The 264821-nt window shown below is 38.5% G+C and overlaps 1 protein-coding gene across 7 annotated transcripts; it reads right to left on the bottom strand.

Moving 5' to 3' along the window:
* Window positions 1-24242: 24242 nt before the first annotated feature.
* On the bottom strand, window positions 24243-259659 carry tox2 (TOX high mobility group box family member 2). Of its 7 annotated transcripts, XM_041783960.1 has the most exons (12): window positions 259586-259659; window positions 259090-259194; window positions 258701-258828; window positions 148976-149068; window positions 116536-116595; window positions 84557-84844; window positions 52644-52928; window positions 48835-49065; window positions 38143-38223; window positions 30276-30686; window positions 30042-30190; window positions 24243-26231 (listed from the first exon to the last, which is right to left on the bottom strand). In XM_041783960.1, the coding sequence occupies exons 4-12, from the start codon at window positions 149015-149017 to the stop codon at window positions 26189-26191; spliced, it is 1590 nt and encodes a 529-aa protein (XP_041639894.1). In that variant the 5' UTR covers window positions 149018-149068; window positions 258701-258828; window positions 259090-259194; window positions 259586-259659; the 3' UTR covers window positions 24243-26188. The 7 variants fall into 7 exon arrangements, with proteins under 7 accessions (XP_041639894.1, XP_041639890.1, XP_041639892.1 ...); XM_041783956.1 differs by lacking the exons at window positions 258701-258828; window positions 259090-259194; window positions 259586-259659 and adding exons at window positions 216338-216458; window positions 219649-220159; XM_041783958.1 differs by lacking the exons at window positions 52644-52928; window positions 258701-258828; window positions 259090-259194; window positions 259586-259659 and adding exons at window positions 216338-216458; window positions 219649-220159.
* Window positions 259660-264821: the final 5162 nt, after the last annotated feature.

The following is a 264821-nucleotide window of genomic DNA, read 5'->3' as shown; positions in this document are numbered from 1 at the left end:
CCATTATCTTATGAACCACCAGGCCAATTTTCAGCCATGAAAAATATCTCTAAGTTTATAAAATTAAGCTTAAAAATAATGAAAAATGAAGCAGTAAAATCTGCTCTAGGATGGTGTGGGCGTGTCGGTAAATGTGCTGAAGCCACACCCACTTATGAGAAATATGATCCTCTCAGATTAAAAAAATACTTCTGAGCAGAGCACTGCTACCTGGCTCTGTGCCAGAGCAGAGAGACAGAAGTTAGGGATTAAAAATGCTGTTTTCTGGCACAATTATCTCCATTATGATACCTTTAATGATCCGTTGGCACCATGCCTCATAGATTTGGGAACAAAAACAGCATTTAGTTTGCTTTTCACTATCATTGAAGACAGTAACATCAGCTAACAACAAACTGTGCTGGGATGAACTGTTTGGGGATTTTATATCATTGTAGTGTTAAGGGGGGCGGGGCCATTTCCTATCAAGACTGGTGATGTCACGGGCTCCTGTATTTGCCCTGCTCAAATTAAACCAAGCCAAGATAGAGGCTTTCTGATGGTCTAGATCAAAAGTTCTGTCAAAGATCTCAGATGTCACATATTTACAGCAACCTTATTCCAACATATTTAGTGTGTTAATAGACAAAATTTGGATTTCACATCGTCTTGGGTCCATAATATTCTATATCGGTGGGGGAAACAAATTCCTGTACTTGTAATTGAATTTAATCAAGTTTCTCCCCAAAATGTGATTTTTTAACCTCGGTCCTCACTGGCCTCCAGTGACTTATAAGCCAACATCTGTATTCCTGCATGTTTAAGCTGCAAAGACTCTCTGGTAGTAATTCAATTTCACATCTATAAATTGAAAAATATTGGATTGATTTACCAGTCTGTCTTGATTTAACTGCAGCTGTCTTGACAAAACTTAAGACTTACTCCTATTAAACTACGGCCAGATTTGCAGCGCACATTACAGCAGACAGATGGCAGTGGAGTACTGAGGGAGGACTGAGTACTTCAGGTCTGTCAGGTCTTAATGTAAATCAGAAACAGTAGGGGTCTCTGTGTCTCCATACAGATGAATCAGAGAGAGAGAGAGAGAAAGAGAGAGCATTTAAGCTTTGATTGGTCCTGACCTAATTTAGAGCAGGACATCCCACAATATTCAATACTCTATTCCTTGTTTTCTCTCTCTCTTTCTCCCTCGCTCACTCTTTTTTTCCCCTCCCTCTTAACACAAAAGGACTGGAGAGAGGAAAGAGGGCAAGAGATTAATACTCAGGCTCGAGCTGAGCAATTCATATTCCAATTGGAAGAGCATGTTATCTATTTTCTCACACTCGTGCAGTCATTGTGCTTTCTCTTCCTGAGAGGCATTCGAATCAAAGCAGGATTCAACAGGAATCAAACAGGCACTTTCAAGGAACTGAGCGACGGCGACAACATTTAGGCTGGGTTCAAACCTTGTACAGAATCCAAATGAAACAACTGTGCAATCACTTTCAAATCAACTCCTCAATAACCATGTCAAATATGTACAGAGGGATGGGGTGGGGAGTGAGGCTGAAGCTGAATCCTGTGTCATTGGAAAGTCATTCATCCAAGCTTAATCAATCTGGGTTGTTTGATTCAATTCAAACTGCCTCCGAGGCAGAAGACGGAGAAGAAGGAGAAGGAGAGGGAGAGGGAGGCAGAAAATGAGAGTAGAGCTGAGCTGACTGTTTCTAACTTTGACAAGGCTTCTCTCCATCTTTTGTCTCCTTCATTTTACCCTTTTTTTCTTCCTCTCATCCTCCTCCTAGAGGCAGGAATTATAGGTGCTCATTTCATGCTGAGGCACAGCTTGGATTTCTTTTTTTTTTTCAGTCACCAGTATTTTTTAATATTGTTATTACTACTGTATGTCTTAAAGAGCAGGTTAGGGTTATTAAATATGCCAAAGCGAATTGTATTTTCGCTCAAGTAAGCTCCTTGGAAATATTCCATCAGGGCAGCCTTTTATTCTTTCCAAATGTAGTTATGAATTTTAAAGTAGACTTGTATTACTGGAGGAGAGAGGTGTGTGATCAGAATACTGAGCAAAGCCCAGATTGGAATTCCTTGTTCTAGGAGCATTGAAAGGGAGACTGTTGCTGTCAACAGAGAGGTTAAATAAAAAAGAGAAAGAGGTTATTATTGGCTGCTGTAGACCACAAGCACACCGAAGTTCCCCTTTTTTGAAGACAATATAGCATATTCACTCAATGGCCATTGTTCTCTGTTGTCATGTAAAAGGTGGAAGTGAAAATGATGTCATATTACACAGCTGAACTCCAGGTTTACAGTGACAGGACAATAGATAATGTAAATTTGATGTTTGTTAGCTTACTGTATGCTAACAGTAATATTTGCTTGGCACTGCTCACATTGGTTTTGATAACATACTATACGGACAAATACATGTACTTTAATATGAAGTTGCCTCCACTCTTCGTGGAAGGCTTTCCACAAGATTTTGGAGTGTTTATGTGGGAATTTGTGCCCATTCATTCTGTAGAACATTTATGAGGTCAGGCACTGATGTTGGACCAGAAGGCCTCCATTCCAGTTCATCCCAAAAGTGCTTGATGGGATTGAGGTCAGGGCTCCCTGCAGGCTAGTCAGGCAGGTTCCATTCTCCCAAAATCTACCAAACCCAGACTCGCACTTTTCACTGCTCCACAGTCCAGTGTTGGTGTGCTTTACACCACTCCATTCAAAGCTTGGAGTTGGACTTGGTGTTGTGAGGCTTACAGGCAGCTGCTCATGGAAACCTGATCCAGCGCCGTTTTGGGGCTTAAATCAATGCCAGTGGGAGTTCAACACTTTCAACTATGGAATCAGCAGAGCGTTGGCGAGTTCATGTAAGTTCTGTCATTTTCAAATGATGCTGCTTCGTTTTGTTTTGCTGCTCTGGATTGAACGTTTGGCTACATTGCTCAACACCGACCTCAGCTTTGAGAGAATGTGCAAAAAAATGGACAAATATGGAGTAGCTAATAAATGAGCCCTTAGACAACATTTATGTTAACATTCAGCCACGCCCTTGCTAACAGCATTAGTAAGAAGTATCACATTACAATTTAGAAGTTTTGATTTCTAGCTAATGTCAGCGTTATCAGGCTAACTTTGCTGTTAGCTTGCAACAATCACTGCTGCACTTGTAACTTAAGCTAAGAGCTGCTTGAATGCTAATTTATCCTTTCAATTACTTTAAGATGTTGCTTTAACTTGAAAAATGACCAAATTTAATGTGTCTTTTGACCTGTTCGTTAGCTAAAAAGCAATTATATGATAGTGACTTTTCATGTTACCTACATTTTAAAAAACAGCAACAACAACAAATTTACTATATTCACACAGAGGTTTTTCCTAATTGTTATGTTGAGGTTGAAAGCAGAAACATGGCTACTGTTAGACAAAAAGTAATAGCATGGAACATTCCTAGCACTCCAGAGGCCACTGTCGGAAAGACATCATTTCTTAGCCAGTGGTAATTTTAAGAGAAGTTTGTTAAGAGAAATGCTAGCTACGATACGACATTTTTGGGTTGCAGTCAGCTACAAAAAATTCAAGTCAAACATTTTTATAAGACCCTGATTTTACCATTGATTGCATTTTGAGTTGTTTATTTACCATGAAGCAGTGAAATTATTGTAATTTTTTAGATACGATATCCTTTTTTATAGCCAATTTGTTATTTTTCGCTGTTACATCCATGGTTTAAAGCAAAAACATGCTAGCTACCACCAGATAATAACAACCTTTAGTGCAATTCCACAAATTCCCTGTTAGTATTTGTATTTTTTGGTGCCTAATGTTAGAAATATTAAGTTCCAAGCTAACTAAATTCTGAAAAAGTTAACAGTATTAAAGGGATACTTAAACATTTTGGCAAATTCGCCCATTGCCATAATTCCTGCAGTCTTAGTAATGGGTTAATTTCCTTTAGTTGTCGGTGCGATCTGTTTCTAGATCTGGGGGGACCGTTAAACCTGCTGCACCGCTAACGCTATGCTAGCAGATAGAATTTTTTTCTTTCCCTCATCAAACTCATCAGATACACAATCCAACAACTCCAAAAAGCTCTTGTGGACAAGTTGTGACCTGCACATTCACCACGCTATGAAATAATCATGGAACTTTACGAGACGGAGATGTTTTAAAGTTAAATGCAAAGCCGGAACTACACTCCAGACATGGCTGCTGCACTGTGTCACTCCGCCCAGTGGTTCACTCAAGAAATAATTCTGAGTATTTGCTTCATGTGTCGTAATGTTACATAATTATACGTTATTATTTCATAGCATGGTGAATGTGCAGCTCACAACTTGTCCTCGAGAGCGTTTTGGAGTTGTTGGATTGTGTATTTGATGAGTTTGATGAGGGAAAGCAAAAATTCCGTCTGTTAACATAGCGTCAGCGGTGCAGCTGGTTTAACGGTCCCCCCAGATCTAGAAACAGCTTGCACCGACAACAAACCTAGTACTAAGACTACAGGAATTATGGCAATGGGCGAATTTGCCAAAATGTTGAAGTATCCCTTTAAGCTAGCCAGAAGCAAATTTAGCTAGAAATGCTTCAGTTCTTGTGGCTAGCTAGGAGTTATGTCATTCTACCTTTAAATACTAGCAAAGTGTTCATCTCCATTGGGATTTATTTTTTGCTCTCTGCTAAGAAACAGTGAAACAATGGTGATTTGTCAGATTCTTTATGTGTAAAATACATTCCCTAACATGCACAGCTGTGAACAGTTTCTCTCCTGAGCATGAAGTGGAAAAGGCCTGCGTCATGAATACGGTGAATAGAAAAAAGGATCTTGATAAGAAATAAAAAATAATAAGTGCACAATAAAATACTTAACAATGAAATTACAAGAAAAAATAAAACAGTTTAATATCCAAACATGCTTTTACAGGTAAAGTCCTTTTTTATAGCAACGCCACAGCCACTTAGATCCACCACTAACACCACCCCTCCACACTTCAGTCTGCCTTCGATTTTTGGTATTCATGAGCATATGCTCCTGTGTGAAGTCCCCTGTCAATAAATATGCGCAGTCTTAATTGTTCCCATCGTAATTAGACTACAGTTCTGTTCTTTTTGGCTCAGGTGTATGTTAAAGCTTTTCCTTTTGTTTGTGGTTTGGCACCTCAGATGATTTCCATGACAATCATTTGAGCGAGCGAGGCAGCGAGAAAAGGGGAAAGAGAGAGAGAGAGAGTGAGAGAGGCGACGAGAGAGAGCGAGAGGAGGTGAGAAACAGTTGTTGGAATAAAGCCCCATCTCAATCTGAATAGCTTATTAATAGAGCTGGTCCCAGGCAAACAGATGGCAGCTGCCAAAAACAAACAGAGAAATCACAGAAATGAAAACCCTAATTCAATTAGGTGGGAAGCATTCCTCACTGCAGCACTTATTGAGCAGTTTTCATTAATTTGATAATCCATTTTTTACAAAAAAGAACCGTATTAGAAAGAGCTTTTTTCCCCACAGTGTTCTCCTGTGTTTATTATCTAAGGTTGACAAGCAGAGAAAGAAGAGGCCGCGAGCTGCATGTATGTGGGTGTGAGAAGAAAACAGGATTTAAGTCATTACAGGCTCACGGATGACAAATGCAATTAAACTTAGGAGGAAATGATTGAACTGCAGTGTTTATGAATTAATGGCTTATATTAAAATCCAATACATGAGTGAGGAAGGTTCTTGACTGCTCACTTATAAATGTATTACTTTAAAATACCACATCTTATCTTTACCAAGAAGCAACCCCTGGTACTGATGGATGTAGCTAAAGCAAAAGTGCAAAATAAACTGCAGTTCTTCAAGTGTCCACTAGAGGCTGGCCAAAAAAACAGAAATATCCCAATTAGAGCTCATGTTTACAAAAGCATCTTATATCAACATTGACAAGTTTTGCATTTTGTCAAAGGGATATTTCAGTATTTTTGGCGTTGGGTTGTTTAAAGGTGCTTGGCAATAGTAGTGGAACCGGCGTTGCTCCTTTAAGCATGATGTGCTCTGGAAAGCCAGACTATACAGCACTGCAGACGGGTACAGTTTAACTTTCTGAGACCGTCGTTTTCATATACAACAATAAACACAGGTTAAAAAAAAATGTGTTGAAAAACGTTTGAACCATAAATAATAGCCACTACACTTTTTTTTTTTTTCTCTGGAAGCCTGCCATTTTGCTATTCTAATGACGCTATCCATGCCTTTGCAGCCTTTGAAGTGGGGGTATTATGCCTTTTTTCAAGGCTTTACACCATCTGTCTGATACACACGTAGTAGCTTTACATGGTTTACAGCTCAAAAAACTCCTCATGTGTCTCACACTGGCGTCCTGAAAAGCCCTTATTTTAACCTCCATCTGAAACGCTTCGTTTCACTGCTGTCTCTTTAACTCCCCCGGCTCCATGGACTTGCTTTCCTCCGACTAGCCGATTTTCCGGAGGCTGGCCGGCGACAGGACTAAATGTTTTGTGTCCGCCCCCTCCAATGTGGCTATATAGCTAGGCTAGTACTTGTAAACTTTGAATGAACCGGTCCAAATGAGTAAATTATGAAGAATTTTGATATGTGTTAGACCCAGAGTCTGACCCTGATAGTTTGGAGAGAGAGGGGGAATAAAACCAGCAGCAGCGCAGGACGTTTCTGTTTGGTAAGTGTTTAACTACTGTGTTGCTAAAATGCTAAATGCTAAAAGACCTTGTGGGGGCGGTCTGTTCCGCTTTGCCGGCAGCACAGGCGGACCACGAACCAGTCAGGAGATCCTATTGTGATGACGTCATCAGTTTGCTCCATTGAAATCTCGTCTTGGGAGAACACTGGGAGAATCTCAGAGAGATTTTCAACGAACCGTTTTCATCAGTTTACATACTAATTCCAAGATTACTGCCGCATACGTTTATCTTGCAGTTTGACAATTTGCATACGTGAAGTATGGACATCCAACATTGTGACTTGATATTTATGTTTTAAAAACCGGAAAAGTATAATACCCACTTTTTAAGGAGGCTTGTTTAGCAAGCCTGAAACTTGGGTGACTTTCTAGGGCATTTAAAGATTAAATCCACGCCAGTAACTCCAATGTTGAATATCTTTTTTAACTTTTTAGTCCATTTATGATTGTTTCTGGCACTAGCAGCTAATGCTATCCACCATATTGTTTTTATTCACATGGGCTGTAACAACCAATGGCAGGCTGTTCCGTTGCCATGCTTTGCCAGACTGTGCATGCCTTTACTCTTAGAGCTACTTAGGAAACAGCCTAAATAGCTCATAATGGAGAGAAAGAGAGACAAAGAGGGTGTGATGTGGCCCTCTGTGTCACTGCAGACAGGACCTACTTTGGATTACGGCATAAATTCAGTCAGTTCAAAGAAGTGCAAGGACTTTTTTGTAAATATGTTTATATTTTGAAGACCTTTTGTCATAGAATGACTATTTTTCACTTTCCCCCCCAAGAGATAGGAAAACAAGTTTGTGCTAAAAAATAAAGTCTAAGTCATTATTGTTTATTGTGTGCCACACATACAAATTAAATTTCAGTTTAGTTTATCTTCCGTCTTCAAAGTCCCATATCTTAAAAAAATTCAAGTGACATTGCTGCAGCATACATAATTTTAAAGCCAGATTTATCTGTGAAAAAAGGATGTCTGTAACTGTGCAACATAGGGTTGATGTTCTACAATTTTTTTTAAGACAATAAGTCCAGGTGAGACAAAATGGTTAAAAATAGCTTAGAGCTCAGAGGCTTAAAGGGTTATTTCAGTGTTTTGGAAGTTGGGCTGTATGAGGTACCTAGCGGTAATAGTGGCATTCACTTCCAGTTATTTCACTGAGCATTGCTCCTTTCAGAAGGAATCAGTGTTTGTACCAGCCAGGAAGCTAGGCTATACAGCGTAACAGATTTTGGTAAAAATTGCCACTAAACAATGTTGGCTCAAACATACACACTATCAAAACTTTTCGAAGCGTTTTATTTTATACCCAGAAAGCCTCTGTGTTTTTGTCACTATTTTGCAATACACACATTACCAATAGCCAAAGTCTGCATCGCAAAATAGTGACAGAACCACAGAGGCTTTCTGGGTAAAAAAAAATAAAATGCTTCAAAAATTTTCAATAGTGCAGATGTTTCAGCCAACATTGTTTTACAGCTCATTTTTTTCCTAAAAACTTGCTAAATCCCAGAGAGAAACAACTGTACCGATCTGTTCCGCTGCATAGCCTAGCTTCCTGGCTGTCACAACCACTGAATCCTTCAGAAAGGAGCAATGCTCACTGAAATTACTGGATAAATGCCACTTTTGCTGCTAGGTATGTCATGCAGCCCAACTTCCAAACCACTGAAATATCCCTTTAAGGTAAAAAAAAAATGGGCCAAAAAACAATATTGGCTTGAGTGTGTGCTATATCAAAACTTTTGAACCCTTTTTATATTTTATCCAGCAAAGCTCTGTGTTTGGCACCATTTTGCAATGCAACTTCAGCTACCAGCTATCTATCAGCTGTAATCAGCTGTTCGGGTCTGTGGGCTTTGTCTGACGCAGCTGAACTAAAACTTGTTATTTCAGCCGTTTTTTTTTTTTCCGCTTTAATAGCTGATATATTATTTGCATAAAGTAAACATGTTGTGCTGACTGTATCTTGTCAAATAAAGTGACAGCTATAAACCTACTTTGCTGAAAATGTATATTCAGCTCTTTTGGTTGGGGTTTGTTTTTCCAATTTATCTCTCAGGGAACTGAAGAAGGTCCATGAAATACCAGTGCTCTGTAAGGCAGGGAGCTCTCAATGGGTAGTGATGCAGGCTGCAGGTATGTGTGCTTCTATCCTCGATAGGGATGGGTACCGAATTCTGTACTTTTATAGGTACCAACTGAATTCCGTCAGTACTCCCAGGTACTGATTCACATAAAATCAGTCGGTACCATGAGTGAAAGAGTAGTCAGTTTTCCATGCGTTACACAAACTCAGCATTGTACACACAAGAGTAATGACATTGGTAGCAGCCAACTGAATCAACAAAACAAGCATGGCTGATAGGAAGCAGTTGAAGATAGCGCTCCACTTTTAAAAATACGATGCAGGTTACGCTGCAATATCTGTGACATGAAGTTCAAGGTTTACCATGACAAAACCTATAATATGAGGAGGAAGTGGGATGATTGATGATTCAGATAAGCTCCCACTGTTTCCTGCTCGTTCGCCCCCTCCCTCTCCCTCTCTCTCTCTCTCGTACTGAGTCCTCACTTTAAACACTGTGATTTGCCCGTTTATCCTGTAGATATCAACCACGGATATACTAGATAAAGGGATATGTTTGTTCTCTCAGTCACCTAACAGACACTGGATTGCCTAGTGTGAGTGTGTCCTAAAAGTTGCTCTCTATTTCTCCAACTTGGCACAGCTGATGCCGTCTGAAGCATTCTGTCGGGATGGATGGATTCAGAGTGATTTTGAAGGAGTGACATGCTCATCCTCACTGCTTATTTTCATCGCAGAATGAAACAATTTGCCACTTCCTACTGATTTTTTGCAGTAAATACAAATAGAAAGTAACGGACCCAGTGTGCACAGTTTGGGTGTGTGACATTTTTTCATTTTAAGGCTCGGTTATGCTTCTGCGTGGACGGTCACATGATTGATGAGTGAGGAGCAGGCTGTGCTCTTACCAGGGAAAGATGACATCTTAGTTTTGTTGGAAAGGAACTGTATGAGGAAAGAAGATGTGCAGTACATGTGGTTCATGGTAGAAGAAGTATTTTGTTTTCCCTTCATTTGTTATACTTTAATTGGTAAAATTTTATACCTTTTTGTTAATTTAGTTAGTCATTTTGACTCCATCCTCTATTATTCATTTGTTTTAAATGTATTCGCCCTCCATGGACCCCAGTGCACATTTTTCCAAGAGGGGAAATTAGAGGAATAGGGAGCAGAGAGGCTGGGTTTTAATTTGTGCAATATAAAGAAAAACCAGTGGGTACTTATAGTAATTTAGGTTTTTCATGTTGGATTAATTTGTAAGAACAGTTGTGATGTTACATTACAAAAGGTGTTTGATGTTGTTTTTATATTCTTTGATATTTGATAGTGTTTTGATATTGAGAAATAAATATCTAAAATTCAGAAGTTTTGAGGTTATATAACATTTATTATTGCATATTATTCGCACACAAAGGTACCAAAAATGGGTGCTGTACTGGCACCTGTTCACAGTACCAGTTTAAATGTGAAAGGTACCCATCCCTAATCCTCGATCAGAAATGTCAGGAAGTGGTAGTCAGTTGCTCTACTTGTTTGTTGTCTCACAGTTTGCACACCTACACCACCAGGTAACTCAGAGTCTTTCCTTCTAACCAGTCTCCACTAAAGTTTCTCCCTCTTTCTTTCTTCCTACGGAGTCTGCAAAGTTGTTCCTCTGTGTACTGCGGCTCTTAAAGGTGTCCTTTCATATCCACAGTAAACAGCACATCATTGCCGCTTGAGTCAAAATCACTTATATTAGTTTAGTTTTAGTTTAATTTGCTGTTGTTGTCTCTGTTCAAGCTGCAGACCCTGACAGCTGACCAGAAGGTGGAAGAACAAGTAGCTGAAGCCTTCACTGCAAAATAGTGCCAAACACTGTGGCTTTCTGGGTGAAAATGAAAACATCTCAAAAATGTTTGATAGAGAGTCCAATTGAGCCAATATTGGAGTTCTTTTTTTTGGCCCATTGGTATGTTAATGTTGCTGAATCACTGGGAAAAACTATACCCATCTGCTACACTGAATAGTCTAGCTCTCCCAAGTTGGTCATGCCATGGACAAAGCTAACTGAACTCACCTTATACCACCCAACTTTTAAAAATACCAAAATATACCTTTTAAAGAAATGAAAAGTTTGACTTGGAAGTCTTTGTACTGGGATGGTGAAGTGCAAGAGACTGATGAGCTTATGAAGACTGTCAGGTGGGACAGATATCAGGAGTAGTGTTTTAAAATAAACAGCTTCATAGTAAAGTTGCTCTGTGTCCCCTTGTCTGACTTCAGTACTTCAGAAATGAAGCCACTGCTGTTGAAAAAGGTAAAATGACATCACATAAGGCTGTGGACTGCCTTGTTATGAAGGCTGAGCCTTTTTAAGAGTGTGCCCTTTGAAGGATGCTGACCCTGAAATGAGACACAGCCTTTAATCTTTAACCAGTGCATGGGCTAAAAGGCGAAACACCTTGTCATTAAGTGTATTTAAAATGCAAATAAGGCAAAGAAAATGTCATGTCGTCAGTCAGTGTTTTGCATTTACTCATCATTCAAGGACTAAAGTAAGATGTTTATTCAAAAAGTGTCTTTGTGATGATTTTGCTCGTATTGCACTCACTGTTGCAAATGTGTGTATAAAAGTAGCAGGGTTAGCATCATAGCATTCTCATAGAGATGATTAAATTCTTATAGAGTTTCAGCAGGATTTTAGTTCCAGTGTCTCTTGCATTCTTCAAAAGAGTCTGAAGTCTCTGAAAACTTCTCTGAGCCACACTGCACATGAACTCCTGACCTGTCTCACACTCAGGTGGAGTTGCAGCTTCAACTTCATGGCAAGTCAGCTCCTCAATGAAAGAGTTATTCTGGTGCGACTTCACCCACTGCAGCAACCAGAGTCAAATAAAAAGGATGGGTAACACTGAGTAAAAAGCTTTTAACAGAGAACAAATATTTACTTGTAAACCAAACGTCGACACCATGTGACCTTCATCAGGGTTTGTGTGGTGGCAGCTGGAACTCTGAGTGAATGATTTAGCCCGAGATGATCCTTTGAATTGAATCCAAAGTTAGAATTCAATCTATACCTTTTTTTTTTTTCACCTGCTCCAAACCTTTTAAGTCAATTTCTTTTAAAGCAGCCAGGCTGATTGAAAACACTTTGGAGTGACAGAAAGTATCATTACACGCAGGAGAGACAGAAAGGCAAAAAAGAAAGAAAGTGATCCAAAAGATTCTGCTGTTTTGATTCAAATGAATGCAGATGCACCTGACAAAAATAAATGTCCCCTGGGAAGAAAGAAACGTTTTGTCTCACAGACATAAATAGAGAGTGATAGGGCTTTATGACGAGGCGATATATTGGATTGGAAATATGAAAACTACAAATAAGTGCAAAGTATTCTGGATTCTGCAGGTACACAAACACTATAATTGACAAAAGACGAGAAATTCTTTAGCGTGTCAAACAATATGGAGCTCACAGCTGATAAACAGGACAGCATGTTGTCCTCACTGGCTCGAAGTGAGTTTCAACCTATCAGCTATCGTCTCCCTTTGTGGGATGTATGGCGAACATCTTGTTAACACCCATTTAGGCAATGAGCACTAAACATCTTCTAGCTGAGACTTCCTTTTTCATTCACTGCAATGATTACAGTCCAAGCAACTTAAAAGCAGCACTGATGACTGAAGTGTACTCACCCCTAAAGATAAGTCAGCAAAGTAAAAACTGATTTCTTAATTCATTGCATCACCAGCAGTGCAGGTGTGCACTATGTTTCTGGTGAGTCTCAGTTAAACTGCAAATTGTACATTCCACAGAGGCTTCATTGGCTTAATTCAACAATATGAACACAAAATAAAACCATATTTTTGTCTGATTTATTTGCAAACAAACATTTCCATGAAATGGAACCTAAAAATGTAAAACTTACAGAATAAAAAAAAAACTAATTGTGTTGAGTAAGCTTACCCAGATAGTAAGTTTAGTGCTTTAGAGAGAATTGTGCAACATGTATCACTGCAAGGCCCTGTAGAATATACAGGTTAGCTTATTTTACTTCAACCAACTCACCTGCAGAATTGGCCCCAACTTCCTGAGCTTTGGAATGTATAAGTACTATTTTGGTGACAAGTCTATCTTCCAGGAAAGTTGTACTTTAAAGTGTACGTGTTTTAAGGGTTGAAAATATGGTGGATACAAGCCCTGCTCCAGTAGCCACAGGACTTTTAACTCGCTGGAACCGTGGAAGGAACATAAATGCTCACTCCTGGATCTAGTTGGACATCAGACTTTAATCACACACAGTGATTCAGAAGAAGGAGGCTTTGATCTGGACAGAAATAGCTGTAGTGTTTCACATTAACTTATTGAAGCTGCATTTGTTGCCCTAGTGGCTGAAGATGTATTGTCAATTTACTTTGCTGTGTCCACATTTCTCTAGTACAGTGACTGTATTATCAAAGTTTGTCCACTGGGTCTCTGTGTGCTGAAGGTATTCTACTGAGTTTTGGAGACTACTTAGTCTGAGCTATTCTTTGTTCTCAATAACATTTTCAAAGTCACATATGAAACCACAATAGTAGCAATATGTGTTTCGGCCATATTGTCTCTTTGTTCTAGTCAGCTACTTATAGAACGTCAACCATCCTGTCTTTGTCTCTTCATTATCCCTCTCTCACACTTTCACCATGCTTTGTTTTGTAAATAGTTTGTTCATTGTAGTTTAGTATTGAAGCTGCTTTGTTTAATAAATCCTGCTATAGATTTAAAGAGAATCTGTCATTATTGTGCATATGCAGTGCAATTATCTGCTTGTTAAAAAGGCCAGTGCTTATCCTTGCACCTACATCACCTCTTTTTTATGTTTCTGCAATGGTTAATACACCAATATGTAGAAGCTCTTTAACCCAAATGATATTTTGATGCTAAAATATAATTATTATTGTTATTCATGAAATTTCAAATTTACTGACTTACAAAAAAAACTGTAAAAATAGTAACCCACATTAATATTTCTTGATTAATATGTCAAACTATAGTTATTAACTATATTTACATTCCTGAACAGAAAAATGAGTTTTAGTGGTTGAATGTTATGCTTGATTAATTTCTGACTTCTCAGAGAAGCCCAGTGAGCCGGCTCAAATTTGGGTGAATTCAGTTTGAAATCCCTCATTCCTGTTCAAAATGGTAAAACGTGGAGAGCTCACTGAAAAAAAAAAAGAGTTCGCATTAAAGCACTTCATGATGCTGGATGGTCTCTGAGACAAATATGACACTATTTGCCCATCCTTGTATTGAATAATAATACTATGATTATTTCAATCTTACTTCTGAAACTGATTTTTGCCCCTTTTTGGTTGGTTTTTGTTCCCTGTTTTCAGGGTGGTACCCCATTAATTATGTATTTGATTAATAATTATATTATTTAAATTAATAATTATAATAATGATTATTGATATTTAAACATTAAAAAAACCCAGCAGTGGTTTGAGTATGCACTTTCTTCATCTAACACTGTCCAACTTTGATTCTACCTCACTTTCTCTCTCTCTCTCTCCTCTATTGTCATTTCTGCAGCATAGTCTCTGGTGTTAACAATGTAAACAAGTGCCTATTTTATTTTGTTTCTAAAAAATAGTCACAGAGCAGCTGCACTCTTTGTAAGTGTGGTTTCTGATGAAGGATCTATAGGTCTATAGAACTAAAGCCAATGTTTAACAATGTCTCTTTATTGTGCAGTATGGTTTTGGCAATTCTTACAGGAGGCTCTTTGTCTTACTGCTTGAAAATAATCTATTGTTTAAGTGCAATGGGCCACTATAAGTTTAAAACATACCTTTTAACACCGTATGCATGACACTGAACCTCAGTGACCCCAAATCAAAAGGTCTTTTAAAAACTGTTTTCTGAGGTCATTGCATTTGATTTCTCCTTTATAATCCTGAGTGCAGAATCACCACTATATGTATTTATACTAATTCCTGCTTCCTAAATGTTGAGTTTGACTTCTAAATGAGAACAATCAGCACAGTTTTAGAGTGTATCAAATCATAGCAGCTTTAGAATAACTCAGTAAAATGTATCGTGGAGTTACATTTACTGTATATTGGCAAACCACGATCACAGCTTGGTTGCTATGGCTCTGATTTTAAGAACATGGACCTCTTTCACCAACCAAATGCTCGGACCGTCTCTAACACAACATGCCAACATGTTGCACTATATTCCATTGAATCCTTTCCCAGTCTCATCTTCAGGCCTATTTAAACAGTGCTACATGCCGTGTGCATGACAGCACTGAATACCTCACTTCCTGACTAACATTATTGTATTTTCATAACAAGACTTTAATCCCAAACATCTGGACCAGAACCTTGTTACACTAACAAAACCATTTCTCCCTAACACTCTCTCCAACATGCAGTTATTAGAGGATCTAAGGTGCAGCATGTGTGGGCGATTTAGCTCAAATAGAGCAGCTGGGCCGTTTAACAAACATCTGAAATGACTGCGTCCCATTTTAGTGGAACCAGTCTGAGGCGATAGAGGGCATAAAGAGAGACGACTCTCACAGATGACTGCTGAGGTGATGAGAAATATCTATGTGTGTGTGTGGTTCTCAATCTGACTCATCCACACTTCAAGTCAACACTTAAGAAGTGCTGAGATGGAGGGATGTATGTGAGGAGCCATTATTTTACCTCTTAGTCAGTGAGCGCTGTGGTTTCTCTTCAGGGATGTGGGCTTCTGCCCCGTACTGCCCACAGACGTGAGAGAAAGAGTCTTTACTTCACTTTACTTCTTATCCAACTAGTTTCTTTTCTGGCCACCATTTGCTTAATGCTCTCTCAAACCACAACTTTCGGTGTCTACAACGATCAAAAGTGCATTATCAGCCGTTTCACACAAGACTTTTTGTTCCCTTGTATGGCTAAAGGGTCCACTGACTGAAGAGCTAACAGGAAGTACACACCAGATATGATCACACATCTTTTTCCCATCTTTATTAAGTGATGCAAGACAAAACAGGACAGGACAATCAAATGCTTGCAGTGTGACTAGATGAGAACTAAAACCTGCATCCTACACTTATAGCCAGTGTAATAACAATGTTGATAATGAGAGCTGAAATCAGTAATAACAGGAGATAATTCAGGGATACTTTAGGGTAGGATGGTTGAAATGATTTCTTCTCATGGAAAAACTAAAGCAAAATCCCAAAGAAAGACAACATACAGATCTGAGGAAAGAGAGAGCACTGCTGACACCTAACTGCCGGTAAAACCCTCCCCTCCTCCTCATCCTCTAAGTCAGGTACAAGCAACTTTAGTTACCATGACGGCGACCGTAATTTTATTATCAGTGCCAAAGGGACAAACTGTTAAAAATAGCTGGAAATTCTCAATTTACCATTTTCATTACTAAAAATTCAATGAAAGTAAGAATATATCGTTTTTGCCCATTATAATAACATGATTTATGTTTTTGAGCTCAAGTGCATTTAATAAGATAAACACAAAAATCAAACCAAAGTATAATTTATTTATTTATGGCCAGCTTCACTCGGCTTTTTTTGTGTGTGTTTGTTTTTTGAATTGAAACAACTAAACAAGGAAACAAACTTTGATATAACAGTTTATTTTGTTGGTCAGGGTGCCAAAGTATAATTTATTTTGAAAGGGCATTTGACCATATGGAAATCAATTATTTTGTTTCTGGGTAGAAACGAAATAACCAATAATGGGCGCCATTTTTCCTTTTTTGATTTTTGAATTAAAACAGTAAAACAAGGAAACAAACCTATCTATCTATCTATCTATCTATCTATCTATCTATCTATCTATCTATTCTCTTACTCAGGCTTTTATTTTGAAAAAAATGTACATTCACTTTCAGGCCATGTGACCCTCCCTTTTTCGCTTCTTCACTTTCTTTTTGTAAAACAACAAAAGGAAAAGACATTAAACAAGATTCAACCATTTTTTCATGACTTTTCCTTTTGTTGCTTTACCATAAGGCATTAAATAGGCCTATCTAATATCTATCTATCTATCACTATTCCCTTGCTCGGGCTTTTATTTTGAAAAGTTTACATTTACATCGGGTCATGTGACCATCCCTATACACTTCTTTACTGCCTTATTGTAAAAACAACAAAAGGAAAAGACATAAAATGAAATTTGACCATTTTAAAAATTTTGTTTCCTCGGTTTACCCTTTTGTTAAAAAAAAAAAAAAAAGCTTGCCATTTTCTTGATTTTCATACAGTCAAATACTCTTTCAAAATAAATTATACTTTGATACCCCAACCTATTTTACTGCAATGAACATGATAGTTACTTGTTATTGTAATAAATATATATATTAATCAAATGAAGAGATATGTTTCTATTTCATGCTTTCATGGTTTTATCATGTTTTCTTCATGCTTAGTCTATTGGTATTTGGAATTGGCTTGGTGGCCACATTTGGTGAGGTGGAGGGCCGCATGTGGCCCCTGGGCCATCAGTTGCCCATCCCTGCTTTAAGTTAAAACTTTTAGAGTAAGTTATAATACTCTGTGGCAGACGTAACTGGCTGCAGATGTTTTGAATGATGTATTTTGATTGTAGTTAATCCTAACAAACACTTGTTTTTTCTTATCATTTCGTGTCTTTTATTGAATGAATGTGTTTTAATTTCATGGCTGCTCCTTGTTTGTCTGAAACTTTGGAATTTGACTGTGCTGCTGCCTGTCTCAGCCAGGATACTCTTGAGAAAGAGATTTATCATCTCAATATTTTAATTCCTGGTTAAATGATCAATAAAATAAAGTTCTCACACCTTTTAAAATAATACACCATGACCAGGTCCAGTTTCTCAGAAGTCTACTTTTCATCTGATCCTGCATCTCTTATCAACACCACCACTACCAGTGTCTATATCTGTATCCTATTCCTGCCATGTGCCTCACTACACCTTTGAGTACATAAAGTCATTACGATGGAGTCTAATAGCAGAAGACTTCGCACATTTCTCTTTCATTAAAATTTGTAAAACAAATTATTGTTAAATCTGTATTACGTCTCTCCTAATTGAAATTAACTTAACCACAGAAAAATGAATTTGTTATGGATTGAAGAAAAAGGGGGGGGGCAGTTAAAAGGTAAATGTTTGCTAACAGAAAGTATGGATGACTTTTGACTTGTCCTATGAGCTGTCTGTGAGGTTTTTAAATTGAACTGAGACATTAATCTTATTGTACACCACTGCTGTTGCAGGGAAACTCTGCAGTGGCTTAACCAAAGTGTGTTGAAATGAACACCTCCACTGAAAATCTCAAGAAAGTGAAACAAACAGAGAATTTTCTCTTCTCTGTGAGAGTAGTAGCTATTCGTAACAGTTAGAAATTAATGGCAGAGTAAGATCTGGCATCTGATTCCTCATAGGTCATAATGATCAAAGAGGTTCCTGCAAAATGCACGCTCCAATCAAACTTAAATTAAGGAATTATGCGTTTTGCATCACTTCTTGAAGAAACATCTCTGATTTTTACGATGTAGTTGGTCATGGATACTACAGTTCTGTGAAGATGCAGTAGGCCTGTGTGTGAGGCAGAGCCAATTTGATATTGAGTCGTTCACATTTGGTTTTCTAGAGTCATACAGAGAAATCCGTCATTACCTGATGTTTCACGATGAGTCGGAGGGGAATTTTACATGTGAACCAAATTGTAACCCCAGATTTTAAAGAAAATGCACCCAACTTTGAATGTTAAATATTTTTGTAACACAAAAGAAAAACAGGAAACGCACTAAACTGATCAACCACATGCGGTACCTGGTTTTCAAGCTGACAGAGCATATAAGCAAGATTACGTAAACATTAACAGGTGTGAAACCACAGGTGTGCTTTGTGTCTCAAATGTGAAGTTCACTGTTATAATGTGTCATTGTCTGCATGCTATCAGGGTTTGTTTGTAGTTTTAAGCTGCAACTGTCAATTCTTTCCTTTGCTCCAAAAATAAAGAACTCTTGCACAGTGATGAAAAATGTTATAAACATGCTTTTGCTGCATAGAGAGAAAGAGAAATTTGCACACAAATGCCTTTGAACTGGAGTAATCTGTGCTGCTGTATTGTTCTAAGGATCTGCATGCTATGTTATCATTTTTTACACTAATTCCTTTTTTTGCACAATCGTCAGCATAAGAAAGAAACCTTAACTGATTTCGAAACAAAGCGAAACCCAATTCTTGTTAAAACCACCCACATTTCCTGAAGCTTTTGGCTCCACCGCAGTACCATAGCTGCAACTGAAACATGCTGTCGTCCTCTGCATGAGCTGCTCTGTGAAAAAGCTCGCTGTTCAGACCTTTTCTTCACCTACTGAAGCACTGACCTTTTTACCTGCATCACGCTTGATGCAGCGGACACAGAGGCACTCTTATGCTGTCACGTTTGCCACATCTGTGTTCACACCCTCCTGAAAAAAACTCTGTGCGTTAAAACACCAAACTTGAAGACGTACAGTTTTAATTAAACGTACATATCTCACATTCAGCATCGACCAACATGCTCAGAAAGGTAAATGTGCGAGGATGTGTTTTTGACAAATCAGCTAAAACTCAATTTTAGCTGTTCTTTCACAGTCCGAAAAATAAACACTGAAGTAAATAAAGTTTGGTTCCCACAGGTGCATGAGAACATGCAGCATACACTTCATTTCACTGTATTTTCCTATGATTACAGGTAAATTGTGCATGTTTCTTGAGATCTTGACTCATTTATATTCTAGTCTTGAGATAACAAAGCTTGTTTTCCAGTAACAACAGGGTTTCAGTCTTGAGATCTTAAGAACTGATTTGCCATTCCCAGTGAAACCAGTGCTGCTATCTTGATGTAACGAGAGTCTAGAACTTGAAAAAAAATCCCTGGAAATTACTTATCACTAAAAGAGGAGTAAAGTAGAATGTATGAATTTTTGCTTCGGGCTACTGTAGTTTTTGAGACACATTTAAAACATTGAATTTGCCTTAAATTGATATTCTGCCATAAAACTTCAAATAAAAGCCCACACTCATTTCAGGCCCAGACTTTACAGGCCTGCTGTTTCCACATGTATGACAAATGCAGGCAAGTTAAGTTCAGTTTACTTAGATCCCATTAGCTTTTGCATATAGCAGCAACTATATAGATATACTGTAAACAAACATCTGTTATATATCTTGAATTTTTTGCAACAAAGATGCTGGTGACCCTAGAAAAGTACATTTAAAAAAGTTGAGGTCTCACTATGTGATCCTAATGCACTAAATGTTGAAGGAGTTTGTTGAGCCAAAATAAGGAGAAATAGCAGAAACACGAAAAAAATAAATGTGAACTTCAACATCTGTTCAACAAAGATAAAACAATGTTTGTATTCATACTAGTGTGAGAAAAACAGATCAGCTGTTGATTCATTTGTACACACGGAGTTTGAGTTTGGCCTCTCAGAGTCCTACATGATGATTTTGATAAAGAAATTTAAACCTCAGTGAGTGTCAGGAAGGATGGGGAATGACTCTGCTAATCCTGATAGCTTATAAGATGAAAACCATAGGCAGAGCGAGGGGGTGGCTAACAGGGCTTCAGCCCCAAATGTTTTTTTTCAAAAGCCTGATTTGTACATTCGTGTAGCTAAACTGAACATAATTAGAGCTTTTATCATTTCTCTTCTGAGTTTATAGAAATACTTAAGAATCAAAATACTTTCTCCCTTTTCTTTCATTTTCTATTGAATAGTTCCAATTGGAAATTTTTACACTTAACTCATACCCCACCTATATTATGTGTCTTTGAAAATAAACAGACAGATCCTGCACTTTTTTGTAGGTAAAAGTGAAAATGATTGATCTTCATTTTGCTGGTTTCTCAACTTTGACAGTACAGTATGACAGTATGGTTTTAAAAGTGATGTTGGTTCTCAAGGATGTTTTAACTGGCGCTATCTTTTTGCCCAAATCACTGGTTTTATTTGTTGGTTTAAAATCCAAATGTTGTTATTCAGAAGGCTTGAAAATGGTACATATGCTGGCCTACAAAGTGAAACATTTCTGGGGGAGCATGTCTGTGGACCCTCCTAAGTTTGGGCTAAGCCCTGGGTATTTAACATGTCTGGCTCTGCCTCTGATGAAAATGAATCAAAATAGTTAAAAGTTGGAATTATGAAAATGTTTCTTCCTCTCTCAAACAAAATGACACTGCAAGACATTCTGATTTATTTACACAGCTCTCTGGCCGCTCGGCACTCACTACTAGTTAATATTAGGGCTTCTCTTTTTCCTCCATAGTGCAGATTGGCAAACATGGGCTGTATAACAAAGTAAAATCAAATTAGTGATCCTAATATTTTTTTATCTTTCTGGTTAAAAAGTACAGCTTTACAGTTGTTACCATTTTTGCTATTCATAAGTTTTGTTTGAAAATAATGAAAGGCCTGGCTCATTTTTGATGCCTGTCCAGAAAAACTTCAGGGACACTTCATAAACTGAGGCCAAAATAAAGTTAAGGCTATTCATTCACCTTTTATGTTTTGGATCCCAAACTGTGTGAAAATGCTAATGGATACTGATGAATTGAAACTTTTTAAAACTTACAACATGCACATTTTATATCTCAGTGAGTAAGTGTGTCTAATAATAGTCTAGGGCTGTCCTTGACTAAGGATTTACATTATCAAATCTAATCAGACAGACGTTGCCCGTAGTTGAATAATAAAACCTGACATTTTGGATTATAGGAAAATAAATAAAACAAACCACTTGTAAATAACCAAAAATAACTGCTGGGAGAAAAAAATAGTTTCATGCAGTTAATAATTTTGTTTATTAACTTGATTTATATTTCATTTTGCAAAGGAAACTGAGTAAAAGTACATGAGATATTTCTAGAATTGCATTCAAAGAAGTGATAAGTTGATATTTTACATGAGGGTAACCCCTGAGTTCTGAATTCTTTTGGAAAAAACCAACACGTCTTTAAAGTGGACATATATATATATAATTTTTTATATATATATATAAATATATACTGTATATATTTATATATATATTTTACCAAAAGTAAATAAGGGCAAGGGCATGGGATAATAATCTGATGAAAACAAAACAAAAAACCACAGCTTTAGGGTGGAGTTATGGGTAGATGTGGCGCTTAAGCATTGCCTAGGGTACTGTTAGGGCGGGTAGGAGGGTTGCCAGGGGTGCAAAGGCCCGGACAAAATAAATGCTGTTAAACTCAACCTTGGCTGCTGAGTGACACACGTACGTGTCAAATGTGTCGACACTGACTCTGGCCGCCCTCCCTCCGCGCCAATACTGACAGAGTTTGAAAGCTTCTTGTTCGGTTTTTGTATAGCAAATTGATTTTAATTTTCTTTTAGTCATTTAATGAAAAATATAAGCTGAGAAAAATAATTTAACTAAATTAATGTGAAATATTAGGACTGTCAGTATTAATCCTTCAATCCTTATTAATTCAGGTTTTTTAATCACATGCTTTATTGTTCTTTTCAGAACACTTTGGTTAAGCTACAGAAAAATCTTCATGCAGCCCCAGTGAGGTAAAAACTCCTTAATGTCTCAGTTCACTTTAGAATCTCACAGACAGCTCAGTGGACAAGTCAAAAGTCATCTGCAGCTTATTTTATCAAACATTTACTTTTTACCGTTCCCATATGTCCTTTATAATCCATAGCAAATTTCTTTTTTCTGTGGTTAAGCTTGTATCCTCTTTCAAAATAAAAGCAGGTCTTCATTTAACAGGAAGTGATTAACCCAAAGTATAAGACATTTCAAAAATTTAAAATGAAACAAAAATTTTTTGCAGTGCAAAAGGGTGAAATGAATCCTTTGTGCTGCTAAAATCAGTTTAGTAATTCAATATTTGTGATCATTATAGGTGTCCTGCTGTCCCTGTTTCCTGTCCTAAGTTTTATGGAAAAGCAGCATATTGATTAATCTGTCGTCAAACCTCAAAAACAAAATTATTTTGTATTTAGATATGTTTAATTTGTAAGTAAGTCCTCATTTGACTTTTGTTGACTTTTTTTCTATAACAGTGGAAGGAACCATAAATTGTCACTTTGTCTACCTTGATTTTCACCACACCATATACAAAAATGACAACAGTAAAAAAGGAAAAGTCATGGGATGTCCACCATTTTTCATAAAATGTCACAGTATTATAATGAGTGCCCTTTAAAGGGTTAATCGTGATTAAAAATTTGAATCATTTTACAGCCCTAGAAAAAAAAAAACATATCAGAATCTTAAACCAAATTCATATCAATAAAATGATTACGCTTGTGATTGGCTGAGTTTATGTCTGTGCTGCATCACTTTTATTCCCTCTTCTTTGGATGGATCCCACACTGACCTCGTCTTTGTCGACCTGCCTGCTCTTCCTGATGTCATCCATTTTGCTGCTGCCGAGCTCTTTTCAAATCTATGGAAACCAACAGGAGCGCTCTCCTCGACGGCCCCCTCCACCATAAATTGCAGCTTTTCATTCTCCGTCGGCCTCATGACTTTGACTTTGAGACGAGGGATGGGATTAGGGGTGCTGACAGGAGTGTCAAATTGATACTGTCTTCCTCGCAGTATTTACTACAGTATTACTCTACACAGTGACTGCCGGCGTGTTTGAGGATGCCACAAATAAAATGCTTAAAATAAGAAGGAATAAAAGAGAATATTGTTTGCATGTGTGCACAAATAAAGCCAGAGAGAAATGGCAACACCCAAACAGAGAAAAGCTGAAAAAAGCAGATCATGACTGTACGTACACAAAAGGCACAGAGGCACAAAGCTGCACAGCTGCACCCAAAAACCTCTTTTATGTGACACTGCATTAAGAATGTATGACTGTGATTTTCATATAATGTGTCATATCACAAAGTGGCAGGTTTTCCAATTGTCCAATAATGATCTATTTGCCAATTCAATAGTATTGAGGAAGAGACGGCAGGCAGACGTCAAATGAATAAAACATTGAATGGCGGGATCATGACAGTTCCATTTCAATCTCTCCTTCTTCTCTCTCTGAAAAGTCTCAGAGAAGACTCGTGTGCAATTGGGGTAAAATCAGTACTTGGACGGTTGCCTGAGTTTGTGTGCACATTGCATTTCTCTGTTCTCTTTATCTCACACTAGACGCCTACGATGCACCACTTTCACAAGCAAAAGCAAACGTCTTCTCGCATCTGCTCTCCTGTTTGTTAAGATAGTTTACTGGCAATGTTATACACGCCGTATCCGTGGCTAATTAGCTAATGCCAAGCAGGCCTGGGGCTAAATATAAACACGGACCACAAATATGACCCTGCAAATTGTTTAAAAAAACACTGCAACAAGGGGGTATGAGTGGATTTGATCATGTCTTAAAAAAAGGTGTGATTGTCTGATTAAGAAGGGGACAAATTTGGACATGAACACATGCTCACTTTTAAACTTTTTTATTATGCAGGTTTAAAATAAAAGAAGCATTGTGACACAAACAGATGCTGCTGGCAAGGAAAAAAAAGAGGAGCAGCATCAAAAATGTAAAAAACAAAGAAAAAATGTGGTCATCATTTATCTTTATCAAACCAGAGGGAAAAAAACAACAAAATTAGAATAAAAATACAACTCCATTTTAAGAAGCAAAATGTGATCCAATTTCTCATAAATAAGAAAACCTGTCCAATGGCTGATGGGCAACTATAGCGAGGAAAAAACAATATATTGATAACCATTTAAAATATTTATCATTACTGGCTTTACAAATAAAATAACTACAATTGGCAGGTTGTTTTTCATTTCTTTTTTTCTTTTTTACACAACTTAAAATGTTAAAGTCCTGTAACAACTAAAACTGAAATGCTGCTACAGTAAAGAGATAAATACAGATGTCTTTGTCAGCAAAAATGCATTTCTGTTAATCACACAAAAGAGTTAAAAAGATGAGATCAACACAACCAAACACCAACTAGAAACTTATATTAAAAAAATCACCGTCATGTGGATGTGATGGCTCCATTCACATATTTCATTACTTCACTTCTGCATGTCGAGGAGACAGGAATTGACATTATGGTCAGACGAAATAAGAAATAAGGGAGGAGGGGAGGGAGGGTGGAGGAGGGGGGGAGGAATTTGAGGCAATATCTTTTTCTTTTTTTTCCCCACCTGCAGCATTATATCTCATTTATCTCAGCGCATTTCTCTCTTTTTTCCCTCCTCATCTCTCACCTGGCTCTTTCCATTTAATGATCTGCAGGACACATATTGTGTATTCAGTTTTAGATTGAACTTTATTGGAAAAAAACACACCAGTGAGCACAGATTTAATGCAAGAACGAGAGTGTGAAATACTCCTCTGAAATCCAGCTGCACAGGGCTGTTAAAATTCACGAGAAAGACTCGACACTACGCCGCCGATGTGAGTAAACGTGCACGTGGGAGCGTGCACGCTCAGCTGCACACGTCATGAATGGGCTACATTCGAACGTCCAGACACGCACACGCACACAGAATGACTTACATGTAATATTAAAGAAGAAACAAATCTATCTGGACTTCCAATTCCCAATTTGATCCCATAAAAGTGATATTTACAATCACACTGTGACAGCTCAGCAGACCCCGACAGGTCTTTAATATTAAAAAAAATCTTTTTGTTTTGTTTCTCGTCCCAAACCCAAGCCTTTTGTATTCATTTACAGGCCCTTAAGCAAAGCTACCATAACATCTAAGCCTGCGTGGAGCCTACTAGAAGTTAATATTTTCTACAGTACAGGGCCCGACGCTTGTTGGCAAAATAAAAGAAAAAAAGAACAATTTAGCAAGCCAGAAATAAATAAAACAGCAACAACAACAACAACAAAAAGGAAATGGAAATGATTAAAGAAGAGGAAGAGTATTTTTGTTTCTTCTCATTCTAATTAAAGCTGGATGGGGCCCCTGAGGGGACTCTGATGAAGAGGAGAGCTCTTCGGCCCTGCCTGCATTAAGAGAGGTTGCAGAAACACAACTCAAGAGGGGAGACAAAGGGGGAGAGAGGGGAGGGAGGGGGGGTTCATAAGTGCTTGGCAAATTTTTCAACAGCAAGAGGACTGCTAATACATGAAGTGGTACAGACAGCAGTCATCTAGTCAAAAGAATCTCTGCTCACAAGTTCTTCTAGAAACCCAGAGAAATCATAATTACATTGACAAAGAAAGGTGGTGGTGGTGGTGGTGGTGCCTGGGAGGTGGATTATGTATGTGTGCATGTGTGTCAGTGTATGTTAGGTGTGAACTGTATGTAAGTGTGTGCATCAGAAGAAGGTCGAGGGGGGTCGATATGGGTGAGGGCGATCGGGTGGGGGGAATTAGAGGGGTGAGAGTAGACTCCTCAGTGTCGTATTTGTCGACAGAGCATGATCTTCAGTTTTCAGGTGAGGTAGAGGGGCTTGTCCCTGCCAATCATGCTGCCACTGGTGAGAAAACACAAAAACAGAAGCACAGGTTAAGTGGAGAACACAAAACAAGATAATCAGGCAGATTATGGGTCAGATTCACCCAAACAGGTCCTGGTTTTTTGATGGTTGTAGAGACTACTTGGCCAGATTTTCCTGAGATGTGAGGCGTGTTATGTGCAGGCCTGGAACGGTAACTCTACAGTATTTGCAGTAACAAGTAGTGTTCCTTGCTATTTTTCATATGCATTAAACTTTCAGCCACTCCAGCCAGGGTGCATGACAACTGCGTGTCAATTGCATCATGGCTTGATTGTCATTTGGGGTGCATGTTAACAAGTCTGGCCTTTCTGACTGCATGCATGAATCCCACATCTACTGGGCTAAGAATCAAGACAAAAGAAGGCTTGCCTACATTTTCTGCAAGTCGTGCATGCCTCTCAGCCAAAATAGACCAGGAAATAGGGGAAACACATTTACCTTGTTTTAGTGTACATTAGTGCTGCACAAATAATTGGATACCAATTGCAATTGCAATTTTTTTTTAGGAAAATAAACTGTAAAAGCGATTTTGTTTGATTTTGTCTTATGCTAAGTGTATGTTTTAAGCTGAGAAACACACTCTTAAATCATACATTATTCAATGCATTTTCCTTAATAACCAAGCAAGTAGACTCATGATACCATTTTTTGTATTATATTGTAATTGCAATAATGTCCAGTATAATTGCAATCACACATTATTCCCAAATTGCACAGCACTATCAGATATGCATGTCCACATTTGTGGAATATATTTGCAATGTCATTTTTGATGATCTTGATAAAGGCAGGCCACAACCTCAAATGTGCTTGTCTAATATAGTTGTACCCTAAACTTCAACTGTTGCTTTAGCGCTCTATTTTGTGCTTTTCAAAGTAAAGCCCTGTTTTATGTGGAGAAATTCACTTTGTTTGAACCATGTGCTTTTCTTTTTTTTTTTTTTTTAGGAAATTTTACCAGTTAAATTATGCCACAATCAAGTCACTTGTAGGAGATTTATTGGGGTAAAACTTTTGAAGAAAGACAGGGCTGACAGCAGTTAGATGCTGCCAACACACATTCACTTGGTATTAAGAACATGGAATAGGCATGCGCTACAGTCGTCACACAGCAAACATGCACCCAGTCTGAAACGGGCATTTGGGATGTCGTAAGGTGAATAATGTCTAATTTAATCAAACTCAAAACAAGGAGAGTGTGGGTGCCGGTTTAGTATATATAGAGGCTGCAGGCCTCAATACACTGGTCACGGGAATCGATTACCAGCCTCAGTGCTATTTGGTGCATGTCTTCCCCCGACTCTCTCCCCATGTTTCCTAATTTTTTCTGCTGTCCTATCACAACAAAAAGGCAAAAGAGCCCAAAAAAGCAAGCAGAGTGCGGCTCACAGTAGTAGTGCTAGCACAGTTAGCCTTTGAACCTCATTCCAGATTGGCATCTACATGTCTGTGCTTTAGAGGTTATATGCAGGTATAACCTGGCACAGTCAAAAATACAACTTTATTCCCATTTTCAGTCACGACAGGCAAGGTTATGCTAATGCTAGTCCAGTAGTATTCATTATTGAACTCTGTCGGGTGTGCTGTTTTGGTAATTATTTTCTCTACAAACTATAGGAACAAAACTGTGAAATCTATTAAATGTCACCATGAGTGGGTCTCATATTGTTAACATCTTTTCAGGTATTAAAGAATGTTAATTGCTGGTCAGGCTTTAGATGTGGGCAGAGACACAGTAAAGAATAGAAGTATGCATTATATTTCTTCTGATTGCAGTTGTTTTCCATTCCCTGATTGTTGCATTTTAAGCAGAACCAACCATTTTCTCAACTTATACTTTGCTTTAATCAAACCCAGTAAATAAACAAAACACTTCACCACACTCTGGCACATAAACAGTGTAAGCTTAGTTTACCTTCCATTGCTGCAGGACTATCAACAACATCAGTAAAAAACTTGTGTTAGGAACATCTGTTATTTTTTTTACTGCTGTCTGACAAACACATGACAAGCTCTATTATCTCACCATTACCTCTCCAGCTGTCTCCTCTGTCTCACCAGAACAGAGCTGACAATTTTCAACACTTATATTGTGAAAGCAGCCAGAGGCACGTCTGACATGAGACTATATATGCTTATTTCTAAAGGTTTTTATATTCATGATTGGACTGTATTTATGAGGCAGCTTCACCCTGAAAAACTTAAATTAAAGGTCAACATGGAGTCATGCAGTCTTGATATCTTTTTACTTCACAAAATATTTCTGTGCCTCCTCACTGGTGACAGCCAAGGCTGGAGGCATTATGCTTTCAGGTTTTTTATCCATCCATATGATTATTATGAATGCGATATCTCAACATCTTTCAGGGTTTTTCTCTAAACGTACCCCAAATGTTCACTCTGATTTAAATATACTAGAATTTGGAGGTCACTGGGTGTCAACTTTGTCCATTACTTAAGAACCCAATATCTCAAGAATGCTTTCAGCAAGTTTCTTCAAACGTTGCACAAAATGTCCACTCTGACTGAGGATTGATGTGATTGCATTTAAGGGATTCAAGGTCAAGGGTCACTGTGACCCCTAATCTTGTGAGTACAATCATTTAAGAATGTATAGTAGGATTTTTATCAAATCTGGCACAAAGTTAGACTTGGATCTGGGGGTAAACTGATCAGGTTTCAGAGGTCAAAAGCCACTGGGACCTTACATACTGTAAGGTGGCAGTGACTTTGTGTCACCTTCTTGATTCACAATGTAGGCTGAACAGTAAAAGGTAGTAAAATATGAGCTTCGTTAACTTAGAAATCAAAAATGTCAGCTCTGTTGAGTTGATAAAACACACTTTTTGTTTAAAGTTAACTGTACTCTGTCACTCTAAGCATTTTTTGTAATTGCACTCAGATTAATTGACAATCACCCCTAATCTACATAATGTTCCTAGAATGCCCTTGGGCATTACTCACTTTTGCACAGTGAGTGAAGTTGCAGAAAAACAATTTTAGGGTCACAGAGATGCTGTACATTGTGATTCTATTTGTTGATTCAAATACAAATCTAAAATAATTTGCTAGTCTGCACAGTTAGTCCAGAAAGTTCACACTGGTCTCGGATCAGTACTCGGCTGATACCCAACACTTTGGTATCAGAATCATATCGGGGAGGAAAAAAATGGTATCGGAACATTCCTAGTTTCAACCATCATCTGGCTTTAAAATGCCTCCTTAATAACCAACAGGTGAGGTAACTGAGATAACAAATCTATTTCCTAAAGTATATTCCCCATTTACAGGCTTGATATTTTAATACTGCATGCAGCAATGTTGAGGATTTTTTATGGGAGTTTATGGGAATCTATTCACTTTTGGAGCCAGCCTCGAGTGGCCATTAAAGGAACTGCAGTTTTTGGGTATTTCAAGTCTTCATAACCAACAGATGAGGTCACTAAAACTAAGTCTATATTGCCCAAAGTCCAACCCCTTCTACATGCTTTATATTTTAATACTATATGCTATGATATTATGCTTTAATATTGGCATTTATGGAGATTGACTCACTTGTTGAGTCAGCCCCCACTGACAATTCAAGAAACTGCAGTTTTTGAAGTCTGCCTCATTTTCAGCCCTGGAGATTTTTACTTGATAATGTTAAAAGGCAAAAATAAAATGTCAAAATGGCTGAAGTTAATTTATCTGACTATGTCCCAAAACTCATTAAAGTAATAAACTGTTAAGGTGGATTATTGAGTGTGGGAAGTATATCAGACTGTGTCCTCTGCTCTCACTGACCTGCAGTGGTTGCCACACTCCCGATTGCAGTATTCACTGTCCCAGTCATGGCTCTGAGCCACTCCCGGTCCTGGACCAGGGCCAGAAGCTCCTGGAGACTGGGAACCCCCAATGCTCTTCTGATACTCTGACTGAAGGTGGGAAAAACCCTGAGGAAAAGACAGAATATAAAGCTTATATTTTAAAGAATAAACTTTCTGACAGAAGCAGGTATGTCTCAGTTTGTGTCTCTACCTGCTGCCCAGGAGGAGGGGAGTGAAGAGAGGCCTGCAGCCCCATCTGGTGAGAGATGATTGGCTGGGACTGGACCTGCTGCATGCGGACAGGCTGGTTGAGGAGCGAGCTCTGGTGCAGGGAGAGCTGCTGGTGGGGGTGCAGAGGGGGGCTGATCTGGAAGGAGGAGGGGGGAGAGGCACTAATGCTGGGCAGCATCTGCGATTGGCTGAGCGTCTGCGACAGTGTGTGGCGAGGGGCGTGTCCAGCGTAGCTCTGCAGGTCGGTGAGAGGGAAGGCCCCCGGTCCCAGGTAGGGCGACGACGGCTGGGGAGGAGGTGGCACGCTGTACAGGGGCGGGTTAGCTGGCATCATGTGAGGAGAGGCCTGGCTTGTTTGGGCATTTTTTGTCTCCACAGGGTCATTATATGTCTGAAAAAGGAAGGAGGAAAAGTCAACAATGACACTTGTTACATAAAACTTCAAACCAACCGTTAGTCTTATTTTGTCATTATAGTGCAATAAAGGTAGTTTTTAATGACGTGGCAAACCAGGCTCGTTAGCCCACAAAAATCTTTCCTGTTTGAAAACTATCATGCAAAACTATACTGTAAATATGTCCAATCATTTTGAACTGTATCACATCATAACATATCTAAACTAAAAGAATAGACTAAAACTTACTAACTTACTAAACTAGTATGACTTACTAAAATTAGTAATCTTTAACACTTAAAAACAATTCCCAGAATTAGAAACATAAGTCATAAGTATTTATCTTTTAAAGAAAAGATAAATAAATTAAGAGATTTTAATCAGTTATGTAATTTATTTACAACAAAAAATGTTTATGGACAGTGTAAAGCAATTGTATCCAAGACTAATTTAACTGCTTTACATTCCACCACATTACATCTTAGCATATTGAGCCATATTGCATCGTATTGTATCATATTATATTGTATTGTATCGTGCCACATTATAACGTATCATATCCTTTCATATCATACTGCATCGGATCATATCCAATTTTATTGTGTAATTTCCTTCTGTTATGCATCATATCGCATTTTATCATATTGTATTATATTGTATCATATGTCACTGTTTTGCATCATATCCCATTGTATCATATTGCATTGCATTCTATCATATCATATCCCATTGTATCATATCAGTTGTATCATATTGTATTGTATCCTATTGCATTGCATTGTATCATGTTGTATCCTACTGTCTATATGGCATCATATCATACTGTATCCAGTCTTATGTATAACTTCTCACTATGCATCATACTATTTTGAATCATATTGTATCTTACCATACCATATCTTATTGCATGGAAGTGTATGGGAACATGCAGTATGATACCATATCATACCTTATCATACCGACCTGTATGATATTTTACTACACTGAACTATATCTTGAAGAATTGTACCATATTGTATCGTATCATATCATATCATATTGCAGCATACTGTAATGTATCATGTTGTGCTGTGTCATATCTTGCTGCATTCCATTCTACTGTATTCTGCCCTATCCCATTGTTTTGAATTCTATCGCATTATTTCTTAATGTATCAAACTGCCACATTGTGTTGTATCTTGTCATGTTGTATTATACCGTACAGTATTGTACTGTATCATTCTGTTTCAAAAGGTAAGGTGTTGTGTTGTCTTGTTCAAAAGAATTGTAACATGCTGTATTATATCTAACACACTGTACCACATCATATTGTATCATCTTGTGTCACACTTTGTTGTGTCATGTCTTGTTTGGCATGTTGTATTAATCATTCTGTATCATATCATATATTGTATTGTGACTTGTATCATCTCGTAGTGTTGACTCGAAAACGTTCTTAAGACCACATTTTGAATGTCTTCGTTATTATTGTTTTTTATTTTTAAGATTTATTTGGGGCATTTTTGTGCCTTTATTTTGATAGAGGAGGACAGTGGATAGAGTCGGAAACCAGGATAAGAGCGGGGGGTGAAACATGCGGTAAAGGGCCTCAGGCCGGATTTGAACACAGGCTGTCCGTGAACATGGGGCACGCCTTAAACCACTTGGCCAGCTGCGCCCCAGTCCATCTTATTTCTAGTCAGAAATACCTCTGAACACTTATTTTAGGCGTCATTCACCTGACAAATCTAGATAAGCATCTCCTTTTCAGATATTTACAATGACTGCAGACCTTTCAGTGGCTTTTAAATAGCCTACATACAAGGATTTATTTTTTACAACAGCTAGTTGAACAAATTTGTTAAGATTTGAGATTTTTGCACGTTGTGCTATAAAAGAGTTGCAGACACTTTGTTTTTATCTGTCAGATTTATTATAAAGAAAATTAAAATTAAAGAGATAATGCTCTTTAACTGTTCAACCTTGTCATGTTTTTTTTTTAAACTGAATTGTATAGTCCCGGTCTTGTCTCGATCTCGGCCTTGACTCAGTCTCGACCCCAAAAAGTCTTGGTCTTGTCTTGGTCTCGGATAGTGTGGTCTTGAGTGCAACACTACCATCTCAATATTGTATGCTATGTTATAGTATGGTATTTTACTGTGTCATATGTATTGTGTAGTGTTGTGTTAAGTGATCATGCTTTTAATGTTCTTTTGAAGTGTTTGATCTATAAATCGGATATAATAGTATAATCTAACAAAGGAAAGCCTCATCAAGTATTCAGGAGGATATTCACATTTTTGATATGCATAGTAATTTTTGGGGCTTAACACTAATCAGACTGCAATTTGACAAAGCTGTTAATTGGATCTATTTGATAAAGTGTTTACTTTTTGACAAAGAGCAAAGTCTTGTGCGGCTCATTTTGCGAAGAGACCTGAGGGGACATTTTTAAAGATTTGGTGCTTTAAAGATAAACATTTTTGGATTAAGAAGGTTAGGATGAATATGCTCTTTGAGTCTTGCACTAAAGAAGTAAAACTAAAGATTGACAGTACTCATATTGTTAAAAATGAATACTATTTCACTATCAGTATATTTTTCTTTGTAATATGTAAGATATGAAAACTATACATGTTAACACGTAAACTTTGAATAACCGAGTTGCTGATAAATCTGTCAGTAGCTGGAAATCAAAACTATCCAATGATTCTCTGTGCAAACTCAAACCCTTTAAGAGAAACCTCTCAGAGGAAGTAAGAGAACATTTAAGCATAAGAAAAAGAGCAGCTGTCATCTGAAAATTCAGACTCAAAGACATTTATTCAAACAGCTCAATGAAAAGAATTAAGCACTATGTAGCTCTGATTAAAAATATTTTAAAAACTAAATAAGCCCACAATAAATTGTCCTCATGGGGATCAATAATGTCTGGATGAAGATGAACAGGAAATGTGCTTTAAAAATTCGGTCTATCATTCACTAATTCCACATTATTCATTAATTTAAGTACTGTTATGTTTAGCAGTCATGGCTAATGCTTCAAAAGGTCACTGCTGTGTTCCTTTTCTTCATTTTGTGTACCTCACACAAACACAAAACCACACATACAGATAGTACACATTTATTCTACACACACACATGGGGTGGTGTTTGTATGAAATACACCCAGTGTTTCTCATTAGCTGTCAGAGCAGCTGGAGTGATGTGTGGTGGTCTGCTATTTAGTAATAGCTCACATCCATCCCTCTGAAGCCCTGAAATAATCAATGGGACGGGATAGAGGGATGGATAAAAGAGAGGGACAGGCACATTTGCAGGGTCAAGTGGAAAATGAAATACTGAAGAAACGGCGTGGAGGAAGAGGGAAACGATGGTCGTGATTTGTGGAGCAGTATTTTATTTTAAAGGTTGTGTCACAGTTAAGCGATTTATATTTCTTAAATTTTTCAAATTAGACTTTATGAGTATGCACAAAGTCTTAAAATCTAAGAAAAAGTTTTTAAATTAGGCTTTTTTTTAAATCATATTCTGTACTCAGGAGATTTTGGATTCAAATGCATACATGAGAAGTGCCATGGCATACAGAGAGGAGCAATCAGACTTTTGTGTTTTTCTTCTTCTCCCAAACAAACCGACGTGCGTCACAAAAACAAAAAGGCAACAGGTGCACGCTGAAGATGTGAATCCTTCAAATGATCCTCCAATTACCTCCAATTCCACCCACCCCAATCCACTTTGAAAAGACTCCTTCATTGGTAATTAAAAAAAGAGAGTCGCGTTGAATCATGAGATTCAGCCCTGCATTCAGATTGCCTGGTCCTGAATGAGTGAGGGGGGTGTGTGGGTTCGGGTTGGGAAGGGGGGGTTGCAGGTTTTATTTTTGCCAGTTTTAGTTTTTTTGACTGGCAATCCACCAACATATAGTATCAATCAAGCCTCTGTATAGGAGCTCTGACATGAATGTGTAATTGCAGCAAAGACAAGAGATGAGAATAGTCTTTTTAGTTGAAAGTATGCCACAGTGAAGAGGCTGATGAATTAACTATTCATGCCTTAATCAAGGTGCTTGTTTTCGGCCCATGAGCGTGAGAGGAAGTGTGTTGCTCGGTGGAGGGGAAAGGGAGGAGAGGGGAGGAAGGAGGACGAGGGGAGGGAGTACGGGGGAGAAGGAGAAGAGGAGGAGCCTGGTATATGCTAATGCAATTTAGACTTGTGTTCAGAAACAATGCAGAAAAAACTGGAAGAAGCTGCACCAGCAGACTTAGACAGCCATGTTTTTAGTAGCACAAACAGTGCAGATGTAAGACAGAATGGTACTTTTGTGAAGTGTCATTCTTTCATAGTGGTGGCTGTGCTTTGTTCTCCAGGGGGTGGTGCACTTTAGCTTTGAGCAGGATATACTTCTATTGTCATTAGCTCAATGCTAACGCATAATGGAAATATCCATTAACAGGCTAATAATCACTATCTCTGTTATTTTAACTCAAGAAACTATCTTTACCCATAGAAGGTATCTGAGTGTGACTGTGCTGCTGTAAAACATACACAGTGCTGTTACACCCCCTTTAGATCAAGCTGCCTTTAAGTTTATAGTTTAGTCATTTTCACTCAAATGTTTTAGCCGAAGAAACAGAAAAACATTTTGGACCAGTTTTTGATAAAAAGTCCTGACTTCAACACACTTTATTTGCCATATTCTAAAATTAATATAAGGTAAAACACTCTAATTAATGCACTGTCAAACCTTAAATTGCTTTAAAACATACTGAAGTAAATACTGAAACACACTGACTGCTCCATTCCTTTCTTATGTCATCACTGATTATACACTCAGTGGAGGGATATAATGGATTTTGAATGCCAACGTTTACATCCCTCACATTTTAGTCATATTTTAGTCACCATAACAAAAACTAAACTAACTTTACATCAGAGTTTCTATCATCAAAGATGTATTGCTAGCTTCTTTTAAGCCCAGTTTAGACAATTCTCGACAGGGTGAGACGGCGCAAGCAGTTTGTGAGGGAGAAATGCACCAATAAAGGCATGTCCTGGTCCTTTGGAAGTGACCTCTGTGACCTGAAAATGCACATTTTCAGGGTGCGCACATGCATACATTCTCAGGTTGCTTCCAAAGGACCAGTAGCGGTTGCACCAGCTATGTGCAAGATCCATCTAAAGTTGTGTCATAAAGTTCACACTAAACTCTACACTGAGGCTAACAAAGTTATAACTAAAGCTGTGTCGCTGTTCGGTTTCACCACAGAGATGTAAGGCTGATCTTAACTAGTACATCCAAATTAAAAATATAGTTGCAGATATGACGTGTCCACTTAAATTAACCAATCACTGAAAAGCATTTTTTAACACATTGTTTGTTACAGGTGCTAACAACTAAAAATGACTTCTGCTAACTGCTGTTAATCCTGGTAAAGAGTCAAATATGGATGAAAAACATGACAAGGCATTTTGCTCTGGTGACTTAAGCCTACACTGAAACTATCTTTGCTGGTGCATCACCTTAGATGTCAGGAGAGCGTAAACTCTGTCAAGAACTTACATTCAAACTAGGCTACGTTCGAACTAATGCACAGCTGGTGCAACGGTGCATTTCTCCCTCATGGTGAGAAATCTATGAACGAGGGGCCATTTTTTTACTGAACAGAGTCCTCAATTCAAAACAAGAAGTAAACAGCAGAGCTGGTTCGACTCTTCCTGTTGTGTTGTTGTTTTGGTTGAGAGCCCTCTGGTGGAGGAATTTTACATAGTGTGCATTTAAATCATAAATAGAATAAAAAAGTACCAAAACTCTGAAATACTACATCTTAAAGTTGGATCAGACTACACATATCCAGCCAGATTTTGGCCTGACTGCAACATTGCAGCTCAACCCTTGGGCAAGATTTTGCATGTCTGGTATTCTTGTAGTGTGACATAATTAACGAGGCATCAACGCCCTACGACCACGACCAGATGAGACCAGGATATCAAAAGTTTTCTTGCTTTGTCGTCTAGTTTGGCGTCAATGATTTATGCTGACTCTGATCAACAGGAGAGCATTTGCTCCTTATCTTTGCATCATCATTTACCAGAGTCCCTACTTTTTCTCCTCTGGGGGACTAATGTGTACATTGTATTCTATTTACATTACCACATGCAAACCTTAAGTTTTGTCTGAAGGAGAGCAAGTCCATATTGTCCTTCCTGATGCATCCATAATATCCATAACTTGTTTGTTGTTTTCTTCTTTTACAAGCAAAAGAGCGCTTCTGCTGTTGAGTGACTAGCACTTTTTGACCTGCCCCACCTGACGACCTGTGACCTTGCACACAGTTGTGGAGACAGTGGGGTAAAGTCAGCATACGATGAGCGGTCGGGATCTTGTAGTTAGGCCAGGCTGTTGGCCCAGATAGGTCAAGGTTTGAGCTGCATGGTTTGCTGTGTAGTCTGAGCCTTAGGGGTATTGGAAAACTATTGCATATGTCTGTGATCTGCATCTTTGAATGTAGTATTCCTGCAAATGTATAATATTTTCTAACAATGTATTGCAGTTGCCTGCTACAGATGGAACATGTAATTTCTTGATATGTAAAAGCTATTGTGGTTTGTTTGTAGGAGGGTGCAAATCTTTACCAGTCTAAATTGTAACAACCCAATTTTCAGTATGTAATTTCCCAAAAGAGAAAATATGAAAATAAAAAAAATATCCCTATGGTAATTTTTGTTGTAAGTTTTTGACCATTTCAAGCACATTTTATTTTTATGAAGACACATGAGTGAGTTAGTGAGGTGCGTGCATAATGGATGCATGCATGTGGTTTTAAAGAGAAACCATACGGATGTCATCTAATGGGCTTTGAAGGGCACAAAGAGGGACGACACTTCAATTGGAGACTTTTAACTAAAGCAGATAAAACATATAATATTCTTTGCTTTGTTAGAAAATAAAACTCAGGATATTTCACATTTCCTCTGTCATATGCAACTGCTATTACATGCTTGTTAAATTAATCACATGTATGGGCTGTTATTACATCAGCAGGTGTTACATTTTTCCCCACCATGTATCTAATGCTCTTATTTTTTAGAAGTGTCCATTCAGAGTTTAAAACTCATGAGGTATCATGAGCACATTAGCAGCCTATCAGGGAGGACAAACACAACAGGAGAGGAGTAAATGATACACATAATGTCCACTCCTACACGCACAAACACATAAATGTGTACTGTTAGTCCTCAATCCTCCACGGGTTGTAAATGGGGGTGTGTTTGAGGCCTAATTTTCACTGTTCTCCTCTGAGCACACACCAACCATGCACTCATGCACACACATATGCACAAACACGCTAACCCTTCCTTGCAGCAAGTGGACCCCATCCTTGGAATAAGACTGAGAGGAATTCTGTCTAATTTATCATCCCTTATATCGCCGCTGACCCATGTATATCAAAGACGTGACCCCCGTGGTTACCTTGGAAACCAGACTGGCTCTGTAGGCGGCGAGGGCTTTCAGGTACTCCTTCTTAGCAGCCTCTGTTTTCCTCTTGTAGCTCTGCAGGAGCAAACACAACAACAACAACAACGATTGATTACAAGGTGATGCCAAAGGCTAAAATGACCCCTCGGTCCACTCTGACTGATGTGGATGAGATTTGGGGAGTTGTGGTGCGATTGTGTGACCTGGAGGTGTGCTCTGAGATGAAAAAAGAAACATACAAAATGCATTGCACAGTTATCAAGGGACAAGATTTGACCATTTGCATGATGTTGCTGCATTTGAATCATTTATTTCCTCAAAACGTGCCAGAAAGCTTGTGCACAGAAAAGAGAAAATGCAACATTTTAGAGCAAAATAAGAAGCTGTTTGTGATTTTTCAGCCTTTTTCCTCTATTAGGGCTGTTGCTCATCCCTTAATCAGAGCTGATGTCCCTGCAAATCATTCAGACGAGAAAGGCAGAAAAAATAAAAGGATTCAAAACAGCATTAGGAAAGAGGCAATCTCCAGCCTTCTGAATGAACCTCAAATGATGCGTTAAGACAGGGAATTCGAGTTAATGTCATCACATGTCACTCATGGCCTCTTTATAGCTGCCACTGCCTTTTTGATGCGGGGAAAACAAGTCAGAAAGTCCAGCCTTAAATCGACAAGGAAGACTCAGATCTGGGCTCTTCTCTCTCTTAATAGGAGCGAATAATGTGTGTTTGTGAATCCAGCAGGTAATTACTGATCCTCAGTGAGAGAGAGAGAGAGAGTCTGTGGATGCATGGACGGGGGGTCATTTCTTTCAAAGAGGTGGGCTAGAATAACCATTAAGCATTCATGTGTTGCCAAATGCACATAGGCTGGCAGCTGCTAACACATACAGTCAATAAACAAACAGACATACACGCCGAACAGCAAACAAACCGGGATGAAGACGGATACAATCTCTTGCTCAAACAGCTGATGTTTATCCTCTCACTCATCCCTATTTACAATATTTTTATTATTTCCTCTCCATGAGATGCATTCACACACTTTGGAGTGAGACTAAATTGAAAAAAACACAAAAACACGACTGACTTTTTGGGTAAAAGCAGATAAATCCTGGAAAAAATCCCAAACAAAACAGTGGCAACCTTACCCCTAACCTCTTAAATATTGATAGAGCCGCGGCTGCCTCTTTAATGAACCCCAAACTACTCCCAGCAGCTTTAATTTCAAATTAATTTAACACAGCTAATGATTCGCGCAACGACGGATACTTTTAAATAAATTACCATGCCTAAGGATGTCTAATTATTCCAAAGTGAGTGGATTCATTAGCAATTGAAGCCGTCAGAGGCTGCAGGTCAGTATGAATTAAAAATAACAAAGCTGCGAGGGGAGAGCATATGCCTCCATCGTAATCCTGACACAGAGGTGTCCCGCCTGAATTAGCCCCTAATTGTACCTTAATGAAATGTTCTTGTTTGATAACCAGTTAATTACAGGAGACAATAACGGCGCACCCTGCTGACACTGAAGGGAGTGATTACCCCAACGACCAAAACGCACAGACACGGAGGAGGAGGAGGAGGAGGAGGAAGAAGGGGGGAAGAAAGGCAAAGTAGAGAAGGTGGAGACGAGAGTAGAGTAGTAGGAAATGTTGCACAAAAAAACAACAAAAAGACAAGATAGTTTATACAGAAGGCAGACTGAGTGGTTAAAGCAGAATAAAAACTTAGCCTCATAAAGAAGTCTGAAACATTCTTTGTGGCTTTTATAATATTTTTCCGTTTTGATTATTTTGACTGTGTTAATGTTAACAACAGTTATTTTGGAGGGAAAGTTATTTTTATAGCTCTATCTATCTATCTATCTATCTATCTATCTATCTATCTATCTATCTATCTATTTATTTATCTCAGACAGTCCTGTTCATGGTCGTGTGGTGACTGAGGTTCTTCTTTGGTCACAACAGCTCATGTAATTTGCTACAGCATTTGCACACTGTTGCACTTCACCCAGCAGATATGAAAGTTTCTGTTTGTTGTTCATGCTGGGGAACTGTTTTTGTTTGCTGGTAAAAAGTGGAAAGAACATGTCTGGTTAGAAAGTGCAGCTCTGTTTCCAAATTCTGTTTTCCTATTGGCTGCAGTGGGTGCACAGTCTTTCCTGTTTTTGGACCCAAATTTGTCTGTGGTGTCCTATCTCGATGTGAAAGTTGTGCTCGCTGAGTCTTTGCATGGTCACACATTTCCTCACCTGTGCATCTGTCATAGCAACTGCATATTTCATAGTAAGGGACAAATAGAATTTCAGTTTGCTTTGTTTTTTGGTCGATTCTTGCCAATGATTTAAAGCTCTCAGCAGCTCTCATGCTTTGCTGAACAGCACATGTGCACGGAGTTAGCAAACTGAAGAAGACAGCCTGAATGACTCATAATAGAGAGAAATAGACACAAGGAGGCTGTAAGTTGTCCCTCAGACTCGCTGCACTTTAAATAATGGCTCAAATTCCCAAAAGACTTTTTTTTTGAAGACTTTTTGTCACAGAATTAGTATCTTTTAATTCTTTAGTCCTGAAGAAATGGGAGAACAAGTTTGTTCCAAAAAACCCTTAATCATTAATGCTTACTGCAATACATTAACATCTTTGAGTTTTCATTTTCAGTTAGTTTTTCTTTGTCTTTACAGTCCCACAAATTTTTAAAAATTCAAGTGACATTGCTGCAACACACAGTTTCTTGAAGCCAAGAGTGCCCTGAGGAAAATGATGTTTAGAGCATGACTGTGCAGCACAAGGTTGATGTTTTACAAGCTTTTTAAGACCAAAAGTCCAGGAGAGACACAATGGTTAAAAAACAGCTGTGAGTGCTAGGGTTTAAGTGAGAAGCAGAGCAGGTTACTTTGAATGTATTTTCTGTTTATTAACACTCTAATTGCATAACTATATTTGGAATATTATTATAGTATATAGTTCTTTAGATATGCATGAGTTTAAATTATTAATCATGCTGGTATATTGCTTGTTTTGGCCCAGGATTGACACTTTGTAGACCTTCATGACATTTTCTATCATTGAATCATTTAAAGCTACTATTAGTATAAATTAGCTGATTATGAAACAGACTGGTATTGATATGATTAAAAATAAGACTGTCAACAGGACGAACTACTGGGTTAAAACACTAACTACACAAGCACAGGACAAGATGAGCTAAGAGAAAGATTGACTGTTTTGAGGCTATTAAATAAACTGAAAGTTCCTCAGAGAACATTCTGTTTTGTACAGCTACCGTATTATTATTGTTTTTATCTACAGTAGAAATAATTCAGAAATTAGCTCAGTGTGTTGATCAGGCGCCCCATGAACAAAGGTGGCGCTCTTTGGTGGACTGGTCGCAGGATTGACGGGATCCATGTGCTGTTGGGTGCAAGTCACACTGTTCAAACAAAGCGTCACCATCTTTTCCTTTCTTTCAGTCCTTTAAACATTACACAACAACACAGCAGACTCAATTAACCAAAGCTCAAGTCTCTCCTCCTCTCCTCCCTGACTCCATTATCACCGTTCCTCCCTACAGCTGTAAAAAACACAAAAATTGATCTTAATCTTAAATAACAAAAACAAGAAAAATGTTCTTTTGTGTTTCTGGGCCAGCTTTAACGTGCAGTCACCTTGAGGAATAACACAGCCCAAATAACGCATTGATCTCACACCATAAAACGAAGGCCTTCGGGATTTAAGAAAAAAAAAAAACGCTGTATAGCGTGCAGGCTTTCAAAAAACATCTTAATAAAAGAGAAAATATGAACATAAACATGAATAAAGGAGAAAAATAGACTTTGTTGTCACAAACTCAAGAGTGGCACTGGAGAATACACAACAACCAGAGTAAAAAGAGGGGTAAAAAACGCACTCTGAAGCTGGAAAAAAGACTCAAAAAAGGAACACAAATCACAACAATGTAACTTGTGATCGTTTCTTCAATAAAATACAGCAATAAAACATGCCGCCTTCATTGCGTTTATGTGAATTCTGCTGTTTGAGGGTAGGTAATTGGAAACAGGGGCTGCGTTCTAGTTAAAACAAAGCAGTATGTAGGGGAAGGGCTTGTGTTTACATTGTGGTGCTCCTGCGAGGCTCCAGAGGGTCTGACTGTGACATTATAGAGCACACCTCATCGCTCCTATAGCATGACGTGACAGCCGTGATGGGGGAGAAGAAAATGCAGAGCGACATTTACATCAACAGATCAAGAGCAGGGAGAGATAGAGATTAAAGCTGAAAATGGAAAGTTTCATTTTAAATGCTTTTCACTTGAGCCTGCTGTTATGAGTCTGTTATTTAAAAGCAAAGACAGAATTTTTAATCTCTTCAGAGTATTAACATGCAGCAGCTGAATTGGTTCTGCTCTGTAAATGCACACTTAACAAGTTTATCCATTTGTTGTGCGGGAATAAGTGAAAGTGCTAGTCAGTCAGAATAATTAGAGCAATCACAGCGTTATTGCCCAGACAGGGGACTACATTTCATTCCATAATGACATCATTACCTCCAGTTAATTATGCGTCTCGCAGGGTGACACGTTCGATTAAACACATGAGTGCACAAACAAATCAAAAAATTAGCCATGAAAAAGCACAATAAATGGGCGGATTTTTTCTTAATGGTGGAATTGCCCTTTTGTTGGTTTTGTTTCTGTTTCTGTGTGACACTGTGAAGGACAAATGCATTTAAGAGGAAGAGGGTTAGAGAGAGAGAGCAGGATCCTCAGTGCGAAAGCTAAGGTGAAAAAGACGCCAGGACTCTAAGGGTTAAGAAGCACAAACAATAACATTTCAGGAGCAGATGTCCTTGAGGCAAAACCAAGGACAAGGCAATTGCTAATCTTGTATTCCCAGCATGATCAAATCACCAGGCAACAGATATAAATAAAAGGACAGGAAATGAGGAATTCACATTCAAGGGTGTCAGCGGCGAAATGAAGATTCATGGTGAAGAGCCCCGGTGAAGGCGGCAAAAATTAACTGCAAATAAAAGGGACAGACGGCCTCCAAAGTCCGGCGTATAAAGTAGGTTTGGGGGAGAAAAAAAAACCCTCACATGCTAGATGGGGTTTGCACGTCGGTGGCTGGGGCTGAGGAGGAGAATGGGCTGCACTTTGTCATGGAGACAGGTGCTTTTATTTGACACCCAATGGGCTGCGCCCTGACTGGATATTCTAAAAATATGAGTCTGCGCATGATCATCAGACTGTCTCGTTTTCCATTCATTTCACACCATCATTTGTTACCACAAACACACAGAAACCTCTTTGACTTTGTCTGCTGGTCTGGAATGTAAAATGAAATAGAAAATGTGCTGGGAGGGAGGAAATGCTCTAAACTGCAGTAAATGTTAATGCAGTTCCATATGCACAGGTCAGCCTGTAATAAAATTAAATTGACTGCTGAAATATTCAGGGAAATGTGCTGATGGTGGCAAACTTTTAACTCCTTTCAATATACATGCTTTTCACTGCATTAGGACAAGATAATGATAGATTCAGAAAGGCTGATTTGGTGCACTTGGTGCATGTCTAATTCACAAATAACATCTAAAAGGCAGGAGATACATCGCTCTTTCATATGATGCACTGCCATGAAGGCTTGTCATTATGGACACCAGGGAAGAATTATCTCATTTAAGGTTTATAAAACTTTATTTTCCTGGTTCTGTCACATCATTCCACACCTTACATACATGCTGTTATGCAGCTTGACATACAGCAAGGAAAACATGTTGATTATATTCTTTTGAGAATGACAACTATAGTATTAAAGGGTTTTAATAGAACCTTGTCTCCATAATACAGTTCATTCAGGAATGCTCTCATCACACATTTAACCATTTAATTGCAAGTTTTACTTGGCAGAGTAGGCTCTGCTCAAAAAATGCTCCCTGGGTTAGTCAAGCAATATGCTTTGACTGTCCAGGGAGAGCATGTAACTGCATATGGACAGATACATTTATGATAATGTGTATTGAATACAGTTAAATTTGTTCAAAAGTAATTAATCCGTAGCAGCAGGAACCTAAAAATGAAGGTGCAAAAAACTAAAGCTAGACATTGCCAGTGCCATCCAGAGCAAATAAGGCCAGAGGCGTGTAGGTGAGCTTGCCCAGTTTGTATCTCCTGTCATGAAAACCAGTCCTTTCTCCCTTCTGACCCAATCTTTTCTTTAATACACTTCATTCTAAGGCTAAGAGTCTCTTAGAGCTTAGCTTGTAACAATCTATGAAATAAAAGATGATAAAATGCTTAGAAACAACTTAACTGCTTTATAGCCACTTTAAACCTACCATACATATGCTAGATACTGCAGTCAAAAGGAAGCAAAATGGTTTTAAACTACTCCAACATAGGTCATTTTCCATTAGGTAGAGGTAGGCGATTGCCGGGGGCCTCAAGATTTAGTCCTTGTTCTGTTCATCACAATATTCAAGTCTAATAGAAATTTTAAGGTTTAAAGCATGTATTTTGGATGTAAATAAGAGATCAAGTGAGGCTAAAATAGCTTGAGAACAGACTTTGACTATCAAAAAAGGCCCCAGATAGGACCCCGGCCCCAACAGCAAGGTTCAAGCAATTCAAAAAGCCAAATAATGGCTTCATATCAGGCGAATTATAATACAGTAGACCCCAATATAATTAAATGGTGAATTGGTGGGTTACTGTTGGGTGAAATGGCACACAGTGAATAAAAATGTCTGATTTTTGTCAGTAGAATGCACTCTGAAACAAAAGTGAGCATATATTTCCTATTTTAAAAATTCCCACCTGGCCTAGAGGTTGAAATATCTAAAAGGGATGAGTGAGTTATGACAGGGTGCTGTCAGGTATTTGGATTCTTACATTTCAGATTGATGTATGCTCTCAAGCTCTCTTGCTTTGTTACCCCCCCCCAAAAAAGCTTCAAAATGTTTTGAAATATTTGATGTTTGCTAATGACTCAAACCGCCCCTCCAGAGCTCTTTTCATTCATCTCTGCAGCTGCATGAGAGTCATAATCAAAGGCTCGGTTTGCATATGCTGTTACAACACTGTCAGGTATTTACTGTACGTGTGGTTAGCCTGACCTGTAAATCTGCATGACCACGACCTAAAAAATTAGCTTGGCTTGTAGAGCACTATTTCACATTATATCGCAGCAACCATCATTTGAATGCATGAGAAGTTACCTGGTGGTGATTTAACAATCACTCCACAGACTGCCTTTATGGCTTATACATAGGAAAAAAAAAATACTATGATAGAGCCATAAAAGAACTATAATCAAGCTTTTACATCTACTATGCTTCACATGGCTACATACATGTTGATAGGGTGATTAGTAGAGTGAAAGTAACAGATTTAAGCCACTCCTGCTGTTTCCCTCCTCTGTGAAGCTACACAAAGCGACTTTTAATGCCCTGAAATGTAACCGTAGCCTCAGCGGGCTGCTGGTTTATGCAAGAAAGCTAGAAAAAAAAAATGTGGCTCCCAAGCACCAGATACCAGGCAGGCATAATTGGCAATCAGCTTGGTGAAGGTTAGTGGCTAAAAAGCCTGTAATCTTGGTCAAGTGAGACCAAACAGAGCAGAAAAGAGTGTAGGTTTTGGCCTCTTATTCCTTGGATGGTAGAAAACATGACTCATATTATACAAACTTCAATTGAAAAAAGAACTGAAGGGGAAAAGAGGCCTTTTGAATGAGTGGTGACAAACTTCAAGAGCTTCAACTTCCAGCCCCCCTGATAGCATAGACCTGAGGATCCTGTACTTTGCAATGGCAAGGACCCCATACAGCTTCAGCCCCTTGCATGAACCTCTGGTGCAAAATTTCATAAATTCCTTACATATCACGATTTCAGATATCCAAAAGTGATTTCATGTCTTCTTTATATGTGCTCTTATTTTTGAAGTAGGTGCTGTTAAAGCTCAGCTGGTAGACCAGGCGCCCTTAAGCAGAGGAAGCCTTGACGCTTTGGTCCTGATCCTGGCACTGTTTGGAGCATGTTTACCCCAACTCTCTCCACATATTCTCTCTCTCCCTTCAGCTGTCCCATCATAATACAGGCAAAATGCTCAACAACAATCTTTTAATGAAAAGTTTGCATAAAAAATGAACCATTTTAAAATTCTTTGATCTTTAAAATCCACAAAGGACATTTTTGACATTTTATTTTGTTAAACAATGTTATACATTTTTTTCTATTTGTGCTTTATTCCAGCATCCCCATCCTCAGCATCCCCAACTTAGAAAACACTATCATAGATAGTATGAAATATGAAGAATAGACTCCAACAGCTCCCCAAAAGTGAGGCCCGACCATCTTCAGCGCAGAATCTGGATCCAAATGTGCACAACAACGTATCAGAGGATTTACTTTGGTTTCATTTTTCATAAAAAGCGGGAGGGGAAGCACAGCTTCAACATTTATACACAGTTAATGGAGTGAACTTTAAATAACCTTGACCTGGCTGACAGAAACTTTACAGATTGTCTGAAGATTAAATCTAAGGATGTTGTGTAACTTCTGTGCAAATAGCATGTTTGTAATCATGTGATTCTGATGGTGCTCTAAAGTCAGATGAGAGGCAGGAAGTGAAAACACTGATGGGGATAACTGGGAATGGTGGACAGGATACCTGCTGCACTATATGGACAAAATATTTGGATACACCTGCCAATTATAGAATGCAGGTGATTCAATCAGACCCACAGATGTACTCTCTGTGGCAAAGATTTGTGATCCAAAATGCTTCACTCCAAAGAGCTCAGTGACAAGCGTGTTACTGTGATGGCTTCGTTCGTGAGATTTTATCCCTGCAAGATATTCCACAGTCAACCGTAAGTGATATTATTTGAAAGTGGAAGCGTTTAGGAATAATAGCAACTCGGCCACAAAGTAGAAGACCATGTAAAATTACAGCGTGGGGGTCAGTGACTGCTTAAAGTTGCCAACGCTCTGCTGATGCCATTCCTGAAGAGTTCTAACCTTCCACTGGCTTAAATGTAGGCACAAAAACTGTGCAAACCACAAATCCTCAAGTCCAATGCCAAGTGTCGGATGGAGTGGTGTGATGCACATTGACACTGGACTGTGGAGCAGTGGAAACATGTCCAGTGGAGTGACGAGTCTTGGCGAGTCTGGGTTTAGCAGATGCTGAAAGAGAACTACCTGCCTGACCAGGTTGTGCCAAAGCTTAAGTTTGGTGGAGGAGGGATAATGGTATGGGGCTGTTTTTCAGGGTATGCTTCGACATACCAAGACATTTTGGACAATGCTTTCCTTCCAACTTTGTTTGAAACAGTTTGGGGAAGGCCCTTTTCTATTCCAGCACAACTGTGCCCCAGTGCACAAAGCCAGGACTATAAAAATATGGTTTGATGAGTTTGGTGTGGAAGAACTTGACTGGTCCACACAGAGCCCTGACCTCAGCCCCATCAAGTACCTTTTGGATGTACTGGAATGGAGATTGCACACCAAGCATTCTTGTCCAACATCAGTGCCTGACCTCATAAATGCTTTACAGAATGAATGGGCAAAACTTCCCATAAAAACACCCCAAAATCTTTCCTAGAAGAGTGGAGACTGTTAAAGCTGCAAAAGGGGGCTAAAATCCATATTTTAGTGCATGTATTTGAATACAATGTCATTACAGCCCCTGTTGGTGTAATGGTCAGGCGGCCAATTATTTTTATCCATCTAGAGCAGGGCTGCCCAAACTATGGCCCGAGGGCCAAATGTGGCCCGTGGACCAATTTTGATTGCAAATTCTATAAATAAAATGAAATATGGCCAACATTTAAATATTGGCAACCAAAATAATTATATCTTGTTGTCTGATTCCCTGATGAGTTTCAGCAGCAAATAGCAGAACCAAAAATTTTCCAGAGCCAGGGCCAAGGGAAACAGAGCCCCTGAAATTTGACTGGTATCCCCAAAAACTTGAAAATGATTGTCTATTTGCTTTGTCAGCCATCAAATCAAGCATTTAGCGTTACTTCAGGCAGGCCACGGAGTCAAGCTCTGCCCCAGTCAGCTGATCTCACGCAAGCTGTCTTTAGCTGATGGCATGCTATTGGCCAATCGCTCTCATGCTGCCGTATTTAAACTACTCTTGCCTGGCCACAGTCTGCTGCTCTCTCTGCAAGCTGCTACTGCAACCCTCTTCCACCCCAGCTCCTCCTTTATTCTGCTTATGACTTTATCAATGTCAGATACCCCATCTTGTGAATATAAAAGTGGCCCCAACATCCTTATATATTTCTCTTTGTGGCCCTCAGTGGAAAATGTTTGGACAACCCTGATCTACAGCTTCTTTTGATGGAGGTTTTAATCCATTTCTGCTGACATTTCTCAGAACTTTAAAAAAAAATTTCCCCGATGTGTCATTTTGGGACTTTTGAGTGCAGAAATCACTTCCTGCCCCCATCTGGCAATCTTTGTGTTATGTCACATTATCTCCAAACTTATAGGTAACTCTGTGCTAGCAAGTCACCATCAATATTAAATAGATGTTTTTGTCTGTGCTGTTTCATAGCTTCTTTCTTCTGCCAATAACTGAGCAAATTAAGAGTTGTTTGATAGTCCTGCTGAAGGAAAAACATCACTTAATTGTCCATTTTCCATACTCTAGGCAAGAATGACCACAATCTGTATCTACCTGTTTCTGCTCCTCTCCCAGCCCGTCCCACATGGAGGCCACTATCTTGGATACGTCTCCAAAGGTGGCATTGGGGTTCTGCCCTTTAATGGCTGCCTGGGTGTCTCTGAAGAAGAGGGCGTAGGCTGACACAGGCTTCGTCGGCTCGTTGGGATCCTTCTTCTTCTTCTTCTTTTGGGGTTTGGGTTTGGGCTTCATCATTTCTGAAGACGGCCGCTTCTCGCCCGTGATCTGGAAGACCATCAAAGAGACGCAAAAGACAAAACAGCTTATTGATACCGCGGTGATAAAGACTACTGATTCAGCTGGAGGGAATAATTGAATCTCTTGTTGAATACTGATGACATTAGCTGCAAGTGAAGCATGTAAAGCTGATTAAATCTATCATTTTACCCATGTAGTCTTCAAACACTGCAGCATTTTTACTAAACTTTTACACAGTTTCTAGTTGAAAGCATTTTTTATTCTGCCTCCTCTTTTCCAGAATAACATCTGTTAGCTGAATTTATCAAACCTTTTCAAATCTTTATTTTTCAGTTGTTCAGCAAGTCATAAATTCTGACTTTTCATGCCAGGGGTGAGAGGAATTTTAAATCGCCTGCTGTATCTGCTCAGGCTTTGATGTGGTCTCAGAATGAATTTGAGGGAGCAGAAATGGAATTACTTACTGATAGGAGAGGTGGTAATCATTTTTATTCACACGCACACTGAGCGGCACAGTACACGGAGGAAACGACATTTTTACTTTAAGGAACCCCCTTTTTGTTATACTGCATCACTGCGAGCTAGTGTTTAAATACAAAGATGGATTTGAAACAGTGAGGATGTGGCAGATTCAATTATGCGCTCATTCACATTCCCTTGAAAGAAGTGGAGCAAATCCACAGAGACATTGGCTGGTGGGCAATTGATGAGAGCAGATTTAGAGATTTACATGAAAGAAATGACTGTAAACAAGTGTCCTTCTCTTTTGATTAAAAAAATGAGTGATTTAAATGAAGGTTTTGGAAAACAGACTCTGTTTTGTTTATGATCAACTCATTAAATTATCCTTCTGTATAAAGGCAGTTGGTACAAAATGTGCAATACTTCAAATGTCACCTTGTATAGGAAGATTTTCTTTCAAGTTTCATGACATTTTGTTGTTTCGGTTTGCTAACACACTTGCAAACATACCATTAGAAGCACAGTAAGAATCAGGTTTAAAGCCTGTCCTGGAGTTTTGGCTTATAATTAGATGATAGTGAAATTAAAATAGAGTTGATGTTGCAGCAGCATATGCTGTAACCATTTATGCATCTTTGCATATTTTATCTTCCTTTATCTTGCCTCACTGATGCAACTTTTCCACCTTGCTTTCACTGTTGGTTTCCTTTATCTCTTTATTTTTCTACAGATTAAGCATTCCCCTTGTGGTCCTGAACACTGCCATAACTTTATCCTGTCTCGTCTTGTACTGTTGTACTTGCTAAACCACTGTAAACCAAATCTTCTTATGAGTTTGAATGAAGTAGTGTAAAGTTACCTTAGACTATAGTCAGCTTTTATAAAAGAGTGACTATAAAGGGTCAGAGGCTAGAAGTCAACTCTCATTGGGGGTGATGAGAAGCCTTTCTATATGATGATATCAGTCTTTGTGCAACCTAAATTAACCCTTTATTCATTTTAGTGTTCAGGCTTTTTGCACTGAATGCATACTGAAGCTGTTTGACCAGAAAAAAGTCTGTTAAAGGTCACATATTTTACCCCTTTAAGACAAGATTATACTGGTCTCAGAGGTCCCCGAAACACGCCTGCGAAGTTTGTTGCTGAAAAAACACTCCAGTATTGGATTTTTTCATGTCTAAGAACCCCTCTGCCCTGCTCAGAACGAGCTGTTTCTGTGTCTGTGGCTTTAAAATTTAATGAGCTGTCGGACGCTGCCCCTGACCACACCCCTCACATGAAATGGATGTGTCTCTCCTGAGGATCAAGACAGGTGAGTGGAACTTTCTTCCAAGCGGGGAGGGCCAATCAAACTTGGGGGTGGGGCTAACTCCCCACATGACATCATGAGGAGAAAATCTAAGAATGACATGTTTCAGCATACATTTCTTGAAAGGTGGAGAAGGGGGGGGGGGGGTTAATTTTTCTGACTCTTGGGGGGATTGTGGAGATGCCAGGGGCACATATTTTTGCTAAAAAAGCCTGAAAAGTGTATTTTGCATAGCATGTCACCTTTAATAGAGACTACAGTCTGCAGATTTGTTTACACACTAGTTAAGTTTACTCTTAAATGGATGATCAACAGTAAGATTTATTTTACCCTCCACCTTTGTGCCTGATTAGGCATGGGGATTGAGAACCATGTTCCAGTTGAGAACCAGTTCGAATTCCATCGACATCATTTATATTTAATCTCAACAATTCCCGCCATTGTTTTTCTGCCTTGATCTTTACAAAACAAATGAAATATAATGTTTTTAGATGTTAGCATCCAAAGTGTAGAAAAGGAACTTGATATCAGCCTTTTTTGCTGCACTCACATGTCACTCAGTTTAAAAGCATTAAACTTTTAAACTGAGTGAAGAGCATTTCGCTATTAAGTGTCACCTATCCCTTACTGACCAATCAAAATCAAGAAGGGTGGAGGATAATCTGGTGTGACAAGGGAAAAAGGCCAGGTCTAGAACTGCTGCTAATGCAAGGACATAATTCTTCAACAATGTGTTTCTACTTCCTCTGTGAAATGCCCTTGAATAAAACCAATATTAAACATACATAACGATTTAAAACTAACCTTAAAGTCAATACAAAGAGAAGCAGAAGTGCTGATCGTGCTGCAAGCCTATTTTTGTAGCATTGTGATTCTTATTGATGGTGTGAAGTGCTCTGAAACTAAGGTTGTGAGTGCTGCCCGGGCAAAAAGCACTGTTTATGGGCACAGGCCTTTAATAAATGTGCAGAAATGTGCATTGGTATAATTGAAAGTGAGAGAAGCCCCAGTGTACTTTAGAGAAAAATGAAAGGTTTGCAATGAAATATTTATTTAGTTGTTTTTCCATGTTATCCTCATCTGATTAATAGATGGTGAAATAAAAATAATAAATAAAATAATAAAAAATAATAAATATTTAACATATTTAAATTTCACTGTACATTGAAGACTGATACAATCCTAGCAGGTGGCTGCTAAAGATGACTTTTGCTCTGCTTGAGGTTTCTACCTGTAAAGAGAAAGTTTTCCTTACTGCTGCAACTTCGCTAAATGTTTCCAAGGGCTACCTCTTGGTAGACTGTTGCTGGGTCTCTATAGATAATTTAACAAAGAGTGAAGCAAACATATCCTCTTTGTAAAGGCTCCTTTGATAGAATGTTATGCATTGGTGCTATAAATTCAAAATTGACTGACTTAAGTTTATAAATGTAAAGGCTAAGATGTGTGGCAAGAAAACTTGCCCTTTTTAACTCTATGTTAAATTATGTTGTTAGTAAAAAATAAAAAGGTGTGAATACATTTCTGAAATGCACTGCAAAAATGTTTCAGATCTTTGCTCCATTCAAATGTGAACTCCAGCACACCATTGGTTCCACAAAAGGGAAAAAAAATCATTGCCTCAGCTCCCTCTAACAGCAACACTTCTGCAACCATGCAAGACTTCCAGCCAACCAAATAAAAAGCACAAGCATGACTACCTCTGAATCCTTCCTCAGAAACACTCTCCTCTACTGCAGTTAGCATGCAAACCAGCTCTAAGAAGCACAGCCAAGCCCCCCTTTTTGCCTCCACCTCCTCTACCTGCTACAAGCCAGAGAAGCCACACGAGTACCTTTGAATGAGGATCAGTCTCCTCTTCCTGATTGGAGCTGGAGGGGGAGGGTGTGGCCGATTTACTTCCGGGAGGTGAGGGGGAGCCGTGAGGCAGAGCGCCCCGGCTGACCTGAGGGTTCAGCTGGGACAGAGCGCTCATGGGGTTGGGCAGTATCGGAGGTGAGCTGTTAATCAGGGGGTGGTGGTGGTGGTGGTGGTGGTGACGGGCAGGGTCATAATGAGCGCCGTCTGGGTGCTGGTGATGGTGTTGCTGTTGGTGGTGGTGCAAAGCCATCTCCTGCATCTGGGGTGAGAGAAGAACACCAGCTTTACTATCTTCTCCTTGATTCAGGAAAGTTTGCCAATCAGCCAAATATGCAAAGACTTTGAGGTGGAGATTCTAAATTTAGAGAAAATATGTGACAAGGGAATAAACTGTAATGAGGGAAATATGTCTGTAAATAGACAAAACCTCAGATTATGCTGGTGGTGCTAAGCTTCTCTTTCTTTCTGGCTATTCTTAATGAAGTGAAGGGATCTGTTTTAAATGTGTGAGTCTCTCTCTATTGTATGTTTGGAATACTATGATTGTATTGAGATTTGTGTGGAGGCAGCTGAAGAGTGCTCAGAGTCAAATATCTCACTAAAAAACAACACAAAAAAACCCATAAAACTCCCAAAAATGAAGACAACACCACAAAAGACACGTTTGCATTACTCCCTGAAGGCTTGAACCATTTAGTCTGGACTAGGGGTGTAACAGTTCACAGAGGTCATGGTTTGGTTTGTAGTTCGGTTTTGGGGTCATGGTTTGGTATGAATTTAGTTCAACAGGAAAAAACATCACAAACTCCCAGAAGCATAATTCTGAGTTTCTATGGTTTATTTAAACTTGCAACTCTTCTGTCTGTTATGTAGAACTCCCTGTGATAGATGGCACAGTCTTAAGTGTGCTAAACATCAGACAAATAAGGGTAAAATTAAACAATATAAGGCAAAATAAAATCACAACAAAATGAATAACATCTTTTGATTTTAAAATATTAAACATAATGTTAGCTATACAGTATGACACAATAAGTAGGTGCCTTCAGGAGCAATGCATCATATGTATGATTTATGAAGTGTACAGTCACATACAGTAACTGTCAGTGTCACTGGAGGTCCATCCATCTGCTGTCAGTGCACAGCAGGTGCAGTGGTTATCTGTGCTCAATCACACGCTCTTCTGTATGCCGGTAAACAACCACGACTGACTTAAAAGCACAAAGGATGGGACGTTGTAATGAGGCTCCTTTACCTCTGCATATGCCTGCACGGCTTTTTACATCCAGAGACTTTTTAGGAAGTCAAGGAGAGGAGGACGATGCAAGCCAGGTCTATTAATCTTTATGCATTTTGTTGTGTCTGCTTCATCAGTTACATGCAGTACTGGCATCTGGATAAGAGTGTGGATACTGCAATGTGATAGCCTTCCACTTCTCCAGATGTTTTCAGTATGAATGAATGCGACTCATCTATAAATCAACTCTCTAAACTCAGATCATCAAGCAAATGTTAATGTTAGACAAAGATAACCTCAGTACATATAAAATGCAGTTTTTAAATGATGATTTCAATAATTAAGGGAAGAAGCCAAAAATACCTGGCCCTATGTGAGAAAGTAATTGCCCCCTAAACCTAAGAGACGGTTGTGCCACCCTTGGAGGCAACAACTGCAAGCAAGTGTTGCAATAACTGACAGTAAGTCTTTTGCATTGCTGTGGAGGAATTTTGGCCCACTCTTATTTGCAAAATTATTTTAAATCAGCCATATTGGGGGGGGGGGGGGGTTTGGGTATGAGCAGCCTGTTTAAAGTCATGCCACAGCATCTCAATCAGATCTAAGACCAGACTTTGAGTTGGCCACTTGAAAACCTTCTTTTTGAATTTTTAAGCCATTGTCCCCACCGCATAACCCAAATGGGCTTGAGCTTGAGGTTACAAACTGATTGCTGGATATTCTCCTTCAGGATTTTCTGGCAGAGAGCAGAACTCATGCTTTGATTAATTATGAAAAGCTGTCCAGGTCCTGAAGCAGCAAAGCAGCCCCAGACCATCACACTACTACCACCATGTTTGACTGTTGGTATGATGTACTTTTATGAAATGTTGTTAGTTTTACAGAAGATGTAATGGGATACACACCTTCCAGGCCTTTTTCTCATCATTCCATAGAATATTTTCCCAAAGGTCTTGGGGATCAAGCTGTTTTAGACCAAATGTGAGATGAGCATTTGTGATCTTTTTGGTCATCAGTGGTTTTGGCCTTTGAACTCTCCCATGGATGCCATTTTTGCCCAGTCTCTTTCTTATTGTTAAATCATGAACACTGACCCTGAGTCGAGTGAGGCCTGCAGGTCTTTAGATGTTGTTCTGGGTTCTTTTGTGACCTCCTGGATGAGTTGTCAATGCCCTCTTGGAAGTATTTTGATAGGCCGGCCATTCCTGGGAAGTTTAAACACTGTTCAAAGTTTTCTATTTGTGTATAATCGCTCTCAATATTTTTTCACCTAGGGCCAGGTAGGTTTGGATAGCTTTTGCCTTTTATAAATGAAATCATAATTTAAAAACTGTGTTTTGTATTTACTCTGGTTATCTTTGTCTACTTTCAAAATTTGTTTGATGATCTGTAACATTGAAGCATTACAAATATGTATAAAAACAGGCCATAAGGAAGGTATATGTTCCCATTGTTGGTAAAGTCATAACATCCATGGACCCTTGCACCAGTTGAATATTTATTCAGCAACATGACTTAAGTGATATTTTCTATCAAAGCCCTTGTCTCTCTTAAACCTTGGTGCATCATCTTTCCTAAAAAGATTTGACATTAATGTTACAGAGACCAAATTTGTATGTATTTGGCCAAATTTTGCATGGCTTCAACCATTCAACAGCGACACAAGAAGCAGGGTTAAAATCAAATCACTGAAAATGATGCAGCTTTTTTGGGGCAAGTTTCTATAATTAATAAAGGTAAAAGAATCCAACTTATATTTGTTTTTTCCCAGGTAACCAGACTAAAGTGGGACAAGCCCATTCAGGGTTAACACCACGGTCAGCTGGAATTTTTGGAGAATATTTAAGCTCCTGCTTCAAAAACATGAAGTTTTAAGAAGCCATAAATCTCAACAGCAACCCGCAGCATTGATCAACAACCCCATCAACCCCCTGCAGATGTATTATGCTCTCTGTGTGCTATGTTAGAGGAAAATGTTACTTACTGCCATGCTAAATAACACCTTTTTCAAATAGAAATAGAAACAAAAATGCTGCTCGCAGCTGGAGAGTGACCTCCAGCATGCAGAGAAACCATCTTCAGAGTGATTATCCCGCTCTGGAGAAGTTGTGCTCTTAAAAGATCTTCAGTAATAACTACATCAAAAGCTTTTCTCCAAGATTCATCAGGACAGAACACAGAGCACAGACCAAAGGATGCTTTTAATGCAGGCATAAATGGGAATGTTTGGCAATTTACAGATCAGAAAGTGATGAACTAGCATTTGTTAGCTCGTTTAAACATTTATGAGTTGAATAATACATTACACATTAGTGAAGTGCTAAAAAGATCAAATTGAAAAGGCCCGAGCATATAAGGGTCTTGATAAACACGAGCGGAGGTTCAGAGATGAAGGCTCGGCTCTCTAATCATAATTGGTCCCAGCAGATTGCTGGAATAAAAATGCACAACAAAGTGATGTTGTACGAGGTTCTGGCCTGCTTTGAAAACTCATAATATTCACACGACATTAGATTCTGTGTTTGCCTCAGCAGCTGCTCACAAAAGGCAGCCACGAACAAAGACATTCCTTTTGCATTTCAAATAACCGAGCTCCAACCTCCCCCCTTCCCTCCAACCCCATCCACAGCAATCTCCAACTTCCAATCATAATTCAAAATGCTACACTTCTTAAAAACATGAGAAAATAGCTGCAGCAAAATAAGTAGTAATGCAAAAAGGAATAAAAAAGAGGAAGAAAAGAGGAAAGAGGAGGAAATAGAAATCCATTAATTTTCCATTTTCCATGGACTTGCTCTTTAAGGGTCCTCACAAACCAAGAAGCATTGAAAAACCAATTAATCAAACATGAATGGCCTATCATAGCTATGGCAGACGCGTTTCCATAGCAACAGCCTCCAGGCAAAACTGTCCCCCCTTTAATCTGAGCCACACCATGTTTAATATAAACAAGAGGGAGACATGCAGAGCCCAGGAGTTCAGTGTGGCATTGTGGGTACTCAGCGTCTGACTCATAGGAGTTACAACGGCCAAACCTTGGGTCAGTCAGGCTTTAAAAACTGAGGCACATCTATATCTGAGTTCCTATTTTAGGGGAGAGATGGGCATTTTAAGCAGTATTTTAAATGTTAAAATATGGTAGTATTTTAAATTTTACTTTATAGATAACAAAAATAATAACAATATTAAAAATAATAATAATAATAATAATAAAAATACATTTTTTTTAGTAAAAAGCGCTTTCAAAGTGCTGTACATAAAGTTAAAATAATGAAAATAAACACTTGAAAATAATGTTTAAAAATCTAAAGATTACTAAAACTAAAGAAATGCTGTGGTTAATCATGATTAATCACAGCATAGTCATGTGATTAACTTGATTAATTTTTTAAATCGATTGACAGCACTAATATATATATATATATATATATATATATATATATATATATATGTATTTTTTTATTTTAACTGGCACTAAAAGGGTAAAAAAAAAATTAAAATTTGATATTTATGATCCTGCCTGATCTTGATTGAAAAATGTACACGAAAGAAGTTTAGTGAAATATCAATGTGTATTATTTTCATTTTTATTTGTATTTATTAATGCTGCCAATTTTGGCAAAGTCTACCTCAGTGTAACCACTTTCTTTTACAGAATCTGAGGGATAAAATATAAAAAATGTTGCCCATTCTGAAGCCCAAAAGGGCATTCTCTTATACTTTTTTATTGATACCTTTTCTGGAGATAAATAATTTCAGATGTTTTCTCAAGATTTTAAGTTTTGAATGGAAAATATTATTCAATGGAAGCCCATAGAGGACATTCCCCCATGTATTTCATTTGATGAGGTTTTCTGGGAACAAAAGCAAGTATGGTTTGATGTCTAGAGATCTGGACTTATTTTAAAATTAAATTGCTTTTTGTATTGGAAGCCATAAGAGGACAAGTACCATACATTTTATTGTGAGGCTATCTCAAGATCTTGAGACAACAGATGATACTATTTGAGTAGTATTAAATGTATAAATGCATGTCTGCTTTGGGCTTCTTTGGTTTTTAGCTGAAATATTTACGATTCTGTACCAGTAAGAGAAGAAAAACCTAAGACTTAAGGTCATGGATAACCTTTACAGTACAGTATAACACCTAAAGGACACACACTTATTACTCCAACCATTCCAGCTGTGATAATGAACTCCCAACACTCAGTCCTGTTTCATTTTAAAGGTTTCTCAGAGAGCTTTAAGTTCACTTGAGTGAGACAGAAAGAGCTAGAAGTTATCACAGTGTCATCAAGCCCTGGCTAAATAAAGCAGGCGGCAGACGGCTGCACAAATATTATGGAAGAACCTGACAAAGGTTGCTGGTTGCCATAGGTACTGTATGCTAATACCTAATGGTGTCATCCCAGAGAGCTAGCTGGTCCAGAGAAGGGTGGGGGGTATGGAGTGAGCACTGGGGTTTTGTTAGTCATTGCTTTCCAGGTTTAGTACTTTTATCATTTTGGAACTTTGGTCAGGTAGATTTTTTTATTTTTGATCATAATTTAACAGGAGGGTTTAAATAGTTTCCCCCCTCTCTGGTGTGTTGTTTCATTGTTTATCTGTTTCTAATTTGTGTCACAGCTTTCACTGACACCCTGGCTGAGAAAAAAAATCTACATACAGGTCAATAGAGGACACCAGAGTGGGGTTCAACCACTCTTATTAAAGCAGCCTGGCATTTTCTCTTATGTGTTAGCATCAAGCCAATGAATGTTTCTTCAGTAAAAAATTCTGACATCCCTGGAGACTCATGAACCAGCTGCCACTGCTACAGGTAAATATACAGTAACCTGAACCTAAACCTGTTAACCTGAAATGCCAGATAGACTGGGGTTAGGGTTAGTAAGCCTAACCCCATTGCTTAGGATGTATTTCACATTCACATTCTTACTTGCAGTTGTTAGCATTCGGGGTGCCTTGGATTTCTATTTTTGTGGACACAGGATCAGAACAGGTATTAATAAAATTTGATTTCTTAAGCAATCAGATCAAACTTGAGTTTCCAGTATTGTTACTATAATATCTAACTTAAATATCTTTAAATATCTCATAAAAAATACATCAAATTAAAGATTAATAATGAATGTAACTGTGTAATACAAGGAGCTTTTTTACCATTTGAATTGTGCCTTTTTTTGAGAATGAAGACAGTGTTACAAATCTTGTGTTGCCTAGTGGCAGTTGGCACTTTCAGGGTTGACTTTCTTAGCTTTTGTGGGTTGGCTTACAAAACTTTCGTGGGTGGGCTTTGTTTTGTTGTGGAGTTGGTTGACAGTTGCAGCCAGACAGCTGAGGACAATCCACTTGCATCCACTTAGAGGCATAAGACAGGCAATGCTGTGAGTATTTTATGTTTTTACAGAGATCTTAGACATAATATTTTATCGGATATTGTTGGAATATGTTTGTGTATTTGTAGTTTTATTTCATGTGCATGTGAGCTGCAGTTCTTCTGTAGCATAGTAAACACTGAATGTTTTTATATCTTTATTTGCAGTTTCCACCAAATGTTAATGTGGACAAAGTTCAGTAAATGAGAGAAACCTTAGTATGACTCCGTCTTCATTGCAATAGTTTAGCTTGGTTTTACGTCAAGAGTTTTTACACACTGGACAAGAACACTACAAATTGTGTTTTTGTCTATTTTTTGGCAAATTTCAGCTTCAGTATGACAGTTAAACTTCAAGAAAAACAAATCAAATGAAAAGCAATCTTTGCTTTACAGTCCACGGCTTTGGGTTAGGATTAGGCTAGTCAGCTCCACCCTTTCTCCATTATGACATTAAACATCAAGCTCTTCTGTGTAGATTGTAGGGGGTGAAAAAAGCTAGCATTGCTGTCAGTCCTAACTAATGGATTCATTAGCTTTTTACAGCATTATTTTTCCTGCTGCATTTCCTGCTTAAACTATACGCCAATAACTTCAAACTTGCAAAGCAGTGGCCTAAATTTATATTTACATTATTTATAAAGTTGGATTCTGAGTCCCCTTGGGAATTGTCGTAACTTTGTTTAACCTGCAGCAGTTTCATTGTTTGTTGTAAAGCCCCAGGAGATCAGAGTCCTTCATAAACAGAAGGGAAGAAAAGTGAAAGAGGGAACGGGGACACTCAGACAAAGCAAGACATAACAAGCAAAGAAAAAGCTACAAAATCAAACGACCTAAGTACCAAACCCATTTTAAAAGTTAGCAAGGGGACAGTTGGATATTGCTTTTCGGTGATGAGCACCCAGGCGGACCTAAACTGTGATGTAAAGCCAGGAAACTCGGTGTGAATGCGTTCCTCCGCCATCGCTGTGCGCCTGTCGTGTTTGTATTCACATCTTGTACATCATAGTCAAATAGGAGTCAAATAACAAAGGCTTTCCAATTATGTGTAGCACATTGTGTGCGAGATGGAATATCACAAAGCCATTGTTCCCCCTGCTCCTGCTGACCTTACCTTTGAAATGGTTTCACGGCCGCTCCAATTGCCTGCACCATTTGATTTAGCTAAGGGGATTTGACCACCAGCACTGAGATGAGAGAGAGGAAGAGGAGAAGAAGAGAGACCTGCATGGCTACAAGGAGAAAGAGGAGAGGCTGACACCAGTGCAGAGGAAACAGCTAACCTTGCTCCATAATTATGATGATGATACTAGAGTGGCATCTGTTTCATCAGTTAAATAAGCAGGGCGATCCACATGCAGGGTTTTAGTGCTCTGGCTTCATAATAAAGCAGACTCTGGATGCTGAAGAACCAATAAATGCTGTGTTTGTGTTTCAATTCATTAACACCAAACATCACATTAAATTTTCAGTGTGTGTCCGCCAGTGCATCGAGACTTCATTGACTGGGTTGGCCAAGCAAGGGCACAGAGCATGGACATTTTATATTTTCAGACAGATTGGACATATTAAACCAGTATTTTCCATTGAAGAAATTAGATATTCAGACTGAATTGTTCTTTTTTTTACCAAGCCGTAAACACATTTATTAAACTAACAAAAAGACATTTTGATATAGGTATTATTGGGACTTCAATGACTTTCAGAGTCCATCTATGGTGCATTGGTGTTCAATCTGTACTTGCCCAAGGCACACCTAAGACCAAGCCAAAATCTCAAGACACACCATATCTGTTTCCATTCAAAATACATATTACAGTAATTTCAGTTCAGGCAGGCCCACTTAGTCAAGAAACTGCAGTTGCAGTTATAATGTTTTAGTTATATTAGCAGCTATCATTATGCATTTACTGCTGTTATTTTGGTGATATGGCTGTTCTGGGATCTCCCTGCCCTCCCACGAGCCTTCAAGAAAAGCACTGTTCCTGCCTTTCCTGTGCCTACAAGGAAAGCTTGAGGCAAGAGGGGAAGCAGCAAAAACCCATAGCAAAGCAGGCATCATGACAACAGAATGACTCTGATTAAGTCAGATGTATGACGGAGGAGCTGGGTTGGAGGAGGGTCACATAAACTGCTTGCAGAGGGAGTAGCACCGCTGGCAGTTAGCTGATGAGGGCTTGAGTGAGATCAGCTGGCAGCACTTGACACTGTGGTCTGCCAGAAGTAACGCTACATGCTTAATTTGTTGTACAGTTTTAGTAATGACATATGATATACAATTTCTCACGGCACACCTAGACTTGCCTCAAGGCATACCAGTGTGTCTTGCAAAACCATTTGAGAAACACTGCTTAGCTAAGCATTCACTCGTGCAGGACATAGGCATTTCTATATTTACCTATCATATTTACCTAAACTACCAACATCAATGTGTTATACAGAAGTCATAGTCCAGTGCACAGAAATCTTGATTCAAAATAACACTATATTCTGTCAAAAACCAGGTTCTGTAAAGACTGGATTGGATCTTCTAAGTCTCATGGGTTGGCTGATGTAACATCATTTTATCATATCACTGATGCCAAAACAACCTGCAAAGCGGAATATAAACTCAAAGTACATCATTACTGTACATCAAATAAAAACTAAATGTAGTACCATTTGCCAGCTTTGGGAAAAACATCCTGACTAAAGCTGGAAGTAGGAAGAGCTCAACACAGGTTTCACCTGCAGAACAGTTACCATCCTCGTCTACTCAGATCAGTGCTAAAAAAAGCACTTCCAAACTTTACAGCATATCTCGTTAGTGAAAAATATTAATCCAGTGTTGAAATCTGTGTTGAAATCATTACTCATGTGGGCAACACACTACAAGATAATCGCCTGGCCGAATCCCTCCTTCTAACCAAAGTCAGCAAAGGCCAGTTTATCCAGTGGTTCTAAAGATTATCTTGCCAAATCATCCTGTGGTATAACGTGGATTACAACAGACTTTTTCCCTTACCGATCTGATCGGAGGCGCTCTGACCCCAGATTGTGAATATTAAACATGTTCAATATTCACAACCAAAATCCTGTTTGTGTGTGGAGAAAAGCCAAGCAGACAAGAGCATCAAACAGAGCTACAGCCAATCAGTAAGCAAGCCTACTGAAAGAGGAAGTAAAACGAAAACATGGCAATGGCAATGTTGATTAACAACATATACAGTAAAACATACCGCATACACACTGACAAGGAAGGGAGATGGACTGAAATGGCAACTCCACCAGACTTAGTGGAGACTTATTGAAAGACAATAAAGGAAATTGTGCTTACTGACTGCTTCGTTTTCTCATTTTTCTCCTAGTTATAGTCCTACTTTACAAGAAAAAAAAAATCCTAAAGCAACTTTTTATTTGGAGACACAGCTCAACAATTTAGTTGTTAGTTGTTTAATTGTTTGATTACAACTCGGGTAGCCAATCAGATTCTGGGGTGCCCATGGAAGCCGAAACTGCCCTTGACCCTCCCCTTTGTTTCCTCTGCCCCTGTTTGGATTGTCTGCTAGAGAAGTTTCACTTTTTAATTCAAGATGTAAGTAATTTTTCAAATGTGCTTACTAATGAGGAAGAAAGTTCCCTTCTTTGAAGAATTTCTCATTGCTGACCTGCTTCAGTCTGCGCTCTCACACCTTCAGATTGTCCCCGTGTTCCCTCCCATCCTGTCTGAATACACTGTGATCAATGCTCCCCCGTTTCCTGCCACTTTTTATTCCCTCGCCCCCCCTTCCTCCGTTGCTTGACTAGAGCCATCTTGTTTAGAGTGATGGCTCACTCACACAGGTTCACGGCTGCTATTGTAAAATCACCCAGCGTTTAATTGAAACAAATGACTATAATAATAGAACATTATCCCTGCAGGCACCCAGCCATGACAGCTTTAATTAGAGGCGCGTTCAAGACTGATCCTTCAAAAGCACAGCCGCCACGCAACACAACGGTAAACACGCCTTGAGGTGGGGGAGCCAACCCTGGGCCTCGCAGCGCTCCGAGCTACTTCTCATTCACCCTGAGGGCACGGCGCTAACAACTCTGTTCCTCAAAGAGCCTTAGAGCATCACCCCCTCCCTCCTCCTCTTTCTCTCTCCTCCCTGCCTTCATCCATGTCCTCAGTTTATCAAGCTTATATTCACCCAGGAGGGTCATTTACACAAGCTGAGCAGAATTATTAAGAGAGTGGATTTATGAATCATACCCTACTTAAGTATGAAAGCAAAAGCAAAATGCTGCTTCTGCCTTTTGCCACATCAGACAGATGCTAAGTAAGAGGATATGATGGGCGGCAGATGTGGATTTGTTCAAGCTTAATTGGATGTTTTTTAAAAAGCAGCCATGATGCCTTATGAGATATAACTCATAAAAGAAGGAGAGTTTGAATCAGATGTAATATGATGCTGTGATCCAGGTGTTTTCACAAGCCAACTGCATCTACCAACACACTATTAAAAAGCCTCATTTCATTTATGAGTTTGGCTGCTGCTCCATGTTGCCAAAACAAGGCACCAAAAGGTCACGTTCAATCGCTCCAATTACACGCTAGTCAGGAGGGAAAAAAATAAAATGTTTGCTCTCGCACCTCCAGTGTTGAACTGTGATCAAGTAATTAATCTGGCAGAAAAACAGCAGAAACCTCACAAAGTAGCAGCATTAGGAAATAATTAACGGTTTCAATGCAAACTTTAAAAAGAGAGAGGAAGAAATTCCTCCAAAAACATTGTAAGTAGGCGCAGTGTTGAAGTGGACCTTGCCACTACATCTCTGAAAGCCAAACAGGGAACAAGCCAACACGTTTAAGAAATGTACACTGCAAAAAAACTCAAATCTTAGTGAGTGGATTTGTCTCATTTCTGGTCAAAAATATCTTATTACATCTAATGTAAGCCAGATTCACCTGACAAGACAGATAAACATCTTATTTCAAGATTTAAAAAGCAAAAAATAAGGCCTTTGAAAATAATATATAAATATATCTGCCAAGACGAGCTGCTTCCCTTATTGGCAGATTTTTTTTCCTTATTACAACCATTTCAGACCTTCATTTTTGCTTTTTATACCATAAAATAAGATGTTTATCTGAACTAATATGGTCAGAACGTTTGATTCTTTGAAACTTTTCCATACCTGGTGTTCTGAGACAACAAAACCCCCATAATTTTATTGATTGATAGTATTCGTAAGTTCAAAAGCTTTAGAATAACTTCAGATATTTAGTCATACTTTTGATCAAAAGCTGTCTAAAAAGAGAGAAAGACTTGTAAGATTTTACTCAATCATTTTACTCTGAGCTAAAGCATCACCTTAAAGCTGGGCATTGTAATAGTTTAGGAGAGTTTGAAACCAGAATTAAGGGACATTTGACCTGTGTTTGCACATGTTTTACTGCTGGATGCTGCTGATGTGTGTCTGTCTTTATGGTCTTTTGTTTGTCATATGTGTGGAACTTTTTGGCAATTATAAAACAGATTTTTGTATGTAAATGGTAATAGTCCTGTTTGAATAAAGTAAAATACATTATCAATACCTGTGCAAGAGTTAGCCGGCATTTTTTGATAACTAAATACAAAAAATAACCAATACTGAAGCCCATTATTGCTGTTTTGAAAAATGCATCTATATTGTTTGATGCTACATAAAGTTTAGAATCTGGTACCAAGAAAATATGAGATCAGATTTAACAACTTTCTGTTTGTAGTTCACATTTTTGCCAAGCATTTTGTCAAGTACTTTAGCTTTACTCTTAGTGCTTTTACTTTATATCAATGCTTCATGAGACTGGAGCTGCTCGGGGGTCTCTATATACAGAACTGTGCCAAACTTCACAAGCCAAAAATATAGGCTGAAGTAAGGCACTAAATGTAGCGAGTAAGGCATGGGGAAATAATCTGTTGAACTAAAAACAAAGTCTGCACCTTAAGGTCAGAATCGTGGTGGATGTGGCTAGCAAGTGTGGCCTCAGGTGGTTGTCATGAGCCCCTCATTGAGCTTACATGCCACAAGGGCTTGGAAACTGAAGACGTTCTCTAAGCGTCTCACCAGGGGTGAAAACCCAGGCAAAAGCGATGCCGTTGAGCTTGGCCTTGGCTGCCGAGCGACTACGTGTGTTGACATTTGTCGAGCTTGACTCTGCCCCCACCCTAAGGGCCCAGGCTGTGGCACCTCAGGCCTGTGATGAATCCTTAGCCCCATATTTGCCTAAAACTCTGTCACATTCAAAACCCTCATAGGACAGATCACCCTGTCCTGGAACCTCCCCACCTACAAATCTTCTTCACTCAGTGCACTGAGCATATCTAATGACAGAGGACTTCTCCTAACATCTATTGTTAATCTCTTCATAACTAGTAGCTTTCTTATGGTGTAAAATTTTACCCACAAGGCAGCTCTAGGTAAAAATGGCCATTTTTAAAATGTTATTTCATACCTACACATTTTATTCATACCAGGTGCTCCACAAAAAAAAGTCTAAGTCAAAGACTAATAGACTTGAATATGTTATTAACACAAAGTTAGGCACAATGTAAGCTCATGGTTCTAGTTTTAATCATGGAAATCTATTTGAAGAGTTTCTGAATTGCCATAAAAACATGGAGGTCAAACAAGAAATTACTCAGTATTGGGTCCTGAACTTCTATTTTTGTTTGATTTTACTATGATATCTAAGTGTAAAATCTGGTATCATAAAAGTCCTGATCTTGATGTTTAAAGATAATGTGGCTTGTATGAAATGTAAAGATATATTTTTTGACTAGAGATCAGACAATTCACTTACTATTTGCAGCATAGCAGTGACTTTAAAGTCATGCAACATGGCAGTATTAGAAATATGAAACAATAATAATCATCTGAAAGAACTGAATATGTTTGAAGTAAACTGCTAAAGATGCCATTTATGACTCTTTTGGAGTTTACTTTATGTTTCTTCACGTCTTCATGAGACATACTTTGATTCAGTGACTGTTACTGGATGAAATATATATTTTACAATATAATACATAATATCATTATTAATGTAACTTATAAATTCACTGTACTTTAAACGCACAGTATGTACTATTCCACTAGACCAGCACTGCCTATCTCTACTGTTTGCTTCCTGTTTTGAATAAAGGACGTAGTTCAGTAAAAACAGCACATCATAAGGTGGGTTTACGAAACAGAAAACTAACATTTTGTTTTTATTCATCAGTTTATCTGACAATGAGGGAGAAATGCACCGAAAAAGGCACCTACTGGTTGGGCTGGAGGTGGTCCCAGAATGTACACGTGTGCTGGAACTGTTGCTAGAGCGCATGGCTGTTTCCAGCGCGATCAGGAAGTTTCTTTTTCAGTGCATTTCTCCATCATTACGAGACATTTATGAATGAAAACAAAGTTGGATTTCTGTTTAGTAAATATGACTTTTGAGGTGTCATTTTTATTGAACAGGCCTCAATTAAAGAAGTTCTTATGGAAAGGAGGCAGAGGAGGTAGATGCCTAAGTTGTGTGGGGGGGGCTTCCATGTCGATTGAACTTGCAACCGATGGGAGCCTCCATAAAAAAAGCATGTCCTGTTAGAATCTTTTTTAAATAAGACCTCCATTAAAAATATATATAATACAAAGGAATGGTCACATTTTAAATTAATATAGGTATTTCAGTGCAGAATTTCTACATACTATATCTTTAGCCTGAAATCAAAGCTCAAATGTAAAAAAAATTCAGATGTCTCTGCTTGTGACTGACAGTTGGGTTTGAAAAATACAGTACCACCATGAACGCCTCACAGAAAGAATCAGTGGCAGCAACAAGGCAGTGGTTGATTTGCAGATAGTAATGTCATGATGTCCCCCTCGGCACCATCCTCCATGTTCCTCATTACTGCTAATGTCAGAACCTCCTTTGCTTTTATTTTCTCTCTCTCTCTCTACTTCTCTCCCCCCTCCAGTTCTCCCTCTTGTTCCTCACTCTCTTTTAGTCTCCCTCTCTTGTTCTCTCTTCCTGTCCCCCCCCCCGTCTCGCTCCCTCTCAGCCCGGGTGTGTCTCTGCGCTCACCTCACAAAGCCGAGCGTCAGAGAATCAGAGCCTTGCCTGACATGACATGCAGGAGACGGCTGTGTGGAGCGGTAGGGACACACACCTCTTGACAGGAGAAGGCAGGGCTCCTGTGCTCCCACTAATGAGACCCCTGACTGCCGTGTCAAATACACTTTGTGTGTATGTGCTGGTGTGTAAGTGCGGGGGCGTGCCCACGCTCAAACAACAAAAAATCAGAACATAGATGCAGAAATAATGAACACAAAAACAAAAAAAGAGTACACAAATAAAAGGCAGGTACATACAGTGTACTGTGTGTGTCAGGCAGGTGGAGGTGGAGGTCATGGTGTGGTGAAGTACATGTGTGTAAAATCAACTCCTAAAGAAATTCATAGACAATGCATTACAAAATAAATTGACATATTACTATTGCTCTGGCACCTATGATCATGCATGGCTTCATTACATCTTGCATTACATACGAGTTTGATTTGTTTTACATTAAACAGGCCACTTTGAACAGGTTTCCAACCATTTAGTGATCCAACACAACCAAAAGTTGTGTAGTGACAAAACAACACAAATCAGGCAGCATTGCATTTAAACAGGCATGATTCTGTACAGGAAATCACTGCATGAAGTCAGGAATACTTTCAGAAATCACTGCCTGTCTGTAAACACAGTTTGCCGTGCCATCCACAAATGCAAGTTAAAGCTGTATCATGCAAAGATGAAGCCGCATGTGAACATGATCCAGAAACACCGTCATCTTCTGTAGGCCAAAGCCCATTTAAAATGGACTGAGGTAAGATGGAAAACTGTTCTGTGGTCAGAATCTGCAATTGTGTTTTGAAACTTAGGAGGAGGGGGATCATCAAGCAAGTTATTAGCACACACTTCAAAAGCCTACATCTCTAATAGTATGGGATTGCATTAGTGCCTATATATATATATATATATATATATATATATATATATATATATATAACATTTTTTGCTGAAGGCACAACTGAATTAAAGCCAAAATCTCAAGGCACAATACCTTAATATCCATGCAAAAATCTTCTCTTTAAATTTTCTTAGTAAGCTGTAGTAAGAATGTATTTTCCGATTCACAATGCTATCCCATTTGAGAACAAGTGAATTTCTAAAATATATGCTAAAATATACATTTTTGCATCTTACTTTTCAAACACATCAGTCTAATTCACAGTTGTTGATGAAAGCAATCTACTCTAGCAAATCCAAAAATTTTTGTACCTATATAAAGTCCTTTTAACACCAAGAGTTTGTCCAGTTTTGATACTTTATAATCAGGCATGGTTGTACAAATTGCCAAGGCTCAGACTAGCCTCAAGGCACAACACTGTGCCTGACACCAGGCACACTGTTTTAGAGAACCACTGTTTTAGAGCAACATACATAAACAGTGGTTATATATACAAAAATATAAATTATGCATTAACGTAAAGTGGATTAGTGGAGATATAAAACATATTTAAATGCTTTTAATAAATGTGTATCCTCACTTTAATATTGTGTACTTTGTATCTAATATTAAATGTGCTGTGTTCACTGCACATTAATCAAATATTACTTTGTTATAAAACAGTTTCCTGGTAATAGCAACATTAGAATTTCATGGAAGTCAAGCTAAAGTGGTGTAACTACAGTTTCTGTTAAATAAAAAAGAGGAGAATAAGACACAATATCAAACATTGTGCTGCAAGTCTTTTGTTTCTGTTGGATGTTTCTCTTTGGTGTGAGGTTTAAACTCTGAGAATAAATCTCAGCTCTATAGTGAACAAAGGGGTTGACTGGCTGCTCAGCATGACTTTAGTGTAGGAATTGTAAGACAAAGTTGGGTGCTCTTGGAGAACAGGGGGAAATGATGTCCAATATAAAAGAGGAAGCCAGGCACTCCATCTGAAAAATGTTAAAAATGAGGAAGAAAATACTTAAAAGCCTTTATTATTAGGCTAAATCATTAAAAAAAACCGACATATTTCAACCTTAAAGGTCTTCAGCAGGGTTCTGTTTCTTTGTATCCAAATGCTTCTCCCTGTAGTTTACACCTCTTGACTCTGGATTATACACATGCAACACACAGTAAACTGTGTAACATGAATACACTGATTGTTGTTAATCACCCTGACTCGAGTGACTCTCGTTCACATTATCAGACAGAGCAGCAGTGTTGTGTTGGACTGGCGACTCAGCAGGGGGAGACATCCCTGAGTGAGAAGACTCGGGACGTCTCTCCTCCAACACCGGGGCAGAATATTCCTGGTGGTGAAAGCAGCACAATGAGCTGATGGATGGTTGAGATAGGGCACAGTGCAATATGGACACGATTTCATGGCGTGATAAATCTCAGCAGGGGCCTGTGGCTAAGTGTAATATGAAATCCCTTATCTATGTATCTGCTTCATAACAGCGCCTATCTGCTGCAGCTGGATCTGCCTTTGTTTCTGCAGCTTCTGTTCTGCCACTTTTGATCACATCTACAGCAACAACATGTGATAACACGTCTTTTTACTCGGTGTTTTTTGAAAAACGATGTGATGAATTATCTAAATTGAAAATTGTCACCGCAGAGATCCTCTTCTATTACCTGTGATCGCTCAGATAGGCAGCGTTATTAGACAGTTTGCATGAACAACATGCAGGAAGCGCTTGAAAAAACATGTTTAAACGAGGGGGGCACAAACTAAAATGTAACATGGACCTTTAAGGATGGTACACATTTTTGAGTGGAATGTGTTTCTGGTCATCTCGACACGACAGCATCCGTTTTGGACGCAGTGATTTCTGAGAAAGAGTGTTTTTATCGCATAAAAGTACATTTCTTTAGCCTTAACCTTCTATCACTTTATTAACCATCCTGTTGACTAAAACATAGCACTGATTTTAAATATGTAACTGCCTGTGTTAGATAAGCTAAATTAAAAGTTGTTGCAGTGGGGGTTAGTTATAACAGTGTGTTACAGTCAACCCAACATGGTGCATGCGGATAAGACAATACTAAATGGAAACAAAATAGCAGTAAAACAATGTTTCATATTAGCTTTATATTTAGCTTTAAGTGTATGGCAATTTACAAAATAATATTAACTGAAACTAATTATTAGAAATAATTATATAAATCATGCATAATATGCAAAAAGACCACATAATCATATGTAATTACATAATAAGAAGAATATGTGTATTTAAGACACATTTTTTTAAGTAGGCCTGTCAAAAGATAAAAAATTTTCTAATCATGATTAATCTCTTCATTTCCGTAGTTAATTGAGATTAATTGCACCCTTTCTATCCCATTCTAAATTTCCTATATTTTGCATTTAAATCTATTTTTGTGTCATTTTAGATTTTTCTGCTATGTCAAACTTAGGATAACTGACTTTCAGTTTTAAAACACATCTGCTGTTAAAGGTAGATTAAAGATTTTAACATGAACTAAACTAGGGCTGGGCAATTAATCGCAAATTAGATTAAATCGCAATATGGCGTGCTGCAATTTTCAAATCGCAGAAGATGTAATATTTCTATATTTTCTTCAATACATAAGTTCCTGTTCACATCTTAAAATCTTTGATCTACCTCTAAAAGTATGTCTGTATTAAAATTGGAAGTCAATTACCCTTAGTTTAAAACATCCAAAACGAAACAAAAACAAAAAATTTAAAGGCAAAATAGTGAAATTTTTGAATGTGTGAAATGGGTATGAGTAATTGCGGTTAACTACAGATATCCTGAGATTAATTGCAATTAAAGATTTTAATCTTTTGAAAGCCTGATTGATACATGGTTCAGAGGACTTCTGACTTGTCCACTGACGCTGCAGTGGCTTATCCAAAGTCTTTTAAAGGCAAAAACAAAGCATGTGATTAATCATGATTAAAAAATATTAGTGCACTAATTGTGGATTCTAGTTAATCACAACTAATGCCATTAATGTTGACAGCCATAATTCTAAGATAAATTGAAATATATTGTCTTGATTTCTTTGTTTTCTCTTTATTATTTATATTTCTGTATTTTTTTAATCAGTAAAAAGGTAATATCCATTTAAGCGTAATATCCATTTCTGTTTTTAATCTTGCCAGACTAGATGAATGGTAGACATGTAGATATGTTTCTAGCTACATACAGTGCTTAACAAATTTATTAGACCAACCTAACCCTAACCAAAGTAAGTTTTATGCCACAGCTGCCCTAAATTAACAGCATTGGTAATGACCAACATCATTTTTTATGTTTCTGCAATGGTTAATACACCAATATGTAGAAGCTCTTTAACCCAAATGATATTTTTAATGCTAAAATATAATTATTCTTGTTATCCATGAATTTTCAAATTTACTGATTTACAAGAAAACTGAAAAAATAGTTAAGCACATTAATATTTCTTGATTAATATGTCAAACTTGGGTGAATTCAGTTTGAAATCCCTCATTCCTGTTCAAAAAGGTTGAGGTTGAGAGCTCACTGAAAATGAAAGAGTCCACATTACAGCACTTCATGATGCTGGATGGTCTCTGAGACAGATATGACAGGTGGTCTAATAAATTTATTAAGCACTGTACATTATCCACCTAGAGTGCTTATATGATGACAACTGTGCTACATTAATTATGTTCAAACTTACTTTTCTGATGAGGGTTACAACCAACATTACTGATGTTAAAATTGAGGTTAGTTGTTGCTTTACTTTCAGCACAGTTTTCCAAAAAGCAGTAAAACATTAAAAAAAAAAAACACCATTCCAGTGTTAATGTGTGGCAGAGGTGTGTATATTGGTCATATAACATTATGATTAATGCAACTCAAACATTTTTAAAATTGTTGAGTCAAATCCAAGAAGAGTTGGGTTGTGCCCCACTCCCCTACACCTGCGATATAAATGAAATGCAATTTGACTGAGCGAGCTGATCCTGTTAAAGTATGTGTGTTATTTAACACCGTCTCTTCAGGATTTCTGATTAAAAAGAAAGAAATGAAGTCGGCACCTTATCCTCTGATTAGCTTAATCCAATAGGTTAATTGACTTTATCAGGGCGCAGGAAACAGACGAGCTGCCATCCCTGCCTGCAATAAAAATCCCTCTAAAATGATGGAATTGGAAAATAACCTATATTTCTTTTAAGATATTTCTTAATATACAACTACAGTTTCATATCACATTGCCGGAGAAATAAGGCACTTTCTCCCAGGAGATGAGAAAAGAATTGAATTTTTCCTTATCGGTCATCTATTTTTCCACAGAATGCTATTACTTGCTGCCTGCCGTTGCTTAGCAACAGGAAATATTAATAGGACCTTTTATTAGCTAGGCTTTACCAGTGGAGTACTAAAATGAGGAAGTGGAAAACATGAATGTGTTACATAAATCTCTGAACCTTTCAGGGTTTGCACAAGTCTCTGTTTGTCCGCTGATTTATGGCTGTGATGGTTCATTTATGGGAGAGGGAGGTGTGAAATGCCACATGGAACATTAGCCTACGGGACAATTTGGAAATAAATAATCACAGAAAAAAAGTGAGGAGAGAGAGCAGTTTAAGGAACAGATGTGGGTTCTCTTTTTATTCCTGCAGATTTCAAGAAGCCATCAAAGAAGAAAGGTGATATTTTTGTTCTGCTGGAGGCATTGATCATTCAGAATCAACATAGGAATAACTAATACAAGTCCCGCTCTATCACTGAGGCTTGTTGAACTGTGGTGAAAAGCGACAGACGTTCCATCATTTTCTGCAGACGCTTTAATCCCTTTAAAAAATGACTCAAAATGAAGGTCTTTCAGAGGAGAAATAGGTTTTTCTTCATCTGAATGGAACGGCGGAGCTTCAAAGAGCAGAACGGTACAAATTTAAAGTCCACATTGGAGAAGTCTAAACACGCTTCATTACAATATTCCCTAAAAAGTCAGACTCAGAATTAGGAGATGCTCTCTAGAAATGCATCACCTTATCTCTAATCCACCTTTTTTCTCTCTCTTCCATGTTTATACAGAACCCAGCAGGTGTACAGGACGCGATAATACGTTTCGCCGAGACCCTCCATCAGAGAGGGAACACATTAAAACACACCTCTGCCTCTCTTATCATTAATTCATCCCAGCTTGTCTGTGACAAGTTCAGTTGACATCGCAGCTCATATTTCATTCACACAGGCTTGGAGAGCGAGCACCTGCCAGGAGCACTTAATACCTCGCGAGTAAAAGTAAGAAGAAAGGAGAGAGAAAACAGCGGCAATTGAACATGACAATCAGGGGGGGGATTAACACCTGATAATTAACCCCAACAACTACAAGATAAAGAGCCGGGGAGGAAATTCTTACATTTAAACGCCGCTAACAAAAGAAATTAGAGTGTTGGTTTGAATGTGAATGCAGCCGGCAGATCTTTAAGGCTCCACAACCCTCATTAGAAATGAACTGACCCTCATTCAGGCAGATTTTTGGTATTGTGGAAAATAACAAATGAGATAATACCTGTGAGTTTGATGGAGCTACGGCTGCATCTATAGCTCTTTCTGCTAATACACGGCCGTTATGCATAATACCCCCCAGCTGATTATACATTCATCATCTGTTACATATTCAAAACATCACACTCGAGCCAGTTTGATGATGGCTAATATTGCATGCATCACTGAGGGACATGAAAAAAAAACTTAATCAAAGATAATTTATTCCAGTCGCAGGCGCAGGTCATATGAAATTGAGAAGCATTTTAAACATAGCATAATTGAATGTGGAGGCTTTCTGTTCAAATAGATTTCACATCTAGACCACAGGTGGGACCCACATATAAATATCTAGAAAATAATAAAAGAGTTTGGCTAGAGGCAAGTTTGGATGTAAATAAAGACAAACAATGACGAGGCCACTTCACTTGTGAGTGCAGAAATTATTCAATAGCAGACGAGATGTGCATCTTTCTGATACGATCAATGCAACCTGAGCACGGCTATTAAATGTCTAATGTGTTTTGGAACTTGTAGATGCTATGACAGAGCGAGCATTAACAGAGAGAGAGAGAGAGAGAGAGAGAGAGAGAGAGAGAGAGAGAGAGAGAGAGAGAGGTCCTGCCAAGTGCATCAGAGCATCAGAGAAAGAGCTCTCTGAAACATATCAGGTTTGGTCAGGAGGGGCTTCAGACCGCAACATAATAAGTGTCAGCTGTGAAAAAAGCATGTATGAATTGAAAATGGCCTCTTTATAAAATTAGAGGAGTACAGTTAATTATGACTTTCAGGTTTGAGAGTCAGCAGAGGAGAAAAATCATTGTAGAAAAGCATCTTTGTGGTCAAAGGAGAAAGTTGCTTTCAATTTACATCCCTTGTTCAAACACTTATCTGACATGTCGATTTAGTTGTGGTGTAACTTAAACTTAGGGGTTGTCTTTAAGCATGGGTGGAGACAGAACAAGAATATTGTACTCAAGTAAAAGTACAGTTACTCTGAAATTCACTTACATAAATTTATTGGTCTAAGAATCAACTCAAGTAAGAGTAAAAGTCCTCTGAAGCTTACTTGAAGTGCTGAGTACAGAGTGGATTTTTCAATCTGCAACCAGGTAAGGCACACAATAAGGGAACTGCAAAAGTAAATTTGGATATAATGTGAAATCATTCTCTTGCTGTGTGCCTCTGAACATCATGTGACAGTGTAAGCCAATCAGAAACAACTGCCATCTCCTTGTAGTTGACAGAAAGTTTAAACATCCCGTTTTCCCCTTCATTTGACTCTATAACAGATATAATACGAAACGCAAAACATTTCTGAAAATATTGAGCAAAAAAATGTGCAGGAGGGCAGTATAAATAGACAGAGCTGACCAATTTGTCCCAACGGCAATATTTTATTCTTTGTATTACAACCCCATTTCCCAAAAAGTTGGGGCTCTGTGTAAAATGTAAATAAAAACAATGTGATGATCTGCAAAGCTTATAAACCCCTATTTTATTTACTATAGAACATCAACAACATGCATTTTACCATTTCATTTAAAAAAAAAAATTAGCTCATTTTGAATTTGATGGCAGCAACACATCTCAAAAAAGTTGGGACAGGGCCATGTTTACCATAGTGTAGCATACCCCCAAACCACAGTGTAGCACCTACCACTATTTGCTGGAGTTTTGGGAGAGAAATGTTGTCCCATTCTTGTTTGGTGTACGATTCTAGCTGCTCACAGGACATGGTGTTTGTGGTTTCCAAAATAATTTTCAAATATTGATTCATCTGACCACAGAACAGTTTTCCATTCCACCGCTGCACATTTGAATGAGCTTTGGCCTTGAGAAGACAGCGCCATTCTGGATCCTGTTCACATGTGGCATCTCTGCATGAGACAGCTTTATCCTGCATTTATGGACTACACGGCCAGCTGTGTTGACAGACAGGGATTTCTGGTTGTGTTCCTGAGACCATGCAGTGATTTCCAGTACATAATTATGTCTGTTCTTAATGCAGTGCTGCCTGAGGGCCCCGAAGATCATGAGCATCTGATATTGACCTCCAGCCTTGTCTGTTGTGCAGAGTTCTTATACACAGTTTGGTGAACCTCTGTCAAACTTTACCTCTGAGAGACTCTTCCTCTCTAAAATGCTCCTTTTATACCTATTCGTGTTACTGACTTGTTGCCGGATTAGTTTCAAATGCTTCTCCTGCTGTTTTTCATTTACACAACTTACTTTTCCAGCCGTTTTTGCCCCATCCTTACTTTTTTGAGATGTGTTGCTGCCAACAAACTCAAAATGAGCTTAAGTTTTTATAAAATTGTAAAATGTCTCAGTTTCAACATCAGATTTGTTATGTTCTATTGTGAATAAAATAAGGGTTTATGAGAGCATTCTGTTTCTATTTCTATTTCACACAGTGCCCCAGCTTTTTTGGATTAGGGGTTGTAGCAGCACAGGCAAGGAAAATATTTACCTTTTACACACAAAGATAAGACAATGAAATACATCCTCTTTGATTCTACTGATTTTTTACTGAGTCTGGCTCTGCTTAGCTGTGTTGGCTGGTTCTGTAGCCAAAGACTAATTCAGCTTATTCATTACTGTCACTGACCTCCATTGTTGTTCAACTATTAAAAACACATTAGTGGGCCAACTGCTGTACCAACAACCATGTTCCTCCATTACTGTGAACATGGAAAATTTCTATTTCATATTAAGCTGATTTAAAAACATATTTTCAGATCTTGAGCGTACACTTCCTGTGCTGCATGAGTGGCAGCTTGTTATGACAGCTCCAACTCTTCTTTCTCTTATTCAAATATTTTGTGTACTTTGACCTTTTGGTCTTCTATGAAGTATTGACTACATTTTAATCTTGCTGTGCAGTAAGTTTGAGAGCAATCTTGTGGCCCAATAGTTCGTAGTTTCTTCATAGTTTCTTAGTGTAAGCGTGTAACTATTATCAGCTATAATATAACTGAAAACCCTTTTGTTGTGCACTATCCTTAAATATTTTCCACTTGTTAATTTTATTTGTTTTTATTCCTATTTTTGTGGGCTGCTGAAAAGAGATTGGCATCTGGCTGCAGACCTCTAGAGTGGGGTGTTTTGGGCCCATCATTTGCAGACAGGAAGTGATGTACTAACCCTTGTTGGGATTTTCCTTAGTTTGTGGTTTGCTATTTTCAACTTTTCCCCATCCTAACCCTAACCCTCTTTTGATTTCGTGTATTTTGCAGTGTGTCATTTTTTAATTTTATCTCTCTCAACCTCCCCCCATCCCAACCCTAACCTTTAGGGTTCAGGTGCCTAACCTTCACCCTCTTTGGGTTTTCCTTAGTTTGTGGTGTGTCATTTAAAATTGTACCCCCCTCCCCTTACCCTAATCTTTACAGCAGTGGGTCTCAACTAGTGGGTCAGGACCCAAAAGTGGGTTGCGAAGTCCTTTTCAGTGGGTCACGGATGTGTGCCTGGGAAAAAAGGTGTGCCAAATTGTCTGAGACTCTATAAAATATGCATTTTTTGTCCTGTTTCATTGTTTTGTTGCACCTTTTGTACACACTTTGTTCCAAGCTCTACTAATGCATCTGAAAACCAAAAAAATCTCCAAAATTTGGGTCGCAATTCTCCTTGAGGAGTTGATAGTGAGTCCCGTGACTCAACCAATTGAGATTGCTTTACAGTTTGTGCGCCTGACCCATACTCTTTTTTATTGGTTTATCTTAGTTTGTGGCACGTATCTTTTAATTGTATGCCCCTCCCCTTACCCTAACCTTTAGGGTTCAGGTGCCTTACCCTAACCCTCATTGGGATTTCCTTAGGTTTTGGTGTGTTATATTTACATTTATCACCCTCAGTAATGTTTTTTTTTTCTTTTTATAAAATTCTTCTGTAGTGAAAAATAGCCAGTTATTTTAACAGAAAACATACATCACTCCCTGCTCTAGGTTGAAGTCCCCCAACCATAGACGTCTGCAGTTAGGTCCTCTTGGTTAATTGAGGGGTTTGTGGTCAATTAAAAGTATCCTATCTTAGAATAATAAAATACCCATGTGTTAAGCCAAAATCTGTTAGAAACTCCAGCACCCAGCTGTCTAAAGAAATTACGTTGTGTTCTGGTTTAGATGTTTCGTTCATTACTGTAAACATGAACAATGTCAATTCCACATTTACTCGCTTTCAAGCCTAATTTGCCATTGGAAAATGCTTGGAGAAAAATCAATACACTTACTAAAAACTAAACTCCAGGAAGGAAATTGCTACGCCTTTTAAAAATAACCGACTTACATACTTTTGTTGTTTTTATTTATTTAATTCTTCAGGCATTGTTTCAATGTCAATAATGCATTGATTTTTTTTCTTTTGGTTTTTCTTCACTGGATGCATACAACTGGAAAAAAAAATGTACAGAATTTTTTTTGTACAGAAGTTTTTGTCTTAAATATGCTCTCTACTTTTTTCAGTGGTGTAAGAATACACCACACCACAATCCACAGTTGCACCAACTTAAAGATACTTCCTCTAAACAACATTAAGTCAAATGTTCCACTAAATGCATTGTACAAACAGTTTGTCTTTGGTGCAACAGCTCCCTTACGATGATCAACTGTGGCTGTAAAACCGCCCTCCTCTAAATCCTTTTCGTTATGTAATCACCCTATTTACTTTATGTTTATATTGTTGCATCTGCAATGGAGTACTTCCCTCATACTTGAATCACACAGAAGCACATTTTAAAAAAGCAGGAGCTCTCAGCCTTTTGTTGAGACAGAATAACCTTATTTCACTCAACTGAATTATCTCGAAAATATCTAATAATGAAATCCAGGAGGTACAGGAAAAACTGGAGGTATGTGCTCATTTTGAATACGTGTTACCTCTTTCCTCTTTGCAATTTCTTCTTGCTCTTCTGCCTACAATGCCCTCCCCTCTCTCTCTCTCTCTCTCTCTCTCTCTCTCTCCCTCCATACTCACCCCTCCTTCCCCTCTTCATCCAACTCTATTGCACTCTTTTCATTGCCCAGCTCACGTATTGAATCTGCCTGATGAAAACAGATCTCACTGCAGCACCACAATAGAATGGCTGATGCAGGAAAGATGAACCCTAATGGATTTTTTTTTCAATGTGCTCAAGATTGAATATAAGGCCTGACCTCCAGATGTAGTGGATCCATTTCAACAGCAGAGATATTGTTTATAGTGAGGACACACAAACACAATGACAGACAAACAGCAGCAAAAGTCCCTCCCTATTAACATATATCACACACAAACTGTATCTTTCGGCCTCGCTTAGTGGTCTAAAATTAGAATTAACCCTTGTTATTTATCCATCCATGTCAAGTGAGGCAGTCATTATGATAGCATCTCATGTTTGAACTGCAGAGTTTGCTTAATTACTCTGCTCAACAGACTGTGTCAAGGTGAGGCCCCAATTTAATAGACACTCCGCTCTCAGCACAAATGAACCTCTGCCACGCTTTGCTAGTTTCGCCAGGCAGGCTATTTGATTTAGAAATTTCTGAGTTTGCTTTATATGCTGCTTTTTAGAGTGAAGTCGAAGCAGAGCCGTGAAAAGACCTCCCGTCTGTTCAAGGAGCTTCTCTCTGAGTCAGTTGGATGTTTAAAGGTTTGATGGTAGAAATAGACTGTTAATATGATTTTTTTTTCCTTCAACTAATAAGTTCTAGACATGATTGTTGTCTGATGAAAGTGTCCCTTCAGATGTTTACTATCTTTTTAAGTCATTTTATACTAATCTTGCTTGGATGTCTCATGATTACTATCAGGGTTGCAAAGCTGGGTGTATACAATGAAAAGCCTTCATTTTTAAAGATTTATTTTGGAGCTTTTTATGCATTTATCAACAGAGGAGGACAGAAGATTGTGTCAGTAACAGGGATGAGAGAGTGGGGGAAAACATGCAGGAAAGGAGCCACAGGCTGGACTTGAACCTGGGCTGCCTTCATACATGGAGTGCAATGTAACCACTAGGCTGTCTGCACCCCAGGTGGCCTATATTTGTCTTTCATGATGGTACCATGTTAGTCTATGCAACAAAAATCCTTTTCTGACAGACTGTCATGACTTTATGCACTATCTTCCTGATTGCGCACAAGTTCATGAGATCAATCGCAGCTACATCAGAGGTGCTGCCCATTAAGCCGTCTTGTTCCCTAAGAAGAAAAGAATAAAAATGAAATGCTTGTGGACTTGTCCTCATGTATCAAGAAGGGAAAAACAAAGAATGGCTATCAGTGCAGTAGAACTGAGAAGAAAAACAACTGAAAAACTTTGAACCTCACATGCCAGACAGAGAGAAAAGAAAATACAAGAAAAATGCACTGTTTCTGTTTCTCTCTGACTTTTGGGCAGGTACAATTAGAGGGTAGACGCAAGGGCAGTTTTAGTCATCATTAGGCTCAGGTAGAGGCCCACATAATAGCTAATCTTTGATATGAGGACATTTGAGTTTTTGAAGGGCGCTCCCAGGGACTTTCCTGGAAAATCTCTTTACTTAAGGCTCACCCAAAATGACTATATCTTGAGGCCCGCTGGAGTAAAAAGCCCTTGGCAATTGCCTAATTTGCCTGGAGATAAAAGTATCTAAACCAACTGTTGTGTTATTATGCATGAGAAGCTGGCTAGTTCAACTAGCTAGAGGACAGTATTAACTCTCCTCATTATGTTGAGTTTCTGGGTAAAAGGGGCAGGAAGAACATCATAGTGAAATACAAATTCAAGAGCCTGTGTGCTATTGTTTTGATTGAAAGTGATGTGTCACTTGTCACAATGTATGCCTTTGCCCAGTTTAAACTTAATACACAATGTTATTCCTCTTCTTAGCTGCAGAGTAACGGGTTGTTAACAAGGCCATAGAATGACAGAAGGGGCGATACAAGGGATGTACACAGTTAGCTGGCTAAACGGCTACATTCAAATATCAAATTAGAAGGTGCAAGATTTACAAGTGGGTTTGACTAATTATCTTTTTATAAGAACACTGGCCTGAAATCCCCATCAAATGCTCTTTTCAAATTTAAAGGAAGCTTCCCGCAACCACTGCCCTCCTGCCAGAGCTTTCCCCAGGCACATAGCTGGACTTAAACATGAGAAGCTTAGTGTTTAGCGTATCGTAGGAACAGCGTGGTATGGCGGTGTTTTGATCTAGAAATGGAAATAAAGTTGTATGTAGGCTGTTGAAAGTTATACTCATTTTTAACTACTCAGCTGCAGTGATGAGTAACTTCTTTAAGCACGGTATAAATCTGCAAAGAGGAACATAAGCTAGTGGAGCTAGCTGCTAACTTTAGCCGCACTCTAATCAGCACAGTAGCTCACATCATATACCTACAAACACAATGGCCCAGTGAGGAATTAGACAGCTTTCTTAGCACTTTCTCCACTTTAGACCATTCAGCTAAACAAAATTTAAGCCGAATATGGAAAATAGCAGCCTGGGAACATCCTTTGTTGACACAATCAAAGGCAGAAGGAGAGTAAAAGCAGTTGCAAAGGGGTTTCATTTATGGTAACACACATATATGGACCCTTTTCATTTGACAACAACAGTGTAACAGGTTACTTTTTAATGGTGGTAATCTTCCAACATAATGAGCTACTTTTAAAGGGAACATTACCCAACCCTTCTGATGACCTGATTCAAAGCTGTTTTAAATGTGAGTCTTGTGCTGTAATTTCCTTTGTCCTTGTCCTGATTTAGCAGCTCCTGAATTACCCACAGTATAGACCTAATGTGAACAATAAATCTGACATTTCCAATATGTGCCGCACTCATGTTTATTTCTCCACTTTCAAAACTAAAACACCTTTTAATAAACCGCCAAGCTTGGTTGTCAGAATACCAATCACAGGCACTTACCAGCATATTGTAGTAAATGTGTTTTTATAATGTGTCCCATCAGGCATCATTTGAAACATTTCAAATCTCATGCATTTTCATCCCACATCCTGCAGTATTCAATCTATTAAACCGCAGAGTGTGGGCCTCTGTAGCAGTAACAAATATCCTGACTGCAGAGAGAAAGACCGACCAATCAACCACTGTCTCCACAGTAAAGGTCATGACCAAAATGTGAAATGAATATGAAGATAAATGACACTCCAATCCAATACATTCCAGCATTATATATAATATATAGTATGTTTTTATTCCAGATCTTTATCGGGGTGCAGTGTGGCTCTGTGCTGACTGTTGTTTATCCTTATCTCTTCTCTTTATGATGAACATAATACATTATGCTCGACCTAGATATGCATCTGTATATATTTAATGTACACTATATATAATAGATGCTCTTTTCCTTTCATTAACATAACATGCTGCTGACTTGTCATATGTGATGATGCTTCGACTACAATATAAAACACGTGTTCAACATTATAACCTATTATATTATCAAAGGAGCACAGCTGTCTTTGTGTTTATTATGTCTCAGTCAATATGGATTAAGTTATAGAGCTATAAAACTTAACCTTCAATCCAGGCACAAAAATGCATTACATATGTTTTTATTGTGGACCATGTATGCTTGCTCGACTTGAGCTGGAATCAATAAAAGCATTCACATCTGTCCCTAATTTAAAGCCAAGTATTTAATGAAACATCAAATGCAACATAAATGTAAATATCAACCTCTGCTCTAAATTTCTAGAAAAGCCACATTTCTTTGAACCAATTTACTCAGCCCAGCTTTACTTCCCATGTATGGATGTATATGCGCACTATAAGAGAGCCTATAGACTGCATCATGATCCATGCATGTGCTTTACATATGTCATTTGTTGTGATAGAAACCTGCTCAATTTCCTGCAGTTCTCATGAATGCAATTACAGTTTGGAGATGCTAATTTGTCGGAGGAGGAGCGGTTCCATGTGCAGCTGAGGGAGTAATCAACGCGTATTCATGTTTGAAGGCTTGACAGATTGACCGATGCATGCTGCCGAGGTAGATATGATGCTGATGGATTTACCCACAATCCTTTTCTCCATGCATCAGAGCTGACATGACAACCACTAAACAACCATTCAGTGAGTCCCTCTACTTAGCCCCCTTGTTCATGTCTTTTGAAATTGCATATACCTCCTCATAGGGTTGTAATTTGTGCAATTTTAAAGCTCTTTAAGGAGCTGTTATGGATATTTTGCAACATCCAAAAAGCTTTGAAAGTAATTTTAAAAGCCAAATCATCCAGTTTCTTACCAGCTTCTTACCCCTTTTTCTCATGTATTAAAAATGACATTTTTCTTATAAAGTTGCCATTTGTTTAAAGTGAGTAAGGAGAACTCTTGTAAATGGCTGTTTATGATGTTTTACAGCACTTAAAAGTTGGAAAACCCTTTTTCAAAGAAAAGTTATTCCAATTTTTTACAAACTCAATCCAATTTTTGCACTAGTATAACCTCTTTCTTTATTCTTCAGAATTCAAACAAAGAAACTCTTAGTTTTGCTGTTTTGGATGTTTTTCCAATTCAAAAAGACTTGTAGTTTTAGTAAAGTAACACCTTTGGCACCCTATCATCTTATGGCCCTTATTCACTGCTCTTTATTTGCTTTTATGTATAACATCTGTTCACTGTTTAAAGAGACTTGAGCTTGTGTAGCACTTTGTTGACATCTGACTGCTCAAAGCAGGTCACACCCATTCACACACTGACGTAGTGGATGCTTGTAAAGTGTCTATTAACTTATCCCATTCATACATATTAACACACCACTGGCACAGCAGTTAAGGCAATTTGCTCAAGAACACATGGACATGCAACTGCAGGAGATGAGGATCAAAATCCCAACCTTTTAGCTATGCAGTGAGAGGGTATACATGTGACATCACATTAACTCATTGAGTGCCATTGACGTATATATATGCCATTTAAAAAACAATGCTTGAGTGCCATTGACATTTATATACGTCAAAGTGTTTTTCACCGGCTGGCACAAGGGGGCGCTCTCACGCTCCCTGTGAGTAATTTTGGGGCTTCTGGGATACGTAGTTGGAACACTACAGTCAGAAGTGACGTTAAATCAAACATCAGAGGTGGAGACCCTGGGGTCAAAGAGCAGAGCGATCGTTACGGAGGTAATCTAAGCCAAATCAAATCAAATCAAAACTGTGAAGTTACCTTAATTAAGCCACAGAACAAAGCTGTTCAGTTGCATTAGCATATAATGTGCGCATTCAGTTTGGGATTAATTTGATAGAATTTCTGCCAAAACTGCAAAAAATAGGTATCATTGCTGACGTTTTAGATCTGTACTGTGTCTCATAGTCAAACTACAAATGAATAGGAAGCATCGAATGGTAAAAACACACATATATGTACAAAACAATGCAATAATTTCCTGCAGGCTTTGTTTTGTGGATTTCCTGATGTTGGAATCAGATACATATAAATGCCAGAAAATCAGCTGTCCTACCAGTTGTTCTGACAGAATGGGGCTCCCTTGTGGGAAAGTGACATCAATGCATACCCTCGATTAATAATATCCCTTCAAATGTCTACTTTTTTGGTGAATGCTAGAGTGGTTAATTTCACACTGCAAATCTAAAAGAACTTCAGTTTAAACATAACCCCTTTCCTCTACGGCATTAAATGGTTTGACTTTAACTCAAGCTGAAATGGTCCAGATCATTTGTTACCTCTTCTGAAAATGTTCTCTGTCTCCCTCAACTTCAGGTTATTTCTGCTCTTGCTCCACCTTGATTGGTCCAGTCAGTAATTGTACTCACCGAGGGCATTTGGCTGGAGACGAGGTGGCTGTCCTGTGCCAGCATGTTGGACATCATGAGTGTGGGCAGCTCGGGGTACGAGTACGGGTTGATGAGCCCATTATGTGGCAGCGAGTGGCAGAGGTACCCTGTGGAGTCGTGCTCCATCAGGTGAAGCAGGGGAGGCTCGGGGTGGTTGGGTGGGGTGATGGGGGGGATCTCGTAGTCCTCGTCCCCAGCTCCGTTTCCACTGGCCGTTCCTCCACCTCCGCCTCCTCCGCCGCCGCCACCAGTCTGACCTGTGTAGCTCTAAGAGAGACAGAGAGAAAAATATTTTAGTTTAAGGCCATACCAGACATTGTTATATCAAAGTCAAGTGACGAGTTTTGTGAAGATGAAGACATTTAGTGAAAGAAGTACAGCTCAACATACAGAGTTCCTCCACAGGCCATGGCATTTACAGGGCCTACAGGAAATCATCGTCTACACAGAGCAGGTTTAGTAAAAAATACTGCACTACTGCCACATCACCTACTCATGCCTCAGTCTCCTTAAACCCATTTAGACCCAATGCAGCGCCAGCGCTTTTAGGATTATGTCATTGTTTTTGAGATGTATCTGACAAACTGCCCTGTGATTGGCTGAAATACATTGGGTCTGAATTGGGGGGGTCAGAGTAATGGAGGACCCCATTGAGGTTAGCAAAGAAACTGTCCATCCTAAATTTAAACAATCATTAACAAGACAAACTGTTTCCTGACACAATCAAATTTTTGGTTTGGTGGTTTCTTTAAGCAGTCTGTCTTATTGTGAAAGTTTTACCTGTAACACACAACAAGCTTCCTGTATAAAAGTCGTTCTTTCCGTCCTTTGTTTAAAACGCTGAAGAAGACTGCTAGTTGAAATGTGTTCGTTTTATCTGATATACCGCCTCACCCAGAATTAAAACATTTAAAAGGACATTATTAAGAGCTGACCTGTCAGTTTTATTTAATGTCTTTTTTGGTTCTGCACTGCAAGAAGCTGTATCATTTAAGTGTGCTTTTTTTGCCTTGTTTAGTAACTTTTATATCAAACCTAAAGACTTACTCTTGCTTGCTCCAAGTAATCTGTGCAATAACTAATATCTATATGTATGATCTGTACATGTTTGTGTATATGTATATATTTGTGTATGTATATATGTGAATATAGGTGTACATATACATATCTCCACCATACCCAATCTGTAATATATCCAACCTGTACATAACAGTTTGTAAATACTATATATCATTTGTATTTGTATTTGTATTCGTATATGTTTAATTGTCGCCAATCGCCCGCTTTATCTACAATGTTTTTTGCTGCTGTAAATTGGAATTTCCCCTTGTAGGACTAATAAAGGAATGTCTTATCTTACAACAAAAAATAAACATTTTACTTACTTCTTGCCAGTTTCATTATGTAAACACCTTCTTAAAACGGTATGAGCCTTTTTTTAATTTTCATTTTGCTATATTATTGTTGTCGGAGGTCCCACTGGACATTAATGTTGGTGTATACAGTTTGTCCATGATGATACCTGCAACATTCTTTTGCAGCCCCTTCAAAAGCTGATTTGGGTCCAGGCGGTGACTGTTAACCATGAGGCTGGCACTAACACTAAAACACTACACATAAACAAGTGGAAAACTGAAACATTTCTTGTTCTTATTCTTTAAAAAGTAGGTCTTTGGGTGGCAGTGTTGGGAAAACAACCACAGTGCACACTTAAAAATGACTAAAAATGCTGTAGTATACCTGCCAGGTCAGTAGTTGGCATTCTAATGAAACAACTTGCACACCTGCAAATACTCCACCTTTGATAAAGCAGTGAGGTGTAAGTAAACAGACAATGAGGTAGGATTGCTACTCCAAATGAGAGTAAATGTGAAGAAAAAGTTGACTATAAGAAAGCAGCCCGCTGTTGTTTCATGCACCCTAATGTAGCTGCATAATGTCTCCATTTTCAAAAGTTTACATAGCGATGAATTATGAAAACACAACAAAAGGTCAACATTTTACCAGCTGGAATTATTGTCATGATAGCCCCTCTTTTTCTGATTGTATGTATATTGTACGTTGCACTTCATGTGCAATGCTGCTTTTAAGAATTGCAAAAAATGTTACTTGATAAGTTGATATGCAATGCTCAGTGTAGAAGTGTATGTATTTATGAATGCATATTTTGCTTGTTTGCACATGGAACTTGTGCAATGGCTCTTATCTGGTATATTTCACTGTCCACTCCTGTGCACTGTCCCTTTTAAACAAACAGTACTATTCTTATTGCTTGAAACGGCAAAATGAAGGTAAAACATCAGCAGCACTGCAACTTTGTATGTTATCAGTACTTGGACACTCAGTTAAACTGACTTTAATCAAACACAACAATACAACATTATTAGATGCATCATAACATATCTAAATATGTGATTTATAAAATGAGGAACACTCAGGATTCCCAGTTTCTTGCAGTGGTTTAAATCTATTTTTGTCACAGAGTGACATCTGTTCTTAATAACATTTGGTTTCCTCTAAGTATTACTTAGGCCACTGATTAATTAAAATCTCTGGTGTTAAATATTAATGCTTGGCCTTAAAATGAACTTGAAGCATCCATTCTTCAATAATAAATCTGTTTTAGTGTGGGGGAAACATCAGCAAAAATAGAAAGAGTTCGTTTCTTATTATGTTAACATCTTTTTTCATAAAGGACTTTTAGTTCCCTTCCACTCCTGAAAAAGCTTTGTAAACTGTTTAAATTCTGATCTGTCATTTTGTTCAAATAGGTGTAATTTTGTTTCAAATGTTGAACGTCTCATTTCAGAACAAAAACTCAAAGCTCAGCGCTGGGTAATAAAGGCGAGCAGCAGCCTCTGTATTTGTGTGCTGTCGCGCTAACACAGTAAGTCCAATCAGATCAGAGTTCTGCACTGAGCAAGAAGAAAAGAAAAATAGCAGGGAAATTCAACGGGGAATGAAAAGCAATTTTGTCTGAGACGATCCAACTTGACTCCCATTGTAATGACTGAGTCAAATTAATCATCACAAATAATATTCTGGTGTCAGCCATTCAAGGGTTTTTTAATAGAATTTTTATGATTCATGTCTGGCGGTATACATCAAACAGTCAGTTCTGCAACATTTCTGAAATCAATTCAATATCATCTTTGTGTAGGCTGTCATCCTCGGCAGCAGAGTGGTCATTTATCTCTCAAACAGATACTTTTAGAAAATAAGGGGCGCGGGGAGATGGAAGAAAGGAGAGAGGATACAGGGCACATTTTTTTCTTGTTTATCTCAGCGCTGTTTTATTATAAAGGTGAAGGTAAAGGCACATTCTCTAATACTAAGACCATATAAATAACTGCTTTGTTAAGATTTATAACAGACAGTGAGATGACATATTACTCAAGGAAAAAAAGGTCTATTTTACTGTAAAAAAATCTACCCACATTGATGAAGAGCACCAAGAGTTTTTAGCTTGTTATGAAACATGCTGGATTAATAACGATATCTCTTTTATGTTGAAAAATAAACAGCACCATCAGCTTAAAGAGTCATTGTTCCAATGTATTTTTTTAGTGCCTGTTAACACTGTTGAGGGGTCGGTGTCAGATGAAGAGATGAATTGCACACTACATAAATAGTCTTGTTTACATTTTCCATTCAAATTTTAAGTAGTTTGTGGCAAATTTGACTGTTTAAAGTAAGCAGAAAGAGATATTTTTTGTCACAAAACACGACTTAGGCCCTTATATCCACAGGACAAAATCAGCTTACAAATAAAAGGTGCCACAGGGGGGCGCCAAATTTGAAGCTCATTGGCACTGCAATGATCAATACTGCCTGGAAACTCAGTCGAGTCAGCTGGCTGAAGTCCAGCAGCAGGTAGAAAATCACAGTTCGCAGGATATCAGATCACACAAAATATATTTATTGTGGAAGTGGATGCTCTTGGGGCCTAAACCACGAATGGATTTTGCATGCAAATAGCACCAGCATTAGTCCAAGTCAGCATCCACTATTTGCCCTGTTTTAGCACCATAGCCACCCCAAAAAAAAAAAAAAAAAAAGATCTGCACTAATCAAATGCCAATGCTAACATGACCACAAAATATGGCAGCTGTGCTCTTTTTCTATGTGTCATGTGATATGCTGTCTTTATCTGTCATTTGCAGGTTTAGTGCACGCTAAAGAAGCAAGCAGATGTGTCCCATGGTCTTCTCTTTTGGTTTGGTTTGTATTTTGCTGTCTGCTTTGGTTTTACAACATTTTGATCAACATGCATTGTTTTAAAATGTGCATTATAAAAAATGTGACATAACTTGAGTGTAACCTGAACAAATGCAGAAGCAGCTTGTTTTTAGTTTATAGCTGGGGCGTAGCTAGGGATATTGGGCCCCCAGAAAAAAATGTATCACAGGGCCCCCCTTAACCTGCTAGCCAAGCAACAAATGTTGCATCATTTTTACAAATATCACTGCATTTTTATGTATATTTAGGCATAATTTTCCCATTTATGAGCAATCATTTCAATGTGGTTGAATTAAATCTACTTGTATTATTTTGCAGCGCTGGACATTTGGACATTTTTAAGGACAGAGCAGGAGCCCCAGTCTATCCAGGGTGTCATGTCATATTTATGCCCTCTGATGTTTCATCGTTAATATGAATGTCATGGAGATGTAATGAGGATTTAATGATCCCACCTATTTGCTTCAGAGGAAGTAACATAACTGTTACAGGCCTGAAAAATGATTTGTGGTGCCGACGACCTAAAGCAGCGCTGTGTTTGCATGTCCGGCTGTGTAACCTCCCACTGTGTGTTTAAATGTGGCTCAGAAGGCAGAGTCAGAAAGTTGTGGGTTTGATTTCCAGCTCCTACAGTCGCATGTCGATGCATCCTTGGGTAGGACACTTAACCCCAGTTTTCTCCCACTGCTGCATCTGTGGTGTATGAGCGCATATGGATATGTATGAAAGGCTTTTAAGCTCTCTACATAGCAACCTTTGCCATAGGTGTGTGAATAGTAGAGAATGGGTAAGGGTGACCTGAGTTGGAGAGGCACTTTGAGTGATCAGAAGTGCTATTCAAGCTCAAGTCCATTTACAGTTGACATGCCATACTCACATGTGCTGCAGCAATGCAATATAAAATGACACTGATATCATGCCATTGCAGAATGAACATGAATGAGCAAAGGTGCAATGTTGGCAAATCTTTGTTACCACGCTGCAAAGACTGAAGCTTCTTTTACTTTTACTCTATTTAATATTAGTTGATTATTAACCTGAAAACCATGAGTGAGATTGATTTGTCTTCTTTTAAACATGGAGTATGTTAAAATTGTGAATTACTTCCATCATGTAGACTTTGCTATCGTCTAATTTTGCTGTTTATTTTCTAGTAAAAGCAGCTTTAAATCAATTTGTTGTTGTCATTTCTGGTGGAAAAAGCCTTCATGTGCCTCTAAGTACAAATGAAAAGAAAATGTTCCTTTTACAACAAAAGCTTTCAGAAAGATTAAAATGTATTTAATGTCTTTTAAAGCAATCTAACACAGTAAGCATGAAGAAACAGATGAGAGGAATTTCATTAAGCTACAGAACCTAAAACACTGAAACAGGTCTTTAATTTCTCCACAAAAAAAGGGACGGCTGGAATGTTTTATTGTGTAACAAGAATGCAGACACAGACTCAGCGTTTAAAGCATGCTTTTATCTGCCTTCATGTTACACCAAATAAAGAAAAAGAAGAGGAGAGGAAGTGCGATTGGCTCAATTTGATTTACTTTGTGCTGAAAAAGCCTGTGAGCCAGTTGATATTAATTTTCTGGCCCGTCCTTTGAAGACAGATGTTTTTGTAAACCTGTGGGGATAATGTTATTGTTTGGTCTAATGGACAAGAGAACGAACATTTCCTGAGATTCAATTTCCCTCATAATTGTTGGAAGGAAACTAAATTGTCTGCTGTAAACATTGGGGCCATTGTGTGAAGTGAGTCCCCGTGTGCGTCTCCCTCTGAGCCTCTCGCGTCGGCGTCATCTTTGTGCCACAGCCTTTTTTGACCACTGCAATATAAAGGCCGGCACGCTTAGTCATCAAGTTGCATGTTCATCAAGCTTTTGTTTTCATAGTGTATAAATACATAACCAAACTACAGAGACATTTCCCAGCTCCTGTATGTTTTTTTGAAGGGCCTGGGATTGAGGATGTGTCATGTGTTAGATTGCTGTGAGGGCTCATCCAGTGCCCTTGATGATAAAATGTAAATACCAAGGACATTCCCAGTTGGATTGTGGCAGGATAAATTATTCATATGCTTCTATTCAGAATGAGCTTGCATGTTCAGGACCACATGTACACTCTGGCTAATGTATACTCTTTTCTGCTTTAAAAGTAAAATCCAAACAAAGGCGATGTATTTGATGGATCGTGCCGTATAGAGCAGCATGTGTCCTAGTATGGAATTGGCTTTTCAAACAAAAGCTTTTCCCTTTTTTTTCTTCCTCTTTCTCATCATTGGTTTACTTTCAATAGCCAGCAACCAAAAGCAGCATTTCACAGATTCTATTTTCTCACAGAAACATCCTTTATTTTCCTCCTCTGATCAATAGCACGCACTATAGGGAACATTATTTCCAATACACAGTATGCTCAGTCTGCACAGCGAGAGAAACACAATCTGTAACATTTTAATTAAGAGACAGATCTCTCCACTGTAAGTGTTACATACCGGCACACCTTTCATTTGAAAGAAACAGATGAACAGACAGTTGGTCTGGGACTGAGAGAGAAAATAACATTGATTGGGGAGCTTTCCAGCTTGTCTTTTATTTTGGCACAGATCTCCGCCTCCCTCTGCAGCACTGCCGGAGTGTTCAAGGCCTTCTGGAGATGATATTGACTGTGGCTAATGGCTCATTATCTGTACATTCTCTCTTATTAGATTATTGTTGCAATGTCTGTAGAAATCTGGATCCAGGACGTAACCCAATTAATAACAAAATGTTTATTTAGTCTGTAAAATGACTCGCTGTCAAATGTAATTCATAGTTACAACAAAAGAGCTGCATGCTTTTCACTATCTGTAAAACTCTAAATTCTGTGCATTAAAAACAGTTAGAGGGATTGATTATTTCTCTTTTTGCTACTTAGACTGTTAGCATTACCTTACAACACAATAATGCATTACAATTTTTTTATTACATTAATCATGCTATCACGCTCTGCCACTTTGCCACTTAAGGCATGTTGTATGTACTCATTTTTGTCCCTTTTGGCACACCATACTTAAGCTGTCTTCCTACTGTAGTGATAGAAAAAACAAAACACCGCTACACACCTAAAGAAATTCCTCGATGGCTCAGTTGGTACATCAAAAGTTTTACTCCCTTTGTCAGATGGAATTGAAATATCAGTGAAGTACTTCACACCAGAAACAAGCAGCACTAATTTTGACAGCTATTCTCAGTCTTAGTCTTTAGATTAAATGCCTTTTAACTAGATTTACTTGACAGAAACTCAAAAACATTTAAGTCTAATTTTAGTCCATAAAAAGTCCTCACATTTTAGTCTGATCTTTTAGTCCAAGCATTTATTCTTGAGCCTGAATCTGGTGTGAAATCATGGTAGTATGCCTCATGCACACTGCCAAAGCTGGGATCCCTGCTTTCTACAGCTGAGAGGTAGAAGAGTTATAGATGCATTGCATTTTGACAGATTTACCCACAGTGGAGAATGATTTTGGATGTCCGACAAAAACTGAATTACATTTTAGTCTTGTTTTAGTCATCTTGACAACACTTCACTTACTTTTAGTCAGTTTTGGTCATCAAAGACCTATTTTTGGCTCGTCTTTCTCATGAAAAAAGGTGGTTGACAAATATTTTAGTCATAGTTTTAGTCAATGAAATTAACACTGGACACAAGTAATCTTTGGCACAAGTTAAAGGTTACCACCACCCTGCAAAGCCAATTGATTGGTAAGGTTCCATGTCTGTCAACAGGAAAATCTGATAGCAATGGCTGCCACAGTTGTAGCATTTGGCTCAGACGTAGCTATAGCATTGAGATAGTTTAATCAGGACTGGACCACATTTCTTCATTAACATGAGCAAAGAACCACACTGAAAGCTTCTCCTAGCCAAGAATATGTTTTAGCCCCTTTCCTGACCGGCCTCAGCATGAGTTTTGTCCACCAACAAGCTCCACCGTTCATAAACTACAGTCGCGCCTTCCTGTCTGGCTCAGGTTACAACCAGAGCTGCATGCCTACTACCTCATTTTGTCTTGTCGCTCTGATTGGCCTGTAATGAATGTGACAGACAGAATGGTTGTCCAGTCACCTGCCAAGAAGTTCTTTGAAAAAAATTCCTGCCCTTCTCAAATGCTTTGAATGGGAGGTTTTCCAGATGAATGTGAAATATATCCTGTGCAACGGAAATATAAAACAGTCTATCTTGTCACTAAATCCAAAGTATTAACTATAGCATTTGATAAATAGGTGACAACAGATCAGAGGCCAATGAATACAGCGGAAGTCTCGTGTTAAAAAGATGCCCTTAGATTGGCAAATGAAGACCAGTTACATAAACCTTTTGCATCCAATATCCTACTGTCTGTTCTGTCCAGCCTTCCTCACTTGAATGACAAAAGACACACTGTATATCACTTATTAGATGCAAGTGCTAAATAAATACTCCTGTTTGACAAATTCCCCCAGTCATCTGTGTAGTGCACAACTTGTGCACGGAAAGTTCAGAAAGCTCGTCAGTATTAGATGCCTGTAAATTATTTGATGAAGCATAAAACAGCACTTTGCATTATAATGTGTCATTTGCATCAGATGCACTGAATAGGCTAAAGTTAATGCTAGAAAATAGAATTACAATTTAAACGTGACTTTGTTTACTGGTGACTTTCACTGAGGAGATGTTGAAAATGGAAAGAATACTTGCAAATGCCTCTTTGTGTAGTTTGATTAGCATATTTGAACATTTTAATGAACAACTAAGCACAGAGGTGTTAGCAAGGATTACTGTGGACTGTGTTTTATTAAGATCACTGCAGAGATATGCCTCTTTCAGTCTACTCTTCACAGTTTTTGTCATACTGAGTGCCCTTGAGGTGATTTACACCTAGAATGTAATTGTTACTTAAAATGCATAGTATAGCCTCAAGTCAATACTTGCACTTCCACTGTCCAGTCTGGTAAGCGGTGTCATAATGGTGACTTCTCAAAGGGTCTTTACTGTGCCTGTAAAGGACAATACTGTTGCATTGAATGGGGATTAGTGGATGTGAGTGATAAAAGTGATCTTGAAGTAACTGAACTGTTAAGCAGTTTTTCTTGTTTCAACCTCATGTTACTCACTTAGCAGACTTTGTGTCAGTGTATTATGTGTATGCTAGAACATCTCTGCTGCACAATATTCGACCTCTCATGTTTTTTTACTCATATTTCCCCTAAATAATATATATCTCCTGCAGTCTTGATAACATTTGAATCAATTGCTCAGCCCTACATTGTGCAAGCATTATTTTGACAGGTGGCCCACAAACTGTGACCACTTCCTCCTCAGAGCTATCAGACTAAACATTAAGTCTCACAATATGAGCATGAATGCATCAGCATATTCAGGCCAGTTGCTCGCGTGCCATACAGACACAGACTTTGGAGTCCCCTCAAGTCTGCGTTTGTTTCGAAGAGAGAGGGCGGCACCGACAGCTCGGAGACAGACGATGACAGATCTGCCTCGGCGCTAATGTGCACTTATCTGCCTATTGGAGAGCTTTGTCACAGAAGTGATTTATGCTTAAAATCCTCTGCGCACTACCATTTCCATCACCTCCAACACACTTCGTTCCAACACCTTTTTTGTGCATCGCTCTGCACGTGGAGACAAAGTCAGGGCCTGTTATCTTTCCTTTCCACGCAGTCCAGTTTGCAAGGGAAACTGTGGATTAATCTTAGGGAGGAATTTGAGAGAATGTTTCATCTTTTTCACTCTGAAACCACTCTTTTGAAGAGAGATTATAATGTATTTTTGTGAATGATCCTGTTTAGGAGTGCACAAGGCCACTGATTTAATCAAAGACAATAAACAGGGTGATAAAGTCTCTTAGTCCCATAACTGCAGCTAATAAAAGTGTTTAACCATCGCATTGTCCAGCTGGAGAGAACATTAGTTGTGTAGGTTAGATGATTTCTTCCTATAAAGTTTACGATACAATACAATACAATACGTTACGATACTATCTGACAGTGGTTCCCCACCTTTTTTCTATTGAGCCCCCTCTTCACATATCTAACAAAAGCTGCGGCCCTCCAGGATCCACTCAAAAAACAGTGACACACTGCTGTCAAAAATATGCATCAAATTGAATTATTTTTCATCACTTTAAGCCAAACAAAATAACCAAAAGCACATGTGTGATGACCAAAACACTTTTGTATGAACAATTCATGTATTTTATCATTATTTTGGTAGTTTGAGTAACCCTAATTTTAACAACCTCAGAGCAGACAGACCCTCGCACCCCCCTGAAGTCTCTGGCGGCCCCCTAAGGTGGACCCAGACCCCAGGGTGGGAACCAAGGCTATACGATACTATATGATACTATACAACACATTATGATACTAAATATAAGATATGACACAAGCCAGTATGAACCGATACGATACCATGCGATACCATACAATACTATGCAATAGGATACAATACTAAATGATAAAATATGATATGATACTATATGATACGATACAATACTCTATGAGACAATACGATACAACATGTTACAATGGTACTTTATGATGCAATATGATATGATAAAATATGATACGATATGATACGATACATTTGATATGATATGATGAATCCTACATCCAATTTGTGGGTGCTGTTATTTTTGCTGGGGGGGGGTGCAATGTTTTGGCTACATATTTCTGGGGCTGGCATGTTCTCCATCACTTGGTTTGGTGCTAAAAGGCTGTGTTGGTATTGGGGGGACAAACAGACAGGAAGCCAATCTATTGTTGCGGTTTTCTGGAAGGAGGAACTGAACTCTCAAAGTTCCTGAAGTGATAAGTTGACAAGAAAAAGGGCAGCTTTAACCTAGAACGGACTAATGGGTATGTGTTTATCATGTATCATATTCACTACAAATGACTGATGGATTTCTGTAAAATGGATCAAACACAATATGATACAATATAATCCGATACAGTATGGTACGATACAGTATAAAACAATCAATGGGATACAATACGATGCAATACAATAGGATGCAATATGGTACTTAACAATACGATACAATGGGATATGATATGATGAAATACAATACAATATCAAACAACACTTACTAATATGATAAGATACAATATGATACAATGCATTATGATATAATATGATACAACACTGTATGGTATGATACGATATAATAGAATTTGATACATACAGTTCCATTCAGTATGATACGAGGCAATATGATACAATACGTGATGATGTGATACAATATGATACGATACAGTATGATAGCATTGGCTAGTGTCTTAAATGTTAACTGTCAAATTGCACCCCTAAGAATTCCATATAAATTTACAAAACAATAGATTTTCTTGTTAGTAAATGATTTCTGTTTTTTGAAAAAGAAGGCAAATACTAAATACCTAATATCTTTAATCTACCACCATCATTTATTTTTCCAATGCCAAATTCTGGAAGAAAAAATGTTTTCTCTTCAGTTGGCTGTTTCTGATCCCCTCTTTTCTTTTCCCTCTTTCTCGCTCTCTCTCTCTCTCTCCCCCTCTTTCCCTCTCTCTCTCTCAGTCAACTCAGGCTTAATTAAAGCCATAGCTGTTCATCTGCTACAATATCATGTCAGGGGGTATCAACACACCACAAAGCCGTCTCTGGCAGAGCCCAGAGAGAGAGAGAGAGAGAGAGAGAGAGAGAGAGAGAGAGAGAGAGAGAGAGAGGGTGGAGAGATCCAGTTACAGCCACCCTACACCTCCACTCTCCTCTTCCTCTGTTGGCTGCCCAGACCAGTCTACAGCCTGCCCCCCTCACAGAGCCCAAACAGTTCTGGTCCCTGCTCCGCTTCCCCGTTCTCCCCAATGGACCCTGATCACCCCCCTTCCCTCCCCTGTGTCATCTCATCTCTCTCTCAAACAGCCAGGCTGCATTATTTATCAGTCACTATGTTACTGTTTGGAAATCATGAAAGGGGCTGTGGGAATGGGGATGCTAAACTAAACTGCCGCATGCTTGGTTTCTGTCCGGCGAATGAATGGGACGGGGGGGGGGGACAGGAGAGAGATAGAAAAAAAGTGGGTGAGTCAGGGAAAAAATAATGTCAAAGGCAAACTCTTTCTAGAAAATAAAATCCAGTTATCTCTTTAGCCACAGCTATGTTGAACGAAAGAAAAAAAAACTGCTAAAAAGCTTCATATTTTCATTAAGAGAAAAAAATTGGGAAGAAAATACCAACTGTGCACTGTCCGAAGATGCAGATGGCCTGATTCACCCCAGAAACTGAGTTGATTACTAACTAACCTCCCACCGACTAAAACCAGCCTCCTTAATTGTCCCCTTTTCTTTTATGTCTCCATCCCTCCTTCTCCCTCGTGTATACTGTTCCCAGTGCTCGTCTCACTTGTCAGTCAAGGTCAGGAGGTCACTCTCATCTGATCGCGTGTCAGAGCCGATTAGAATCAGAGCTTTTGTGCCATGTCATATTTCATTATGCATTTGACTCATCTCATGGGTCAGGGGGTCAGTGTGATTTGATTGGATGACAGAAATGATATAATTTGTGTTTAACCCTAGGCTGTATGAGGCTCTGAGTGGCGTACTAATGCATTTTGCTAAGACGGGGCAAGGCCCTCTCCACGAGCGACTAATTTGAAGTGGCACACCGCAGAGTTGAAGGAGAGCCAGAGCTATTGCTCAACATGCCGAGGTTATGAGGGAAGCTTTATCAAATAATAAACACAACCTCCCTTGTACCTCTGTTTCTGTCCGTCTGTCTCTCCCTCACTTTCTTTTTTACTCTACAAACTGATGTGAGTGCACAGACGTTACTCTCCCCTCCTCCCTTTTTTCTTTCTTTATCAATTTGATCCACTGAAAATGTGTCACTGACCCTCTTTTCTCTCGTTTTTTTATTTTCTCTCTTCCTCTCTCTGTTCTGTCTCTGTTTCTTCCTCTCTGTCTAAGAACACTTGATATCGGCGGAGAGAGGAGACTAATGGAGAAGTACTGTCTGCAACAGCCACATCATTATTGCTGAACATTCAACTGGAACACAAACAACATTTAAATAGCTCCCAAATGACAACGCAACATAATAGAATAGACATGTAACAATGGTAAACAATATTTACTGGGTTATTATTCTCAAGAAGATAGAGACAATATTTACTGCTTGATGAATAAATATGTATTTATATCCTAATTCATTTCACAGAACTCTGAACTGACATGCATCTTGCCATCTAAACTGACCTAAGAAGGCTCTGAAACCACATATTTTCATACTAAAACCCAAAGTATGGCATTACATTGAACATGATGAATATATGGTGTGTTTCACATCCATAGCATGTAATGTTATGTATGCTGGAAATGCCCAGATGCATGAGATTTGACAATTTTTTAAGTGTGATACTAGCACATGGGTCATTCCTACATGCCTCACAATGCAGTGGCAATTTGATGGGGCTTGTCAGCCAGCTAACGGGCATCAAAAAACAAAGGCAACTGCGCTGTGATACGCTGAGTAAAATGATACTCAAATAAATGAAGCCTACAATTAGTTCATGCAGGACACAGTAGTCATACGCCCAGTCAGGATCAGCTGATGGCCAGCGGATCCTAATTATCACATCCCAGCTCCCACAGCCAATCACAGCTCTCTTCTCAACACAGCGGCCCATTTGAATATGACACACTCTTCACTAATCCCTGCTTGCATCAGTGCTGATGCACTTTGATGCTGTTGATGGCATAGCTTAACCTCCTCCACTCCAGCCTCCCCCTTTATAGTGCATAGCAATAATAAAGTGATAGTTATACACCTATAGCTTTATTTTGTAATGTTATGATGAAAATCCTTGTTTAAGTCACTTATAATTGAATTTGAGCTCCCCATAACAATTAAACTGTAAAGGTTTACACATTTTTTACCTTTTTTAAAGGTTATATTTGGGGCTTTTAGCCTTAATTTTGATGGGACAGCTGAAGAGAGACAGGATATATGAGGAGAAAGAGTGGGGGGAGACATGCACTAAACAGTTCTGAGATTTGGAATCAACACTAAAGACTGCATCTTTTCCATTTAACGCCATTCATTCGGACTAAAAGGCACAGGGCATGCATCCTTTGTCACATGGAAGTTCAGGGAAAGATCACTGTTATTAGTAGCTGTGTAAGTAGTAAAAGTGTTTGTGTATTGTTACTTTTGATATATTGCACAATCAGAGTGCTAAGCTTGTGCTAGCTTACTTAGTATAGCTCATACTGAAAATTTGCAATAAAAAATCATAGATGATTGGACCCATTTGGCACAGACAGAAAATGCTCCATATATATATCAGGTTATTTCATCATGTATGTATACAGCTTGTGTACTGTTTGCAATGACAGTAAGACCCTCCCACCCCCACCTCCAAGTGGGCCCCATCTGACAGCATTCACTCTTGTTACACTGCTAAGCAATGCATGCATTATTCCTGTGGAAAGCTAAGTTTGTCAATGCAAGCTGCCAGAAGAAAAAAAGCAAAAAAGAATTATCAGTCTGGGTATGAAAAGAAAGCAAGACAGTTCTAAGTAGAGCAGCAAATACACAGATGACTGAAAGCTGCTTTGGAGTATCAGCTAGCAGCTTTGGGAAGGACACCCTTTAATAAGATGCTTCCTCTAGCATTATATTATGGCTTTTTTCTTTGACTTTAGCTCAAGTTAACTTAGCTAGCAGAGTTGCCCAGTGTTTCCAGTCCTGCTCAACATGCCCGGGTTGAGTGCATGCACCTAGAAGACTAGCAGTTGACCTGTTAGCTTAGCTAGTATGCTTAAAGAACATGGTTAAGCTAAATGTTGCAGTATTAGCATGGTGATGGTGATGAAGACTTGTTGGGGTGCAATGTGTTGGCAGTAAATTAGTCTGTGGTTTCAGACACTGCCACAGATTTACCCTCCCATGACAGTATCTCCACCCTCTTTGTCTGAATGTGGTCACTTCATGGTGCAAAACAACATAGTGGCAATTAAAGTTCATGCATCGTTGAGACAAAACTTTAAATTCCACTTCTTTTTAAGTAATATTCCCACTTATGGATTATATGTTGATGATAATCACAGTAACTCCAGTGGATTTTTTTTTAAGAAACACTACTGCCAACTATCCCAATCCAATACAATGACTAGTGTTTCATTTGGTTTGCATCTTGTGTGCAGAAAGAGTTCAAGACCTAGCAGTAGTAATGATATGCAGATGTCACGCTGTGTCAGTGAAAACTCGGCTGTGATCTCCACTAATGCGGTCGAAAAACAAACCATGGGTGCATGAGATCACTCAGGTTTCCCAATAGTCATCTAGAGTGATTGTGATGGGGATGTTGATACTGCTGTGGGTGGGGAGAAGGGAGAGGAAAGAGGGTGGAATGGAGCAGAGAAGAAAAGAGAGGGGGAAGGGATGGAGATGAATCCAACATTTCAAATGAGGACCATAATCAAACTTATTGCCTGACAGGGTGAATCTAGGATTACAATGTTACGCTGGCAGACATGCAGTATTATTTCCAGAGTCCCTTCTGTCTCTTCGTGTTGGGAGCAGCCATGTCTCCTGCAGAGGGACGCCTTTTTAACTTTGCTCTTCTGCACACAACTGTCTGTTCTGCAGGGCTTAAAAACAGCAAATGTTACTTCAACTGCTGAGTAACGACCACACAGAGGCTGCCCGGAGAACTAAGAAAGCCAAAAAACAGCAGCCAGTCAATTGTTTTTTATGTTAAATGGCTCTTGTTTTATCTGCTTTTTTACACTCACTGTCAAAACCATTATTAACACATTGACAATGGTGTTTCTGTGTCTGAATAACAAAACTAATTATTGTTATAAGAACAAGTAAATGGACAAAAAACAGCACAATAAAAGGTTGATGGATCAGTACCCAGTGACTCTAACAATGTTGGAAATAACAAAAGGAGCGCTGATGGCGCAGTCATCCAAACAAACGTGCATTATTCTGAGAATTGTTAGGATCCTGTCACCCACAAATAACTCTGCTCTCCAACAGGAGAAAGTGCATGTGGCTGCTGAGTATGTGCCATTAAATCTCTGTGACAAATGTGTCTACATGCGTTGCTATTTATGAATATTTTTAATGTATCCTTGATTTTCATTTAAATAAAGACTCACACTCAAACACTGCCTGCTCTGTGTGTGGTGTAAGTGTGTGTGTGTGTGGTTCTTAAGTGTCTCCCCTCCCTGGTTCAGAGTCAATGAGGCTGTGTATCGGAGGCTGGCACAGCTGGTGGGAGCAGGAGTCTAACATCTGGACCCTCGTACTCTTGGTGCCATTGTTAATAAGAGGCTGGTGGGGAGTGGAGGGGAGTGGAGGAGACAGCTCTCCAGTGTCAATGAACCTCCCTGTCTCTCACCAGAGCTCAGCGCTGCAGCTCAAACCTGATGCAGCATAAAAAAGGACCTCCAGCTCAGCAGCTATCCAACACTAAGATTTCTGAGATAAATCTTGAAAGGGGGAGTTTAATTGGTCTGAATGAGAAGTTTGAAGCCACATTAGGAGCATGTCTGTAAGGATTGTTTGTTGGTTGTTCGGTCAATCACTTTGGTTCAGACTGACATTTAACAACTGTTGAATTTGCTGCCTCAAAAATAGTTTGTCTGGAATACATCCAATTGTATTTGGTAGTTTATCCCTGGCATTGCCAAATCTTTTTTTTTTTTTAACTTCCACAACTGCTACGTACTTGCCAAAAATTTTGGTTCTGACCATGTAGCAACCTAAGGTGTTGGAAAATGAAGCCAATACATGAGTGCCAACAAAATCCTCAATTGCCACTTGAGGGTGACTGCAAATCTGATCCCATATTCCCAGTTCTTACAACAGAAATATCCATTATTACAGCTTGGCTCAAAAGCAGTTTTGGTCTCTATAGCTTATTCCATCAGAGGTAAACACTGTGTGGGTACTGAATATTAATTGTGGTATCACACATTCATTTAGATTATATTATACCTAAGAGTTAGTCATAACAAGGCATCATTTTTGGTGTCTGATTTCATTTGCAGGGAAGTATATTTTGGCGGTTTGGCAGGTGTCTTAGCTTCACCTACAGTATTTTAATTTTTCTACATTGATCAAAGTTGGTTTGAGTCAGCATATCCAATGTTGTGACTGGGGATGTACTGGCTAAACAATTTCAATGCCTGTCCCTTGGTTGAATGCACCAGAATCCAAGGGGATCTGGCTGCAAACCTCTATTGTGGGACATTTTGGGCTCATCTGTCACAGACCTCTATAATGGGGCGACCTCGACCGTGAAGCAGGACATAACCTATGTTATCCAAGCTGGAACCAGAATGATGTACTGAATGACGCATATTTTCCGCTCACTGTCAGAGCTTACTGTAAGTGGCTAGTTTTCATAACAACAGAATTTTATTAATAACTAAAAAAGCACTCAGAGAGCACAGACCTCCGCCATCAGCCCTATCTCCTAATAGTGAAGAATCCTTTAAAAACATTCCTGGATCCAGACGGTGATCCGGATCACTCCCAAAATCTAATCAGTTCTTCCTTATGCCATTTCTGACATTTACTGAAAATTTCATGAAAATCCACCCATGACTTTTTGAGTTATGTTGCTAACAAACAAACAAACAAACAAACAAACAAACAAACAAACAAACAAACCCACCTGATCACATAACCTCCTTGGCGGAGGTAAAAATGGAAAATTTACTGAGGGGCATAAATTTAATTCTCACAAACCACAAACTAAGGAAAACCAAAAGAAGGTTAGGCTTAGGCACCTGAACTCTAAAGGTTAGGGTTCAGGCTCAATAAGGGTAAGTACATCACTTTCCACGCCATGGTCGAGGTCGCCCAATGGTAGAGCTCTGCATCAGATAAGCCCAAAACGTCCCACCATAGAGGCCTGCAGTCATATGTCTCTTGAATTACTATGGTTAACCTAATTATCTCAGGCCTACGATCCTGGTCAACGCTCTGTCAAAACTATAACAGTCACCTTACATTACTAGCCACTGTAGCTTCAGTTAATGGCTACTACCATGCTGCCATAATCTTATTTAACCCTATGCAAATGACAATGAACTAGTAGCACCAGTAGCATCTTGTAGGAACAACATGGTTTAGCACTTTTTTAACCATCAATAGGATTAGGGTTGGTTTTTACATTTACTTGGCCAGGTAATTCTTACATATAACCAAACAGAGTGACGCCATTCAGTACTGAAATGTTCAAGAAGGACTGAAGGCTGGTTAAGCTTGCTTGCCTTAGCACTGCTAATGTTTGCCACATTCTGCAAAACAACTTCATACTGATTATCAACTGCCACTGTAACCAGTCTTGCATACATTGTGCTCAATTTTGACTGTTCTTTCAGTGTTTTCTGAACTTTAGTCAAGTATGCTTTACGCATTTATCATTTCTGTTTAACCAGATTTGAAATTATTGTCCTAGAGACATCATTAATGGTGACAGCCATTGCTGGGCTTCCTCAAGCCTCTTCAGACACCAACAGGTGATGTCACTGAGATTACGTCCATGTTTTATATAGTATACGGTTCTAACATATAGTGCAGTGGTTCTCAACTTGTCTAGCCCCAGTAACCAACACCACCTCCTTAATGAGCAATCCCAACCCAAGTTACAAAAGAATTTTCACAATCAAATAGATTTAACATTTTTCTTAATCTTATTTGAAACCAAACTTGACTCAACACAAGACAGGAAAACTGCATCATCACAGTAACCCTAAACTGACATGCATGCATACATTGTAGATTTATTCCATGTTCCGTGAAAAGGAGTGCATTTTGGTTGTTCTCTGGATATTTGGAGAGACTAAAACATTAAAATAAGAAAACCAGTTTTGTTCTCCTTAGAGAAAACAAACAAAATGTACTCATTATCATGGAAAAACAGATTTAAATACAAAGCACAACTGTATTTCAGCTTTAGCCTTTCGTATATCAAGGACTTTAAGGCACTGATTTTTTTCTAGGCTCACCTTCGTGACCTACTGAAAACAGCTCTGTGACCCTCTTTAGGGTCCCTACCCACCAGTTGAGAAGAACTGATATAGTGTATAATTCCCCTTCAGGCAACTTTTAGCCCTGCATGTCCAAACCAATCCCCACACCGACCATAAATCTACAGTAAATCAAAGATCACCCTAGTATTCTTTTAACAAAACATTATTGTCTTAATGTGTCAGCCCTGGACTGAACAATGGTGTCTTTGTAATTATCATTTGGGAGGAAGCTTGTTCTGTCAGAGCATCTGTCCATGATACTGTTAAGACCCTTCATTCAAATGGCTGAAAAGAAAGTTCACATCAAACAGAATAGTACATGTCCCATCTGCCTGACTGTATGGTCCAAATCCTTGTCAGAATTTGCCATTTTGGGGTACCTGGTTGGTAGGAGGCTGTAGTTGTATCAGATAGCGACAGAATGTGGAACAAGGCTACATATGGTTAGTGGAAGGGCAGGAGAACTAAGTGTGAAATAAGCACCAGCAGGTTTGAATGATTACAGTCCATGCAGTGACTCAGACTAGGCCAACAGGTCTCCTCTCTACTTGTGCCTCCATGGAAAAAACACATTGCTGTCACAAATTAACATACATTTTTAATGATTTTATGAGAACATCATTCGTGTTGCAGCTGACTAAATAACCGGATGATTTTGGATGAGGATGTTAGTTCATGCAGGAAAAGATAGTCACACACCCAGCCATGATCAGCTAAAAGCCAGCTGATCCTAATTATTGCCCACAGCCAATCAAAGCTCATTCTCTCGATACAGGAGTGTATTTAAATCTGACATCCTCCTCACTAATCCCTGCTTGCAGTAATGCAGATGCACCATGCTGCTGCAGGCATAGCTTATCCTCCTCCACCCCAGCCTCCTCCTTTATAGCATAAATCTTGTTACACCCTCATATTCAGATTCATGCTTTTATGGATTAAATGCTTTGTAACTAATTTAGTTGTACTCAATACTGTCATATTGTCATTGCTTGACTAACCCAGGGAGCATATTTAAAGCACAGCCTTCTTTGCGAAGTAAAACTGTATATCCATTTTGCAATACAATGTTTAAATGTATGATGAGAGGGTTCCTGATTGAACTTTGGTTATGAATTGCTATACAAACAAAGACTGATTGATTGATTACTTTGGAGTGAACCTCTGGAAAATCTTGTGTAAAGGGCCATGAATGGGACACTCCTACTCTTAGAAATTAATGTGCACAATGCAGGGACCAGGTGGTAGGGACAAGGGGGTGTGCTAGAACTAAATTTTGCTTGTAAATGTATCTGAAAACGGGGTAAAACATGAGTTGCACATCTTCTTCTGTACTGTCTTTGATTATTAACCTCACCTATGCAACACAACTAGAGTGGTGCATACAGAAAAAACACAATGTTAAAGGCTTTCTGCCTCTGACACAATAAGACAATATCTCCACTGCTCTGCTTAACCAGTTTAATAATAAAATGAAACAACCTTATTTCAACTTTCTCTGGGCTGAGGAAATAAGTCAACATGGATCGATGTCAGCTTAGAGGGTTTTTTTCGTACCTTGAAGATACTGCATCAATAATTAACAGAGTATTTCTGCTAATGAATCTCAGTTCAATGGAACATTTTCCTCTCTAATAACCCATGGCTTTTTTTCTTCAAGCAGCCTCGAGGGAAAATAAGTTCAAGGCAAAGTTTGTGCATTTCATCTTTAAAGGAGATAGAGAAACTGTGTGGTTGTGGAAAGGCTAAACAGACACTGGCCATTTCAGGTCTTTTATAAAAGTCCGGCATGTGATCGAGCACAAGAGTGAGTGTTTGGTCTCTCATCATTCTCTCCAACGGGGTGAAAGGGCCTACACAAACACATTAAGGTTGCCATTAGTTTCATCTGATCACCTGGGGCAACAGGGGGACGGACAGCTTGGCAGAGCGAGGGCCTTACACAAATATACAGCTGTGCATTTATATGCGCTGCCATGTCAGATGACTATTTCAAACAGAGGGGCTTTTAAACAGGCCAAGAGAGAGTGAGGAGGGTGAGGTTTGGGGGAGTTTCCAAATGACTGTAAAAAGGCCACGGGAGAGAGAGAGAGAGAGAGAGAGAGAGAGAGAGAGAGAGAGAGCTTTCCATCTTTCTGCTGCCGTGACAAATATGCCTGCACATCTTTTTGCATTGTCTCCGCTCTCTGCTTCGTCAGCGAACAGCTATAGAAATATTTTGGCAGGCTGTGCTTTGTTTTCCTTTTCACAAAAGATGGAGTGAGAGAGAGAGAGAGACGAAGAGAGGGAGAGGGAGGGAGAGAAAGACTAGGCAAGAGAAAGAGAGAAAGAGAGAGAGAGAGAGAGAGAGAGGGAGGGAGGTGGATACTGGCTGGGAAAGGTGAGGGGATGTTGTCAGAGATTTTGAGGGATATTTTAGAAAATAAAGATGAGGAAAGAAATGTGGAGGGGAAAGGTGTAGAGACAGGTGTTAGGAGATGGTAGGAAGACAGGAATGAAAGAAAGTGTTGAACAGAAGATAGAGGTTCAACAACTATACCAGTTTTGTTAGTGTTGTCATACTGCCTGAAGAACAATACTAGTTATTGGCAAACACCACGCCCAATAGATTAATCCAAAAACACAACTTTTAATTCCTGAAATATGACAAAATTTACCTTTATTAATTATGCAATCAGTGGTGTAGTAGTGCCTGCATATATGCATATTATGACCTGCCCTTCTCTGCCTCTGATTTGCCAACCCTACATTCTTAAAAAACATCTACAATGGTAATAGGTAAAAACTAGTCAATTAGAGGCAGGGTATGGGGAGTCATTCCCTCCCAATCATACAATAAAATTTTTTTAAATTGAACTGAATGATGTGCATCAGAGGGTATGTAGAAGCTGGTCTACTCCATGGGTAATGAATAGGGATCGACCGATAATGGTTTTTCAAGGCCCATATACCAATATCATTTAGTTCATGAGACCAGTAACTGATATGCATTTCTGATTACATACAAAATGTACATAATGTGGCAAAAGTACAATTGCATGATCAAATAAAATTAAGAACAACAAAGCTTTTGGTCTATCTGCATGAGAAACAGCACAGAGCACACGGTAGCAGCAGGAACAAAGGAAGTGATACCATACAATCCATGTGTCAGTGGTGTCCACGCTTAAGCAATGATTGGCTAGTATTCATGTGACATCTAGAAAAAGTCTGAACAATATATCTAAGAGTTATGACAGTTTCTGTCTTCTGGCAGTTTGCAAATAAAACAGTACAACTTTGAATGTCCGCTACGGCCATATTCTTTGACAACTGCAAAATTATCAATCTTCAACATGTGTACAAAGCTGATCAAATTTTGAGATGACTGAAACCCCAAGGATAAGTTTATAAAAGTATAAAATATTAATAAATTTGTGCTATCAGTCGCACTTTTCAACTGTCAGTGGGTTTTACAAATTCAATCCAATAAAAAGTGTCAAAAAACGCTGACTATAACCCTTCAGTGTTCAATTATTTGGAAAAAAAAATGCTTTTTTTTCATTCCATGAAAAGTGGTGATTTTGGAGATATGAGGTTTTGGATCAACGGCTGTAAAATGCATGCCAAATATCCAAAGTGTATGAGAAAGTCCCCCCATAGGAAAATTTCAGAGGGGTGCTATTGGGCCATTTTGCCATAGTTATCTGCAAAATCTAAACCATCAATTCTTTCACCAGCCAACATGCCAAGAACATGCCAAATTTGGTGAGTTTTGGGATGTAATCAAGCCTCCAAATTGTTCTGGAGAAAGAAGAAGTCACAGTCACAATATCTCTAGTAGAAGAGAGAGGGAAATTTGTGAGATTGGACAAGAATTGAAGAAGTGGTGGGAAATATGAGACCGTTTATCGAGTTTATCGAGTCAGCGACTGACTCGATTCTTTGAAAAAGCATAACTTGTAAAAATCTACATTCTAAAGAGTTAATATTATTTCTTTAAATGATGTCTTGGCACACATTAATGTAATAGATATAACAGTTTCTGTCTTCTGGCAGTTTGCCAAAAGACTGATACAATTTTCAACATCCACTATGTCAAGATGTCTTTATTAAGCTGACTAAATTTTTACCATGATTGGTCAAAAACCAAAGGATATGTTTGTAAAAGTACAAAGGCTACAAGATGCTAAAATAAGACCATTTTTCAAAATTTGATCAATATGGCTGACTAGCTCTTGAGTTTTAAATTTGGCTGCAAGATGATCTTTTGTAAGTCCTTGTTTTTGTAAATAGCTTCAGGCCAAAACAAAGTATCTCCATTTTTATCATTTATTCATTTTTCCGAAATCAGTGCTATTTATCACCCTTTACATTGGTCAGTGGGTTATACAAATTTAAATGCAATAAAAAGGGGAAAATTATTTGGAAAAATACAAATTTTCCTCCATGAAAATGGTGATTTTGGAGATATGAGGTCTTGGCCCAGTGGCAGCAATATGCATTCCAAATATCCAAAGTATAGGAGAAAGTACTCTCTATGGGAACTCTTGTGAAAATTTCAAAGGGTTGCACAATTGCAATCGTCATCAGCAAAACAACTAAACTATCAAATGTTTCACCATGCAGTCATGATGCACGAGCCAAATTTGGTGAGCTCTGGGACGGTTCAAGCATCCAAGTTGTTTTGGAGGGAGAATAAGTATCGCATCTATATTAGAAGAGAGAGGAAAAGAAGTAGTGGTGGGAAATATGAAGCTCTGGGAGGTTAATCAAGTGAGGTGGCATAAAGAGAGGGGCTGACAGGCGATTGGGAAGATTGGGGTGTCGAGCAGAGCTATGGCACAAAGTAGGAGAATCAATCGGAAGGGGGGTTGAAATACAGGGGAGGAGGAGCCTGCCACTCATGTCCCTCACTCCAGTCTAAACAGCGGGAGGAAGCTGTAAATCAGACTAATGTGGCCAAGCTGTAATTCAGACCAGCAGGGCCAGGGCGCTGGCGCAGGGACCCTGAACGGCGGGAGTTTACAAAACGCTGCCGCGAGGCTTTAATCAGTGCAACGATCCGAAGATACCGTCTCCCCCAATCAGCGGGCTTCCTGTCAGTCACACAAGACTGAACCCGACCAATCAGGCTCCGCTGAGGGTCCAGACGGGCCGGCTGGGCTTTGGGCTGCTGCCAAACAAGAAATTACTCATCTAAACTGGAAAGGTGGAATGGGCCTTTAATTCAGAGCGAAGAGGGACGAGGTGATAGATTTGTCAAAGGTTGAACATAAAAGACTCCAGGATCATGTTCTACAATGGTTCATCGGAAACATATGGGAGAAAGATAAGAGACGCAGGGGAGCTGTGGAGGAGGACTTCATCGAATTTATCAGATAAAGTTTCTGCAAGTTTAAGCCCTGAAAGCATGTGACAAATCTGCTAAAATTTGTCGCACACCAAACCTCTCATTAAAACCTTTCAGAATAACATAAAAGCCTCATTAAAAGTTCAGTCAATCTGTTTTATCAACTTAATAATAATCACATCTGCTTGCTGCCATCTGAAAAACTTTCCATCTATTCTACAATCTGTCTCTTTTTCTCAGCCTCACATATCTGCTGTTGGCACCCAAACACCTCTCTAATTACAATTACAACACCCAAGGGTGCTTGGTGCAAACCTTGCCAAGAGTAAAAAATTTAAAAAAGGAAAACTAAGGCGAGAAATAGCATCAAGCTTACTGTTAAAACATCGTTTGAACTCCCTGCATGTAAAACAGGCAGATAAACTTTAAAAATTACCGGATGCCTTTTCATACCTGTGTTTTGCTCAAAGAGGGAAAGAGAAGGGCAATGCATTAACTTAAAAGTGAGTGGAAAAATGCAAATGTAGTCCACTTTATCATCAGGCATTAAAACAGAGCCTTTCAACTTGGTAATCCATAACATTTCTGCTTTGATGCTCAGGAAACGTCCACGGTTTGATGGTAAAACTGAGCTGGATTCTGCTGTAACAGTCGTACTGGTGTGACTGGCGGGGCTACACACAGACACGCACACACTGTGCATGTTAAAACCACATGCAGCGTCTTGGCAGCAAAGACGCTACAGCGGCAGCCAATCAATAAAACCTTGTTACGCTAATTGCAAGATCATAATCTCCGTTCCTACTTCTGCTGAATATCCAAACAGTCACTCCATTAGCCGAATTATTCCCCTGTGCAGTTTCTCCATCTCCCCTCCTCCTCTCTCACTCCTCCTTTCCATTTGCTCCTTCATTTTTTCTCTGACATATTTCTCTCAAACAGCAGTTTTTGCTAAATGAATTCATAAGTCAGGGAGAAAGACATCAAAGCAAAGCATTGTCAAGGTAAAGTGCTGATGAAGTATACCGTTTCTTTCACTTTACTGCTGCTATGAGAAGGTATCTCTCTACAGTGTATTATCTTTGATCACATCGCTTCGTTTCGTACCAGCAAGAGAAATCCCATGGCAGGTGAAGGTCTTATTCTAAAGAAAACCTTCAGAATAAAAAAAAAGGTCTTCCACTTCCCAGTGTTGAGAGTTTGTGTCTTTTTTGTGCTCTAGAGACGCATCAAACCTCTGTGAAAACGCTTGAACGAGACATAGATCCTTGTCGTCGACTTCTACTCTTTTCTACATTGTTGCCAGAACGATGGTCAGTGGCCACAGGGGCAGACAAAGAGCTTGTTGATGCCAAGACCAGGGTCTGTGACCTTGTCTTTGTATCACTAACACTTTGTCACTCTGCTGGAGGGGGGAGAGAGAGGGAAGACAACTGGAAGAAACAGTAGCAGGGTCAGACTGCGATGCTCATGGGAACATCGATATGACAATGGCGCTGACCCCGTTTCCTTGTGACTCATCACGAGAACGTCTAAGCATGTCCTTATCTGATGCTGTAACTTGGCCGGAGTTACTCAATAGGGCTTACGTCTTATATGAAAGCACCTTATGTATGAAATTTATATAGGTGATCCAGATTTAATAGAGCGGTAAAATGAGGAGACTGAAGTGAGAGACACACTTTCATGTAGTTTGGAGGTGGAACCGCTGACCCAAATGCATTTCAATTCAACGGGGGGTAAGAGAGATGAAGGAAACATACTGAGAGAAAGAGTAAAATAGAGAAAAGACAGAAAAGTGTAGAGATAATAAAGCAGCAGGCAGAGAAAAGTGAGCTTAAGGCATTTGTTTTTATTTGAGATGGAGAATAATGCAGCTACTGTATATACCGTTTCTTGAAGAATAAAACTAGTTAATAAAAAATCACCCCCGCAGCAATCTCATTCCTCTGTTATTCTAACCAACTCCATATTTTATCACAACAACACAAGCATAAACATATTAACAGGTTCTAAATGTGTTTTCAGCTTCACTTTAATCAATCAAACACCCAAACCTATGAAAAAAAAGCTTGCTTGTGAAGAATATGTGCTACGCTATCAGTCTATCCTTTTATCTTTTAATGCACATTTCTAATATGTTTTCGTAGGAAAAGATGCAACACGTACATTAAATACGAAGAAGGCTGAAAAAATTATTAAAGAGCTGTAAAAGCTTCTGTTTTCTGGCAGTTTGCCAAAAAATCAGTAAAACTTCAACCCTTTGCTACGGTCATACTTTTTAACATAAGCAAAATCTTTTAATAACATTTAATCTTCATGGCATCTATATTAAGCTAACAAAACTTTGAGATGATTGGTTGAAACCCCTAGGAGAAGTTAAAATGAGGCCTTTTTCAAAATGTAATCAATATGGCTGACTTGCTGTTGGGTTAAAGCATGGCTGCAAGAGGATTTTTAGTAGGTCATGACTTAAATATGCATGCCAAACCCCTACAGGGATCTTTTTGTGAGAATTTTACATGGAGACTATTTAGTAATTTTGGAAAAGTCAGACGCAAAACAGAAAAACAGCTAAATTTTCACTGACTGGTGGAAAGAGGTCGGGAAGGAAGGACGGGAGGAAGGAAAGAAGGAAGGAAGGTACGAAGAATGGCAGATAGGAAGGAAAGCAGAAAAGAAGGAAGGCAGGAAGGATAGATGAAGGAAGAAAGAAAGGAAGGAAGGAAGGAAAGAATGTAGGAAGGATGGATGGAAGGAAGGAAGAAAGGAAGGAGGGACGGACGGAAAGCAAAAGGGAACAAAGGAAGGCAGGATGGAAGGAAGGGAGGGAGGACAGAAGGAAGGTAAGAAGGATGGCAGAACAAAAGAATGAAAGTAAGGATGCAAAGACAAATTGCTACAACTAATAAATAATCTATCAAACAAAATTTTCCTTACTTATTATGCTTACTTTAAATCTGTGAATCTTTATGGTTCATATCACTTCTGCCTTTGGTTTACAAGTTAGTCTGCTTTGCTTTCATACCATCAACAAACGGCACCAGGGTTTTGTTTTTTGGAAGTAAACCAAGAGCCCTGTTTTTAAGTGGACCAGAGTTTGGCCCACACAAGAGTTGGAATGAGCTTTTACATCACTCCAAACCAACCGGACTATCCAGGGAAATGGACCAGAGTTTGTTTAAAGTGGACCAAACAGCTCTCATCAATGGGCCATAAAAAGTCATACTTTCATTCAGGAACACTCGTCATACATTCAACCATTTTATTGCAAAACAATATACAGTTTTTTTCTTGTTGGAGACAAGACTGCTCAAAAGATGCTCCCTGGGTTAGTCAGGCAGTAACTTTGACTTTTGAGGGAGGGCATGGTTAGAAACTCCATATGGATAGATACATAAATGAAAATGTGTATTGAATACAATAGAATTAGTTCGAAATCATTAATCCATAGTAGCATGAATCTGAGTATGAAAGTGAAACAGCTTTATGCTATAAAGGATGAAGCTGGGGTGGAGGAGGTTAAGCTGCTAGCAGCAGTGAGGTGCATCAGCAGGGATAAGTGAGAAGTACGTCATATTTAAATGGACCGCTGTGTTGAGAGAAAGAGCTATGATTGGCTGTGGGAGGAGATAATCGGGATCAGCTGGCCATCAGCTGATCACAGCTGAGCATGACTTCTGTGTCCTGCATGAACTACCCCTAAGCTTCATTTCATAGGCACCGCTCTCGTCATGGTACATTGTACCTATTCTAAGCAAGTGCTTACTGAAAAACAAAAATATAATGTGAACCTTTATGAAACAGCATGCTCACTAAAAAAGCTTTTCTGGGTGTGCTGTTGATGTGTTCCCCTACAACGTGCTGCACAGAGATATCGAGATGCTGCTCACAGCTGGATAGAATTTCAAACTTATAGTGGGTGGATGTGAAGCCTTTCCAAAAACACTTCAGAAAACAAGAAATAACTTTTAAATGATTAATAACATCTTGTTGGCTGTTGGATTTTTCAGTCTTAGGTTGACTGGGATCTAAAGGTGTATTTTATAGTATGATTTCCTGTACTACAGCCGAGTTAATCAATTTGAACTTGAATTTCCCATTGAAAAGATCTTTCTCCAGATGTTTTACCACCAATCATAACACAGTGCGTACATTAAAGCAGTCTGCTCTAGAGTGGGGTGTGATATGTGGGTCATTATAATGGCAAAGGCTGTAAATCTGTGCATTTTATACTCCACACAAACCTGAAGTATTAAGAATTTTACAACGCATGTGGAATTTTTTAAATTATTCATCTACTGTCATTGTGAATGTGGACATAGTACGTCCATAAAATCTGCTTAGAATCACTTAAAGCACGGCTAAAGAGGTGCATTTCAGTGACTTTTCTGTTTCCTCCGTCTCTATGTTTTGTTGTCTGAGTGCGCGTCCACCCCTCAGGCCCTCCCTGATTCTAGCTGTCAGAGGGAAGGAGAGGCTAAACTTGGTGAAGCGGAGAATAGAGCAAGGCACATGTCAAATATGAGAGGATCTTGAGTAAACAAAGTATAACACAGAGCAAAGCAAAATCGTCTCTCATCCCATCACCGTCTTTCACGCTATTTCTCTTCCTCTCTTGCTACCCCACCTTTCACTTCCCCTTCTCTCTCCCTTCTTCTATCTTCTATGCCACATTTGCGATGTTTTATCTGTCCCTCAGTAATTCAGCAAAAACACTGTGCACATCAGCAGGACTTGTAATCAGTCAATCACCACTGCAGTAAAACTACACGTGCAGAATTGAAATGGCCGATAAAAGCAATAGTTCTTGAGATTTTTCAGACAGCCAAGTACCAAAGCATGAGAAATCTGTCAGATTACAGCACTATCCTCCTGAAAATCACTCAGTGGCAGATATATTTGTTGTCAGAGTTATCTAAATGAACCTAAGGAATCATGTACAAGAAGCAGAACATGCAGCTCTGGTTCAGAGACTGGGCCTGCAGCCATTCTTTAACAAACCAGAGCATTAAGAAATTAAGCAAAACAGCAAATGCAAGAGAAACACGCAAGTACGGCAGCCTGTGGGTCGCTTCTAATAATTGCAATCGACGGGGACAAATTCTCTGCTCTCCTGTGTATGTCAGATGGGCTTATTCCCAAACTCCACAAATCCCCTTGTCCAAACACAACCATATGGTCTCCCAGTTGTTGCGACCAGCTGTGCTACAGTGTATCTGGCGCAGTTGCCATGTAGTGCTGAACGGCGCTGACTGACTCCCCCTCCATTCGGACTTAATAAATCCTCTGCAATGAGGCCAAAACTCACTCAGAGCAGAGCAGCCATCTCTGCTTGGCTTTTACCAGAGTGAAACCTGTGTGCACTGAGGATGATTGCATGATTCAAGTAATAATCAATTAGAAATTTATGATGCAAAATGGCAATAAATGTTGACATCGTTGCCTGGGATCTGGATTTGTTTGTTTTTTTGGCAGATTTTGACTTCCTGATTTTCCCCATTTGCCATAAATGCATTTCTAATATAGATCTATCTAGCAACCTGTCCAGGAGGGTTCACTGTCTGCAGCCCAATTCATGCTGGGAGAGATTATATTTTTGGTTTTAAAATGTAGTGTTAAGTTGTATTCAAATTGAAAACCTTTAAAGCTCTAGTGAGGAGTTTTTAGTTGGCTAGGGAGCATTATGAAATAAACATTGACACCTCTTTACGACCTAGAAAAACAAAAAGACCCTGGCTGAAAAGACTGAATACTTGTAGTCTAAATGATTTTAAATGTCTGAAACCACTGCCAGAGGGTAAGTGTCGGAAAGAGATAAACATCACACCACAGAAACAGACATTATTTATATTTTTCCCAGCGTAGATTCAGAGTGAACAATCAATTTGACCATTAAAGACAGCAAAGGGAGAGCAGGAAGAACTGATTAGATTTTGGGAGTGATCCAGATCCCCGTCTGGATCCAGGAATTTTTTAAAGGATTCTTTACTATTGGGAGATGGGGCTAATAGCGGAGGTCTGCGCTCTCCGAGTGCTTTTCTAGTTGATCTTATTTCATTTTTATCTAATTAATCCATTTATTTCAATAGGAGAGAGCACATTAATGAACTTAAGCATAAAAGACAACAGTAAACATGCCAGAATTAGCAAATCTGCTAATTTATGTACATCTGTAGTCCATCTGCTAACACATAAAGGGACACGACAACAATACTGACAGCGTGCAAACTCATATGTGCATGTTGTAAAGTGCTTTTTTAAGTGCAAGGACTCATGATCCAAATGTGTGTGTGTTGCAGACACACATCAAGTACCACAATTTATACAAAAAAAGAAGCTTATAGTAGTTAAAGCAGCAGTAAAAAATGAGATGAAACAATGTTGTTGACCTCATCTACTTCTGCCGCCTGGAGCGGACCAAGACAAGACAGTCTGTCCCCACTGTCTCTTCATAGTTTCTGTCTCTATCTATTGTCGCCAGAAAAGCCCTGAAATCTGAATACTAACTAATGTGGTTATTCGTGAAGGTTCAAGCATGAGCCTGCAAAAAAATTCTAGAATTTTTTGCAAATCCATCTTTTGCACGTTTTAATGGTTATTTCTATGTATATATGCCATTCTGCTGGCTTTGCTCTGGTGATGTTTGTAAAGCTTTACAGAGTCTAATGCCATGCAATTTTAGTTTAAAAGTGTTTTTAATATGTGGTTTATTGTAGCATGCATCCTTGGCAGATTCTTTGTTGCCCTTCGGGTTGCATGTAATGGAGATTCAACTGAGAAAGAACTAATAAAAATGTTGACAGGTGTACTTGGCCTTTATTTAACCATATTGAGGCTTTGAAGTGTGTTTGTAAGTGCAGAGTATTTAACCCAGGAAGAGTCTTTGTTGCCAACTAACAATCCAGGTTCAATTAAAATCTAAAATTCTATAGGGGAAGCATTTATAAGAGAGAGAGAGAGAGAGAGAGAGAGAGAGCGAGCATTTAGATTCAAGGTTAGAAAAAGCTATTCAGTAATTTTTTCCCATTCACATCCATATTAACATTCCTGAATATTTCAGCCATACAGTGCAGAATGCAGAGAGTAATGATGGGTTTGATGAAAGCATCAAATGTGGATGACCATTTTTAAAGTCTAGTTGCTTTTCTGCTGATGCAAACTGATGTACGACTCTGTGGTTGTTTCAGTAACAACAATCTGTCGTCCATCCTAACAAGCCTGAATGATGGTGGAAGGAAAATGGCTCTGCAAAAGCTCAGCCAACAGCCACCGCGCTGCTCGGATGAAATAAGAGGAAAAGAGAAGGTTTTCCATTAGGGGTAATTTGGACTCACCTGGTTTGGCGGGAGGAACTCGTGGTTGTTTTCATTCATGTACATGTTGTCACCATCAAACTGTGGAGAGAGGAGACAGAGAGGAATGAGAAAACAGTGGCAGACACACAACATCAGGGACAGAAAACAGAGATTTTCAGTCACTCAGAGGAGAAAGAGTGTAACACAGAGGCCTAATGACTGCGAGTCCTCGGCTTATAGACCTCTTTGCTCTGGTGGATGTCAGTAATTACAGTTCATTAGAGACACATATAATTAGGCCCTGTCAAAGCTCGTGTAACTCGCACTCTTCGTCTCAGTTTGCCTCGAAGCCTGAGACCGTACGTGTGCGCCCACCTAACTGCTGTGATCCCAAGGGTGTCACACGGCAGTAGAGGGTGATAATCACAACACCGAGAGTCCAACACTTGCCCCCAATGGCTATCTGTTTAGTAAGTCAGCTAACAAGTTGGCTAGTCAGATCAAATCAAAGGCAATACTCGCATTATCAAACCGTATATGACAGGTAAGTCAGCCAGGAGTTGACCCAGAAATTGATTTGCTGTGCCGTGCAGTTTGCAGCTACTGGAATTTCCAGGGACCTACTTTCTGTGTTTAATTTAGACACAAAGACAAGAGCTCTAGATGATTTCTGTGAGAATCACAGTTTTTGGAAGCTGTGGGAGGCTCGTGTGTCTCAGTCTGATCCACATTATAGTTCAAGTATTTCATAAAGGCAAGCAGTAAAACATAAGAAAAGGCATTGCCAGGTTTTTAATTTAAATCAGTCAACCATTGGGCAAGGCCACCCATAAAAGGGGGCTAAAGGGGAGGGCTTTCTGGGGCCCAGCCAAGTGGGGGGCCCATGGAGTTCAGCAAAATCATGGACCATTGTAAAGTTAATCTGTGATAACCATATTTTCTCTTTTATAATAATAATATAATATTTTATCTTGAATAATAACCACCCTTTTCAAAGCAACAATTTATTTATTTATTTATCCTGTAGTATACAGCTTTCTTCAAGCCCCCTTTTATTAATAATTAATGCAAACAATGCCAATGGGTATAATAAACTATATCATTTGGAAAGTAAAGTCAGATTTTAAAGCCAAGCCATGATGTGCACAAATTTCAAGATGCCAGAGAATGAAGAAGAAAAAACTGAGACAACTTTAAGTGAAAAATATTGAATAACGGCCAAAATGGCAAAAAAAAAATGTGTATAAAGTGGTGTAAAGGGGTTACAAGTAGCTAAAATGGGCTTAACAAGTAATGAAAAGCAGTCATCAGTGGCAAAAATGCACGTAAAAAGGAATGAAAAGGGGCTCAAATCAGTTAAGATGAGTTTAAAAGAGGCAAAATAGACATAAAGTGGCAAAAATGGGTTACAAGGAAATGGAAGAAAATTGGCTAAAAGTGGCAAAAATGGAATAATAGAGGAAAAAAAAGAAAGTGGCAAAACGGCTAAAGGGGGCAGAAAAAGTGATGAAAAGTGTTTAAGAAAATGACAAAATGGGATGAAAGTCACAAAAGTGGAAAAATAAAGGTTAACAGAGGCCGGTAGTAAAACAGATAGAAAACATGGGGAAATGGGATTTTATGAGAGGCAAAAATGGTTTAAAGTGACAAAATGTATTAAAAGTGGCAAAACTGGATGGAAAGTGAAAAAACTGGATTAAAATAAGTAGTGAATAAAGGGCCAAAAATGGGCATAAAAAATGATTAAAGGGGCATAGATACATAATTTTAACATTTGAAACAAATAACAGTTTGGCAAAATTTTCAGCTCCAAAATGGCATAGCTGCAATGCTAGCACCAATGCTACTGATCCAACACACATATAATTATACATCACTAAATCTCAACTGTTGAGGGCCCATTCTCTGGGTTTTTCTAGGGCCCAGCTAACTCTGGCCTGCCAGTTGGTACCGGTTAAGCTCAGATGGTAAAGCAGAAACCTGATTCACAGGACTACACTGCTGGTTGCACCAGCTGCAGGTTCAACTCCTGACTCTGACACTGTCTGGTTCACGTCATCACCCACTCTCTCTGCATCTGTCCTATCTTAAAAAGGGGAAAAAAGCAACAAAAATAACCTAATAGAAGAGTGACCAAGATATAAACTCTTTTGAATATAGGCCAGTAACATGGCTGACTGATCTCAAATCAACTATCTCGTAGCCTTTCAAGTCAGCCTATTTCCATTCCTACACACCAAATACCAATGGTCTAACACACCTGTTCGTGTTGCATAAGGACGCAAAAATACCCAGAAAGGTTGCATGACATAAACCAGCCTTTTGCCCAGAAGTTATATAAGTTCATCCATGGCCATACTGGAAACGCAGAGAAACTTCTATTAGTGACTATGTAGAAAGATCAACTAAGATCTCCTGGGTTGAAGGTTTTTGGCAATGAATAGGGTAAAAAGCACAAGAACAAAAACCAAGAAATTGGGAAACCAGCTCTAAGCATTACTGTGAAAATATTCTGTTACTGTTTTATCCAATCCCATGTTTCCTCAGCTTCAACTGCATTGATGTTACACAGCCAGTTAGAAACTGGAATTAGAGGAAAACTGTGTCTGCTATGCAATTCTGTACGATATGTAACAGACAACACCTTGGGCATCCATTTGAGACGCACAAAAACTGCTGGGTTAGTTTGAATGATATGCCAAAGGGGCATATTGAAGCATCTGTATTGGATGACCTGGGATACAAATGTACTGGAAACACAAGCTGCTTCTGATATGACACTCAGTGATTTGGTTGACAAGTAATTAATCAACCTTTCCCACACCCTCCCAACCAGTCACCAAGCTTGAGATCAAGCCAGCCTATTCCCAGTGGTATCCAATAGCATCCAATGGTAATAACTAGCATGAAACAAGTCTTTCAACTGCCATGAATAAAACTCATCTACCCATCCATTTTCCACACTGCTTATCCTGCTGAGGGTTGCAAGGGCTGTACCTGGTCGGGTTCACCCTGGACTGCTCACTACTCAATCATAGGGCTTGCCAGGATTCAAATCAGGAACCATCTTGCTGTGAGGCAAAAGTGCTAATCCCCCTACCAACTTGCAGCCCTGAATAAAAACTCTTCTGAGGCAAAACTTGAAACTTTCAACATAGCTAAAATATCACTTAAGTCTGCCATAGGATTGGAGGTCTGAGGGGACAGATTAGGCAAAAAAAACCCTCCTGGAATCCACTTCCATTCATAACTGTCATCAAACATTCTGCTGTAGTCTAACTAAACTCTGCCTTTACCCAAACTTTAACTATGATCTGATTTTACCAAGCCAATCATTTGTCTTTAATGGTGTGCTAAACTACAGGAAAGCTCCTTCCCATGTGCCTCTGTGTAATACCTGACAGACACAAGAGTGTTAATTTATTAGGGAAGCTCAGCGTTAGTTCATGCAGGACATGGTAGTCATATGCTTAGCCAGAATCAGCTGATAGCCAGCTGATCCCAATTATTATCCTTTTGTAGGGGGACAACAGTAACTAAGTCTGAACCAGCTAGGTCAAGTCAGGGAACGGGTCAAAGTTTAGAACTGTTTTGGTTTCTTGTGAAAGTGCCAGTTAATGTCCCAAGCACTGACAAGGTACCCTTGAGCAAGGAACCAACCACCCAGTTGCTTAAAGACTCTTTCTTGTGCAGCAGCATTCATGTGCTAGCATCTTGTCATTAGTGCATTTGTGCATGTGTTTGTCACCCTTGCCTATTTGTATGTAGCATGTTTGACAAAGCAATACCAGAAGTTGGCTTTCTTTATCCTCACTGGGATTGATAGGATTTTCTTCTGTCTCTGAATGGGATGCCAATGCACATGTAAAGAATGAATTTGCCATGATACCAGAATCCAAACCTTGATACCATTCTTGTAGAAATCAAAGCATGTTGATGGCATATACTGTACATACCACAAACAAATATATGTTTGTCCCAGGCACCAAAAACTGGTCATTTTTTGCCTTTAATTCCTGAAAATTGCAGGTAAACTCGAGTTTATTTTTGCAGTTTAGACTCCACTTTCTTGCATGACAACTGTTGGTGAAAAATATGGCCAACCAAAAGTCTGCAGTTATCTTAAGCTTCAGCATTGATACTAGAACAACTGAGATTGTATTGTTTAGAATAAGTTTACACTTATTCGAAGGTATAAGTTACAAAAATTATGACAACCCTAGTCAAACTATCAGCATCTGATATCCTAGTTCAAAATAACAATGGTTACAAAAGCTATCAGTAGATTGGCCAACCAATGATTAATCAACCCTTTTCGAACCGTGCCACCCAGCCTGCATTCAAGCCCACACAGACTCCAAGAGGTGAGAAATGCCGTAAGCATTTTAACACTGTGCCAGAAAGAAGAGGACAAGGAAACCCTGCGAATTCAGACCTCAGAAACACTGAGCTTAAGACGCCTAAAGGAGAGGCTTATAGGACTGGAGGAAAGGTGACATTTTGAGGTTATGGGAATTTGAAGGCGAGGGTGTACCCCCAAGCTAATGGTGAAGGAGTGGGGTAGGGATCATGAGTAAGTGGGAGGTACAGTTGGAGAGATTCTGGAGGAATGGAGGGATAAAGAGAGAGAATTAAAAACAGAGGGTGAGGACAGAGAGCATGAATGAAAGAGTCAGAGGGTAGGAGGAGGGTGGTGGTAGCAGCAGCAGTAGCAGCAGCAGCAACGATAGAGCCTGTGGTTGTTCTGGCTGTAGTGTGATTAACACTGGGGTCACAGCCAGAGGCCGCAGCTTGAAAGACACAGGCGTATAAACATGCACACTGACACTCCCAGAGGCCTTCCTTGCTGCCCCGTCTGACACTATTTGGCACCGGCCATTTATGAGGAAACTAAACACACCTCAAGACCACTGGAGGAGGCAGACATGAATAACTGCTGCCACTGTACGGTCAAAGAAAGGGATGGATGTGTGCCTACTTTCACTTCCTAGGAGGGTCGTCCAGCTCTTGACAGGGACCAAAAATGAGCCAAAATCTATTTTTGGCTGACCGCTGAGATCAGCCCTACACATGGCAATGTCTGTGTCTAAGTCTGTGGGTAAGCAACTGACTGAGTGAGTGACCCTTTTGTATAAGCCATAAATTACAGAGTTGCATTAGATTGTACTGAATGCTGTCGGTAATGTCTGTCTCCACTGTGTTAACTAGATTAATCAAACAGAAATAAAGGTCAGAGGATAAAATCATGTATAGACCCGTTTTAGAAGTACAGGTGCATCTCAAAAAATTAGATGCAGATGGCCTGAAGACCACTATCAAAGCAACCTGGACTTCTGTTACACCTGAGCAGTACCATGGGCTGATTGCCTCCATGCCACACCACATTGATGCAGTACTTCATGCAAAAGGAGGTCCAACCGAGCATTGAGTGCATTGAAATGGACATACTTTTCAGAAGCCTGACATTTCTGTTTAAAACATCCATTTTTTATTGATCTTATGTAATATTCTTATTTCTTGAGACACTGAATTTTGGGTTTTCTTATCTGTAAGTCATAATCATCAACATTTCAAGAAATAAAGGCTTGAAATATTTCACTCTATGTGTAACAAGTCTATATGATATATGGGTGTCACTTTCAGAAAAGAGTGACAAAAAATATTGAACTTTTCATGATATTCAAATTTTTGAGATGTACCTGTACATTAGTGAACAGTGTCTCGCTTAAGCTCTGTTAACTATAGCTAAAGCTACCGTAGCAATGCTATCTACTTAATTAGCACTACTACGTGAGCTAATGTAGCTTTGTTAGTTTTAGCTAAAGCTCAGGAAGGGAGCCACAGTTTGGATAACTTATTCTAAAACAGGTCTAGCTTCAAAAAATGTAGCATAAGCTAACATAGCTAAAATAGCTATGTTAATATAGCTAGCTTTAGCTCTAGCTACAGTAGCTATGTGTCTACATTACCTACATAGTTTATGTAGCTAACATAGCTTTGTTAGCTTTAGCTTTAGCTACATTAGCTGAGTAAGAGTGTTTCTATGGAAAACAAGCTTTTTTTCCTGTCAGCAGACCATTTACTCGGCTTTATTAAATGTTTTGTAACTAAGTTTTTTTAAGCCAGGTGTTTTACTTTTAACTTTAACCTTAACCCTTACTCTAACCCTAGCTGGAAGTAGCCTTTAATCCTATTTTATTTTGAAAGTTTTAGCATGTATTTCCATGGTGGCGTCTTACAGTTGTGGTCTGCAAGAGTGGGTGTCTGAGAGCTGTGGTCTGCAGCCAGACTGTCTTGGAAATATTAGAAAAAGCCTGTCGCAAACACTGTCTCAAACTAACTTAAGATCAACCTAGAAACAGACGAAGTTTGAGGGTGATTTAAAAATTTAAGAAATTTGGGATGCAATTTGTCCTTAAAGAGGTGGTGGTGGGCTATGGTGCTAGACCAGTTGAGGACCACACCTCTAGTGTACACTTAGGGAACTGCAGTTGTTTGCATTACTCTGCTTTACTCTGAACATTGTGTGTGTTTCACAGCTGGATTAAATGCTCAACTTCGTATGCAGCAAGATGCCGACATGATGTTATTTTGGACCTTAGGGCCACTGACTCATTGAGACGAGATTGTTTGGTACCATTGTTGTTCTGTTGTTTAATATAAACCCTTTGGGAGATTTTCCGCATGTAAAATGCTGTTACATTCCCCTAGGATCAAATTTTCTTTGATTTCTTTTTCTATCTTTTACATGTTAGAGTCAGAACAACGAACAAACGTCAGTACAAATGCTATTCCTTGCAGCATTGTTCAATTTGAAGCACCATTGCTATCCCCACATTATCATTCAGCCTCTGATGGAACAGTTACTTTGAGTGCAGTGATTTCTCTCTGATAGCACTATTAGCTTGCTGGAAGAACAATCACTGTATTCTTGCAATAAAAAAAATGAAATCACTTTCTTTATTGCTTGTGGAAAATGATTTAACATGCTGCCCTAATCAGACAGTGCAAAATCTGATGGTGTCTAGGAATGAGTTATTTTCACACGTGCAAACAGATCTCTAAAAGTGAAACAGGGTATAAGTAGATAACAATCATACAGAATGTCAAAGTGAAGTCTTTGGTGGTGCTCCTGCAGCACAATGTGAGGGAGTCACTGAGGGCAGTTGTTAGAATAGCAAACAATTTCTAAATCCAGGCTAAAGGTAAAAATAACTTGCCTCTTTGTGGTTAGAAAATTGGTCAGTGAAGCTTAGTCTTACTACAGATGGATGAATGTGGGGGACTTACAATTCTATGCATGACCTTTGGTTCACATGTATCCTCTGCCAATTTAAAATGAATGGTCTGAATACAGAGTGAAGAAACTTAAAATAAAATTGAGAAGTAGTCAGAAAAAAAGCAGTGCCCTATCTTTCTTAAAGTTACATGGTAAGTGCCTCTCTTCAGGCAGGATGGTAAATCCAGAATGTAGCTGTATAAATTACGGACACAGCCATCGTGATGTCACTCAAGCCTGCCCACAGAATTGGCAAGGCCCCCTAAAAACCCAGAGAAAGGGCCCTCCCCAGTTGTGATTTATTAATATACCAATGCATGTGTGCTGGATCAGAAGCATTGGTGCTAATGTTCTGGCTAACAGATACTTCATTTGCAGCTGAAACCTGAACCAAACTATCACTGGGCTCTGATGTTTGAATTATTTCCTGCATTACATTTTAACCCATTTTAGTCACTTTCTCCTCTCATTTTTGCCACTTCTTTTTGCTACATTTGACCAGTGTTTGCTGCTTTTTACCCTTTGTTGCCATTTTTCACCAATTTTTGTATCCAGTCACCATTTCTTTGCAATTCCTTTTTGCCAGTCTTAGTCCAATTTTTGCTACTTTTCACCCTTTTGCTAGCTCTTTACCACCTTCACCTGTTTTTGCTACTTTTAAGTCCTTTTTACCCTTTTCCCCTGTTTTTGCTACTTTTCATTCCTTTTTGCAACTTCTGACCTTTTCTTGTCTGTTTTAAGTAATTCAATCTATTTTGCCAATTTTAATCAGTTTTCCATATATTGTGCCCTTTTATGAGTTGACTATGAGTTTTCAATCATTTTTGCCACATTGTTGCTACTTTTACCCATGTTTAACATTTTTTTTCCACTTTTCTGGCCACTTCATTTTTATACTTTAACCAATTTATTGCGGATTTTTGCCCCTTTTTTTTTGCCTCTTTAGCCAAATTTTGTATCTTATCGACAGTTCTTTGCAACACCTTTTTGCCAACTATACCCATTTTTGCCACTTTTCACCCTTTTTGCTACCTCATTACCTCTTTAACTGATCTTTGCCCCTTTTAAACCATTTTTGGAACTTCTCTGCCACTTTTTATTCATTTTTGCTACTTTTTGACCTTTTAAACAGTTATTCAAATATCCCATTTGCCAATTTTAATCAATTTTTGACATATTGTGGCCTTTTGCCACTTCTTTACAATTTTTTTTCAATTGAATTTTTAAAGTTTTTATTGCTTTTACTGTTCGTTTTTATATAGTGTAAAGCACATTGAGTCTACATTTCTGTGAAATGTGCTAAACAAATAAAGTTGAATTGAATTGAATTTTTTTTACTAAAAACAGAGCAAAGAGCCACACTGAAAACTTCTCTTAGCAGAGAAAATATTTTTGGTCTTCCCCTGGCCCAGGATGAGTTTTATCCACCAACAAGCTCCACCATTCATAAACTATGGCAGTGCCATAAGTCATACCTTCCCAAATGCTTCAAATGGGAGCTTTCCCCAAACATTAACATTCTTAAAATATGGGAGGCAGCTCTGATTACAGAGAAATAATTTAACACACGGGCATGCATTACCCTGATATACAGATTGAGGAAAAAAATATATAATAAAAATGCTCTACAAATGAATAATGCACTATGCTTCACAGCAATGGTGGAGATCAATAGGGAACTTTTCTTTTGCAAACTGGGGTTTCTTATCTGCAAAAAATTATGCTCAGTTTTTCATGTTATTTTTTCTTTTGTGCAATCTGACTCATCTTTTTGCAGAAGTCCTAACATGCCCGGTCTGAACATATGAGCATTTGACGTAAAAGAAAAAAGAAGGTTTGTAAGAGAAGGGCGAGCTGGTCATGTCTCTCTCTCTCTCTCTCTCTCTCTCTCTCTCTCTCTCTGTTTGCTTTCCTGAGGCTTTGAGGTCATTAATCATAGCGGTCAAATCTACAGCAAAACAATTGAGCAAAGGAAAACACAGACAGAGAGAGAGGAGGGAATGAAGGGGGGGAGGTAGGAGAGGGTGAAGGTGAGAGAGAGGTGGAAAGCTAAGGTGAGAAGTGGGGAGTCATATCGGGCAAGGGGAAAGTAAGAGAGAAATGTTGAGATGGATACAGGCTTGAGAACGAGCAAGGGACGAGCGAGGCCCGTACGACTGACGCACTTGACACCACAGTCCTGTTTGCATAGCAGAAATGCAAATACATGAGAGGGGGAGAGATAGAGCGGGAGAGAATGGGAGGGAGAAAATAAAGTGGGGAGAGAGGCTATAAATAGCGTAGTGTTTGCGTAAAGCCAAACCAATGTCAGTTTGATGCAGGAAGTGCACCACAGACAGAGGTTAGAGAACAACTGTTGACTGAAACACAGCAGAAATGTAACTTTTCAAAGACTTGAGACCAGTACTCATATCTATGGTGGCATCAGGAATCATCCAGTTGTTAATCCACATCATGTTTAATGCATATGGGAAATTTGTAAATTTCTTTTGCATGATGTCTCAGTTTTATGTGCAAGACGGGCAGTTTTATGCTGCAATCTGTTCAGTACAATCTAGATATCTGTGATTTTTGTGTTTTTATTGGGTATAGAGTACTCCTGCAGGGATGGTATTTCATGTGGTGGTGGCACACTGCCATTGAAATGGAAAGTTGTATTCCTCCTCTTAATCATGAGATGAATGTAAGATCATGGTAAGCAAACTCGTCAGTGAAAGGACAGAGAAAAAATCTGTTTGATCCTGAGCAGATTGTTTAGAAAATCCATTTACAGACTGACTAACATGTATGGTATAGATTATGAGTACCAGATGTTTCAGCTGATCATGCAAATAGTACTAAAATGTTTCTACTACCACATTTAGTTATTTTATTTTACATATTAATTCTCAGTGGTAAAATCAAATCTAACTAACAACTACACCTTACAAGTAGAGCTGCACATGCCCTTTTATTTCTCTCACAGAGCCAATAACAATACTGAAAGTCTGGACGTCAGCCAGACCAGAGCAATGTATCACTGCTCTCTTTCCGAAATTTACAATCTATAAAGCCTCACAATGAAGAACATATTAGAATAAAAAAAAGATATAATTCTGCTCCATGGCACTGGAAAAGAGTCACCTGCCTGATAAATCAAAACCAGAAATTTTATAAAGACAGAGCTGATGAATAAGCTTGAATTAATGGATACATTAAACCTGATTAATTTCAAAAGTACTGAGAGCAGTTTGGTAAGACTGATAAAAAGTATTTGGTTGTATGTTTCTTGTTCCTTCCAGGTTGTATCCACTTAAGTGGTGGGAACCACACCATTTGATGTGATGTGATACGATACAATGCGATAGGACATGAAACTATATGATACGATGTGATGAAATGAAATGCAATGCAATATAAAGAAAATAGTACCATATGATGCAATACGATACAGTTTAAGCAAAGCAAATCACTGCAGGGTAACTCACAGAAAATCAGAGCAGTATGCAAAAGAGCAAAATTTAATTGATGTATTTTCTATGAAATGACACAATTCAACATGACACATCCCGATATATTAGGATAGGGTAGGATAGGATAGGATAGGGTATGATATGATACGACATGATATGATGCGATGCAATACAAAGAAACCATACCATGCCATACCATAATGCACCATATGATGCAATACAGTACAGTTTAATCATAGGAAATTATTGCAGAGAAAGTTATGATTAAACAAAATGCAAAAAGGAGCAAACATGATACTATACGCAATGTGGAACGCTACAATACGATGCAACACAGTACGATACAATGTGATTTCGGACAATAATCTCATGTTGTAGTTCATTTAAGCAATTATTATGGCAACATAACATGTTTGGCATCAGGCTCTGACTTAATCACTCCTCGCAGATTTTTACATACAGAATATGAGGAGTGATAAGATACCTGCTTAACTCCCCAGTCGGAGCAGACAGGTGGATGCTGGGGTGGAGGTGGGTTGAAAGCAAGAGCACAGTGCTCATCCAGGGCAGCAGGAGATTGCAGAGCAGAGGAAGAGACCGGAAATCTTGCAGCTTAAATAGACCACTAATTTAGGAGGATGTGAGTCATGTGATTTGATTAAGATGCATGTCAGATGTGAATCATTGCACTTGAGATTATCGACAGAAATAACTCTCCAGTTTGTTTCATACAATACAATGGGGTATGATCCAATATGACACAGTGCCTTGTGGAATCATACGATACAATACAACAGAATATGATACAATGCAATGTGATGCGATATGATATGATACGATGTGATACAGTACAATGCATCACAATCTGATATGATACAATATAGGGCTGGGAAATTAATTGCAAATTAGATTAATTCTCAAATGGCCTGCTGAAGAAATAAAATGGCTCTAAAAAGCTAAAGTGGGGGGATTTAAGTGTAGCTTATTATTAATTTGGTATCAGCATAACCTAATACAATACTTTACTCAACTTCTTTTCACTGCTGTCCTCTCCTTTTTCTTTGACATATTCAAAAGAAAAGAATAATCAGTCAGTGCAATGTACGGTCAACATTTAGAAAAGCAAGAATGAAGTGTTCAAGAGGTCCTGCCCCTTTCTAATAATATCATTTATGAAAATATAGTCTCTCCCAGCCTCCTAATACAAGCGTATATGCATCGATACAGCAAATAAATTCCACATATGCTAGATGTACAACACCAAAGCAGCAGGGCATAAATGTAAGAAAAGCACATCAAAAATACACAGGCTAACTTTCTTGACCAAGTAACTTCATATTACCCTCATTATTTTGCCACAGAAATCACAAAGATGAAACTGTGAGTCAGATTCGCACAGAAATCTTTAAGCATGCTATTACTTGTTGTAATTAACATATCAATACATGGCATTGATGATTTGTCCTATGCTTAATCCACGTGTAGACCCCCCCCCCCCTTATTGGAAACAATTGTAAGTTTAATGCATGCAATATAAGATCTACTTATTTAAGGTCAGTGAAAAGAACTGTATTTCTATTTAGGAAAAAAAACATTTTTATACCAGTTCCCCATCTTTATTTTTCTGCTACAATGGTTACTTTGCATTCTGTGCTCCAGTGCTGCTAACCTGCATTGATCTACAATGAGAGGCTTTTCTAGTAAGGTCGCAGTGAGCCCAGCTGTGCTTTACTGTACGTACTGAATACCAAATCACACGAGCAGTTACTGCAGCCAGAGATGTTTCAGATGTAAGGAAGGTGAGGCAGGAGAGAAAAGGACTCAAACCTCCTCCTGGTCTCCTTTTCATGGTTACAGCGAGCACCTCCTTAGTTTTTTCGCTCTAGCGTATCTAATCGCATGTCAGTCAATGTGCCAATGGAAAGAGGCAGCAGTCAAAATACCTGTGTCAGGACTGTGGTCATTAGAGCATTCAGTCCGCACACACACATACATAGAGATATAACTAAAGCACAGGGAGAGAGGGGGGATGGTGCACTGTAAAGCAGATATGGATTGCCTGTGTTTGCATGGATGCTGCATGTGTATTTCACCTTTATGTGTTCCTTATGTGTATGTGTGCATGTTTGCATACTGTATAAACAGCCCAGCTCTCACTGTGTGCACATTGCATGCGTGCCTACGTGTGTTTGTGTAATGTATCCTGTCCAATAATACACACATTGATCCCCGCCAGATAAAGATAACAAAGTTAGACCTTCCATAATATTTATTTTCCCATAACAGACGTGCTCAGCCACGCCCAGTCATATAACTCCATGCAGATGAAATATGGTCTTCATTACCTTTAAACCTCAACACAGAGAAAGTGGCGAGGGGAAAAAAACACAGAATTGCCCTTCTTTCTCGACTGAAAGAGCACGAAATGAATTGGAGCAGCTGAGATTTTTTACATTACCATGACAAATACGGCGAAATGGGGAGAGAAAAGGGAGAGATAGCTAGAGAGAGAGGAGGAAGAGGAGGGGGGAGGAAAGGGGGGTGAATGACGACAGACAGAAAAGGGCAGATCAGACAGAAAGACCAAATTGTGTGCGAAAAAAAAAATCAGCTCAATTTGTGCTCGACTGTAAGCTGCAAGCTGAGAGGAGAAATAAAATAAGGCATTTAGCTGGGGATCATGTTAAACCATGCAAGTGAATGAGTCCCCAGAGGAGAGTGTTGCCTCACTCGCTTATGATGGACTTAATTGCCTCTATCAGTGTTAAGATATAACATTCATCTCAGGTTTATTGCTCGGCTTTATGGTCCTGTCCATCACACTGAAGGATTTCAAGAGGGTGGGCCACTCCTCAAATGGCACCTTAAAATAATGAGACAGATTACAAAGCAACAAATCGAAGAGAAAAAGCAGTGATTATATCTGGAAAATGAGAGCATTTTAATAGAAGTCTGGTATGTGGATCTGGATGGTTGTGCTGGATGGATTAGTTTCTGGGTCTTTCAGAAAAAAAAGCACGGCTGGCCAGGCTAAAGGCACACACATCTCCCCCACCTCTGACCCCAGAAAGCTCTTGGTAGGTGTAGAGTTTCAGATGGCCACACAATCGTACCATTGTGCTCCTGTTAACACAATGAAAACAAAGCTAACACATCGCAGCCATTCAACTCCCCCCAAATCTGACTAACCTTGACTTCTTACAGGTGGAATAAAAAAAGAATAACCAGTCTGTATCAAAGCACAACAATGGCATATTAAATAATAATATGAATCAGTCTCCCTAAACCACCAAACAATCAAGAAAATCTACCAAAAAATCAAAGCTGAGCATTCCAGCGGAGCAATGCGACATTGACATATCATTTCATTTCTTTAAGATGTGGTTCTGATCTCTTAAAAACAGGCTGCTTCTCATCACAGAGGGCTTCCAGAAGCATGTCTGCATGTTCCATTAAATCTATTAAATCCACTTGCATTATATCATAGTGCTTACCACACAATAGGAGCCTTTCAAGGGCAGTCCCAGAGGAAGCCAACAAAGGGCCCTCTCTTTCAGGGACTAGTCGAGTAATTCAGAAAGAGCCAAACACGATTTTTCTATGTGTGTGTGTGGATCTTCACCAACAGAACCACAAGCAGCAATTTCACCAAGTCAAGAAAAGAGGGAAAAAGAGCAGAAAAAAAGACAGCAGTAAGATACCTGTTTCTTTTCACCTCACAAGTGTCTTATTCATGACACTGGGTCTGTAGGAAAAGTGTCCTTTACATACCGATACTCTATGAGAGAAAAAATCACAGTCCAACATAAAATAAAACCTCCAAGCAGCCATTTGAGAGAGAATCTGCTCTTATTAAATCTAGTGGACAATCTTATTTGCATACCCTATTGTTACATACACCTCAGAGGTACGATTTCATTTCTGTTAGCTTAACCTTACTGCAACTCCATAAAGTCAATAAAGGACTATCCTGCCAAAAAAAAAAGTTTTTTCAATTCATGCTTTTTAAATCTCAACAGCAAAATTATAACATATGTAAGTACTGTAGCCACTGAAAATAATCTGATATATAAGTCATATATATAAGTCCTCTTAAATGAAATTCAATGTCATTAATGGTGGGTTTAAGAGGGGATACTGTCTCATGCATGAAATGAGACACTAAAGACTGAACTTCCTGCTTTTAACTTCATCAATATTTATACACTTTATATACATAATAGATGTGCTTTACAGTCTCAAAGATATAATATTCAGTATTTACGGAATTAAAAGAGCAGATCACAAATATACACTAACTTAAGTTTATGATTCTGAAAAACAAGGACATCAAACTCTCTTTGGGTTTGTTGTTTTCAGCTCTGTGTTCACACTGGTGCAACGATGCTTCATTAAACTTGTTCATGTTGCAATCAAACATTATTCATGCATGTATATTTCACATGACCCCTTTCCTGTGCAACAGTTAGGCCAGCCACCAAGTGGGGGAAGAGACCTGGCCTCCCCCACTCAGGGTATGGAAAGGCACAATGGCAGAGGTTCATTATAAAAGTACAGTTCAAGAAGAACCAGAGGACTTTCCAAACTGAAAGTCATCTGAAACCCTTCTTTGGCCTAAAACAGTGGTTTTCAATTGTGAAAGGTCCTGAATTTGTGGAAGTAAAAAGTACCAAAAAGTCAATAATATACAAAGCCACAAATAGACAAAACAGTATATCCATATCTTTTCAGACTTTCCTGTGATGATGAACGTATTTCCATTTTTTTCTTAAGGTTTCTACTTATTTGATCTTTTTCCATAGATAACAAACCTGGTTTTCCCAAGATTATGCAAAAATTCCTTGAGAAATGTCCAAACTTCCAAATTAAGTATAATAAAATGCGTGCATGAATATCCTTCTGTAATGAGCTTGTTTTTTTATTTACTGTTGTTTTATCCTGTTTCGTTGTTCAGTCATGTTTTGTTCTTTTTTATGGACCAAACTTTTTTGGTAAATAAATTTAGGCGGCTGAACATTTTAAAAATTTGTGTCACAATTTTGCAAAAGGTGGCGATGGTTGGCCTTCATGCCTGAGCCAGGGGTCTAAAGGAATACAGAACTGAGAATTAAATCACATGGGCTGCATAACTGAATAGATCATCACTACAGCAAACAGCTGTACTCAGTTGGAACACTGACGCAGAGGTGGGAGAGGAGGAGGAGCCTCGTGGTATGTTTGGGTTTGATGCAGCATCTACTAACCACCTAAATTGTCAGTTGGATAAACCTTTAAGGTTGCTGAAAAAATCACTTAAACTTACATGTTATACTTTGTCAGATATCATTTTAAAAAGTAGATCTGCCCTTCAATAAAAACAGATCATGCCGATTTAGATCATCACTAACCATTAAAGCCCATCTGCATCAATGAGGGACAAAGACATAAAAACTGTAGTAAATATTTACATTTTTATTAAGAAAGGAAATTCACCATGATAAACCTATTTTCAGTTTTTTGATAGTCTACAACAAAACACAGTTTATCCCATTCCTAATCATGATAATTCCTTTGAATAACTGATTTTGATTTCCAAGATATGCGCTGTCTTAACTGACAGACAATGCGAGACATTGGGACAGTGCCTGTGTTTTTAAATTGTTATTGTAATTTCTACTGCTGCACTTTCAAATGTGATCTGCCTCTAATTATTTTTATTGTATGTTCTAACATATTGTTAATCATTTGTCACTTGAATATGTATTATTTACTATGACATGTGCATTTGCAGACGACATGTTGATTTACCTCTTTAATCTGGCTCTATAATACTGCCATTGTAAACACTATAAGTGATGCATTTGAAAGCCAACCAAGAAAGTCTGAAATCTTATAACTATCTTTGGGCAAATGCAAGAAAATTTCTCAACAACAGGGGTGGGAAAATGGTGGTCTGGGGGCCAGAGTCGGTCATCCACTTCGCTCAACATGGCCCTCTTGTCACTTTTGAATAGATATGTTGTAAACATGAAGAAAGCATGACAAAATCTTCATCGAATAATTTCACTCTGAAATGTCAATATATAGAAAAATAAATATATTTTACGATAATAATCTTGGATCACTGCTTTTTATTTTTTCCTCACAAAAAAATGCCAAGATAGCTGAATTTAACTGTTTCCGTCTGTTTTTTATGAAGCTTTACTAAATGAACCGCAACCTGAACTGGCTTTAATTCTTTGTTTTGCTCATTATAAAAAGATAAAACACACTATTTGTATGATAGATTGTAATTAAGGCTATATTTGTTCATTTAAAATATAAATTACAAGAAATCAATGCTTGGTTCAGATAATCCTATAATTTAAAAAGTGGCCCTTTGGCAGAGAAAATGAAATAAATATGGTCTCTTGGTAATCATCCCTGCGTGACACCCATGGTTTAATCAGACTCACTAATTTTGGCATTTAATTGGAGGTATTTTAACTTTATCCATCTATAGTCCTGGAAATGTTTGACACATTTCTGACATTTGAAGACTAAATGAGTTATTAATGACAAAAACAACTGTCATTCAGTGAGAGACTTTTAAAATTCAAACATTTCTCTTATTTATCTAACGCGTGAGGAGGGTTGTGCAGCCTTGGCAGAAGAATGCGCACTCTGGATGCTTTCGAGATAAGAATGCCTTCAGGAAAATGTTTTTACAACCTGTTCAGCTTTTATATTTGAGCAGGCAATGACACTTGTGACCTTCTCTATTCAACTCAATTGTCTTTTGATTCTTCCTGCAGCGATAAAGCAATAACTCCAGCTTTTTAAGAACTATTTTCCCAAGAAACCAACCTGCTGAATTCAAGTACAGTAATTTAAAAACTCACAATGTAGCACCACTAGGAAAAAAAAATCCCCTTCATTCTGTATTTAGGACTAAACCTTGTACTTAAATCTAAATGCAGCATGCAGCATGGTCTACGTCTGTCAATGGGGCTCAGAATAATTCACTGTTCTTTCATTCACTGCCGTGCTGACTCCACATTCAGCCTCTGCCATGAGCATCCAGGCAGAATTTTTTATTACCAATCTAATTGCACATTCCACCCTGACAAGAGCTCATTAAACCTTAATTATACACATGTTGTTTTCTACAAACATCTCCATTTGGGTCTCTCTGCCTTGTAATTGTTCAGCAGGGACAACCAGTTGAGATTTCGCAGATTGAGTGAGTGAATAAGAGAGCGCGTGAAAAGAGAGAGAGAGGGGGGAGAGAGAGAGAAAATACCAAAGAGAGAGAGAGAGAAAGAGAGAGAGAGTCTGGAAGTAGGTCATGCCTCTCCATAAACAAGGCATGGTTTCTAAAATAATATACCCATCCAGTGGAAGTAATGCTAAACAACTGAGCGAATGTGGAGCTCATGTAATATTTACAGAGCACTAATACATAGATGGCAGGTCTTTTTCTCAGCAACCAGCAACCCCCCCTCTCCAAAGCCAGAGGTTTCTCTTTTTTCATCTGTTTTTTTTCCTCTTGCCATTTGAATTTCAGAGAAAGCCAACTACACTGATATATCTGGCGGGGAGGGAGGGGGAGAAAGTGGGGGTTTGGGGGGTGTTAAGATGTTGAGTTTCCCTCTTTTTCATTCTTTCCTGCCTCTTCTATCTCTCCCCTCTTCCTCTCTCCATTGTTCTCCCTCACATTGGCTTTGGCTGTGATATGTTTTCACACATTTGTTACATTTCAGCGAGAGGGGGGGAGTGGGCCTTAATCCAGACTCTTTGAGGCATGGGCGATGATATTACTGTGGAGAATCTGCCTTTAAAAGACTTCTTTAAACTCCAGCTGGTGCTGTAAGGTCACCCAGCGCTTGTTCGACGATGCGCCCTGCGTGATGCTTCTGGGGATCGAGGACTAACCGGCTGTGTCAACTCCAGGTTGGAGCATATTCTGGGCTTTCGACAGAGCCTGGCACAGGCAACGCTACGGCAAGAGGGAAAGGACTGCAAGAGGGAAAACCCTCTTCAGCCTGTTTGAGGGTCTGAGTCCTGTGAGAAAAATACTCTCAGCTGACCATTATGCTTTATGTGCAGGACAGTTGCCCACCTGATTTGTCTACTAAGAAGGGATGATTGGGTTTGTGGTTGGCTCAGTGTTTAAAGAAGTAAAGGAGACAATGTATTCAGGCCACATTCAAATTCCCCAGAGAAAATCTAAGAGTATTTGTGATGAGATCCAATGGTCCCATTTCCTTAAATTTAAGCATTTTCTGCTTTTACCTGGCAAAACATCACTCATTTAGCATTATTTTCTTTAAACTGTTGGTTGGTTTAAACTCATTAAACTCTTGTTGCACACACAAAGTAATAATAAAACATGCTGTCACAATTTTTAAATCATATAAACCAAATGACAATATTAGGAAGCTCATGATAATCCAGACATGTTATTTCCTCCCTTTTTCTGTGATTAAACAATTCTTTTCCTGGTTGTTTCCTAACAATCTCAACTCATTATCTCATTACCTCAAGATAACGTCCCTAAATTTTAGCTGAAAATTAATTAATTTCCAATATTTCTCATGATTTTACAGATTTTTTTTTTGTTGTTATCTTGGATTAACTGCTTTTTCAAATATATCTGGTTGATATATCCTGAGATAACCAAGCCACTATCCTTGTGGGATAATTAGATACTTTCTGGGGATCTGTGTTGAAAAATGAAGCCGATGTGCAATTGAAAAAAAAAAAAAAAAAAAATCAGTTCCTAGGGCATCCACTAGAGGCTGGCTGCAAAAGCCCTGCATGTAAAAATGTCAACTTTTACAGCAGAGATTAACATGTTTACTGCCATGTCCACAAAACAAACTTGGTCTACGTAGTTCATCTATCGATAGACAACGCACAAGGGTGATGTTGTAATCTCATGAAGGTCATGATTTATGAGCTATCGGGAATGTGACTGATGTGACTGTAGATGTTTTCTCACTGCTTTAGTGTCAAGGCCTGCCTCAGCACCACTTCTTTACCTGTTACAAGTATGACCAAAAGGTTGGCAGAGAGAACATATTCAATAGGCGACTACAAAGGCTTCAAAATTTCCCCTCAGTAACCAATGATTTACATCACTGAGACTACGTCCATGTTTTATAGTCTACTCAAAGCTTTAATGCAGCGTCAAATGCTCATGTAACCAACCTCCCAGAGAATTGATGGTTTACCTCAGTTTTTCTTATTTATCATTACTATTCTTTTTAGTAAATGAAAGTTATTGTTGAGCTGGATGCACTAGCTGATGAGACAAGCCTGTGTTACACCTCTATAGAGCCTTAATCCAAAAAGACAACATTAACATTGGTGCTGATGCTTTGATGTCTCTGTGTCAGTGTTAATGTTAAAAGCTATTTGAAATTTAGTCCTAGTCTTTGTCTTTAGAGAATATGCCTTGTGCTTGTGTTTCAAATACATGAGCCAGTCATGGCCATCGAACAGGCCAGGTGGATTTGGCACTGTGTAGTTCCTAGAGCACCTCCTCTTTTTGTATTCTTCATACAAAATGGAAATAAAGTAACGTTGGTTCAGCACGTTAATCAAAGGTTTGTAAGTGTAAAGCAGAAAGCCCTCCATAATAAGGACGTGAGTCTCCTGTCAGACTTTGGGATGATCTTGGTGTCCAGGGTGTTATTAACGCCATGAGATTTCTCAAACTTCACCAGGTACTCAAACCACACGTAGATCGTACTCATCATTGCGTCCATGTCCAGAGCTGAGATTTGTTTCAAAGGTTTATTTTTTGGGATTTTTATGCATTTATTGATAGAGGAGGACAGTGGATAGAGTCTGAAACAGGGACCAGAAAGTGGGAGGACATGCAGTAAAGGGCTACAGGGCGGATACGAACCGAGGCCGCCTGGGGCGCGCCTTAAAAAACCACTAGGCCACCTGCACCCCGAAAGCCGAGTTTTAATCATATTTTTGTCATTTCTATCCTTTACAGTTTTAATTGCTGAAAACAAAAAAATCATTTTGGCCCAGCTTTGGTCCATTTTATCTTCTTGCATTTTAGTAAAAACTTTCAGTCAAAACATCGATTCGCTTTACCTGAATATGCTGACTATTGTTGCAGTGTCTTCTATGCACACTGCAAAACCCAGGATCCCTGTGTTCCACAGCTGAAAGACAGAAGAGCTCCAGATTTACTTTACCTAAAAAGCTTTTGCTCTTTTATATCACCGATTTTGGATGTCAAACAAAAACAGAATTACATTTTAGTCTCCTTGACAAAATCTAAATTTAGTTCTTGTCTGAATTTTTTTTTTTTGGGGGCCTTTTCATGCCTTTGTTTGATAGAGGAAGGACAGTGGATGGACTCGGAAATGGGGAGAGACATGCAATAAAGGGCCACAGGCCAGATTTGAACCCAGGCCGCCCGCAAACATGGGTAGCGCCTTAAACCACTCGACCAACTGCGCTCCCCATTGTCAGCTGCCCCTGTTAACGCTGCTCTGTAGGTGACAACAGATGCTAGCCCCAAACAGACATCTCCTAATCCTGGCATCAAACATCGTGTTAACTTTATCAAAATATGTTAACCAATAACACTGGCTGACAGCTAACAGTTATCTTCAAACTATCATTAACCAACATTGCCTGGTTAACGTATGCTAATTAGCACTCACCTCTAAGGCTCATTTATGCTCAACAAATGTTACAACTGTCACTGCCCTTATACTTACATGCACCTGTTACTTTGGAGTGGACACTGAAAACAATCCACTGGAGGTCACTGTCTCTCACAGAGCTACACAACTCTCTAACTGCTGCTAAAATCATGTATTTGGTTGTAGTTACTAACAACTCACTCAATATTTGGTGGTATTTCCTCAGGAAACTCTTTGAAGTTCCACCATTATTCAAATGATTCTTCTTCATTGTGTTCTGCTGCTCTAGCCTGAACTGTGGGCTGCATTGGTCAACACTGCCCCCAGCACTGGTGGCAGGATTGTAGCATTTGTATCCATAAGCTTTGAGGTAACAAATGACCAGAACTAATACAGTAAGGTCAGAGAGGTCTATCAGTATCCATATGCCTGGACCTGGAATTGATCCCACAACCAGTGTGATGAGATCTGCACTGGCACCCAGTAATTTCAAGTGTTTTAATTAGAGCTTCAGGTGCTTCAATTAGGGTTGAAGGAGACAAAAACTTACAGTTTAAATTATTATATCAGCTTCTCTGTGGTTATCAGATGATTTAGACATTTGATATTTTGGAAAAGATGTAGAATAAAATGCTCGGTGCCACAGCACCACATAGTGCTCAGTCTTAGCTGCCACTGTCCTAACCCGTTTCTAGCCTCCAGGCCTCCAGGCGGTCACGTGACTGAATGCTATATATGAATGGACATGCAATGCTGCCATTACACTAATGAGGTGAGCTGAGACTATGTTTGTTTTTTGCCTTTTTAAACTCTGTGGATATGAATTAAATAGGTCAAGATGCATGAAAACAGCTGGATTTTTTTAATGAAGTAAATAAAATGCATGAGTGTATGTCTGAGGGACAGAGAGCTGGTCTGACAAACACTAGCTGCAGTATTACCATTGTTTATATTCTCATATTGATTTCATCCATGCCACCTTACACTCAACTGATTCTTGCCCCAGCCCTAAAACATATTATAGATGCGTTATTATGTTTTCAAACTGTATTAATATGCATTATTTTCTTGTCACCTTAATTTCAGACACTCTTGACGATCTGTCGTGGCATGAAATGAGACGTCTATCACAGGCCGCCCCGTGTCACCACCACTTAGCACCCCAAAAGCATCAAGTGTCCATGCTGAGCCTCTCAGTCATCACATGGGACCTTCTCAGCCTGTCACTGTTGACACTCACTGTATGCATCGCTGGTAGTCACCCAGCAGCACAAAATAAATAGCCTGCCATCAGATCACTCCAGCTCTGCAATATTACAATTATCTTGGCAGCGTTATTTTTTTTTCCTCCTCTTACAGCCGGCATTTGTTTTGTGTTTCTGTTTTGTTTGTGTATTCAGATGGTTAGTTAAAATATTCCATTCTTAGCACAATTACAGTGAAACATCACTCAGTCCTCGCCAACATCAAACACACTCACTGTACGGTGTGATGTGAGCCATGTCAAGATAAACAAACATGACATATTTAACTGGAAAATGAGTCACTCTTATTATCCCACTGAAATAAATCTGGAAAACACTAATTATAACAAGCTGCTCCTGATCCTGACTGATTCACCCCAGATCTCTGCCTGTCTGTGTATATATGCATGTACAGTATGTGTGCGAGGGAGCGTTATTATGTGTGTCTGTCACATTTTTCTCCTGCTGCTGCCTTAATAGGCAGTCTCTTAGATATTCGCTACAGAATTGCACTCATGCAATATTAATATCACACCAAAATATGGAAGCAGGAGCCCCCACTCCATCTTTCACTCCCTACATAATTGACTATGCAAGGCTCCAAATCAGCTTGGAAAGGGAAAGAGAAAGAGACAAAGAAGGCAGGATAAAGAGAGAGAGAGAGAGAGAGAGAGAGAGAGGGTAACTGAAATGATCCTGTCATCTTTGCACTATAGCACATTCTAAACCTTCACCCTATGTATCACTGTCAAGCCACTGGAGCTAACACAACAACAACAATAACAACAACTACAGCGATAGCACAGTTTGGCTCCCCACAAAGAAAACACTGATGCTCATCCAACCAGAGCTCAAGAAAAAGCTCTCAGAGTCATCGTACATCACTTCATTGCATTTTTTATTAATCAGATTCCTTTTCCTTAATGGAAAAAATAATACGACACTGGAAAATTTGGATTTTTTTCTTTCAGGATGAGATTGAGAAAGTCAAAAATCAATTTCTGAGGCTCACAAAGGAGTCCAGAAAGCAGTTAGCTTAGCTTAGCATGACGACACACGGCAAACTCCTCCACACTGTGGCATCCCTCTACCAATTGGCCTTTCCTATACTTCTGATTTAATTTGTATGATCTTTTTAGCAATTGAAAAAAATACATATTGTGTGCAGTTGAGATATTTTGTTGTCTCCATTTTCTAATCCCAACTCATTTATCTCATTACCTCAAAATAGCAACCCTGAATTTGCACTTAAAGTAATCAATTTCCATTGTTTCTTCAGGTTTTAACAGATTTTTTTGTTATCTTTGGTTAGCTGTTTTTCCAATTAGAGCTCCTTAGTTCATCTTGTTATCTCGAGATAACAGCGCTGGTATACTTGTGGGATAATGAGATACTTTTCTGGGGGTTTGTAAAACAAAACAATAAGCTTGTGAACATGATAGGCTAGATCATGGCATTGCCCAAGTAGCAAACAAAGGTGCAGTTCCTTGAGTGTCCACTGGAGGCTGGCTGCAAAAGCCCTGCAAGTCCAATACACACAACATGTTCACACATCAATCTTTACGGCAGAAATTAACATGTTTACTGACAGGTTCACAAAAAACCATCACTTTATCCTTCAAGCCCTACAACTTTTTTTAAACCATTTTGTCTCGCCTGGACTTATTGTCTTTAAAAGCTTGTAAAACATCAACTCTGCGATGCACAGTCAAGCTTTAAACATCTCCTTTTTTGGGATAGCCTGGGTTTTAAGAATATGTGTGCTGCAGTAATGCCACCTGAATTTTACTTAAGTTATGGGACTTTAAAGACAAAAGAAAAAACTAAATGGAAACTAAAACTCAAAGATTTTTACGCATTAAACACAGTGAACAATAATGACCAAGACCTTTTTTATACAAACATGTTCTCCCATCTTTTATGGATCAAAAAGTGGAAAAAAATTAATTCAGTGACAAAATGTCTCAAAAATACTCCCACATTTACGGAAAAAAGTCCTTGCTCTGTTTTATATTGGCTGATTATGAGCCATTACTCAAAGCAGTTCCTGTCTGCAGTGACACAGAGGGACATGTCTCAGGCTGTGTCATTTTCACTCCACTTTGAGCCACTCAGGCTAATACCAAGCTAGCAGAAGAAAGGATCGAAAATGGATTAAAAAGTGGATAAAAGATGTCGGACCTCAGAAAGTTCAAGCAGAATTAATCTGTAATCAACATAATGTCTTTTTAAACAGATTAACAGTTGCTATTCAGTGCCTACTTCTGTATCTAAAGCCTGTAAAACATTTATCTTAGTCGTCATAAGTAGTTTTGAGTGGTATGATATGAAACCTTTGATCCAGTAGATACAACACTTTAGTGATGGCTTCTCAGCCCAAAACAAATCCAAGCCCTCCTCCCCCACCCCTCTCTCAGTGCTCCAGTCAAGTGCAGACCTGTGTTGGACTGATTTTCATTTAAATATGCTAAAATCTGTAATATGCAAAGCTGATCCGGTTCTTGTATCTTTGAAGTCCATTGATTATGAGTCAGTCTTTATTTGTACAGCAGCAATTCATAAGCAAAGTTATCTCAAGACACTTTAGACAAATAGAGCAGGTCTAGATCACACTCTTTATTATTTAGTTTTTAAAGACTAACACAATGAACACACTACTAAGCAACATTTAGTTTGGTCTCAGTGGTAAGAAAAAAACTGCCTTTTATAAGGCAGAAACCTGGAGCGGAACAAGACTCAAGCTGAGCTGCCATCTGCTGAAGCTGTGTTGGGGATGTTAAGGGATGGAGGGAAATGCATAAAAGAGAGAAGAATGAGATAAAGAAAAACAGAAGAGGGAGATGCAGAAAAAGAGATAAGGGAGATGCAGATAGAGAGGAGCACAGAAGAGGGAGATGAAAAAAGTAGAGGAAATGCAGAAAAGGGGAAGGAGATGCAGTAAAAGGGGAAAGATAGATGCAGGGAGAGAGAAGAGGGAGATGCAGAAAAGAGGAAGAAGGAGCTGCATAGAGAGAGAAGAGGAATGTGGGAAAAGATGAGATAGAAATGTAAAAAGAAGGCGGAGACAGAAAAAGCAAAGAGGAAACGCTGAGGTGATTATCTTTTTATAGGCTCAGGCAGTTTATTGGCTCTCCTTGGATTTTACTCCTGCAACAAAACTCAGGCATTGCATCTCCTTGCAGAGTCCCTGGGTGGGTGAGCCACAGTCTGTCTCTTTCATGAAACATGTCTAAACCTCTAAGCCAAACATGAACAAGTTGGAAAATACACTGTCCAGTTAGTGTTAACACAGAGCTGACAACAACAAACCCTGAGGTTGTTTAACTTCACTTTTTTAGTATATAAAAATATTACTATTCACTATTCTATTCAATACTTGTGTTAAAAATATATATAATGTTGCATGCTGTACCTTTAAGAGTAAACACTTTAACTTTCTGCATAACAGCCTGTATTCAATGAATTCTTGGAGTGGTCCCTCTTAAATCTCAAACATACCCTTTTCAGAAGATAGAGGGTTTAGAGGATGAGTTGATGCTGGTCAGTGATTTTTCCAACATCAGCCCCTGACAAGCTAGTATTCCTAGTCTTTATGATAAGCTAGGCTAATCACCTGAAGCCATGTGCTTTACTCACTATAACATACTGAATTCAACACAGTGTTTCACACAGAGTCATGCCTAAGGGACATTATAGATGGTCTTTTATGAGGCAGACTCATTCTGAATTCAAATAGGATTTTATAGTGATGAAAAAGTTCTGAAATAAACACTCTATAGCATTTTAAAAGCAGAGATTCCCTTCAAAGCTGCTACCACACATACACACGCTCTCTCTCGGGTTGGCAGGATCACGGTGGAGCGCTGGGGGTCACGCCCTCTGCACTGAGCATTTTAAAAAATGAACTGTAGGCATTTAGAGCCATAATTGATGTTGAAAGGAAAGAAAAGGAAAAGGTTGCGGGGGCAGAGCCAGTGGTTGAGGGGTGAGGAGGGGGAGAGGGGCAGTGCACCTTGACAGGAAACATAGAGGTGAAGAGCAGGAGTTGGAGGTTAGTTTGACAGAGAAAAAAGAAGTGTTGGTGGTGGTGAGGAGAAGGAGGGAGGGTGGGGGTAGCTGCGGAAGTGCCAAGCCCACTTTTAACTGAACTGAGGGTGGAGAGGTGGTGGTGGTGGGGTGATGCAAAGGGGGGGAGACAGAGATAGAGATCAGGGGGGGAAATAAAAGGAGTGTGCAGCAGGGGAAGGAAGAAGGGAGGAAGGAGAGGATGGGGTGAAAGGAGCTCGGGGGTGAGAATGAATGGGGGGGGGGCAGGGACCTGGTGCACCTTGACACTTGCTCTCACCGCAGCACCTGATAAGTGCAATGGAAAAACGTCTGGTTTCCTCCTGCATGTTAAGTGGTTTATATTCCCCTCCTCTTCATGCAGCCTGTAACTACAGTCTGCTACTGTACTGACACTACAACACCGACGGAAATGACAGAAAACCAGAGAAAAAATAGTTCACATTATCTCCTTTTCATTGTCTCTGTTTTTGAGAACTAATCTGTGCCTCTCAGAGATGTAATCTTCATATTGGTGCTGAATAAAAACAGTGTATGGATTGTGCTATGGCTTTGGTGGACTAAACAATAACCAAATGCACTGACTTCTTTGACTCTTTTAAAACTCCAAATTTCTATTTGTGAGTGTTAAAAATATATATAATGTTATTACTTAAAGTCTCAAGATGGTGGCTGTTGGAATTCGTTTGACTTTGAATGAACTCTGTTACCCCAGTCTAAGCCTGCTGCCTCCACTCCTCCTGTTAAGCTAGGCTAATTGCCTCCAATTCCAGCTCTGTGTTTGACTTAATACTGAATAATTAACAGAGCTGGGCACATGTACATTAGTCTCTTAATTGTTAATTAGTAGTGTTATATTTTTTACATGGATGTTAATCAATAAAAAAAACCTTCAACTACCATTAGATTGAGTTTTCATTAACCTCATTAAACAGCAAGAACATATCACCTGCTGTACTTTAGAGAAGTGGTTCCCAGTGTGGGGTCAGGATTCCTGCAGGGGGTCACACAACTCTGAGAGGGGGTCATGAGATACCTTCCAAAAACAAAGTAAACTAATCATGAATTTAAAATGTTATAGTTTACCCATTATTGTAAAAAAAATACAGTTTATAGAGAAAAAATAGTTACAAAAGGACAGCACACATATTCCAAATTTGCTGAAATCTCAAACTTAAACATTTCAGGGTTGATTCTAATGCCCAAAGGTTGATTTTAACCCCAGTCTGAGTTAAATGGCCTTTAGTGTTTGAGTTAATTGACAGTGGAAATGCATTCAGTATAAGTCTTACTCTGTGGAGAGTCAGTTGATCTAAACTCCTCAAATCTGGGAGTGGAGTTTTTCCATCATGCCCTTGTGTAAAGTGTTTAGATGTGTTTAGATGTTGCCTGTTGTTCAGTGGCCTCTACTGAGATTATTTTGCTCTTGTTTTTTGATACATTATTGTTGTTTTTAATGTAGGGCACCTCTGCACCATGAATTAAGTTATCCACTGAGTTACTGACTCCCTGCCTGTGGCATAAGATAGTCTACAGGACAGGGTAATGGGCCGATTCACATCAGAGGGCTGGTTCGCAACTTTGCATTTGGCTCTTAACTCCATCTTTACCATAAAACACCTGATCTTGTCACAGATGCCCAATACAAAATGTCCCTCTTAAGTAGTTATGAAAAGGACATTACAATGTGACAATAATTTAAATGAAAAAACTTCAAATTTACACCAAAGGTGAAATATTATTGTTGTTTATGATGTTCAACACTTCTGCACCATGAATGAAGTTGTCGACTGAGTTACCTTCTTCCTGCCTGTGGCATGGGATGGTCTACAGGAAAGGGTGGTGAGCTGATTCTCAACAAAGGTTGTTTCCTAACTCTGCATTTGTCTCTTTGCTTCACCCCTACCATAAAACACCTGATCATGTCACAAGTCTCCAATACAAAATGTCACTCTTTGGAAAAACTTTCAAATAATGTATCATTGTGTTAAAATGTTTATTTTATATTCCCCTTTTTTTGTAATTAATTCCATAAATATTAACACCTTACGGTACTACTATGAGGATAACACTTCAGTAGTTGAAAATGATCCACACGGAGTAAATTTCTAACACAACAAAGAAGTGTTAACTAAAGTAACACTGGTTAGTGTTAAGAAGAGTCAATATTAACTCCAAAAAGAGTCAACAATGACACTTAAGGTACCAACTCTCCAAAAAGAGTCTAATTTGGATTACAGAAGAAAAAGTGAGTAAATACATATCTACAGTTTAGCATTATTTAACGCTGAGCTCACAGAAGATGAATCAACATTGATACTGTTTGCTTTTGTGCCTGATCTAAAAGTGTTCACCTGACCTTTTTATTGTTTCTGATGATATGGGAATGCTTCAGTGGAATAAAAAAAAAAACATTTTTTTTCAAAGCAAGCCCATAAAGCGTCTTGTACTTTGGAGAGTTTATTTAATAAGTAGCCAAAATGCCCTGAAGACTCTTAGTGTGAAATGCTGCTTTACCCAATTGGGGTTAAGAGCTTCCAGAGTGAATTAAAACAGTTTCTATGTTTTGTAGATTTGAAATAATCTGTGGATCTTTATAACTGTAATGTGCCTGCATTAAAACTTTTTACTGGATTTTGATTGTGTGGACCTTTCTAGATGCAGCAGGACTGTTTTGTATGAATATTATGATCAGGAGAGCACAGTAGACCTTCAAATGGTAGGATCGATTTGTCTAAAAATCAATGTTTAGTTTTTAGTGGTCTGATGGATAGGTATATTGTGGCTATGATCTTTGTTGGATCTTGAAAAAATTTGAATTTCAAGAATCGTAACTTCCTAGCTATTTATGGCCAGCCACTTATGCACAACGGTTTTCAAATAATTGTGATAATGTGGAAAAGCCCGACTTAAGACCCAGGAATGGACCCTCTGACTTTCATAAGGTTTTCACCTTCAGTGTTGACAGCACTTTTTTATTGTTTCTGATGATATGGGAACGATCCAGTGAAATATACCTTAGATATTCCAACAGCACAGTTTAAACAGTGTCCTGTGTGTGTTCTGTATACCCAGACTCACAATTAAAGGAGAAAGCTAGAATTTGGTCTTAGAAGAAAAAAAAAACACTCAAGTATGCAGTGTAAATACCAATGCACCACACCGCAATGCTGCATTTACAGGAAATAAGCGATAATGCTTTGATTGTTTTGAGTGCTTACACCCAAAATACATCAACATATAATCAGGCACATAATCTAACCTCATTGCACTCTGCACTTGGATTTGTGCTCAGATTTTGCGCTGTCTAGTTTGCAAAACATGAACAGACAAGCCCCAAATCACTTTGCGCCACGTGTTTTAGACAAAGTGCATTCCACTGTCAAATAGGACCTGTAGTCTTTATGTTAGCACTAAACAAAACACCTTGCTGATTTAGAGATAGTCTTTCCTGATGTTTACCCATCATTTTAACATCTGCACTTTATAAACAACTTCTACAGGGATTTAGATGCTGAGTTTACTTTGGCCAACAGAAGATCAGATCAAAGTGGATATATATCTCTACTACCTCATGCATACGCTGACAAGGAACTCATTCTCATGATTTGTAAGTGGGTCTCTTTCTCTCTCTCCACAGAAGCGGCATTAACAATATTCACTTCAGATAACGTATGATTCCAGGCCCTCAGAGAGGATGGGTTTCTTAGAAATGCTTTGTTAGCACTCTCCTTCTTGATAAATGATTGAGGACATGTGGCCTGAGACATCAATACAATCTCTGTTGTAATTAAAAAAAGGTGCGCACCAACAATATTATACAGCTCTCTCTCTCTCTCTCTCCTCCCTCTCTCCCTCTCTCTGTTTCCCTCACTCACCCTCTCTTCCCCTCATTGAGCCCTGGAGCAGAGAAGAGATAATTCAAAAAGCACTTGCATGGAGTGAGACATGAAAAAGGGAGACATATGAAATTAAATTCTCCCTTTTCACTCTATTGTTCTTTCATTTTCTGTCCTTTGTTACATAAATGCAATAAAGGAGGACAAGCTAGATTCTAATTATGATTCTCATAAAACCATAAGATTTTTTTATTAAAAAAATGAAAGAAAGGTGTCACAAACAAAGTAGAGTTACTGCTCAAGCACTTTGTCAAAGTCAAAGTTCTGCAAGTGCTGCATCACTTAACTTCAATAAATGTAATCTTTTTCCTTTTTTTCTGAGCTTCTTGAAAAATTGTATAATGAAGTAGTTGAAAATTTAGACTTTGATATCTTAACAGTGCTGCTTTATAACAATAGAAGCCCAAAATGAGCGAAAAATCACATGAATACTTTAATTTCCACACTTGATGTTTGCTATTCCTTTTTCTTAAATCTAAAATAGGTCAGAAGCCTTGTATCCAAAGAGCTGCTGCATGTCTTTGTTCTGTGTGAACACAAATACAAGCAGTAGACGGTTGCTTGGGCTATCAACAGCAGCAAAAGAAGAAGCAAGCAGGCAGTTACCGCACAAACCACCGAGTCAGATGGGTGCTTTATTTAGAGCCCTGTGGTGGCTGATGATGGTTTGAGGAACAGGGAGTGAGTGGGTTTATTAGAGTCTGTGTGTGAAAAGCACTTGAGGTAAGTGAAGATGGTTTGAAGATGCTTCGAGGGGTCAAAGAATGAGGAAGAAGCTTGAAACAATGCTGAACTTTGGGTTTGCTTGTGTCTGGCCATGTTACAAGTCTAGAGGTCAGAAACTGGCTCCAAGACTGGTTTCTATGAAAAATTTAACATGCAATATAAATTTTATACTACTGTAAGGCGCTCAAATTTGACCTACATTGATACTTTTTGAAATATTTTAAAAGACAGAGCCACTGATGATCACTTGGCATATGGTGTGCCACTTAGCATATGGCGTACTGTAAACCTAACTTAAAAGACAGGTGTGATTAAAAGAATTGAGTACATCATAAAGTGCAAACACTCTCTAAATTGCATGAAAAACAGCAATGTTTCAGTATGACGTGGTTTTTGTGCAATCTGGACACTCTGCAGGAGTTCAGCATTTAAACATAAAATTTACCAGTATAGCACTCAGGCCAAAACCGCATATCTCCTAAATCACCACTTTTTAGGGAATGATGCGTTTACTGGGAGAGGACAGCTGAAGAGAGACAGGAAGTATCAGGAGAGAGAGTGGGGGGCAAAAAATGCACCAAATAGACCTAGACCAGTGCATTGAGGACTATAGCTCTGTACATGAGTGCCAAACTGGTGCCAAATCGGTTTAAAATTTATAAAAACCCACAGTCAGATATAAAGGGTTAACAGTAGTATTGATTTCTGATAAAAGATGATAATGATAATAAAAATAACATCATGAAAAAGGAGATATAAGGTTTTAGCCCAATGCCAGCGATAGGTTGTTTGCAGAAGATGCTACATCACAGCCAATAACTTGCACTGTTTATAGCTTTGCCAACCATTAAAATAGTGGAAAAGATAGATATTTCTAAATCCCAAATAATATTGATAGATCAAATAAAAGGTTTAAAATTTACTAGAACTATATCAAAGTTATGATATGATTCCACGATGAAATATGAAATATGACAACCCAATTTTGCTGTACTCCTGCAACCTGTAAAATACCACAAAAGACTGTTTCCAAACCACCATTCCCATTTTATTTGGACAGTCTTCTAACTGTAAAGGTGCATGTATGCTTGTAGGTACATGTAGGTATGATGGTTCTGATGGAGTGGGGGAAGGTGGTCAAGAATGGAGGGAGGAGGAGGGTGGAGGAGACGGGTCTTACCCCAGTGGAGGGAAGTCTCTTGCCGTCAGGGTTTGGGCGCATGGGCAGGGAACTGTAGAGCCTCACACCTCGATCTGCAGGACCGTATCTGCTCTGAAAGAGTTAAAAAAGAGAAACTTTCAGCATGCTTTTTAAAGAGAAATTTGTATGAAATCAGACATGGAAAATTGATCAGATTGAAGTTTGGTTGCGGACACCCACAAAACAAAAATTAACTTACAAATCAGGCATTTATGACCTCTTGTGCTTCCTTTGTATCGTGTTTATTCTGTTTAAGTTATCTTTTTACTACTTTAAAAGTCCATTAGGTCCTTTAAGGGGTATGGACAAGAAAAAAAAATAATCCATGCACATGAGAAATTTCTTGTGCTCAGGAAAAATTTGTTCTTGCTTACTAGGAAGTTTTGGCTGCTCACAAAAAGTTTTGCATACACTCCAGAAAGTTTTTCATTTTTCACAAGAAAGTTAATATGCTTTCGACTAAGTTGTAAGTGCTCTAGAGAAAAGTTTCCATGCCCATAAAACAGCTATCTGCTCACAACAGCTGTACATGTTCACCAGATGGATGTGTATGCTCACAAAAAGTATTATGTGGTCACAAGAAAGTTGTATGTGCTAACAGGCAGAGGTGTGTAACAGGGCGGTCAAGTTATAGGCATATGAAAAGTCTACTTCCTGTTTCATGGCAGGCAAAAAATCACCATGGCCTCGCTTTTTGATGCAGACTTTTGAGCTTCAATTATAGGAACTGCCTGGCAAATTTCAGCATGGTTTGGTAGAAAGTCATGGCTGAAAATGAAACTAATCTTTAGATTTAGCCTGTCATAAAAAACTACATTTGGTCAGAGGCTAAGTGTACAAAGCTGCAACTGTAGGAATTCTGACCGTGATCTACTGATTTTAAAATTAATACATCATGGAAAAGGGTGCCTGATGAGCTCTAAAATAAAACTACAAACATGAAAGAGAACACACAACTAAATCAGCCCAAATTCCAGAAAAGTTTGGGTGCTGTGTAAAATATAAATTAAAGCAATGGATTTATTTTGCAAATCTCATATTTTATTCACTATAGAACACAAACAACATACCAAATGTTAAGACTGAGACGTTTCATGAAAACATGAGCTCATTTTGAATTTGACGGCAGTAACCCACCTCAAAAAAGTAGAGAAAAGGCAATGGTTACCATTGTTAAGCATCTCCTTTTTTTTTTACAACAGTTTGTAAACGTCTGGAAAGTGAGGAGGCCAGTTGTCAAAGTTTTGGGGTAAGAACGTTTTTCCATTCTTGTCTTGTTGTTTTGTTTTATGATGTGCCAAATCTCTTCTGTTGGTAAAAGGTTTGGACTCCAGCAAGGCTAGCTCTGCACTGAGACTCTTCAACTGCAAAGCCATACTGTTGTGATGGATGTAGTTTAGCATTGTCTAACTGAAATAAGCAGGGTCTTCTTTAAAAGGCTGGATGGGATCATATGTTGCTCTGTATACGTTTCAGCATTGACAGTTTCTTTCCAGATGTGTAAGCCACCCAGATGTGTAAGCATAGTGCCTATGCCCACAACATAGGCACTAAGGCGACACCATACCATCAGAGATGCAGGCTTTTGAACTGTGCAACTATATTAAGTCTGCAGGACACAGCTGCTGGTTTCCAAAAAGAATTTCAAATTTTCCTTTTGTGACGTTTTTCATACAGTGCTATAGTACCACTCTCTTTTCCAGTCTTTTGTTTTCCCGTACCTACTTTTTAAAGATGTGTTGCTGTCATCAAATTCAAAATGAGCTAATATTTTTCATAAAATAGTAGAATGACTCAGTTTCAACATCTAATATGCTGTTTAATTTCTATTGTGAATAAAATATGGGTTTATACAATTTTGCAAATGATTAAATTCTGTTTAAATTTAGACTCTACACAGCATTCCAGCTTTTTTGTAATAGAAGTTGCATTAATGGTTCCATAAAATGGACCTGAATTGAGGGATATAAACATTTGGTGCTTTAATAATCTGGGGGAAAATCTCCAGACCCAACAACCTGCACCTTTCATGCATTATCATGTTGTTGCAGAACACAGAGATAAAAGATGGACTTGACATGTAAACTCAGTATTTAGGGAGATTCTTTCTAGCAACTGTGAGAAACTTCAGCCTTGTGCATGTATACTATCTCATGAACACTGGTAACTTTCTTGGATTCTCTGGAAAGTTTCTAATGTGCACAAACTAGTTTTCCAAGCATGTCTTAAACTATACCTGCCTATCAGCTTATGAATAAAGAATAAACTTGACTATATCCTTGCATAGTAAAAATAATCATAGCAGGTTTCTTCTTCTCCCTCTAGTGCCCTGTAGTTTGTCTGTAAGATCCCATCACCTTACGGTGACGTCCCACACATAATAACAGGATAAGGTCGGCTTGGTAGCGGCACTAATGGAACTAAGCTGATGTGTTTGGTCGCTCTGCGCTCTGCTCCACTGTACTCTCAAACTCCATCTTTTATACGTTACACAGCTGATAATTAGAGTGTAGTGGGTTTTTAGTCTGCCAGCTCCTCCCTGCACTTCTTCTTCATGTGGGTTTTTCAGCTCTGTAACAGCAACAATGCGGAGGAGCAGCGGTGGCAAAAACCCTCGGTAGCTGGGAAGCAAATTATTCGCAACAAGTGGTCCTTGCCAGGAACGACAGTGCGGCTCAGTGGGGTTCACACCGTGGCCCACAGTCACAGTGGGGGGCTCATCCCAGGATCCACTCTCTCTATCTCCCTCCTTGCCTTTTATCTCCGTGCTCACTTCACTCACATCTCACAGCGATTCCTTGATGTTCTGCCATTCTCTGTCTTTGGAAACATCTGGTCAACAGTTTACATGGCATTCCTGCCATGATAACCTACTGTGTGTGTTAATTGATGAAATGAGCTTTTTCTCTCCGGCATTGGAGAGTCTATTTTAGCTCCTTCACAGGGCCTGCTGTTAAAATAAAGGCTGTAGCTGGCTCAGGAATGAGAGGATTAAAACATTAATTCATATTCAGAAGTGACTGTGACTCCTGCCTGCCATGTAAAGAGCTTAATGGCTTTCTCACACCTCATAGATGTCATACATATATATATTTTATAACAGTACTTCTCTATCACCATTTGACCCTTACAGATACTGCAGTATTGCTCTCTGGTCACATTTCATTTATATGCATATGCACAAGAAATATGAATTTATGAACCCTAGTGTCATTTTAATAACCTTTGCTATAGTTTTTTGGACTTGATGCACAATAACATTAACCTGACACGCCAGATGAATTTGTTTCACACATCCATCTGGGACAGCTTCAATAGGAAACGTTTGAGAAAAGGCAGAGGCTTTGAAAAAAAACGTGGGTGAACGTTCTGTCTGTCACATCTCTACGGGACAATCAGAGCAACAAAACACGTGACGTAGCTGCTATCGGGCTGCGCATGCACAGCTACTGAGGAATAACGCGAAACATTGCGACTATAGACATGTAAGTACTCGACTTTTGTCGTTTTTGAAAAGAAAACAACTCACTACTGTTCTTTGTTCTTCTTTAAACGAAGAAATGTTGTCAAGTTCTGATAAAACTGGCACTTTAGCAGAATCCACGCTGATCTCTTCCTCCATAACTGCACCAGCCCTTGCTGCTGCTTGTTTACGCCACGACTCTGCCACGCCTGAAAGTACTGCCCCTTGTTTCTGATTGGTCCTGTCACTTTCTAACTGGGCCCAAGCAGTTCAGATGGGAGCTTTGCAAGATGGATTTGCCAATGAGAAACAAGGAAACGGGCGTATCCATCTGCTTCGCAAGGTTACAATAACATCTGAAGATGTTTTCATCTGGTGACTCAGAGGTGAGTTGCAAAACCATTTTTTAGTGGATTGCAGATGTGTACATGCAGCAAATATAATATATGCTTTTATTTTGAAGGATAGGTCTCCTTCGCATCTTTTGTTTAATCTCAAGTCCAAAAAAAAAATTTGGTTACAATTAAAAAATTTGGGTTGCAATTTGTATTTAAGGAGTTGATGGTGGGTCCTGATGCTTGACCAGTTCAGAAGCAGCGCTCTTCATGGTCAGTTGTGCTAGGACTCTTTCTGAAGTAAAGGTTTATTTATTGTTCAACCCTTTTCAACTGTTGCAGTGACTAGGAGCCTTTCTGGTTGTCCTAAATGTCTTGTGGTGGGGGGGGATTACATAAAAAGTAATATTACACGATAAAACATAATCACTAATAAGATAGCTTTCATTCAAACAGATAATGTGGAGATATATATATTTTTGCAGTAGTGGTGGCATATTAACTTGAAATTCATGTTAAAGATTGGGCTGCAGACTTGGCCTTATACATGGGGTATTTGGGGTACCACTGGCAAGACCGTGTGCCTAATGCTGATGTGCTCAGGAAAGCAGGATAGGAAGGGTCAGCTGCTTGATACCAGAATGGCAGCTGTGCTTTTACTGGCACCTAACATGCTTTCCCAGGCCTGATCCAGCTCACCTCGTACTAGGTGCCCAGGACAAGGTGGGATGGAACAGACCTTGGGGGCAGCTGCATGGATCATGGAGGGGTCAGCTGGGAGGATACCTTAAGAGATACTGCAGGCCTGGACGATGGCATTTGGCCCTGCCGGCATACCTGACTTGACTCTTCAGCACCACAAGTACGGTATTAGAGTGCTCCTCACCAGGGTTTATCATTGCCAGTGAGGGAAGTTCAATTAAATTAAAAAAAACTAGTGGGCAATTCAAGTCTCTTAGACCAGCATTACAAAAAGCTGTCTGTCCACTAGTTTATGATTCCTGTCCATTTATTGCAATTTTTTTTTACATGTTTGAAATAAACCAGCACTAACTAAATTTAAAAAAAAAACCTTAACACATATGTTACTCTTTTTTCCAGTGTGACTTTGGACATTGAATAACATAAAGACCATCTAAATGCCAAGCAATATAAAGAGAAGGCTTTTTTATGTAGCACTATTGATCCAAGAAAAAGGTCAGATCAGACATCTTTAGTAGGGGAAGTATGCTTATTTAGTAAATAAATAAATAAAAACTCATATTCTTCGAGTTGCGAATCACTGCAGTATATAAGTATCTTTACCAAAAGTACCAGCCAACCCACCTGACTTCTCCTCCTTCCCAACACGTCTACCCATCAGATTATCCATGTACATCCATCAAGTCTGCTGCACTGATTGCGATTGCTAGATATCCGTATCATAAAACCATCCACAACACCGCTGTGTTTGTAAAATACTTTCTTTTGCCATGCTGCTTGTATAACAAAATAATTTGAGTACACTCAAGAGCAGAGTTTCAGAGAGACGTTACAGTGAGACATAAAGTATTTGACCATTTTCAATGTTTAAGTGAGAAAACACCCCTGAACAGACCAAATCTTATCCTGCCTCTCACTTCTGCTCAGTCACATGCCTCAGGCAAATTCACATTCAGTGTGCACATATGAGCAGAGTAAGCTAAAACTCTTAGTGTTGAAGACTCCTTTGCAGTTTGAGTTTAAAACACAGGTTACCATGCAGTGAAACTTTAATCAATGTATGCAAATATCTTGTGTAGTACACCACGCATGAAACATTTTAAAGAAGAAACAGCTCAAAGAGCATGATTTATTTCCTATCAGAAGCAGCTCTGTATGCAGAGCAGTGTACAGTATGTACTAACAGATCTAACACTGTAGACTGTATATATAGTGCAGGCTTTCCCCTGAGGCACGCAGAGAGAAAGTTCTTGCTGTGTAAGGTTTTGATTTCCTGTGCTCATTATGAAAGGTAAAAACAGATGAGTAGACAGCAGTGGCCATCTTGTCGATATGGTTCGCATAGTGATGACACAGCGTTATTAAAGAGAGTTCTCATTTACAACTTTTCCTCTGAGCTGCACCGTCCTGAAAGCATGAACTTGAGCAAACAGAAAGGGACCCTGATGTGTTTGTTTTTAATGTGGATTTAAAGCTTTTCTCTACTGCGATAGCAAAAAGGTGTAAAGTAAGGTCATTTTTGTGACAAAAAATTTGGCTTTTTTTGCTTCTCAGTTTTTCTCTTTTCATTTCCATACAAATATATGACATCAGACTCTTTGAATCTACAAAATGGGCTAGTTATTTCACTCTTGATGCATTAGAGGAGATTATTTTAATCCATGTGCAATCAGTGCATTTAATGCTTGACATAAGTAACATGACCAAAACAATGAAGAAACTTGAGCGTGTGGAATAGGTGTGAAGCAAATGAGATGTTCAGGCTCAGCTGGGAGAACTTGGAGCTAAGGCCAGGTGCACACTGTAAGATTCTTAAATAGCTGTCGAGGAATATCATCTTGCCATGGCTAAATCATTGACATAGCATACCCTAAACTCACCATTAACATGCTCACATTGTACCATCTCATTAGGTGCCCTAAATATAGGACAGAACATTTGTAAATAAAGTTTCTCTGAAAACTCTCACAGACAAGATGTTGAAGTTTTCCCATTTGTGGATAATGGCTCCTCCCATGATTTGCTAGAGTCCCAAAGCCTATGGCTTTGTCACCCTTTCCAAACTGATGTCAAAGACTTTTTTCTCATCTGTTCTTGAATTTCTTTAGATTGCAGCATGATGTGTTGCTTTTTGAGATCTTTAAGCCTTCTTCACTTCATCAGACAGTAATCAGGCCTGTGTGAGGCTAGTAGAACTGGACTCAGCTTTCACAAAAATCTGGTTAATCAGAGTAAAGTCGTTATTTAACAAAGGCGGCAATTACCTTTTTCACATAATGCTAGATAGGTTTGGTTGGCCTTTTCCCTTATTAATTAAACCATCATTTAAAAACTGTATTTTGTAATTACTTGTGTTATCTTTGTTCAATATCGAAATTTGTTTGATGATCTGAAACATCTGAGTGGAATAATATGCAAAAACGTATGAAACTAGGTAGAGGGAAAAACCGGGGCTAAACCCCCCGACCATCTAGGTGACCCTCTAGTTAAGAGACAACCAATACTTCCTCTAAATCCCACCCACCTAACATGGGAAAGAGTAGGCCTATGCAATGCAATGCCTTGCCAAAGGTGATCAAGGTGAACCATAGAATATTGCTAAAGACATTAGAGCAGATTAAGTATATTGTCTTTTTTAGGGACCTGGGCCCAGATCTGAGTACACTTGACCTTAAAGTTCAATTCCATTTGATCACTGTCAACACAAGAGTATCATACTCGGGCACTGTGCCTGAATCTACTTGAAGAGGTGGTCTTGGTTTAGATTAATGTGGAGTGGGGCACGGTGCACAAGGGATGTCAAGACAACCTGGCCAAAGTACAAGGTACTCAGAAACCATTAGAATAATGAAGGCAATTCTAAACATCTCCTGTCTAACTTGTATCAGCACAACATGGGACCATTTCATCCTGTGGGCTATGAGGAGTCTTAATAAAAATATTTTTTGCTGTCAATATTATACTCTATCTAAGCTGCTTTTTTTCCCTCTTCTTACTTAGTTTTATCTTTTTGGTGTTTTATTGGCTGTCCTAATAACTTTTCATGTCTTCTTCAGTTGTGTTTCTTCTTCCTTGTGTCGTTTTGTTCTGATGTCTTGTGTGAAGTAATTTGGGTTGCCTTGAGGCTGTAATGTGGTGATCAAATTTTGCCTTTCCTAAAAACATCTATAGTATGCTGCAGCATGTAAGGTAAAATAAGTGATTGCATAAATGTCAGCCCCCTTTATAACCCCTCAACCTTTTTGAGCCTTTCAGAGCTGGCTGCTGAGAAGAATCCCCACAGCATGATGCTGCCAACTCGTACTTTTTGTCTGATGGCCAAAAAGCACCATTTTAGTCTCACTGGACCAAAGAACTTTCTTCCACTTGATCATGGGGTCTTCCACATGCCTTTAGGTGAACTCTAGTCCAGATTTGTGAGTTTTCCTCAACATTGACTTTCTCTTTGCCACTCTCCCATAAAGCTTTGACTGTTGAAGAACCTTGAAGCTTGTAACTCCTTCATAAGTGTCTTGATGGACTCTCTCACTAGTCTCCTTCTTGCATGGTCACTCAGTTTGTGAAGACGGCCTGATCTAAGCAGATTACATGTGCCATACCCCTTCTATTTCTTGATGATAGATTTAACTGAACCCTGACTTACACTTTTCTCTAAACTTTTCTCTGAGTTGCTTGAAGTGTTCTTTTGTCTTCATGGTGTAATGGAAGCCAGGAATACTGATTAACCAGTGACTGGACCTTCCAGATACAGGTGTCTTTATTCAGCAATTACTTGAGACACATTCACGGCACCCAGGCTATCCCCATTTGAGTGATTGTGAGACTACTAGCACCAATTGGCTGGACTTCTGTTGAATTAGGTCCATCATTGTAAAGGGGGGTTAATATTTATGCTGTCACTCATTTTACTTTGAATATTTTTGTTTATTTGACATAACTTTGTAAAAATCTTTTTTCATTTTGACATTAAATAGTTTTTCTTTTATTTCTTATGTCAAAAATACAAATGATTTTGACACTGATTGGTTTATGAAATCAATAAAAGGGTAAAACATTCAAGGGGGAGAACACTTTTTATAGGCACTGTACCAACAGACGGAATGCATATGCAAGTGTGCTTGTGCACAGCCCAGTGTTACGAATGTAAAAGCAAGCCAGCAGGGGGAGCAATCATGCTTGGGCATGGTACAAAACAATCTTGCCGAATGTAAAAACAGCCTTGTAAATAAATAATTCTTCAAGTTAAACAGCAGCCCAAATATGGCATGAGGTCCTGTAAGCTTTGCATAGGGTTAGGGTTGCTCATATTTAAGATATACACATGTAAGTTGAAATAAGATGAAACTGTGTTTCTAGTGTCTTTTATCACAGAAGTATCTGTACCTCTGCCTGGGTACAGATGATGAGCACTTGAATGCCTCATGACTGTGGGATAGAGTTATAATTCATCCTCAGATCTGACATAAAATCAGAGGGTTCTGTTTCCTAATCAGCAGCAGGACTGCATGTGTTCTCACTAATGCATCCATAATCAGCCACATCTTTCTCTGTCGACCTCGCACAGCAGCTACTGTACACTAACCACATCTCTCAATAGAGACTTTTTTCTCCTGTAGCTTGTTAGGTAGCTTGCCAGCATCGCGGCTAAATGAATGCCTCAGAGCGTGGCAGCTTTAGCCAGCGGAGGAGCCACAGTAAGTGAATGTTTGATATTTCTCCAGTGTGCCAGGCTAATCTGGCCCTGTGGCATGCCATTACGGGGCTAATAACAGCTGTCTGCGGCCTGGAGGGGACACAAGCAGTCCTGGCCGCGCTAACTGGCCCTGACAGACTCATTAGGAGTGCTGGCACCCAGAACAGCAACAGCCAAACTCCTCACATTTCCTCGTTGGCTCGCAACGGGTTTGCAAGTGCAAGAAGCATTGTTCTCTACACTTGTTCTCTGACACCTTTCTTTTGTTTTCCAGGCCTCACTTCAGACGCTCTCACCTTTGTCACCCCTCTTTCACTCGCTGGCTGGCTTTTTCGGTTTCTGTGATATTTCCACCAAAAACAGATGCTGCCAGCCGTTTACCATCTCCACCCGACACCTTTTTTATTTTATTTTTAAATCCTGCACACCCACACTCTTGTTCTGACCAGAGAAGAGCAGAAGGCAGAGTTCACTTGTTTGCTCACGCTACTCTCAGAGGAAAGTGAAGGTAAAAAAAAAAAAAAAAGAATTCATGAATAAATAATCCTATAACTCACTCTAAGTTCCTGACAAACTTTGAGTGTGCAGCCACAGGAAGATGCAGCGCTGCACCCGAGCAGGAAGAGGCTGGTATCCTCTCTGAACTCTGTTTCAGTTACTGCAGCCGGGGCCGCTGTTTGAGGACAGAGAGGGACTTCCCCACGCAGACAGCAAAAGCAAACATTGTGCTGTCGCTTGGCAGGGTCGCTCGAGCCAATCGGTACGAGTTGAGCAGACAATAAATACAGAGAGCCAATGATGGCCGTCTGGATGGAGAAACATTAACAATAGGAGGAGGGGAACTATGATCTGCTTCTCACACGACCCCTGACATGTGAGAAACTTTGATTCAGATTTGCAAAACGAACATGGCAGTTGATAAATCAGAATGTGTTGTACAAACCATGTTTCTCAGCCAAATTTTAGTTTGTTTTAACATACTTTTAAACCAGCAGGAGGAAAAATTAGTGGGGGCTTGTTATTGTTAATAGCACATAATACTGATCATGACCTCTTTCTCTTTAGTTTTATGGTTCTGACCCTACTTTGACGGCCCTTTTTCTTATCCTATCAGTTGGTAACTGTGCCAATTAGTGGCTGATGCATTAAGGAACCATAGTTTTACTGAATTTCCCTTAGAAAATAAGGTTTATCCTGCTACTGATGTAAGGAAAAACAAATGAATTCAGATATTTTATTGATTACTGTGTTAGTCTTCTTAAAACTGGACTTTTAAAACTCTTCTAAACATGTGCACTAACAATCGATTCCAACTGGGTGCATCTTGGCTGCATGATGGCTGCGGCCCTCCTCACCTCTGGCTTGCAATGCCACTGCTTTCATACCAGGTGTAAACAACAACTTTTGGCAGTTGCATTCATGGAAAAGCCACATTGTAAACATTACAGACTAAAAAACATTTTGTTAAAAGAAGGGAGAAAAAGATTAAACTCTGTTTCAGAAGTAGTTACACGAACAGTGGCTCGCTTTAGCTTGTTTTGTTCCATCAACTTTAGCTAGATCTAACAAAGCTATGCTAGCTATGTAGTTAACATTACTACATATGCCTATGTAGCTACGTTAGTCTAAGTTAACTTAAGCAAAAGTAGCAAAAGCAGACAAAGCTACATACAGAACATAGTTTATATAGCCCCTTTGTGAGCTTCGCTTTAGTAAGTTTGCTACGTTAGCTACATTAGCTACATAGCTACATTAGCATGGTCATGGTGCAAGAGCTTTATTTCTCCAAGCAGACTGTTTATTAAATGTTTTGTTATTAGGTCTTGCAGGTCAGGTTTTAACTTTTAACTTTTGATATCCTAACCCTTACCCTTACCCTAAACAGAAGTTTTAATCTGATTTTTTTTGTTGTTTGTTTGTTTTTTTTTAATTGTTTTCCAAAGTTTTAGCATTCTGAAAGAGACAGTGTATCACATGAAAGGTTTCAGTGACAGAGATGTACGGTCTTTAGCCAGACCCCTCTCCACTGGATGCTGGTTGTGCACTGACTGGGATATGAACCCCCGATCTCCCATACCAAAGTATAGAAGCATAGATGCTAACATTAGCAAAAGACATGTTGCTGTCTGCCTTTTGATATCATGCTAAGCTAGAGGATAACACGCAATACTTGAGCGCCATAGAACAGTGGTTTCCAAGTTTTTTCTATAGGGAATCCAAGGACAAAAAAGGTTGGGAATACCATCAACAATGATTTGAATTGTTTGTAAAATAAATTGTAAAATTCATCCATGTTTTCATCATTTGACATAAAAACAGTGGACCACTTGATATCTGGTTTGCAACTTATGGCTAACTTGTTAGTAAGGGTCAACAGGAAGAGGATCTATAATAGCTAGCTGACAGGGGGACATATCGCCATACTGTAGCTGAGGCAAACATACTCCAGTCAACACACCAGTTCTCCTGCTGTGAATGTATGCTGGAACAAGGACAACAGTACATTTAAATGGCCTTGTCAGGCTTTAAGTATAGCTCAACTTAACCATGCATTTAAATACATTATCTAAAATTGGTTGAGGAAAACCTTTCATGTGCCTTCATACATCAATCTCCTCTTCTAAATCCTGTTCCTGGGAGCTTCTGGTTCATCTTACATTTGAACTATTATGTCTTATTTGTATTACATTTGTTCTGTTTTTTATTATATTTGTAATAATCAGACCATTTTGATTGTAAAACTGTTGGTGGACTTTTCTACCTATAGGCTGTGCCTATAGGCTATGGTTGAAATGTTAGTGCTGAGGTAAGTTTGGCATATTTACATGGATGTGCCTTGCTCGTATACTGATTAAAGGGATATTTCAAATATTTATTAAAAACACCTAAACGCTGAGTCTTTTTATTACATAATATTGTGTTTTCTGTTAACACAACAACATTAAAGTAGGAGAAATAGAAAAGATGGATTGTTTTCAGTTTTTTATTATTCCCAATACCAAATAAAATCCATTATCCTGTGAGCTCTATTGTCTAATGAGTATAAATCATCTTTATTTTTCCCTATATCAGCAGCATAAAGCACAGTGGGCACTGTGATACATCTACTCATTAGATATCAGTGCTGCCTTTTTATAGGCGGGGGTGGGGGGATGGAGGGGCACTGTAAAGCCTAAGGCACAGCTGTGGGGGTACAGTTACCTGTAACGTTAGCTGTTGCATGTTATATTATTTACGCAGATCTGGACTTAATGGAACACATGTGTGTCTGCAGCAGACATTCTTCCCAGATTAGCAGAAAGGCCGACACACATCAGACTGCACCGATGAGAGGAATGTAAGGGCCCAGACCGGCTTATGAGGAAACTCTATCACTCATCTGAGGTATACAGTAATGTGCACACACAATCATGCATACTGTATTTAAACACTATGGAAAAGGAGGCCCACTCTGTATGTACAGTATGCACATAACAATGCATGCAGACTGACATCATAGAGATCAATAACACCAAACATTACACTTAGTTCTAACAGACATTGTTCAATTCTGCTCCCTGATATTACAACTGCTAAAATACATTATCCTGTCGATGCTGTTGCATAAACATGTTACATAATATCACAGTGATTTGAAGCTGTGGTGGTCTAACAGTCAATAACAGAGTATGAATCACTTTTTCTGTGGTTTTTACTGACTTTATTCTGAGAGAAAAAGCATCTCCAGCATGCTACTTTGGTTTACAATTTGCACCATAATGAATCATTTTCTATTTTTCACATTTATCTCTGGATGTCATGCTGTTTCATTTGACAATAAATGATTCAGGTAACATTTCTGAATCTAATATTCAAGCTTTTCACATGAATACCTTACGCTTTGATGGATAAAATAAGCAGAATTTTCAACACAGTTTGAAATATTTTCTCTATGAAACAATTGGCCTTGTGCTCCAAGGGACCTTGAGATACAGTCCTTATAAGTGTGCATCAAATATGAGGATAACATCAAAATATGAGGTTTCAATCATTTTTAGTAAATAAGACAGGTGTTTTGAACGTAAAAAAGGACCAAGAGAATAAATAGCATCAGAATAGATTCTGATTTTAGAAAAAAAGGCAGGGTCCAAACCTGTAATAAAGCCTGAATATCTTCACATCAAGCAAATTATGCTCATGCAGATCCCTATAGTCATGATGAATCAATGAATTGGTGATCACTGTGGTAAAAAGACAGGCTATAGATAAAAGAGAATGATTTATGGCAAAAGAACAGATACTGTCTTAATAATGGGCTTGTATTTTTTTTAAAGACACAGAAATGTAAAAATATTACGAGTTTAAGTCTAGATGCTTCTCTGAGAGCTGATCTCCTGCAGTGCTCTGGCTCTAATGCCTGGAATAGAGATGTTTCTAAATACTTGGAACACTTCACTTTGTTTTTTCAGGATAAATGGGAAAGCTCTCCAATCGGCCTTTGCCTGGGGCCTCCAAATTACTAAAGCTGCCCCTGATGAAAGCAGGTACGGGTTCTTCAGAGATCATTTTCCAGGAGTTTTCCAGTTCTAGTTAAGCTGTTATGACAAGAACTCATCGTGTCCATACAGCGATATTCCTTTTTACAGTCACAAGATGTGCAACCTGCACTGATAACCATGAACTTTTAAATATCTATAGCAACTGAGGAATAAATAAGTTAATACATAAAAGACAATAAAATAATTTAAATACAACTGCAGATGTAAATGACTTAATTTTATAAACATGTGCATGCAACCTTGGGCATTTCTAACCTAATTTCTCCTCTTTTTTCTCTGTTATCCATTTATTAGTATTTATTTTACATTGTATTTAACTGTCTTTCAGTTTTGAGCGATTTGGGCTTTGAGCTTCAAATGTAAGTAAAACATGATGTGACTTAGGAGTAGATACCATCATTAATATCATGTAGCCCTTTCAGACAGCGATATTGTCTGTACAGAGAGCGCATGAAATGAAATCAGATGTTTTCATATTTTTTTACAGCAACTTGAGATATCCAGGATATTTCGCCTTTTCTCTTGTTTTCCAGGGATTTTCCGTGTCTGAAAAATTGGTCAGCTGTTTTCCAGGTTTTCCAGGATGCAAGGAAAGCCCTGACCTTTACTCTGCATGAACTTCTGACATTTACACTCTGGATTGAGGCTGTCATAAGACTTAAGTTTTGAGCCTCCGTACAGTACTACTGACAATAAAACATTCAAAACCAGTTTTGATATCATGGAGAGAAAAAATAAGTCCAAGATGTCCAACAGTGTGTAATCGCTTGATTTCAATACAAAAAGAGAAAAAAAAAAAATTCATATCCTCTGAACTGTGCAGATACCTTGGAAGTGTTTCTGTGTATAAACTATTTGTGTCATTAAGACAGTTTGCAGGGTTTTGTTACAATTCTACAAGATAAGGAAAAACTTTATTGATCTCCAGAGGGGAAATTCTAGCATTGCAGCAAAACAAAAAACTAGGAAACAGAATTTAAAAATTAATAAAAATAAAGAGAAGACAATTGACATTCTGTGCAGTAAAAACAAATTAAGGTGAAGTTTTCATGTGAAGTGACAGTAATGATAATAATAACAATAACAATAATTATTATTATTAGTTGTTGTTGTTATATTGTATTGTTGTGTTATGAACATAAATATCTCTTATGAAAATGTATGTCATTCTTGAAAATAATTGGAGTTAAAAGTTGATGTGCACTAATATAATTTTGTTATTATTATTATTATTTATTATTATTATTATTTAATATGGACTCATTCCTCTCCTGAGCACCATTCTTATAGACCCGTTTTTTCTTTTTTTAATACTGAGGATAAAAATTGAGGTTGTATCATTTTTCAATGAGTGATATCAAAAAAATACCAAAATAGAAAACATATTGACAACCTTACCCTGAATTAAACACACAGAAGGATACATTAAATCTACACAAAAACGCCTGAGACTGTGCTAAATGAAAAGACAGCTTGCATTCATACATAGCTTAAGTTGTGTTCATGGATTCATGTTTACCATCTATTTTGAGCCAGTGCTTGTTTAAAAAAATGAATCAATATGAAGCATTGATTACTATAGGATGAAAGCAGCTGACCTGAATTGCAAAAGCACACTGATGCATATTGGACATCAGCCTGTTTATGTTTACAGTTTGTTTGTTTCGATGTGTCTGTTTAGCATGGTCTAGATTGAAAACCTGAAGGTATAGAGCTCCATGTAGCTGCAGTTATATGTTTGTTTGTTTTTGTTTATTTCCAGGTACCTCAGGTACAAAACCTTGATATATACAATGTTTTTCTTTGAAAGAGATGTCATCTGAGGGCCGAGCAGCTCGACTATAACCAGGACATGAACCTGGGGCTACCTGCCTCAGGCCACGACTGACACTCCGACTACTGATCACACCTTTGGGAATATCAGCAGTGTTTTAGCCGCTGAGGCTATTTATATCCCGCCACAGCTTCTGCACACACTCTCCATCCATGTGTGTTGTACGTATGTACAGTACATGGCCGTGAATGTGCTTCTAATGTGGGAACAAGTGATTATATAATACCCACTCTGATTTAAATTTAGTTTAACACAAAGTGCCTCGGCAGCATGTCTGCTATCTCCTCTTGTCCTGTCCTGTTGGCTTCACCGTGTCTCCACTCTTACCCCTTGTTGGCTTATGTTTTGTTTATATTCCTCCAATGTTTTTGTTGTTGCACTAGTCAACACACATTGTAGCTTACACCCAAGCACAAAAGCATCAAGCTGAGCATTTTTGGGCATCAGCATCTTGCTTTATCCTATCCCTCGCTCCTCTCTGCTCTTTATTCTGGCCTTTTAAAAAACACTTCTCACTGCCTACAAATGCTACAAACCAGGGCTAAAAGCTTAAATGTTACAATGCAATATAATAATAAATGAATAATCAAAGATTCCTTTCATTAATTCAGTACAGTGTTTCTTTATGTTGAGCACCAATGATCGATGAAGGTTTTATTAGTTCTTAAAATGATGGACTGACGGTCCAAACTGCTGCGTAAATAAAACATTTTACAGTAGAATATAACAAATTCAGATGCCGTTGAGGAAAGAAAGATTTATTGCCCAATCAAAAAAGACTGGAGCCTTTGTTTTACCTCATAATAAAAGATTAAGGCTTCACTTTTTATATTGATGGCTTTAGAACCATTTAAAAATCCTGTAACATTTTCAGAAACTCAAAGAGAAATTTAAGGCAGATAATTTCACATTGGCCTTTGATTATGGCAGGTCATCAACAAACTCATATTACAATATCTGTGGGTGAAAGAAACCCCTATTGAAAAGGTATGATATGATACCTGGCAACGCAGTTACAAATTTGTAAATGGAGTCAAGAGTGTATGGCTGCATCTCGGAGACCTTTTGAATACAGACCTCTACCGTACAGACGCCCAGGAGTTGACAGCGATGCCCCGCCCCGTGCTCTAGCTTTCAAAATAAAACATCCCATTTGGTTGCACTGCATGTTTATTTTTGTTTTTGTTCATTTATATTTTTTAATATTAAATGAAGATGAAATACTTTCTATTTTTAAAATAAAAGGTCATGTCTTGTCATGTCTAGTTTGTTTATGTTTTATATCAAATGAAGAGGAAATACTTCTAATTTTCAAAGTAAAAGATCACGTCTTGTCGCACTGCACGTTAATTTCTGTTTATATTTATATTTCATATTAAATGAGGAGGAGATACTTCTAACTTTCAAAGTAAAATGTCATGCCTGGTTGCATCGTATGATTAGTTTTATAATTTATTTTTATATTTTTCTTTCAGTTTAAATTAGGAGGAAATAGTTATAATTTTCAAAGAAAAAAGATAGCCTCGGAGGAGCTCTTGAACCTCTTCTCTTGTATGTTATTTTTTATGTAGATTTTTAAATAATTAAATTAAGAGGAATATAGTACAATATTTTTCGCTATATATTCATAGTTGCATATTTTTATTTATATATGTCATAATAAAGTCACATAAATTATGTGGTCTACTGTTAACATACCGTCGATTTAATAAATTGCTCTTACACTACAAATAGTTAACTTATTCAATTGCAAGAGAGCACATAAAGACAGAATTTTAAAACTGTCCTAATATACATGAATGTGTCAAAAGGGTCAGCCGCCCTCCCCTCCCCACATACACAAAAAATCATCCCAGATGTGAATGCCCGTGGATGCACTAAAATGTCATGATGCAAAATGGTCAGAGGCAAGAGGTCTGTAGCCAAGAGGTCTCCGAGCCGCAGCTTAATCATCTGACTGCTCCAAGCCCTTTAGCACCACAGATCACACTTACCATTTTCACACACTGATGGCACAGGTTGAAATGTCAAGGAGCCATCAGTGATACCTAATTCAATTCAAACATATCAGTACTATTTCACACTGTGATGCCAAGGTTGATATGTAGAGAAGCCATCAGTATAAACTAATACCATTCATACTTATTGATACACATTCACACATTGAAGGTGAATGCTGATAGAGGGGTTATCAGTATTCACTTATCCCATTCATATGTACTCATACACATTTACACTGACAGTAAAGGTCAAGATATAAAGGCGCCATCAGTGCTCAGTAATCCAATTCATACACATTCACACATTGATGACGAAGGTCATTCAAACATTTTTGGTTACTCTTGTTTGTAATCAGATGCTTAGCACTTATCAGTATTACTTTTCCTCTTAAAAATTATTTTATTAATTGGTAATAATAAAACCTAAATACATTTACAAAAAATATTTATAAGAAGAATAATGAGGAAATGGGATATGTTTAATGTTTTATTGTAAAAGAAAGTGTTTCCATGATTTAAAAGAAAATAATCAAATCAATACTGTCATGCTTTAATAAAAAAATGAAAAAACATGATTTTAAAGTCATACAGTTTATATTCAAAGTGTTGGTTAACTCTGACAGCACAGTTCCCTACTTTTTTCCTCAGTTCTCAAACTTTTGTCACATTCACCTTCATGGATTTTTTTTCTTGGCTGACTTTTTTGTTCTTTTCTGAACTTTGTGTATCTACACAGGGCTGTCACAGAAAGTAGACACTGTATCCATTGAAACAACAATGTAGAGTTTGACATCATGTCTTTCAGAAAGGTACTGTACATATATATAGGTACCCAGCGGCACCATCGACAATAACACCAAGGCTGAGATAGTATGTGCAGTGTGGTGAGTGGATTATTGAGGGGATTAAACACAGCGTATTTGAACCCTTCGTACAGGATGAAAAGTTTGGGATAATGATATTGCTGAAGTTAATACTGACATACAGTACTGTGGAAAAAGTGAATTGCTGTGATTTCATTTTGCCATTTCTTTCTCACTTTAATGTTTCAGATCAACAAACACATTTCATTATAGACAAAGAAAACAAGGTGATTACAAAATGCAGTTTTTAAATGAAGATTCACTTATTAAGGAAAAAAGCCACCCAAACCTTCCTGGCCCTACGTGAAAAAGTATTTGCCCCCTAAACCTAAAAACTGGCTGTGCCACCCTTGGCTACAACAACTGCAAACAATAACTGGTAATGAGTGTTTCACATCACTGTGGAGGATTTTTAGCACATTCTTCTTTGCAGAATAGTTTTAATCAGCCACATTTGAGGGTTTTTGACCATGGACAGCCTGTTTAAGGTTATGCCACAGCATCTCAATCAGATTTAAATCCAGATGTTGACTAGAGCACTCTAAAACCTTCAGTTTGTTTTCTTTAAAGCCATTCAGAGGTGGGCTTACTGGTGTGTTTGGGATCTTTGTCCTGCTGCACAACCCAAGAGCGTCACAAACTGATGGCCAGACATTCTCCTTAAGGATTTTCTGCTGGAAAGGATAATTCCATCAATTATGGCAAAAGGTCCAGGTCCTGAAGCAGCAAAGCAGCCCTGGACCATCACACTACCACCACCATGTTTGACAGTTGGCATGATGCTCTTTTTATGAAATGTTGTGTTGGTTTTACGCAAGATTTAATGGGACACACACACCTTCCTAAAGGTTCCACTTGTGTCTCATCAGACCACAGAATATTTTCCCAAAAGTCTTGGGGATCATCAAGATGTTTGTTTTTTTTGGCAAACATGAGACGAGCCATTGTGCCCTTTTTGGTCAGCAGTGGTGTTAGCATTAGCGCTCCACCATGATGCCATTTTTGCCCAGTCTCTTTCTTACTGATGAATCATGAACACTGACCTTAACTGTGTCAAGTGAGGCCTGCAGGTCTTTAGATGTTGTTCTTTTGTGACCGCTTGGATAAATTGGTGATGCTCTTGCTGTGATTTTGATAGGTCAGCCACTCCTGGGAAGGTTTGACATTGTTCCAAGTTTTCTCCATTTGTGGATAATGCCTCTCACTGTGGTTTGCTGGAGTGCAAAAGCCTTGGAAATCACTTTGTAACCCTTCCAGCAGGTCTGGCAGTAATCAGGCCTGGGTGTGGCTAGTGAAACTGGACTCAGTTTTCCAGAAAAATGTGGTAAATCACAGTTAATTTTTGATTTAACAAGGTGGGCGATTACTTTTATAAAGCCAGGTAGGTTTGGATGGTTTTTTTCTCTTAATAAATGAAATCATTATTTAAAAACTATGTTTTATTATATCTTTGTCTGATACTAAAATTTGTTTGATGATCTGAAACATTTAAGTGTGACAAACAGGCGAATAAATGAGAAATCAGGACTGTAAAGCAGGTTTTAAAACTGCAACTAAGACATCTATAACAGTGCACTTTTACCAGCATGTACCCGAATAAACTCTTTCCTGGCTTTCATTTGTGTCACTTTCTCTCTCCCACACACAAACACACACCTGCCCCTTTGTATCAGCTTTGACACAAAAGCGAGGGAGATGGAGCACATTAATAAAGTGCAGTTGTTGCCCTTGCTCTTTCAGTTACTGAGGGAAAAAAGAAGAAACTTTTCATTTTCATTTATCTGTTTTCCTTTCCCACAAACCCTCATCTTTTTTTATGAGGCAGTTTCCTGAAGGCAAAAACAAACATGGTGTAACAACAACACAACTTACAAAAAAATAACCGACAAGCACAAAAAAAAAAAAAAAAAAAAAAAAAAAAACCTTCCTTTGGCTGTGCGCAGGCCACAGCTAGAGTGTTACGGGCAGAAAACAGATGGTTGGGAGAAGATTTAGCTAATACAAAAACAGGGGATTTTCTCTTTCTCTTCTTCTTTTCCACAGGAGGTACATGCAAAAGGCTCGATTATTTTAATGCAGGCAGGAGCTGAGGAGGATAATTCCTTAACAAATTGGGATTGCAGAGACTCACGAATGTCAGTTTGCATTTGTCTTCTGATTTCATGAGAATTTCTGCCACTGTGATAGAAATGTTCTCATGTTCCCTTTAACACAAAAACACCATCTGTGCTGCATTTTAAGGCTTTTTAGCAGCAGTCATGCCGATAGGAGGACAGGAACAGAGCAGCGCTGAAATAACTGGTTTACTAGCAGATGACAGTTATCAATATCGATAAATGAACGTTAATAGAATGAACGTTAATAGAATACCAAAAAATCCCACTTTTTTAAATGGGGTAGGATGCCACTGTTTATACAAATTGGCTTAAATTTAATCTGCTTTTTTAATTTGTTTCTGAGTACATCAGTTTGAGCTTTGGAAAATCATTATTACATGGGATAAAGATCAGTTAAATAGTCAGACAACCAATACAACGACCAACAAAAATCCAGTGGATCTCTACCGTGTGAATTCACGTTATAAAATATGGACAGTGTCTAAGTGATATCACCCAAGAGTCATTGGGAAGCCAAAGAATAGCAAACGTCATATGGAGAAAGCTGTCCCAAACTAACTAAAACTCCATCAACACTTATCGGGTCACCTTTAGCCTAGGTTTTTATGGCTGTCCTTCATGTACAGAGCCTGTCAAGGCAGTCTAGCTGCAGACCGTTCATCTCTGATGGCCACTCTTATAAACCGTTCATCTGAGGCGCCATATATCTCAGAATGGAATAGAAAGTAAAAAACCTGACCTGCAAAACCTAATCTACAACACATTAAATAAAGCTGAGTACACTACTGGTAAAAAGCTCATCTATGAAAACATCCCAATGCAGCAAGCGTAGCTTACATTGGCTGCATAAGCTGTGTGGATGAGGGACTTTGTAGCTACTTAGCAAACCTAGCTGAAGCTAAGCTCACAAAGTAAATATGTAAGTTATGTATCTACATTTTTTACATTACTAACTTTAGCTACATTTGCTAAAGCTTACATTGCTAAAGCTAAGTAAGCTATAAATAATGGAACTATGTGGCTAACATACCTTTGTAGCTTATGTAGCTGTGTAGACAAAGTATCTAAAGCTTACAAAGTAGCCATGTAGGCTACGTAAATATGTTATCTACGTGTTAAGTTAGCTTTGCTATGTTTGCTAAACTCACATTGCTAAGCTAACTTAGCTACATTGGCTTATTTAGTAATGTTAAGTACATAGCTATGTAGCTATTTCAACTTTAGCTAAAGCCAACAAAGTTAAAGCGAGCCACCACTGGTGTATTCTAAAACAGATCTAAACATAATTAGATCCTGTTTAATTAGACCTCTGATCTTTTCTCTGTTTTGTTCTTTGTGAAATGTTTGTCTGTAATATATGTCACTGCCAGACCCCTCTCAGGCCTGTTGTCCTAAAACTGGGCAGCCCGGGTTCAAATCAGGCCCTAGTCTCCTTGCCTATGTATCATTCCCTACTCTACCTACTTTCAGACTCTGTCCACTGTTCTCTCAGTATAAAGGCACAAAGGCCAAAAATAAGTCTAACCTATGTACAGTGGTAGAGCTGAGACAGGCCTTTAGGCCAGAGATATACTTGCTCTTTCACTCTGCATTTGCGTCCGGCTGCATCAAGAGTGTTCTTGTAAATACACTGAACACAACAAATGCTACTGGACTGGAAACCTCCAGAGGGCACATAAGAGCTCAGGCCATAAACAACTACCTGATATAAAATATAGACATGGAGATACTCAAGGAGGTCACTCCAAGCCTAACAGTAATTCTGAGATCAGAATTAACATATTATTATCCATCACTAATCAACTCTAACATCAGATTAGCTCAGAATAACGATGCTCAGAACCGAACTCTGTACTACATTTAAACAACATTTTCCTCTACACTAGACATTAACTCTCCTGTTTCAGTTTAATTAGCGACTGGGTAGACTGGTGACTCTCAGCTGACTGTTCTTGTAGACGTTGTTGGCACAGCAGCTGATGAATACAGAAAGAATCCTCATGAATGTCTCTGTGAAGTTTTAAACCATTTTGTCAAAATTAACTCATCAACTAAGTATTCAAAGGTGCAGTGCATAAAAGTAGGAACAGCAGCCACACATTCTGCAATGGCCAATTCTGATGGTAACTGTGGCAGCAAGGGGAACTTAAAATACCACCTAACTATGGTTATGGTTTATCAGTTTGTCTTAAAACATCTCACCCATTGTTGCCTCTGCTGCTGTGTTGACTGTAGTCAAAAACCTCACCAATGCACAATTGCACTAATATTAATTATCTTAAATGATCTTATCTATCTCATGTAAATCTGCCCACATCCTTGCATGTTTTATCTTTCTTATCACGTCTGGTCAGCATTCTTGCACCATTTGCACATATTGCAACCTTATCAATGCACAAAGACTTTGAAATAGTAAAAAAATGCCAAACAAAAGCTTGCACACATTGAAATCTTAATTTTTTTAAATACTTTTTCAGTTTGTTTATTTTTTATATCTATGTTTAATTCCTGTACATTGGGAGCAGAGCTAACCGGAGTCAAATTCCTTGTTGCATAAGCATACTTGGCTTATAAGGCTGATTCTGATTCTAACATCGAACTGTAAGTAAAATTGGTAACACCTATTTATTAAAATAGACAAGGAAAGCATATTTTGTATAAGGTCAGAGAACTGAAGTAAGACATGATTTTCATTTAAAAAAGTGAAAGTTTTGCCTCTTCAAAAAAAGAATGCATATGTACATATATATGTATATATACACACATATTTGCGTATAATAAATGTATAACATGTGTAAAATTCCACCACCAGAGGGCTCTCAACCAAACCAATTACATGATATGACAAGACCAGCACCGCCCATCTCTGCTGTTTCCTTCTAATTTTGAATAGAAGATTCTGTTCAACAAAAATGGCGGCACCTCATTGGGCACAAATGGCCTAGGGGTTAGGTGGTACTGCGTATACGCAGGTGGCCTGGGTTTAATTCTGGCCAGTGGCTCTTGCATCGCACCTACCTTTCTCTCATCTCTGTTCTCGACTCTATCCAAAGACCTATCTGTCTCCAAAAAAGGCACAAAGGCATAAAAACCCCCGAAGTCCAAGAAAAACCGAATGGGTGCGCGGATCATCACCAAAATGTAATCGATTCCCTGTCACTATCCCAATATTCCCTGAAAGTTTGGTGATGATTCTGGAGTTATCTTGTACACATACAAACAAACAAACGAACAAATGAACAGACAAAGATACGGAACGCTTTAAATAACCCCCTTCCGATTTCATCGGCGTGGGTAAAAAAAAAAAAAAAAAAGAAAAAAAGTATTTACCCATCAGAAAACCAGTGTTTTGTATTCATTGCACATGCACATTCCTGGACGGCTTCCAGCGCAAATGGAAGTGCACTTTTAAGTGCATTTCTCCCTCATTATAAGAAATATCTGAATGAAAACACGTTGGTTTTCTGCTTAGTAAATATGCCTTATGAGGAGCAGTTTTTATTGAACAAAAGTCCTCAATTCAAACAGGAAGTAGTATTGATAAGGAGGCCGCAGAGGTGGATGGCACTACGCAGTGCTGGTTGTAACTTGTTGGAAATGCAGACTGGAAGAAGGTGCCATTAAACACGAGGTGAGTTTGGGTGGTTGAACTTGTAACCTATGGCAGCCTCCATAATTAGGCATGTCCCATTACAATGATAAAAATCAAGATTATCTCTGTCTTTGAAAACTTTTGTTAATATCTGGTATAATGTGAGACCTTAATTAAAAAACAATATAACACAGGAATGGTCAAGTTTTAGATTAATATAAATATTTCACACTGTATCTTCAGTTTAATCATATCTAAGCCCTATAATATGTATCATGAGTTAAGAGTATTGCTACATCCCTCATTGCAAAAGTGCTGCAGCAAATGAAAAACGTTAAACTCAAACCCTTTCACTCATAAAACTGAGCCTTTAGAACATTTTTGGTGTTTGATTCAAGATGCAAATACTTGATATAAAAGTGTTACTTTTACCAGCTGCAGAGGAAGTCACTGCCTGTGTAAGGCAGTCTTATACAGTAAGTCAGCTTTAGTGACACATTTAGAAGTTCAATCACACATCGGAGGAGGGGAGAGAGAAAGAGAGAGAGAGGGAGGTTGTGAGGATAAGGCACCAAAGGCAGAGTAAAGCGAGCGAGTGATAGAGAGAGAGGGAGAGAGTGAGAGAGAGCAGGATAAAGATAGAGAGATAGAGAGGGAGAGTTAGTAGAGAGTTGATATGCTGACTACAGGCAGTTGATTTGGTTTCAGAGAGCATTGTTACGGTGCTTTGAATTAATGCCTCCCAAAGAGTCCAATTGTGATTCTTGGGCTGTGCTGACAGAATATTTGACAGCCTAGGGTGAGCTGCTGATCTCAGCCGAATCCTCTGTTCTGTGTGTGTGTGTGTGTGTGTGGAAGTGCATGTGTGTGAATGTATGGTTGATACCCAACACATTCATACACCTACACATGTTCAGATATGTGTGTGTGGATGATAAAAAAAACAGTCAGAAACGCCCACGACAGTATGTGTACGCACTCCCACACACAGAGAGAGTGGACATTATGCGATTCTGGGACTAAAATTACCTCCACATAAATCACATCCTAAATGAATGTAAACTAAACTCAAACAACGCATATGCAAGCACGCTCATAAGCAGGTAAACCGAGCACGTTCACTTAATCAAGATATAAACCCAAGCCCCATTTTTTTCTTCCATTTCCCTGCAGGAATCATGTCGTCCCTCTGGGCTGCAGGGAGAATGAAAAAACACGGATGAGCCCAGAGCTTCATTATTGTGAAGGGAAGAAAAAAGATACTCCATCAAAATAAACAGGCTGCACGGTGCTGCTTTAGTTTGACAGCATCACGACACCATGAAAAATCATTTGTGAAAATGTGACTCACAAACCTGCAGATACGGCACATTTCTTAATTGTGTTCATCATGTCAGGTCTCATTATATGAAGCCGGTTTTTATTCATTGAGCTTAAAATTTGTGTTATGTCTCCAGTATTGCAGTTTTACACGAGTGACCCTAAAATAAATTGTCTTTATTCATTATCTAATAATTTTTCTCTCTCTCTTTATTATTTGATGTTATTCCTTTCATTTTCTTTGTTTAATACAATGAAGGGCTGTGATAGGTTTGGCTAAGGAAAAAGAAACATACTGTCAGTTATGCTGTGTCTCACTTATGCTAAAATATTGGTAAAAAGACCTTTAATTAAAAAGTGGTTTTACCATTGCTAAGATACAATCTGTAAAAGTTGTGTTTCAATGTCACATTTAGTCTAGATTATTTTAAATAATTAGTAGCACTTGTAAAAAACTACACACTTTTTGTACCACTGAGGCATTAGTAAAGAATAAGTCAAACTTAGCTTACCATCTATAAAGCATTATTAACTCTTTGACAAGTTACTATAAACATAGCTATAGCTACTTTATTGATGCATAAGAAAGCATTTCCCCTACACTTACCCTAACCCTAACCATACCCCCTATTAATGGATCAAAAAAAGCTTTTATAGTTGTGTTTCTAAATGACATAAAGGTTTTATTTACTTTAAGAATAATGTGTTCTCTTTTCATGATGCAGCAGTTATTATGTCAATAAAGTCACCAAAATTATCCTAACCCTCAGGACCCTGAGCTGTTTTTTAACCATTATATCTGAACTTACTGTCTTAAAAAGCTTGTAAAACATCAACCCTGTGGTGCTCAGTCATGCTTTAAACATTTGTTTTTCAGGACAACCTGGGCTTGAAGAATAATTGTGCTGCAGTGATGTGATTTGAGTTTTAGAAAAGTTATTTGGCTTTGTATTGTGACACACAATAAACAATAATGTTGTGACTTTATTGCACAAACCTGTTCACGCATCTCTTGGGGACTGAAAAAATAAAAAATCATTCTGTGAAAAAAGTCTTCAAAATAGTCTTAGTTTTATAAAAAAAAAACTGCATTTTTTCTTGTATTGGTTGGTTTCGAACATCGTTAAAGCAGTTCCTGTCTGCAGAGACACAGAGGACCACATCACAGACTCTCTGTCTCTCTTTCTCTCCATTATGAGCTATTCAGGCCATCACCTGCAGGATCTAAAAGTAATGACAGGGCCAGTTTGTCAAAGCATGGATAGCCTCTTTAGAATGGCAAAACAGAGGGCTTGAAATAAGTAAATAGCTACGAATTACGTTTTAAAAGTTATTTTACTTTGGTAACCAGCGTCTTCTCTTGGTGCATATGGCGACATTGGTTTAAAAGGATCAAATAGATCTTATAGATGATATATAAATCAGTAATATTTTACTAATGCTTCAGAAATGTGCGTAATTATAACTAACCGTTCCAAACGATCAGTAACTTGTCAATTTTAGTGGGCTTGCTGATGAAAAACATCACAAGTCCTCACCTATGCGTTACACTGAGCATTTATGAGCCTTCAATTTTTTTCTACATGGTGAGAAGTTTGCCGCACCATCCACATATTCAGGTTAAAGCTGCATCATTAAGGAGACACCATATGTGAATATGATCCAGAAATGCCATTGTCTTCTCTGGGCTGAAGCTCATTTAAAATGGACTGAGGCAAAATGGAAAACTGTTCTGTGGTCATACAAATCAAAATTTAAAACTCTTTTTGGAAACCATGGATGCTGTATGTGCAGACTAAAGAGGAGAGGAACCATCCAGCTTGTTATCAGCGCACAGTTTAAAGGCCTGCATCTCTGGTGGTATGGGGTTGCATTAGTGCCTATGGCGTGAGCAGCTCACACATCTGGAAAGACACTATCAATTCTGAAAAGTATACAGAGGTTCTAGAGCGACGTATGCTCCCATTCAGATGTCTCCTTCAGGAAGGCCTTGCATATTTTAGCAAGACAACGCTAAACCACATCCATCACAAAAGCATGGCTTCACAGTAGAAAAGTCCGGCTGCTGAAATGGCCTTCCTGCACTCTCTATCTTTTACCAAGAGAAAACATTTGGCACATCATAAAAACCAAGCAAAGAAGACCCAGGACTGTTGAGCACCTGGAGTCCCACATCAGTCAAGAATGGGACAACATTCCTCTCCAAAAACTCCATCAACTATTATGTTAATGGAATAATCACTTGCACACTACTTGCCTGTTTGCTTTTTTCTCGTATGTTTGTATTTCCTAAGCCTAGTAACATTATCGATTCAACACCTTAATCTACAGTCATTAATAACCAATAGAAGTGATTGTATAAGCTTTGTCACTATAACGTCCACCTCACATGTGTACCTGAACTTCGATGAGCCCTTCAACCACTGACATGTGTTTGATCTGATAGAAACTAGCTTTTAAACACTTTCACCATAAGACTTAAAAAGCTCTCACCGCTGAGAGGAAATTCTTGTGATATGATTCACATTTACAGTCAAAGCATGAAACCCCCGTGCAGATACTGCTAGTATACCGCATGTTTGACTGTCTGCATGTTATGAGGCAGTGGCCATGACATAAGCAGAATGAGTCAAAGATATTTATAGTTTACAAAAAGTTCTCTTCATTTCCCCTCTTGTGTGAAACTGTCATTCTGCTAATTTGAGAACTTTCTCATCACCGTATCAAGAAGAGTTTGGTATCATTGTGAGTACTCTGCTTTCACTGAGGCTGCCTTTATGAAAGTTTACAGTGTTTTTCAGAGGTTTCCAAGTGAACAAAAACGTAAATTTAGCTTTGAGCATGATAAACCTTTCAGAGGATTTCTTTACCGGAAGGTAGAGCTTCATTAAAATTAACTGTAAAAGAACTAAGAAACAATGGGGAGAACAGAAGGCAGGAAACTTGCAGCCAGCTGAAGAGTATAATTGTGATGCAGGTGTTGATTTCCTGGATGGATACTTCTCTCTCTACCTCTGCACCTCTCTGCCTTCCTGTCTTTCTGCTTTTACATCTTTCTCTCCATCTCGAGTGCCGTGCCTCACCCTAATTAGAAATTCCCCCTCCGACCAACTGAAATTGAATTGCCCATCATTTGCATAATGATAGCTCACCGGGCTGACGGCCGATTTACCGTGAGATGAAATGTAGCAATCACTTAAGAGAGTGACCATGAGGGAGTGAAGGTAAGGCAGGGAGGGGAGGAGGCGGAGGAGGAGGGAGAAAGAGAGAAAAGGAGAGAGGATGAAATGGGATCACACAGATAGAGTGAGGTTAAGAAACGCAGAGTGAAAGAAAGGGAGAAATCCGACAGGTATTTAGGTTATTGTCTCATAGAGTGATATTGCTGGAGGGAAGGCTGTGTCCTCAATATGACAGCAACTGGACACAACAAGGACACATAAGGACGTTTATGTAACACTGTCCTCTTGTAAATGCAAGTACTTCTGTCTATTAGCTCTAATTGTTGGGGAGTATTTTATACAGAGCTACTGTCTGACTGCAGAAATCAGTTCTTTCCAATGGAGATGTAAAGTCCAACATTAGCAGTCTCAGTGCTGGTACCTGAACTTCTGGTTTTCACTAGGGACAATCTGACACTGTGTGAGTGAAGTTGACTGAAGCTTTGAATAGACTGATTGTAAGGTTTCAATTAGGGCTATCAAACAATAAAAAATTAGAATCTCAATTAAGCTCAGAATTTCTGTAGTTAATTATGATTAATCACATCATTTTCCTTGCATTTTAAAACTCCACTATTTTGCATTTAAAAGTGTTTTTGTAACACTAGTAACACATGCTACATTAAGGGTAACTGTCTTCCTGTTTGGATACAGGGCTTGTAGATTGAAAATTATAGTATGAATTTAACCACAGAAAAAGGAACTTGTCTTTGACTGAAAAGGAAATATGACAACAGTTAAAAGGTAAATTTTTGATAACGCAAGGTGTAGATGACTTTTGACTTCTCCACCTATCTGTATATGATTTTTATTCAAGGGAAATGAGGCACTAAGAGCAGTGGTGGACTTATTTTACATCATTGTGGCTGCAGTGGCTTAACCAAAATGCACTGAAAGGGGCAATCAAATATGAGATTAATCAGGCTTAAAATAATGCATAAATTTTGGGTCTTAGTTAATCGTGATTAGTGCAATAAATCTTGACAGCCCTGGTTTCAATAACTTACAACTTTCATTAACACATCATTAAACCCTCTGGTATTGCTTTTGTTTTTTTAATTATTCCTAGGCTTTTTTAAACCATTTTGTCTGGAATGATTTTTCTTCAGGACAACTTGGGATTTAAGAATTTGTCTGCTTCAGTAATGTCACTATTTCTATTAAAGTTATGGGACTATAAAGACAAAGAATAAAACTAAATGGAAATTAAGACTGAAAGACTTTACGTGCGACACACAGTAAACAATAATAAGTATGAATTTTTTAGCAAACATGTTCTCCCATCTCTCAGGTACCAAAAAGTTAAGAAAAATAATAATTCTGTGATAAAAATATCTTCAAAATATTTTCATATTTACAAAAAGTGTCCTTGCGTTTCTTTGTACTGGCTCTATTTGACCCATTATTCAAAGCAGCTCCTGTCTGCTGTGACACAGGGGGCCACATCACGGCCTCTCTGTCTTTCTTTCTCTCCATTATGAGATTTTCAGGCCATCTCCTCCAGGTTCTAAGATTATAGACATGGGCTTTTTGGCAAAGCATGGCACGATGAAGGTTGTGCCGTTGGTTGTCACAGCCCGTCGTAGGAAAACAGTATGGTGGCTAATGCTAAGCTAATGACAGAAACGATTAAAAATGTATTAAAAGCATATTAAAAGGCATTCAATATCTGAGTTACTGTTGTGGATTTAATCTTTTCAGACCACGGAAAGTCAGCAAAGTTCCAGGCTTGCAAGAAAAGCCTCCGTAAGGGCTATGAAGACATGGATAGCATCGTTAGAATGGCACAGTGGAGAGCTTCCAGAGGAAGAAAGTGATTTGCAACAACTTCCGGTTCAAAAGCTTTAAATAACTTGTGTCTCTTCTTAATATAAGACAACATTGATCTCAGAAGGCTGGAGGTTGGAGACAAAAATTTTGGGCAACTTCAATCAGCTGGAGTCCAGGATTTAACTCTTTAAATGCCAGTTTAATCACAAGATGTAAGAATAAATTTTAGGATAAAGATATTCCATACCAACAAAGTGAGTTCTTCCACACAAATGCCATACAGGACCTTCACTTTTGAAGGCCTAAACTGAAAAAAAAATGACTGTGCTGGACATACATATCTGCTAAAACAAGATACATGTATATTTTTGCATATTTAGCCTATTTATTATTTTGATTTATTTATTTATCATTTTTTTAGCCCATTTATTCTGATGCTATCTACACTCTAGATTTCCAATGTGTGAGATGCATTTTCCAGGGGCATGAGGCCTACTGCTGCTTGTGAACATGCACTGCAAAATTAAAACTGAACAGTCATGCAGCTGTTATACTGTCATCATGCACCCAGTCTGAAACTGGGACAAATTTCGTCTTTGAGTGTGTTTAGATGGGTTCAGTTAATATTAACAGCAAATCTACAAAGCAGCCGCCATCATTATGTGAAAAGGTTGGTGTGACCCGCAGTGTAAAAAGAACTTTCAGTAGTCAGATGCTATACTCATGTCCATTTTGGACCAATCAGGCTGCCATCTCTGATGACTTGGGACTCAAAACAACTACCAAATATGTGCAAGTATTGTATTTTCACATCCCTAATCTAAGTATCATATATTTTATGCTAATTCCTATCATCTGTCTTTATGTTTTACTCAATTCTCCAGCTGCATTCTCCCTGGAGTACATAAATGTTTCAGTGAACTGCAGAGTATTTATTACCATAAAAACATAGAAACCACCCTGGGATACAAATAAGACATGTTTTATCTTACTACTTCAATTCACAGCAGCTTATTTTCAGAATGCAATCTACTCAGTAAACAACTTAACAAAGAGTCAGTCAGCAGCCTCTCTAACAGCTGGCAGCAGCGAGATGGTCAAGAAAACATTTACCATTTGGCATCAACAGCCCATAATATTTATACCCTGTTTAATTTTCCCTACTGACAGAAAAACAGCAGACACCCCTCACTGAAGGAAGAAGTGATCATAATGATGCAGGGTAACATGTTTTTAACTTCCAGAACAGGAAATAAAACACTTAAAAACAATCAATGACTGTCAGTGGCTTCCATTGTTGATGCAAATGTGAAGCTGTGGTGCTATTTAAAGCCTCTTAAGTAGATGTTTGGCACGTTCTGACTATGTCCCCTGCAAGAGATCAACACTGGGAACTCCTGAGCCACCCACAGTTTATAAGAAGTGGTCAGGCTGTCAAATGTGTAGCTGTCAGTGAACGCCCCATGAGTGTGACAACTACCGCAGCGCGCACAAATTCCTGTAATCAACAATATGATAATCATCTCATCTCGTTGTCTTGTCTCTGCTGGGGCATCGATCTCACATTCCACCAGGCCCTGGAATTTGATTTGCTTGAAAATCCTGATACGTCTTGTCTGGATGTTGTCACGTAACTACAGAAAAATCAAATAATACAGTGTGATTGGTGTGAAGAGGCAAAAGGACAGTGAAGGGGAACACAAACTTGACATTGAGACGCTTTTTTTTACTCAAAATGCTTATTCATGGGAGTGAGTGGGCAGAGGAAAGTGGTAGAGGTCATATTTGTTTCTAATAGTCGCAGTGATATGTTGGGCTATCAGGTTGGAAGCTCTGCCTGGAGTCTGATAAGGCCACTGTTTATTGTCCAACTTCCACTCTTTAACCTGAGTAACCTCAGACTCTCACACGGTACTTTCCACTCCTTAGCCATTACCTCAACATGTGTGTGCCTGTGTGAGTCTGTGGGAGAAAGGGAGAGAACAACGGTACAATTATACGATGTTTAAAAAAGGTGAATTATGTAGGTCCAACAAAAACTGGGCTTTTAAAATACATGTAAACATTCCAACCCAACTGTAAACCCCACTAAGATTAGTTCCTTGTTCCTTCCATAAACGGTCTAGCATGACTTGATAATGCAGCGGGGGGTTACTCTTAAATGCATACACCTGAATTAGCCCCAAACAAAACCAGCACCAGGCTTTGAACCAGAAACTTATGACTAAGGATAGGGATAGTGTGCATCTCATCTGTACCACATATAAAGCATAATCTAAATACCAAATATACAGAGTGGTAGAGTTGGTCATGTTTTTATAGTTCAACATACACTCTATGGACAAAAGTAGTTGGCCAAACCTGTTAACCATTGAATTTAGATGTTTCGATCAGAACAGGTGTATAAAATCAAGCATCTAGCCATGCAGTCTACATTTGCAAACATTAGTGATACAAAATGGGTCGTTCTGTAGAGCTCAGTGACTTCAATTAGTATTCATGTTTTCATCACTTATGTTATAGATGGTAAAAGCTTCTTTAGATTGATTCAAACTGAGAAAGTGAAAAGAGGGACAGAAAAGAAGGGACACGGCGTGGCTAAAGTAGTGCACTACTGAACTGATGAATTCATTTTATTGGCTATCTGTACATTAAAATGCACACAAATAATCAGTCTAATATAGGTCCTGATAATCGTCCAGGCCATCTGCTTTCAGATACTATCATTAGCATTAGGATAGTGTGCATCTAATTTGTACCAAAGTACAGTAAAATGTACATAAAAAAAATCACAGAGCTATTATAGAGATATAGGTTAAACGATCAATTATTGAAATAAATGAAAAAGAAGTCTTTGCAGTTTGTCCTTAAATGCATGTGATTTTTGGCTTACATCCCAAATCTTGACCTAATTAAAAAGTTCTGTCGATGCTGGATAACTGACAAGTCATCAAAAGCACACAGAAGTCTCACACTCACATAAAGACACTGCACTGCACACTCACATCAGTCAGTGCTCAAATCATTTATGCAGTTCTTCAATCTCTTCCTCTGTCCATCTCTACATAAGAGATCAGCGATCACATGTCGCATGTTAAAGTCGTCCAGCCCAGACAGGAGGGAGTTAAGTCCCTTATCTCTCCTCCCCAGAAGAAATTCCTACTAGAGGCCTCGCTCTGCTGGTTTCCTGCCTTCTTGCCCAATGCCCTATTTTTACTCATCAGGGCTCTAGAATACCAGGGGCAGCTTTTTCCTTGTCACTAACATATTTCCTGCCATTCTCACTCTGACATTTCTCCCCGCTGCACGATTCGCTCAAATCGTTCTCCCTCTTTATGGGTCATAACCTTTCAGTCGAGGCCGTTCATATTCAAATGTACCTGCTGATGCCGGAGCTGCTGCGAGCTCACCTGCCACTTTGGTTGGCCTTTTTTAAGTGTTCACAGGTTTTTTGTTTTTTTTTAAAACATAAGCTTTTGCTGGGTGTTAATTTGAGATCTCTCAGAGAACTGCCAGAAACAATCGGGTCCACTTTGTGCTGAGCTGCCAGGCTGCATGACTGTAGAGTATTATAGTCCATCTGGAAAACCATTAACAGTTAAGTGTTTCAGATTCTGAATGAAATACCTATGTATGCATGTATGTATGCATGTATGCAGATAGCTAGATAGATAGATAGATAGATAGATAGATAGATAGATAGATAGATAGATAGATAGATAGATATGAGACGTGCAATTGCAATGTCAATCCTGCAATACAATACTGAATAGTCAAAAAATCCCTCTGCAACAATCCCCCTGATCAGTATAAAGTAGACTCTATACAATGACTGTTTTGATGAGTCTTTGCTTTAACATTCTCAGTTTTTTATGCCTTGGCTTTGTGTTTTAAATGTGAACCACTATATTAGCTGAAGATTTTCATAAAAGACTAAATTCTCCAGTGGTGGACTCTGGATGTCTGAAGGGCAGGGGCAAAAATAATCAAAGGGCACCTGCTGTTTATAGTGGGGCAGTAGCACCCAAAAGTTGATACATTTGTAATGAAACTCTAAAATAACCCTTGTTAAGATTAAGATATTTTTCACAATGGAACTAAAGAAACTACACCTCTGGAAAACAGAGGAGGAAGGCACTACATGACACAAAAGAGGGCACTTTGTTAGATTTTGTCCACTTACAGGGCAAAAAGGAGGGCACTTTGTCAAATTTTGTCCACTTACAGGGCAAAAAGGAGGGCACTTTGTCAAATTTTGTCCACTTACAAGGCACCAAAGAGGGCACACTATCAAATTTTGTCCACTTACAGGGCATCATGAGACTACCGCCCCTGCCCCTCCTTAAGTCCATCAGCGCCATTCTCCATATGATCCGGATCATCGTCTGGATCCAGGATTTTTTTTTTTTAGGAGTAAATCACAGCATGGGGGACTGAGCTGCCTTGGCGGAGGTCTGCGCTCTCTGAGTGTTTTTCTAGTTACTGCTACATCAGTAGCATATTCAATATTAAGGACTACTTTTTACCTGGATTGGAAAGTGGAAGGAAGTAAGGTTAGTATTACTAGCATTAATTTACATTAATTATTCCCTTTTAGAATTTTGGTTCAGACAAATTCAGTGGAAAATTCATTAAAAGCTTAAACGCTTTTGTGACAAATCCCTGCAAAAGGTCAACTGTTGCCCTCACAAGCAAATGATGTCTCTGTGCTTCAGTGTTGACAGTATAAAAATTAAGTAATGGACACCCATCCTGTCCTGTTTCTCTGTCTAATAATCTGTTTGCAAGAGACATTTTCAGTCTACAGACCAATTAGAAGTTGCTATCGATCAATCACAGGTAGAACTTTTACTTTGCTGTAAACTTTTAAAGTCTGTTGCACTTCAGTCATTGATGAAATTTATTTTATCAGGAAACTTAGCAAGTCACAATGCAATACAGAAATTGCTCAAATAAGATGATGCTTTGTTGAGTTGGATAACAAGCCCCTTGTTTGTTTAACTTTTTGTTTTGCTTTACGCTACATTGCAAACTATATTTAGGCGACTTAATGCTAAAAACAATGAAACTGATGCTAACAGTGTGGGTTCGACCAAAATTACACCCTCTGGAAAATACAGCTGTACAGACTATTAATTACTCCTCTTTTTGTCATTTCATTATTAACCAACTTAGCAGCTGTCATGATAGCAAGCAGACTCTAGTTTAGATATTACACAACACAGCTTTAAGCATATTTCTAGTCTTCTGATTCCCCTGAGTCCAGTCTTGATAAGCTCTCAGCCTTTCATTGCTGACAGGTATTTTCAAAGCTGGTACCATCCTGTCACATCTACAAATCAAAACCCTGATTTCCTCCTGGTCCCTCCACTTTACTGAAGCCTTTTATAACCAGTTTGAGCGACAAGGTGAATCTGAATGCACTACTTCACTTGTACGGCGGTACAGAATGTGCAGTTAGAGAAAATTTAAAGTAAGAGGCCTGAGGAGGCCTGAGAAGGAGAATGAATGGCACTTTAATGAATGTCTGGGGAGACATGATATCAGTGACTGGCTCTTACAGTGCAGCTTTCATCCTATTCATACACCAGCATGCTTTAAATGCAGCTGGATCGATGCTGGTTAAAAACACTAATGGCACATAAAGGGAGTACACTCTGCTACTGTGTTTCTTTCTTTCTGAGGTCTGATCACTCCAAGACTATTACAGGAATGCAGAGAACATCCAGCCAGATTCAGGTGAAGAAAATAGTCTTTTGTCTACATTATCAAGGCTCCTTTTCCTGCAAAGCGCTGAGGGTTTGGCCTCGTGTTCATTTTTTGCACTAATAAACGAGCTGATATTCATTCAGATGAGTGGAATATCATGAACCAGAGACGGTGGACACCTGCGCTCGAATCACTCTTTCTATTGTACGGCTTATTTTTTTTGTCCCTTTTAGTGACTACATTTATGAATATCAATATTATTTCGCAGTCAGAGGTAAATGGTATTGAATGGTTGCCAAGCTGCTGGAGGGGCAGACTGCTCAGCTGACTAAAAGAGCCATTCTCCATTTTATCTCTCAATCAGTGTGTATTTTGTGCATGCGTGCATGTGTGTGTAAATGCCTGTTTCATTTGATGAGGAGCAGAACGAGCCGGAGCTTGCCATGTGAGAAAAAGTTCACGTGATGCAGGCAAATACAGCCGGTCTTCAGCAGGATGGAAAGACTGTAATCAAACCATAAATCAGAAATCACTGAACTGCCATCCTCCTACCCACCCCCTCTCCCCCTCACTCTCTCTTTTTTACTTTGCTACTACCCTCCTACTCCTCTGTGCACAGCTCCTTGTATAGCATGTTACATACAGGCATGCATTCACTGCACTAGATGAGATGAAGAACTGATCAGACAAATTTATCTTGACTTTATCAGAGAATCAGAATTGTGGTTTGAAGTCCAATAGGATTACACCAGGACCTGCATGATACAAGAAAAACATGGGATGCCCAGTATAATACTGTGATAGTGTATACATAGCACATAGGGGGCACATAATGATTGTCTATTTTTAAGCTTTCTCAGAAAAAGTATTAATTCACTGTAATTTTGTGCTGTTTTCTAAATGAATGTCTGTGCTGATATACCTATAAAAAGTAATCACCTCTAAAAATGGAAGATCCAGTCACTGGTTAATTATTCCTGGCTACCATTACTCCATGGAGTCAAAAGAACACTTCAGAGAAAAAGTTACTAAAAATTATAAGAACAAACCTTGTAAAAATGAAACATAACATACTAAATCAGTGTTTAATACCCTGAATATATGAAGCTGTTTTATTTTTATTAACTAAGAAGTTTGTCACTTCTACAGTACCACAAAAGAGAGCAAATAACATAAACCTTTTTTTAAAATTCCACTGGTTCCATGGTTAGCACCTGAAGTGAGCATGGCAGTCCAGGATCTGACCGTTTGATGTCTCTATTTTACACACTGCACCTTTAAGTTTGAATGGAAGGAATATGGCACATGTGTAAATCTGCCTACATCAGGCCATCCTCACAAATTGAGTGACAGTGCAAGGAGACTCGCAAGAGAGGCCACCAAGACACCTATGGCTACTCTGAAGGAGCTACAAGCTTCATCAGCTGAGATAGGAGAGACTCTGCAGACAACAACTGTTGCTCGGGTTCATCAGTCAAAGTTTAATGGGAGGGGAGTGGCAAAGAGAAAGCCACTGTAAAAGAAAACTCATTAAATCTCAACCAAAACTCACCAGAGGGCATGTGGGAGACTCCGTGGTCAAGTGGGAGAAAGTTTGGTCTGATGAGACCAAAATGGTGCTTTCCGGCCATCAGACAAGACAGTACTTCTGGCAGACATTGAACACTGCAAGTCACCTCAAACACACCATCCCCACTGTGAAGCACAGTGGTGGCAGCATCATGCTGTTGGGATGCTTCAAAGCAGCTGGCCCTGGAAGGCTCATAAGGGTTGAGGGGTTGGAAAGGGGGTTAACATTTACATGTTTGATTCAGAACTTCGCTCTTTCTGTTACTTAATGATCAAACTGTGAATAACTCAGCATTCTTGGCTTACATGTAAACAAAGTTGGGCACATGTTTGTTAATCTGCTAGTCATTAATTATCAGTGTAACTTTATTTACATCAGTTTTTCACATGGATGCTTAGTTTAAAATCAATAACTAGAAACCATCATTTTCCAGTTCATGTGGATTTGGTCAATGTCATTTCCATTTCATTCAACTACTGATGAAGTTTTACTGAGAGTTTATTTGTTTACCAGAGCAGCAAGAAGATCCAAACCCTGCTCTTACATGATAAGATGGATTGAAAACCTGAGTAACAGCATACTGTCTACTGTACTTTAGAGAGCTTATTGAATAACGAGCCCATCTCTGCCCAGGGCACTTTTATTGTGAAAGGCTGCTTGACCTACATGAAGACAGTACTATTGGAGCACCGCTGCGGCACACAAACAATGCTAAACACGGATGTTGGGCTGGTGCTTGTTAACAGAATTAAATGATTTGGTGCTATTGAAATCAATATGTTTGTCAATGGATTAAGGGTTAAACAAAGTAAAATTATCAATTAACTAATTCCAACTCAGAATACAGAAAAGAAAACAGCCACAATGCACAGTATAAAACAAAAATCAAACCCTGGAATTATCAGTAGTATCATGGAGAAAACGGACACTGTACTGGGAAAACTAAAGCTCTATTTTAATATTTTCCTAGAGGTTATTGTTTGCTGAATTTGGCTGTATTGTGTATTAAACCCTCCCTTTCCATACCTTAAACAAACAATTGCATGTTCATCTGTTTGCTCTACCTTCTCACAAACCCTCCATATTTGTCTGGCTGCGACTTCCACAGAGAGCCACCTGGTGCGCTGTAATATCAGGAGAACAAGGGGGTCATTGTGGACGAGCTGTGTGATATCAAGGAGAGTGACCCATTTAGAGGCCGGCCTCTGAGCTTGACAAGCCTCTGTTATGTCTAGGACATCTGGAAGACCGGATCCTCTCACTCCCGCTGCACCGAACATACGAGTCAATCCTTTACAGAGAGAAAGAGACGTGGGTATTTCACACCCTCAGGTAGAGGATTTACTGAAGGGCTGAAGGCTGTAAAGTGATGCTAGGATCTGAAAAAATCTGGAGGGGATCCAAACAATATGAAAAGCTGTTGTGGTCATCTTGTAGGGGCATGTTGGTGTCTGCTGCTCAGCACAAATACCTGGCAAAGATCGAGTCTATCTTATTATTCAAATAAAAATGACTTTTTCAGATGCTGATTCATTCCCGTGATGTATGACCTTCAGAGGATGTTAAATAAATACATACATAAATAACAATAAAAATAGTATACATACATTTTTTTCAACTTCTTTTACATTAATTTTTTGCCATGATCAGACCTGATCATACATATCAAACATTAGTTAAATTTGCGGGATTTAACCCTTCAAATGCCTAGGTACAAGAGCTCTGATGTAGAAAACACAAAAAAGGAAAATAATATATACTGCTTTTACTATTTTTATGCATTTTTTTATTTTAAGATTTAAATAAACTGTTATACTCAAGTGTAAAAGGCCAAAAATGGATGCTATGCTTCAACAGCAATAAAAAAAACTACATTTTTTCAAAAAATGTTCACTTTTTAGCATTAAGTTTTTAATCAAGATTAGACCTGATCATAAATATCAAATAATAATAATTTTGGGGGAGTTTAATCCTTTAAATGGTAGTTTCAGTGCAAGAGTCTGAAGTTTGTAATGGCAAAAACACAAAAATTTAAATATTTCTATTATACTACATTTAAATAGGATTTTATTGAAGGAGACTATCACAGCACTGATAACACTGATGATGAGAGCAACTTTGAGTTGTATGCTTTTTATTTTAAGAAGTTGTTACAATACTTCCCCTGCAGGGAAAAAAAACATTCAATTTCCATTCATGCCAAATATTGAAAAAAGACAGAAATTTTGTGACAAACAAGAAAAACTGTAAATCTGAAGCAAAAACTGCAGAATTCAAGCCTAATATCATAAAATTTGTGTTTTTTTTACTGCAGTGGTTTGGGAAGCAAACAGGGATGTCACTAGGACTGAAAGATGGGGGGCTTAGCCCCAAAGGGTTTTTTTGTTTGTTTGTTTGTTTGTTTTTGCTTTTCACACATTAAAAGACTTTATTAATTGATTTGTTATGTGTTGTAGAGCACTTATCAGGACCTATTATCCGGCTCACTTTCTTTCCCCGCCTTTTTTAAAAGACCCTCTGCCTATCCTTTCCTAAGCTTTCTACAGGTCTTTTTTAACAACAGTCTAAGTGAGGTGAGTTGGTACTTAAAAGTCCATGTTGGGGTGAGTTCTTGTCTGAGGACAGTCTGTACCAGTGGTAGTCAACCTTACTCTACCCAGGAGCCACATCGTCTTAAAAAAAAACTTTAGCGACAGCTACAATCCAAAACCGGGATGTAAGGTAGATCAATCGATCTATTGTTGAAATAAAATGAAAGCGTGAATTGGTGGATTATTGTGTGGTGAAAAGGGGTGGAACAGGCAACATAAAAATGTCTGTAGTGTCAGAAGAAAGGACATGTCACTGATAATTAGAATATTTTTTTATACATAGAAGTTCCACCTGGCCTAAAGACTTATTCAGATATTAGAATGTGCCAAGTTTGCTCTATGAAATGATTTTAAAAGAGTTGATGAATTATGGTTGGCTATTTGGGTATTTATATCTCACATTTGGACATTTACTGTAGTTCTGTGGCTCCAACAACCTAAAAGGGATGCTTTCTATTTTACCCACTCATTATTAATGCTTATATCTAAATGGGGAGGGTGTTCATATTGGTCTTTGCCCTGGGCCTCAAAATGACTAAAACCAGCCCTGCAGCTCTCTGGACACATCGTTTTGTCCTGCCTCATTTTGTAGCTTTGGTTTAATGTGTGTCACAGACAAGAATAAAACACCCACATCTGGAAAAGTTTCACTAGATATTACGTTATCTCAACATGTGAGCTGTGTGTGTTAGGCTCTTCGAACATTGGACAGAAAGTGACATAATAATTGGTGCATTGCTTAATCGATTTAGTTACTATGTTTACAGTAATTATTATTTGAGGGTGGCTTAACACCCCCTAAAAAAGCCTAACATTGATGGGTTCAAACATAGTTTTTTGAACAGTTTTCAATGGAGCATATTAGGTCACCCTGAGTGTATACAAAAAGTGTACAGAGCTCATTATCAACCTGCTGCAGGTGCTGATATTACAATTTCAAAATTCTACAGACACCCCCCCCAGAAAAAAAAAGTATGTTGTTGGCATTAACACAGTCAAATGATAATAAAAAAGATACCAAAAACGCTGCATAATGGCTTCAACACTCTCTACGGGTTAATGGCTGTTGCAGAAGAAACTCTGTTTGAAAGACCTAAAATACTGAATTCAGAAGAAATGTTTCTGCTCATGTTTCGCACACAATGTTGTCCAGAAACGGCTAAGATTTGTCCAATGAAGCTGCAGTGTTGTGCATTATATAAACGAATACATGAATGCATAATGAGCGTCCAAAATGAGCCAAGGAAAGCACTCTGAACAAATCCCCCAGGGGAAAGGAAATTATTCTGAATAGACGAGGACACAATTCATAATAATTTTGGTGAGGGGAACTTTCTTCTTCTCTTTACTTAAAAATGCACGCTTTAAATGTAAAACCAGAACTAGCCTACATCTTTTGAGTGGTGCAGTTAAGCGGCACTGTAAGGGCTTTACACTCAATTCAAAGGCTCTTTTTTAGATTACAGCCTGAGGTAAGATTGACACATAAACAACATAATGTATGTAAAGATCAAATATGAGCCTTTGTGCTGAACACAGCTGCTACAAAACAACAGCTAAGGCTTTTAAAAGAACCCCACTGTCGTTTGACTTTTTGTAGCCTGAACAATATTTCTGTATCATGAGGTAATTCATTTTTCTATGGAGAGGCAATTGGCTGCAAAGATTGAATCATTGGCCCTTGTTTCATTTTCCATGTAATTAAATCAGCTTCTGGGAGGGGAAAAAAACGTTGTAAGCTGGCATACAATTTAGGGAAAATTAGCATTTTTAATCACAGTACATTACTTTAATAACTCAATAAATCTGTGGCAGCTGGAGCATCTGAGAATGTTGTCACAGCCACTTAGCTCCGCGCCTGCAACTAATACAGGCTGATGAGAATCCGCCTGAGAGAGAGAGAGAGAGAAAGAGAGAGAGAGGGGAATAAAATAGGGTAAGAGAAGCAAAAGAAAAGAAACCCAGCAGAGTGAGACAGAGAGGAAGAGGATCCACAGAGAGGGAAACAAAAGCGTGGCAGGTGAGAAAGAGGAGCGAGCACAACCAGGGGGAAAGAAAGGAACGGCACGGCGAAGTCTCTGGCACAGAGAGAAGCTCAGCACTTGTCGCACCTCGTTCAGTTATTAACTGTTAATCCCCAATTAGCTCATTCGTCACCTCGGTGTCGTACATGAGACCTGCTTAGCCCTCGAGCTGCTTTGTTGCCCGGGAAGATAGTAGTTGCCAAATACACTAAACAAGCCCAAACGACTGCGGAAAAATGTAATTTAAATGTAAAGGGATGTCAAGAAATGGGAATCCTCCTCCGAATGCAAACAGTACTCGACCAAAGACATGAGAGCTACTACAAATCAAAGCGGATGTACAAACTTCTGACCCTGCCACAGAAGGACTCCAGTCTCTTTACAGTAAAGAGAAAAGCAAAAATGTTTTTGAAACAGATGAAAAGCTTAAAGTGTTGCTTTGAGGTCAAGAATTTGTTAATGGATAACCTCTCCATATCTAAATCTTTGCATACTTTTTCCATTTCACTGCTACAGGCACTTTTCAGTTCAAACTGCATTTTTTCACAGACACAGAATGCTGTTCACTTCAGATGTGAAAAGCACTGATCAACTGCACGCAGTTTTTGAAAGGAGTTTCCCAAATAGATGTCTGTTACCTTCTTTAGTGCAAAACAAGGAAAAATCTAAACGTTGCTGGAGTTCTTCAAGACCTCTCATACCCTTTAAACCTACCCTGAACAGAGCTAGATGTAAAGGACTCATATTCGTTGGCTTATATTAGTAGCTCCAGCCGACTATCAGTTAAGGCATGCACATATACAGACATGTGCAGAAGTTTTAGGCATGTAGGGTGCTAAGTATTCATCATTTGTGCCATAACTCAGGGCTGGAGGGGGTGCGGAGTCAAGCCTGACACATGTCCACATGTGTGTCACCTGGCAGCCAAGGTCAAGCTTAAAGGGGACTTTTTCAGGCTTTCCCTTAAACCCCCCCCCACCTTTCAGAAAATGTGTACTAAAACAAGCTGTTCTAAGATTTCAGCTTTATGTTATCATGTGGGGAGTTAGCCCCGCCCCCAGGTTCAGCTGGTCCTCCCCGATTGGAAGAACACTCTGCCCTCCTCTCCTGATCTCAGCTGGCAGCCAAGAGGGAGATCAGGAAAGCTACATCCATTTCCTAAGAGGGGCGTGGTCAGGGGCGGAGACAGACAGCTCAGTAACATTTAAAGCCACAGACACAGAAAAAGAGTGTTTTGTTCTGAAACAAACTTCACAGGCATGGATCTCTGAGACCAATATAAACTTGTCTTAAAAGGGTAAAACATGTCCCCTTTAATGGAATCTCTTAGTCTGGGCCTTTTCCCCCTTGGTAAGGTACCCAGAGACCACTGGCAATTTTTGGGCCCTTGGGACATGCACAGAGATTCATGGCAACCCTTCTACCTGTCCAAATGATACCCTAGACAGTGCTTATTTTGTCACATCCACCCTTTGACCCGCCCTAAAGGTGTGGATTTTCATCAGATTATTTCATCATGCCCCTGGTAAAATACAGGGACATCCAGAGCATGACTGGGATTTTTTTCACCTGTGCCCTCAGCAGGGCTAACTTGTCCCTGCACACCTTACTCTAGCCTAAATTTTTTGTCCACATGCCAAAAAGTTCTGCACAACACTGTGTATGACCTACCAATAAAGTGAAGAAATATAAAAGACTAAAAAATCTACATAAAATGTTTGTTAACTTTATGCTAACATATGATGGAAAATGCCATTAAGAAAGGCTAACAAATGCAGTACAATTGCTTTAACTGTAACTTAAGAAACAATATTTGATTTGGCAAAACTAAGCATTGCTTAACTGATCACTCATTTAATAATGTTAAGTAAAGAGATACTCTGGATACACAAATATGTATGAAAAAACATTTAGAAGTGGGTTTTCCCTCTTTAAAAAAGATACTGTGCAAGTATTCACATTTTAACATTGGAGAGTAGCCAAATGTTGACAAATAAGTCTTTAATTTGTTATACTAAGGTTGTTTTATCATCATAATCTACCCTTGAATAAATCTTGCTTTACCATTATGAAACTCTCAAGTGGCTCATCTTGATATGAACTGACTAACGGTGCTGTGAGAGTTCAGAAACTCAAAACTACCTTGTTGGTCAGAGTGATGTCTGAGGTCGGACAGCCTTTGTGAAAATAAGAGTAAACGTGAGCAGGTGCACGAGCACAAATGAAAGCAAGAGCTGCTCTCCTGTCAGCACATGCATGCCTGCATGGGAAACAGGATTGTATCTTTGCACTAAGTGTGATACTATCTACCATATTCTTTCTTTTCTTTTCACTTCTAAAGTTTGCAGAATTGCTCGTCAGGACTCTTTTCTCTAGATAACGCTCTATCTCTCCATCTCCTCTTCCTCTCTGCAGATGTTTGTTTTCTACAAGTTCAGAGCTGCAACAAGCAGAAAAGGTACATCATTTTAAAGCTTCATGCCGTATCCTCAAGCTTGGGCTTTCACGCGCATCTAGGTATCTGGCAAAGCACACGCATTGTAGACGACATAAAGGAAAAAAATCCTGCGCCTTATTGAGATATGAGTTTACATCCGACATAGGCAGAGAAGGCCCGTGAAAGCATTATGGCACACAATCAATGCCCCGGAGGTGTATTGGCATGCATCTGTGCCCATTTGCTCTATCTTCGCAGCTCCATTGAGGAGACTGAGGAGCCTTGTTTCCACTGATACACAGCTTTTTGATTCACTTAGCAGGCTTTGTCATGTGCATGTTGGATTAAGCCCCTGACAGAAAATCAACCGTGCAGCCTGAGCATACACCGACCGAGCTGCAGGACCCACAAACCTGCAAACAGCCACTAGCGCCAGTCTGCTAATAATTAGCCCATCATCTCAGCACCACTCCGCCGGTCTGTCCTCAAAGTTCGCTCTCTAGAAGTGTCACAGCATCGGACATACAGGGATATTTCCATGTGCTCTCAGGGGACAAGCAGGGACACACTACTTCTAGTTTCCTCTATCGACTGTGTGACTAACGCTAAAATAGCACCCGGAGAGGCTAAGTCGATTTGACAGGACACGTACAAGGAAAAGCTATTATAACGCCATGCCAGGCTGATTTTGTAAGAACGGCTCGACTGGGCAGCCCGATCCATTTGCAGATCAGGCAACAGTGGATCAGAGGCATGCAGCTGGACCTTTTTTTTTGTTTTATAATACTCCACAGCAAACACAACACGCTAGCAGCTAAAATTTATAGCTCTGACTTTATCTCCTGGTTCCTCTTTCTTCTCTCCATTTCACTCTATTGTTCAGCTGTTTTCACACTGTCATTAGAAATCACTGTTATTATTCTGCTTTAAAAAATCCCTGAAATGAAACCACAAAAGTTCACTACAAGGGTACAATTTCTAAAAATCTGTTACAGAATCTGTGAGCGTTTGTGTCTTTATTGTGGTTCATGGTGCCTGTAGAAGAGGAAGATCACTTTGTACTTTGTGAGAGCCAAAACAACCTCACGTCAATTACTGTAGGTCTTTACGCGGCTAATGGGAAGGAAGTGATAACAGAAGGGTTTATCCACACCATCTTTACTTATTAGTCATTTTGTTCCTGACCCATTTCTCTTGAAAGAGCTAATAGAGCAGATTTAAATATCTTCGTCACGCACAAAAACCACCTGCACACCTTTGGTTGAATGTATTGTTGCAAATTACACCGCGTTCCACATTATTATGCAAATGACGTTTTTCTCTGATTTTCTAAATATCAATGCAAATGACAGTCATAATATTTTTCAAGTCATCAACAGTTAGAGTATAATTCAAATGTTTTTGAACAAACTTCATAATGATAACTATTATTGTTTTAAAAATACAAACCTCAAAATGCACTTTTCCACATGTTCCACATTATTAAGCAGGCCACAGGTTTCAGCAATATGGGAGAGAAAAAGGATCTCTCTGCAGCTGAAAAGTGTCAAATAGTGTAATGCCTTGGACAAGGAATGAAAACATGAGATATTTCAGGAAAAATTAAGCATGATCATTGTACTGTGAAGAAATTTGTGGCTGATTCAGAGCACAGATGGGTTTGTGCAGATAAAGACATAATGAGGAAGGTTTCTGATGGACAAATACATCAGATTAAGAGAGCAGATGCTAAAATGCCATTACAAAGCAGCAAACAAGTATTTGAAGCTGCTGGTGCCTCTGGAGTCCCACCAACCTCAAGGTGTAGGATCCTCCAGAGGCTTGCAGTCGTGTATAAACCTACTATTCAGCCACCCCTAACCAATGCTCACAAGCAGAAATGGTTGCAGTGGGCCCAGAAATACATGATGACTCATTTTCAAACAGTCTTGTTGACTGATGAGTGCCGTGCAACCCTGGATTGTCCAGATGGAGGAGTAGTGGATGGTTGGTGGATGGCCACCATGTCCCAATGAGGCCGGGACGTCAACAAGGAGGGGGCGGAGTCATGTTTGGGCCGGAATCACGAGGAGAGAGCTGATAGGCCCCTTTAGGGTCCCTGAAGGTGTGAAAATGACCTCGGCAAAGTATGTAGAGTTTCTGACTGACGACTTTCTTCCATGGTACAAAAACAGAATCGTGCCTTCTGTAGCAAAATTTTCTTCAAGCATGACAATGCTCCATCTCAAGCTGCAAAGAATCCCTCTGTGTCATTGGCTGCTATGGGCATAAAAGGAGAGAAACTCATGGTGTGGCCCCATCCTCCCCTGATCTCAACCCTACTGAGAACCTTTGGAGCATCCTCAAGCTAAAGATCTATGAGGGTGGGAGGCAGTTCACATCAAAACAGCAGCTCTGGGAGGATATTCTGACATCCTGCAAAAAAATTCTAGCAGAAACTCTAAAAAACTCACAAGTTCAATGGATGCAAGAATAGTGAAGGTGATATCAAAGAAGGGCTCCTATGTTAACATGGAACTTGTCCTGTTAAGATGTTTTTGATTGAAATAGCTTTGATTTCAGTAAATATGACCCCCTGATGCTGCAATTTCTACAAATGACCATTTTCAGTTCTTTACAACCTATAAAATGTTTTAAAAAGCTGTTGTGCTTAATAACGTGGAACAGTACATTTTGAGGTTTTTATGTTTTTTTAAAATAATTTTTGTCATTATGAAGTTTTTTCAAAAACATTTGAATTATGCTCTAATGGCTGATGACTTGAAAAATATTCTGTCATTTGCATTAATATTTAGGAAAATCAGAGAAAAATATCATTTGCGTAATAACGTGGAATGCGGTGAACATAAAAAAACCCACCTAGTTAAGTAGAACTTGACAATTTTACTCTTTTTCCTCATTTAACCTGCAGCACAAATATTGTTTTATTCATAAAATAAAAAATGTGTCTGCTCTTAGTCCAAATACAGGGTTTCCCATGTGACAGAGCAGGAGTTCAGCTCACACAAATGCTTCACAATCTACCATGATATCCTTAACATTATGGTGGAGACAGAGGCAAACGATCTCAGAGTGTTTTAAAAGACTGTTTTGTAGATCACAGATCTAATCTATTATAGAGCAAGGTGAATTTGTACATCAAACACAGTATTTTAATCATGTATGTTAAAACATTTTGAAGAGTTTATGAATACAGTCAGTCCCCATACATTAATTATGGTAAATAATCTCGAGCTTTTAAACCCACATTAGCACACTGAAGGCATCAGCATTAGTTTATCCCATCAAACACATCTACACTAATTAACATGCCATCAACTAAGCAGTGGGAGCAAATTGGGCTTACGTGTCTTGCCCAATGACACATCAACATGTGACTGCAGGAGCTGGGGAACAAACCCAAACTTTCTGATTGTGGGACAACTAACTCTACCTACTGAGCCACAGTCGCCTCAAATATTTATCCCTCGAAACTCATGAATGTGCATCTTTAACTGTGTTAACTCTACCTGGTAAAAGAAGGATGCTTTTATGGAAATAATATAGTTCAGGCCCTGGGGAGCATATGCGGCCCTCCCTCTCACTCAGTGTGGCCCTCAAGTTAATTTCAAATATCTAGAAATTGCAAAAATGAGAACCATCATGAAACGCAAATATGAAAAATAAAGACTTGACGATTGTCTTGATTAGTGGTATATTTTGGCAAAAAATAAGAGATATAAATAGCTTTAATTGTAGCACTAAAAACTATATTGTTTTTTTGCATTTGTATTAAAAAGATGTGCAAGTAATATAAAATAATATAACCATTAATCTTTATGTTCATTGTACTATACAAACACTTTATATTGCTTTCAATTCTGTGTTAAGCTGATCAAATGAAGCATTGCACAGTTTGTAACAAATTGGCCATCTGGCAAAGAGAATGATATATTTGTCCAAATCCTGTTGATATTTGAGAAAGTCAGAAACTTTTAATAAAAATTATGAGGCAAATGGATGACTGTCTTGTTGCTCACAGTCATTAAATATGACAAAGCATGCACCATCCCGGGAAAAAACTGTGCAACTCGGGTTACACGGGCAGCTTTTTTCTTTGTTCACAATCAGTGGAGCCAGCTGGTCAACCAAACTCATCCTGGGAGAAGAGCAGAAACATCTTTACTTTTGAGAAATGATGTCAGTGCAGTTCTTTGCTTGATATAGAAATATAGCTGCATCCACAATAATATCTTCACCAGACACCGTTGTTACTTCAACTAAACCCACTCATAGCAACCGCCTCTTTCTCGTTGAATGACGCTGATTGGGTTGGTCATTATCTTACTGGGAACGGATGCTCCAGACTGAAGCTTTACAAGACGGATCTGGCAAATCCAGCAACTTTGCACTTACAAATTGAAAATCTAATATTCACTTCCCTCAAAAACAAGCTTGAAATTGCTGTCAGACAGAGTATAGGAGTTTGCTTGTATTTTTTTTGAATTGGAAACAAGAATTAACTCAATATAAGACAACAAGGACTTCTATCTTTGTTCACAGCAAACAGGTACCTGGAATACCTGAAACAGATATGGAGGTCACAAGTGGTTTGCTTGTATCCAAGCCCAAGTCCTATGTACTTGTCAGCGAGTAAAGTTGTAAATTTCTATCATCTTGTCTGTTCAGCACAGGCTCATTTCATCCTCTAAGCTGCCTAAGAGAAGTGGTAATAGGTAGATGGCAGCTGTTGGTGTCTTGCAGAAAAGGGGGTATTTATTTGCAGCATTTCAGTTTGCCTGATGAAGGTCGAGAATGGAAACATTGCAAAAAAAAAAAAAAAAATACCCTCTGTGTTGCAAGTTGGACAGTGTGTGGGAGCTATGGTCTTACTATATTACAAAACATCCATAGAAACAAGATGGACTCCAACATGGTGCATAAAAAATGGTGACTCAAGTGGCTGCCTCTTCTTCTTTCTTCTTTCCTCTTCTTGGCAGATTTGCAAACTAACAACATGCATTCTGCCGCCTACTGTATTGAACTGAGTACATACACGTTTGCTTATCTCAGGGTGGGTGACGTAACTATCAAGCTTAATGAAAAATCATGCTTTAAGTCTGTTATCACGACAACCCTAATATGCAGAGTAAACATAGAGCAAAAATGGTTATACAGGCATTTCTGATTTTCCATATTTCTCTCTGAGTTTGAATAATTTGGTCTTTATTTCTAAATTAGAACCCATTATTAAAGTCAGTCTCATGTCTTGGTTTGAATTGGTTACCCTGCAGAGAGGCATGGGCGTCCACTGTAAGATCTACACACTCTATATGGTAAACAGCGGTGTAGCTCAGTCTCATATGTAGACTAGGAGCAACAACTGGGGGTTTACATGTGACTGTATATAAAAACATTATTACAGAGTGCGTCTGTGCGCCATGGCCTCATGGTTTCTGATATGGCACGGCGAGTGAAACGGCAAAGAAGCCAATTCACAGTTTATAACTCAACCACACATCAATAATAGGAAAGAAATAGATTACAGTAAATCCATGGTTCAAAAGCTGCATACCTTTGAAATGTCAAAGGGGAAACCACAACGGATAACTCATCTCAAAACTCATTTCAACTGCACACTGCTTGCTGTATTACAAATATTCAACAGCAGACTGTTCCCTCCAGGTATTTTTCAGCCAAACACTCTATACATTTTCATTTCAGATGAGAAGAAAGAGGAATGTATTTTTTCTGCACTGGAAAGCAGCCAAACCAATTTAATTACATTCCAAATGGGCGCAATCTCCACGTAGCGACCAGCCCGTGTTGTATTTCTCAAAACTTCAACAACCTCCTTGACTTTCTGCGAGTAATTGAAATCTTCCACTCTTCCACCCTCGTCATTATGCCTAGCTGCAGAAAGTACAACAAACCAAAACCAAAAGGAACAAGGAGATCTGGCTCCGAGTATGAGCGGCTTTAGCCAATTTGTAACTTCATCAGCACGTCTTCATACACTTTCTCTGAAGTCAATTAAAAGGATATTAGGTGGAGGATATCTAGGAAGAGCTAACGCCTCTCTCTCCTGCCAACAAGCTGCTGATTAACCGTGACTCTTGTCAGCAAAATCCCGTCAATGTCTGACGAGAGGTCATTGCTTTTCATTTCAGATTCATTCTCCGTCCTCGAGGTGTATCCAAAAAAGCACAGAAACAATTCTTTTCATGTGGTTATTTTCGATTATTTGAATGCCTCTGAAAGAAATCAAACTTTGCAGAAAGAAAAAATCAGTCTCTGGTGCCAGGAGGTAACATTTTACTACAAACAAGCAAAAGCTGCAGTAATTAAGAACACATCTCCAGGACGACAGTTTGGAAATAAAATAAATGTTTTCTTATTTCTAAATGTTTCTGACAGTTTTCTTCTCTGTTTCCATCATTACAGGGACGAGGAATACATTTCCAATTAATGTTCCAGTGCTTGATAAAACATCAAAAGATCCTCTAAAAGGAGCTTACTGCCAAATCGTTTCAAGTGTCTCAGGATTTTACTTCCTTAACTGCAAAGACAAACTATAATCTCACAGAGGTCCTCCCATCTTCCCAGTGGGTAATTATGGGATGGCAGGCGTATAAATCATCCATCCAGGCTGGCAGGAGTGTGGATTTGTATGTACACTACAACCCAGAATAAGGTCCTGAGGTGACCACAGTACAAGGCATGGTATCAGTCACACCATGCTGTGTTTGCTTCAGGAAATCCTAAACGCTGCGTGTGACGTTCAAGGATCCTAAAGAGGTAATCTCCCTGTCTAGGTAGAATTTAAAACAAGAAAAATAAATAAATGTAAAGGCCTTAAAATGTGAGATCGGTTGAGCAATTAACCCAGTCTTTATGTACACGTCCCCACCTCTCTCTCTCTCACTCTCCCTCTCTCTCTGTCGCTGAATGTGTCTGAGAGCTCAGCCACATGCCAGTGCCTTTGTGTCAAAGATTAAGTGAAACCAGGAGTGCCAGCAATGCTGTGTTTGTGCAGTGAAAACACTCAGCTTCAGCTGCACCAACACATCACATACCGATCAGCAGACTGAGGTCTACAACAGACCTGCAGCAGCTACTGTACATCTTTAATCAATGAGAAGATGCTGAAGATTAAAGCTCCTGTGGGAAGTTTTTAGATGAGTATAAAACACACTGAAATTTAAACTCATGCCTCTTCAAGGCACACAAAGCAAAGAAAACCATTCATGATAATCCTTGTATGTCTTTATAGAGATATTTTTATGTTTGTAAGAACTGCTGCAGGGTAGGTGTCAGACAAAGGAGTAAAACGCTACAAAAACAGTAGTTTTAAAATTTTTACCCACATATTTTATTATTGAGTGGAGCATTGGCATATATAACCTAACAGTTTTGTCACGACCCTTTTAGGGGGTCTGACCTGTGGCTCATTCCTCACTTTCTTCCTGATGCCTAACTCATGCATTTCCTCTGGAATACAAGCATTAAAAAAGTCTCCAAAATATCTAAAAAAAAAAAAAAAAAAACAACTTGCTACTGTTGTTCAGTGCAAAATCAGCAAAGACATAATCCAAAATGTACACATAGCAAACTTCCTCACATGAGCTTCAAGGCAAACACTGTATATTATTTATGTATATTCTAAAGCAGATGTGAGGACTTTTAGATCTCATTTGTATGACTAACCTTTTTTGACTGTCTATTAACACAACACTTTCAATGCTGTTTACAATGTAGTTTGTGTTATCATATGTGTTGTCCTCGCTGTGTGGCATTTATAAAGACGCAAATAAGCAACATGCTAATTCAGCATATGTATAGAACTGCCACTGCACCTTTTGTAAATACTTCTTTTTTCTTAATAGTCTATGTTTTTATTGCTTTGGTATTATCTAATTTGATTCAACTCCCTATCAACAAAAGTACTGCCCTTTTATGGCCTCTTAGTACTTTTATTCTTCCAACTCTTCCATCAAAACAGTGTCAAATTCCCTGTATGTGTAAAAGGACCAAAAAAACCATTCTGAGTCTAAATCTTGTGCAACAATTTTCCATGTATGATCAAACTAAATTAAACCAAACCAAACTAAACCAAGCTACACTACGCTAAACTGATTAAAACTTAACCTAACGAACCACACTGAACTAAACTAAACAAAGCCACAGAAAACTTAACTAACATAATTCAGTCTAACTAAAATAAACTTAACCTAGCAGAATTTACCCAACTTAACTAATCTAAACTAAACTAAACCAAATTAAACCACACTAAACCAAATCAAACTCACCCTAAACTAAACTAGCATAACTTAATTTAACTCATATAAACTTAACCCAACAAAACTAACCTAATTTAACTAATCTTAACTAAACCTGACCAAATGGAACCCCCCTAACCAAACCTAACCAAACTAAACCACACTAAACTAAACCAAATTAAACTAAACCACATGAAACTAACTTAATTTAACTAAAACAAACAGAACCAAACGAAACGTAACTAACCTGACCAGAAATAACTAATTCTAACTAAACCTTACCAAATTAATTTACACTAAACAGGCTAAATTGAAACTAACATAACTGAATTTAACTAAAATAAACCTAACAAAACTTACCTAAACTAGCCTCACTTAACTTATCTAAATCAAACCTAACCAAATAAAACTACTAAACCAAATCAAACAAAATAAAACTACACCAAACCACACTTAACTAAACAAACCTAAATTTATGAAATTAAACTAAACCTAACCAAACTTAACTTGATAAGCTAACAAAACTATCTTAACCAAACTTAACCAAACTGAACCACACTATACCAAACCAAAATAAACTAAACTACACTAAACTAACTTAATTTAACTAAAATAAAAACTTAACTAACTTGACATGAATTAACTTATCTAAACTAAACCAAACCACAAATCACACTTAACCAAACTGAACAAAAAAAACTAAACTTAACCACATGAAACTAGACTAAACTAAGCTAAACCTAACCTAACTAACTTAACTCAACAGCATTTGGGTTCCTGAAAACATTTCAAAAGAATGTTTCAGAGAAGAATCTTCTGAAAACAATATCCTCTGTCCTCATGTAGACTGCAAAGATGTCGGTTCCTCTGAAAAACAAGACTTTTCACACATGCACATGTCAGTTTCAGTGAGGAGCCATGCACAAGCAACGACAACAATAGCAGATTTTGGAGAAGCAACCACACCTCATCGTCCATCCGCTTAAATGTTTATGCATTAACCAGTTTTGTATGTTTACACCTCACCCCTCAATAAAAGGTGCACGTGTTGTTTTACATCACACTGCTGAGTCCATCAGAATGTAACTAATCTGAATGGAAAATGAAAGAGGGGTTTTCAACGTACTCATCTGGCACTTTCCCCTCAGAAATGTCTTCAAGCATTAAAATAACTGTTCTAAATAATCAGTATTTACACTGATGGTTTTGTTTGCTTTTGTGGGTCACATAGAAGCATCAGCAGCTGATTTATAACCAGTTAAAACTCCTCACAGGAACTCTGAGTAAACTTTAAGCACTGTTCTGCATTTGTACTTAGATTCCAAAAACCAAAAGGTAAACGACAGACACAAGAAGAATAATGCATTAGAAAGTGGAGAAACACAGTCCCACATACATCTAAGCACAGGGCGCTGTGGTTATTTTGACTCTGTTATCATACGTCAACATTAAAAATGACGAAGTAGCAAAAACACTGAGTATCAACATGCAGCGGATGGAATTCCTGGAAAGCAAGCCAAAGCTACAATAAAAATATTATGAACAAAGCCCAAAAGTGCCAGAGGTGGTTTACTAGACTGAGGCAGAAAGGAGCCTGGGGGGACTGTGGGTTTGTAGTGATAGGGAGGGGAGTCTCACACAGTCACATACACACTGATATACACACTTGGCACAGAGCGACACTGACACAAACGGCACACAGCAGAGGGACGATCCTCTGTGGCCTAGGCAGCCGGCTCGCTTTCTGTGCAACCATAAAGTCACCCACATGAGCTCGAAAAGATTTAACACATCATGAATGGTTTAAGTTTCATTTGTTTCTTTTCTAAATTACTATATCAGTTAGGCTGTATTTAATGTCAATGATTTCAGTGGCTTAGCACCACCTTGAAGAGCGCTGAGGTTATTTATGCTCCAGTTAGAGAGCAGAGCTTATAAAGTCCTACTGAAAATTAGGGAAGTAATGACAAAATGTGTGAAACTTTCCTTATCTTTCTAATCAATCTAATATGCATGAGCCAGCCTTAAATCTTTCCTAAAGTGTGGCTGTTATCACACTCACAGATCACAGGATTAACTGTACATATTAAAACACTCATGCTGTAAAGTACAGTAATCAGGACAGAAGTGGGTCAGGCTGTTGCTCCACATAAACACAGCAGCATTTCTGTGGTCTGTGTGCTCACACGTGTGTGCCTATGTGTGTTTATTTATGGTGCGCAAGTGTGGGCATGCTTTCATCTGCATGTTACTGTGAGAGGGGTTCTCTACCTGTGTGGGGGTGCATGTTTGAGAGTGGTGTCTGTGAGCGTGGACACGCAGCAGCCATCTCCAGTTGTGTTTGCACAGGACATGCCTCAGGAAGCTCAGACAACTGCTGGGGTTTGCCCAGGTTACCAACTTCTCTTAATGCAAATGACACATGCATTCTTCAGCAAACCAGTCAGCATGTTTGTCAGTGGTTTCAAAAGCTCATACTGAGAACTCTCATGGTCACACAATCTCTGATGGACAAAGAAACTGATGCAATGCTTGACTTAACTTACCTAGATCAGCTGTTACACTCCTATTTAATACAGAAATACATACAATCTTATACTTTAGACAACGACAACAGGAAAATTCTTAAAAAAGCTGAAGCAAACACGTTTCATAACTATTTTCTCTGCTGATTATTTGCACTCAATCCATAATAGAGGATATGTACGTGACGTCACAGGCAGTGTGAGTCTCTGAGTGGTGGAAAGCATGAGCTGGTGACAGTAGGCTCATAAAGACACAAGATGAAGCTGTTATAGTAGCTACCACAAGTATTCAGGTTGTGATGAATATGAGCTAGACCCCATTCTATTGTCCTTCCTCTTAACTTTAAGGAAAATTAAGAGAAGATCATCCATATGGTACAATAATATCTGGATTTTGTTTCATAGCTGTACATCTAGACCCTAATTGTTTCATGGCTGGTTTTATAGGGAAAGATTTGGGAAGTCCATGAGATTAAATAACGTAGCATTTGTAAATTAACGTGAATTCTATTTGGTTAAACGCTGGTTTCTTTTTGAATTACACCCCAAATTTGTACAAACAGATTTAAAAACCACAGAACAACCTTTATACAGTTAAGCTGAAGTAAAAAGCAGTAAATCAATCACTGAAATATGTAGAAACAACTGATCTTTGAGCTTCGTCTAAACAAAACTTCGACACTAAGTCAGTTCCACATCCATCACAAATGAACTAGGCTTACCTGTGCCTTCAGGCTCTGCTTGGTGCACTTGAAACCAGGTCCATATAATGTCAGGAAAATTGATTTATGACCACATATAAATGCCAACGAACCACTGTATCTTTAGGAAACAGTATGGATCTGTATCAAGTCCAAATATCCCACTTTAAGTTGATATTATTAATTTTTTTCCCATTTTCACCTGTTTACTATAGAGCACACACCAGTGTTGTGCAAGATCTGTCGTACGCCTAAAATGACGTAAGTGCATACCCTCTATAGTTAAATAATAAAGAGTCAAGAATCTGTGAAAATATTCATCCCAAGTTTCCACAATTTATCACAAGGCCAATAACAAAGTGTCAACTATTGTCATATATACAGTGGTGTAGCCAGGCTTGTTTGACTGGGAGGGTCCAGCTGTGGCAGTAACTTCTGCTAGAGTAACATGAAGTACGTGCACCTTAACCCATTCATTTACCCCTCTTGATTTCACTTAACATGTCTAATCAAGCACCTTACACTAAACACTGAGGGATCCTACAATAGTGATGTGTCATGTGTAAAAGAACCCATTCAAAGAGCCACATTTTTAAATACATGATCACATCCAGATCGCATTTTTGAGCATTTTTTTGTGATATGGATAGTATTTTCTCCACATCCCTCTGCAACAGGCACACCACACACTAAGGACTCGTGTTTGTTGCTACACTCTACTGTTTTCCACCAGGAGAGCTACAAAAGACTTTTTGGTTTTGTAATTAAGCACAATTGGAGTAAAATACAAGCACAAATATCAGTAAAGATAATGAAGAGCTGTTTGGGAGCTGAAAGAGTCAGCTCTTCTTTTGAGCTGAGCCAAATGATCTGGGTCATTAAAAAAAGCTTGAATTCCCAACACTATATCTTTCTTGCATTTATAACTTTTAAAAGTAACGTAACAGAGTGACAGCAAACACTGTAAGTTCTATAGTTTCAGTAACTTGAAAAGATGTCTGAATTCTGTTTTTAAGCACTAACAGCAGCAAGTGTGCCAAACTAAAAGCTACAAGCATCCTGTAACACAACCCAAATCTTATAATTTAGATTTTCAGGGGGGCCTTGTGGTCTTCTAAGTTGGCCTCCTCTGATTACACCCTTAAATGTGTGACAAAGGAAAGCAGAAAATCTGCTCATTTATGAAGCTGGAGAAGGCAACTATGGGAAATTTTTTTGTTTGAAAAAAATATATATATATATAGAAATGGCCCAACTATAATCCAATACGTAGCACTGAAGATGATGCACTCTGACACTGTCTGTTATGGTCCACGATTGATTTCCACATAATACACTGGCAAATCACAGTGGTTAAAGTGAAGGGAGAGAGTGAGCAAGAAGGAAGCAGCAGATGCGGCTTTGAGTTGTCAATCACCCATATCAATGACTTGGACTAATGAGAATGGCAAAAAGTTTTGGCGTCAGTGTGCAAACATGATGTTTTTTTCTCTTTTTTTCAAGTAATTTCGTACGAAAAACTGAATCGTGTGCAAAGGCCCTTATTCAAGACTAATTAAGCCCTATTCCTAAATGCACAAAATTCCTGAAAGTGGATGAAATTTTCAGGATGTGAACCCAAATAGATGAATTTTTATGCTGAATTTAGCTTGACTTTTTCCTGCCAGCTCCCTTACTAATTTTCCATGTTTTTGTTTATTCGACTGTGCAAACAGTGTGATCTCTGTGCAAGGTCAAATCCATCATGATTTTTTCTGATAAGCAATATGTTAATGTCAGCACTTTTGTTAATACCTAAAATTAAAAAGCTACATGTAGCATTGATAGAAAGGTAATTATTCTCATTATAGTGTTGTATAGCTCTGCACTTCAATGTCACTGTCTTTTTAAACCATGTCTTCCCTAATCTCCACCTGTCTGTCCAACAGCAAAGGTCTCCCACACTGTAAGATACATGTGTGAACAACCAACTCAGGAGGATTTCAGAGGCAATCCGCCTGATTTTCCAAAACATTTTCTCTGAGCATATGTGAAAACAGCTATAGAAATACTGTCCCTCTAGTTCTGGTAATCTCCAAGGTAGATTTTATCTTTTAGGTCCACAAACAGCCCAAACTCCCCCCTCCAGCATACCTGTAAGCCCAAAAATCTCCCTCCTTCACTCCTTTGTCTCCTTAGTGTTTCATTTCCTGCTAATACACTCACAGCAGACTCACACCGGCCCTTTACTGAAAGAAAAGCATGATAGTACCAAAAACATAGGCTGCATGTTATAAAGCATTGGTGGAGCTGTGAAACAAAAAACAAATTGCGAAGTGAACTGTGAGATCTTTGCAGAGTGGCGAGTGTGAAAGTGGAAGATGATGAGCTCCGTCTGTGCTTTATGTGAAACACTGATACGCTTTTCTCATACAATGATTACGCTAATTTATGTACCAAGGCCTGCTTTATACAAATCTGCCAAGGCCAATAACTCGCACTCGTAATCTCCAGCATCGAGAATAATCACTTTTGTGGTCTGTTTGTTTATAAATGAAATGAAGCAATTACTCTAATGAAGATCAGATTTGCAGCATTTCCCATGCAACAAAAATGTTTTGTCTTCGTTGCCTCCACATCAGCATGCTGATACCTTAATTGCAGAACAAAAGGGGCAATAAAAATGTTGCTGTTCATAATTAAGGATTTGCAGTTAGCAGCAGGGATGCTGAAACTGTTGCAACAAAGAGTGAACTACGCACTTCCTGACCTGCAGTCTAAACCACATGCATGTGGATGATGCTAAATGTCAGCAGCAACAATAAGTTTGGTTGTTGCCTTGGTGAACTGAAGATATACAGTTGCATAACAGAAGGTCACAGCAGTCTGGAGTTAATATTGACTTATGGTTATAATGAAAAACAAGTCTACTGTGCAGCTTCTTTGATGTATTGTCTGGTACTTATCCTCACTGCTGCTGTTTTACAACATTATTTTGCTCGATATACTTTATAGAAATATCAAGTCCACATTGTGTAGATATCAAAAGGAAACATTACTGAAAGGTTGCTTTTTTCCAGGCTGATAGAAAGAGAATGTGTCTGCTTTGAAATGCTACTGTAACACAGTGAAAACACACGGCTCGGTTTCTCTTCACATCAGCAGACAGAGCGCAGAAACGGTTAAATAAATCACATGAAGCAGATGCTTTTCTCTCTCCGTCTCTCTCCCTCTTTCTCTTTTTTTACGCACACACATTCATTAGTGAAATCCATCAATCAACATTTCATGCAGTTTGGGTCTGAACCACACCAAATGCACTAAAACAATAAACGTCTGTCTTTCAAGTCGCTATCTGGACTGGAACACATCTGGTGGCAAGGCTCATTTTGGTTTCCACATCGCTGAATGACATTACAGACTGGATGGCGAGCTGAAAAATAAAGTACCCCCTAAAAAATCTCTCCCCGCAGTCGTCTGCAGCCCCTTCTTTCTCTTTTTCTCTGCACCCCAAATCCACTCTCCCCTCCCTGCACGAACCAGCTAACCTCACAAATGCTACTCCAACCAAGCCCCATCCCCCAACCAATCAAGAAGTGAATATAAAACAGCACAAGGAGACTGGGTGGTGGTTGTGTGTGCAGGGTGCTAGACAGACATGCTAGGCTACCGAGGAGCCAGTGTGGCCTCCTGAAGTGAAGACAGTTAAAACGCTTTGGCACATTTGGACTCCTTCACACTAGTCGTAAGGGGATGAAACACATACTCAACACCCAGCTGAGGAGCCAGGAGTCAAGCCTGACTGTAGTATTTAGGTTTCAGGGGGTGGTGACGATAATTAGGGTTAATGTGATTTAACAAGGGGCGCGAGGTGGGCCGGGAGGAGGCCTGCCCTGATTCCTAATCAATGTCAAAATTCGAATTATCCTGACGTTTTGAGACATAGCTGTTTTTTTGCATTACATTAATTTGCCTGGCTTGGAAATCTGCTATTGCTCTGCTTCTTAACACTACAAAGAGCACAGCAGTCATTTTGGCTGCTGTCACATCTGTAACACACATACATTTGCTGAATTAAAATTTACAATGATGCTGATCCCTGACTTTAACTATAAATTTCTGTATTCAATTTAAAATTATACTTTAACAAAGGGCAAAGGAAAGGCAGTAGTTTGACACAGGTTTGAGGGTTTTTTTTTTCTTTAAAACTTTTATTCACAGCAGTTACATTCATAAAATAACTGCATTGCAAACATTGGAGACTAAACATTTCATGTAAATTATGTATAGACCCATTTTAGAAGTACTTACATAGACCGTGGCACAATTTAGCTTTGTTAGTTTAGCTAAAGCTAACATAGTCGCAACCATTATGTAGCTAGTATGGCTGTGTTAGCCAACGTAGCAAAGTTAGTTGGTTTTAGCAAAGTGAGCTTTAGCAAACGCTAATTTAGCTACATAATCTAGGTAGGTAATATAGCTATGTAGCGATGTGAGCTTTAGCTAACATAGCATAAGCTACTGTAACTTCATTAGCTTTAGCTGCATTAGCTTTGTAAGCTATATAACCTGCGTAGCTTGGTTAGCTTTACCCTTAGCTACATTAGCTGCATTAGAATGCTTTCATGGAGGAAACATTTTTGTCCATAAGCAGACTGTTTACTCTGCTTTATTAAATGTTCTGCTATCTGGCTTTGTAAGTCAGCTTTTTGCCTTTTAACTTTTGGTATCCTAACCCTTACCTTAACCCTAACCGGAGTTTAATCTGTATATTCTGTTAAAGTTTTAGCATACATTCCCATTCTGACAGAGGTAGCAACTCACAGCAGTTGTCTGCAAGAGGGGCAATCTGCATCTGCAGACAGACTGTCTTGCATTTTTCTGCAGTGGCGTTTCTACTCACTATCAGCTATATCCAGCTGTTATGGAGAGAGACGTATCAGAAAACACTGTTTTCATGTTCTCCAAAACTTTTCATCATGGTTTCATAAAGTAAATTTATAGTGGTGTAAAGATAATCCGACATGGATCGGTTAACCGATCTTGATGTCAGCGGTCCGAGTGCATCGGTCCGCGGAGTCCTGGATCGGTAAAAGTGTGGCACAAACCGGTCTTTGAACCGGTTTTAACGCTAGAGATCAGATCACTGAGGCTCTGCTGCTTGTCTTCATAGCTCATTCTGCCATGCTCTGGATCAGAGTCTGTAATCTCGCGCAACCTGGGGTGAACTTTTACCTTTATATGAGAGTTCTGTTCATCGTAGGCATAAATAGATCGTAGGTGCTCTCTAGGTAGCTGGAAGTGTCTCACCGGTCGTCGCCTAAACGTCTTTCGGTTACAGTTCTGCACCTCAAGAAAAAGTCATGTGGACTTTATATGATGGAAGGATAACTTTCGAAATGTCTGCCTGTCTGTACACTTTGGAGAAACGCGATTAAGAACTACGGCAGCTCATAAATCTCACCTGTTGAGACGGCCAGCTAAAGTTTAGCTAAGGTGCTAACGCTAAATGCAGCATAAACAGACCTGAACATAAACACTTTTCTGACCGAATCTTTCTGTATTTCAATGAATTGTCAGTGAATCGAATCGTAGTCTGTGAATCAAGATTTGAATCTAATCGTCTTGAGAAGGAGAAATTCACACACCTACAAATTTATCTCGTAATTCATAAATCAAAGCTCATTATTTTAGAACAGAAAAGTCTAACTGAATACCACTGGATTTGTGCCAAATCCTTGTATCTCCATTTTTCATGATGCATTTATTTATTTCATAAACAGTGCTATCAGTCACTCTTTACATCTGTCAGTGGATTTCAACACATTCTAAGGCAATAAAAAAGTGTCAAAAAGATGCTGTCTATGCTTACTTTGTTATTAAACTATTAAAAACTACAGCATTTTTTATTCATTTGATTTTGGAGATAGGTTTTGACCTGACCACAGCGATATGCAAATTATCATTTTTATTTATTTTTTCATATAAATACAACAAAATAATTATAAAAAAAGATTCAAATTTATATTAACAATAAATATAGCAATTTCCCTTTGTTGTGTTGCTTTAGCTTACTTTGTAATATTTCTCCTGGGTGAAGCTTTGATGTAGTGAAACTTCATTTTTCTGGATTAACATAGACATTCAATAAAATGAGCAAAGACACTTGGGTAAAACTGATGAAAGCTGGCGGTAAATGCACTGCAGTATTTATTGGAAAAGTCACACCCAAAGTTCCAGATGATCAGGACAACAATTACACCCTGAATATATATTTTCTATAAAGAGTTCTTTAATGATGCTTGGATAATCTCATTAAAGCATAAAGGGGGATCATAATTGAATGTTTCATCATCAAATTAAAAAAACAGCTGCTATTTTCTTGTTCTGAGAGTGTTGGATGAATTATCTATCACAAATACAGGTCTTTTTTTAAATAGGATGATTATGGTTTGCTGTATGTGATGGTAAGAAAGATCGAAAATGTCTCAATTCACTAATTAAAATGTTTATTTTTGTGTTATATTGTTTGTCAAATAAATATCCCGGCATAAAAATGTCTTTGTGTTTGTATCGTGTAACTATAATCAGAGATAACAGAGTTTGTAATCTAACATTATTTGTAGCAGCTTTGGAATTCTGGCCTTTCCAGTGTAAAAGCTAAAATAAAACATCTTTGCTGGTGATAGACTGTAAAAGATGGCAGCACTGGGTAGCACAGGTATATCACAAAAGCCCCCTAAAATGAGTTTTAAAAATGCACCATCATGACTGACTTCTGTGCAGTCATAACCATACATCATCGACATAAATAGCCAGTTTCTATGGACCGAGGTGATTAAGTAGCTAACCAGGCAGGATAAACTATACTATCTATTTTCAGCCGTACATGACTTATGACCCTCTTAACACCTGTAGTAGCTCTGAGTCATGTCTGCTTGAGATTATAAAGCACAGAGCAGAGCAACGGCGGAGCTGCAGAGTCTGGTTGTCACCTTCGCTATCCTGTAGGTTAAACTGAAGTCCTTGCTGGTAAATCCCCGTTATGGCCACTACAGTAGCCTCTCACCTGTTCTTTAAAGAGTCGATAGCTGTCCTCAAATAGCCTGTGAAATCCAAGGCAGGTATAGCTGCATATGAAGGCTACTGAAACATCAGTGGAGGAGATTTTGCTGTGTATCTGTTATAACAAAGGGGGGGGGGGGGGGGACACAAATCCCAGGTGTACCAAAAACCACTTTTTGTCCTTTACTGATGGGCTAATTACACAAAATCTGACTGGTGATAGTTTAAATTTGAGTTGGAGGACCACAAACTCCAGGTTTTCCAAGTGGCGTAACTCAGCACTCCATTTCTCCATTTCTTCTTCTGTGGTCTCTTTTGTTCAATAACCTAACCTATCCTAAAATTCTACCTGGAAGTCCTTCATTTATGGCTTATTTATTTCCCCTTACCCTTATTCTTCATAACCTTTGTTCTTGTGCTTTGTTTCCCACAGTGCTTTAATGTCTACAGTATAAAAACTTACCGGTAGCCTTCACTGGTTTCAAATAAAGTGAATAAAAGAACAGCTATATTAGAGTGGTTGCTACCAGCTTAAAGTTTTGGCTAATGTAGCTACCTAGCTTAGGTTTAATTTGTTTATCTTCCTTATTTGGAGCTAAGCTAGCAGAATAATTTAAAAAAAGGTTCCGATATACTCTGTTGATCAGGTAGGTCTTGCATTAAGTATAGTTTAATATCTGTTACATATCATTTATGCTACGTTTACTCAGCAATGTTTCCAAAAATGGAATTTTTTCTCTGCATATTAGCTGTTCATTAACATGATAGTGGCATTTTGGGACGAGTATCAAAATCCCTTGCCAACATAGCACCAACACATCTGATACCTTCTGTACGGAACTGCAACACAAATTTTGGTGCTTCATTTTGGTTCCCCTCCACTCGATGCAACTCCCTGCCTCTCCAAATAAAAGGCATGAAGACGTGTGATTTCATGTGCACTCTTTTTATAATGGCAGCGCATGAACATCTTTTGATCATTTGATGTCTGGCGTAACGTCTCTGCTCTGCTTGTGTGTTCCTGCTGTGGAAACAGTCACTCTGACTCACAAATTTATTTTACTGTTTGTCTCTGATGTAACGCCAGTGTATGAACTTTGTTTGAGTCTCTTACAAAGGAAGTTTTAACCATTTCCTTTACTTAAACGTTCTATGGGTATTTTTTTAAGACATTCATTTGAATGACTAATGATAGCGAGGCGGCTGTTACTCACCTGCTGACTTTCAACACTTTTTTTTTCCTTTAAAGTATCAGTTTAGGTGCTGGCACCATTTTAAAAGTATCAATGTATTTATTTATCAGTTTATTTGTCAGGGACATTACATAGGCATTGTTGCATTTAGGTACAGCACACCCAATGCAATGTATACAAAATCTCTAGCCATGGCTAATTTGCAGGCTTTTCAGGAAAGACACACATGATAGGAACTAATAAAGAAGATGTAAAAGACTGACAATTACAGCAGACATAGATGGGCAACCAGAAAGATGCATAATTCACCACAGGTATCAGAAAAAAAAAAAACAATACCCAATACCACTAAAAACCAGTTTCAGAGTGCAAACTTGAAAACACACGTGCATTACAAATAGACATGCATGAGTAGGTGGACCACAGCAATGGTGGACTGATTCTATCTTGAATTTTTGTGCTTTGTAGTTTCAGGTCGCTTGGAGAAGCAACCCCACCTTATTGTCCATTCACACAAATGTTGGTTAATCATTTTTGTATATTTCCTTCTCAACGCTCTGAAGACGGAAGCGTATATGTGTGCTATAGGTGTTGTTTCATTACATAGCCAGCTATGCTGGCTAACATCACATAGCCTGCAAACTACAACATTTGTAGTCCTTTCTGCCAGTCTCATTGGATGTTATAAAAGCACTGTCATCTGAGCTTTTAACTTTTTTGAAACTGAAAACGAAAAACAATCAATAGATAGCTTATATGTATATGTAGCTTTAATATGACTTTGTACTGTCTTTACTCCTTTACTAGTTATATGCTTTTGAGAATATTTCATTTTCTGCCTTTTACTGACTTAACTAAGTTGAAAAATAAAACATTTTAGATCAGCTGTTTCAAGCCTAAGATTCTGACTTAACTATGCTTACTTGGAAGTTTTGTGACACAAAAGGTATGTTTTGTATGGCTTCCCCATTGGAAGAGTAGTACAATTTCTTTAGGCTCATCAATCAATTCAGTATTTTATTAATCTATGCTTTTTTAGATTCAATGTTCCTGTACTGGAAAGTTGCCTTCTCTTTGAAAAAGGTGCCCAAATAGGCGTTAAATACAGCATGGAGGCTGTTTGATATTAAGTTTATCTGAATACAAGGTGACAAGTCCTAAAGAGACCCGGTGTCAAGGTTTCTTTCCTCTTCAACAGACTTACCGTGAAAAGTCCACCGCTTGCACAAGGACAGTTCAGCTCCCTTTTCCAGAGTTTATCTGCCTAATTTTTGTCAAAAATGTACTCAACATCGCCTTGTTTCTCTTTTCTGGCATTTTAAACAGTCTTCATAAATGCAGATTTCTCTCGCTGTAATGGTCTGTGCACAGAACACAATCTAAGCCCCACTGCTCCAGAGAATAACACTGTAGCTACTTATCATTAACTCAAAGACACAATCAGCCCCAGGCGATCCGGCTTCCCTCCATAACCTTTTGACATTGCTGCTGGGAAGGTAAATGAGAGACGAAGTTCGGCAGAGTGAGAGAGAAGAAGAAGAAGAAGAAGAAGGGGGAGAGCTGGGGAGACAGAAAGACTTGATCATGAATAGTGCCAAGAAGCAGTTAGACTGAAAAAAAAATCCCTTCACAAAGTAGGCAGTTGAAGGGTTTTTCTTACACATATAAAATTTTCCTCCATGATGCCTTTTTCTTATCTTTTATTGAGTTCATTAACACATTATCTGGCCTCTCCTCATGTGGGTCCAGCAGCTTTGCTGTGGTGTGATTAGAGCCATGCATGGGTTAACATTTTCCCAGTGAGAACAGTCGGGATATTGCAACTCGGACCGTCCAGTCAGCAGAATGTTATGAATGGGCACAATGAAAAACCCCAAGTCCACGCCGTCGACCCAAGAATGCTTTCCTCCATGTAATTAACTCTTCTCTGTGTACAGAATGAGCTACCGCTGGAATAACTCTTTTCTTTTTCTGTTTCTATCACGGTCATGTTTGGTAGGGGGAAAAAGCACATTCTGAGAATTCAACATGGAAAATATTTTTGCCTGTCCATACTTTGATGTATCCCCATGACTAATACAGAGATTTGGATAGTAGTGGAAATGGAGCAGACTACTTGAAAAGAGGCTGTACGTGCTCTGCTGGACAAATGTCAGCTGCTTGTGCACGTTTAAAGACGCACAGCAAGGCTTTACAAAGTGTGGGAAAACCTGGATCAATGCATAAATGATGGTTATCTTGTTAAACATGATTCATACATCTAGCCTGAAGCTATATTAGCAATTAGGTATGCTCTGCGCACACATGCAGTTTGCTTTGATTGAGATATCACATCTGTGCGTACTTGCACAGCACAAATAGTGCATCAATAGAGTGTTTGCTCTGCACTGCAGTGAGAGCAGCTTTGGCATATATAAATAACATACAGTAACTCAGAAGAGGCTGCAACTATGTAAAGAATAACATCTGCAAACCATTGGATTATAAAGCTACAATATAACTACAGTATAATTACATGAGAGCCTTTCTCTCTCTCTCTTTCTCTCCCGGGCGCTGTGCTGTTAGAGGGAAGAGGGATGAGGAGAAAGTGGAACAGCTACAGTAATCTATCCAACTTCATTTCACCGGAGTGATTCTGCCCGGGGGTATGCACAAGTCATAATGCATTTGACAAATAGTCTCCCGCTAAAACAGGCATTTGCGAAGAAGTGGCCTTCAGCGCTGGTATACACAGCTGAGTGTGCGCTGAACAAACAAGCCTCCCACTCAGCGAGGAAAAAGATACAGAGAGGCTTCAAAAAGATTAGGAGAAATCTTGGGCGAAAAGTAAAGATGACTCACGGTGATTGTGCAAGTGCAGGACAACGAGAGTTGGATGGAGTTGAGAGGAGCAGCAGAGCCGCGGGGCTCGTAGCACAAACACAAATCGATGCTTTGCTCATGTGCTCTTCTTTGCATTGTTCTGGAAATGTGGATGCACAGGTTGTTTTATTAAGGACTCACAATGAAATGAAGAGAGGCATAATGGCTTTTTTGTCTCACATAATCTCTATATCTTTATGTGCTTCTACCATAATCTGATTTTAGTCTGAAGAAGGCAAACAAAGCACTGAGAACATTAGATATCTATGATTGTGTACTGTATTTGTTGTAGTCTAATTGCTGGGAAAAGCATCCCCTAAAGTCAAAGGCCAAGTGCATCCACAGAATTGGCATATTGACAGATCCTGTCAGTGTGATCCATATTCCTGGCATGCATCAATCAATCATCGGTCTGAATGTGGCCAATCAGCTCCAACCAGTTTCAGCTTACACATTCTTTACGTTCCACGATTATTAACCCTTTCAGGTAGAGAACAGAAAAGGTCATTGTTACTTAAAGTCAGAAGTGAACATGTTTGAGTTCACACAGCAAGGAGAGGAAGCGATATGCATTTATATTTGGACTGTCCCACTTTGTGTAAGATGACTTCCTGATTGGTGTACTTATTACTTTACACCAAAGCACAAGTTCACTAGTAAGGTTCTGTAACTACCAGAATTTGGATGTAATACCAACTAAAATAAAAAAAAAAAATAAAGATCAGACAGCAAAAGTGGAAATCCTATGCATCCAATATGTGCTGAAAAATACAGGGAAACTCCTGCATACTGTATAAATTACACCAATATGTTGACATTAGTGTTAAAATCCTTGTCTAAATTACACAAGTGCATCAGCAGTGTTGCAGGTATTTGTGTAATTCAGTGGTGGAAAAAAATGTTTAAAAATATTGGAAAATTTAAGTTGAGCATTTATTTTCACATTTTCTGAGTATTCTAATTGCTTTATGTGCCATTTTAAATGTTTTTTTGTGCTTGATTGCAGTCGTATTTTGTTGCTTTGAATGTGCTTTATCAAAATATTTTAAGTAGAGGTGGATTTTGTAAAGCATAAAGATAATCAACAACTTCTTGGAGGCCTAAGTTGAGGTTCTGGGGTATTCACACCTTGTCTGCATATTTAAAAATGCAGTATTTATACTGCCATGTGTGCTCAACTAAAAATCACAGCTCTATTTACTATATTTTCCCAAGCTAAGTCACTGAGTTAGGATTATTTCTCTGCAAAATACCACAAAAAAATAACATCCATACCATGCATGTAGTTTCTATATCTACCTTCACAGAGGCAATAAAACCTGCAAGTGAAGAGGTAGCATTAGTCCACTGTTTCCACAGAGTTACTACAGGGTCTCAGCTCCATCCAGCCCCTGAAATGAATCTCTGAACTTTAGCCAAAATGTCACATAAAGCTCCTGTATCATAATTCAACAGTTTACGTGCAGCAGCACAGATAATATGTCACTTTCCATCTTAGTCACAGCTGTTACTGTAGTGATGACAATGTTACACGATTCTGTCCTTGAAACCCAAAGCTGATTCTTAGCGGGCCAACAACCTCCACGCTCGCTGAATCATGACAACAAGTGCAGTTCACTGTGTTAGCACCACAACCACGAGATGCAGCCAGAGAGCCGGGTCACACACAGATCTCACATCTGCAGCTTTTTCTGGGTAACCATCAACAAGGACGGGAGGATGACAAAAACCTCTCTGTGTGAGAAAAGACACATTTAACTCAACATCTCAGACTCAGGATGTCACAGTTAAAAGGTTGGAGTTGTTGCCCATGGGTCGAGGAATGACTGCAGTTGATATAAAGCACTGGTGTGTTGTAATTCAAACCAAGTGAGTGTGGGTGTGAGAGTGTGTGTCTGCATGTAGCTTGTATTGTCTGCATGCAGGTGACTGTGTGTACGGACAGGGGAGATTAACAATTCAAATACGGCTGATATAATGTTTCACTTTGTCATCAGTGAATGTTAACTGCCTGCTGGCTTCCCTCCAGGTGCAAAGGCAAGCAAACCTATTTGAATGGCTGCGGGTGTAATGCCTCCTTTAGCTGTGCCCAGTGTTTACACAAGTTTTACCTCCACCACATGAATTAAATACCACACATTGCTGGAAATCTTGGAATACTTGCAGGCAGTCAATTTATACATCCAGAACTTTGTTAGATAAGTGCTGATATAGACCTCATGAGAAGAGTGGGGTGACCTCTGATGATGAAGAAAAATAATAGCATAGTATACTGCAAAATTCTGGATGATATTTAGTGATGCAACGCAGTTGCTTTCAAGCTGATTTTGTGTAATTTTCTTTTGGAGAACTTTTTCAGAGATGGATATTTTTTGGCAGTTTTTTTCTTTCAATAAAAGCGTCAAAGCTTCTAGTACTTTTGGATACAAACCCGTGCGTAAAAACGCATGAAAAATGCGCAACTTCTCACCCTTTCTGAAAGGAGCACAATTTAATTGATTCTTAAAACTTTGCAATTTTAAGCAACAACAGATTATTGACTGACTATTAATTTCTCAACAAGTTGTAAAGTGCGTACTGGTGATGGCGTTCCATATCTGCGTAAAGATGGACTAAAGCACGGAATGTAGCCAAATAAAGCGCGTTTAAACGCAGGTTTCCACTTTAAACTGCAGGATTCAAATCTTAACCATACCAGACTCCCTTCATGCATCGTATTCAGACGCAATCTTGATAGTTTTGGACTAATTGTGCATTGACCCGTGTGGGAACCTGCGTGGAGCTGATAAGACAATGTGTTTCCGCCGTTTGCACGGAAAAGATTATATGTGAAAAAAAAGAGGAATTTGCTTTTTTTAGTTATAAAAATAGTTTAAGGATAAAAAAAAATCAAATGTGTTTCCAGTTTGTACCATGAGAGGTGACTGTTTGCTTCTTTGGAGGGCGTTTTGCGATTCAACTCAGCGCACAGGACAGCACTTATCCACAGTTTTCATTGTAAATACATAAGAACATTTAAATTAGAAGGGAAAAACAGCATGCACTATTCAGAGCAGGTGCGAGCACACATTGTGCACTTCTGAATTACAGTAAAGTTCAGTCATAGTGCAGCTTTAAGACCCATTTCATCCCAAGGGAGGGAAAAGTAGAACACTTGTCACTAACTGCACTCCCTGCCCAGGTCTTCCATATATCGGCTATATGTGCTCTATAAGGGCGAGCATGTAGAAGCAAGGATTTGTGCACAGGCGGCACAAAATAAAAGCTGGTAAAGTGTTGGTCATATTTACCTTGTTGGAGTGGTAATAGTCCAAACCGGAGTCAGTCGGTAACGTACATGAACCCACGCTTGAAGGGGGAACTGGATAAAATCTGACGTCCATCTCAGAGTCCGCAAGACTGACGGCATGAAAGCGTAGCTCCAAAAAACCGGTGCGACTTCTCTCTCTCTCCTGCACACTCACGCGCTCTCTCTTTCTCTCTCTACCTCCCTCTTTTTTCCTTTTGTGTGTTAAAGAGAAAAAGTAAAAGAATAGAACATCCGTCTTAGACTCAGTTCAGCACTGTGTTTGCATTCAGCAGCACGGTGATGCTCTCGTTTAACATCCCTTTAAAGTTCACTTGGAAAAGAGGAGGGAAAAAGCGAGGGGGAGCTGCCGGTGATAGAAAATCAAAAGTCTATCGGTCACTGAAGTAGTTTGAAAGCGAGCAGTAGATCAGGTAAACACGCAGAGTGGATCTTGTCGACGGTTTCTCTCCCTAAACGCTCGTGCTCCGTCCCTGGTTTCCAGACGCGCTGGAGCTTTGTCATGAGGGAGCGCTCACATACATCCATGAGCTCCCGGACAGAGAGAGAGGCTGCAGGGCTGCGACCTCTACTGGCAGAAGGATAAAACAGCAGAGAGGAGGGAGAGACGGGATGGTAAGAGGACTGACATGGGAGTGAGGACTCCCAAACTGAGGTCAAGGTCTTCCTCATACAGTCAGTCTGCAGTAATACTGCAAACTTACCTCAAGCTAATTTAACTCTGATTGCAGACTCATTTAAAAAGCTCAAAACAAAGATTTGTTTCCAAAGTTTGAGATCTGTTTTCCCCTGGTGTTACACTGGAATAAAAAACCTGAAAAGGAACAGAGGACTGCACAGTGTTTGTGATTTAATCACAGTAAGTAAGAATCCAGAGCTACCATGGTGGTTACACACCAGATGTATAAATGTCCACAGTGGTGGGTTTTTACCATGACCTTATAACCCCAAAATGGATTCAGTTTATAACTGAGTCAGAGTTGACATCTGTGCAAAGTCTGAGATGTCATATTCACAAGCAAGAAGGCTCAGAGATGTTGACCACTAACCCTAAAGGGGGCATATTTAACCCTTTTAAGACAAGTTTATATTGTTCTCCCCTAAAACATGCCTGTGAAGTTTGTTGCTGAAAAAACACTCTAGTATTGGATTTTTGCATGTTAAAAACCTCCTTTTCAGCCCTGCTCAGAACAAGCTGTTTCTGTGTCTATAGCTTTAAATGTTAATGAGCTGTCTGACTCCGCCCCTGACTACACCCTTCTCAGGAAATGGATGCAGCACTCCTGATGTTAAAGACACTTTCATTCAAAGTTGAGGACCTGACTGGGATTTGTACCGTTATTCTCCCAGATCAAAGTCAGCAGGGTAACACACTGAGTTATCCAGCAACTCAGCTGAGAGGAAGATCAAGAGAGAAGGGGGGGAATTTTCTTCCAAGCAAAGAGGGCCAAACAAACCTGGGGGTAGTGCTAACTCCCACATGACATCATGAGGGGAAAATCTGAGAACGACTTGTTACAGCACACATTTTCTGAAAGGGGGAGAAAGAGAGGGTGGGAGGGAATGGATTTTTCTGGTATTTGAAGGGATTGTGGACAGGCCAGGGGCACACATTTTTGTCAGAAAAGCCTGAAAAAGTGATTTTTGCACATGTACCCTTTAAACATCCAATTAGTATTAGGGCTGACAAGATTAACTGCATTAACTGCAAATCATCAAGGTAATTAATGGCGTGTTTTATTTATTTACTTTTCTCTGTCAACACTCTTTAGGTAAGCCGCTGTAGAGCCACAGTGATATAATAAGGCCACCTCTACTTGATGTCCCATTTTGCTTTGAAAACCTCACAGACAGCTCAGTAGACAAGCCAAAAGTCAACTGCCAATTCTGTTATTGAACATTTACCATTTTACTGTTATCTAATATCCTTGTCAATCTATAACAGGTTCCTTTTTCCATGGTTAAATTCATGTTCTAATCCTTGATCTACCCATCAAAGCAAGTCTGTATTCAGTGATAAAGTCTATTAGCCGTAGTTCAAGACAGCAGAAACATCCAAAATGACACAAAAACAGTTTTGAATGTAAAGTGGAATTTTAAAATGCAATAAGAAGGATGCGACCAATTGCTATTAACTACAGAAATCTTAAAATTAGAAAACAATTTTAATCGTTTGACGACCCTCGTATGTATACTTCCATCCTTAGACTAATGATTAGGAATAGACATATATTCAAATCAGGCACAGTTATGTTAATGAATAATAGGTAATGCAAATAAATGATAAAGTCAGATGTCTTTTAAAGGTCACATATTATTATTATTATGTCCACAGTAACCCCCAAGAATCAGAGCCCCCCCCCCACTTTGATGTGTGCAGACACAGATGTGTAGTGATAGTTTATGCTTTCTAGCTACACTATGATAGATGAATTGGTAGGAAGGTAACACTGTAATATAAAGAAAGCTATTTGTAATATGTAACACAGGCCAAAAAAAGATGAAAAGTAGATTTTTACATAAATCCCACCTCCATTAGTCAAATGGCAAATCAAAGTTTGTCATTTTGGAGCATCATCTGGGGTAGCCATTTTATATTTTAAGGAGGTCCAGAACACCCTGGACACTCAGAGACCAGGTCAAGACTGAACCCTAGTTTCTTGTTTCCTTTTTTACGATAGGTTTAGAAAACTTTGAAAAATGAAATAAAGTGTCAAAATCTTTCAAAATTTCAGTGCAGAGATAACAACAGGATATGAATTTTGTTTATTGTTTTTGAGTTTGCACATTTTCAGATCTTGGTGTGAAGTGTCAGGTGTCATATGAGAAAGCATCAGCTCTCAGGAAAAAGGCGTAAGGTTTCACAAAATAAGGTGTCAGGAAAAAAGGCTTCAGGAAAAAAAGTGTCAGGAAAAAAGGTGTCAAGAAAGGTCTCAGGTAAAAAAAAAAAAAGTCAGGAAAAAAAAGCGTCAGGAAAAAAGGTGTCAGGAAAAAAGGCGTCAAGAAAAAAGGCATCAGGTCTCAGAAAAAAAGGTATAGGACAAAAAGGCAGTAGGTCTCTGGAATAAAGGGCGTTAGGGTCTCAAGGAAAAAAGGTGTCAGGAAAAAAAGGCGTCAGGTCTCAGGTTAAAAAGACGTCACGAAAAAAAGCGCCATGAAAAAAGGCGCCAGGAAAAGAAGTGTAAGGAAAAAAGGCATCAGGTCTCAAGGAAAAAAGGCGTCAAGAAAAAACGCATCAGGTCTCAGGAAAAAAGGTGTCAGGACAAAAAGGCGACAGGTCTCTGGAAAAAAGGCATTAGGGTGTCAAGGAAAAAAGACAACAGAAAAAAAAAGGCGTCAGGACAAAAAAGTCGTCAGGTCTCAGAAAAAAAGGCATCAGGTCTCAGGAAAAAATAAGGTGTCAGGAAAAAGGTGTCAGGTCTGAAATCTGACTTTTTTCCCTTGAGACCTGATGCTTTTTCATATGACAACTGACACCTCACTCCAAGACCTGGGGGTGTCCTAAAATGTACACCGCCGTCTGGAAGTAATGTCAGGATTGTTATTATTAATTATGTAAGTATTATTTGTACTTATGGCTTGCCATAAGCCTGCTTCCTGTCAGGTACATTATGCATGTATGACACAATAATATAGAAGTCAATCAATCAGTCATGAGGTGGACTTAAATTGCAGCTCTTGCAAATAAAATGCTTAGAGAAGAAGCAAAAAATTATCCAAAATGGGAAAGTCTTTGGAAAGACGGAGAGTATTTGAGAAGATTTAATCAGGCTACAGCCATTCTAATGATGTTTTGTGTTTCGCCAAGAAGAAAATGCTGATTATTCATATCAAAGATTCAAAACATTCCTATGTGATGTAATCCTGCCTTTTAATATTTCATTCAGTGTACACATCATATAGCTTCACTGTTGGAACAACATATGAATAATGTATGGTGTTATGTTATACAACCTGAAAACAGTTTTATAACCTTAAAGCTTCAATTTGATAGAATCTGAGCTCAAGCTGCAACATTAGCTTCATATGATCAGAGGTCTCTTCTTCATTATGGATCAAAACTTACAGCAAAATGCCAATAAACCTCCTGAGGTTGAGTCACACTTTCATTTTGTGTCTTTAAGGACTCTCATGGATGTCCATTGACACAGCTGCATGCTTATGAAATGTATTTTTTCATTCTATTGGAGTTATTTCTTTATAAAGTGTTTACAAGAACAGCAGTAAAACATGATGTCCTGTTGTTGATCTTCACAGGTTTGCAAGAAAATGAATTTGTGTTTTTCATCCCTTTAAAGAGGCGCCATTGATGTGACTTTCATCTCTTTTGAACGGCTTGTTATGATTTGTAATACTTGACATAATTCAGGCCATGGAGATGATGCTGGGCTATCATTTTAGGTAACCTCCGCCTCACCTCTTCCACTCCACATCATCAAAAGCCTGAGGCTGTTTTCGAAATTCCTCCTTTTTCCACTTTATTCTATTTGGATGCCTGTTTTTTTAGCCAGTGGGCAACTGCATGCACAGTGAAAATAGATGGGCTTCTTACGCTCTAACTTGAATAACATACATTGCTACTTTGCCCCAGTTCTGACCCTAACTTACACGCAGACATACACACCATCACATTTACACACACCTGAATCAATGCAAAACATACTCACACAGCGGTGAACACAACAGGATGTAAACACAGAACAATGTCCAACCAGAGGTTCAAATACGTGCAGAGAAGGAAAATAACATCGCTCACAGCCGAGCGTGTCACACTGTTTTTAAGAAAAGGGTGGAGCGGTGTTATGTGTGCTCATATCTGGAGGAAAGTGTCATTAATGTGTTTTTGTGAGGCAGAAAAACATATAAGGTGAGTGTCTCAGTGCTTTGGTTGCATGCGTGGGAGTATGAAGTATGTGTTTGTGTTAACCAAGCTGCCATTGTCATCCCAGTGGGCGACTTGTCGGCCCCCTCAGGACTCTGCCTGTGTCTCTGTAGTTATTACCAGGCATGGTGGCTCTGACCCTGGGGTGTGAGGCTGCTTTAATGCCCGGCACAGATGGGTCGTGCTATGGGCTCGCTGTGGCCGTCTGCCATCAGCTGCCAGTGCAGGCTGCTCTGACTCCCAGCTCATAAGGTTAACCGTCCAATAAACACACATTTTCATAACTTTTGTACATCTGTGTCGCCTGCGATTTTTCTCTTCTTCTAACTATTCTCCCTTACTGTTACTTTGTCATTCAAAAACTACAGCACATCGGTAGTGTCTGCAACAGTAACTGCATATTAACATGGACAACATGCCCCCTTCTTCTTTCTGTTAAACAAAAGTGAAGCCAAAACACTCCTGCAGCAGGCATTGATATAAAGGTTCTTTTAGGACTGGATCACCATAAAGGCCAGGTTTTGTGTTTACAACTACATCCAACATTTAAAGTGTGAAGATTTAAACATTTTTTATCCTTAAGCTACTTTTGTGTCCGGAAAGTTGTAAAATATTTATATAAAAAAATGAGAGAAAAAAAACATGAGGAAACAGCAGCAGGCAGGGATTTTAAAAAGCCTGGTCAAGTGGTGTCACACAACGTTCTTGCACCCTTCGTTTCCACAAAGCAGTCCAGTTTGATTCAGTACAGCTTTGTCAAAATTTAGCACACGTAACTCTGATCTGACCCATGTGATGGGAGATCCGTCTCTTTTAAGAGATCCAGATGATTTAGCCTCTGTAGAGCTGCTTGTTTGGCTTGCAAAACGGCTCTTCATTCAGTAACAGTTCAGCTTTTAAATGTATTAAATTATGACAAAGGAAGGAGGAAAGGAACCTGGCACTCAAACTCAAGCTAGCTACCGCAGCTAACATCAAAGAGCTGTTTTGTAGCACAGGTTCATTTGTGAATGGCACATCATCCCTAGGACACTCACCCCATAAGGTTTATTCAATTGATAATATCACAGTTCCAATTAAAAGCATGTTTTTGACAAAATTAAGATTTTTTTAATATATTCAGCTAGCCTCTTAGCTCAGTACAAGACTCCTCTAGACTCTTGTATCCCTCCAAGTAACTAGAGGATGCTAGGAGGCCTGCAGGACTGAGTATTTGTGATATGAGCCCTTCTTTTGCAAAGAGTCATGTTCAATGTATGTAGAAATTTATAGAGCTCTAACTCTCCTCTGTTCCCATTCATTCCAAATAGCTGTCCCCCACTTCTTGACCCCCAAAGGACATTCAAATCATGTGAAAGCAAACAAACCTATTGCACTGACAGACATGCACAGAAGGGAGCTGGCTGGTGGAAATGACTTCGCACTTTATCTGCTAACAAAAGCAAAACCAAAAATCATTCAGGATGCTACAAAGTAAAACAGATTCTTGAGCTGTTTGAAAGTAGAATCCATTTTTATGGAAAGTTCAATGACTTTTGCTAGTTTTCTTTACTTTTCCTCTCACTTCACCTCTACTTCAATCAAGTTTTTGTCATCTACAGAGCTGTGAATCATGATGTTATCAATCATATTCTTACATCAAATATGAGAAACAAACCTAGTCAGAAAAATGAACACTAAGTCACCAGTCTTGGAATAGTAACTCAAAAAAGTACTCAGTTCAACATTACTAGTTACTTTTAAAAAAAAGTGATGCATCACAATTTTTTAGGTTCTTACAACAAAAAGTAACTAGCTACACTACCAGTTACATTACTTGTCACCTGAGATTTTCTGTTACTTAAATGAATGAAACCTTACATAATAGAAAAAGGAGCATTCACCAAATAATATACTTCTTAAGGTGTGCAACAACCCTGAAGAAGACCATGAGTCAAAACACGTCTGTTGTGCCTTGCTTTTATAAAATTGCTTCAAGGGACATTTTTTTGAGTGCTGATGTCTCGTTTTCCAGTAAAAACTTACATAATCCCACATAAGTGTAACGGCACTATTTCAAACAGCAAAAGGTGTAAGGATATGTGAGTGATGTCAACACAAGAAGTGATGCTACAAGCCGGGACTTCATATGAATGTGCTCCACAAGAAGTTAGTCTTTAGTCTCGTACATTTGTCATGTTATGTTTAGTCAAGTCATGTTACTACAGTCAATAATCACCTCCAGATATTCCACATTAGCATAAATCTCCATTTTGATAAGGAAGACAGACAAAAGATGTCCCCTTTTTGCTCTTGAAAACAAAAATGTGTCAGCAAAGCTGTGGAACTCATAGTAAAACAGCATCTCACAGAAAAATATGTCAAGAACAAGGCCACCATATGTGTTAGCGCAAACATATTTGTCTCAGCTTTGGTGGTTACCTGCTGCTGTTGACAATCGAGTTTTGGCCGCTTGGCGGGTGTCGATATCATGTAGCTACCTTGAGATTCACTTGAGCTTTGAGGGTCTTTAGCTTCTAGCTTTGTGTTAGCATGCTGCATTTGCAGGTGTTTAGAAAGATCTGATCACGGCAGTGAAGATTTGTTTCTGACCTGGGCAGTTGACACTTCACTGTCACATTCTTGTCCTTTTGTGCAACATATCCAAAGGAGTGTTTATTTGAACCACTCTGCTGTTTTTCTCTGCCTCCACCATAGACTTGAGCTAACGTGTCAATCACCTGAATCAGCAAGTGTCACATGAGCGTGGGTTTAAAAATGATGCTTGATTTGTTTTCTTCTCTGTGCTCCCATTCTACATGTAGGATTTACAGCAATGCCAGCCTTGAGATTATTTTTTATCAGTAACAGTAACATAACTAGAAAAGCACTCAGAGAGTGCAGACCTCCACCATTAACGCTATCTCCCAATAGTAAGGAATCCTTAAAAAAATTCCTGGATCCGTCCCCATGTTCCCCCCAACACGGCATTCGCCAATTACTCCCTCCCCGGTGAGGTGGAAACACAGTGAGGCAAAGCATTGGCTTCGCGACGGGTGGACTGTCATGGCAGAAGCATTGCCTGCTGGTGCCAACAGATGCACTGACAGTCTCACCCATGGTCTCACTGGACAACTGGGAGTTATGGCAGAGGGTGAATATTCCTCTATTCCTCCCAGCATTGTGAGTATTCTCACTACAATTTGCTGTCTTTCTCTCTGTTACACTCTGATTTGTCTCCTCGACCGGGTGTCCGTATTTCAAACTCTATAAAATCCAAAACTTTGAATGGAAACACAGCCAAAGTGCTGCTGGGATTGAAGTTACTCATGTCTGCCATCTCCTGGTGTAAAGTGGTAACAGCGCAGAGCTCCGCCATTAGCCCTATCTCCCAATAGTACAGAATCCTTAAAAAAAATTCCTGGATCCAGATGGGGATCCAGATCAGTCCCATAATCTAATCAGTTCTTCCTTATGCCATTTCTGACATTTCCTGATAATTTCATCAAATCCATTTACAACTTCTTGAGTTATGTTGCTAACTAACAAAGAAATGAAGAAACAAACAAACCCATCCGATCACATAACCTCCTTGGCGGAGGTAATTACATGATTTATGTGACATGTACTCCACCTTGATAGTTTGACCCATCTCCCATTGGTTAAAATGGAGGAGGCAGCATTTTCTCATCGTCTTTGTCCACTTCAGGCAGCAGGACCATTCTGAGTCAATAAGATGCAGTTTCTTTTTGCACTTGTTTTAACTGCTATAAACTCAATCTTCTATATCACCTTGTGGTGCTTGACTCATGTTTGCAACGTGTGAAATTACTCCTTTCACTTAGAATAGTACTTCAGCAAAGCCTTTCTTTTTCATGATGGCATGATTGCACATGGTAAGTATTTTTGAATTGGTATTTTTGTGTTAACTGCTAAGGGTGTAAAGGATGTAAATGAACAGTTTTGCTAACTCTTGCATGTTTATGTATTTTATTTATATGTATGTTCATTAATATGCTCCATCTCTTTTTAGTGAATGAATAAACCTCTTTTGTGATACAACCAGACAAAAGGAAATAATGTTGTTTAAAAGGAAGGAGCAGAGGAAATAATGCAAAAAGAAAAATGGCAGAGGTAAAAGTGTGGAAAGGAGGTTTAAAAAAGTGTGCATTCAGACTGGTGAATAATGGAAATAAAGGGGAGATTACACATGGACAGAAAGTCACAGACAAGCAAGTTTTAAAGAAGTGTTACATTTGAGTACAGCTTCTTTCCATCGCAGGATGCTAATCACGCCATCTAGCATTTTGAAAAACATTCATCCACTCAGAGCAATTAGCAGAACAAACACTTTTTATTGCCTCAGTAAGAGCTCCCACTAGCAGGAAATGAGAGGAAAATATAAAACAATATTTTCCATTAAGGGTTACGACCCTGCTGCTACTTCGATGATGCCTCCAAACTGGTTTTATAATGTCTCCTGAGCTTAAGGGATCTTACTTTTTGATGACTAAATTTTCTTCAGTTGAAAGACACCTCTTAGAAATGGTGAATCAAAGCTCAAATGTTGTTTTTTAAGCAAAAGAACTCAGTAATTTTCAGTAATGCTTTGTGCTTTTACAGGAGCAATTGGCTTTAGAGAGAAAAATGTCAGTTTTAAAGAAATTGGCGAACAATTTCCCTTTAGAACAGAACACTTAAGAAGATTGGCACAAGACAAAGACAAACATTTTCTTTTTCTTTCTCCTCTGCCCCTCTGAGCTCTCCTCTTGGCTTTAAGTGAGCTGTTAATTCTTCTTCCACGTGGAAATCTGCACTGATTACTACCAATGAGCGATAAACAAGAGCCGAGAAATCATTCTTCCTTTTATCTCAGCACACAGACTAACTGGACGGTTTGCTCATTTTCTGCCTCTGCTTGTTTGTTTAGCATCACTGTAGATCATTTACACATGCTTTTAGCCTATTATGAGATTGGTGCTGCTTTCCCCTTGTTGTGGTTATTTTCAAAGCTAGTGTTTTAATTGTACATACTGTATATAATGGGATCTAGAGTCAATACCATTTCTGCTTTTATTATTGTTACTGTTGGGCTTAAAATTGATTGGAACTGATATAATCATCATGTTTAATTGGTTAATTTGTAGGTTTTAACAGCTAATATAACTTTCTCGGATGTGCAATGTCATAATTGAATAAAATTGCCATGAATTAGTATATATAGTGTGCATGGAGCTTTTCAAGCCCTTTAAGGATGGCTAGCATTGTAAAAGGACTGAAATCATTCAGCTCTAGCCTCAGATCAAGTTATATTTATCCATAACATAAAAATATCGCCATACAGAGGGTGCTTAAACATTAATGTTAAGTTTCTATTATATATTTTCAACATGTTCCAAATTATAATGCAAATGATTTTTTCTCTCATTTTCCTAAATAGTTAATGCAAATGACAGTCAGTGTAACTTTCAAGTCATCAACTGTTAGAGAATAAATGATAACTTTTTTTTCAAAACTAAAACTCATAAGCCACGGTTCTTCTTTTTGTGCCATGGAAGAAAGTGGTCAGTCAGAAACTCTACTGTATATACTTTACCGAGGTCATTTTCACACCTCCAGGGGTCCTAAAGGAGCCTACCAACCCTCTCCCCATAATTCCAAATAATAATTGTTTGCTGCTTTGAAATGGCATTTTAGCAGCTGCTGTCTTAATCTGATGAATTTGTCTGGCAGAAACCTTCCTTATTATGCCTTTATCTGCAAGAACCTGTCTGTGCTCTAAATCAGCCACAAATTTCTTCACAGTACACTGATCACGCTTAAGTTTTTTGGGAGCAGAGAGATTTTTTTTCTTTCCCATATTGCTTGAAACCTGTGGCCTGCTTAATAATATGATATGTCCTTCTTAAGTAGTTTTTCTTTAATTGGGCTCACCTGGCAAACTAATTATCACAGGTGTCTGAGATTAATTTCAGTGATCCAAAGAGCCCCGAGGCACAATACCATCCACAAGTTTCATCGAGAAACAAAAAATTAAATGTTTATGACACTAAAATCCAATTTGCATAATAATTTGGAATATGGTGTGATGCTAATCTCCTATGCGTGGCTACAAATGGCCCTGAGTTGCCAAAGTATTACCACCATCAATAGGTCAATGCCCTACAAGCTTAAGATAGGCAATTCCTATGCTAACTACTCTACCACATAGCCCCTTATGGGACCCAACTGATGGGCATCAAGAGCTGGGACTTCACCAGGGTTTCCAAGTGGGATCCTCACTTCATGGTTTTTTTTTTCAGATTAGATCTATGACATCTCAAGGAAGCCACACGCTGAACCTTGGCATCCTAGAGCCAACCCCTTCTGCACATTAAATATTTTTTGCCTTTCCATGGCATGGGATATATTTCACCACCTTTTATAGCCACAATGCAAACATTAGCCTAAAGACCGAGCAAAATTTCATTAACACAACAGAAAGAAGGTCAGAGATTTAATCTGGGATTAAATTGGTACACAAACCATGGCTTGTTTTAGCTTCCTTGGCTTTAGCTAAGGCTTATGTAGCTTTGTTAGCTTTTGGGAAGCTAGCATAATTATGTTAGATATGTAGTTACCATTACTACATGAGCAAAGGTAGCTATGTTAGCTTTGGCTATGTTATATTTTGCTGTTATGTAGCTACATTAGCTTTAGTAAATGCAGCATAACACAGGTGTCAGGCCAAAACCTTGCAGCTCCATCTTTAATTTTTTGTTTTTTTTAATCAGTGCTATTGGTCACCCTTCACAGCTGACAGTGGGCTTTTACAGATTTTAAACCATTAAAAATTTTCAAATAGATGCCTACTGTGACCATTTAGTGTTAAATACTTTGGTTTTGGCTTGACATCAACATTGAGCAAATGAAGAAAATGTAGCTGTAGCTACACTACTTATGCACCTTACATTGCTAACTTCTCTTTGTTCGATTCAGCCTTAACTACATCAGCAGCTATAGTCTTTTAATGCAGGAGAAGCCTTTTTTTGTCCTGTGAGCAGACTGTTTTCTTAGCTTAACTAAATGTTTTGTAATCAGGTTTTTCAGGTCAGGGTTGTGACCTTTACCTTTTGGTATCCTTACCCTGACCTTAACCCTAACTGGCAGTTAAACTAATTTTATTTTGAAAGGTTAAGTGTGTATTGTTCTGCAAGAGGGGGCATCTCAGACCTGCAGTCTGCAGCTAGACTGTTTTGAATCTGACAGAAACTAAGATTTAAGTTATATTTCATTTCACTTATTTTATTTTATATTAATGCACAGGTTCCATCACAGAACTCTGAAGAAAAGATAAAGATGGCTGGTCTGTTTTCCTTGAACCGTAATAGAGTACTTTATATTCAAAAGGGTATATTTTTCACATTTTGTGGATAAAATCACAAAATATAAATAAATCTACAAAATCATTAATAACCCAGCATAGATGAGGACCATGTCAATTACCTGTTTTTAGAAAAATGTTACAAGGAAGCTTGTAAAAGGTCACAAATAAGATGTCTCTGATGAATTAAAGAGCATTTAATGACAGAGAACCAGCTTTTGAGGAATATTTCACGGATTTAAAAGCACTCACATCAATTAAAGTATACGTAGAGGAAAAAGACAGATCTCTGCATATCAGAGGCCCTACTGAGCACTAATTCAACGTTTCTTAAGTGGCCTTCTCCTCATCCGCACGAGAGAATACACATTAGCCTACTCTCTCATCTGTAACAAACAAGCAGAGTTATGCAAGTGTTATTTAATGTCACTATAATAAGACCTTCAGCTCTGCACTGGTTACAGGAAGTGAAGCTGTCAAGGTGCGGCTTCGTCAGACTCTGCAGGACTTTCATCGCTGGTCATTTTAGAGTAAAATATTAATGCACATTCTTTTGTTAAAACAGGTCAAAGCTTTCAGGCTCAGAAATACTGACAGAAGTTTTAGCGGTCAAGTGCTCCCTTTGCTAACACCACAGCAGCACAAGGTTGTTTTTCACATGCAGTTCTTTTTCCTTTTAACCTAAATTTAATGTCATGCATGATGATACTTTCTCTCTGATTTGATTTAGTGCAACATTAATGTTGTAGCAGCACTGCTGTGGTCCATGGAGGCAGTGCCATATAAGGTTGTTCTGAGTGAAAGCAAACAGCAAAGTAATGGTAAACAGGAAATAGTTCAATAGGTCCATTAGGCAGAGAGATGACTCATAAATGACCTTAATTTATACTGAGAACACTCTGTTTTTGCAGCATTACAAAGAAGTAGAACATTTTCAGAAAACTCAAAACCCATAGAGACTGATTAAGCTGAAAAGACTCACCTTTACTTTGATTTGTCTCATTTGTGTTTTGGGCTTTTGTAAATGACTGTTTCTGCTTTTGGCTTTGGCTGTCACACAATGAATTTCACTTTATTTCAATTAATGCTTGATCAATAGTTTATTTTTTTTTTACTTTCCACTCTTCTCCAGATAATTAAATCAACTGAATGGAAAAACATTCAGTTCATTTTACTCCCTAAAAATAATCTACCTTTATTTTGCTTAGAACCACCATAATCATGAACAGAAAACAAGGAAATAGATCTAAAGAGGACTCTGAATTGTTATGATGTTAAAGAGACAAAATAATCGCAAGAAAAGGAGTGCAATCCTGGGTAAACAAAGCTAATCATGATTACAGAAGGAACAAGAACCAGCAAGGAGCCTCTGGTCTAAAACAGACCCACTGACCAAAGCCTGACAACAGAGCCCATTGTCTGGGAATACTTTAATGCTGAGCACTGCTGACCCCAGTAAATTTCCCTCCCTATGAGATCATTTGAGCAATATCACACAGGGTGGAATGCTATTATACAGAATAAAAGCACAGCTGTGGTTCAGTAAGTACAGCTGTGCTGTACAACAGCACTGCTTTAAAGTGGATGTAAGCAACCATCATAGATAGATCACAGATACACCGACATCTGCTGTCCTTGGTTTTGTCTGTCTGTTCATTTTAATAAGCTCAGTGCACTTAATATTTTCCTATGTTTAACCATAAAATAAATTATTACCCTCAGGGTGTTCCTGACCAAAAGTGGCAGCATTTATAAATAAAAATATTTTTTCTCACTTTTTTGCATCATTTTTAAAAATCATGATCAGACTTTATCATAAATATAAAATATAGATTAAATTTTGGGAATTTAATCCTTTAAATGTCAGTTTAAGTGCAAACCCTAGTGTCTGCAATGTAAAAACCACAAAAATTTAAATATTTCTCTTACACTACATGCAATTTGAATTTCCATGAAGTGGATTATCACAGACTTGACTATGTTAATAATGAGCGACAAGTTTGATTTTTTTTTTTTTTTTAACTTGAGGCTTCTATTAATTGTTACACTCAGGGTATAAGTGACAAAAAGTGGAGTGCTCACATACATAGCAATAAAAATACTACACATTTAAATAGAAACTCCACTTTTTTGGCATTAAAAATTTCTGAACTGATCATTAATTTCAAATATTGATAAATTCTGAGCAATTACCCTTTCAATGACAATTGAAGTGAGAAATAAACTGATTTTTAAAATGTATTTATTTATTTATTTTTTTGTTGATGAATAAATATAAATATTTTTCATATACTACATAAAAATTCGATTACCTTAAAGGGGATTATCACAGCCCTGAATATGTTAATAATGAGCATCATGTTTGATTTCTATCCATTTTTTTTTTACATCTTTATTTTTCAAATAAATTGTTATGAAAGTGTCCAGAAAGAAAGCATGAAATGACCCCTTATGCCAAATATTTTAAAAAGGCTGAAAATTGATGACAAACATGAAAAATACAAATTTGAAGCAATGACTCCTGAAGAAAGACAAGAATGAAAGCCTGAATTTTTTTTTTAACTATGGTTTAAAAATCATGGTTTTAATTGGTTTCAATGGGGCATCTTTGGTCACCAACACCTTGAATGTACACAAAAAGTGAACATGGCCAACCACTGCCTCATTTCAGGTTCTGATATTAAAATTTCAAGATTCAACTGAAAAAAAATATCCTCCAGAATTTCTTATTAGCACGGACACAGTCAAAATAATAAAGACAGTAAAAATGATCAAAAAAGCCACATCATAATTTATAATAAATATTATTAGACAACTTTTATACTGCTATAAAGGAATCCTGCTGTATTAACAGAAGGTCTAGACGTGGAAATTGTGCCGTCAAAAAAAGATGGTTTCTTTCGCGGCCATCATTGTTTATAGTAAAAGCTTGTTCCCAAACTGAGTTGTATTAACTTGGAGGTGAATTTAGAGAGGTTCCTGCCATGGGAAGCAAATTTAATACTGCATAAATAGTGAGCTCAACACAATGGAAGAGCATTTTCTGGTTCAGAGTACACCTTTCAGTCACTGAAGTTAGCCTAACTTGAGTGGAATAAATGTTCAAAACGTAATGATGTAAAACATTGGAATTAAAGATGCAGTTGACAAAAACCTATAGCTTTTAGAAAACTTCTAAATACTTTAACATGCTTTCAAAGACTCAAATATTTTTAAGTAAAGGAAGTATAGTGTAGCGCCTATTCATAACCAGAGTTATCTCAGGACACTTTACAAAGAGGGCAGGTCTAAAATGTACTCTGTTACTTTTGCCATAAAAGAAGACCCAACCTTAAATCCACTATTAGCTCAGCACTTAGCTACATTTAGCATGATGACACAGGCAAAGGAAAATTCCCTTTAACAGGCAAAGACCTTGAACAGAACCAGACTAATGGTGAAAAGCCTGTGCTGAGGCTACGTTGGGCCGTAAGAGGATAAAGGGAAATGCATAGAGATAGGACTGAGACAAATAGAGAAGAAGTACATGCAGAAGAAAGAACACAATATTAGCACTCGAGCAATGGCTTTTGTCCACTCAGACTCATAGTGAATACTCCTATGTTCTTAAAGACTGCAATAGGACATGAGAATGTACTGTTCATGAAAACATTAACAAATACAACACCCAAAAACATTTCCTGACAAAGCATCAACTGATATAAAATGTGCAATTAAACAAAAATGCACGTCAGTTCTGGAATAACAACAATTACATGCCAAAGACAGCTTTGCAGAATTTGCACTTCTCTTTACCAAGCAGTTTTGTATCAAAGCTGGTGTGAATAAATTCAGTGTGAGGCTGTGGCAGGCGCTCCCACAAAGGGCTGTTCAACGGTGAACCTTTGCTAACCTTTTCTAGCCACTGACCTTCAATAATGAGACTATGTTGTCTCTTGTTCCTACGGACAATCGGCCATTGAAACAACTGCCATTCATGGAGTCCGCTCCACCCTCTGCGTGACCCTTTTTTTCATACGAGTAATTAGCTGCTGTTGCATTTGTAAGGATGCAAACCAATCACATTAAATATTTATGATGTATGTAAAGTTGTGTGTCACTTCATTAAATAAGAACAGCATATATGGTCAAATGATCGGCTCTGATGCAACAAATAATTGATTTATCTCCTATTCAATCAAAGGAGAAATGAATCCCAGAGGATTTGGTTAATCAATTAATCATTTTATGAGCTATTTCCACATCTAAGCCTCATAAATTTAAGGATTTGCAGCTTTTTTCTACCATTTATTACAATAAATAAAAAGTCTACAGGATTTTTGACTTGCATGCATGACAGAGGAAATTTGAACATGACTTAAAAACTCATTAATTGTTGGTCGCAGCCCTTTGCACATTAAAACACATGAAATTGTGACTGAAATGAGGGTACAAATGTAAATCAGCTCCTATCTTTTGATGTAAAACAATTAAAAAATGTCATGCCTTGGATTTGTCTCTGTAAAATGTTATTTTTACTCATGCTTTCACAGCCCCATCATCCCCTCATCCTCCCATTCCACTGCTGAATAAACCCTCCTCTTCATCATCCTCTCATTCCCTCGACCTTCTACTTATGTTGCACATGAGAAATGAGAGGGGGGATGGGAGGGAAGATGAATGAAACAGGGAGTGGGGAATGAAAGGGAAGAGAGGGGGAGAGAAAAAGAAGAGAGCAAGATTGGGAAAAATGCCCTTTGACTGGATTTAAAAGTCTGTGGCATTTCATTTTCAGAGAGAGGGGGAGCTTCATCTCCTTCAGATCCTTTAAGGGCCAACCTAATTGATTAATGTTTCCATCTCATTGGGAAGAGGAGGGGGGCCATTTGAAGCTTAACTGGAGCCTTTTTACATTCCCTCAGACTTAAAACAGAACCAGCACAGAGAGAGATGATGACAGAATGAAAGACAGAGCGATGAAACAAAAAGTCTAAAATTCCAGTGGATGAGTGAAACATGTTGAAGGTCGAAATCGTTTCAACAATATACCGACTACACGGAGGAATGTCTTATCCTTTATACTAAAAGATCTACCCTGTAATGAAATAACGCACATGGTTTTAGCAATGAGGTATTCAGCTTTCAAAGAGGCTGTTTAGGTTTCTGCACCTGTCACAGGCAGCCGGCAGCAGGTACTTTATGTGATTGGGAAATCTAATGTAAGAAAATCCAATGCCTGGTTACTGAGAGTGAAGTCTAAGGGCAGGAAACATGCCTGTGACATTAAATCTGCTGTAAAAGGAAAATATACTTCTTCATATGGATATAATGTAGCGCGTTGAACAGGCGATGCCTTCCCTGATAACATGTTTTATATTTTTAGATAATGACACACCATACACAAGGTTTATACTCTAATTTCAGGCTTTGTGGGAACAAGGCATTAGGTCACAAAAACACAAAGCTGATCATGGCTGATGAGAAGAAATGGAAATTAATGGGGATTTGCATTAAGTTTTAAAAAACTTGATACACTAAAGGGATCCAGATTAGTATACCAGCACTAAAAGCAGTAATATGTAACCTATCCGCCTTATTGTCAGTCTAACAGTAAATATCCTCTGACTGGGTAGATGAAGTCTATCCCATTCCAACAGAGTGCCCTGGTTGCCTGCTTTTAGTGCTATCTAACTGGCAACAAGTTGCATTGCTATCACAAGAAGTGTATACAGATTCATGGAACTAGTTCACACGCCAGCCTGTTGCTAAAAAGAAGCCAGTTAATCCATCTAGGTACCATTTGGTTCAGTGGCTGAGGTTAAGAGAAAGAAGAGCACAGTGATGGGTGGAGCTAAGACGTGAAAAAGGAGTGACCAATAAGTACCAGGACAACAAGCAACAATGAGATGGCCGAGTGTACATCCCTGCTGATATAGCTGAAAAAGATTATGGCATAACGCTAGGCTGTATCATTACTGGTATCCCCATTGTCCCAGGTTCAGCAGCTTTCCTGGGAAAGTCATCTAAGGCTTTGTCAGACTAATTGAGAGTGGTCTGGCTGCAGACTACAGCTCCCAGGAGCCCCTCCTTGCAGACTACTACTGTGAGTCGCTGCCTCCTACAGGACAAAAGTGATGTAATTTGCCAGTAAAACATATATTCGGTTTAAGAAGCAGTTACGTGATTGGTGGTTTGCTTTAGCTACATTGGCTTTAGCTAACTTTTCTATATTGGTTTTTGCTACCATGAAAGCCAACATGGCTACATTAGCTATAGAAATGTGAGCTTAAGCTAATGCAGCAAAAGCCGATGTAGCTTTATTAGCTTTAGTAAGTATTATAAGCTAACATAGCTTCTTTAGCTCTAGCAATGTTAGCTATGCAGCTATATTACCTACATAGCTTATGTAGCTAACATAGCTTCTTTAGCCTTGGCCTTAGCTACGTAAGGTAGCTACATTACCTACAAAGCTTATGTAGCTAGCATAGATTTGTTAACTTGAACCGTAGCATTAGAGTGATTTCATGGAGAACAAGCTACATTTTGCAGGTCATGTTTCTGACTTTTCTGGTATCATAACCCTAACCAAAAGTTTAATCTGGTTTAAAATTTTATTTTGAAGGGTTCAGCATATATTTCAGAAGCAGGTGTCTGAAAGCTGGTCTGCAGCCAGACTGCCTTGGACTAATTTAGTTTGACTATAGCCCACCCTAACAGTCGTAGAGGTTCAGGGCCCATCCACCCTAAAAATCTGTAGTTTCATATTATGTAGTGTGACAGTGAACAACAATCAGCGACATGACTGAGACATCACTCATGACCTCCCAACAGAAAGCCTAATGTGTTTGATTTTTGTCCTACCACCTAAAATTTTTTCATGAGAGCTCAGATTGCTCCACAAGCACAGCAGCAACAAAATGTAAACAAAGCAAAGTGAAAGTAGAGTAACGAAGTTGTTGCCGTGGGATGGAACTATAAGACAGAAGAAAAGTTTGTTGAGTTCTGACAACATCCCTGCCTTTATGATACATTGTTGAGAGGCTATCACAACTGAAATAAGAGAAATGCTGGAGAGAAAAAGCAGACACAGTCCAGCATTTCTCTTAGAGTGACTGCCTTAGCATCAACATCAAGCAGTATTTTGCTTACTAATACATTTCAGTCAGTAAAATTTAACCATTTATTGTAAAATGGATAAACAGTTTTGCTTGGAGATGAAGGCTCTGATCAAAAAATACTCCTCTGGGGGGCACGCTGTAGTCGAGTGGTTAAGGTGCGCACCATGTACACAAGCGGCCCAGGTTCAAGTCTGGCCTGGCCGCATGTCTCTCCCTGCTCTCTTTCCTGTTTCAGAGTCTATCCACTGTCCTCCTCTATCTTATAAAGGCACGAAAAGGCCCAAAAATGAATAAAAAAAAAAAATGCTCCCTTGGTACTGTCCAGGGAGTGCAGTGCAAAAAAAAAAAACCCATATGAGGGTACAACAAAAGTTTAAGGTTTAAGGAGGCAGCTGGGGTGGAGGAGGTGAAGCTTTGCCAGCAGCATTAACTCATTGAGTGCCAGCCCTGTTATAAAATGGAAAGTGGCTTGTGCCAGCGTTTTTGGCCATTTTGAGTCATCTTTCAAGACCCACAGAATATTTTGTACTATGACTCTGAAAACACCAAATAGCTCAAATGAAAGAAGAAACTCTCCATTTCATCATGGAAAAAGACGTTTGTTTGTACCCTGTTCCGTTCTTGATTTAGCTGAAGTTGAACAAAGGCTAGTTTCACCAAAAAGACCACTTTTTTTCTAGAAAGCTGAGAAAAATGCATTTTGGTGAAAGAGAGTCTGTCAAGCAAAACAGTGATTTGAATGTTATAATTTTGCCTTCAATGACAGAAGACATCTGAAAATTGTATTACAAATGTTATTTTATTATAAAATAAATAACAATGCTTCCAGTCACTGTCATGTCATTCACACTCTGGAACTGGACGGCCTCCACGTGACTCCCCTATACGCCCACGTCCTCTCCTGCTTGCGTGTCCCCTGGCACTGCCTGTAAATTATAGAAGTAATATAATAGCTATATAATATATATAAAATATAATATATAATATAGAATCTTTTTGGTTTTACCTCATTTTCTGTCGACAGATGGTGTTGTAGAACTGCATGGGGCTTGCGCTTCTCTCAAGTCTGCTTCTGAAATCACAGGAGCATGAGTGATGGTTTCATTCGATAACTTTGGCTGAATAATCAGTGGGTTTCTAACGTTAACTTACCTCTATCGCTCTGGGATGGAGATCAAGATCCACTCCGCTCACTTGGCAGCCATTCCTCAGAGTCTGGGTCGGAAAAGTCCGTCTCTGAAGTGTCGTCGCTGTATGCTTCAGCTGGCGAGAGGCTGCCTTTTTCCTCCGACGCATGGGGGGAGACCTCGCAGCATTCTTTAGCCTCTTTCATGAATGAAAGCGCTGGATTCACTGTCATTAAGTTCAGTGTTGGTTTCAGTGAGTAAGCAATTTCTCAGGCAAAAGTTTAAAGTTTCTTCCAGCATCTATTGTATAACTTTTAGCTTAGATTACACCCGTAATGATCGCTCTGCTCTTTGACCCCAGGGTCTCCACCTCTGATCTCTGTGGCTTTGATCTACCATCTCTTCCGTGTTCTGACCACGTATCCCAGAAGCCCCAAAATTGCTCACAGGGAGCATGAGAGCACCCCCTTGTGTCAGCAGCTGAAACAACACTTTGAGGTATATATACGTCAATGGCACTCAATGAGTTAATGTTGCAGGGATTTGTGAGAACAGAATCATAATTAAATCCTGTCCTTTTGTGTCAGTCTTTACATTAGCCTTATACATCTTATACGAGCCTTACAAACCTTTAACAGCTAGCATGTAATCAATCACTCTCTCCAAGCAGCCAGACTATGGACATAATAGCAACAGTTGAATACAGAACACACTCTACAGAGCAGTTTTCAAACAGGCTGTAGACTCTAGCAGAGACGCATCTGCACAAAATCCAGTAATACTACTGTTAGCACTGAGTACCCACTACTTAAAATAGCTTCACTTAAATGAGTGACACTATTTATCTAAGATTAGTTTAAAAAATTAAGTTATCTAGATTGAAATAACTATGCCGCATGCAATTTCTGAAATTGTTCAAATTAAGTTGAGTCAACAAAGCATATTTTTGAGTTTAGAGTCATTAAAATATCTGATTCTGCTTTCTAAAAAGGACTTGTGTATACTCGCCCTTTGCATTCTTTTACTTTTTTTTGACAGCAACATGGAAAATATTTATATATACAAAAGCCTCCATGGGCATTTCCAATCAAACAGCAAAACCAGCAGAGAGAAGCCAAAACAGTGTTGACCTTTCCCCGACATGGTATACTAAATATGAAAGGTCAGCGTGTACGGTGGGGGAGGGGTGGCGCTGAAATGCAGCACACACAGCAGACACAGACAAAATACTGTAATATCTATCAAGCAGATCCCCATGCTGCCTTCAGAGGTCATTTGAATGTGAGGCATGTTGAAGAGGAAGGAAAAGATACATGGTTCAATCTCATATTGGTATCACTGAGCTGCTCTTGAAATTCAGACATAGTATAGTGACCATTTATATGAGGCGTATTCATCTAGCAGCTCTTTAAACTGTGGTTTTACATCTGCTCTGCTTCCTGAGGCAAATAAATACTGTCATTAGAAACACTTTTGGGTTATTTGGAAACTGAAAAACATGAAACGCCTTATTAGCAGCCATGCAAATGATCTCTACTCACTATAATTAAGACTTGATTTATAATGCAAATTTCTTCAGAAAATGAAGACACCAATTTAGCTGCCAATTACTGAGCACAAGGCCAAAAATACAGTATTAACAAACCTAAAAATATGATCTTCTACTCATTTAGCTGTCGCTCTCTCTGGGTGAATTAATGTACATTTATTGACAAGACATTTGCAGCTTTCAGATGTAATGTTTAATTATTGTCAAATTAAAATCAACTAATTGCATTTCTCTCTGAATTTACCATTTTAAGAATAACATAAAAGAGAAAATTTATATATTTTACATTTCAGAGAAAAAAGATGAACATGCATACAAACTTGGATTAAGTGAAACATCATTAATTTGACTGGACTTTTTGAAATAAGTTTAATTTCAAGGATAACATTAATGTTGGCATAGTTGCCTGTAAAAATTACTGATCTGAAATGATTATTGTCATCTTTTGTGCAAATTTAAATACCAACATGTTTGAAATGAGAATACATATTTTGGGAAATGTCAGGTTTATAGGGAAACTCACATGCAGCATGGCTGTCACACTATCCATGATTTAATGTATGCAGAATACCTGTCACCAGTGATTTTACATTGAAATATTAACACAACTTGTAATGTAAACACAAGAATGACTATGGTATGTGTGGTGTAATTAAATCAACTAGCCAAAATCATTTTTCCTATGGTTTATGTAGAAAATACAACACCAAAAGACATACATATTAGTCAGTAATGATTTCTGGTTTAACATAAGCAGAGCTCTCAGAGGGTCAGATAGAGAGTCTGTGAACTGTTATTGTATTTTTAAATACATTTCAATTAGTGGCTCACACATTCAACAAGCAAATGCTGATGTTATAGGGTAATACTACCACATCAGCCTTGGTTAGACCAAACTAATGTGGTGGCCCAATCACAGCTGTCACGTTTAGGTCCTTGATTACAAGTCAAAATTTGCTGAAATTAGTAGTGTTAACCTTGCAAAGTGGATGAATTGGCCAGATTCCATATCTTTCATAAGGCTAATCAATCCTGCAAAGCTAGTCTGAAAATAGACCTGGCCAATCAGCATCATTTGAGGAGAACGGGGCAGTAGCTATGGGCGGGGTTTAGTTGTACTGGAAGCCGATAACCTTGGCTGAAAACTTTTGATGACAGAAAAATATTTTCGTTCTTCTCCTTACCGGCCTAAGCTTGGGTTTGTGATAGTTACGGGTGGGGTTTAGTTGTATTGGAAGCCAATAGCAAAGGCTGCCACTGGTGTAGCAATTAGCACGGATCAGAACTAGGCCACATGTCTTTATTAAAACAAGAGTAAAGAGCCTATCAAGCTCTGTTTACTTACCAGAGCTGCACAACCCTGAAACTCAGCCATGAAGTAGAGGACTACGTAAAATCACAGAGCAGGGTCAACAACAGCTAAGACGCATGGTACATGATTCCATAGCTGAAGAGTCCCAAATTTCCACTGGCATTAATGTAAGCACAAAAACTGCAACGGGAGCTTTATGGAATGGGTTCCCATGCTAGCCTCACATCACAGAGTCCAACGCCAAGCGTTGGATGGAGTGTTGTAAAGGACACCGACTCTGGACTGTGGACAAGTGGAAACGTGTTCTATGCTTCAGCATACCACAACATTTTGGACAATGCTTCCAACTTCCCAGTAACAGTTTGGAGGAGGCCCTTTTCTATTCCAACATGGCTGTGCCCCAGTGTGCCCCAAGGACTTGACTGGCTTGTACAGAGTCCTGACTCCAACCCTGCTGAGCACCCTTGGGATGGACTGGAATAGCAATGGCGATTCAGGCTTTCTCGTCCAACATCAGTGTCTGACCTCATAAATTCTCTACCAAATGAATGGACACAAACTCCCACAGAAACACTACAGAATCTTGTGTAAAGCCTTCCAAGAAGGGTGGAGGCTGTTACTGCAGGCAACTCCATATTAAAGTACATGAATCGAATTGAATCCAACATCATTACAGGCCCTGTTGGTGTGATGGTCAGGCGTCTGAATACTTTTTTCCATACAGTGTACAAACTACAATGATAGCCTGCTACTTCATGACATTATTAGCATTTTGCTTTATTATTGTAAATTTCAACACAATATACTATGCTTGGTTAGCAACATCCCTTGTATGGCAGTAAGAATTATATGTATAAGGAAGCACAACCATTGGTCCTGTGACAAAAGTACCAACAAATTGCTCAGCTTCAGTTCCTCCGTGGTCAGGGAAGTCACTTTCCATCCTGCTTTCAGATGGTTTAAGCAAACTTTTAAAATTCAGTGTTTCAATGTCAAAAGCTTAACAATTTCTGTAGTATGGGGAAATATTGTATAAATCTTTACAGCAAAAGTGCAATATGTCACTGTCACAACAAAACTGGAGAACACTGCCCAAGATAAATTGTAAGTGTATAACTTCTGTGTTAATATTTTTAAGTATAAACTATACATTTAATGGTGAACATTGTGTCCAGGCTGCTTTCAGAGAACAATAGTGTTTATGTCTGGTTTCCATTATTTATATCCCACTGCTGCGTTTTCATTGGTCCATTTCATGTGATGCACGATAACCATCTGAACTGAATACCTCATAAATATAACACAGTCATATGACAAGGATCATCTGAACAGGCCATTAAACATATGGGACAGTGAGGGCTGAGAAGCATGGTAATGTCTCCAAAATTTAAGCAAAAGAAATCTGTTTTTTCTCTCCACATGTGAAGCTTTTGTAAGACCTTGTTTCCCATTTTAACATAGAGATGCAGACTTAGTGGTTGTTTCATAGTTTCCACCACAACAAATGGCAGCATACAGGAAGCAAAGAACTCAGTGACTTCCTGCCTTACAGTATCTCTTGCCCACACCAAGGACTTTAAACAATATAAGATTTGACAGTGACTTGGAAAAGAGTGTTTATGGAGAGAAAGAGTGCTGTTTTTTTTTCTCTGTTCAACACAATAACCCCATTACTACTCAAAACAGTCCTTTTCCATCTTTACTGAATGTTAAACCAGTGAAATATTTAAAAGTTTAGCATGCAGTGATGTTCAAAAGCACTTGGTTACTCGCTTCACAAACGGACTGACCATCTGGAGTGTCTGGAGTTTTCCCTGTGGACGGTCGACCTGTGGGCCAGGCAGCGAGCCAAACACGGCTGATACAAAAAGATTTTTAAATGCCCACTACTCCAGCCTGCTCTGACAGCTAGAGGAGCAGGAGGCTGATATATGAGGAGGGGAAATGTGGAATACGCTTTAAGAAAGATCCAATTAAATACCTCAATATGATTTATTTATACCATGGCAAGAACAAGAACTACCATTAGTGCAACAAGTGCTAACATCCACTTCCTGTTTTGCACAGCAGTGTTCACACTTTAGAGCAGAGTTCATTGCACATGAAACATCCGACAAACTAATGTTAACAAAAATGTATTTAATGAGTATAGGAGGACAGGTTAAGACTTAAGGAACTAAACAGGCATCACTACCAGGCATTATTTCTGCTTTATGTCCAGACTGTCTGTTTGTGCTTGCCACAATGTCTTCTTAATCTCCTAACCATCACAGTACAGGATTATTTAAATACACTCATTAAATTGTGTGTTTAAATTGATAAAATTTAAACACACAGTATGCAAATTTTACCGCAAGCGGGTTACTTAAAACAGTAACAAAAGAAGAGAGGCCCATCTCTGCTGCTAACTAGATTGTTTTTAATAGGTGACTCTTTTTAATAAAAACTGCTCTCCTAAGAATATATTTGCTTTACTTGGCTTGGAAATGTCTAGTAGGGCAACACCTGGGCCAGGGTGGAAAGATGAAGTTACGCCTTACTGGGGGAGCTTGAATGACAGAATGCAGTGGCAGAGAAAAATCATGGTGCATCACAGGAAAGCAGCACAAAACATGAATGACATGCAGAAACAGAACAGCAGCTTCCAGTAGCAGCTCATGCTTCCTTATGGTGCAGTCTTTGATGTAACATCCAGTCTTTCCACAGTATCAGTGAGTATGTTATGCCATAACACTACATCTGTAAAATGTAAGGATTTCTCTGGCTGTTAAAACTATTGGAAATATCTGAGTTAATTCAAGTACTCAACAAAAAATGATCATATGAGTAGTCTCAGTGGAAGTAATATCTACAAATTGTGCCTTTAATAAAACTTGAGTTATTTTTAAATACTACTTGGGGGGCTTGTAGCTTTTTTTTAACAGGCCAGCTGCAGAGAGACAGGAAATATGGGGAGAGAGAACAAGGGAAGGCATGCAATTAACATGTGGTTGGGGTTTTGCCACTTGGGGAGAAGTCTGCCAAACAAGATAAGAAATAAAATATCTTGGACATAAAATTGCTTTGTCACATTGCTAATGTTAATTCAGTCAAGAATACTCTTGTCATACATTTTATTGCAAAATGGATGTACAGTTTTACTTCGTGGAAAAGACTCTGCTCAAAAGATGCTCCCTGGTTTAGTCAAGCAGCATGCTTTGACTTTCCAGAAAGTGCATGGCTAGACCGCTCATATAGATGGATACCAAGGTTATTATTACAGCTAGGCAATTAATCGCAAATTAGATTAAATCACAATAAGGCCTGCTGCAATTTACAGATCGCATAAGTTGCAATCCTATTTTTTGCAGCTACAGAGATTTTGTTTTGCACATTATGCAAACATTCATGTGTCAGTTTTTTATAATGGTTTACAAAAATCCTCCTTTTTGTGCTTTATGTATGTTTTTCTTTATCAAAACAAGTGACATAAAAATGATCATGCCCTTCAATAAAGCAAATGAAAATTGCAATATGAGCAAAATTTATTAGTTAATTTTATCTAAAATTGATGAAGCTTAGGGTTAGTTCATGAAGGTCATACACAAAGCTGTGATCAGCTGATAGCCAACTTTACCTTCTCCACCCCAGCCGCCTTTATAGCTTAAAGCTTGTTGCACCTTCGTATGCAGATTCATGCCACTATGGATTAATTGCTTCTGAAATAATTTCATGATTTTCAATACACATCATCATAAATGCATCTATCCATATGGGGGTTTCTAGCTATGCACTCCTTGGAAAATCAAAGCATGCTACTGACAAACCCAGGGAGCATCTTTAGAGCAGAGCCTTCTCCGCCAAGACAAACTACATATCCATTTTACAATAAAATAGTTAAATATATGATGAGAGTGGTCCTGACTGAATGTAGGTTATAATATTGAATGATTTATTGCTTGAATTTGTTGAAAAATACACAATAATAATTGCATATTAAATTGCAATTGCAATATTAGAGGAAAAAAATCACAATTAGATTATTTTTGCAAATCGTTCAGCCCTAGTTTTTATTGGTTAATAAAACTAAAGAACTAAAACTAAATTCAAAAATCATTTTAGTTAACTGAAACTAAACAAAAACTAAGTTAAAAATAAAAATAGAGATAAAATATCCTTAGTATTTTACCTGGCATTAAGAAGGTTGGTATGTGATTACGAGGAACACTACGGCAACTCGCTGAGCACAATAAACCAGCTGTACGGAACAAACTTGCATGCATTGATGCATGCATTTAGAGAGGTCTGTTCACATTGACAGCTCATGGTAGACCACATTGAACAAATCTACAGTGCTTAACAAATTTATTTGACCACCCGTCATATTTGTCTCAGAGACCATCCAGCATCATGAAGTGCTTTAATGCGGACTCTTTCATTTTCAGGGAGCTCTCCACGTTTTACCATTTTGAACAGGAATGAGGAATTTCAAACTGAATTCACCTTTTTATACCCAAATTTGAGCCGGCTCACTGGGCTTCTCTGAGAAGTCAGAAATGAATCAAGCATAACATTCAACCACTAAAACTCATTTTTCTGTTCAGGAATGATAGTAAATAACTATAATTTGACACATTAATCAAGAAATAATAATGTGCTTTACTATTTTTTCAGTTTTTTTTGTTAATCAGTAAATTTGAAAATAAAGAGCTTCTACATATTGGTGTATTAACCATTGCAGAAACATAAAAAATGATTTTAGTAATTACCAATGCTGTTAATTTAGGGCAGCTGTGGCATAAACCTTACTTTGGGTGGTGGTCTAATAAATTTGTTAAGCACTGTATGTACCAATGATATACTGATGCTTACTAAAGCTATCAGTTTAATGGGCTGGAACAGACCGAGGGATCATCACAGGACGGGTTTTATTGCTGTCCGATTTGCTTTTATGTCACTTAACTCTTTCATAATTCATTCATTCAGTGAGAGGTAAACAGTCCCTTCCTCCATCCACATGCTGGTCCACAGTCTATGAATCTGAGCAAATGCCTTTTGGTTATGTAACGCTGGGGAAACATTCCAACAAGTCATCTAAAAGCATCCACAATGACAGGTTTATTTTCACTCTATCATAGTTTACTCTGAGGGGAAGGTTGTTTTCTTGAAACTACGTTTTTTAACAAATCACTGGGCAAAAAAAAAAAAAAAAAACCTCCAGACATTTAAACACTTCCTGTAGCTCTGTGAATGACAAATGACAACAAACAAGCAAGCAGCCGTCAGGCTCGGCTGTCATCAAAGGACTTTCTATTCCTTTTGTGGGGACTTGGAAAACATTAATTATGAATATCTGAAGAAAAGAATATCTTAATTTCTTTTCTCCTTATGCATTTCACTTGTGACAGGCTACTTTTTCAACTAGCTCTGCTCTGAATCTCATTAATTGTGCTTTTTTAAAAAAGGGAAAAAAGATTTATGCAGATACCATCCACTTTAGAGAAACTATAATCTCATGCATGATAATCAAGGATCCTTCTCTCTCTGATTCCCTGTGAGCAATTTCCATCAGCACAAAAAAGATGTATCTTGGATTTTAGATAAGTGAAAAGAGGAGAGGATCTACAGATTTATACCATCTTGTAAAGTTACATAAGCCACTCTAGGCTCATGACATACTTAAATAAGCAAAGGTTATGTAACGGCTCTATAACTGCACTTTACCATTGAATAGCAGGGCAAATTAAGTAGGTGCACAGGAATTTACAAGTGAAGCAAAACATTGTACCAGATTCCTGCTTTTGTTCTCCGTGTGCATTAAGCCGTGTTTTCACATAAAAATAAAAGAAGGTACAGCTGTAAAGTATTTCCTGCTCTGCTGGTGACTCACAGGAAGTTAAAGGGAAAAGTGAAAAATAAGCTGCAGAGACGCAGATATGCACACGCAGAAGTATTGTGTGTGTAAAGGAGAGAGAGAGATGCAGCCGCCTGTGTTGTGTATGTGCCATCTATTAAAAGAGAAAAGGGGTGTGGTTGTGAGAGCTGGAAGAAGTTATTTATCACTCTGCTGTGTAACCATGCCCTCTTATAAATTCAGAATAGCCGCTGTTATGAGTAAAGCCTTTCATGGAGTCATTAATATTTGACAGAAAACATGGCTTTTTTATCAGACGAACATTTTTACCATTTCTTTTCTCTGCTCTTGATGTGAGCCCCGTGTCACAGAGCATTACAGGCTTTTGCTTTTATCTCTCTCGCTTCTATTACTGAATCAGCTGCACACTTCCCCTTTGTGCCCCCCCCCCTCCTTTGAGATCATGAATTAAAATTTCTTCTTCTTGTGTTAAAAGACAAAGCATTTAGCCTTTCATCTTTGATCTTCAACTCCATCTGCCTCAGTCGGCCTCCTCTTCAATCACAAACGTTTCTTTTTACTTCCATTATCACTTTAAACATCTGCATCATTATCAAGGATTCGTCATTGTCGTGTCTTTCATTTTGTGTAATCCTGCTCTTACTTGGCGGACACAGAGGTAATATTGAAAACAGATGTGATCAAGAGACAAAAACAGCTTTTAAAGAAGAGCTTCTCCTTATAGTGCTAAAGAATGTAAACAACCTGCTCTGTTTACTCTGTTCATGCTGTCCCAATAAAACTAATGGATTGATCGCATGCTTTATTCAGACAAACACAGGATGTGCATAAAGGCATGTTAAGCTCTGTTTCATCGTAAAATATATTTAAAGAGTATGCACAAAATATATGATATTCACTCCTAGTGAACTGATGAGTCATTGGACAAGAAATGGCAGATACCTTTGTTTTGTTTTTTGCTTTTTTAACATATAAATTGCTGGTATAGTTTTTGGTCTTGATTGCACTATAATCACTTTATTTATTTAGTATTGCACTGGTGGACTCAGAAGGGGCACAATAATGTTGTTTTTTGAAAAATAAATGCTGATAAATCACCCTCTTACATGGGGAAAATTTTACGAAGTGCCGTTTTTGGAGCCTAATTAGTGGTGAAAATTTAAAAAGTGCCCTTTTTGGAGCCTTCTTATTGGGCAAAATTTAACAAAGTGGTGTTTTTGGAGCCTTCTTAGTGGGGAAAATTTAACAAAGTGGTGTTTTTGGAGCCTTCTTAGTGGGGAAAATTTAACAAAGTGGTGTTTTTGGAGCCTTCTTAGTGGGGAAAATTTAACCAAGTGGTGTTTTTGGAGCCTTCTTAGAGGGGAAATTTTTACAACGTGCAGTTTTTGGAGGATTTCTTCGTGGAGAAAATTTTACAAAGTGCCATTTTTGGAGTACTAATAGTTTGAAAGATTTTAACAAAGTGCCATTTTTGGAGCCTTTCTTAGTGGGGAAAATTTTACAAAGCGCTGTTTTTGGAGCACTCCTAGAGGGCAAAACTTTATAAAGTGACGTATTTGGGACACTCCTATTGGGGAAAATTTTACAAAGTGCTTTTTTATGAGTCTTTAGTTGCGAAAATCTGACAAAATGCAGTTTTCGGAGCCCCTCTAAGTGAGGAAAATTTTACAAAGGGCCTTTTTGGAGCCCTCCTAGTGCGGAAAATTCTCCAAATTGCCCTCCATTGAGCCCTCCAAGGGGGGAACATTCTACAAAGTGCCCTTTTTGGAGTCCTTAGTGGGGAAAATTCTGCAAACTACCCTCTTTTGGAGCCCTCTTAGTGGGGAACACTTTACAAAGTGCCCCCTTGGATGCCCTCAATATGGAAACATACCCACAAAGTTCCCTCTTTGGAGCCCTCTTAGTGGGGAACATTTTACAAAATACCCTTTTTGGAGAAAAAAAAAACGGACAAAATTTGATTTAAAAAAAAAGGGGTGGGGGGCGGGGAGCTGACAAAATTGGATAAAGTGTTCTCTTTGGAATCCTCTTAGTGGGGGAAAATCCAAGAAATTCCTGCCCTGATAATGGACAAAATTTGTCAAAGTGCCCTCTTTGGTGCCTTCCAACTTCATATTTTTCTGTTTATACATTCATGCAAGTGTTTTTTTGTCCTATGGCACTATAACCACTTGTTTACATAATATTGGTCCATTTCATATAAATCTGTTTATATATCTATTTCCTGTTGTAATCTTGTTCTTCTTTCCACTACAACCATTCTTGTCATTAATTTATTCTAATTTTACAGCTCAGTTCACAAATTTAACCTCCATTATTGATCCACTCTCTGAGACTTATATGTAAAATCATCTGTAATATACTGTATTTATTCTAAAACTTCTTTATTGTTCCATAAATACATTTTTACATTCTTAATGGTGATTTTTGAAGGACTTTTGCCTATCTTGTACTGTCTACCTACTGCTTTTAGTATTGCTGCTGCTCTAAGTGCCTTGAATTGCCCCCTGGGGACAAATAAAGTTTTTGAATGGAATTGAATTTGTTTGTGGCTACTTCCATTGTACAAAGCTTGTGTTCATAATATTACATGTATGATGTATGATGATGACTTTGATTCTTTGCAGCAGTTTTCCTCAACTCTACTCTCAAAACTGGAAATCTTGCACAGTCAAAAATAACTTATCTTGTAGAACCTCACTTCAGATATAAAGTACAAGTTAATTTTGCACAGGAAAGTTTTTGTTTGCTTGTTTTGAAAGATTCAAATGTACTTTTAAAATGTACCTTTATCATCACAAATTTAGCTGACTTAAATTTTTCCCAGACACCAACATTTCAGAGGCTTTTCACAGTGTAAGAGGAGCAATTGGACAGCAGTACGTCAAAAGGTCAACCTAAGTACTTTTTTTTTTTGTTTATACATTAATGAGTCAGTTTTCTTCCATGACATGTAGTTTTTTTTCCAGGTGAACATACTGTTTGCTCAGAGAAAAACTACTGTTAGAGTTTCTGCAGCAGTTAAACCGATGCTGTTACGGCCAGCATTCTACTACGCATTGTCAGCCTCAGATGGCTGTTGGTGCATGTTCAGCCATTATAAACAGTTATTAGAGTGTTTGGGCCTTCGTCGTCTGTATGGCATTTGGGGAAGTGCTAAGAAATTAACAGTTGGCTCATTTTTTGAGACTCCCGTTTTTGTGCCCTCTCTTAGCAAATCTCAGATTTACACCTACACCAACATTTCATCTGGTCTCATCTTTTGCACCTCAGCCAGTGTTTCAATCACTCTGACCTCTTTGAGTCATTTCATGTCTTTGTTTTTAACTGACACTTTAGCTCCTTCACTCAACTTTTATTGTTCAGACAAAATTTACTCGATCTGCAGCACTTCAAAGCAACACAGATGCAGTTTTCAGATGAGCTACGCTCTAACTGGCACTCATTTTCTCTGAGACTGACACCTCCAGCTCAGTTCACCTACACTTCAGACTAACATTAACTAGTTTTAGTGCTTGAACTTTGTCTCAACTCTTCTCACCATTTATACTTAATGTTTCAACTTCATAGGTATTTACACAGAATTAAAATCTCAGCTGTGGCTCCTTGTATTTACACCAGCAATCTTTTGATGGTTTCAGGTGCAAAAATTAAATCTCTGCTTAAACTACTGCTACTGATGTAACACATCTTCAACTGGAATGCCAGTGCATTAACTATTACAAATTTGCAGCTGTGAGCAACCCGATATACTTCTGAAAATGTCACATTTTCCTGCTCTTCTTTATGATCTCGTTATATTCTTATTTGTAATTTCAAATATTAAATGTCAAAATTAGTTTCAGCTTCAAAATCAATCACTGTGCCCTTAAATAAACTTTAACACCAGCAGTAGCAGGAACTGAAACAGATACCACCATGGATTGTCCTCAGAGCAGTATTATTCTAAAAGACATTGAAAAATCATCTTTGCTTTATGTCACAAAATATCTAAATGTGGTTGAAGGTGAAAAGCTGTTATTTTAAGCTCTTAGAACAAGTGTCTCTATAAAGGCATCAGTCTACTGTCAGAATTTGGTTGTAGATTAAACCTAATTTTGATGTTTATAGAGCATGTTCATCATTAGATTATCACCATGTATCCATGATTAATATAATATAATTTTAATGATTATAGAGCATATTTATCATTACATTATCACCACATATCTATGATTAATATGACATGATTTCATACTATATCATCCTGAATTCATGGTTAAATTTATATCTAAGGATACTTCACCAACTAATGTTGGTTTAATTGTGAATCCAGTAGGATGGAAACAGAGAGATAATAAGTAGAATTTTGAGAGAGAGGGAAAAAAGGGGTTAAAGAGTTGCAAAATGAGTTAAAAGTGGCAAAAATGGGTTTACAGAGGCAAGAATAAGTGAAAAGTAGCTCACTTGGTTCAAGGAGGGATCAAAGTGGCAAAAGTGGATGGAAATTGTGGTGAAAAGGGGTTAAAAAGTGGCAAGAGTATGTTAAATGTTACAAAAAAAAGGTTAAAAGAGGCAGTAATGAGTGAAAAGTGGCACAATTAGTTAAATATGGGTTAAAAATGGCAATAATGGATGAAAATATTTATTTATTTATTTGAATTTATGTAACAAAGAGAACCTCATTGAGATTAAGAATGTCTTTCTTTTAATGAGTGGCCTGACCAAATAAATAAATAGTGGTAAAAGTGCTTATTAAGGGGAAAGAATAGGTAAAAAGTGGCAAAAATGGATGGAAATAGTGGTGAAAGAGGGATAAAAATGTGCGAGAATGAGTTAAAAGTGGCAAAAATGGGTTAAAAAAAGGCAAGAATGAGTCAAAAGTGGCCCAGGTGGTTAAATGAGGGTTAGAATTGGCAAAAGTGGATGGAAATTGTGGTGGAAATGAGTCAAAAAATGGCAAGAGTGGGTGAAAAGTTGCAAAAAAGGGTTAAAAGAGGCAGTAATGAGTGAAAAGTGGCACAATCGGTTAAATAAGTGTTTCAAAGTGGAAATAATGGACTGAAATAGTGATGAAAAGCGGGAAGAATTATTTACAAATGGCAAAAATGGGTTAATAAGACGCACAAATTGCTTAATGGTGGGAAAAATCGTTTAAAAGTGGCAAAAGTAGGTAAAGTAAGTACTTTCAACATCAAAATGCAAAAATAGCTTGACACACTTTTCGGCTCAAAAATGAGGTACCATCTGCCATTAGATGGGACGCATGCTAACATCATTGCTACTGACTATGCACATGCATTGGATTCATGAATAAATCCCAAGTGGGGAGGGCCCATTCACAGGGCCTTTCAGAGACCCAGCCAAATTCTGTGGGCAGGCCTGCCTTGGCCAATAGTTAGCATCTGACTAACTGCAAATCATGGTTTGGGTTAGGTGACTGGTCTAAATTTCAGAGAAAAAAAAGAACTTGGGAAACCTGGGTTAAAATAAATCACTATTTATCTAAAACGGCATTAGAGCAGCAGTGAGTAAATACTGTAAAGTTGGTTTGCAAAATGTAGCTAATGTTAGCAGTGCTAGCATCGCCAGGTTTCAATCCTCTTGCAGGTAAACGTCAGCATTCACGGGCTGAATATCATCAGTAAGTCCTTCAGTCCTTCACGACTTGGCATAGCAAACAGACAACTTTATACCCATGTTCTAGATCAAAACAGTGCTTAACAGCACTGTTCCTGTTCCACAGTTGTTTACATCAGGTTAAAGAGCATTATGGCAGTATGGCAGTAGCTGGTGCTTCAGTGCTGCTAGTGGCAGGTGGCCGCATTACTGATACTGATTAAAAAAAATAATAAATTACTGTAATATTAGTAAATAATAATAGTAATGTTCATGTGAACTGATAAGGGATTCAAATGTAACAATTTAAGCAACTAATCATGCACATCCCTTGTGAAAACCAGGAGCCCTGAAATGATTACTGTGCGAACATTAAAGCATTGCCCTGCTGACGCCACTGCGTCTGGTAATTGTTGGTGCAGGCAGAGGACGTTACATTAAATTTTCTCAGTGAAGTGGCCATCTTCAGTCTTTAAAACAACAACCCACTATTATTATCCCCATTACCATTACCGGCCACTACTATGACTCATTAAATGAAAGTAGGATTGTACTATCAATTACATATTGGTAATAAATTATGCATGAGGCCATATTCTGCATATCTATCTTATAATTAAAAAGAAATAATAAACTGTGAGTCAAACTATGAGTGTTTTACCTGTAAAACCATGTTAATTCTGTTGTTTTTTTTGTTTTTTTTTACATTAAACAAACAGATGAAGAGCGTGCACTCGTCTCCATCTCTTGAATACCTCTTGAACTCTGATTCCATGTAACCTGCTCTGTGAATAAAGTGGCATCAAATATTTATCAAAAAAAGCTGAATTAATCATAAATATTCATTGTTACCTTCAGAGAAAAAGTATTGACAGAGCTGGCATAACACTGTCCAATTATTCAGCAGAGCAGCCGGTGTACCAGAGAGAAGCATGTCTTTACTATGCCTTATACATTTTAGACATCTCACTATCACTTCACATTTAATATGCACTGATGCAACCGAGCTCAGAGCTTTTTCTACAGATATGGAGGTAGTTTATATCCAATTAATGCAGCCTTTCATTTCAGAATTAGTTCTATTTGTCTGAAACCCACATGGAAAACTACAAACTCCTATTGTTCCATCATTTATAAGAAGCTGGATAATAAAACATGACAAATAGCTTGTAAAAAGATAACTGGCTGATGATCAGGGCCTTTTGATTTGTAAAAAAAGAAGACTTTCTTTTAGTTGATTTTCTTGTAACATACTGCAAATTAGCATCCTAAAAATGAAACTCTTGTTATCCAGTCTTCCCTCTCGTTTATCTGCTAATTAATCTTTTCATTTCTGTCATCTGTTATTTAAAAAAGAAAACACGCTCTCAGTGCTGTGGAAAAAAAACAGTCTGATATCTCGTCAGCAACAGGCTGGCAGGAACATTTGCTTTCAGTCTATTATTTCCATCCATAATGTGCACAGGTGCAGCTTAATTCAATTGGAAGACATTGCTGTGGTTGTACACAAATACATCTCCGTGTTACCAAGTAAAGCCGTTGTCATGGCGATGGCGAGGCTTATATAAGCGCTGATGTATTTTTGTTGGAAACGAGTGTATTGTCCTCTCTGTGCTGGTTTTATTATGATTTGTTTATACACACATATAAAGAGTGATTGATTCCGCTGACTTTGTCTTTTCATCAGAAAAACGGAGAATAAAGTCAGACATGAAGGCTGACATGAAGAAGAGTGGCATGTATGTAACCTGGTACTGTATATAAAAAACTACATACACTTACTTCAATGTACTGACATGACATAATGTACACTATGATGATGCCAGTTATGTCTCTTTAAGGGTCATTTATGTTGCTTTTTAAGAGTTTTAGCTCTTATTGGGCCATGTTTAATCCATAAAACCCGGAAAAAACCTCAATATCTAAGCAAGTGTATGAGTCCTTTTTTTTTTTCCTAAAATGTCTCATTACAGTTAATATAAGCCACACTGGTTGGAAAAATCTGAAGATAGCATGGGAATAAAAGGGCCTGGGTTCGTCAATGCATCATTGCATTGAATAGGATATACATGTACATGCAAGAATTTGCCCCCTCTGATTTTCTTATTTTTGGGCGTATTTGTCACTCTAAAAAATTTCAAATCATCAAACAGATTTTAATATTAGGAAAATATAACCCAAGTAAATACAAAAGGCAGTTTTTAAAAGATGATTTTATTTACAATGGGAAAAATCCATCCTAACCTATCTGGCCCAATATTTAAAAAAGTAAGGTGAGTTAAATTTCATTAACCACTGTAACCACTGGTCACTGACAGACCTGTTAAACCAGAAATCACTTACATCGAACCTGTCCAACAAAGTGAAGTAGGCTAAAAGCTCTCAGAAAGCAACACAACACACTGCAAGCTAAGAAAATTCAAAAGCAGATGGGAAAAAAATTCAGTTATTAGTCTGGAAAGGGTTACAAAGTTACAAAGAAAAGGCTTTAGCACTTCAGCGAGTCGGGTGAGAGCCATTATCCACAAATGGGGAAAATTCAACAGTGGTCAACCTTCCCAGGAGTGGCCAGCCTATCAATGACTCATCCAGGAGGTCCCAAAAGAACCCAGAACAACATCTAAAGACCTGCAGGCCTCACTTGACTCATGTTAAGGTCACTGGGGGTCAAATACTTTCACACAGCTCTGTACTTCTCACATTAGTTCATTTCTCACAAAGTTGCGTTTAAAAACACAACTTTTAAGTCGATATCGACAAAATGAAACAATTTTTACCAGTGCTTTTATTTGGGAGATGAAAAACAGAGTATATTATGATCTTGACTTCTAGGTCTATGCGCCACAATGCTACACCAGTGTGGGCCGACACCTCAACCTTCATCCTGTGAGGTTGTTCAAACAGGTTGACTTATATTTTCTGAAATAGCACTCTGTAAGTCTACTAGCAGTGCAACATAATGCCCCAACATGTGACAGAGCATGAATAATGCATAAAACAAATAAATAAAAAAAATGTTAAGATGCCAATGTTTTACTCTTTAGGTAAAAATTTGTTGAGTTATCTTGAATCAGATAGCATCAATAAGTAGTTAAATTGATACTCAAGTTACATGAAGTTAGATAGAGCAAATTGTTGAGTAGCAAGCCATACTTGTTCCAATCTTAAGCATTTTTTTGTTTACTGTGTAATCAGTCTAATATTTAAAGCTCTTTTTAAAGATGTTTGTGCCGTTTGGAGCCCCCTGTGGACAAAGCAGTACATTACATCTATTGGTTGATTTGTTTTGTACATGTGTAAGGTATTTTTAAAACTAATATATCATCCTGCTATTGTTAAACAATAAAAAATTTAATTTAGTTAATCATGAGTAATCAAGGTCCATAATAAATGTACACATTTTTTTAATCGCATGCTTTATTGTCCTTTTCAATACACTTTGGTAAAGGCATGTCAGCATCTCACTGCAGCCACAGTGATATACATTAATGTCATGTCTTTGAAACATTTAGAGACAGCTCAGAGAAAAAATCAAAGACATCTAAACCTTTTTACCGTTCTCATATTTCCTTTTCAGTCCATAACAGGTTCCTTTTTCAGCATTTAAGTTAAAATCTTCAGTCTACAAATAAAAGTAGGTGTGTATCTAAACAGGAAGTCACCTGACTTCAGTTTAAGACAGTAAAATAAAAAATGGCAATGCTGCTGTAAATTTTGGAATTTCTCATATCTTATCTTAAAAAGATATATAAAATATAAAATAGGAATTTTAGAACAAGATGGAAAAAGGTGCGATTAATTGCCATTAACTGCTAAACTTCTGTGATAATCTTTTGACAGCCCTGAATATAACAAATCACTTATACTGGTAAATGTATTGAAAATGAGACTGAATATGTAGCCAACTATTGCTCATTTCATGTGACACCTACCCCCTGGCAGCAGCCCCAGGCGTTAAAAACAACTGTATGGAAAGAGTCAATCTTCACACCGACTGTCTTGTTTGCTTTAGAAGCTTGAAAAAAGGCTTCATTATGAATTTCAGTTAGTTTCATAACTGGCGTGAAATCTCCTCACAGGAGCTTTAATGCCTTGTTTTTTCTTGTGAGCGCCTGGATGAAAAAGCTGTCACCAGTGAAAGCATCAGGTAGCAACTTCTTCTGACACCTTCTAGAGATGTTAACTGCCACTTTCTATTTACCCCAGGCTTTACTTTCAATCATACACCCCTACAAGAAGAATTAACAAATGGAACCAAAAAAAAGGATCCTTACCTTTTAGCCAACTTTGCTCAGTGTCTGGCAGTCGTTTAGGGGGGTTGGGTTGTCATCCACTTCACCTTTAACCCCCTGTCTGTCTCTGAATCCAGCGCCCACCAGCTTTCAGCAGAGGATTAAAACATCTATTGACAGAGGAGTGACGTGATTGACAAGTTAAGGTCTTCCTCCTTGTCAGACAGGGCCTCTGAGTTTGCCCATGTCTTCCCAGAAATCACATTTCACATTCCAGTGTGATTTTTTTTTCTGCTGCTATACAGAAGGGAAATTTTTGTTTTGGAGCCCCGCTTTTCGCATGGTTTTCTCAACACGGCTACCACACATCAGCGCAGGGAGGATAAAACTGTTGAATAAACTCACATTTGAGTGTTATGTTAAGTTCTTACTTTGCTGTTTGGCTTTCTCTCACGGTGTCTGTATGTCCAGTGTTGATCGGGGTTGATCCACCTACAGTCTGCTGCAGATGAGGGAACTTTCAGCCTCAGAGGAACCTGTAGGAGTGGGTAGTTATTGTATATTCATTCTAAGCCTTTGACTGTATTTAAACTGAAAGAAGGGTATCGCTGCATGGGCTAAAAGTACTTCAAACAGACAGTAAAAAAAGTTCTGAAAAACCCATGTTTGGCTATGATTTAGCCTGGAGAGCCCCTTCACTGCTACAAGACGATAAGCATTGTGTTTCTCAACATTTTGACAGCTTAGCAGAAAGAAAGCGACTGCCAGAAATGAAGTGACATTCCTCTTAATGTTCCTGTCAGATGATACAATATGTATGGCAGGTAAGCTAGCTCTATATCAAAAAGAACAGACAGAGAATAATAGCAGAAGGCGTAAAAACTGGAAGGACTTGTCTCTCTGTCTCTCTCCGTCATCCGGACCCACCTGTCCGCAGTCGGAGCCGCTCAGAAGATTTGCTGCCGGTCGGGGAATTCGTGGCTGAGCGATGCGTCAGGGCTTGTCATATAAAATGTGAGTGCTTTCCCCTGAGTAATTTAATCATAGACTTTTATGGAGGCATCAGCCAGCACAGTGAGAGACAGAGTAAAAGGATTGTAATTGGACTTCTTTCATTCAAAGTAATATATGGAATGTGTGGTATAATTAGAGCGCGGGGTAATGGCGTATGGCCGACTGAAATGCTAACGTGTGGTGATTGGTTTAATGTGTGTTCATCATGGGGAATTTGCACCATATTGACTTGAGACTTTTCTTATTAGTGGTATTTTGTCTGTGGCTTTCATAACCTCCCAGTAATTCTCATTCAGACCCAACATACATGGACTGATTGAAAAGTTAGTCTTCTTGATAAATGAAACTTAGCAGAAATGGTCTTTTTTATGAACAATGAGTAATCTGTGTGGGCGATGGTCTGAGGTCAACTCTACCTTCATTAAAAAGCTCCCTCTTATATGACTGTGAATAGAAATGGCATTCAGTTTCATCTCAGACTATTTTAATTTCTCCATCTGCTGCACATGAAATGTTGGTGATTGTTTTTCGTCTGCATATTGTCCTGCTGCCAAGACAGAGGATTTAATAAATTAACTCAAAGAGCTACAAGTCATTTCATTTATATTCTAGGCAAATTTGCATTAATCCATATTATGAGGAGGATGCCAAATATATTCATTAAGCTCAAGTGTATAAAATCCATGAGTTTTTTTTTTTCATATTATAATTTTCATTTGACCTTTAATTAACCAGGAAGTCCTTTCAGATTAAAATCTATTTTTTCCAGAGAGACTCAACCAAGAAAGCAACTCATTACAAAGTTCAACGCCTTATATAAAGAGAACATGAGCTAGTTAATCAGACCAGACTTCAACATTATAAACGTTCATTTGTGCCTATTTTCATTAAGACTCTGAGTCAGGAGTGGTTTGAGAAATTTGAAGGGTCCCAGGAAAAGACAAATAGAAGGCCCTTCCCCATTTAGCTCAATGCTACAATGGTGTATTACGGCCACTCTAAATAATACAAATTATAAATCTGTTATTTTCATGTTTTTTTTTTTAATTTACAAGATAAAATGTCACTGATTTACAAGAAGAAAATACTTTACAGTTTAACAAATCATAAATTTACGAGAAACAAAATTTAGAGTTTTAACATTAATAGAGTTAAAAATTGTCCAATGTGTGAGAGAAAATCACATCAGAAGAACCCGTTTTTCTTGCTCAAGTCCTGCAGTTAGGTGTCTAATCAAATTATTTATTTTTATTACTGGAACTGTGAAAGGAGGAACTATTTGTGGGCCCAGATTCATCACATTATCATTTTCATCTGGACCTAAAGGAGCAAAGTTACTGTGAAGTGTCGCTCCAACCACTGTTCTCAGTTTTTCACTACCAAGTCCTTTCAGATTAAAATCTCTTTTCCAGGCAGACTTTGGTGAGACAGCGACTCATTACAAAGATCAACAACTTATAAAATAGAATATAAATTAATCCGTCAGACCAGGCTTCAACATTATAAACATTAATTCCTGCTAACGGTCATTAGGACTCTGAATCAGGGGTGGCTTTAGTAGCTTGGAGCCATATAGAGATCAATATGGAGGCATTTGTAGCTCAAAGCTACAACGGCATATAAGTGCCACTCTAAAAAATAAAATAAAAAAAATAATATCAGTTATTTTTGGAAAAAAAAAAATAGTAGGAAAGTTAAACTTACAAGTACATTTACAATCCTAGGTAGTCATTAATTTACAAGAACCACAACGTAGAAATCAAATTTCACATTCCAGCATGATTTGTGTTTTTTTCTGCTGCTAAATACAAGGGAAGTGATTGTTTGTAGGACCCACTTCATGACTTGGGTTTTGCTCTGATATGCACTGTCAGCTGTGAGGCCGTCTATAGAGAGGTGTATGCCTTTCCAATCATAGGTGGACTCCAAACAAGGTTCAGAAACATCTCAGCAACGATCCAGAAAAATGAGAGGCATTTGAGATCACTTTCAAGTGTTGCTGCAGTTTTTTTTTTTTTTTTTTCAATTTGCAAACATTTATAGAATTCTGTTTTCTCTTTGTCATGATGGGGTGCTGAGTGTAGATGAATGAGAATAAAATAATTTTTCAACTGCAGCATCAGGCTGCAACATCACAAATTGAAAAAGTGAAGGGGGTCTGAATACTTTCTAGCACTGCACTTGGTGCATTATCAGCTCTTTTTCATAAATTATACTTTTGATTTACTGCATTGCATATTAACCACATACTGATTCATTCATTGTTTTAAAATGTCCATGAGGATCTACCTAACTTTGTTTTTCTTGATATTTTGGGCTTTCAGGGGGCTTAGAGTTTTTCTGTGAGGCCAGAGGTCCTCCCCATGGATCTCTTAGATAATTCAACTCCATTTTGACACTTTCTGACTCATTCTTAGCTTTTTATTTATATTCTGACTACACATCTTAGACATTTAAAGGAATTTTAGACATATGTCTCATATTTCATGACTGAATTGTGGGGCCCCTCGAGGCCCCAGGGCATTGCCTTCCTTTGCCTAATGATAAAATCACAGATGCTGTGAATAACATGATGTGCCAAGGGGGTCTGCAAGATGTCACTGACTTACTGCTGTCAGAAGGTATTTATGTAAATGTGAAATCATAATAAAGACCTGCTGCTATTATGGGATGTATTGATTTGCGTGTTTTTTAATCTTTATTTATGGATTATATTGCTTTTGTAACTCAAGGACAGAGTCCATGACAAATTTCTCTATTGGGACATTAACGTATATCTATTCTAGAAACACTTTATAATAACTGTTCTCTGTGTTATTAGTTAATGCTTCACTCATCATTTACAGGAGTTATTTATCAATGTGTAATTTATTTATAAAGGCAGCTTTAAATGCTTCATAGATGCATTAGAATGTGATAAGTAAACAGGAATGTTGAGGTTAGGGTTGCTGATTATTTTTTAATGTACAAATAAAGTGTTCATAGCAGCTTTTATAAATGACATATAAATTAATTAACTTTTCTCTGTTGATGATAGTAACTAATTTACATGGTTTGCACAGCTAGTAAAGCATGCTGTGCAAATGTAGGGCTAACAATGACTCTGCACATGGACAAGAAAATATCAGGGCTAATTTTACAGCCTTGGTTTCACCTATACAATGATGGGAATCAAAGACTCAGCCATACTCCGGTTTTATTTTTTATTTTTTTGCCACAGCCGCCTGTGTGAGAGAAGTTTTTCTATGTATTCATATAATGCATTAAATATTGTATTAGTGTTGATGTATATTGTAAGGTCTGGGGGGGTCATGGTTATAATATTGAGTATTTAATAAAATACTGAATAAAATGGAAATGTTTTCACCTTTTAAAATCATTCACTTAAGCTTTAATAATGCATCAGTTAATAATTTATAGTTCAGTTTATAAATGACAGATAAATCCATAAACATCTATAAAGATGCATTATAAAGGAGGAGTTAAGTATTATTTGTTTTTTACGAATTTGGAAAGTGTGAAGTTATCATAAAGTGCTACATCTCATCTTATTTTCATGCTATAATATCTTATCAGCAGCACAACACACTGTATGAAAGAAATACATGAATATGCCATGGAGACAAATATATTAAAGCTCCAGTGAGGAGTTCTGAGCGGGCTATTAAAAACCCTGACACTCATACTGATGCGGGAAGACTGAGCAGTGTTGAACACCTTAAAGCACTGCTGTTGTACATTTTCCATGGCAGAGATTCTCTGTGAGTGATTGACTTGATTTTTAAGAAATAAATTGAATTTTCCTACCATCAATATTCTGTTTATTGTTACGCAGTCAGGTTTGATTCTTTTAAAAACAGCCTTTGTGAAAAAAAAAAGTGGATAACAGTGCACCCTGTTTGCTTTCATGCACCATCTATGACTGACTCTCTTAATCCTGATGAATTTTTCAATGCAATAAAAATCAATCCTCTTAATTTGATACAGGGAATTCAAGCTTATGTATTTAGAAAAAGAAGTAAGGCTTATGTGGTGTCTGAACACTGATTCTTCTTGGTTATTATTATGACAGTAAAGCTCATCATGAAACTTAGACAGTCAACATGCAGCAATACTGACCCCTGAATTTCTGCAACAGCATGGAAACTCTTTGTTCTTAACAGTACACAAACTCTCTGCATTATCAATGTCAGAGAAATGTTTCTTTACTGGAAACCTGGTGGTTCCTGGTGGTTTGGGAGTTGCCACACCACATGGTAGATGTTTACAACCCCATGGGCCTTTCCACTCACATCAGCCTTCTCATTTTCAGCTAAAGCAGTGAACCTGGTGAATCCGCACCGTCAGTTTTCCAGTGTGTTTGTGTGTGCGATTTTACCGTAAAGGAAACATAGCAGCGTCTATAACTTATAGGTAAAAGGTAAAACCGAGTATGGTGTAAGGCTGAACATTTTCCTCCACATACAGCACAATATCTCGAATCATTTCTAGCCATGGCTCATCACACCTACCTTAAAATACAACCACCTTATAAATTCACATTGACATTTTATTTTAAGATCTTAAACACATAAGTTGCTTCTGAGATAACATAGGGGTTTAAGAAAATTTCTAAACTTAAAATGAGATGCACACAATAATCTAGACTAGATTATTATCTACGCTCATATTTAGTAAGATTAGAGATTTTATGTTTGTATTCAAGGGTTTTGTTTGATCATAGAATGAAATAAACTTATGTGAATAAATACAAAAATGATGCAGTGATTCCATTTAAGAAATATTTAATTCTGGGAGCAGATGGTCGAGTGGTTTAAGGCGCTACCCATGTACACGGGCAGCCTGGGTTCAAATCCGGACTGTGGCCCTTTACCGCATGTCTCTCCCCGCTCTCTTCCCTGTTTCTGAGTCTGTCCACTGTCCTTCCTCTATCAAATAAAAGCATGCAAAGGCCCAAAAATAAATCTAAAAAATACATATATATATATTTAATTCAGTTTATTTTAATTACAAGCAATGCGGGCCTCATTTTATGTCTTTTGTATCCTGAAATAAAATATTTTATCCATACTTGTCATATAAATGTGGTTTACAATAAATTTAACGGAACACTTCTGACTACAAATGAAACACTTGCACTTGCTTTGAT

This window comes from Cheilinus undulatus, linkage group 3 (genome assembly GCF_018320785.1).
Source record: "Cheilinus undulatus linkage group 3, ASM1832078v1, whole genome shotgun sequence".
Taxonomy (NCBI): Eukaryota; Metazoa; Chordata; class Actinopteri; order Labriformes; family Labridae; genus Cheilinus; species Cheilinus undulatus.
Note: the sequence above shows the minus strand (reverse complement) of the source record. Positions and strands in the feature narration are given on the sequence as shown.

Excerpts from the sequence above, each read along its gene's own strand:
- tox2 (XM_041783956.1), bottom strand. The coding sequence starts at position 219,767 with ATGCCGTCAGTCTTGCGGACTCTGAGATGGACGTCAGATTTTATCCAG. Across the intron at positions 216,459-219,648 it reads ACTATTACCACTCCAACAAG|AACAATGCAAAGAAGAGCAC; the intron begins GTAAATATGACC and ends CCACATTTCCAG. Across the intron at positions 26,232-30,041 it reads GAGTGTGGCAACCACTGCAG|TGGCAGCATGATTGGCAGGG; the intron begins GTCAGTGAGAGC and ends TTTTCTCACCAG.